The sequence below is a fragment of the Schistocerca gregaria genome, chromosome 1 (assembly GCF_023897955.1).
Source record: "Schistocerca gregaria isolate iqSchGreg1 chromosome 1, iqSchGreg1.2, whole genome shotgun sequence".
NCBI lineage: Eukaryota > Metazoa > Arthropoda > Insecta > Orthoptera > Acrididae > Schistocerca > Schistocerca gregaria.
Window position 1 is genome coordinate 626,381,961 of NC_064920.1, and position 288,358 is coordinate 626,670,318.

The window sequence follows — 288,358 nt, forward strand, 5'->3', positions numbered from 1 at the left end:
TGCAAGTATTATGGCAGTTAAGCGGGGGGTGAGAAAACTTGGATTTCATCGTCGAGCGGCTGCTCATAAGCCACACATCAAGCTGATAAATACCAATCGACGCCGCGCTTGGTGTAAGGAGCGTAAACATTGATGAATGAACAGTGGAAAAACTTTGTATGGAGTGATGAATCACGGTACGCAATGTGGCGATCCGATGGCACGGTGTGCGTATGGTGACTGCCCACTGAATGTCATCTGCCAGCGTGTGTAGTGCCGACAGTAAAATTCGGAGGCGGTGGTGTTATAGTGTGGTCGTGTTTTTCATGGAGGGGGGGTATAATATTCTTAGGGGTTAATTTACTCATCGTATCTGGTAATCTGTCGCTGCATAAGTCCTGAAACAGTAACTGTAAAAAAAATTAAAAAAAACTATAAAGTAATTTTTTTAAATAATTAATCCTGTTTTCTGTTTCCACTGAAGATTTTATTATAATCTCAAATTAATTAAAAGCATCTTGACAAATCTGAAATAAGTTGTAATATGCTTAAAATAATGAAATAATTCATGAACAACGAGCTACATGCTTTCTGTCTAAAATCCAATACTAGACTGACCCTCTTATGCCAAAATGGCTACCCCCATATATATATATATATATATATATATATATATATATATATATATATATATATATATATATATATATATATATATATATATATTATAAACAATCCTCGGCATTGTTTACAATGAATATTTGATTAATTAACAATTAAAATTTATACACAAAACTGAAAGTACATATATAAACGTATGTCTGCTCAGTACAGTAAGTACACTACGATATTAGTACATGTCTGTTATTTCATTCGAGAATAAACTCTCAAGTAAGAAATTACAATAATACATTTATATTTTTTATTAATTGTTAGAGACACCCTTCATGGGAATTATTCCCTTCATTTACAGAGCTTCTACACTTTGAACTGAAATAGATTAAACAGTTATTTTGTCAGTTATAAGTTTTTCTAGGGGAGTTACATATTTTGTTTGCATGTGCGATCGTGAATTATACTGGGAAATGTTCATTTTAAATAGGTCTTAATGGGCTGTTACGTTTCAGGGGCTTTCACACCCCTGTTGTTTTGCGTGGAATTACCTACATTGATGTTTTAAGCATCTTATTGCTTCCCACTATTGACTAGCAAATCGGGAATGGCGGTTGCTCTTTCAACACGATCGAGCACCTATTCGCACGGACTGTGGCGGAGTGGTTACACGAAAATAGCATCCCCGTAATGGACTGGCATGCGCAGAGTCCTGACCTGAATCCTATAGAACGCCTTTGGGATACAATGTACGCTTTCACGGCCGGTATTGTCTTCACTTAAAACTTCCGGGCTGATAGGCCGTGGTCGAAGTATAAAACGATCCCCTGACGTTTCGTCTCCGACTGCGGGAGACATCCTCGGAGGAACTGCAGTTCGCCGCTGTACCTCCGAGGATGTCTCCCGCAGTCGGAGACGAAACGTCAGGGGAGAGTTTTATACTTCGACCATTGCCTATCAGCCCGGAAGTTTTAAGTGAAGACCTTTGGGATATTTTGGAACACCGACTTCGTGCCAGGCCTCACCGACCGACATCGATACCTCTATTCAGTGCAGCACTCCGTGAAGAATGGGCTGCCATTTCCCAAGAAACCTTCCAGCACCTGATTGAACATATGTCTGCGAGAGTGGAAGCTGTCATCAACGTTGAGCCAACTGCATACTTAATTCCAGCATTACTGACGGAGGGCGCCACGAATTCGTAAGTCATTTTCAGCCAGGTGTCCGGATACTTTTGATCATTACACGTGGAAAAAGAAGGAGGAGGAGGAGGAGGAAAAGGAAGAAGTATAGCCTCTCAGTTACAACTCTTTCTAAATTTCACGGACAAGGTAACCGACTTAAATGAGAAAGTTGCCACATGTTATACGTTAAAAGAATAAATGCATGTATGGAACTGTAGCATGCAACTGTTTTGTTTCGTTAACCTCATAAATATATAACACCGCAGCCATTTCGTTTTTATACATTTATGTACTTCGCTCTAGAGGAGGCCAAACTAACATGTGGCTCTCAATGCAAACAAAAGCATCCAGAATTTATCACTTATCCCCATCAAAGATTAAAAGATATGTATGTTATACAGAACACTTCTATATCACTTCTTGCATACATGATCTACCAGCTGTTGCAAAAACCGACAGATTTTGACGGCATTCATACACCTGGTTCAATGAGTTTTCCAGAGTATTCACTAAACGTCGTAACAACATGAATGAGACACACTTGAGTGTAATTTAAACAATAATAAGTAAGACATTCAGCCAACACCATGCACCGAGGATAGTTAATGAAGCAATGTAAGTGAGGCACACATTCGTATAAGTTTAAAAGAAATAACCAAAATATTCAACTAGCATTTTCCTTTCGTGATTTGTACCTAAAAATAATTGTACACAGAAATACGAGGTTTGACTGAAAAGTAATGCTTCCATCTTCCTAACTCTTCAACAGATGGTAGCATTGGTATACGGCAGGTACTGGCTTGTTCCGTAGCCTCTTCTTTACAGCTCCAGTTGGCGGGAAGCCTTAGCATTGAACGGTTGTGTTGTTACAGTGTAAAGTATCGAACCCTACGCAGACGATCGGTCAATGCGATTTAGGACGATCGCCGTATCACTCAAAGAGAAATTGCAGGCACAGTCGGCATTTAACAAGAACGTGTGGGTCACATTATTGCTCTGCTTGGCTATAGGAAGATCTGTGCACGATGGGTACCATCGATGCTGACTCCTGAAATGAAAGGGCACAGACACGAAATTTGCCAGGAACTCCTCTCGCGTTACAAGAATGAAGGTGACACCTTCCTCCATTCAACTGTGACTGGAGACGAAATGTCGGTACACTGTTACGACCCGGAGACGAATCGTCAGTGTATGGAATATCGACACAAAGACTCGCCCCAGAAAAAGAAATTCAAGTCGCAGCCTTCAGCTGGAAAAATCATGGCCACAGCGTTCTGGGACGCAGATGGTGTTATCCATGTTGATTTCGTGGAACAACAATAAATTCAGAGCGTTACATCACAACGCTGCGAACTCTGAATTGACGGCTAACAAGCGTCCGGAAGGAAAAGGGAAATGTTTTCCTGCAGCATGACAATGCCAAACCACACACTTTACGTGCCGCCACAGCAGAACTTCAGAGACTGAATCTCACCACCGCACTGTATCCTCTACACAGTCCAGATTTGGAGCAGTTTGACTTCCATCTGTTCCCAATAATGAAAGACGATCTGCGGGGACATCATTATGCTTCTGATGATGACGTTGAGAGAACTATCAGACTGTGGTTGCGGAAACAGTGTCGACTTCTTCCGTGACTGCTTCAAGAAACTTGTTCATCGTTGGCAAAAATGTATCCAATAGGTTGATGATTATGTGGAAAAGTGAATATTGGTAATTAAAGATAACATTCTAAGGAATATTTCTGTTTTTGATTTATTAAAATATTCCCATCCAAATCCAATTAACTACTTTTCATTCAACCTTCGTATTAGATGATTCCCGGATTCATGCAACGTTTAAGTTATCCACAGAAGTTAATGCCAACTTCTGCAGGATTCCCAGGCAATCTACACCGATTGTCTTAGCCAAACTATAAGAAAAATTCCTATAGTAATGTGTCTAGAAATCAACACCTGTTGAAATATGGGACAATCTGTCCTCTCATTCCAGTGTGTCTATTATGTAGAAGTAGATACTGTAGACATTGCTGCATGTGCCTACCACGCATCTTCCCACATCCTGAAGTCTTTTTTTTTTTCAGTGAATCACGCACTCTTTTAAATACGCCTGCCTCTACATGGATTGAATCACAAAACATTGACCAAACACTCCTGTAGCGTCTGCACATCGTTGACGGGTTTGCAGTACCCTGATGCCTTTAAATGTCTCCTTAGCCAGAAATGCAACAGACTCAATTCCGGTGAATGGGAAAGGATGCCACTGAATCTCCTTGAGCCTTGCATCGCCCATGAATCATTGTGGTGAGCGCGGGGAATGTGGTGAGGCCCTGTCGTGCACAAACTACAGCCGTTCTCTTTCTGTATGGCTAACGCTCTCCAATAGCGCTCGTAATTCATCGAGCAGAAATCGCTGATACACAGCACCTGTTAATCTGTTTGGTAAAGTTTATGGTCTAGTTCGTCTGGCACCGACAGTTCCTGCCCAGACAGTGATACGAAATGGATCCTCATGTCTTACCTCCATTATTTCTCGAGGAATTGCATCCGCCCACACGTTCGAGTTGAGGCAATTTACTATGTCGCCTGTTGTGAATTCTGCCTTATCTGTAAATAACACGCAGGTTGCGAACTGCAGATGTTCAATGACCCCTTTTCTCATCAAGTATTGGTTTCTGGACATATCATTACAGGAAGTTCCATCTAGTTCTTACAAATACTGCCTCCTATATGAATGTGTGGCATCTCCTTTCTAACACCCGGTATACAGTCGCACCTGAGGACCAGCGAAGTACGTCCATTTACTCTGGTGTTCCTCTCTCGCCAGACCGTACTAACCACAGAAATGTCATCATACCCAATGGGACCACATTTCGCAAGGGGACGCCACCATAAGCAGCAAGTCTTGCCAACCTTGACTCATAGACCCATCATGATTTCTCCGCTCAGCTACTGTATATGCAAAAGTAGAGAACCACAAACCCGCTATGAGCTACTTTGAACCATTTTAAAAAAAAGAAATCTAGAGGGGCTAACCTACTCTTGCTATCATGCAACGCAGCCAGTAGCAAAAGCACGAAAAATATCAGTCATTCTTCCTACCGATTCGATCCATTACGCCATTACAGGGTATGATAGCTTAATACACATTTGATTATGAAACGTATCCCCATGTTAATAGCCGACACGTTGCAGTTGGTCGGAGACTTCCTGGCTGGTTCATGGTGGACATCGAAAGTGCAACATCCGTTTCGATGCACTCCATTGAAAGTGAGGTAGGGCAGTATGCACAGCGATATCATTGGATGGTACTTTAGGATAAAGAATCAGTTCACTCGAGGAAATTCAATGCGTGACATTACGAATTCCGAGACCGGACGGTATCATGCCGATACGCCAGTATTTCCTTGGCATGCTGATTAAAATTCCATCCTTATAAAAGCATATTTTCTTAACAGAAAAGAGCCATGCCTATAGATGAAGAATACTGTCAGTACACGACGCTTGGTGTGTGTGTGCGACGTCATTGAAACTTTTCGCGTGCATATTGCAGCACACCATGCCTAGAGGATGTGGACACTGGCCGATTAAAAGTATCTGGAGACCGTATGTAATGCGGAATTGAACACTGGATGTCACAACAGGCAAACCCTCCAGTATAAAAGAAGGTATGTAGTACTGTTTTATCACTACAGAACCAGAAACAACAGAGTGGATGGATCAGGAGAGCTCAGACCCTTCGAACTTGTATTAGTCATTGGATGTCACCAGCGTAACAAATCCATTATGGATATTTCAACCATTTATGTTAAAAACCGCTTGATATCAGCGGAAGGAATTGTTTGTGGGTTCGCCGACCGATGTGGCCGAGTGGTTCTAGGCGCTTCAGTCCGTAACCCCGCTGCTGCTACGGTCGCAGGTTCGAATCCTGCCTCGGGCGTGGATGGGTGTGATGCCCTTGGGTTAGTTAGGTTTAAGTAGTTTTAAGTCTAGGGGACTGATGACCTCAGATGTTAAGTCCCATAGTGCTTAAAGCCATTTGAACCATTTTTGTTTGTGTGTTCGAAAATGGAACCAGTAGACCAGCTTGCACAGTCACTGTGTGGAGAGAGTTAAAAATAATTTGGTGCAATGGTCGAGCAGTTTCGCATAAGCAACATATTTCTGAAGTCGGTGTTAAGCGCCAGTTGACAGCATAGGAGCTTGCGAGTTCTAGATTTAAAGGAATGTTTTTCTCAAGATTAAATAAGATGCTGGGGTATCAGGTTGGACTTGAGGTAATTTCCAGAGATATTTTTATGGTAACCGCCTACCCCACCCTCATCCCCACCCCATCCCCCGCGTATGACCCTCCCACTTCGGGTTGCTATGTGTTTTACTTTCAAGATCGCCCTCCCTCAACACCAATTGCAGGCGTTAAAATGGCGTGATTCCCCTCCCACCACCATTCTCTCTCTCTGATTAATTGCAACACATTAAAATGGCAGGAAACACTGGTCCTTCTGTTCCTCATTTTATTGGTAGAGAAACTGCATGAGTCACTGATCCTTCTTTTCCTCGTTTTATCGCTAGAGAAACTGCATGAGCCTCGAAATTCGAGGTTTGTTCACTGCATTGCAAGGATCAGGTTTGTTATAAATCATAATAGCAAATTAATTTCAGAATTATTAACAGTAATTATCCTCCCTCTCTCTCTCTCTATCTCTCTATAGCAATTGCAAAAGTCTCCTTATTTGTGTAAAGTACTGAATGGCTCTTGTTCTTCTGTAATTAACAAAATTAATATTGTTAATTATTTTATGGTTTAATAGGAATAATTTGATAGACATTTTTAATATTTGTTTGCTTATTTACCGACAGAAATATTTACAATCCTTTATCAAACTGCTTGTTTATTTGCAATATTTGCAATAATTTTCAGTTATTTTACAGCAATTTTTTTCGTTGTACCTTAAAAAATGACATGTCCAGTCGAACTGTCGAAAAAAAAGGCTGTACCTTGCAAAAGGTGGAGTGTAACATATTATTCGTTCATATAGATGGAAACGTTGGAAAACCAAGTTTTGCCAAAAGAATTTATGTTGGCTAAACTTCCTGTAGTCAAAAAACTTTGAAGATTTCGGACCGTATCCAATATTTTCAAAAATCTCAGTTTCTTGTGCTCTTAGCGCCTTTACGTCTATTTTCTTTTTAAAATACCACAAAACTCTCAATAAATTTGATTACTACAACTTTTTCTGCACACAGTACCAAGGGCGTTAAATTTCGTCAAAAAATTTCAATTTTTGTGCAAAATGGCAAAATACATAGCTTTTTAGCACTTTTAGTTCAGAATCTTTTTATACAGTACAAATATTATATTATTTTACATATTGGAACGTAACATCCCACTTTGCGGCATTGGCCAGGATCCTATAGCATCACCGACATTAGATTGTAAGTAGGCTGTTTAGGTTTTTTTATTGGTAACGCCGCCGCCACGTAGCGCTCTGTATGAAAATCACTGGCTGTGCCGTGTGCAGTCTGTGGCTGGTTTGCATTGTTGTCTGCCACTGTAGTGTTGGGCAGCGACAGCTGGATGCTAACAGCGCGTAGCGTTGCGCAGTTGGAGGTGAGCCGCCAGCAGTGGTGGACGTGGGGAGAGAGATGGCGGAGTTTTGAAATTTGTAAGAATTGGTGTCATGAACTGATATATATATTATGACTATTAAGGTAAATACATTGTTTGTTCTCTATTAAAATCTTTCATTCGCTAACTATGCCTATCAGTAGTTAGTGCCTTCAGTAGTTTGAATCTTTTATTTAGCTAGCAGTAGTGGTGCTCGCTGTATTGCAGTAGTTCGAGTAACGAAGATTTTTTGTGAGGTAAGTGATTTGTGAAAGGTATAGGTTAATGTTAGTCAGGGCCATTCTTTTGTAGGGATTATTCAAAGTCAGATTGCGTTGCGCTAAAAACTATTGTGTGTCAGTTTAAGCTCAGTCGTGTAGAATTTTTCTAAGGGGACGTTTCAACATTAACTGCTAACGCAGCCAAGTCATAGTGCGTGAATTTTATTTTGTGATACAGTACACAAGACTAATTTCGTACAGGTTCCGCACTTGTTTTGTATTTGATTGACGTTAATGATCAACTATAAGGAATAGTGTGTAGGCAGTGTAATTCAGCGGACAACGTTTCATTTATTGCCTGATGCGCAGCAGGCTGTTTTCTTTGGTGATTGTTTTCACAGTTCATTGAAGCTATTGGCACACAACAGTAAAGTTTGTACAGTATTGTAGTGATTTCCATTCGGTATATTTTCATGAAGTTGTGGTTCTGAAAATGGATAAGCCTGACATGAAGTTGTGTATCACTTGCGACAAAAAAAAAATGTGATGAGTGATGCACATGTTGTAGAAAAGAAAGGAGTAACAAACTAATCGACTGTAGTGTTAAACGTCGAGAGTCTGCTCACACACGTTTTCTAAAAAAAGCTCAGTGAAATAATAGTGCATGAAACATGCTGCAAGAAGTATGTTAATGAGAAAATAATGCTGCTAGTCTTCGCGTCCTAACAAACCAACAGGCATGTCACGTCGGATGCAGTAAAGAGGTCAGTGCAGTTTCAAAGAGAAATTTTGCTTAAGTCCAAAGGGAAACCCCGATGACTTTTCAATAAGCAATTAAAATTGGGTGGCCAAACGAAACTTGGTTTACAAAGTGATGAAATTTCAAGGCTAATCTGTGGTATAAAAAAGAGCAAAAGGACGTGGTGATGAATTTAGCTAACAACTGGTGGAGCGGATTCAAAACGTAAATGCCTTGGTTGAGGCGGATGGGACGGGGGCGGGGGGATAGCAAGGAAACTGGAAACCGCCTGGAAAATGGGGCTGCACTCACAGTAACCATGATCCAAGACTTGTTCAAATGACCAAGAGAGAGCACACGAGTCAGTACTTAACGTTGTTTTGTGCTCACGTAAGCTGAACTTTGGTGCAGCGTGCTCCTGCAGAAAAGCGGGTGTGAAAGTTTGAAATATTCTTCCTTTTGAAAGATCTGCAGTGGAGTGAGCTATGCAAACGTGCCAAAAGTTTAATATGACGGAACTAAAGAAGAAGTAATTATTTTTGGAAATTATTAAGCAAACAGGATGGAAGACGCTATCAGTGTTGGAAGAACAGATCAATATGGTACTCACTCGATCTACTTACCCTGATTCTAATCTACTTACCCTAATTCTACCATTCAAGGCATTTCTGTTGACACCGTGAAACTTTTGCCATCAAAATATTGTAAGTGATTCATATGTCCACCCCAAGTACGAAACAGGCTGAAGTACATCTACATCTACATTTATACTCCGCAAGCCACCCAACGGTGTGTGGCGGAGGGCACTTTACGTGCCACTGTCATTACCTCCCTTTCCTGTTCCAGTCGCGTATGGTTTGCGGGAAGAACGACTGCCGGAAAGCCTCCATGTGCGCTCGAATCTATCTAATTTTACATTCGTGATCTCCTCGAGGGGTATAAGTAGGGGGAAGCAATATATTCGATACGTCATCCAGGAACGCATCCTCTCGAAACCTGGACAACAAGCTACACTGCGATGCAGAGCGCCTCTCTTGCAGAGTCTGCCACTTAAGTTTGCTAAACATCTCCATAACGCTATCACGCTTACCAAATAACCCTGTGACGAACGCGCCGCTCTTCTTTCGATCTTCTCTATCTCCTCTCTCAACCCGACCTGGTACGGATCCCACACTGATGAGCAACACTCAAGTATAGGTCGAACGAGTGTTTTGTAAGCCATCTCCTTTGTTGATGGACTACATTTTCTAAGGATTCTCCCAATGAATCTCAACCTGGCACTCGCCTTAGCAACAATTAATTTTACATGATCATCCCACTTCAAATCGTTCCGTACGCATACTGCCAGATATTTTACAGATGTAACAGCTAGCAGTGTTTGTTCCGCGATCATATAAGCCTACAACAAAGGATCCTTCTTTCTATGATTTCGCAATACATTACATTTGTCTATGTTAAGGGTCAGTTGCCACTCCCTGCACCAAGTGCCTGCCCGATGCAGATCTTCCTACATTTCGCTGCAATTTTCTAATGCTGCGACTTCTCTGTAAACTACAGCATCATCCGCGAAAAATGCATGGAACTTGCGACACTATCTACTGGGCCATTTGTATATATTGTGAAAAGCAATGCTCCCATAACACTCCCCTGTGGCACGCCAGAGGTTACTTTAACGTCTGTAGACGTCTCTCCATTGAGAACAACACGCCGTGTTCTGTTTGCTAAAAACTCTTCAATCCAGCCACACAGCTGATCTGATATTCCGTAGGCTCTTACTTTGTTTATCAGGCGACAGTGCGGAACTGTATCGAACGCCTCCCGGAAGTCAAGGAAAATGGCATCTACATGGGAGCCTGTATCTAATATTTTCTGGGTCTCATGAACAAATAAAGCGAGTTGGGTCTCACACGATCGCTGTTTCCGGAATCCATGTTGATTCCTACAGAGTAGATTCTGGGTTTCCAGAAATGACATGATACGCGAGCAAAAAACATGTTCTAAAATTCTATAACAGTAAGAGATATAGACCTATAGTTATGCGTATATGCTCGACGACCGTTCTTTAAGACTGGGACTAGCTGTGCTCTTTTCGAATCATTTGGAACCTTCCGTTCCTCTAGAGACTTGCGGTACACGGCTGTTAGGAGGGCAAGTTCTTTCGCGTACTCTGTGTAGAATCGTATTGGTATCTCGTCAGGTCCAGTGGACTTTCCTCTGTTGAGTGATTTCAGTTGCTCTTCTATTCCTTAGACACTTCTTCCGATGTCAGAAATTTTTTCGTTCATGCGAGGATTTAGAGAAGGAACTGCAGTGCGGTCTTCCTCTGCGAAACAGCTTTGGACAAAGGTGTTTAGTATTTCAGCTTGACGCGTGTCAATGCCATTATCATCCCAGAGTGTCTGGATATGCTGTTTCGATCCATTTATTGATTAACGTAAGACCAGAACTTCCTATGATTTTCTGTCCAGTCGGTACATAGAATTTTACTTTCGAATTCACTGAACGCTTCACGCATAGCCCTCCTGACGCTAACTTTGACATCGTTTGGCTTCGTGAAGCTCTCTCTGCTTTCGCAGTAGTTTCCTAACTTTGTTGTTGAACCACGGTGGGTTTTTCCCGCCCCTCACAGTTTTACTCGGGACGTACCTGTCTAAAAGGCATTTTACGATTGCCTTGAACTTTTTCCAGAAACACTCAACATTGTCAGTGTCGGAACAGAAATTTTCATTTTTATCTGTTATGTAGTCTGAAATCTACCTCCTTTTACTCTTGCTAAACAGATAAACCTTCCTCCCTTTTTTTTCCTATTTACTTCCATATTCAGGGATGCTGCAACGGCTATATGACTGGCAGTCTTCACCAAATCAGATAGCCGCCGGAATCCAGAGAGGATTTCCTCCGATCCATAGTGACACACATCATTGGTGCCGACATTAGCGACCACCTGCAAATGGGTGCACCCTGTACCCTTCACGGTATCCGGAAGGACTTTCCACATCTGGAATGACTCCCCCCCCCCCCCCCCCCCCCCCGGTATGCACACGGAGTGCACATTGGTTTTCTTCCCCTCCTCTGCAGCCATATTCCTGAGGGGCCCCATTACAACCTGACGTTGGAGCTCCCAACTACCAGTACGCCCAACCTCTGCGACCACCCGGATCTTGCAGACTAAGGCAACCTCTGGAAGAGGACCAGCAGCCATGTAAGGCCGATGATCAGTATCAGGTGGAGACAGAGCCTGAAGCCAGTTCGTCAGACTAACTGGAGAGGCCTTCCGTTCAGCCCTCCGGAATGTCTTTCGCCCCCTGCCACACCTCGGGACGACCTCCCAATCTACCACAGGTGAGGGATCAGCCTCAATGTGGGCAGTATCCCGGGCAGTCACAGCCGTAGTCCGATCGGGGGATGCGTGGGACGAGCTGGCCATCCTCAACAAACCACCGTTTGGACCCCCACAGTGATGCCCATTGGCAACAGCCTCAAGCTGTGTGACCGAAGCCAACACGGCCTGAACCTGGGAGCGAATAGATGCCAACTTAGCCCGCATCCGAACATAGCAGTCGCAGTCTCTATCCATGCTAAATACTGTTGTGCAAATAACGTCTGAACTAATCTACAGGGAGCACAAACAATTCTACACGAAATTTAAGCGGTTATTAAAATAAAAGACTGCCTAGTAAATGCAGTAATGCTGATACTTGAGCACTGCTAACACACTACTCGGCGGCAGAAGGCTAACAACATCAGAGGTATTACTCTTCCACAAGTGATATCTGTTAGAAAATGTAACGCCTTTTTTAATAATAAAGAAGCTACCTATCTTTCGTTTGCAATTCATAGCTTGTTTATACAAGTATAATAATCTATCTACTTCAGTTTGCTTTTTCGGCTAATAGTAGTCCAATTTGCTGTCACTGTTGATTTAATATAGATAAAAATAATGAGTAAATGATGTTTTATAATTATGGATGAGTCAGAGCTAAAGTGCCCGAGAATTTACTTCGAGTAGTGATGTACGAATAACAATGTATGGATGCCCAAGATTAACGCAATTGCACATGGAGTAATTGAATACCGGAAAGTGAAATGTTAATTTCCAATATACAACACAATATATATTTCTACAATATAAACAGAGACAGAAACTATGTATTTTGCCATTTTGCACAAAATTTTAAAAATTGGTATTTTTTGACAAACTTTGGCGCCCTTGGTACTTGGTGCAGAAAAAAGGTGTGGCAGTCAGTTTTTAGAGAATTTTGTGCTATTTAAAAATGGAAATAGACGTCAAAGTGCTAGGAGCACAAGAAACTGAGACTTTTTTTAAAAAAATAGTTGAAAGAAGTCCGAATTTTTCAAAGTTTTTTAGTCAACATAAATTTGGTTGGAAAACTTTTTTTGCAGGTGTTTCCAGCCATATGAACGAGTTTGAAAGATAGCCTTCTTCCCCACATTTTGCGATCTATATCTACAATTTGACTGGACTAAATCGAACAATGCGCTGCGTGTGCGCTGCCGTTGTTCATCCACTGCGTTTCCTTCTCTCAGAATTTCCTATTGCCACTGTGCCAATCGTTTTACAGACGATTTCTTGCAAATAGGAATATTCTGTATCCGACACTGCACCACATCATCTACCGACAAAGCTAGATACAATCACAAGCACTGTCTTTACAGGTATGAGACTGGCTGGATGAACGTTTGACTCACAGAATGTTGTACATTGTACTGGACGGTGAATGTTGAACAGAAACGAAAGGGGAGTTCAAATAGTTCAAATGGCTCTGGCCACTAAGGGACTTAACATCTGTGGTCATCAGTCCCCTAGAACTTAGAACTACTTAAGCCTAACTAACCTAAGGACATCACACACATCCATGCCCGAGGCAGGATTCGAACCTGCGACCGTAGCAGTCGCGCGGTTCCGGAATGAGCCCCTAGAACCGCGAGACCACCGCGGCATGCGAAAGGGAAGTAACTTCTGGAGTATCCCGATGAAGCTTGATCGCCTCTAACGTTCTTAACATACAAATTCAATGTATGCGATATAGTTAACATGACTATAACATTCTTTGTTGATGATTATGTTGTCTACAGGAAAGCGTCTTCGTTCTACAGTCGTACCGAAATGCAGAAAGACCTGTACAAAATTTTTGGTTGGTGTAACTCCCTTGTATTGTGGATAGATCTAAGGTAATGCCTGTAACAAAGAGAGAAAACCGATAGTATCTGGTCATACGTTTAGTGGGAAATATCCGGAGGCCGTCATAACGTATAAATATTTAGGAACAACTCTAAGAAGCGATATGAACTGGGACTAACACGTAAAATCAGCATTATGAAAGTGAGTGAAGCATTCGATCAAAAGTATCTGTACACCTCTGTGTGTTGCCGAAATATACCTAAATGTCACGAGAAGTGGAACTGCCAGTTCAAAATCGGCTCAAATGGGTCTGAGCACTGTGGGACTTGATATCTGAGGTCATCAGTCCCCTAGACTTAGAACTACGTAAACCTAACTAACCTAAGGACATCACACACATCCATGCCTAAGGCAGTATTCGAACCTGCGACCGTAGTAGCAGCGCAGTTCCGGACTAAAGCGCCTAGAACCGCCAGGAACTGGCAGTATAAATGGCGGCAGGGAGTACTGTGTTGTCACTATTGACAGTCAGTGTTATGTCTTAAGCCCGCATTTCGTGGTCGTGCGGTAGCGTTCTCGCTTCCCACGCCCGGGTTTCCAGGTTCGAATCCCGGCGGGGTCAGGGATTTTCTTTGCCTCGTGATGGCTGGGTGTTGTGTGATGTCCTTAGGTTAGTTAGCTTTAAGTAGTTCTAAGTTCTAGGGGACTGATGACCATAGCTGTTAAGTCCCATAGTGCTGAGAGCCATTTTGTGTTATGTCTTAAGTTTATCTGTTGATGTAGGTGATTGCATTGGGTATGTACACATTGTGGTCTCAAGTTTTCAGTGTATGATAATGGGAGAAAGGAGAAGATTGCAGCCACTGTCAGCACGTCGTTGACTCCTCCATAACAGCACCAAGAGGGCCGCCGAGTTTAACGTAACCATCCGGCGGACGGATGCAGTAACTGCAATATGGGTCGTTCAGGAGAGCTCAGCGACTTCGAACGCAGACTAGTGAGTGGGTTGTCATCTGAGCAACAAATCCATCAGCGACATTTCAGCCATTCTGCTACTGCTCAAGTCAACGGTGACGTGACTTCGAAGTGTAAATGCGAAGGAATAGCCACACATAAATCAAGACCAGGCACAAAGCTCATGATCTCATGATCTAAAGGACAAAGTTCATCGATTATTGCGGATGGTCGTTGTTCGCTATATCGTTTAGGTTTGTCGAATCGAATGCCTGGAGAAATGAAAACAGTGAAGTACGGGGAAGGTGGTGTTGCGGTGTAGGGGTGTTTTTCTTGGCTTGGATGTGGTCCTCTCATTGCACTTAAGAAAAATTAAATTCATAAAGGGGATACATTTCACGGTATTGTGTAGTGCTTTTGTTCATAGCTGTAGTTCAGCAGCTGCAGAATACTTCAAATAAGATAATGTTCAGAAGTTACAAAGGCTCAAATCACCTGTAACCCAACGTCAAAATAAGAATCGAACGATAGTAACCTTGCTATACTAACGTCCGATTCTTATTTTGACGTTGGGTTACCAATGATGTGAGCATCTTTCACTTCTGAAGACGACAGTTCAAACTGTCAAAATCGGTAAAGAGCACGAGATAAAGGTTTCCTTGTGCAGTTGACGACTAAATTTTTATCTTCATTGATTGTATACTGTGTACAGTAGAGGAACAGTTCGTGGACAATAGTTGTTTATATCATTATGAAAATGCACTCGTCATTAAACACCATCTGAGGCAATGATTTATGGTTAATAACATTTCTGAAATGGGTTAGCCTGCCCAGAGTACCAATGTGAATCTAAGTGAACACCTTCGGAATGAGTTAGAATGTCAACTTGACCCCAACGTTCCACGTAAGTTCCTTCTCTCGTTTCGTCTCTTGAGGAAGAATGGGTTGCCACTCTTCCACTTCCATTTAGACACCTCACTCAAAGTGTCCCCAGTAGAAATCGAGCGACATAAATGCGAATACTAGACGCAACCCACATTAATTTTCACTAACAGGTGTCGGGATACTTTTGATCAGATAGTGTAATTTATAGGAACCATTCTGGGAGAGTGCAGTGCACCTGTAGAGAAAACTGCTAATGTGATCTTTTGTAGAATGTGATTCCAGTGTTTGCAGTCCTTACTAACTAGGCTTGACATCAAAAATGGAATGAATTCAGAGACAGACTGCTCAAATCGAAACAGATGATTATAAGACCATGCGTAAGCGTTAACAGAGATACTAGGAGAACTTAAACAGGAATCTTGAGATGAAAGGGACGTTTCCGCGCATAACTCTGTTGGATAAATTCAGACAACCGGTAATGGGTAATATTGTGACACAGCTCTGCTCCTGTCATCATCTATCTCTCCTATGGATCATGAACAGAAGATTATTAGTCCACGTATAGGGATGTATAGGCAGTCATTATTGACATTGTTAATTTAAACGTTCCCTTGAGAATAAGGAAAGAAAAAAAACTTTTGTAAAAGTTATGCAAAAGTAATTACGGGCCCGTCGGAACCGACCGACCACCGTGTCATCCTCTGCCAATGGCATCATTGGATGCGCTATGGGGGCGTGAGGTCAACACAGCTCTCTCTCGGCCATTGTCAGTTCTCGTGACCAGGAGCCGCTAATACTTGGTCAAGTAGCTTCTCTACTGGCGTCGCAAAGCTGAGCACACACTGTTCCATTCCTTCGACCTAGGAGAAATCCCTGGAGGGACCGGGAATCGAACCAGACTCCTCCGCGTGGCAGTCAGCTGCGCTGGTCACGCAGCTATGGAGGCGCCCTATTTTTAATTTTATGCTGTTAAAATTCACAATGTTTCGAGATAATATATGCACAAACGTCAGTTACACATTGCTAGAAAAATGGGTCTCTTGAAGAACGATTTTAGGCAAAATCTCTCGCTGGACACTGTAGCTTAGAAGGCTTTTGTAGGCCGATTTGAGGCTGTTACTCGGCTTGATAGACCACAAGTGTCCTACATCAATTTCGTCTTCACCTACGCCACTCTGAACGGGCCACGAAGGCCCAACGGTACCGACCGTCCGCCGTGTCATGCTCAGACCAGAAGCGTCACTGGATGAGGATTGCAGGGCCATGTGGTAGCACACCGCTCTCACGGTTGTACGTCAGTTTCCGAGACCGGAGCCGCTATTTCTCAATCATTTAGCTCCTCAGTTTGCTTCACAAGGGCTGAGTGCATCTCGCCTGCCAACAGCGCTTGGAAGACCGGATGGTCACCCATCCAATTGTTAGCCCAGCCCGGCAGCGCGTAACTTCGGTGATCTGACGGGAACCGCTGTTACCACTGCGGTAAGACTGTTGGCGCCCCGTTGGTACTTGGACGGATATGCAGACGCGGTTAAAAAGGCATTTCAAACACAGTCATTATCCCACAAAATATCTTCCTTGGTTAAGGATGATCGGCAGAACCATCAAATAGATAGATTAGAACAAAAAATTCTGACTAAATAGGTTTCTGTTTTAGGGCGATGATAAATTTGTTCTGTCTTCTCATTCGAAAAATTCCTTTCACCAACTTTTTTTTCAATTTACTATTGATTCCAGGCAACCTATGGCTCAACAGTTAACAAAAAAATTTAGGAGCACCGTTTTCGATTTTAAAGAAATGGCTGAGGGCTCTATACGAACTTAATTATGTAGACACTGATTAGCCAGAACATTATGACCAACGACATACAATCAATATAAACACGTCCAGGCGGTAGAAGCGTCACGTGGCGACGAATGACTGCTGGTGAGACACACTCATGGTGCACATAGTATCAGTGAGTGGGCTGTCCGTGAGAGGAATGGGGAAGGCGCGGTATCTATCTCAGTTTGACCGAACGCAGATGGTGATGACCCGTAAGCTTGCCGCGAGCATTTCGGAAACTGCACGACTTGTCGTGTGTTCGAGGAGTGTTGTGGTGAGCGTCCCATGGCAAAACCAAGGCGAAACCACGTCCATACGTCGTGGGGTTCGGAGGCCACCCATCATTACAGATGTCGAACGTCGTAGGCTGGGCAGACTGGTAAAAAAAAAAAAAGGCGGCGAAGTGTGGCGGAACTAACATCACATTTTAATGCTGGGCAAAGTACAAGTGTGTCTGAATACACAGTGCACCAAACAATTCTAAAGATGGGCCTACGCAGGCGATGACCTATGCATGTGCCAATGTTAGCAGTACGACAGCGGCTACTAAGACTGAAATGGGCAGTAACCATCGGCACTGGTCGTTGGGGCAGTGGCAGAGCGTTGCATGGTCTGATGAATACCAGTACCTTCTCTCATCATGTCGATGAGACGGCGTGAATCCGACGTCTTGCAGCTGAACAGTTCCTTGAAACCTGTACTGTGGGACGGAGACACCATGGCGGCGGCTCCATTATGTTCAGGGGCATCCATGGGTGAGTGGAGCTCGTGCAAGGCACCAGAACGCCCAAGGAGTATCATACGCTGGTTGCAGACCACTTACACCCATTCATGACGATCATGTTTCCCGACGGCAGTGGCATTTTTCAACAATATAATGGGCCATGTCACAAGACCAGAAGTGTGATGGAGTGATTTGAGGCACACAGTGGCAAGTTGCAGTTGATCTGGTGGTCTCCCAAGTCTCCAGATCTCAACCCAGTCGGGGACGTGATTGAACGTGGAGTCAGAGCTCATGGCGCGTTCCCCGAAATGTAGAAGCTAACATTTATTATACTGTCAAGCGACTATAGACCTTAGTACGTGACATACATTTCAACTTGATACCACTACCCGTTTCTTATGGTTCAAATGGCTCTGAGCACTATGGGACTTAACTTTTGAGGTCATCAGCCCCCTAAAACTTAGAACTACATAAACCTAACTAACCTAGACACCACACACATCCATGCCCGAGGCAGGATTCGAACCTGCGACCGTAGCGGTCGCGCGGTTCCAGACTGAAGCGCCTAGAACCGCTCGGCCACCCCGGCCGACCCGTTTCTGAGAAAAGGGGTCTTAACAGACGGATGAACGTACACACAGATTTGTAAGAAATGAGAAAAAAATTATTTTTCGTTTGATATGATTACAAAAGAACAGCTTTCGATTTTTTCTCCTGGTTGTAGTGTAAATCCTTGTTCTCGAGCAAATTTCATAATCTTAGATGAACGGGAAGCTGAATTCGGATAGCAAATAACAAAAGAAATTTTTTCTTGTGGCATAATTACAAATGAACAATTTTCTCACCTTTTTTTCTTCCGCTTATAGTGCAAACCTTTCTTCTTGCCAAATTTCATGATTGCACGTCAAGGGAAAGTACCCTATAGGTATTGATGAGTGAGCTTGCGAGTATCAAAGTATGTGATATTACATGGACTTAGAAGCTTAATAATATCTCTCCACTAAAGGACTAAAGTGATTAAATTTCAAACTGTTACGTCTACCCCTTCCTGGCAGAAAAGGGTTTTAATACACGGAAGGACAAACAGACTGCCTGATAACAAATGACAAAATCTTTTATGTGTGATACATTAGAAATTAAAAATCTCGAATTTTTCCCTTCGTACTACGAAACATTTCTACTTGCCAAATTTCATGATTCTAGACCAACGCGAAGTACAACATAGGTTGTGATGAATGAGTTTGCGAGTGTCACAATGTTTTGTCATAAATGGCTGTATCTTTTGGTTGCATTGATTTAAAAGCTAACGTTTATTATACTGCGAAAGGACTGTAGACCTTAGTATGTGACATACATTTCAACTTGATACACTACCCGTTTCTGAGAGAAAGAGGTATTAACGGATTGACGGACCGACAGACCGAATTGTAACAAATAGCAAAAAAATTATTTTCGTTTGATAAAATTAGAAATGAACAATTTTAGGATTTTTCTTTTGGGCGTAGTGGAAGCATTTGTTTCTTGAGCAAATTTCATGATTCTAGATGGACGTGAAGTACCCTGCAGATTTTGCTGAGTGAGTTTGGACTATCAAAATATGATGTAACGTATATGGCCGTATCTTTCTGTTGTATTGAGTTAGAAGCTCATTTTTTGTATCTTCTTTCTTTTTGCGTTTCCAGTGCACCGTAGAAATTAATATGTGAGATAAATATCAACTTTATACGTCTACCAGTTGTCGAGAAAAACGATTTTTGACAGTAGGACGGCCGGCCGATGTGGCCGTGCGGTTCTGGGCGCTTCAGTCTGGAACCGCGTGACCGCTACGGTCGCAGTTACGAATCCTGCCTCGGGCATGGATGTGTGTGATGTCCTTAGGTTAGGTAGGTTTAAGTAGCTCTAAGTTCTAGATGACTGATGACCACAGATGTTAAGTCCCATAGTGCTCAGAGCCATTTGAACCATTATTAACAGTCGGACGGATAGGCAGATGGACGGACAACAAAGTGATGCTATTAGGCTTCCGTTTTTATCGACTGAGGTACGCAACCCTAAAAATGGCTGGTTCGACAGGAGACTGTGCATTACTTACACGGAAAGACAGAGAAAAATGAACACACACACACACACACACACACATACATACATACACGCATGCACACGCATTCACCTAAGAGGCAGAAGGCAAGTGTGAGGTATGCCCTCGGATGCTTGCTAGATGTCGGAGGATTCTGCCAGCCCTTGCTGCGCACTCCAGCCGGCACTTTATCATGATTTCGGCGCCAGAGGCAAGACTGCAGTAGCAGCTGAGAGGTGGGGGAGCAGACTGGCTGCAGCCCCACGGCTCGGAGTGATGCAGCGCGCTGCACCAGCACGCACGCCGCTACACGACGGCTGAGTGAGGCGCTGTGTTCGCTGATGGTTTACGGAGAGCAGCAGTCTGTTGCAGTTCTCTGCTTGTATAGTCGCATACGTTCTCACGTCCCTCCACCCTATCTGGGCGTCGTCACAGAGTCGCCCGGGCGATACTCACAAGGGAACCTACCCATCACACCCCCCTCAGATTTAGTTATAAGTTGGCACAGTGTATAGGCCTTGAAAAACTGAACAGAGATCAGTCGAGAAAACAGGAAGAAGTTGTGTGAAACTATGAAAAAAATAAGCAAAATATACGAACTGAGTTTTCCATGCGCAAGATAAGCAATATCAAGGATAAAATGGGCGTACGAGTGCTGTGGTCCCGTGGTTAGCGTGAGCAGCTGCGGAAGGAGAGGTCCTTGGTTCAAGTCTTCCATCGAGTGAAAAGTCTAAATTTTTATTTTCAGACAATTATTATCTGTCTGTCCGTCCGTCCTTCCGATGCGAGGTAACTGCGCCGCAGTATGGGAACGCCACACCTAAACGGAAAAAATTGAAAACGTTAAAAACTGTGTTTTTACAGAGCACAGGGAAAACTGTGCGACTGTGAAACTTTTGCATTCATCTGTTGCAGTTTATGTGACAAACTCTTATGTTTTCATCACTTTTTTTTTTTTTGGAGTGATTGTCACATCCACAAGACACCTAAACCGGGCAAGGTAGAAGAATCTTTTTACTCATCCGCCAAGTATACAAGTTAGGTGGGTCGACAACATATTCCTGACATGTGACGCACATGGCGTCACCAGTGTCGTATAGAATATATCAGACGTGTTTTCCTGTGGAGGAATCGGTTGATCTATGGCCTTGCGATCAAATGTTTTCGGTTCCCTTTGGAGAGGCACGTCATTTCGTCTACTAATCGCACGGTTTTGCGGTGCTGTCGCAAAACACAGGCACTAAACTTACTACGGTGGACAGAGACGTCAATGAACGAACAGACAAATCATAACTTTGCGAGGGAAGACTTGAACCAAGGACCTCTCGTTCCGCAGCTGCTCACGTTAACCACGGCGCTCCTGACCTCACACTCTCCTTGATGTTGCTTATTTTGCGCACGGACTACTCAGTTTGTATATTTCGCTTATTTTTTTCATAGTTCCACACAACTTCTTCCTGTTTTCTCGATTGATCTATGTTCAGTTTTTCAAGGCCTATCCATTGCGCCAACTTATAACTAAATCTAAGGGGGTGCGATGGGGAAGTTCCCCTGTCAGAAGCGACCAACTCATTGCGCGCATAAAGCTGGGTCAATACGTAACACACTCTACACTGAAGCTCGTTCACGGTTAACGTTAGGGTAATAAAAAATGTGTGCACAGTTATCCTCTACCACTTATCTACACAGAGCTCAAGATAAATAAAAGAATAGCGAATCAAATGCCAATTTTAAACTTATGCAACGGCTGTAAGACGTCATTTCTTGTTTCTAATTAATTTAGCTTTTTCCTATGATGAGAAATCGTTCCACAAATGCAGATATCCACCCACTGCTTGTTCTTACTGAAGTGAAAAATCACTGGGGGCTGCGCAAGCATTGTGCTTTCGTTATCTGTACCACCATTATTTTTACTTGCCAATGTGTCATAGTTGTATTAGAAAATAAACCCTGCTCATTTATTCTCCGGAAGCTGAGAGTGATGAAAGAGTTGTGTTGAAACTATTTCTGGCTATTTCTGGAGGAGGAACGACCACATATCTACGTTTATTTATTGGTGTTCTGACCTTGCCCCGCCCAACTTCCTTTCATCCATCCTGTAGGAATGCAATATCAAGCAAAAAAGAGCAGTTCAAAACTCAGTCCAGCACAGAGTGTTTGGTATGTAGCATTGCCAACTCAAACTTCTGAATAACCAATACTGGGACCAAACAGGGTAACCTGATGGTGTGCTCCGTGTCCGCCGTGTAGTCTTTTTCAGTTTCAGGCTCCCAAATTGTAGATTTCGACAGTTGAGTAAGTCATAATATAATCCTCGTAGAAATGTGTGTGAAACCTCTTCATTTTAACCAGTTTTCTTTGGGGAGCACATCTATGCTATTATCTCCTTCTGCCAACCACGTGGATGTTACTCATTCTTCTACTACAGTAGAACGATTACAAAATGAGTGCGGGTGCTTTTTTTCTTTTGTGATATACATCTTTGTGATCTACATCTTTGCTAATGTGGCCTTCAGCAAAGCATTTGTTTGTTGTTGTCTCCTACCAGTAAAGAACAGTTCTCAAATGATTGCCTGTGTTATGAAAAGCATGACAATACAGAATTTCCATTTCAAATCACATAATTGTAACTACTTTTCTTTGTGAAACACATATCTGATCGACGTACTACTGAGATATTTTCACTGGTCTTGGCCTGAGATAGATCTCTTCTGAAGAAATGAAAAACAAAAATAACTAATTGGCTCAAATGGCTCTCAGCACTATGCGACTTAAATTCTGACGTCATCATTCGCCTAGAACTTAGAACTAATTAAACCTAACTAACCTAAGGACACCACACACATCCATGCCCGAGGCAGGATTCGAACCGGCGACCGTAGCGGTCGCTCGGTTCCAGACTGTAGCACCTGGAACCGCACGGCCACTGCGGCCGGCAAAAATAGCTAATTGTCCCGGAGCTACTTCATTCACAGGGACAGAACTGAAGCTGCACAGATTGCTCTGAAAGCTTTAATTAATGCAAAGTAAGTAATTTTAAGGATAAAGAGGATAAGCATTTTTATTGTGTTATGAAACTCCTGCTCGCAGAGCTAAACAGTGTTTTAATTTTGGTGTACTTTTCTGCGGGCTATATTTCGCTTGAGGAATGTTTTCCGGTGTTCGCATTATGGGCAATTTCATAACAATCTCTTAGCTATTTGCATTGCGATGTCACGAAATAGCGAAAATACTTTGCGGGATAATTTTATTCTGGCTACCCGCCGCAGCAAACAGAAGTTTTTTGTTTTTACTAGAAAGTCACTATGAATAATTAACGCCAACCTGTGCTAAGTGAAAGAGCACCAATCGAATTCCTTCACAAACGTAGGTAACATCGGTTAACAGGGAGCTGTTATGGGTACATCATAGTCATAAAAAATAACATGTTTTGATAGTCACCGAAAAGTCATGCAACCGGTAATTGAATGAATATTTGGCAAGGAGGTCTTTCTTGACGCTAGTCCAATGGTTCCCAGATCAGCGATATTTACTCCATGGAGGTCGCAACGCTTCGTCTCTCATTTCTATCGACGACGGAATTACACAGATTTTAACCATAATGTAGTTTGTTCCAAAATAGCGGGTTTGTCGCAAATGTATTTAAAATTGTTGCAGAGCAGGAAGCGAAACATATATTGTACTTATCTTTTTGGATCAGTGCTTTCAACAACCGTTGAAGGTAGTCCCAATATTAAATGTCTGATTTTTCAAACGTTTGCGTACTACATTTGGAATGGATGATTTTTCAGCTACCGACAAGAGCTGTCTTCTGTAATTCTTCGATTTATACACATTTTTTGAACATACAACATTTAAAACTGTAATTGTATTGCTGCATACTAGCACATCTTTCCACGTTGCTTGCTCAACCACGACTTTATGCACTGCTTGCCATGACAAAACTCCTGAGTTACATCTCCCATTGAAACTATGAATACAAGGCAAATCAAAGCTGTAACTTACATATAAAAATAGTGGAATACGATTTAAAGAGTTCAAAAACAACAACAACATTAATAATAGTAATAATTATAATCCTCATTGTAAGCTTTTTTGTCTAATGGGTGTAAAACTTTAGTTTGACGAAATTAATTTTGTAAAATTAAATAATTGTTTTGAATCATTTTATTTTGTATTCTAATCAGAAAACGAAAATATAGATTACTAACAGCTGTATTTGAATGCCATAGCATCACATGCAAAAACATTATTAATGCGATCCTTATACTAAAAGTAGATTTATAATGGTTCGTCCGAATTTAGCGTACAAACTGATAAGCTGAAATTACCAACACTGTGATGTGACATTTAATGTAGATACCAATGTTCTAACAAACTCCCATACTTTACACACTGCAAAGGTAAAATTAAATTTTCTGAGGAGTAAAAACCAAAAGCAATCAATTATTACTTAGTCATGACTAAATTATTTTTTAGATGATCTCTGTCTTCTCTAATTGATCTATTTCAATATTAGGGGTCGCCATCATCGTCATAATAATCAGCGATTTAATAGCCACTCCTAGATAAACGGCTCTTTCAGACTTTTAGATGCAGTACAGTCCTCAACGATACACACTATGAGATGTATGTGTACACCGAATGTTCCAGTTTTATGTCAATTTACTGAATGGTGTACCTGTGTGTGAGGAAGGTTTTCGATGAGCTTTCTGCGTTATACACTGTTGTTTGAATTTGCGAGTGCAAAATTCTTTGTTTCTTGTCCCAACAACAGCCAGGTTTGGCGCCGCACGCCAGTGTACAGTGAGTGTTGTTGACTATACTCCGATTAAAATTACTTGATAATTGATACCTGATGCATTGTAGCTGGTTTTCTCCAATCAGAGAGCTCAACATCAAGACTGAACCGTTAGTCGTTGTCATGCTGTCACAATTCGTCAGTCCACTGCCAGTTCCTTGCCCAGTTTTCTTTCTTGATGTGTTTCGATCCCGAATACTGGATCTGGCCCTTTTATTTCGTATTTTGTCACACATGATAACCATACGACAAACAGCACACACACACACACACACACACACACACACACACACACACACGAAGTACGCATGTTCCATACACAGCACTAACAAAACATTGCTGAATTCTTCTGCAGAAGACACGATTCAGCAACACACGTCCCGTTAATCTCGCAGATAATATCGCAGTATAATCACAGAAATCAGCTTACATTACATAAGCTTTCCGCGACATTGGGTGAAGCACAATTTTTGAAGACTGCAATTAATCGTCGCCACTGGGTTACCAGGCATAAATGAAGGGTATGGGGAAATATGATGGTAACCCACATTAGCAAAGAATGGAGATATTCAATTAGAAAAGTGTTAAAAATATTCCATACATAAGTTATTAATATTTTATTATTTATGCAACTGGTAGTCACCGTACAACATCTTAAACACACAAATCAATGGAAAAAAAAACTTTGAGTTAGTGATGTCCAAAACTCTACATTTTCTAACTGTAGCGAACGTATTATTTGTCATACCGTTTTTTCCTGCAACAAACACAGGCCAGCTGAACATTCTCTCATTTCGTCTGCAGATGCATCTGCATACTCATCCTCATTTGTAGATGTATTCTTGGTTTTTATTGCTTTGTAAGATTTTTGATAAATAGGTGGTATCCAGTTCAGTGCAGATATGAAGTCTTGTTTGTTCTTCGAGTCAATTGAAACTGACCCGGAATACTTCTTTTGAAGACTGGTTCCTTCTAAGATTATAGGGTGACCTCATTTGTGTAAACTGACTTTCTGCTAGTCTTCCCCATGAAATGTATTTGATACAACAAAGATACCTGGGCCATCTGCATCGAGGAAGAGCCGTACATTATCTCGCAATGTCACCTTGTGCTCTTCTACTGAGATATTCTTTTGACTAAATGTAGATCTCATGTTACTGATGCATACATCTTCTGATGACATAACATGGACACAAAATGGTCGCTTTCGGCCACACTTCTTCTGCCTTGAGGGCCATATACAAACTGCGCATGTCGGCGAACATACTGCTCCACAGCAGCAAAACCTCGGTCGCTTGGCAACATGGAATGTCCAGGAAGTTGGAAATAGTGCTCAATGGTGGAAAATCTTCCTTTTGCTATACGCAGCATGCAGACAAACGCAATGTTCCAGTTTTTGTTTTGCCCAGAGCAGTTGTCTGAAATTTCAATCAACTTATTCCCTCCTATACTGTGATCTTCGAAATTCTTCAGTCTAGTGAAATCGCCAACGTTCCAGAATGACTTGTTTATACTCTGTATAAGCTTCTCCCCAACTCATTCAAAACAATTTTTAGAACATTTACAGGAAGCTCCAACTATATTTCTCGCGTGAATCACTGTACCTTCTTTTGTAGTATATTCAAGTCTACTATTCCTTGCAAGTTTCTTCTGTTGTTGTTTGTTCATTAGCTTTTTCCTTTTCCTCGAAGTTTTCACTGTGACATCTTTATTCCCAGAGTCTGTTTTGTTGTGATCCTCTTCATTCTATTAAAAAAAATATTTTTGTATGGGTAGTGTAGTATTTAAAAAGTGGTATTAACCAATAATATGGTAACCTCATCAATGATAAGATGAATAAAATGGTAACCCACAAATACGAAAATATTTCATTTTGTAAATACCCCATGATTCACAGAGGACAATATAGTTGCATTAAGAGACGTGTTGACTCTATCTTCAAATCAAGATCTCGCAAAAAAAAGTTGAATATGGAAATAAAATACGTAGCTTAACTAGCTAGCACAAAGATAATGGTAACCAGCAAATAATAACATGATGTGGAAAACAAAACCTACTTGACTTGCAATAGAATTGACATAAGTAGAATCTTCCACCTCCTCGATTAAGTTGAAAACCGGATCATTAATGTTATCATCAAAACAGTCAGAATTCACTTATTCCTTCACTGCAATCTGCTACTGCCTCCATTTTGAATTTGTGGGGTACCATTGTTTCTCACCAGCGTATGTGGGTTCCCACAGAAACAAATCAACATTGTGCTACTATCTGTCATCAATAAGATGAACTCGTTTCACCACCTAGCGCAGATCAGGGTTACCATTTCTTACTGTACTTGGTTTGAAAAATTGAAATTTGAGGGTTACCTTTAATAAATCTGATGTGCCGAAGGTCGTACACTCGAATCTCGTCAAATGTAGTGAATTTTCTTTTATTTTTCTAAATCTAGTCAAAATACTGATTAATATTTTCTTTTAATTAATCTATTTAAATGTATTTCCTTTAATTTCTAATACTTCGCCCCGTTATTTTCATCACCGTATTGACTTTTTTATTTGTTCTTATTTTTCTTCCTATCGTTCTTTTTTCGCTTAAAATATGCATGCGTCGCCAATAATCTGCAAACGAGTGCCAGCCAGGACTGATCATCGGTTTGTAAAGCTGCAGCCTGTGAGGACAGTTTGAGGATAGTTTCTGGGAACCAATAACAGTGAGAAACTACAGTTTGCTTTTACCGCTGAAACTGAATTTTTTTCTGTCTTGAGTTTGTTCGTGAAAGTTAGCCTTAAACGCCGGGAATAAAGCGATCGTGATTTTAGTCCTGCAGCAGACTGTTGATCGCCGTTTTCCCGGTTCCACTGTACTTCTAGGGTTTGTGATCTGCCACAGTCCAGTCTTTGGTCACTTAAAATCATCTGTCGACAAAAGATCTCCCATTCCGTTATACCTCGCGCCGGTCGCTTCCAACAATGCTCCGCGTTACACATTAACAACATTTGTGAAGTAAAAAAATTAAATGATCGTGTGGCATTGATGGCCGGAAGACCCCATCCGGGGAAGTTCGGCCGCTGAGTTGCAAGTCTTATTTTAGGTGACGCCACATTGGGCGACTTTCGTGTCGGTGACGATGAAATGATGTCGAGAAGAACGCAACAACCAATCTACGAGCGGAGAAAATGTCCAGCCCGGTCTGAAATCGACCCCCAGGCAACTACATGGAAGCAAACACGTCAACCACTTAGCTAAGAAGACGGACGTTTGTGAAGTGATCCAACGTGTTCGTGTGTCACCTATAACTGAGTGGTAGCCCGCAGAAAATGTGGCAAGTTCGTAGTGGCAAGTCACGAACGTCAACTATCACGTAATTTTAATAAGACTATAATGTACGTGGGAGTAAGTCCTTATGTGGACGTGTGTCTAGCAGGCCACACTGGTCTGGCGCGTATATTGTGTTACTTATATCACGTGTAGGGTCTCTGTATGGCAGTGTTACATGGTTATTAAAGAAACTAATAACTGACACGATGGATGTTTTGTGTAATCGACTATGTAAATGTAGTTTTTCTCTTATGTTCTACAACTGACCTATTAAACTGTGACCATCATAGACTTCTCCTGAACGTGGTACTACTGGATTCTAACAATGAAGTTTGTGCTCCCTATGCAGCCCGAGCTTAAGAGGTGGAACAAAATAACACCCAGTTAACGGAGAAATAGGGGAGGAGCTTACAACGTGGCCACTCGTACCTGGACGACGGCGTAGGTACGCAACCTTCGGTTCCGGCCGATGCAACAACAATTATACAGTGAGTCTGTTCTCCTAAGAGACTTAAACTGCACCTTGGATAGCAATGTAGAAAGAATAGACTGTGAATTTGAAATTTTTGTGAAGTCAGTTACAGACCATTATTAATTCTGCTGAACGTACGTGAATTGGATAGACAAGGGCTGATGGCACTGAGAACAGTTAATCTGAATTTGTAGGTAATGTAATTAATTATTCTCAGCCAGAAGAAAAGTGCACCAGAACATTTGAAACAAATCAAATTAGTGAAAACAGTCATGTAAATTACGCAAACGCGTGAAAGCGTACTGGGAGATCATAGATTCAATCATTATTTGAATTCCTTCAATCCCTTAATAATCTTCTACACGCAGCACGACATGAATTGAGAAATACAAAAAGGTAAGTTGTTTATTTAATTTCTAGAAAGCATGATGCGCCCAAGGTCGAATTTCGGGATAAATACGATAACCCTGAAGATGAAATCACAGCAGAAAACACGCTGTTCGAACAACAAAAGGCATCAGTCTCAAAAATTTTCAGTTGAAACATCTGATTTCGTAAGGAACTGCAACCGTAAAGACAAAGGGCAGTGACAACACGAAATGCAAATGCTTTGTGATACTGGCTCACAGAGCCTGAAACAAAATTTTTAAGATTAGTGAAGTTGTACGCCACTGGTCGACTGTACACGAAAATTTTATCATGAGATGTTGGAGAAGGGGATTGTTACACTTTTTATGCTTTCCGTCATTTCTTAACTGTTTATGTATTTTTGGAGATGTGATCTGTCTATGCAACTAGATGAAACGTTATGAAGCATTAGCCGGTAATACATATTTTTTCTATGTGTTATACAATGATTCGAGGTAAGCTAATACATTACAGTTTTTGTTAGTTTCTTGTTAAGTGAAAAAACGTTTTGTAGCGCAGATTATATTACTGATTGGTTATACATATTATTTTAAGATCTTATTATTCGACATATGACGTCCTGGAGCTGCAAGCTGGCCTGGGTACACAAGAATATCCGATTTTCGGCGTTTTCCAACACGTCTCCATTGTACCCTTCACTTTCACTGTGTCTTTGCTGTGTGTCCGTACTGTATATAGTGTTGCGAATTGTCGCTGTGTGTTTTTCGTTGGTTTCTTTGTTTGTGATGTGATGTCCATATGTAATGTGATATTTGTGTATTTCTTGTGTGTGTGTGTGTATGTGTGTATGTGTGTGTGTGTGTGTGTGTGTGTGTGTGTGTGTGTGTGTGTGTGTGTATTGTGGGGTCTGCTTTGTAGAGGGAATCACAAATAACGTTTCTTTTTTTAACGTAGTTGTGATGGTAGATTAATTTATTATTTATCACTGTTATGTCATATGTCACTACTTATTTCTTTTAGTGGCTAACATGATTAGCGACTTGTTACTCCCCCGGTAGCTGAGTGGTCAGCGCGACAGAATGTCAATCCTAAGGGATTCCCGGTTGGGTCGGAGATTTTCTCCGCTCAGGGACTGGGTGTTGTGTTGTCCTATTCATCATGATCTCATCCTCATCGACGAGCAGGTCGCCGAAGTGGAGTCAAATCGGCAGACCTGCACCCGGCGAACGGTCTACCCGACGGGTGGCCCTAGTCACACGACTCATTGATTTGTTCATATATTACCTTTTGTTAATTGCAAAGCCTCTTTGACTTTGGAAGTTTTCCTGTCGTGCTAGTAGTTTTCTGTCGAAATTGTTCATTCAAATAATTTTCATGTTCTGTTCCGTGTTAGGTGGCTCATGCCCATGCTTTATTAGGTGTTCAGCATAAAATGGATAGTTTCATACGTACATAGTATATACATGCATAACATACAGAACAAGAAACACTGTGCAGTCTCATTTACAAACACCAGTACAAAAACTAGACAAATACAAAGGAGCTCATATGAATATACCTCTTAGGATGTCAAGATTTCATACCAGTGTATCTGGGAAACACAGTTAGAAATTTAAAATCTAGATACAAATAATGCATAATATGTTGGAAATATTGAAAACAGAAAACTGTAGCGAAATGCAGTAAAGGCAGGCAGAGAATCGACATTTAATGCAAGGATTAGCCGCTGATCAGTAACATAAACAAATCCACTGCATTGCGCACAAATAGCCGGAAATCCCTGTTGTTGTATGATTACACAATTTTCGAAAATTGTTGAAAACTGTCATACTCATTAATTATCTGGGAATATGCTCACAAAGCGATTTAAAGAGGAATGACCACATAGAAGTAGTCATAGGAAAGGCAGTTGTCGGTCTAAGATTATCGGAAGAATCCTCAGGACGTGTAGTTCCCCTGGAAGACGGAAGACGGGAAATGAAGTAGTAGACAAAATACTCTCCTACATATACCAAATATACCAAAAGGGGGCTTGTGGAATATAATAGTAACATTAAACTTTTCCAGATGATGCAGTTATCTATAATGGAGTACTGTTTGAAAGAACCTGCATAAATATTCAGCCTGCTCTTGTTAAGACATAGAAGTCGTACAAATATTGGCAACTTGCTTCAAATGATCAGAAAAGTAAAATTGTGCACCTCAAAACGAAAAAACGTAATATCCTATGACTATGATATCAGGAAGTCATAGTCGGAATCGGCCTACTCACATAAATAGCCGAGTGTAACACTTCATAGGGATGTGAAATGGAATGATCACGTAGGCTCAGTCGTAGGGAAAGTAGGTGGCAGACTTCAATTTATTGGTAGAATACCGGGGAAGTGCAAGCAGTCTACAAAGGAGATTGCTTAAAAATCACTCGTGGGACCCATTCTAGAATATTGCTCAAGTATGTAAGATTCATACCAAATAGGACTAACAACAGAATATTGGACGTTTAAAGAGAAGGGCAGCACACATGGTCTAAGGTTTATTTGAACCGTGGGAGAGGCACAAAGATGCTGATGAAACTGAAGTGGCAGACTCTTGCAGACACGTAAACTACACCGACAAAGCCCACTTACAAAGTTTCAAGGACCGATTTAAATTATGTCTCCGGATGCTGCAGCATCGGCGGACTGGTCAGCTTGTCTTTCAGATGCTGAAAAGCGCTTTCCTGCTTGACTTCCCAGGTTTAAGGCATTTCTTCCTTCAGTAATTCAGTAGCGACTTCGCAATTTTAATGAAGTTGCTTACAAAACTCCGACAGTACCCATAAGGCCTAGATACGCCTTTAATTGCTTTGTTGTGTTGGGCTGTGGATACTCCTTTGTCACTTTGACATTCTATGGGTGTGGCCTCAAGCCCTAAGACGATAAAATATGCCCCAAGCAACAAAAATTGGCATTTCTTCTCCTGTAGATTTAAATTGTGGAGTCTAAGTCTTTCAGATGGCTCTGTCAGCCGTACGTTATGTGCATCTAAGGAGAAGCCAATTATTAACACGTCATCCAAGTAGATGAACAACTTATCACCTTCTAACTCTATCAGGTCGGAGTTCATCACTCTCTGAAACATGCTTGGAGCTGTTTTAAGTCCAATGGGCATTCTTTTGTGCTTTTCTTCTTGTGTAATGAAAACTGTCTTATCTCGATCCTGTTCATCTAATAAGATCTGACAATAGCCCTTCGCTAAATCGAGGGTCGAGACGTACTTTGCATTTCCGAGATCGTCAAGAATTTCGTCTATTCTTGGCTATTCAGTATGGATATACTGAATTTAGGGAGACTTAATCCAGCTGCCTGTAGTCTGCGTCTGTACGCCACTTTTACTTTCCACTGGCATCTGTCTTTTTCGGAATCAAAAGTGATTCAAAGTTCCAACCAGTTTTGCATAATTCTATGATATCATCCTCTAACATCTTTTCAATTTCTTGCCGGAATACCTATTTTTGTGCTTGAGGTATTCTGCAGGATCGCGAACGTAAGAGCACTTGCCCGCGAAAGGCAAAGGTCCTAAGTTCGTGTCGCGGCTTGCACACAGTTTTAATCTGCCAGGAAGTTTCAACATATCAACCTACTTTCCGCCTCTGGAAGTGGTTTAATTTCGTGACTGATACTATTTGTAAAAAATTATCTCTTGTGAAATAGAAAACTTTGCTGTACACGGTGCATAGTTGTATAATTTCTGCCTTCTCTTCTGCATTCAAATGACTTATTCAAATATTCTCCTTTAGGACACTTACTCTCGCTGTAAAATATGGCCGATTTTTACTGACGTGATTCACTCTGAATGATTCTCGCAACAATGCCCGCTGCATAATTGTCTCTGCTATTAACCGTGGGCATCCTTCTGACACACTTTCATCTGTAGTGTTCACCATACTCGTTAGACATACGGACGATTCTACTTTTACAAGTGCCTCAGGTAGATACATTCTTTGATTTCCTGCTTTGGGATGATAGCCTCTCTCATTCCGTTCATCTCTATTTTTATTCGGCACACCCGTTCTTCTCGGGATCCTATTGTTAGTGTTAAAACACGGATGACAACTGACTTCAGTCCTATTTGCTTCTCTTTGGCAATCCCTGTTGTCTGCCACTGTAGTGTTTCAACAGTTAATGACCATCTATCCATTTTCACTCTTGCCTTTCCAAGTGTTTCTCATTTTGCGCTTAAGTATTCCTCGAAAGAAATTTCTCTTTCTTTTGAATTTACTTTACGGTGCTAACCATATGACTGTCTTCATCTAACGATATGCCTTTCGCTCCACGTCTGAGCTTCTCTTTGCTGTACTGGCGCAACCGTATTAGCAAGTCCCAGACATCTGATGCCTAGTTGCACTGTGTGGAGCTCGCACTCTTGTTCGACTTCATTCCGATACATTCCCCGCGGATCCACAGACTTCCGTTGGTATAACTGATTACGACTCTGTTTTCCTTGAAAATGTCTCTGCGCAGCAGCCCGTCAAACGGAAGATCCACACCTTCCCCGATTACGTGGAAGCAAAGCCTCACTTGTAATCCGAGAGATCTGGTGCCCTCTGTCCTTGCAACCATATTATCGAGTCCCCGAATCCTAATACGTTCAGCTGTGTTAGATTTTCCACCGTTTCTCAGACTACTTCTCGACTACTCGATAAAGATCAGGCGATTGTTAGTGCCCTCCTGAGAGTTCAGTTCAGTTCTGTAAACTCATTTTTGTTTTCACAGTTAACATCTTTCCAGACAAGACATAAGGTGAATGCATTATTACATCCTCACTTTAGTTTTCCTGTGAATTACTGTTCCTAAGCGCATTCGGTGCAAGGAAAGCACTCCCTGGGTATTATCTTGCATAAAAATCTGTTCATTTGCTTTTAAGACGTTACGGATTTAGGCAGTGTACATGCGCCTCAGATGGAAACCCAGTTCTAAGCAAAGAAGAGAAAGCAGAAAGGTGGAAGGAGTATATAGAGGGTCTATACAAGGGCGATGTACTTGAGGACAATATTATGGAATTGGAAGAGGATGTAGATGAAGATGAAATGGGAGATACGATACTGCGTGAAGAGTTTGACAGAGCACTGTAAGACCTGAGTCGAAACAAGGCCCCGGAGTAGACAACATTCCATTGGAACTACTGATGGCCTCGGGAGAGCCAGTCCTTACAAAACTCTACCATCTGGTGAGCAAGATGTATGAGACAGGCGAAATACCCTCAGACTTCAAGAAGAATATAATAATTCCAATCCCAAAGAAAGCAGGTGTTGACAGATGTGAAAATTACCAAACTATCAGTTTAATAAGTCACAGCTGCAAAATACTAACACGAATTCTTTACAGACGAATGCAAAAACTAGTAGAAGCCGACCGCGGGGAAGATCAGTTTGGCTTCCGTAGAAATGTTGGAACACGTGAGGCAATACTGACCCTACGACTTACCTTAGAAGAAAGATTGAGGAAAGGCAAACCTACGTTTCTAGCATTTGTAGACTTAGAGAAAGCTTTTGACAATGTTGACTGGAATACTCTCTTTCAGATTCTGAAGGTGGCAGGGGTAAAATACAGGGAGCGAAAGGTTGTACAGAAACCAGATGGCAGTTATAAGAGTCGAGTGGCATGAAAGGGAAGCAGTTGTTGGGAAGGGAGTGAGACAGGGTTGTAGTCTCTCCCCGATGTTATTCAATCTGTATATTGAGCAAGCAGTAAAGGAAACAAAAGAAAAATTTGGAGTAGGTATTAAAATCCATGGAGAAGAAATAAAAACTTTGAGGTTCGCCGATGACATCGTAATTCTGTCAGAGACAGCAAAGGACTTGGAAGAGCAGTTGAAAGGAGGATATAAAATGAACATCAACAAAAGCAAAACTAGGGTAATGGAATGTGGTCGAATTAAGGCGGGTGATGCTCAAGGAATTAGATTAGGAAATGAGACACTTAAAGCAGTAAAGGAGTTTTGCTATTTGGGGAGCAAAATAACTGATGATGGTCGAAGTAGAGAGGATATAAAATGTAGACTGGCAATGGCAAGGAAAGCGTTTCTGAAAAAGATAAATTTGTTAACATCGAGTATAGATTTAAGTGTCAGGAAGTCGTTTCTGAAAGTATTTGTATGGAGTGTTGCCATGTATGGAAGTGAAACATGGACGATAAATAGTTTGGACAGGAAGATAATAGAAGCTTTCGAAATGTGGTGCTACAGACGAATGCTGAGAGATTAGATGGGTAGATCACATAAATAATGAGGAGGTATTGAATGGAATTGGGGAGAAGAGGATTTTGTGGCACAACTTGACGAGAAGAAGGGATCGGTTGGTAGGACATGTTTTTAGGCATCAAGGGATCACCAATTTAGTATTGGAGGGCACCGTAGAGGGTAAAAATGGTAGAGGGAGACCAAGAGATGAATACAGTAAGCAGATTCAGAAGGACGTAGGTTGCAGTAGGTACTGGGAGATGAAGAAGCTTGTACAGGATAGAGTAGCATGGAGAGCTGCATCAAACCAGTCTCAGGACTGAAAACCACAACAACAACAGCATGGGCTTCTATGTCTTGGCAAATTGCATTGTGAGCGTCTCACAACTCGCGATCGGTCAGTTTAATAGCAGTTTCCTGATGCAACCAGGTCTACGTTTCGTATTCTTGTATCTGTGAGCAGTCTCGCGCCATATGACGTGGCTTCCCGTACATGAAGCATTTTGTAGCCCTCTTTTCGTTTCACACCAGCGCAGCACCGATGGTCTTTATCGTTCCGTTGTAAATACCTTGGATAAACACAGTTCGACTTAATTTCCAAATGAGCACAAGGCTGCCTTCCAGTTCTTATTCTCGTGTGTTACATCTGAGACCTTCCCTGAAGTGGTGTTGCACTGTATCCAACATTGACCCCCACTTTGCTATACTTTTCCCACATTCTTGCTGACTTGCAAACCTTTGACAAGCATAGAAGTCAGTTGTCCTTTGCTGGTATAGTTTTCTACTAATATTGCACACACATTTCACCAAGTGGCGCTTAAGTCTCGAATCAAAAGCTTGCCGCATGCTGAGCCCACTATCATACACTCCTGGAAATGGAAAAAAGAACACATTGTCACCGGTGTGTCAGACCCACCATACTTGCTCCGGACACTGCGAGAGGGCTGTACAAGCAATGATCACACGCACGGCACAGCGGACACACCAGGAACCGCGGTGTTGGCCGTCGAATGGCGCTAGCTGCGCAGCATTTGTGCACCGCCGCCGTCAGTGTCAGCCAGTTTGCCGTGGCATACGGAGCCCTATCGCAGTCTTTAACACTGGTAGCATGCCGCGACAGCGTGGACGTGAACCGTATGTGCAGTTGACGGACTTTGAGCGAGGGCGTATAGTGGGCATGCGGGAGGCCGGGTGGACGTACCGCCGAATTGCTCAACACGTGGGGCGTGAGGTCTCCACAGTACATCGATGTTGTCGCCAGTGGTCGGCGGAAGGTGCACGTGCCCGTCGACCTGGGACCGGACCGCAGCGACGCACGGATGCACGCCAAGACAGTAGGATCCTATGCAGTGCCGTAGGGGACCGCACCGCCACTTCCCAGCAAATTAGGGACACTGTTGCTCCTGGGGTATCGGCGAGGACCATTCGCAACCGTCTCCATGAAGCTGGGCTACGGTCCCGCACACCGTTAGGCCGTCTTCCGCTCACGCCCCAACATCGTGCAGCCCGCCTCCAGTGGTGTCGCGACAGGCATGAATGGAGGGATGAATGGAGACGTGTCGTCTTCAGCGATGAGAGTCGCTTCTGCCTTGGTGCCAATGATGGTCGTATGCGTGTTTGGCGCCGTGCAGGTGAGCGCCACAATCAGGACTGCATACGACCGAGGCACACAGGGCCAAAACCCGGCATCATGGTGTGGGGAGCGATCTCCTACACTGGCCGTACACCTCTGGTGATCGTCGAGGGGACACTGAATAGTGCACGGTACATCCAAACCGTCATCGAACCCATCGTTCTACCATTCCTAGACCGGCAAGGGAACTTGCTGTTCCAACAGGACAATGCACGTCCGCATGTATCCCGTGCCACCCAACGTGCTCTAGAAGGTTTAAGTCAACTACCCTGGCCAGCAAGATCTCCGGATCTGTCCCCCATTGAGCATGTTTGGGACTGGATGAAGCGTCGTCTCACGCGGTCTGCACGTCCAGCACGAACGCTGGTCCAACTGAGGCGCCAGGTGGAAATGGCATGGCAAGCCGTTCCACAGGACTACATCCAGCATCTCTACGATCGTCTCCATGGGAGAATAGCAGCCCGCATTGCTGCGAAAGGTGGAATTACACTGTACTAGTGCCGACATTGTGCGTGCTCTGTTGCCTGTGTCTATGTGCCTGTGGTTCTGTCAGTGTGATAATGTGATGTATCTGACCCCAGGAATGTGTCAATAAAGTTTCCCCTTCCTGGGACAATGAATTCACGGTGTTCTTATTTCAGTTTCCAGGAGTGTAGTTTACCCAGATTTCAAAAGGGTATCATGAAGCTCTTCGTCAATAAGTTCAAATGCAAGATCGCAATTGTCGAGGAACTCATTTAAAGTGCTCTTTGTACCATCGAACGATTGTAGTATTAATTTCAGCACACCTGACCAATTAACGGATTTCCTAGTGGATTGCTCATGTCTGTCAGTGTTGGTGCTTGAAACATTTTGCCACCAAGTGGTACGTTTGATAATTTGTTCTTTTAACTCACCACAGAGTTTCTTACTATTGATATGCGTCGTTTGCTGTAAGGGACTGCCCTTGCCCCCCTGTTCACTGTTGCTGGTGCTGATGAGTACCTTCCGCTGTTCTACACCGCCATGTGCAATCTCGGGCGTCTGTCTGCGCTGCCATGCTGTCGTCTACAACCTCATTCCGCTGTCAAAAACTGTCGGCGCCATTGCACTGTCCCCGCACACTGTCAGTGATCCGCGCTGCTGTCTGGAGCCGCTGGTGCCTCTTCACTGCCTCGGAGTGCCGTCTGCGACTCACGCCTCTGTCAGCACCTGCTGGTGCCTCTGCATCGTCCCTGCGCGCTGTCTGCGACTTCACGCCGCAGCTGGCACCTGCTGGTGCCATCATACCCCCTCTGCGTACTACCTATGACCTCGTGCTGCTATCGGCAACTGCAGGTACCAGTGCACTGCCTCTGCTCGCCGTCTGCGAGCTCACATTGCTGTCGGGAACTGCTGGCCACCTTCCGGGATGACCACTCAGGCCTCAGGTGCCATCTGTCTGCTGGGGCGGCCCCAGCCGTATGTTTCTTGGCACTTCTTCTCATGAGCTCTTGTACTCTCCTGGCTCCTGGCTCTTCCACTGGCCTGCATACTGGTTATTCAAGTAAGGCAAATGGGTTCTCAAAGACGTTCCGTCGTTTTATGTGACATTGGGCTGAGCAGATTCCATATTCCAAAGAGCGCTGATATATTCCTATAACGTGTGGCACAATAACTGCATCTTACGACCAACTCCACATCTAACACCAGAAAATTAAATAAAAGTCCTAACGTCACGTCCAGTGAGTGGACTGCACGCGCTTAATGTCATAGGAAGCTGAAGAAGGCCCATCCAGTTAACTAACATGAAGAAGGCTAACTGAATATTAATTGGGAAATAAGCGAACAAATAGGCAAAATTTGAATGACTGTTGTCATTAAATGAAACAATAAGTTTACTGTTACCAGTCACTGTTTATTTGTTTCCACGACGCGTTTCAAAGGTTTAAACCTCCATCATCAGGTGGATATACATCAGTTAATATGGCATTTGTGTGTTTGTGTTGTGTTACGATTTCTTTGGAGGAAGTTGTGACACTGTCTAGTGGAGAAAACAAAACAGTATTTCAGAACTTGGTCTGTTTTGACAAAAATTGAACTTGTATCTAGCAGTAAACATAAATTAAGTAAGATAAAGTACCTCCAGTGGTCACAGGATCCTTTCACAGTCGTAACACATCACATGAACACTATCATATTGTATAAACAAATATGGCGTCGTAATCTATTAGGTGCATGGATCGTACAGCAAAAGATGTACGATCCATGCACCTAATAGATTACGACGCCATATTTGTTTATACAATATGATAGTGTTCATGTGATGTGTTACGACTGTGAAAGGATCCTGTGACCACTGGAGGTACTTTATCTTACTTAATTTATGTTTACTGCTAGATACAAGTTCAATTTTTGTCAAAACAGACCAAGTTCTGAAATACTGTTTTGTTTTCTCCACTAGACAGTGTCACAACTTCCTCCAAAGAAATCGTAACACAACACAAACACACAAATGCCATATTAACTGATGTATATCCACCTGATGATGGAGGTTTAAACCTTTGAAACGCGTCGTGGAAACAAATAAACAGTGACTGGTAACAGTAAACTTATTGTTTCATTTAATGTCAATAACAGTCACGGTAAAGCCTAACCTAAAAATGTTCGCATTTAAAATGACTGTTGTCTTTAATGTTCTTCTGAACAAAACTGAATAAGTGAACTAAATGAAAGTACACTATTGTTGACAGTCAAAAATCCCCTGGAGGGAGGTATCCTGCTAAGTATGAACCTGAGCACAACCAATGTGAATACTACAAATATAGGCCCAGGGCTGACCTGCGTATATGTCCTTCCTGGACAGCTATCTCAACTCCATTCGGACGCTGCCGTCTCCATCTTTATACTGTGCAGTAAGTCATGTCGCCTCTTCACATTGATGTTTCTGGACACCACCCTGTCGGACCCCGTGTGTGGCCATATACGACCACTGCCAGTGCCCTGCCACACCTCATTTCCTCCCCACGTGAGCTCACATGATACCTCGTGAGCTTACATAACAGTTGTAGCCAGCGCCCAAACCAACACACTTCCAGTGGCGTCTCTTTAGCACTCTGGGTTCTCCCTGGCAAATTTATTCGTTCTTGCTTCCGTTTTACTGCTTTTTCAGTGGTCCCATTTTTAAATATGTGACATTCCTTCACTTCATGACACGCATAACCAGTAGAACGATCAGAAGACCTGTCCTTGGTCGTTGTAATAACTTCCATACTGATAGTCATACTAGCAACTTTGGAAGCGAAGCAGTGAGCAGAAGGACTGTTTCAACCAGCGTGGCGTTATCCCTCGGGAGCAGTTAAAACCACAAGTGTCTGGACACAGTCCAGGGGAACTCCAGAACTCCAGGGACGACTTGAGTGTGTGTGTGTGGGGGAGGGGGGGGAGGGAGGAGGAGAGAAGGGTACCCAACTCTTTGGAGCAGGTAAAACTGCAAAAGTCTGGGATCGCAAATGTCCACGTCCACGTCTAGATACCAGGGAACCGAGATGACAACACAAATGAGAAGTTAACAACTACAACCAAAAGAAGATTCTGTAAGAAAAGTATCGGTCCTTAGCCTCAATGAGACTAGGGACAAGGGACAAACCCTGATGCAGATCCGAGAGGGAGAGAGAGAGAGAGAGAGAGAGAGAGAGAGAGAGAGAGAGAGAGAGAGAGAGAGAGGCAGCAGGTACAACTGGGCTGTGAATGGGGACTCTCGCCTGTTTTGAATGTTCTGTGTAGATGCTGAATCAGGAAGGACATCGAGTAATTTCCCTCCAACGAGTAACTGAAAAGTATCGTGTGGTAAACTTAGCAATTAATTTTCACGAATTCTTCACCATTTCTAGAGTTCCGTACCTCAGTCAGTAAAAATGCAACCCCTATAGGATTACTTTGTCTGTCTGCCTGTAAGACTCTTAAGAAGTCTTTTCCTCAGGCATGTGCAGAAGTATCGAACTTAATTTATGTCAAATACCAAGGCTTATGGTCCCTTGCTAGTGTGCATAATTTAAGCTTCTAAATCAATGCAAGCAAAAGATATGGCCATTTATGCTATCAATGTCGATAATGACAATATTTATATATATATATATACAAGAAAATGGGCATATATATATATATATATATATAGAGAGAGAGAGAGAGAGAGAGAGAGAGAGAGAGAGAGAGAGATAGAGAGAGAGTGTTACAAAAAGGTACGGCCAAACTTTCAGGAAACATTCCTCACGCACAAAGAAAGAAAATATGTTATGTGGACATGTGTCTGGAAACGCTTACTTTCCATGTTAGAGCTCATTTTATTACTTCTCTTCAAATCACATTAATCATGGAATGGAAACGCACAGCAATAGAACGTACCACCGTGACTTCAACACTTTGTTACAGGAAATGCTCAAAATGTCCTCCGTTAGCGAGGATACATGCATCCACCCTCCGTCGCATGGAATCCCTGATGCGCTGATGCAGCCCTGGAGAATGGCGTACTGTATTACAGCCGTCCACAATATGAGCACGAAGAGTCTCTACATTAGGTACCGGGGTTGCGTAGACAAGAGCTTTCAAATGCCCCCATAAATGAAAGTCAAGAGGGTTGAGGTCAGGAGAGCGTGGAGGCCATGGAATTGGTCCGCCTCTACCAATCCATCGGTCACCAAATCTGTTGTTGAGAAGCGTACGAACACTTCGACTGAAATGTGCAAGAGCTCCATCGTGCATGAACCACATGTTGTGTCGTACTTGTTAAGGCACATGTTCTAGCAGCACACGTATAGTATCCCGTATGAAATCATGATAACGTGCTTCATTGAGCGTAGGTGGAAGAACATGGGGCCCAATCAAGACATCACCAAGAATACCTACCCAAACGTTCACAGAAAATCTGTGTTGATGACGTGATTGCACAATTGCGTGCGGATTCTCGTCAGCCCACATATGTTGATTGTGAAAATTTACAATTTGATCACGTTGGGATGAAGCCTCATCCGTAAAGAGAACATTTGCACTGAAATGAGGACTGACACATTGTTGGATGAACCATTCGCAGAAGTGTACCCGTGAAGGCCAATCAGCTGCTGATAGTGCCTGCACATGCTGTACATGGTACGGAAACAACTGGTTCTCCCGTAGCACTCTATATATAGTGACGTGGTCAACGCTACCTTGTACAGCAGCAACTTCTCTGACGCTGACGTTAGGGTTATAGTCAACTGCACGAAGAGTTGCCTCGTCCATTGCACGTGTCCTCGTCGTTCTAGGTCTTCCCCAGTCGCGAGTCATAGGCTGGAATGTTCCGTGCTCCCTAAGACGCCGATCAATTGCTTCGAGCTTCTTCCTGTCGGGACACCTTCGTTCTGGAAATCTGTCTCGATACAAACGTACCGCGCCACGGCTATTGCTCCGTGCTAATCCATACATCAAATGTGCATCTGCCAACTCCGCATTTGTAAACATTGCACTGACTGCAAAACCGCGTTCGTGATGAACACTAACCTGTTGATGCTACGTACTGATGTGCTTGATGCTAGTACTATAGAGCAACGAGTCGCATGTCAACACAAACACCGAAGTCAACATTACCTTCCTTCAATTTGGCCAACTGGCGGTGAATCGAAGTACAGTACATACTGACGAAACTAAAATGAGCTCTAACATGGAAATTAAGCGTTTCCGGACACATGTCCACATAACATCTTTTCTTTATTTGTGTGTGAGGAATGTTTCCTGAAAGATTGGCCGTACCTTTAGGTAACAGCCTGTATATATATATATACTACTGGCCATTAAAATTGCTACACCAAGAAGAAATGCAGATGATAAACGGGTATTCATCAAACAAATATATTTTACTAGAACTGACATGTGATTACATTTTCACGCAATTTGCGTGCATAGATTCTGAGAAATCAGTACCCAGAACAACCACCTCTGGCTGTAATAACGACCTTGATACGCCTGGGCAATGAGTCAAACAGAGCTTGGATGGCGTGTACAGGTACATCTGCCCATGCAACTTCAACACGATACCACAGTTCATCAAGAGTAGTGACTGGCGTATTGTGACGAGCCAGCTGCTCGGCCACCATTGACCAGACGTTTTCAGTTGGTGAGAGATCTGGAGAATGTGCTGGCCAGGGCAGCAGTCGAACATTTTCTGTATCCAGAAAGGCTCGTACAGGACATGCAACATGTGGTCGTGCATTAGCCTGCTGAAATGCAGGGTTTCGCACGGATCGAATGACGGGTAGAGCCACGGGTCGTAACACATCTCAAATGTAACGTCCACTGTTCAAAGTGCCGTCAATGCGAACAAGAGGTGACTGAGACGTGTAACCAATGGCACCCCATACCATCACGCTGGGTGATATGCCAGTATGGCGATGACGAATACACGCTTCCAATGTGCGTTCACCGCGATGTCGCCAAACACGGATGCTACTAACAGATTGCTGTAAACAGAACCTGGATTCACCCGAAAAACTGACGTTTTGCCATTGTGCACCCAGGTTCGTCGTTGAGTACACCATTGCAGCCGCTCCTGTCTGTGATGCAGCGTCAAGGGTAACCGCAGCCATGGTCCCCGAGCTGCTAGTCCATGCTGCTGAAAACGTCTTCGAACTGTTCGTGCAGATGGTTGTTGTCTTGCAAACGTCCCCATCTGTTGACTCATGGATCGAGATGTGGCTCCACGATCCGTTACAGCCATGCGGATAAGATGCCTGTCATCTCGACTGCTAATGATACGATGCCGTTGGGATCCAGCACGGCGTACCGTATTACCCTCCTGAACACACCGATTCAATATTCTGTTAACAGTGATTGGATCTCGACCAACGCGAGCAGCAACGTCGCGATACGATAAACCGCAATCGCGATAGGCTACAATCCGCCCCTTATCAAAGTCACAAACGTGATGGTACGCATTTCTCCTCCTTACACGAGGCATCTCAACAACGTTTCACCAGGCAATGCTGGTTAACTGCTGTTTGTGTATGAGAAATCAGTTGGAAACTTTCCTCATGTCAGCGCGTTGTAGGTGTCGCCACCGACGCCAACCTTGTGTGAATGCTCTGAAAAGCTAATCATTTGCATATCACAGCATCTTCTTCCGGTCGGTTAAATTTTGCGTCTGTAGCACGTCATCTTCGTGGTGTATGAATTTTAGTGGCCAGTAGTGTATACATACAGTGTGGTCCATTGATCGTGACCGGACCAAATATCTCAAGAAATAAGCGACACACGAAAAAACTGTAAAGAACGAAACTTGTCTAGCTTGAAGGGGGAAACCAGATGACGCTATGGTTGGCCCGCTAGATGGCGCTGCCTTATGTCAAACGGATATCAACAGCGTCTTTCTTTTTTTTAATAGGAACCCTCATTTTTATTACATATTTGTGTAGTACGTAAAGAAATACGAATGTTTCAGTTGGACCACGTTTTCGCTTTGTGATAGATGGCGCTGTAATAGCCACAAACACATGGCTCACAATTTTAGAAAATGTTCAAATGTGTGTGAAATATTATGGGACTTAACTGCTAAGGTCATCAGTCCCTAAGCTTACACACTACTTAACCTAAATTATCCTAAGGACAAACACACCCATGCCCGGGGAGGACTCGAACCTCCGCTGGGACCAGCTGCACAGTCCATGACTGCAGCGCCTAAGACCGCTCGGCTAATCCCGCACTGCCACAATTTTAGACGAACAGTTGCTAACAGATAGGGTTTTTAAATTAAAATACAGAACGTAGGTATGTTTGAACATTTAATTTCGGTTGTTCCAGTGTGATACATGTACCTTGGTAAACTTATGATTTCTGAGAACGCCTGCACTTACAGCGTGGTTACCTGTAAATACCACAATAATGCAATAAATGCTCAAAATGATGTCCATCAACCTCCGTGCAATTGGCAATACGTGTAACGACATTCCTCTCAACAGCGAGTAGTTCGCCTTCGGTAATGTTATCACATGCATTGACAATGTGCTGACGCGTTTTGTCAGGCGTTGTCGGTGGATCACGACACCAAATATCCTTCAACTTTCCCCACAGAAAGAAATCCGGGGACGTCATATTCGGTGTACTTGAGGGCCGTGGTATGGTGATTCGACGACTAATCCACCTGTCATGAAATATGTTATTCAATACCGCTTCAACCGCAAGCGAGCTATGTGCCGGACATCCATCATGTTGGAAGTACATCCCCATTCTGTCATGCAGTGAAACATCTTGTAGTAACATCGGTAGAACATTACGTAGGAAATCAGCATACATTGCACCATTTAGATTGCCATCGACAAAATGGGAGCCAATTATCCTTCCTCCCATAATGCCGCACCATACATTAACCCGCCAAGATCGCTGATGTTCCACTTGTCGCAGGCATCGTGGATTTTCCGTTGCCCAGTAGTGCATATTATGCCGGTTTACGTTACCGCTGTTGGTGAATGATGCTTCGTTGCTAAATAGAACGCGTGCAAAAAATCTGTCATCGTCCCGTAATTTCCCTTGTGCCCAGTGGCAGAACTGTACACGACGTTCAAAGTCGTCGCCATGCAATTCCTGTTGCACAGAAATATGGTACGGGTGCAATCGATGTTGATGTAGCATTCTCAACACCGGCGTTTTTGAGATTCCAGATTCTCGCGCAGTTTGTCTGCTACTGATGTGCGAATTAGCCGCGACAGGCTCGTACAAACATACCGCCGTTTGGGTCTCGTACAGATTCCCGTATGGAGGACATAGTGATAGACATCCCTGGGGTTGTGAAGCAGCTGAATGGGTTGAAAATAAATAAATCGCCAGGTCCTGATGGGATTCCAATTCGATTTTACAGAGAGTGCTCTACTGCATTGGCTCCTTACTTAGCTTGCATTTATCGCGAATCTCTTGCCCAACGTAAAGTCCCGAGCGACTGGAAAAAAGCGCAGGTGACGCCTGTATAAAAGAAGGGCAAAAGGACGGATCCTCAAAATTACAGACCAATATCCTTAACATGGGTTTGTTGCAGGATTCTCGAGCATATTCTCATCTCGAATATAATGAATTTCCTTGAGACAGAGAAGTTGCTGTCCATGCATCAGCACGGCTTTAGAAAGCATCGTTCCCGCCAAACGCAACTCCCCATTTTTCACATGGTATCTTGCGAACCATGGATGAAGGGTATCAGACGGATGCCATATTCCTTGACTTCCGGAAAGCGTTTGACTCGGTGCCCCACTGCAGACTCCCAACTAAGGTACGAGCATATGGGATTGGTTCCCAAGTATGTGAGTGGCTCGAAGATTTCTTAAGTAAAAGAACCCAGTACGTTGTCCTCGATGGAGAGTGTTCATCGGAGGTGAGGGAATCATCTGGAGTGCCCCAGGGAAGTGTGGTAGGTCCCCTGATCTTTTGGATAGGGTGGATAGCAATGTGCGCCTGTTTGCTAATGATGCTGTGGTGTAGGGGAAGGTGTCGTCGTTGAGTGACTGTAGAAGGATACAAGATGACTCGGACAGGATTTGTGATTGGTGTAAAGAATGGCAGCTAACTCTAAATATAGATAAATGTAAATTAATGCAGATGAATAGGAAAAAGAATCCTGTAATGTTTGAATACTCCATTAGTAGTGTAGCGCTTGACACAGTCACGTCAATTAAATATTTGGGCGTAACATTGCAGAGCGATATGAAGTGGGACAAGCATGTAATGGCAGTTGTGGGGAAGGTGGATAGTCGTCTTCGGTTCATTGGTAGAATTTTGGGAAGATGTGGTTCATCTGTAAAGGAGACCGCGTATAGAACGCTGGTGCGACCTGTTCTTGAGTACTGCTCGAGCGTTTGGGATCCCTATCAGGTCGGATTGAGGGAGGACATCGAAGCAATTCAGAGGTGGGCTGCGAGATTTGTTACTGGTAGGTTTGATCATCACGCGAGTGTTATGGAAATGCTTCAGGAACTCGGGTGGGAGTCTCTAGAGGAAAGGAGACGTTCTTTTCGTGAATCGCTACTGAGGAAATTTAGAGAACCAGCATTTGAGGCTGACTGCAGTACAATTTTACAGCCGTGAACTTACATTTCGCGGAAAGACCACGAAGATAAGATAAGAGAGATTAGGGCTCGTACAGAGGCATATAGACAGTCATTTTCCTCTCGTTCTGTTTGGGAGTGGAACAGGGAGAGAAGATGCTAGTTCTGGTACGAGGTACCCTCCGCCGCGCATCGTATGGTGCATTGCGCAGTATGTATGTAGATGTAGATGTAGATGTAAAACACCTACTTTGGTATTACCATTCGTTGCAGGTCATGGTTGACGTTTCTCATGTGGCTGAACACTTCCTGTTTCCTTAAATAACGTAACTATCTGGCGAACGGTCCGGACACATGGATGATGTCGTGCAGGATACCGAACAGCATACATAGCACCCGCCCGTTGGGCATTTTGATCACAATAGCCATACATCAACATGATATCGACCTTTTCCGCAATTGGTAAACGGTCCATTTTAACGAGGATAACGTATCACGAAGCAAATACCGTCCGCACTGGCGGAATGTTACGTGGTACCACTTACTCACGTTTGTGGCTATTTCAGCGCCATCTATCACAAAGCAAAAAAGTGGTCCAACTAAAACATTCATATTTCTTTACGTACTACACGAATATGTAATAAAAAATGGGGGTTCCTATTTTAAAAATACGCAGTTGATATCCGTTTGACCTATGGCAGCGCCAGCTAGCGGGCCAACCATAGCGCCGTCTGGTTTCCCCCTTCAAGCTAGACAAGTTTCTTGCTTTTTAGCCTTTTCGTTTGATGCTTATTTCGTGAGATATTTGACCCGGTCACTATCAATGGACCACCCTAATATATATACAATGAGACTCGCGAGAAACTTCTGCATCATGCATGACATTTAAACTTATTACTTACGTGCTTCTAATTCTTCTAAGTACTGTGGCTAGGCAGTTTCTGACACAGCTTGCATTGTTGCCTAATTTATCCAAGATAGCAGCAATAGATGTGACAATGTCACATTGACATCATGGCGGGACACACAAATTTTAGCGGGAAATAATACAATTGCATCCACTAACCTAACTCCCCCCCTCCTCCCCCCACTCCTAAGATGCCACCCACCCATCCCCCTACCACCCCTATCCTGAAAACGGTGAAAAACTGTCAGTCTGTCCTGAGCTACAGGATTGGAACAATGTAAGGTATTTATTTATTTATTTATTTTGGCCTAAAATGTGTTCTTTGTGGAGTTATCATGATGGTGGATTTCCTTCGCACTTCGCCGCCCCCCTCCCCCCAATTTTTGCCACCCTCCACCCCCACTTCTTCCGATCGCGCGTGGGTCTGTTCGCCTCGAAGTTTGAAGACAGCCTTCCCTAGTCCACATTACCGTTGCCAGAGGGTCATCGAAAGTGTCCTACAGCCAGCCGCCACTTTCCACTTGCCCCGCTCACCTATCGAGTTTTAGCTGGATGATTAGAGACTGTCAGAGAGAAGAAATTTCAGAGTGCTACAGCTACTTGGTGTTCATCACACTGAGTGGCATTAGTTTATACTTGCTGCTGGAGAAGGGGATGTTAAGGCATTTATTTTATATTTTCCACACTTTTCGATGCATGGTTCTACAATGGGAACCCCACACTGTTGTATACACACAGACGGGAAAATCAGAACAATTACGTGTCTAAAAGAACATGACATATTTTGAAACCCACAACAGATCGTGAAAAATACAAAGACACACAGCAGATCAGATATCTAAGAAACTTTCCTAGAATTCCAAACACTGTCCCTACAGTCAAGAAAAATGGCTCGAATTTTTGGTGAATTTTCGATGTACAACAACTGATGCTCTGGAGATGCTCTAATGCCAGAATGGCGCGTGGGCGGCAGCACCCTACCTGTCTGAACCAGAGCAGTCAAGTCTGCCTGGACTTGTCTCTGAACACTCGAACAAAGAAGACCTCACATGACTTTCTGACATCACACAACTTTCTGTAAACGTTTTGTTCTGCCCCTATCTTGTACGAACCAGTCTGTAGAGACTCCTAGGCCACCCACAAAAGATGTCTTCTGGCTTATCTGCCAAAATGCTACCACTGTTGTGGGAGCACTGTCTACCACTTTCTACAGACGGACAAATTACGAAAATTTCAGCAGAGAACTATTTTTCTACAGATCGAAAAAAGCGTACAACAGTCTTATTGCACTGACATTTAAATCCTGAAAACGTGGTTTGCAGGTCATGAAATACGGAAACTACTGCCAAAGACACTTAATCAATTACACTTTTCTGCTACTGTTGAGCAAAGCTTGAGTTTTTGGGGGTGGAAGTGATCTCCAAGGCTATATCACGACATACAACTGGACCACCATGCCAAACTGTTGTAATAAGCACAATTCATATCCTGCACCATGCAAAATCACAACTTCCGCATCCTCCATATAGCTATCGACCGCCAAACTCTCCTACGTAAACCGAAAAGACACACAGATCGCAAAAACAGAAGCACATGTTCTGTATGTTACCGCAGTCCTAGATATTCCCTACGAGGTCAGTCGGTCATTCACAGTGGCCAGCAGTTACGAGGCAACACCTACTTCCCCCCTCTCCGCATGATGGAGGCCTGATGAGTGATGGGACGCCCTCCGTGGACTGCGGTCATTCTCTGAACTCCAGTGCAAAGGCTGGGCTGGTTCCTCCGGCACAAATTCGTCTGATAACGATATTGTTTCCATCCGATCCTGCTTGCTACAGTGGTTTCTGCAACGAGTTGCAACTGTCTCCAGTCTCTGCGATAACAAGAAGATTTACCTTCTGAGCTCTGTCGATGAGAAATGTTTCGTCAATCGCAAATTAATTTATCGTTCACGAAACAGTTAACAGACGGAATCTCTGATATTACACACTAAGGCGATATTTGTGACTTTTACAGAATTTCATATATTTTCACCCGGGTCGTCGGAAAATCATACCATTTGCGCGACTGTTCTCGATATCAAGCACATAGCAGTATGCTACCAGTCGCCTGCACGGTATAATTCTGAAGAAGAAGAATGGAAATTATATATTTAGAGAGCAAAAAGCTTTAACGAGATCATTGCGTGGGACAGGCTGCAAGCCAATGAATAAATAGAAACTTATCTCGTGTGCAAAGTGAAAACTCGAAAATCAAGGAAACTGGTTGTGCACTCTTAGTTATTAACGAATATTGATTTCAATCACACTATGGATTCCAGGTCATCCTTGTACTTCATAAAGTCAACTAAGGTTTGTAATATTCGTAATCACATGTGGTTCTTATTATACAGAACCAGATGTCTCTTCCACTGGTATTTCACCACATCGATGCAAACAACACAACAAAATCGATGTTCTCCCAACCAAATAAAGACGGGAAATGTGTAGAATGCCAGAATATTTCTGAGTCGAACAAGAGGCTTTTGGAATTTTCAATCCTGCAAACCAGCGACATGCAAAGAGAGAGAGACTTGTAACGACTTGTCTCGGTACAGCCCTGACAAAGAAGTGCGACATGACTGAGCACACCACCTCACAGTCGAGCAAGAGGTCTCTGTTTCTGGTCTGCAGAAATCAGTCACAGATGGACAAAAAACTCAAGAACAGGACACTCCCTGCAAGCCGCTTTTAACTACGTACCTTCAACTACTAAGTCCCATAGTGTTCAGAGCAATTTTTAGCTGATTAATTAGAACATTAATGGTTCAAATGGCTCTGAGCACTATGGGACTTAACATCTATGGTCACCAGTCCCCTAGAACTTAGAACTACTTAAACCTAACTAGCCTAAGGGCATCACACAACACCCAGCCATCACGAGGCAGAGAAAATCCCTGACCCAGCAGGTAATCGAACCCGGGAACCCGGGCGTGGGAAGCGAGAACGCTACCGCACGACCACGAGATGCGGGCTAGAACATTAATGACTGGGTACAAACCAGAAAGGAAAGGCAATATAACAGCAGGATAAATTTTCAAATGACAACTAGAGTCTTAGTACAATGCTATTGCCTATATTTACGACCATAGCTGATGAAAACAAAGTAGAAGGCAGCCGGGCCATGAGCGGTCGTCCGACATGAATGTTGCCAACGAGCCGACGGAATGTCGGCCTGCTGCTTGTAGTCGATGCTGACCTCGGTGAAGTACTCCGGTATCTTCACTCTGCTCAGGCCCTCCTCGCACACCTCGTGGCTTCGGTTGCTCGGACCTCATGACCACCTCTTGCGCCAATCCCCAACTTCGTGCCTCCTCTCAGGCTAGCAAACCCCGTATATATCGCCTAGCAAGAGTTTCTAGGGATACAACCCACAGATACCAACTTCTCATCATAGATATTGGCAATGGGGCTGCAAGGTGAATAGTCGATACTATACCTGAGCCAGTGATGGCAGACGCAACTGCCTATTAATTCAATGGCGCCATGGCTCAATTTACACTGTGCAATGTCCAGCTTTCAGTCAGAGCCTATATATTTATTTATTTATGGACCTTGCCGTCGGTGGGGACGCTGGCGTGCCTCAGAGACACAGATGGCCGTACCGTAGGTGCAACCACAACGAAGGGGTATCTGTTGAGAGGCCAGACAAACGTGTGGTTCCTGAAGAGGGGCAGCAGCCTTTTCAGTAGCTGCAGGAGAAACAATTTGGATGATTGATCTGGCCTTGTAACACTAACCAGAACGGCCTTGCTGTGGTGGTACTGCGGACGGCTGACAGCAAGGGGAAACTACAGCCGTAATTTTTCCCTAGGGATGCAGCTTAACTGTATGGTTAAATGATGGTAGTGTCCTCTTGGCTAAATTGTTCCGGAGGTAAAATAGTCCCCCATTCGGATCTCCGGGCGGGGACCACTTTGGAGGACGTCGTTATCAGGAGAAAGGAAGCTGGCATTCTACGGATCGGAGCGTGCAATGTCACATCGCTTAATCTGGAAGGTAGGTTAGAAAATTTAAAGAGGGAAATGGATGGGTTAAAGTTACACTACTGGCCATTAAAATTCCTACACCACGAAGATGAGGGACTAAAGACGTGAAATTTAACCGACAGGAAGAAGATGCTGTGATATGCCAATGATTAGCTTTTCAGAGCATTCACACAAGGTTGGCGCCGGTGGCGACACCTATAACGTGCTGACATGAGGAAAGTTTCCAACCGAGAACCGAGTTCTCATGCACAAACAGCAGTTGACCGGCGTTGCCTGGTTAAACGTTGTTGTGATGCCTCGCGTAAGGAGGAGAAATGCGTACCATCACGTTTCCGACTTTGATAATTGTCGGATTGTAGCCTATCGCGATTGCGGTTTATCGTATCGCGACATTGCTGTTCACGTTGGTCGAGATCCGATGACTGTTAGCAGAATATGGAATCAGTGGTTTCATGAGGGTAATACGGAACGCCGTGCTGGATCCCAATGGCCTCGTATCACTAGCAGTCGAAATGACAGGCATCTTATCTGCATGGCTGTAACGGATCGTGCAACAAAGTCTCGATCCCTGAGTCGACGGATGGGGACGTTTGCAAGACAACAACCATCTGCACGAACAGTTCGACGACGTTTGCCGCAGCATGGACTATCAGCTCGGAGACAATGTCTGCGGTTACCCTTGACGCTGCATCACAGATAGGAGCGCCTGCGATGGTGTACTCAACGACGAACCTGGGTGCACAATGGCAAAACGTCAGTTTTTCGGATGAATCCAGGTTCTGTTTACAGCATCATGATGGTCGCATCCGTGTTTGGCGACATCGCGGTGAACGCACATTGGAAGCGTGTATTTGTCATCGCCATACTGGCGTATCACCTATCGTGACGGTATGGGGTGCCATTGATTACAAGTCTCGGTCATCTCTTGTTCGCTTTGACGGTACTTTGAACAGTGGACGTTACATTCCAGATGTGTTACGACCCATGGCTCTACCCTTCATTCGATCCCTGCGAAACCCTGCATTTCAGCAGGATAATGCGCGACCGCATGTTGCACGTCCTGTACGGCCCTTTCTGGACACAGAAAATGTTCGACTGCTGCCCTGGCCAGCACATTCTCCAGATCTCTCACCAACTGAAAACGTCTGGTCAATGGTGGCCGAGCAACTGGCTCGTCACAATACGCCAGTCACTACTCTTGATGAACTGTGGTATCGAGTTGAGGCTGCATGGGCAGCTATACCTGTACACGCCATCCAAGCTCTGACTCAATGGCCAGGCGTATCAAGGCCGTTATTGCGGCCGAAGGTGGTTGTTCTGGGTACTGATTTCTCAGGATCTATGCACCCAAATTGCGTGAAAATGTAATCACATGTCAGTTCTAGTATAATATATTTGTCCAATGCATAGCTGTTTATCATCGGCATTTCTTCTTGCTATAGCAATTTTAATGACCAGTAGTGTAGATATACTGGGAATTAGTGAAGTTCGGTAGCAGGAGGAACAAGAATTTTATTCAGGAGAATACAGGGTTATAAATACAAAATGAAATAGGAGTAATGCTGGAGTAGGTTTCATAAAGAATATTAAAATAGGAGTGCGGGTAAGCTACTACAAACAGCATAGTGAACGTATTATTGTAGCCAAGATAGACACGAAGCCCACGCGTACCACAGTAGTACAAGTTTATGTGCCAACTAACTCTGTAGATAATGAAGAGATTCATGAAAAGTATGATGAGATAAAAGAAATTATTCAGATACTAAAGGGAGCGAAAATTTAATAGTCATGGATGATAGGAATTCGATTCTAGGAAAAGGAGGAGAAGGAACGTAGTAGGTGAATATAGAGTGGGGGTTAGAAATGAAATTAGGAAGCTGCCTGGTAGAATTTTTCACAGAGCGTAACTTAATCATAGCTAACACTTGGTTCAAGAATCATGAAAGAAGGTTGTATACATGGAAGAACTTTGGAGATACTAAAATGTATCAGATAGATTATATAATGGTAAGACAGAAACAGGTTTTAAATTGTAAGACATTTCCAGGGGCAGATGTGGACTATGACCACAATCTATTGGTTATGAACTATAGATTAAAACTGAAGAAACTGCAAAAAACTGGGAATTTAAGGAGATGGGACCTGGATAAACTGACAGAACCAGAGGTTGTACAGAGTTTCAGGTAGAGTATAAAGGAACGATTGACAGGAATGACGGAAAGAAATACAGTAGAAGATGAGTGGATAGCTTTGAGGCGTGAAATAGTGAAGGCAGCTGGGGTTCAAGTCCGTAAAAAGACGAGAGCTAGTAGAAATCCTTGGGTAAAAGGAGAAATATTGAATTTAATTGATGAAAGGAGAAAATATAAATATGCAGTAAATGAATCAGGCAGAAAGGTATACAAACGTCTCAAAAATGATATCGACAGGAAGTGCAAAATGGCTAAGCAGGGATGGCTAGAGGGCAAATGTAAGGATGTAGAGGCATATCTCACTAGGGGTAAGATAATACTGCCCACAGGAAAATTAAAGAGACCTTTGGAGAAAAGAGAATCACTTGTCTTAATATCAAGAGCTCAGATGGAAAAACAGTTCTAAGCAAAGGAGGGAATGCAGAAAGGTGGAAGGAGTATATGGAGGGTCTATACTAGGGCGATGTACTTGAGGACAAAATTATGGAAATGGAAGAGGATGTAGATGAAGATGAAATGGGAGATACGATACTGCGTGAATAATTTGTCGGAGCACTGAAAGACCTAAGTCAAAACAGGGCCTCGGGAGCAGATAACACTACATTAGAACAACTGATGGCCTTGGGAGAGCCAGCAATAACAAAACACTTCCATCTGGTGAGCAAGATGTATGAGACAGGCGAAATACCCTCAGACTTCAAGAAGAATATAATAATTTCAATCCCAAAGAAAGCAGGTGTTGACAGATGTGAAAATTATCGAACTATCAGTTTAATAAGTCACGGCTGCAAAATACTAACGCGAATTCTTTATAGACGGGTGAAAAAACTGGGGGAAGCCAACCTCAGTGAAGATCAGTTTGGATTCCACAGAAATATTGGGACATGTGAGGTAATACTGACCCTGCGATTTGTCTTAGAAGATAGATTGAGGAAAGGCAAACGTACGTTTCTAGCATTTGTAGACTTAGAGAAAGCTTTTGACAATGTTGTCTGGAGTACTCTCTTTCAATTTCTGAAGGTGGCAAGGGTAAAATGCAGGAAGCGAAAGGCTATTTACAATTCGTACAGAAACCCGATGGCAGTTATAAGAGTTGAGGGGCATGAAAGGGAAGCAGTGGTTGGGAAGAGAATGAGACAGGGTTGTAGCCTATCACCAATGTTATTCACTCTGCATATTGAGCAAGCAGTGAAGGAAACAAAAGAAAAATTCGGAGTAGGAATAAAATCCATGGAGAAGAAACAAAGCTCGACGATGACATTGTAATTCTGTCAGAGACAGCAAAGGACTTGGAAGAGCTGTTGAACGGAAAGGACAGTATTTTGAAAGGAGGGTATAAGATGAACATCAACAAAAGCAAAACGAGGATAATGGAATGAAGTCGAATTAAGTCGGGTGATGCTGAGGGAATTAGGTTAGGTAACGAGGTGCTTAAAGTAGTAAATGAGTTTTGCTATTTGGAGAGCAAAATAACTAATAATGGTCAAGGTAGAGAGGATATAAAATGTAGACTGGCAATGACAAGAAAAGCGTTTCTGAAAAAGATAAATTTGTTAACATCGAGTATAGATTTAAGTGTCAGGAAGTCATTTCTGAAAGTATTTGTATGGAGTGTAGTCATGTATGGAAGTGAAACTTGGACGATAAATAGTTTAGACAGGAAGAGAATAGAAGCTTCTCTACCGGATGACATTAGCAGAGTTTTTATAGTTCATAGTTTTTTATTCTCTGTTGGATGGCACAAAATAACGATGATGGAGAGAATGTTTGGGTGGGACGCAGATCTCCTTCAGACTGCAGTACTTATGTGTAGTTTGTAGGCACACCACAATGCAGTAGCAAAATCCTCGTCCTTCTTCCAGTTCCCATTTTGTCTTTTTCTACTACTGCCTCGTATTTCAGGAGAAAGCTTCGCCTCACGTTGGCCTTACACATCGTACACTGTTGGTGGGGCTGTGGCAAAATGTTCCTATTTCAACTGAATGGTCAAAACATGGCCCTGTCACATTAACTCAGCTCAACCTGTTTCTGGAATGGATGCCTCAGGTGGTAGATATGGCACTTATAGCACTACCGTCTGCTACGGCTCTACCATAACCTTAAAGTCTAAGGCAGGTAGTGAAATAAAACTATCTTGTTAAAGCAATTATAGTATAAAGCAACAGAGCAGTGTTACCCTCTGAGAGGTTTTTTGTTATGTTGACCGTGTTGTACCTAACGGAGGTGGCTTATCAGAAGTGAAAAGTCAGAATTACGTAAATATTTGAACAGTAACAAACAATACTTTTGCCTAGCCATACTGTTTAAAGAATATTGAAAACGGTCGCCAGCCTAATTAGGCAAGAGAAAGATTAACCTTCTCTTTTAAGAAAGTAGGTATGAGTAACTTTAACGGACAAACACAACCTAGACTTGGCCACACGCGAGTGCAATGAACTCTGACGCTTATGTTTACGGTAAGATTGAAGCTAACAGCTAGAGCAGCACAAACTATTTGCAAAAATATAATATATGCCGAAACACACTATTACTTTCAGGACTTGTTCAAACTGAATGGTCTTTATAACATTACTATTAACATTCACTGTAGGATCATAAATTGGACATCGGTTAAGTCTCTCTCAGTTAAATATTTTACTATTTGAGATGAAAGTTAATGGGAATTCACTAACAGGTTACTCCTCACTGTCTTTTGAATAAAGAAATTATTGTTTTCATAAATAGTGGACTTCCCATTAATTGTTACCTAGCATTAGCCCAATAGACAAACTGTGGATCCTGTTATACTATTAATATGCACTTCCAATACCAAAGAGAGACAAACACTTAGCAAACATGAATATTTAACTTTCCACTATTGCAGTTTTCCACTTTTACTACAGTGAAACACAGTGTTAACAAATTTGCAAGAAACTGACTCACCTTTTAAAATTTACTACAGATAACACTATGAACATTAACTAAGCAAAAACTTTATAAGCCTCAATTTTAAGAACTTTAATTTATAAAAGAAACAGCAAATTGTCTTTATTACCACAGTCTACTACTTTCAAGTAAATGATTAAATGGGTGACTTTGAAACTTCACAAAACTACATTTACTGCCTCCCACAAATTCACTAAATCCACAGTAAATCTGAATATTCTCTTCTCATCAAAGATCAAACAACATTATGTAATTAACTGTCTATCATCGAGGCTTTCATTTTTTCCACAAAATAGGACACTCGGTAATCATAGTTCAGATGGAGAGGAACCTGAGAGGTGTTGTGATAGGGAAAAAATTAAGGCAGGTACATAAATTCAGTTATAAGTTACCTTATATTTGTGCACACTAAATCACCCAATAAGCTGATCCTTTACTGTACATTATTATAGTACTCCTTTACAGTGATTATGCAATTTGGTGGCAACTGCATGCTGGTAGGCGGATTTGCAGACAGATGTGCTGGACTCTGTCCCTTCTTGGTGGTGACGATGAATACCAATGCCGGAATCGTTCCAGCTATTTATCCATCCATCCGAGGCATTGGAAAATGGCAGAAAAAGCCTCTCTCGGAACCAGCACAATATACAACTTTTACATGGCAGTGCACAGTTTGGTAGCTCGTCCCCTACTGACTTTTGTTCCACCTTTTCTACCTAGGCCAACCACAATTTGCGCACGCTACACAGTTCCGTTTCCGAGGGGAACCACTACACCTTTTTCATACAAAGTAACTAAGAATCCTAAGTGAAGGTCAGCAATTTACATAACAGCAAACAATCATTTTAAATAAAACAGAACATTTGCACATATTAGTATTTGTACAAAAAATTATTCACATAGAAATTACAGTTATATATAGTAAGTTTTGTTCCCTCCAAATGGGACAAAGAATTTAAATGCCAGATATACATTACACATAATCAAATCATGACACCGAAATTTTAACAAAGAAAGGAGTATACAATTTTGTGCTATCTATTCAATCAAACAACATTTACAGAAGCTCAACGATGTAACATTAAATAAGACAAAAGCAAAATAAATCAGGAGAGCATTAGAGATATGGTGTTACGCACTATCCAACTTCTGCTCAGTTTCGACTTAAATTGGAATGACAACATGCACAAAGCTGCAGGGAGGGCACGCAGAGACTGATGAACAATAAACAAGATGCATAGGGGCTGCTTGAAAAACCACATTGGAGTTTCACTGTAGCAGATAGGTTCGAAAAAGGTGACTCATTTCGAGATTCGATAGTAGGATGAATATGATTCACTAGTGGCCGTAGTCATTAAAAGACATCTCCATAGGAACCAACACAGATATGCGGTTGAATGAAGAGACCTGATTCCAAATTCGCACACAGTATTTCTACCAGAAACTGTTACAGAGATTAAACAGGCAGTAGACCGCTCCATTTGCACCAGTAACATAACAGGCTCTGCTTACCGTATACTACGCTTTCCACATCGCTGGCAACGGGTTCTGCACAACGCTGGTGACTACTTTGAAGAACAGTGACAGGTGCAAACATGTAACTCTTTTGTATCGGTTGTGAATAAATAGTTGCCATTATTTAAGTTCCAATCCTCTTATATATACTAAAATTGCTGGAGGAATTTAAAAAAGCAGCATAACTCATTGTGTGCAAATATCCAGATTATACTAATCAGGTATTTGAGATTGAGGAGCGCACTTATAGACTTGCAACAAAACTATACGAAACCTTTTCTAACCCCCCCCCCCCTCCCTCAATATAACGTTGAAAAAAAGTTTATCGCTTACTACATTTTCACTGATTATGCAATAAAACTTGAGCATTGCACTTGACGTTTTAATATATTACTCCTTTACTATTTACTCTGTTCGCGACGCAATAACGATGATGGAGAGAATGTTTGGGTGGGACGCAGATCTCCTTCAGACTGCAGTACTTATGTGTAGTTTGTAGGCACACCACAATGCAGTAGCAAAATCCTCGTCCTTCTTCCAGTTCCCATTTTGTCTTTTTCTACTACTGCCTCGTATTTCAGGAGAAAGCTTCGCCTCACGTTGGCCTTACACATCGTACACTGTTGGTGGGGCTGTGGCAAAATGTTCCTATTTCAACTGAATGGTCAAAACATGGCCCTGTCACATTAACTCAGCTCAACCTGTTTCTGGAATGGATGCCTCAGGTGGTAGATATGGCACTTATAGCACTACCGTCTGCTACGGCTCTACCATAACCTTAAAGTCTAAGGCAGGTAGTGAAATAAAACTATCTTGTTAAAGCAATTATAGTATAAAGCAACAGAGCAGTGTTACCCTCTGAGAGGTTTTTTGTTATGTTGACCGTGTTGTACCTAACGGAGGTGGCTTATCAGAAGTGAAAAGTCAGAATTACGTAAATATTTGAACAGTAACAAACAATACTTTTGCCTACCCATACTGTTTAAAGAATATTGAAAACGGTCGCCAGCCTAATTAGGCAAGAGAAAGATTAACCTTCTCTTTTAAGAAAGTAGGTATGAGTAACTTTAACGGACAAACACAACCTAGACTTGGCCACACGCGAGTGCAATGAACTCTGACGCTTATGTTTACGGTAAGATTGAAGCTAACAGCTAGAGCAGCACAAACTATTTGCAAAAATATAATATATGCCGAAACACACTATTACTTTCAGGACTTGTTCAAACTGAATGGTCTTTATAACATTACTATTAACATTCACTGTAGGATCATAAATTGGACATCGGTTAAGTCTCTCACAGTTAAATATTTTACTATTTGAGATGAAAGTTAATGGGAATTCACTAACAGGTTACTCCTCACTGTCTTTTGAATAAAGAAATTATTGTTTTCATAAATAGTGGACTTCCCATTAATTGTTACCTAGCATTAGCCCAATAGACAAACTGTGGATCCTGTTATACTATTAATATGCACTTCCAATACCAAAGAGAGACAAACACTTAGCAAACATGAATATTTAACTTTCCACTATTGCAGTTTTCCACTTTTACTACAGTGAAACACAGTGTTAACAAATTTGCAAGAAACTGACTCACCTTTTAAAATTTACTACAGATAACACTATGAACATTAACTAAGCAAAAACTTTATAAGCCTCAATTTTAAGAACTTTAATTTATAAAAGAAACAGCAAATTGTCTTTATTACCACAGTCTACTACTTTCAAGTAAATGATTAAATGGGTGACTTTGAAACTTCACAAAACTACATTTACTGCCTCCCACAAATTCACTAAATCCACAGTAAATCTGAATATTCCCTTCTCATCAAAGATCAAACAACATTATGTAATTAACTGTCTATCATCGAGGCTTTCATTTTTTCCACAAAATAGGACACTCGGTAATCATAGTTCAGATGGAGAGGAACCTGAGAGGTGTTATGATAGGGAAAAAATTAAGGCAGGTACATAAATTCAGTTATAAGTTACCTTATATTTGTGCACACTAAATCACCCAATAAGCTGATCCTTTACTGTACATTATTATAGTACTCCTTTACAGTGATTATGCAATTTGGTGGCAACTGCATGCTGGTAGGCGGATTTGCAGACAGATGTGCTGGACTCTGTCCCTTCTTGGTGGTGACGATGAATACCAATGCCGGAATCGTTCCAGCTATTTATCCATCCATCCGAGGCATTGGAAAATGGCAGAAAAAGCCTCTCTCGGAACCAGCACAATATACAACTTTTACATGGCAGTGCACAGTTTGGTAGCTCGTCCCCTACTGACTTTTGTTCCACCTTTTCTACCTAGGCCAACCACAATTTGCGCACGCTACACAGTTCCGTTTCCGAGGGGAACCACTACACCTTTTTCATACAAAGTAACTAAGAATCCTAAGTGAAGGTCAGCAATTTACATAACAGCAAACAATCATTTTAAATAAAACAGAACATTTGCACATATTAGTATTTGTACAAAAAATTATTCACATAGAAATTACAGTTATATATAGTAAGTTTTGTTCCCTCCAAATGGGACAAAGAATTTAAATGCCAGATATACATTACACATAATCAAATCATGACACCGAAATTTTAACAAAGAAAGGAGTATACAATTTTGTGCTATCTATTCAATCAAACAACATTTACAGAAGCTCAACGATGTAACATTAAATAAGACAAAAGCAAAATAAATCAGGAGAGCATTAGAGATATGGTGTTACGCACTATCCAACTTCTGCTCAGTTTCGACTTAAATTGGAATGACAACATGCACAAAGCTGCAGGGAGGGCACGCAGAGACTGATGAACAATAAACAAGATGCATAGGAGCTGCTTGAAAAACCACATTGGAGTTTCACTGTAGCAGATAGGTTCGAAAAAGGTGACTCATTTCGAGATTCGATAGTAGGATGAATATGATTCACTAGTGGCTGTAGTCATTAAAAGACATCTCCATAGGAACCAACACAGATATGCGGTTGAATGAAGAGACCTGATTCCAAATTCGCACACAGTATTTCTACCAGAAACTGTTACAGAGATTAAACAGGCAGTAGACCGCTCCATTTGCACCAGTAACATAACAGGCTCTGCTTACCGTATACTACGCTTTCCACATCGCTGGCAACGGGTTCTGCACAACGCTGGTGACTACTTTGAAGAACAGTGACAGGTGCAAACATGTAACTCTTTTGTATCGGTTGTGAATAAATAGTTGCCATTATTTAAGTTCCAATCCTCTTATATATACTAAAATTGCTGGAGGAATTTAAAAAAGCAGCATAATTCATTGTGTGCAAATATCCAGATTATACTAATCAGGTATTTGAGATTGAGGAGCGCACTTATAGACTTGCAACAAAACTATACGAAACCTTTTCTAACCCCCCCCCCCCCCCTCCCTCAATATAACGTTGAAAAAAAGTTTATCGCTTACTACATTTTCACTGATTATGCAATAAAACTTGAGCATTGCACTTGACGTTTTAATATATTACTCCTTTACTATTTACTCTGTTCGCGACGCAATTTGCAAACAGTACCCCCAAAAACCACTGAACGTTATATCAACGAACGATATTTAGCTCGGGAGATAAGATGTCAACATTGAGATGCGGGAAAAACTAGCTTTTGCTGAAACGGTGAGCCCAAACTACGCGGACCGTACCCAGCTTAACGGTTTCCTACGAACTTCAAACATAATTTCAAACATTTTCTCAACTGTTTCTCGCTAATACAATGTTAATGTCGAATGTTTAACACATTAACTCATTTGTGAAGTAAGCAGACGTTGAAAGCTACGTATTTTATACTTACCTGTTCGATTCTTTAAGTATCGGCGGTTTGCTGATATTAATTATTCGCGTTAGATATGCTACCATGAACGTACAGTACCTTCTTGCACGTTACGAAAACTGTCTCATAGTATTGCTGTTTTTCTTCTCTTTTGTCTCGTCGACTTGTCCTGCAATACTGTACAACCTTTGTACAGAATTTAATTTAACAGGACTAAATACAAATTCAATCAAATTAGATCACTGCTTTCACAAGCATTGGTACACACGACCAAGCACGCACGCGCTTGGACGCTTGCACAAGCAGGCATAATCGAAATTCAGTCAAGCATTAAGCTAATAGTCCTCACGCTTTCGTATTTTTTTTCTACAGACGCTCAAGCGTGCAGAGTTTAAGCTCGTTGCGCATGCGTTTGTGGCACTAAGCGGGATGCGTTGTCTTTGTTGCCTTGGCGACGTTGATAAACACGCTCCCGGCTGTCAGACGATTACAGGAAGTCCTGACGAACTATCATCTCATTATACATTAACGAAAATGGATGACATGAAAGATAAAAGCATACATTTTACAGCTGAAAGGCTTACTGAAGAAATCAAGAAAATGAGTAGTTACAAAAATTTTTATTCGGAGATACAGGTAGGGCTATGGGCGAAGTTGCTCTGTAGCACGCTGGACCATGCTGACAATTGCACAGCAAATCTAATTCCGTTTTTCTTACACGCCCGAGTGTGTGTGTGTTCGCCCGCGATTGAGTATGTGTGCATTTATTTTTTCGGTTGTTAAGCTTCTTAGTTTTCCTTCACCTTGTTGAATTTTGAGCTGTAGTTAGCTGTAAATAACTACTTTTTGTTTTAGAAATATCCTTTATTTGTAAATTCACAGCGAGTCATAAAACAATATTTAGTATCATTTGCCTCCTCCGCCCCCTCATTTTATCACAAAAGCGACAATTTATTCGGTTAGTGCTCCCTTCCCCGCCCCTCTCCCCTGTCAACCTTTCCATTCACCCTCATACATTTGTTGCCGTTCTTTGGGTTCTTGGTAAGATTTTTGAGAATGCGCACCGGTATGAAAATAAACATTGGCCGCTGATGCTAGCTAATCTGTTTCCCACACAGTTAAGAGTGCTGCTTAACCATAAGTCTTACACAAACGAATATTTAAACAAAAAAGTTGCAGTGTCTAAGTGTTTCATTCCACTTCTTTATGAAACGTTACAAATACCTGACAACATACAAATAAATTCCACCTACTAATCAGTCTGATTCTACCCACACAGTACTCTTTTCACTTCAATTTCGAGCCATACTGCTATGCAATTCATTGTAAGATATTTAATACAGTATCAGTTTGTATAAAAATTCACTTTATAAATGTAATAGAGGGCAAGTATTTTAGTACACCCACGTCGTACAATTCAATTGTTGTCTCCAGGCATCAATTAATCTTTCGTCATTTATTATAAATTTTAACAAAAGAAATAACGAAACGAAACAATTCATAACAAATAATGAACAAAAAAATAATTGATATTAACCATGAAGACCACAACGAAACGAATTCCAGAGATTTGTGTATTTCAGTGTATCGAGAGGAAATGAGCTTGGACGTGTCACGTCATCAACAGCGGACGGATGACGTCAGACGGCTAAATTCACGGTCGACGTGAGAAAACTTGTAAATTGGCTTTTAGGCCTGTCAGTTTCTTATAGTCCTTGTTTCGTTTTGTATCAGCCAGCAAGACCGAAGGAAACGAAATGATTTGAATTTCGCCGATTTTCGTCTAATGTCTACGAGCAGGCGATGAGATTGGATACATTGTTACCGCGCATGTAGTGACTTACTGATATGAAAACATCGGCCGACGTCAGTCGTCGACAGAAACGAAAGATATTGGTGAGGCTGTGACCGTAGCCAATGGATGGCCTCCCCATTTCTGTCTTACTTCTTGTGATTTACCGGTTTTTCCCTGTGAACAACGAAGTTATTGTTGACAGCAGACATTGTTAGCCTATGCATATTGTGTGTAAGTCCAGTCATCATAGGGAAAGGGAAAAATGTAAGTAGTCACAAATTTTTATTCAGTGGTCGAGGAAGTGTGATGAATAAGAAAATTTCCTGATCGATGGGGTGTTAACGTGGTGAAGGGAGGGAGGGGGCATTTTAAGGTCACTCTTATATGTTTTTCTCGACTATCTCGAAAACATGGCTTCTATCGAAAGTAAGTGATGTCTGCACTTGTTCCGCTTATTTGTGCTACATTTATGTAGAGACCGTGAACTACTATATGTGTAAATTAAATTGACACTCAGCGGATTAGCTGATGAAAGCAACCGTAAAGGCATTTCCCATTACCATTCGCCCCCATCAGCCACTGCACTGAGTGTCAGTCTGCGCGAATATTACATGATCATGGCATTTAGCCATATGCACTTTGTTATTGACACTCACAAATTATGTGATAGTTGTAACTTTCTGAAGAAGGGTGCTAAATGTCCAAAACTGGTAAATAAATTAAATTTCCTCTATGCAGCTGGTTGCTTATTATTTCATTATATTATTATTTTATTTTGTTTTGTTTTATTTCGTTGTGGCATTTCATCTGCAAGCTTTATCAAATTTGCTATTAAAAAGGTCCTATTTATTTTTCCTCTGCGATCAATAGTTCCTGCATTTCAAAGGATGGGAAAATTGCAGGTTATTAAGAATAGTGTTTTAATGACATAAAATTAATGTGTATTGTTTAATAATGTGGACTATGAAAAATGATAAATGTTTGTACGACATATATGTGCAGTAGAGCTGTGTTAAGGGATAAATTGCATTCTGGGGTTGTGAAATGGCGGTAGGGCACGTGTGGAGGTAAGAAGCATGAGGGAAATTATGTCACCGAATTGTGTTCATGCACTACCTTCCTTCACAAGCCCATAAAACGAGGAGAGAGCAGGCTATTCTCCATTGTTTTTACCACAGCACATCACAAAAAGCAACTATTAGGTGTTTCACAGAGTTATATAGGCTAGACGTTTCCACAGCCCACCTTATGAATCACTAACAACACAGTGTGCAGACATGCCAGGGGATATTTATTTTCCATAAAGTGCATTAACACTACATGGAGTAGACATATCAGGTATGAATTACAAATAGTACTAAAGCAAGAAATGCAAATGGACAAAATCTAGTAAATCTCTGCACCCTGTTCTATATTCCTAGGGGGAAGTTGATTCTTGGTCATCCTGTATAACAGAGTTTTTGCTTTAGATTTTTATTTTTTATTGTTTTATTTTGTCCTGTTGATTACATATTGTATCACTAGTGTACCAGATATACTGAACAAGGCAAGTGGAGTAATACAGTATTACATGAACATTTTTTGTATCACACATGCAGTATACTATTTACTTGTTTGCTAAGAATTATTGGTTGCTCATAACATTAAAATGTGCCCTTTACTGACATTAGGTTAAGTGAATGGTTAAAATAGTAAAATAAATGAAAGTACACATTTTAATCCTAATGACATATATAAATAAATACACATTTTCCAAATTAAAATATAATATTTCTTCTCAGAGTACACATTTATATACTAACAACAAAAACAAATCTACACTTCATCATAATATTTTTTCTTTTAAGAGTGTGTTTTAAACTAAGTGGGCTCCTCTGCTGTTATACTAAAGCATGCCTTATAACTCTAAGAATATTTTATGAAGAATATATTTAATTTACCATTGAAAATCTGTACATTATTAATTTCCATTTTTGTATTGATGGAAAGCTTATGGTATACTTTTGTACCTGTGTTTGTGATTCCCCTGTGTACTTTAGTGAAAGTTGCAGAGCCTTAGTGGAAATTTTTCACTTGTTTTGTGTTGAGGTTGTGAATGTCACAATTTTTCTGAAATAATTTCCTGTTCTTCCAAGAAAAGCAACTTTGCACACCATGTTTGCTGCTCAATTTACAGTTTACAGACAGGCTATAGCTCCTCATCATTTGCTTACCAGTTCTCTAATCTGAAGGTCATGTTCATATAGAGGAGTTATTTTTGTTTATTAGCTGAGTATTTATTTTCAGTTGTTAAATTAGCTGTTACATAAAAAGGCTCAACAGCTGGCTTGTGAACTGTCTACACACTGTAGATCCTGTCTGAAATGTAACATGCTGTCAATATGTATTCAACAATGTTGATTTCATTGTCTCCACTATCAGTGGCTGGAATAGTTTTTGAATCTTTAGGACAGCAAAATGAATCACCCAGCCTTAGCTCTCCATACATCTCAAGACACCCGGAAGCTTAAATTTGGTTCCTCTGTACCAGAAGTAGTTCACCTATGTGTTATGGAACACAGGTCAAGCAATTCATTATAGCAGATTACCATTCTACATTTATACATGATCAATACCATTCCATCAGACATGTTGACACCTATCTTGCAAGATATGCTGTGGTTGTGTGGTAAGTGGCTCCACAAAGTGCAGCCACTCTACAAGTGCAAGCACTTCCTGAATGGAAGACATTTATGCAGTCCACCAGTAACAAAGTTGGTGATGAGAGAAGTGTAGTAACTTTCTGGTCATTCATCAGTTCACCACAAAGTGACTACAACATGGTGTGCTGTCACAGCAAGATGTCACATTTACTGACCCAATCTCTTTCCCACCAGCATTATGTAGGTCACTGACATCACACAAATTAAGCACTTCACAACCATTGTTAATAGTAATGTACCTGCCAAGTGATAGATTGGCATGCTTGAAGTAATATTGTTTATTCAACATGAACTCAGTTTAATACAGTTTGAGGATGGTGCCCTTGCAGGCAGTAAAACTGAAAAAGTCCTGTGATGACTGAAGAATACAACAGAAATGATCTTCTGTGGTGATTACGCGGCTGGTACCCAACAGGAACAAAGTCTGGTGTTGCAGCAGCTGCTCATGCAGAAGAACACAGGCATGCAGTCACATGGACACACGGTTGCACATCTGTGACTGCAATGCTACTTACTCAATTTCTTTGCCAAGAAGTAGTATTGTGTCCTGCACCCCCAGAACCTTGGCAGCTGCAGGAGACTTGACAGCAAACAGTGCAGCAATGTGCTGACAAACAGCTGCTTTGGATTAATGTAGGGGTCATGGCTGGCCTGCAAAATGTATCCAATAAATGTGGTGCCAAATGTGCAGGGGCCCAGACCTGCACGTACTACACCCTTTACCTCTTGATGTAGATGGTGCAGCCATCACAGATAAGCACAGGAGGCAACGAATGAGGTACTGATTGGAATAAAACAAGAAAGCAATCAGGCAACGAAAAATGATCCTGACAAAGGAAGCACAAGGAACCTGCATAAGAAATGGCAGCAGTTGGCCATAGGCAGCAACATAAAAGACACAGTCATAGGCTGAGCTGACAGTGAAGCGTGGATGGGAATGCAGTCCAGACACAGAAGAACTCACAACAGAACTGACAGTGACAGCAGGGATGACTGATTGTGAGCAGGGTTGGATGCAGAAGAGGTAGTTGTGGTAGCCAGAACAGCGACAGCCAAGTTTGCTGGGACAGGGTGAGAAGTCACTGCAAGATGAGCCTCAGGGTGCGCAATGGTGACATTGCTGTCATTGGTGAGAGGCCTGGCGTCGATCGTGGGAGTAGCTGCAATGGTGACAGTGGCAGCGTGGAGAGAGCCAGCCGTGAGATGGAAGTTTGTAGTCGCAGCACCAGACAGTACTGGTGAGTAGAGAGCTATCTATGAGATGGACATCCATGGGAGTGCGCTGGCAGCATAGAGGTCTAGTAAGAGAGAAGCCACAGATTAGCATGAGAAAAACACTGCACAGTGACACTTTGGAAAGAAAAGCACATAGGAAGAACACTGGAACGGACTGCCTGAGTGGCATGGAAGAGAGAACAGAGGCCAGAGTGGAAAGTTACTGAGATGGGAATGAGAAATGTAAAGTGATTGAAAAACACACAAACAGTTGAGAGAGAGCAAAAGTGGTCTCAATGGAAACAGGCAAACGGGCATGAAGAGTGGCCTTGTTGACATTGTCATCAGTGTCCTGTCCAGGCACTGCCATCCACGGGAAGAGAACTGGCCCTGACTGCATTGACCAGATGAAATGTGACATGGGAGTGTTGAGCTTGTTGTGGCAGAGGGGAGGCAGCTGGGTGGCAGATGAGACCGAGAGCTCTTACAGCCACCTGCAAAATGTGAGCAGACACTGAAGCAGATGCAGCTAGAGCAGGCAGTACCAGAGGTGGTGGTTGCAGATGAGCTGGTAGTGCTGAAATAGGAGGTGGTGGGTGAGCCAGTGGCACCGGACACCATAGCACCAGAATCAGACAGACCCATAACACAGAAGCTGGCAGAGCCCAAGGAACAGGATACAGGGAGAGCAGTTGAGGGGAAGGCAGAGAAGATTCCCTGTAGATGTGTTTGACCACATAGGAATACAATGGTGTGTCGAACTGCATGTGGGTACACTTAGCTGCAAGAAGACAATGACACCAATGGGGCCTGTGATGAGCAGAACAGAGACACAGGAATGAGAAATGGGTGGCAGACTGACAATATGCAGACTCCTGATGTGTGGGCCAGTGGAATGCGTGAAAGCAGCAGGCAGGCCAGCATAATTCAGACTGGTGAAGCATGTGGCAGCAATGAGTGGGCCAGCAGTGTGCAGATTAGCTGTATACAGGACATCACTGTAGCAGCTGAGGTGGGCTAGAGATCTGTGGACATTCAAAGTGCTGACCAATGATACACAGGCTGGCAGCAGGCTGACCGTTGGTGACTGGGTGGTGCTGTGCTGGGTGGTGCACGGGTTGGTGCAGGGCTAGCCAGCAGCAAGGTCATAAATGGTGCAAGAGGCACCACAGTGAAAGGTGGAACAGAGCCAAGTCTGGGTGGCAGGAGTAGCAGAAGAAGAGAGATCTCCACAGACAGCTGACCAAATGCCTCAGCACCACGGAATTCTGTGGTCTGCCTGCGCAAAGTCTGCTGTATCTCCTGGTGCGAGATGCATAGTTGGGCTCAGCATTGGAGTAAAACACATGTAAAACATGTACGGAGAAGAGCACTGCACTGAGAAACCACACAAATGCTGTCACACATGACAAAACCAGTATCCACGATACTAGCTGAAACATACTGAGTACAAAAGACGAGGACAGAGAAGAAACATATTGAACTAAAATCCTCACCACCAACCTAAGTGCCCTCTCAAATGGTGGACTAGGACAGTAATAGATTGGCGTTCTGGAAGTAACACTGTTTATTGAACTTGATCTCAATTTAGTGAAGTCTGAGGATAAAGTCCACATATGCAATAAAACTGAAAACGTCCTGTGACAATTCAACAGTAAAACTGAAATGATAATCTGTGGCAATTACATAGCCAGTGCCCAACAAGGATGACGTATCAAACATTAGTAGAAGCAATGAATGGTTGGAAGCTGGGTCTTCCAGAGCAGTTGTTGCACAGCTGTGCCTGAGAACATGGTGTTGGTATGAGGCAGCAATGTCACTAGTGGCTGAATACGCAGGAGTCCAGCCCTGCATATACTACAGTTTTGAGAATGAAAGCATGGTGTCCATGTAGGCTGTATTCTTTTTATTATCTGTGGGTGATTTTCAAGCAAATTTCTTAAACGTGCAGACATGTGCTTGAAAATGACTCACAGTTGAAATCGGCCAACTGCACATATAATAAAAGGCACACAGTCTACTTGGAGCATGTTTTCACTCTCAAATGCACTGAGGCTGTTATGCCCATAAAAATAAAATTTTAAACAGTATACTACAGTACTGTACATAACAGCTCATGTCACATCTGCAAATAAGTAGTTATCCAATAAATTGAAAGTAGCTCTACTGTATGAATATGAGCTCAGTGAAGTTATTTTGGTTACTTACATAAGAACAGGACAGGAAATGCTGAGGAGATATATTGTCTGTAAATCAAAAAGCGAGCACTGCTGTTGGTAGAGAAAACTGCTTTTTCTGGAAGAATGCTACAACTGCTTTACAGGATGACTATCAATAATTTTCCCTGTAGCAGTGTAGAACGGCATTCAGAGATTCACATAGAATATGTGCATGTGTTTTTCTTGCATTTGTATTATGAGCAACTCATATATGTACTCAATGAAACATTAACTCACTTTCTGGAAAACTGACACCCCCCCACCCCTGCCAGGAGTGTCTGCGCATTGTCACCATTCTGGTCCAAGCTGCCGGAGATGGTGGTCATGTGTATTTGAGGTGCACTTCCTTGTGTGAATGAATGTGTGTATGTTTCTTTTTCTCACAAGGGCTGTGGCTGAAAATTAATGTGTAGGTGTCTTTTAGTTGTGCCTGTCTGCAGCATGTCATCTTTAAGGTGACTAACAATATAACTTTTCGTTATAGTATTGATATTCCAACTTTGAGTTTTCATTGTTTATACATAGTTATTTGTCAGTATAATTTACAAGCTGTTTCATAATAAATGTTATAGTGTTTAATGTTCAGCAGGCATTGTCTGTATGTTGTCTCCGAAGTTCCTATTGTCAAATGTAATTCCCAAAATAATTATAACAGTAAGTTAGCTTATAACTTTATGAGGCATTTGGATTCCTCCCTATTCCGTCAGACAGCAGTAAGCAGTTAATAGTCCATGGTGATTTCAGTGTGCGTTTTCTTCAGGATTCGGAGAGGAAAAATGATCTGAAAATTATATTTGGAGCCTACAATTTGATCTCATCAGTTAACCTTCAAATGCAGGGAGATAAAGAGAGTATGCAGATAAGAAAGTAGGACCATAATCAATAATGTTTGATATTGTGTCAACTGTTGGGAGCAATCTGAATTTTTATATTATTCTTAAAAACCAGGTTCACCAAGATCACTAGTAAATCTTTCTATAGATTACTGGTTTCGACAGATCTCTGCTGTCATCATCCATTGATGACACCACAATCTGTCAGTGCCAATAATCAATAAGAAAATTAACAGTCAATCTTGGCAAACCTGATTCTTAAGCATAATACGATTATGTTTTCTTTGTTGAAGCTCAAAGTAAGAAAATAACTGTATAGCCAGTTAAAAATGCTATTTCTGATCCTGATGCACGTTTAGTTGGGAGAAATAAAATGATACTTTACAGTATATATACTCCTCAGTGGAAATCATTTAGAATAATTCATGATTTCAGAATGAACATTTTTAAGAACAATTTACAAGAAGTTACCTGGAATGAAATTTATAATTAATCAAGTGCTGGCATAATATTTAATCTAAGCCATAATAAATTCATATCATTACTTGAAAACAGCTTTCTACATAAGCTAATAAGAAAGGACATTAAACATCCTTATAAAAAACCTTGAATCACTAGACGATTAAATTATCTTATGAAAGGAAAGGGAAATGTTTATGTTGACAACAAGAAGTAAAGATCATTCAGTATTTGTACACTACAAAAACCACTTATAAATGCTAAGAAAATTTATTAAAAAATCAGAGGACTTGCACATTATGTCAGAAATCAATAATTCCAACAATACACTTGAGGCTCTATGTAATGTAGTAAAATGAGGGACAGGACAACAAGCCACAGAAGAGGATATTGTAACTATTAATTTAAATAGAAGGGCTATACATTATTAGTTACAGATAGCAGTAATGTTTAACAATAATTTATTAAATCTAGTATAAAATGTAGATACAATATGTTGAAGAGAAAACTCAGAAGATTATGTTGAACAAGCAACATACATAAAATTCAATCATACGGATGTCTCACTCACTTCTCCTTTTTTAAATTAAAAGCTCATTTGAACCTGTCAGTGTTTCCAACAGAATACTCAACACTTATTCCCATGTAGTAAGTGCTGTGCTTTGAAATTTGTAATGCATCACTGACTCAGTGCATTTTTCCAGAAAGACTGAACTGTGCCACTGTTAAATCCCTCTAAATAAAGGCGACAGGAGAGATGCCAGTAATTAATGAACCATTTTACATCTTAAATCAGTTTCCAAAATTTTTGAGAGGGTTATATATTCTAGAATAGTAGCCCACAACACCAATAATTTTTATGAGTTCTAGTTTAGTCACTTGTTCCAGTAACATTGATTGGGATGGACGCCCAGATGTTCTGGCATGCTTCAGTCCCTGATTATTTATTTGCACATTTTAAATTTTGTACAACATTTGTGAAATTGTTGTTGTTCAGTTTGTAACCAGGGTGTTCTTAGTTTTCACAGAATAAAATTATTTCCACTCGTTTTACTGTATTTTAACAAGTCACTGTTAAAATATTGGGAATAGCTTCTACAGTAGAAGAGATAACATTGAAATTTTTGAACTAGTTGTTATAGAAATCAGAAATTAAGCCCGGTGACTGCAATGGCAAATGGAATACTCTCTCTCTCTCTCTCTCTCTCTCTCTCTCTCTCTCTCTCTCTCTGTGTGTGTGTGTGTGTGTGTGTGTGTGTGTGTGTGTGTGTGTGTGTGTGTGTGTGTCTGTGTCAATGGAAAAGTAAGTTAAGCAGTGGTCTTCTGTAATTTTCAATGTATTACTTCACCCACAATTTTTGTGATATTGTTAAAAAGTCAACTGATATAAAATTAGTTCGTGTTTTATAATGTGTCCCAATTTCATGATAAAGAATTTCTTTATCTGTTGCATTATCAATATTTCTGTACAGAAAATGGTGTCATCCACTTGTGTGAAGCAGTCAAATTTCAAAGAAACATTACTTGAAGCAATTAGACAAGCAGGAATGGAAACAGAATTACGAAACACTGTCTTTCACTGGATTAGATCTCATAACAATTATGACTGTGTGAATGGCTATCCATTGAAGGAACCACTTGCATACTTACGGAAAGCACAGGTAATAATGAGTTTCTTAAAATACAATAACATCTTATGAGGTTCCCAGTATTGTTATTTGTTTTCCACAAGCACTTACCTTCATTGTGTGTGTGTGTGTGTGTGTGTGTGTGTGTGTGTGTGTGTGTGTGTGTGTGTGTATGTGTGTGTGTGTGTCTTTACCTTGTATATATGTTATGTTCTCTAAAGTTAACAACTTAACAATGGGCAAAAGTGATTCTGTCTACAAAAAGGTTAAACAGGTGGTGATGGGTATAGGGTTGGGGTTAGGAGGGGGGGGGGGGGGGACAGGTAGAACACTATGAGAACAGGTAGATGAACAATTAACCATGTGATTTGTAGGAAACGTAAGAGTGAATAAGGGGTAGTGATAAATGAAGAGAAATGTTGCTTTGTGAAAAAGAGAATCTTGCGAGAGAAAAGGGCAGAAAAACTTCTCTCTCAGAGGAGATCAAAATAATAAAATGAATAAGATTATTAACTTGAAGTAAAAAGCAGAAAAGTGGTGGATGTGTATGATGTAGGAAGAGGCATTACAAAAGGGATTAGAAAAAATACAAAAAGTTAAGTGATAGTGAACTGAAGAGAACCAAAAGTGAAGAGCTGGATAAAGTGTAGTGTTTCCAAAGGACAAGCAAAGATAATGCCATTTGCAAATTGCGAGTTTGGAAGTTCAATAAATTTTATGAATAATGCTGTGAAAAAGTGTCATATTTGCACAGATTGTATTATTCACCATGACAGTATGTGTGTTCCATGTTGTTTTATATCAAAAGTGACTGAAAAATTTAAGGAGGAAACAGAAAGACTCATTATAACTGTGGGAGCATAGCTAGCACCTCTGAGACCTTGTACGAAAACATGTGAGAAACATGAGAAAACTTTTGTTTATGTAAAGGAAGGTTGACAAAGGGAATTATGTGCGTCAAATTCAAGGCAGTGTACCACAACAGCTGTGTGAGTTCTGACCCCTAGCAGAAACTCTGGGTATGTACAAAATGTAATGATGAGTCAGGCCAAAAACTAATGAACAAAGATTGCACCAGTGAGATTATGAAGTGGGACTTAAGCAACAAAAATATTATGAAGTAAAACTGTATGCTTTATGTAACAAGCTAAGTGAACAAAGGAATAAACTGGACAGTATTTGACACCTGGAATTGTGAAAATAAAAACTTTATCAATAGTGAATGTGAAAAGTGCAGGAAAACAGCAAAAAGTGGTTAAGTGCAAAGCAAAGTTTCACTTTTAAGGTGGAAAGATGGACCTGTCATCGAAAGCAGAGAGAAACTCCATGATGGAATGGAAATGTAATACCTGCAGAAATGTATCACATGGCAGGCCTGATATTCCTTAAAGTGCTTAGTGTAGCCAATGATGAAAGTGTTTCTGCGATATCTGGTGAAGGAACATTACCAGCAAATGCCACAATACCAAATTCTCACATGTGTCAACAAGTTGCTGAAAAATCAGATCACTGTGAGTCTACAGAATATTACATACATACTTTATTCTGCAGTTAACATTCCGATCGCTTAGGGAAACTTATGATTCTTACTGATAGCCAGACATGGAATTGCCTCACAGATTAATGAAACATCGAATGTGAGATCCATGAGCTTTACTAAGCCTGGGGCCTCCCTCTTGGAAATTAGTAAGCATATACACTCAGAAGTAATTGGTAAATGTCATCAAACAATTTCATAACACAGTCTGGTGGATCTAATAAAAAATATAAAACTGAAATACTCATGGCCTGCTGGGAGTTAAAGAAGTGTCTGGGTCATCTGACTCTCATAAACGTTCTGTTTGTGAACATTTCATGACTTACCACACTGGTCCTGCATAAACAAGAAAATTAATGCTGCTAACGAATGTTTTTTGAATATATGTAAACAGTTTAAAAACATAAGAATTATAGACATCACTGTGATTGAGTGCAGATTCCCCATTGGACCCTATTTGAATGGTCTTTAAAAACAAATTGTGCCACAGAAAATTCTTGAAGAAATAAGAAGTGCCACCTAATACAAACAAGATAATGTTACGCTACTAAAAATACTGTGATGAGAACATCTTTTTTTGTAGGACAAGCTCCAATGAGCAGCCCAGCACATGTCAAAAACAATGTCATAAGTAATTGCAAGCAGAAAAATCATTGACCAAAACTAGTCCACTAATACATAAAATCAAAATTTTGGGTTTTGTTCCAGAATATGCAAAGCATAAGTGGGAAAAATTAGAACTACAAATATTTTTAGAAAGCCTCAAACACTCTATAGATTTGTTTCGTATAGCTGAGCTTTTGCTTAAAGATGATGATGCTGCCTATTTTTCCCTTCCAGGCTTTCAGATGGTTAACCATTTTTGTAGAACTAACAAACATCAAGGTGGCTATCTAATACATGCTAGAGGTAATGTAGAATGTAATACATTACTTAAAACCAAGTGTATGAATTATGGAAAGCATTTTGAACACAACACAATAGATATTAATTCTCTTAATCTTATAGTTATAAGCCTCTACAATCTATCTGATGGTAACAGAAGAATATTGACCTCCAAACCGGACAGATTACCACAACACTGCAATTCAAAATACCCCAATATTACCCAGTTCCACTGCTTCCCAGAAAGTAGTGAAAAGTTGCTATGATATAACTTGTAAAACATAAACAGTAAACCTACTAGATTAACTAATACCAGTTCCTCTGCAACAGGGGATTTTTTTTCCCTATTGAAAAGTCATCAGCTTGCACATTAGACAACATGTCTAACAGCACAGCAAATCACAATTGCTTGGTACTACATATGACCATGCCAGTTGCAAATAAGCAGACAGAAGCTCTGCAGGGCACAACTGGCCACAAAAACAATGTAGCAAATCTCACACATCTGTTCCATGAAACTGATTGGAAGGATATCTATTGTGCGATGAATATAGAGAATAAGGTTCATGAATTTGTGAGTGTCTTGCATCACTGTTATGAAGTGGCATTCCCAAACTAAAGATGCAGAAAAACAATACCCATGCAAAATGTCTAAAGCCAGAAATATTAATGTCTCGCAGAAATAAGAGACTGTTATATGCCTACAGTAAAACTACAGACTGTAAGTTAGGACATAACCGTTTAAAACAGTATAAAAGAATTCTAACTGAGGTAATTCAGGAAGCAAAGAAAAGTATAATCAGCAGTTCATAATTAATTCAAGAAATAAATCAAAAGCCATGCGGAAATTGATCAATAAAACACTTGGTATAAAAGGCAAGATACACTCAATAACATGCATTAAAAGTGATGATGGTGTTATCAGTGACCCTAAACAATTATGTGAAATATTCAATAACCAATTAATAAACATTGATGATAAGCTTTCTTCTTTAATCAAGTCTCCTGCACCGATTTGTCATTCAAATTCAGTGTTACTTCCACAATCATTTCTTCTTGATCCGATCACACCAAAAGAAATCTGTGGCATTATAAGGCAGAACCCAATAAAAATTCCTGGGGTTTGATGGTATATCTGATCACCTTTGAAAACAAATATACCATCCTGTGTGTGACCCACTGTCAGATATAATAAACTGCTCCTTATCAGGTCAATTCTCCAGAATTTTCAAGGCAACAAAACGTGTTCCTCCATTTAAAAAAGATGAAAGGAGTGATGTTAAAAATGCAGACCTACCTCCATCTTACCAAGCATGTCAGAAGTCCTTGAGAAAGCATTATATGATGATATTATTAATTTCTTGGAAAGTAACTGCATACGGAGTCTCCACCAGTTTGACTTTTGGAAAGGGAAATCAATAAATGGAGCATTATATTCATTTTTAAATGAAATTTGTTGTGCACTCAAAGTAAGGAAACTTGCAACATTTGTGTTCCTTGAGCTTGCAGAAGATTCCAGTCTTGTCAGTCTTGAATTACTTTAGGAGAAACTGCTTTGTTATGGAAGTAGGGAAAATTGCAATAGCTCGTTTAGGTCATATCTTTCAGACTGTGCTCCAAAAGCAGTACTAACCTCAAAAAATGGTGAAAGTGTTCAATCAAAAGAGCAAGTAGTAAGAGAAGGCATTCCTCAAGGTTTTGTACTTGGTCCCCTTTTATTTCTGCTATTTGTCAATGATCTGCCTCAAAGCATTCAGAAAGATCTACCAGTAATGTTAGCCAGCGACACCAATATACTGTTTTCTAATCACTGGCCTCATCAGCTCAAGACCAAAATTGTTGATACACACTGTAATCTGGTAAAAAGGTTAAACAAAAACACACTTCTCAGCCTACATTAATATCCCCTTGGCACAAAAGGTATCACCTGTATTATGAAAGGGACATTTGGTACTCAACATATAGCGGAGATGCTGACTCGCAGACAGGCACAACAAAAAGACTGTCAGAAAGTGATCTTTCTATCAAAAAGGCCATCATTGGAAATGGACAACACACACACACACACACCCACACACACACACCCACACACACACACACACACACACACACACACACACACACACACACACACACACACATGCAAAAACAACTTACATATACATGAACACAGTTCTTGGCTGCTGAGGCCAGATGGCTAGCAGCAGCGCATGATGGAAGATGCAACCAGATGGTGGAGATAAGGAGGCTGGAGCAGGGAAGCTGAGGGATAGCAGGGTAGGGATGGAGGATGGTAAATTGCTGCTTGTGGGAGCATACAGGGTAGGGCTGGAGAGAGGGTACAGCAGCTAGATGCAGTCAGGGGGTTAGATGGTGGACGGGGGGCCACCAGGAAAGGCAAGAAGTAAAAAGACTGTGGGTGCGTTGCTGGACTAGAGGGCTGTGTAGTGCTGAAATGGGAACAGGGAAGGTGCTAGATGGGTAAGGACAATGACCAATGAAGGTTGAAGTCAGGAGGATTATGGCAACTTGGGATATATTGCAGGGAGACCTTCTCACCTGCACAATTCAGAAACGCTGGTGTTGGGGACAGATCCAGATGGCACTGGCTGTTAGACAGGCATTGAAATGAAGAATGTCATGTTGGGTGGCATGCTAAGCAACAGTGTGGTCCAGCTGTGTCTTGGCCACAGTTTGGCAATGGGCATTCATGTGGATAGTCAGCTTGTTGTTTGTCATGCCCACGTAGAATCCAGCACACCGATTTCAGTTTATCTTGTAGATCATGTGACTGGTTTCATAGGTAACCCTGCCTTTGATGGGGCAGGTGATGCCTGTGACCAACAAGGAGTAGGTGGTGGTGGTGGGAAGATCTGTGACAGGAAGATCTTGCATTGAGGTTTATTGCATCGATATGTGCCATGAGGCAAGTGATTAGAAGCAGGAGTTGTATAGGGATGGATGTGGATATTGTGTGGGTTCAGTGGGCAGCAGAATACCACTGTGGTAGGAATGGGAAGGATAGTGAGTAGGACATTCCTCATTTCAGGGCACAACGAGAGGCACTTCTTGTTGTCACCTGAAGTGAAATGTGTACACAATATTCTCTTCCATCCCTACACAACCACTACTCCCAACCCCTTGCCTCATGGCTCATATCTCTGCAGAAGGGCAGGGTAGCAGGAAGGGAGAGAAGTAAAAAGACTGTGGGTGTGTTTGTGGAATAGATGACTGTGTAGTGCAGGAATGGAAACAGTGAAAGGGTTAGATCGGTAAGCACAATGACTAACGAAGGTTGAGGCCAGGAGGATTTTGGGAATGTAGGATATATTGCAGGGAGAGTTCCTACCTCATTTATTGATAAGATCCAACTACAAGTATGTATCTTCTGTGTTGTGGGATAGAATTCCTTACTTTGATGCACAGGTCATTAACAAGCCTTTGTCAGACATAAAGCTGTGAACTGAGGGGTTCAGCAGAATCAAAAGAAATTACATCTTTCATCAGTGTCTAGGTTTGAGAACTGAAGATTTCTGGTAGTTGTATGACAAGCTGCAACGTTCATTGTAACCAGGCATCTTTGTCACAGAGCTAGATAATGTTCTATGATTAACAATGGTGTGATCAGTGTATTTTAAGTTTATCTCTCTCTTTTTGGAAAACTTTCAGCTAAGCAACAGATAATAGTAAAACAACTTACCCTCATTCTGAGCTGAAGAGCTGATTCATTGTGGAGTAATATTAGCACAGTTTTTCAGATAAGTTTATGGAAAGTTGCAATATACAAAATGGAAACCAAACGTCATCATAATCCTGACAGCAGCCAGTAGTGTGTGGAGGGATTAGTTTTGAGAAATAAATGAGCACTTTAGCCCCAGCTTTTTTCATCATGTGCAGTATGTGTGATAAACATTGTGACTGATGTTGAGAAATGAATGAACAATGAAGCAATAACTTTTTTTATGCTGTGTGCAAGAACATAAAAAAACGGTGTTGAGCACAATGGATAAGCTGAATGAGGCTGTGCTGTTTTTGTCAGACCATCCTTGTATTCAAACGGGTGGAGGCCATCCAGATTCAGCTATAAAGGATCTCAATCAATGCTCACATAAATTTTGTTTATTAGCAGTACCAGTTATGATTCTTTAGGCATTTTCAATAACCCATAATGCTCCTTAGCCAATCTTTCCATCAGAATGTAGCAGGAGTGAGCATATCCTCGAAGCTCCTGCTAGAGGACTCCAGATTTAGTTTTCTGTGATTTCCTGAAATTACTTCAGTAAAACATGAGGGCGGTTCCTACTGTAAAGCATGGTGAGGTCTTGTCCATCTTTGCCAGACTAGATATTTATGCTGTAAATGCCAGTATAAATGTAGTATTTTCCTTTCCCTAAAATACCACAACATATTCAGTATTCTTGCAAGAATGATTCATAGGTGAATAAAACTGCTACTGCTGCTACTACTACTGCTATTTAATTACTGCTGGCAATCCCATAAGTAGGTCAACAAGTAATATAGAGAGAGCTGCGCTTTTTGGTTTACTTATCCACATGCAGATACCAGCATCCTAGTGTCTAGGAATTGCATATTCTAAGTTTCGATTAATGTGTTCTCATTGATTTCTATTTCTGGGAGCAGTAAGTCATTTTTATTTGTAAGGAATTCCAGGCTATGAAAATTTGTTTGCTATGAACCAGGTGTGAACTTTTTCCCTCATTTTCAAACAATGCAAAGCCCAGGATGGAATAACAACAGTATTATAAAGAAGATAGACTACTACTTATCATTTAGAGGAGGCATTGAGTTGCAAACAATCGAAATGAAAAGACTGCTAAACATTTAACCTTTCAGAAATAAAAGTTGTTCTTCAGAAAGAGAAAACACACACACATTCACACACACATTCACACAAACACGACTCTCACACATGACCACTGGCTCCAGTCACTGTGGACCAGTTCCCTTATTTGCTTTGTTGTGTCTGTTATGGATTAGTTCGGAACCTTTACTAGTATACTTGTATCACCTACACATATATCTAAATGCATACTCTGCGAACCACTGTGAAATGTGTATTTCCCAGTGTTCCATTCATCAGAGTTTCTTTTCATTCTATGTGAATTTGGAGCCCTCAGCTAGAATGAATGTTTAATTGTCTCTCTTCTTACTGTAATTTGTTTAATCTTGACTCTACAGTCCATTTGTGAGCAATACATAAGAAATCCCTCTCATAATTCTGATTTTCAGAATTTTGTGAGTAGGCTTTCATGGGATATTTGGTATCTAGTTCCAAGTATCTGCTAGTTCTGTTTCATCAGCATCTCTTTGACTATATCCTGTAGATCAAATCTGTAAGGACTCATGCTGCCCTTCCTTGTGTGTTTTATCCACTATTGGTCTGTTTCATATGTGCCTGTTCTAAGACAGGTTGCACAAGAGTTTTATAAGCAGTTTCCTTTGTAAACTGATTTTACTTTCACCCATTCCCTACCATTGAACCAAAGTCTGGTAATTGCTTTACCTAGAGCTGAGGTTACATGATCATTCCCTTACATATCCCCATCCATCATCACACTTAGGTATTGGCAGGAATTGACTGATTCTATTTCTGATTCATTGATATTGTAATCATATGATAGTACATTTTTTTTTCATTTTCTGAAATACACAGTTTTAAATTTCTGAATGTTTCAAAGAAATTATCATTGTTTCCACAACACTGAAATCTTATCAATATTGGATTGGATACTTGTGGAAATTTTGCTGGTAGTACTTCATTCTCTGCAGAAAGAATGAAGTTACTATTAATATTATCTGTGGTGTCATTAATTAACTACATGAACAAAGAGGGTCCCAACAAACGTCCCTTGGCACACACAAAGTTATTTCTAAATCTGTTGAGGAGTCTCCATCCAAGATGCCATGTTGTATCCTCCTTACTAAAAAATCTTCAGTTCAGGCATAAAATTTCTTTCATTCCCTGTGTGATCATACTTTTATTAACAATCATTGGTGTGGTACTTAGTCAAATGCTTTAGGATGTGAAGAAATATTGCCTTGATTCATGGGTTTCAAGGTCTCATGTGGCATGCTGGTTGCCATGGAGGAGCTCATTTTGTTTAGGATACCTCATTTGTTTTAAGGTTATACAACAGATGGATGTCAATGACACAGAACAGTAGTTTACTGGCTCACTTCTGTTACCCTTCTTGCAGGCAGGTGTGACCTGCACTCTTTTCCAACTATGGGTACAGTTTCAAAAAGCCACTTTTAGCCACTGAAGCTAATATCTTCTTCTCTTAGCTATTTGGTGGTGTGAACTTTAAACTGTGTTAGTATTCCTGAGTCATCCTTCATGAAAGAAATGTTGAAAATTGGAGTTCAGGTTTTCTATTTTTGCTTTGCTACCCTCAGTTTCAGTTCCCATGTCATAAGAAAATTCATAGTTTTTGAAGCATCCTTTTTGGTAAATCATTTATCTCAATCAAGAACAGCATAAATGCAATACTGAACTTTGCACGGCAGCAAGTCTATTTTTTTCTAACTAAAAATTATATTTTTTATGAGTCCTCTATTTACTGTTGTTGAGATATGACTCCATCCAAGCAAGGGAGATGTCTTTAACATCAATGTGTTTCCCCCTGACATTTGAAACATCCAGTTATGTATTTAAGTTTTCAGTAAGTAAACTTTTAACCATTAACTGACTGCATATAGATTCTTTAGTCATATTCTTTTTTTCTCGTGTATTGCTTGTTGGAGACTAGCACTTCAGCTGTACATGTTAGAAGTATTCCTGACAAATATTTAATTTATATGCAAATTTTAAGTATATACATTTAGAAGAGTTAGATTTGTGAACAATGTTGAGCTAAGTATCATAGTTGTTATATTAGATTTTAATATTGCCCATTTCATTATATGTAATACATAATTGCTCAGACATAGTTTATTAAGCAGACCATGTAATATTGTTCAGTTTGAAAGTCATTAGCTTACATATTGGAAGTATATTATAAAAGATATGTAATATTTAGTTGCAGTGGGAGAAAAGGGTGCACAAATCCCTGAATTCAATGTGCAGTGAACTTGGTGTAGCACTGGCTCGTTTGAGACTAGCATCTGACAAGGATGAATTAATAGAAAAATGGACAGAGCTAAGCACATACGACATTGGCAAGTATATTTTACTAATTCTGTAGGCCTTACAGATTGGTAGACCATTTATTTTGTACCTGAGACTTGGGTTATTATTCATAAGATCCTAGAATAAGGTAATTTAAGTCACAGATTCAGAAAAGTAAATATTTCCATTATTTTTAGTTCCTGGAGGTGTGTTGGTGTTATTAAAGGAATGTACTTAAAACTAAAGTTGCTCTTTTGATTCATATATAAGTGTATACTTTCAAGATTAATAATATTAAGATTATGCACAAGTTTCAGACATTATTACTGTAATAACGCATCCATAGAACAATTGTCTTCTGTCATTTACTGTGCTTGTAAATACTCTCTGAATTTTTAATTTGAAGAAATTCTGTACTCTTTGTTAGCTGAAGAATGCAGAGTGTTATGTGAAAATACAGGATACATTTTTATTTTTTAATGCAAATAAAGTGAAGAAAGATGACATTGGTGCTGCTTTCAGACAATTTAAGTTGAGAAAAAATTACAAAACTGACTCCCTCATCCAAAAAGAACTACTCTAACGTGGTCAGTTTGCTGGTTTTTGAAAAGACATACCCAATACAGGTCATGATGAATTGTAGCCAGTCAGCGTGCAGTATTTGCATAGTATAAGCAAGCCCTAAAAAACTGTGATTAGTGTATGGGTACTTCACAGTGCAAATGAGAAATGATAGCATGTACGATTTAGTACATCTTTACTTGTGTGGCACCAATTACTTAGAAGACAACAGCAGTGATTCCTATTGCAAAATCATGTGCTTTTATGTTAACATCGAAAACATAATGGATAAGCTGAATCCTAAAGCTATATTTCAAAATAAAATTTATGTTCCTCCATGAAAAGCGATGGAATGTATCTGGTGGGATACATTAGGTGTTGAGTACTATGCTTCTCAGAACTGTAACTATTCTAAATGATGTTTTGTACCAACAAGTTGGATACTTTGGAGCTGCAGCTAAACAAAAATCATGGAGAATATTAGACAAAGTAATGCTGTAACTTAATAATACCGTACATGCACATACTCCAGTAACATGATAAATACAATTAAGCAGGCTTGACTAGGGGATGATTCCACATGACTCATAATTTTTTGGTGTTTCTCCTTCTGATTATCATATGTTGTGCTGTATAGATATTCTGTTAATTCCAGTATTGTGTGTGTGTGTGTGTGTGTGTGTGTGTGTGTGTGTGTGTGTGTGTGTGTGTGTGTGTGTGTGTGTGTTTTCAATATATATTAAATAAATAAAACTGTGTGACAGACAAAAACAAGATGCCTTGTGTTGGTCTGGTGTACCTGGAAGAATGGGAGAGTGGAATGTTAGCATTTCTTGCTTGTCAGGATGTTCTCAAGTCTTCCTGGGGCATTGTGGGGTGCATAGCTGGTTTGAGACACAGTTATGATATGTGAGGTAGCAGCAGACAAATCAGCAATGAATATCAAACAGTTGTTTGTTAATTTATTCATTGAGTGAAATGTCTTCTCTGGTGTGGTCTGGCATTCCCTTGAAATATTCTGCAATTATAGCACCACGCAAGGAAGACATGGTATGTGGACAATACACCCTGCTTGGGCAGCTGCATGCCAACCTGGTGTCAATGGCATGCGGTGTTGAATCATCAGCAGTGTCCATACCACTGCTCATGACTGCTGGGCACAGCACAGAGCATTCCAATTGCCATTGTGGTAGGCTGTGGTGCTGCTCAGAGTGTAATCTAAACCACTGGCTAGAGAATGGTAGCAGGGAGCAGGTGGCTGGTGGAATTTGGCAATAACAAGCAGCCCTGTATAGGTGATGGTAAAGTACTGGGTTCCGAGTGTTGGGCAGTCATCCAGCAGTCCTTAGATCATGGTCCTACAACAGCAGCAGTGACAGTGACATAGTTGCAGTGAAGACACCAATTCTGAAGCTGACAAAAACTGGGTTCACCTACTTTGGCCAACTGGATGCACATCATGGGCTGGCTATGGGCAGATTTAAATACAGCCACTCAGTGGTGATTCATTTGAAGTGAAGTATTGTGTGTCACCATGGAAACATCTGGAATAAGGTCAGCAACATGCTTCCATCTGTTATTAGAGGCAGCAGTGTGTCAAAATACAAAAGCTTCCTGATGTCTCAGGTCATTGACATGTGTAAGCAGTAGTATGGAAGCAGACACATGGTAAGGGGTCTTCCTCTCAGTAGGACAGTGACCATGTCTGCTGTTGCTCCAGATAAAGCACTGGTATTGGCTGTGGCTTAGACCATTACAACTACTCTCGCCTAAGAAAAAATCTGCTCTCAGATTTCCATTGAAAATTTTGATGTAACATAAGCACCAAGTTATTTGTAAGTATTTAATTTTTGCAGTTTTGACATCATTCATGGTAGCATTTGGTTCTTTATATTATTTACACTTCTTTTCAGCTCCATTAACACTTGGCTCATCACTGAGTCTATAAGTTCGCATTTACACACTCTCCACTTCAACTCAGTTTTAGTCCTGCTAGCAGCTACATCATTTCACATCATGTGGATAGAACAGTGTCCAGGGAGGCATCCTATCAGCTAATTGTCCCACTTAGTATTTGTTGTTGTTGTTGTTGTGGTCTTCAGTCCTGAGACTGGTTTGATGCAGCTGTCCATGCTACTCTATCCTGTGCAAGCTTCTTCATCTCCCAGTAACTAATGCAGCCTACATTCTTCTGAATCTGCTTAATGTATTCATCTCTTGGTCTCCCTCTACAATTTTTACCCTCCACACTGCCCTCCAGTGCTTAATTGGTGATCCCTTGATGCCTCAGAACATGTCCTACCAACCGATCCCTTCTTCTAGTCAAGTTGTGCCACAAACTCCTCTTCTACCAAATTCTATTCAATATGTCATCATTAGTTACGTGATCTATCCATCTAATCTTCAGCATTCTTCTGTAGCACCACATTTCAAAAGCTTCTATTCTCTTCTTGTCTAAACTATTTATCGTCCATGTTTCACTTCCATACATGGCTACACTCCATACAAATACTTTCAGAAACGACTTCCTGACACTTAAATCTATGCTCGATGTTAACAAATTTCTCTTCTTCAGAACTGCTTTCCTTGCCATTGCCAGTCTACATTTTATATCCTCTCTACTTCGACCATCATCAGTTATTTTGCCCCCCCAAATAGCAAAGTTCCTTTACTACTTTAAGTGTCTCATTTCCTAATCTAATTCCCTCAGCATCACCCAACTTAATTCGACTACATTCCATTATCCTCGTTTTGCTTTTGTTGATGTTCATCTTATACCCTCCCTTCAAGACACTGTCCATTCCATTCAACTGCTCTTCCAAGTCCTTTGCTGTGTCTGACAGAATCACAATCTCATCGGCGAACCTCAAAGCTTTTATTTCTTCTCCATGGATTTTAAAACCTACTCCGAATTTTTCTTTTGTTTCCTTTACTGCTTGCTCAATATACAGATTGAATAGCATCGGGTAGAGGCTTCATCCCTGTCTCACTCCCTTCCCAACCACTGCTTCCCTTTCATGCATCTCGACTCTTATAACTGCCATCTGATTTCTGTAGAAATTGTAAGCTGCCTTTCACTCCCTCTATTTTACTCCTGCCACCTTTAGAATTTGAAAAGTGTATATTCCAGTCAACATTGCCAAAAGCTTTCTCTGAGTCTACAAATGCTAGAAACGTAGGTTTGCCTTTCCTTAATCTTTCTTCTAAGATAAGTCATAGGGTCAGTATTGCCTCACGTGTTCCAACATTTCTACGGAATCCAAACTGATCTTCCCCGAGGTTGGCTCCTACCAGTTTTTCCATTCGTCTGGAAAGAATTCGCATTAGTATTTTGCAGCTGTGACTTATTAAACTGATAGTTCGGGTATTTTCACATCTGTCAACACCTGCTTTCTTTGGGATTGGAATTATTATATTATTCTTGAAGTCTGAGGGTATTGTGACTGTCTCATACATCTTGCTCACCAGATGGTAGAGTTGTGTCAGGACTGGCTCTCCCAAGGTCGTCAGTAGTTCTAATGGAATGTTGTCTACTCCTGGGGCCTTGTTTCACCTTAGGTCTTTCAATGCTCTGTCAAACTCTTCATGCAGTATCATTTCTCCCATTTCATCTTCACCTACATTCTCTTCCTTTTCCATAATATTGTCGCCAAGAACATCGCCACTGTATAGACCCTCTATATACTCCTAACTTTCTGCTTTCCCTTCTTTGCTTAGAACTGGGTTGCCATCTGAGCTCTTGATATTCATGCAAGTGATTCTCTTTTCTCTTTAATTTTCCTGTAGGCAGTATCTATCTTACCCTTAGTGAGATAAGCCTCTACATCCTTAGATTTGTCTTCTAGCCATCCCTGCTTAGCCATGTTGTACTTCCTATCGATCTCATTTTTGAGACATTCGCATTCCTTTTTGCCTGCCTCACTTACTACATTTTTGTATTTTATCCTTTCATCAATTAAATTCATTATCTCTTCTGTTCTCCAAGGATTTCTCCTAGCCCTCGTCTTTTTACCTACTTGATCCTCTGCTGCCTTCACTATTTCATTCCTCAAAGCTACCCATTGTTCTTCTACTGTATTTCTTTCCCCCATTCCTGTCAATTGTTCCTTTATGCTCTCCCTCAAACTCTGTACAACCTCTAGTTTAGTCAGTTTATCTAGGTCGCATCTCCTTGAATTCCCACCTTTTTGCAGTTTCTTCAGTTCTAATCTACAGTTCATAACCAATAGATTGTGGTCAGAGTCCACATCCGTCCCTGGAAATGTCCTACAATTTAAAACCTGGTTCCTAAATCTCTGTCTTACCATTTATATAATCTATCTGATACCTTTTAGTATCTCCAGGGTTCTTCCATGTATACAACCTTCTGTCATGATTCTTGAACCAAGTGTTAGCTATGATTAAGTCATTATCTATGCAAAATTCTACCAGGCGGCTTCCTCTTTCATTTCTTCGTCGCAATCCATATTCACCTACTACGTTTCCTTCCCTTCCTTTTCCTACTGTCGAATTCCAGTCACCCATGACTATTAAATTTTCGTCTCCCTTCACTACCTGAATAATTTCTTTTATCTCATCATACATTTCATCAATTTCTTCATCATCTGCAGAGCTAGTTGGCATATAAACTTGTACTACTGTAGTAGGTTTGGGCTTCTTGTCCACAATAATGCATTCACTATGCTCTTTGTAGTAGCTTACCCGCATTCCTATTTTTTTATTCATTATTAAACCTACTCCTGCATTACCCCTATTTAATTTTGTATTTATAACCCTGTATTCACCTGACTAAAAGTCTTGTTCCTCCTGCCACCGAACTTCACTAATTCCCACTATATCTAACTTTAACCTATCCATTCCCCTTTTTAAATTTTCTAACCTACCTGCCCGATTAAGGGATCTGACATTCCACACTCCGACCTGTAGAATGCCAGTTTTCTTTCTCCTGATAAGGACGGTGGTGGTGGTGGTGGTTAGTGTTTAACGTCCCATCGACAACGAGGTCATTAGAGACGGAGTGCAAGCTCGGGTTAGAAAAGTAGTGGGAAGGAAATCGGCCGTGCCCTTTCAAAGGAACCATCCTGGCATTTGCCTGAAACGATTTAGGGAAATCACGGAAAACCTAAATCAGTATGGCTGGAGACGGGATTGAACCGTCGTCCTCCCGAATGCGAGTCCAGTGTGCTAATCACTGCGCCACCTCGCTCGGTTGATAAGGACATCCTCCTGTGTAGTCCCCGCCTGGAGATCTGAATGGGGGACTATTTTACCTCTGGAATATTTTACCCAAGAGGACACCATCATCATTTAATCATACAGTAAAGCTGCATGCCCTCAGGAAAAATGACGGCTGTAGTTTCCCCTTGCTTTCAGCAGTACGCAGTACCACAACAGCAAGGCCATTTTGATTAGTGTTACAAGGCCAGATCTGTCAATCATCCAGACTGTTGCCCTGCAACAACTGAAAAGGCTGCTGCCCCTCTTCAGGAACCACACGTTTGTCTGGCCTCTCAACAGATGCCCCTCTGTTGTGGTTGCACCTACGGTATGGCTGTCTGTATTGTTGAGGCACTCAAGCCTCCCCACTAACGGTAAGGTCCATGGTTCATGGGGGGGACTTAGTATTTACACGATAAAATTCAGATCCCCATATTTGCCTACTACAAACATCACGTAGATCTAACAGGCAAGAAAAACTTGGATAAATTCTTGTATGTCGTTTTAAGATACAGCTTGCAATTATGCAAACAATATCTGGCACTTTCCAGTTCTGACTCAAAAAGTAGACATTCCTTGACCTGTACAACACAATTACACTAACCTACACAAATGCTGTTCTGTTGGATTATCATTGTGATCTGATCAAGTAGAGGAAACTATATAAGATGGAAAAGGATCAGTGAAACCCAATACCATCATTCTGTTCTTAGTCATACTGACCGGGAAGAACTCTATGACAAGCATAACTGTTAAACTTCATCCTTGCAATAAGCATGTAACACTTCATCATTGTATTTGTCATGCTTCTTCATAATGACCTTAATTTCTCAACACACAGATGCATCTCATTCTGAGAGAATACAAGTAGTACAGTGAACCCACTTCATGAGCTCTCTGATGCCATATACCTACTTCATGCCTTTTTCAGTCTCCCTCCTGTACCCATAATATTTTTTTACCTGTCTACCCTAAGAGAATATTTCTTAGGCTGCCTTCTCACCCCTACAACACCTTTGAAGAAGCTTTGTAAAACTTTCCCATCACATAATAACGAATTTCTATAGGAATCATTGGCAGATCTACTGTGAGTATGTGTGCTGTGTCCTGGCAGACCCAGAGCAGTTTAATTAATGTTTTGACACCTAATGAACATCTGACATTTGTGCAGTGCCTAGAGGGCTTTGGGCCAGTTATGCATAATGTAAAGACAGAAAATCTGAACCATCCTGCTCCCTTGTGACTCTCAGACCATGTTCTGCTTGTTAGGGCTGAATTACCAACAGTTAAATCTACCTTATTATTTAGCTCTTATGAAAATAATATATTGGTGCTCACCATAAAGATGACACATTGTGTTGCACAGAGGCACAACAAAAAGACTGTTATACATTGAGCTTTCAGCCTTTCTTCTTCAGAAAAGGACGTAAAACACACACACATTCACAAACAACAGCCATCTCATGTGCACATGACTGCAATCTCTAACCTCTCTATCCAGACTGCAGTTATTGTGTTGAACAAAAGCAGCAATCAGAAGTTGGGCATGGAAGTGGGAAGTACAGCAAAGTATGGGTGGAGGGAGAGAAGAGTGTGATGTAACATAGTGAGCAGGGACTAGAAGGCAACAGGACAAGGCTGCCTGTTGCAGAGCCAGGAGGCTGTGAGGGAAGAGAAGTGGGGATCAGAAAAGGAAAGGAACAGGGACAGGAAAAGTATAGTGTGTGCATTGGCAGGGCGTGTTAGACAGTGAGGGTGGAGAGATTTGAGTTGGGGGGAGGTGACAGGAGAGAGGGCAGAAACTGTTGGGTGTAGAGTGCAGGGACAGTAAGCTATCATAGGTTGAGGCCAGAGTAATTTTGGGAGAGGAGAATGCTCATAAGGATAACTCCCATCTGCACTGATCAGAAAAGCTGGTGGTCGAGGGGAGGATCCAGATGACCTGGATAGTGAACCGCCACTGTAATCAAGGCTGTTTTGTTGAGCTACATGTTATGCCACACAATGGTCCACTTTGTTCTTGGACACAGTTTGGCAATGGACATTCATCCTTGCGGACAACTGGTTGGTAGTCATAGCAATAAAAAATGTGGTGCAATGATTTTTCACAGGTGGCTTGACCTCTGATTGGGATAGGACAAGCTTATGACAGGACTGGAATAGGAAATTCTGTGTGGATAGATGGGGCAGAGCTTGCAGCTGGGTCTTCCACAGGGATACAATCCCTTTGGTAAGGGGCTGGGATTAGGAGTGGCATAGGGATGGACGAGGATGTTGTGGAGGTTAGGCAGCCAACAACAACCACTTTAGGAAGGGTGAGAAGGGAATTTGGTAGGATGTCCCTCATTTAATGACATGATGATAGATAATCAGAGCCTTGAAGAAGGATGTGGTGCAGTTGTTTCAGTTTGCAGTGGTACTGGGTGACAAATGGGTTGCTCCTTTTGTAGCTGGATCTTAGGGGGTGGTGGAATTATTGGAGGCATGTGGGGATACGGTGTGGAAAATCTGTTTGTAGACTAAAAATAAGTGATAATGCCTATTGGTGAAGGCTCTTTGTGATTTCTTCAGCAAACCAAACAAAGGAGTTCTTGTCACTGCAGATATGTTGTTCTCAGATGGCAGCGCTGTGTGACAAAGTTTTTGGTATGGAAAGGATGGCAGTTGTCAAAATGCAGCTACTGTTGGTGGTGGGTGAGTTTAATGTGGACAGAGGTCTGGATGGAGCGATTAGAGAGGGGGACGCCAGTGTCCAGGAAGGTGGTGGGCTGGGTCAAGGAGGACCAGGTGAAGCAGATGGGAGAGAGGATGTTGAGGCTGTGACAAAATGAGGACAGGGTGTCTTGAACCTGAGTCCAGACCATAAAGATCTCATCACTGAAACTGAATCAGAACAGGGTTTTGGGTTTCAGGAGGCTAGGAAGGTCTAGTCTAGATACCTCATAAACAAGATGGCATTGGAGGCTGCCATGTGGATGCCCCTGGCTGTGCCATGGAGAAGTAGAAGTAGTTGTATGTTAGGATAAAGTTAGTGAGGTTTATGAGGAATGAAGCTGTGGGGTCTGAGTGTGAAGGACATTGCAAGGGTAGAATTCAACAGCAGCAAGACCATGGGCATGAGGGATACAGGTGTATAGGGAAGTGATATTAGCAGTGACTAGAATGGATCCTGGAGGTTGAAGGGACGAGAGTTGTGGAGAGTCAATAGAGGAAATGGTTGATGTCTTTGATGTGGAAAGCTAAATTTCTTGCAGCAGGTTGAAGTTGGTGGTCAGTGAGGGCTGTTTTAGTGGGAGTGCAGTAATGAGCTACAATGTTTGGTTTGTGGATTTTAGGGAGCAAATAGAGGGTGAGTGTGTGGAAAGTCATAGGGGTGAGGAGGGAAATAGATTCAGGGAAGTAGTTCAGGGAGGACCTTAGGCTTTAAGCCAGGATTGTAGATTATGTTGGACTTGGGGATGGGATCACTCTGGCAGAGTTTATGGTGGTGAGGTCAGACAATTGGCAGAGGTCTTCCACCATGCAGTCACTGTGATTCATAACAACAGTAGTGGAAACTTTGTCTGCAGGTAGGATGATTAGATCAGGATAGCTTTGAGACTATGTATACCTGTCCTTTCACCTTCTGAAAGGTTGGTGTTCTTAGGAAGGGACTTGGGGAAGGATATTGATGCAAAGTTGGAGGTAAGTAATTCTTGAATTCCTGGAAGGTGATGAGGGGTGGTTAGATGAGAGGGGCAGTATGAAGCAGGAAAGGCAGGTTGGGGGGTTGTTTTGGGGAAGGAGACCAGACAGCAAGGTCATCGGTTTCATCGGATTAGGGAAGGATGGGGAAGGAAGTCGGCCATGCCCTTTCAGAGGAACCATCCCGGCATTTGCCTGGAGCAATTTAGGGAAATCACGGAAAACCTAAATCAGGATGGCCGGACTCGGGATTGAACCGTCGTCCTCTCGAATGCGAGTCCACTGTCTAACCACTGCGCTACCTCACTTGGTCAAGGAAAGGCAGGGTTCCTTGTTGAGATCAGGTTGCCTTTGGTGCGAGTGATTGGTGTGCAACGGAGCATTCAATTGCAGGTATCGACAGAATGACAGTAGTTCTTTGACAAATCCAACATCGTTGGATATGTGTGTTGGGCTGAAGGTGAGGCCTCTGGATAGGACTGAAACTTGTGTGTGACTGAGGACTTTGGTGGAAGGTTAAGAAAAGTGTCCCAGGATTGTTTCAGCTGTGAATTTAGTGGAGTTTTGTTAGGGAGTTTTGGAGAATGTCGCAAGTTCGAAAGGACAGCTAGGCAGGATCTGGGTGCCATGAAGGGTTCACGAGAAGGAACACCAGGGATTGGATAGTGGTTGGGTAGTGGTGCCCCAAGGCAGCAGTAGGATGGCAGCAGGTTGGATAACTTACAGGCTTGGTTTCTGAAATGCTTTTGTAAGTGCTGGAAAGAAACTTCCAGTTCTTTTAATCAATCTATGAATTGAATCTGCACTCCTCAATCAGTTAACATGAGTCTGAAATTGGTGAGATTGAAGTCTAATCCATATGGTAGACTAATGTCTTCTACCTTTGTTAATATCTCAGCAAGTTCACCTTCACTGCTGGCTGAAAGCACAGTGCCATCAGCAAATCACTTATGGTTAATAGCTCTGCCACCAATTGAAATGCTTTTAGTCCTTCTATCAAGAGCATTCCTGATGAGATGTTCTGCATAGATATTGAACAGCAAAGGGGGGGGGGGGGGGGGGGGGAGAGGGAGGATAGAACACAACCCTCTATGACACCTTTTGAAGCACTGAAGATATCAGACATACCTGCTCTGGTCTTCACAGCTGCTAGTGAATATTGTATAGACTTCTGATCAGTGCTGTCAAGTTTGATAGGACACTGAACTCTGCAAGCACCTGCCACAACTTTTCTCAGATAACACAGTCAGAGGCTTTCTTACAGTCAAGGGATCAGATGAAGGATATGGGAAACAGTGAGTGGCCAGAAGACTGGTCAAAGTCTCTCTTCACAGAACTATCACAATTTCTTGATTATTTGTCATATGTTGAGAATCTGTTCACAAGTTCCTTGTCCTTTAACAAAACCTGCTTGTACTATGGATATGTGAGGATGACTGTATGGTTTCGAAAACTGGTTCAATATGTAGTGCAAAATTTTGCTTGCATGGGGTATGAGAGCAATGGTTTGTTAGCTGGAGCAGTTACATGATTGACCCTTTCTTGTGTAGGGGGATGAAGAGAGACTTTGACCAGTCTTCTGGCCACTCACCCGTTTCCCATATCCTTGTATAAATTGACTGCACCACATCAGCACTTCTGGTCCCATTTCGTTAATCATCTCACCAGATATACTTTCTAGGGCAGAGGATGTATAGTTCTTCAGATGTTGTATTGTGATCTTTATTTCACTGCATAAAATTGTAGATACCAAGTAAGTTGCTCAACTGCTTGATGTCCTGTACTGTTTTTAATCTCAAAATACATGTTTTCACAGTACTATTTCCACCTCACAAGGGCTTCTTCCTTGTATCCAATAGTGTTTCCACTCTCTTCACCTACCACCCATGTATGAGGATTAAATTTGCAGTGATGCTTGTGAGTTTCCTGAAGAGATAACATACTTCACTTTGATTTTAATGTTTTTCCATCTCATCAGGGATACCATTAATGAAGTTTGATCTATCCTTTCTGAAATTCGATTGCATTTCTGTGCACAGCTTCTTCTATCCGTCTTGATCATGGGTGGTGTGGATACTAGTTTTCTTCAGACTGCTTCTCTCCTCAATTAGTTGTAGTGTGAACTGTGATAGCCACTGTCTTTGTGGCCATTCTGTGATGCTGGAAGTGATGATGGAGCACTTGGTTCCATGTTTGTGATGGTGGTGCATCTCTGTCGAGACTGATGCTGTGGAAGTTTGGTCGTCCTAGCTTACAAAATTCCTGAAGTGCTTCCTTATTTGTGAGTCTTAGTTGTCTCTCTCGACTCTTTTTGTTGGTTTTGAGCTTAACCCCTTAATTCCTGAATAAATTTATAGTTGAAAGATAAAAATGAAAAATTGTGGTGCTTTAGAGGTACCTGAAACACTCAGGAAAAAGCTGGGCTAATCAGAAGGACTGGTAGCTTCATGAAGAATCAGCATCTACTGGCACTGACATTCAAAAGCAGTTAATTTTTCAGTTATTGGCACAACATTGGCGTGATGTGAATACACAACAATCAGCATTACAGGGTTAATCCACAATCTCTTGGACAACAGTTTGTGTTACTTCCACAGTCAGCTCCAGGAAAGGTCATACAGTTCAAGATCAAAGTTTTCTAATGTCTTTGCACTAGGATAAAGTCAGTCTGGTTTCCAAATCTATCACCAGGTGACTACAAGTGGAGAGTTGTCTTGGGTGATGTTGGAGCATGGTGTTATGGACAGTCAAGTTGTTATTCACACAGAAATCTAAAAATACCTTCCCCTTTCTCTCATAATGTCCAACCACATATTGTAATAGTTTGTTTCTCCATTTTTAGCACTGAAGTCTCCTTGAATTATTGCCTGTTCTTAGTTAGGGATTTTGTTAAGGACTTGTTCCAATTGTTCATGGAACTTCTCTATCTTCTCATCTGATGCTGCAGCAGTGGGGGCATACATCTTGTTGATGTTGAGTTTACATGGAGAAGTGTTCATTTTTATGGAGATGCTCCTGTCATTAATGTATTCATAATGAAGAACACATTTGTTCAGATTTCTTGCAACCCCATCTCTGCTTTGGTCACTTCTCCCTGAAAAATACACGGAGTTCCTTCCTTGGGTCATGAAATGCCTACTTCCCCTCCAGTGAGCCTCACCAAGCCCAAGAATGTACAGGTCATTTGCACTCGTTTGTCTTTCTACTATACCATATTTTTCTGCCTGAAGTAGCCCATGCACATTCCATCTTACAATCTTTCTTACAATGCACAGAGATAATTTGTGCTGTGGTGTTGCTCTAATGACTTCTTACAACCCTGCCTCATTCTCTCCCCAAGAGATCTGATAAGGGGACTTGAAGTTCTGGATAATTTACAACTTAGCAAAACCAGGGAAAATTTCAATGGTGGGTTCCTGTTGCCATTCTCTGGGCTCCAAAACCTGTTTGCTCACCAACTCAGTTTCCCACTGGGGTCAGTTACTGAACCTTCTACTTAGTTGCTCAGCTTAATGGGGTCACCATATGTAGATAGGAAGTTGGAGTATTGAGGTGACAGAGGCTAAAAGGAGTCTCTTGCTGAGTTCTTGTAATCACGTATCACCTCTATTTTCTCTTTCCAGAGTCTCAAGATGTTCATACGACACACCCAGGTCATTTCCTTAAAATAAAACACCTTTTTTTTTCTTCAACAATGTACTAACTAAATATTAGCTGAGCAGATGAGTGCAGCAGCATCTTCTTCTGTAGGCTGTCTGTCTGGTGGTAGATTTTGCATGACTGTCGCTATCAGAGGTACATCATTCAACAAAGTGACAAATTTGCTTACAGTTTTTTTCCACAACCAGAACTTCAACCACATTCACTAGAAAATAGGTATAGATAAACGAAAGTACTTAATGAGCAATCAGAAAATTATATATGCATATTTAAAAGTAACTAGACAAAATAATTTCTTTCTAGGAGGTATAATAGGGCTAATGAATTTGAAAAGGCACTGTGAAATCCAAAGACTTTGGTAATTAACATTAATACATTTCTATTTATCTTGCCCAATCTCCATTAAGTGATGCTTATCATAATGACATTTAATTCAGAACTGAATCATACAGGTTAATAATTCACCTTATTAGTTTTCCTGCAAGCAATTTTGTTTCATAATCCACAATTAACATGCAGTAAGTTCATGTGCATATGTGATCATTCCATTAGTACAGATCATGAAAAATTTCTCATCAAAGTCAGATTAGGTAAATTATTTAAAAAGCAATTTCATTTTTGTAATCCTATGTAAAATTGATATTGTTACAGTACAGTAATTTGTGATCAACATTATTATTGACCATTCCACAAGTATAGACCATCACATGAATAACGTTTCTGTAAGAATTATCTCACTTTCACTGATAATTTTTATACTGATAACAAAACCACTAAAATCATTTAATACAAATTCCAAAATTGTTCAGTTATTATTTTATGCTAAATGAATAATTTAAAACTTGAAACGACAAAACTTGGCATTCACAAACACACTGTGCAACCAACGGTCACTTCTGACTTCTTTCTCATTGGCTGAGATGTGCAACCAGAAAAATACTCTAACTTGACAGTTTTTTACCTTTACATTGTGAGTGTTGTCTTGCAAGGTAATGAACTTGCTTGACATTGTTTTATGTATCAGTAATCGTGCTAAATATTGATGGTTCTTCAGATATAATGTTTCTCTAGAATAAACTAACAAATTCTTAGTTCTATGTCTCTGTGGTTAACAAAGAGTTTTAGGTGTTTGAGAAACGATACAGAACCAATACAGGATTTGAAAAGTAAATTAATTTTAGAATTCTTGTTATGTTACATCTGGGAAATATATGTAAATTGTTATGTAACATCTGCAAGTAGCAACACTAGAAAGAAAATGATTTTATATCAGTATCTGCAGACATGATTAACTCTTCTTTTAAAGATTAGGTTTATCAGACTGTTTTGTCACACATGCAGCAGTAATCTTGTATTGTTATAGCTAGCCTCATATTTTGAGATAATTTATGTTTGTTTCTAACATTTTGGACCCTATTTTTATTTTATTTGCTCATGGTAGGTTGACTGATTAATTGAAACTAAAGTTTCTTAAAAAGTGTTGTGATTATCATTATCTTAAATGAAAAATTCATTTTAGAGATTCCAAGATACTGTCAGTGGTGAAACATCTCAGCAATGCATCCATGAGAGTACTGTAAATATGTCATCTAAACATGAGGGACACATTTTGTATCTTATTTTATTCTTTTTTTAGTGTCAAATAGTTACTTCTATTTTGTAAGAAGATGCAGGAAGATGGTATCTGGGATGTGTGAAAAAAGTAATGAGACCGCTTTTTTTATCTACCAAAGTTTTCATTTTTTCCAAACAAAAATAATGTGCCCTTCAAAGTAGTTCCCTTCTACACCAATACGCTGGCACAGTCATTGTTCCCAGACTTGGTAGTAGCACTGAAAGCACTGGTAGGCCGTTTAGAATATTGGTCACATTTTTTTTAACGTTCTCCAGAGTCCCAAAATGGCATCATTTTAAGACAGCTTTCAATTTCAGAAGAACAAGAGAGTCACATGGTCTCAGGTCAGGTGGGTATGGGGTGCTGTGTAGCAACAAGAATGCCTTTTGAGGTCAAAAATTCCGTGACTGAAGTGGCCATGTGGCATGGGGCATTGTCATGGTTCAGCATCCATGCAGTGTTCAGTCTCACTCAGTTCAGCCTTTTCTGAGCCTTTCAAGGACATTTTTATAAAACACTTGGTTTACAGTTTATCCTGGAGGAAAAAATTTGTTGTGCACAATATCCCTATGTTAAAAAGCACGTCAGCATTGTTTTGATCTTTGATTTGCTCATTTGAGTCTTGTTTGGTTGAGGAGATGTCTCAGTGTGCCACTACTCACTTTGCTACTTCGTCTCAGGATCGTACTCAGAAATCCAGGATTTGTCATCTGTGATCACACGATGTTGTTATTGACAACCATCTCAAGAAGAACAATGTACACATTTCTTCGATTGTCCTTCTATGAAGTTTTCCAGCACCAATTTTCCACAACCTTTTGGATGTGCAAAACTTCAGTCAAGATTATATGTATGGTGAAAGCCTTTCATGGTCACACGTCTTCCTTATTATTAAACGTCAATCTGTTCTCACAAGAGCATGCACATTTTAAACATTTTCATCTGCTTTTGAAGCTGCAGGTCTGGCTGAATGAGCTGAATCTTCAACATGTTCTCAACCTTCCAAAAATGATTTGTACCAATGAAAAATGCAAGTAAAAAACTTGTGCTCTTGATAATAAATGTTTCCCAAAGGTCTGTTTCAATTTTTCAGAGATCACATCCATGAATTCCCCAAGTGTAACACAAAATTTGGTTGCATAACTTTGCTCTAATTTCATCTAATTTTTGTAATACACAACAAAAACACAAGTTCACTGATTTTGCTTATTTGTTTACATCAGTGTTTAATACATCACTGTAGCATATCTTCCAAGAAATTGCAATTCATAAAAATGCATCATTTGAAAAGCATTCCTTCAAATAGTTGAGGAGTACACATGTCTTGCAATTGATTTGTAACTCATAAACTCTGGCAACTTCGACAACATTGTAATTCAAATGATATGGAACTGAAGTATGTCATTTATCACTACAATAAAGAGGTTTTTTTTGGGGGGGGGGGGGGCATGTACATCCACAGAAATGTACCCAAGAAAAGATAAGATTCTGAAAATGTCTTTTTTTATGTGGATGATTCGATGATTCTGAAGACATGTTGCCCCAAGTACTAAAAATTGCAATATATACACACCTACACACCAATTGTACCAATATCTCAAAAGCATTGTCACTGTCCTCCAATATTTCTTGTAAGTAGATTACATTGAGATCATGTAAGTGTGTTTCTTTAGGGTAAGGAAATTATATCTTTTTTATGATTATGATTACTGAGGCTGCCCTTTTTGAGTCAATGACCTGAAATTGCAGTCTTACATGTCTTTATCCATAAAAAAAAGTTTATTCACAAATATTTACTCATATACAAAAGACATTTTTATCCATATACCAGTAATATTACAGAAATGATATATTAACAATACCATAGAAGGAAAGTTGCCACTCACCATATAGTGGAGATGCTGAGTTGTCATAGGTGCTATATGGTAAGTGGCAAGTTTCCTTTTCTGGTATTGTAACTTTCCATCCTAGAAATAATATATTACAACATGTGAAACTGTGATGTAATTTGTTTTAATTGTATGATAAGTTTTGGTCAGAGGCCATTTTCCAGTACAAATTCTTGTTACTAGCTGGTGTTTTACATACAAATGTCAAACTACAGTATTAATAGAATGAGATTTTCACTCTGCAGCGGAGTGTGTGCTGATACAAAACTTCCTGGCAGATTAAAACTGTGTGCCGGACCGAGACTCGAACTCGGGTCCTTTGCCTTTTGCGGGCAAGTGCTCTACCAAATGACGCACCCAAGCACGACTCATGCTCCATCCTCACAGCTTCACTTCTGCCAGTACAATATTAATGAATTAGCTCAACACCCACTGCTTTGCTCATTTAGACTGAATGGTGTCCACTGATTCTTTTTCTTCTTTTAATCGAATTTGTATCTTCTTATGCCCATTGTTTGTGTGTAAATATACAGACTAAAAAAAGAGTTAGTGACCCTTTATATGGCTACCAGTCTTTGTATAATTAATATGTTCCAATAGCTTAATTTAATTTCACATAGTGAAATCGAGTAAATGGATCAATAGCTACTAGCACAAGTCTTACAGCTGGTACTGAATTCTCTCATCTCAAATTGTCAGAAGTGCTGCACGAATTTCTGTTAGTGACACTGTATTATACTGTGAGCATGATGTCCCTTCCTGTTCTCCAACTGTAGTACACCACACAAAACAGTTATTCACCCATTCTACTTAAATCAGTAGACTGGAGTTCTTGTTAACCAATTACTGTATTTTCAGATTCATTCACAATGTATGATGTCTCTTGCAATGCTATCATAAGAGAGAACCATCTAGAAACATACATTCAAGTTCGATATTCACTCTTTCAGCTTTGTTCTTTTGGGTTCAAGGAATTTTCTGTGTGGCACAATCCTTGTTGCTGTGAGTAGAGAAGAGGTCTCTCTGCACTTGCTCTAATGTCAGAACATTGGCCACTGCATCCCAACGCTGCTCATAGCACAATGAATACATCAAACAAAATGGGCACAAAACCAGAGGCAAATATCTACAATACATTAACGAAATATGAGTTTACAGAATAACATCATAAAACATGAATCAATAACATTTTGGGTTTTCTAGCTATAGCAATTGACCGTGCACAAGAAACTCCAATTGATTATGATTGGGCACTTTTATTATGGCTTGTATAATTAAGCCAGACACAGGAAAACGTTACAGACAATGACAGCTCAGACATCTACACCAGACTCAAAAGCACACACCAACCAAAAACCACTGAGTCCAAAGACAATTTACTCTGCACTTGGCAGGCAGCAGTTGCTGGTTGCTGGTGGTTGATGGTCACCACAGAGCCCCCCTCCCTCCCAGGCGTGCGGCGCACTGGGGTGAGGATGTGTGTGTCTTTCTGTGTAGTGGTGTTGTGGGACTTCGCTAGTTGATAGAGGCATGTGCAAAAAGTCCATGTTGTCAGTGAAGATGAACTAACAATGGTATAGTCCGCCACCCAGTGGAGCGGATGGACCGGTTAACCTGCACGCGTAAACTGGACTGGCGCAGAAGATATCAAAGTTGAAGTACAGACAAAGAGAGAGATGCAAATCTTGAGCATCCTGTTGGTGTGGAACATTGCTACTATGCTAACCTTGCCAGCCCCGTTTGGGCTAAGGTCTATGCCAGAATGGTGATATGTGACATGGGTGTGAACTCATGCAAAGTGTCCCCTAGGCTCAGGACGAAGATGGATCCCTCGTGGAGCTGTAAGGAACGTTCATCATGTAGGTACCCGGAGGCATTGATTGAGATGCAAATTTTGTCAACAGTGGACATAGGGGGTACTAAGGGGGACAGGTTGGGGGGAAATAACGTAATTTGGGGAAAGCACTAGAACACTCTGTGGGGGCACTGGATGCCAACACTTGTAATTGGATTACGCCACGTGCAACACGTGGTTGGGCCTGAGGTTGTGGATTGTCACATGCAATCCTGAGTGAAGCGAGGGTAGAATATTGTCACATGCAACAACTGAGCTCACCAAAGGTGTAGGCTTGGTGCACATATGATCAGGGTGGGGCACAGGGGAGTGGGCGGTATGTGTGAGATTGGAGCCATTGCATTACAGAGGAGCACTCAACTTGAGAGATTGTGATACAGATTCCTTGATCATTCAGGCCAGTTTCACACATTGAAGAGAAACTGTCTGTCAATGGCCATTGATGAGAATGTCCATAGTATTGTCTGTGGGAGCCAATACGCAGTGCAGGCCAGAGTAAGGCGGCTGTAATGCCGGTTTGACTGTGTCATCATGTAAAAATAAGAACTCACAAGAGTTCAGAGCTGAATGCAGAAGAACCCAAGGATGGGTTTGTGATCATGCAGGGGGCATGCGGATCATGCAACCAGACATGCTCGACTAGAGCAGTTAGGTTGGATAGTTCGACAGTTGCGTCATCATTGCCAAACTCTGTGGGGAGAACTAGGGTCTCGCAATACAGGAGCTCTGCAAGTGATGCCTGGAGGTTTGTCTTATAAGTCGTGCGTATTCCTAACATAACCCAGGGAATGGTGTCGGACCTCTCACCACTGTGGCACATGAGGGCCACTTTCAGAGTCCTGTGCCAATGCTTGACCAGTCCATTGCTCTGTGGGTGGTAAGCCATAGTGCGGAACCTATCCCCTCCCCCCCCCCCCCCCCCCACACACACACAGAGCATACAGAGTTTGTAAAAGAGCAGGAATTCAACCTGCCTACCCTGGTCAGTGGTGGTGGATGTAGAGCAGCCAAATTGAGCTGTCCAGAAGTATACAAATGTTCATGCTACAGAATCCACTGTAATATCCTGCAGGGATGTCACATCCACCCAGCATGCAACACAGTCAATGACTGACAAGATATACCTGAAACCATTAGATGCAGGTAACTGTCCTATGAGGTCAGGATGTACATGTTGGAAGTGGTTTTGCCTTGTCAAATGTACCTGGAGGGTGTGTGTGTGTGTGTGTGTGTGTGTGTGTGTGTGTGTGTGTGTGTGTGTGTGTGTGTTTGTGTGTTTGTGTGTTTGTGTGTGCCTCCCAACTTTTCTGTGCTGGCACTGTATACAAGCATGAGCCCCTCATCACAACCTGCCACACAAAGTGCTATGTAACAAGGTGCGTAGTAGCCTTAGCACTAGGATGTGAAAGGTTATGCAATGTAGTGAATACTTGGCAATGAAGTGTGGATGGAAAAAATAGGCTGGGCAGGGCCCATGAACATATCACACCATAGTGACTTGACTGAGCCCAGTATGTTGCAGGGAATCATCTGGAGAGAAGTAGTGGGGTCCTGTTGGAGGTTGTGCAGTTTGGTGTCATTGTCCTGTAAGTGGACCAGTTCATCAGAATTAATGGGGGACAAAATTGCTTTGATATGTGACAGGCAGTCAACCACCACATTTTCTGAACCTTGGATGTAACAGATGTCTATTGTGTATTGGCAAATTAAGTCCATCTGCCAAAACCTACACGGAGGAAAATCAACAGCAGGGTTACAGATAGCATCCATGAGGGGGCAATGATCTGTGAAAATCAGTATGTTCCTTCCTTCAATGTCTGTTTAGAAATATTTTACAGCTTCATACACCGCAATCATTTCTCTGTCAAACACTGACTATTTACATTGAGCTATAGACAGTTTTTGGGGAAAAAAACCGAAGTGGCTGAGTCATGTCAATGACATGCTGTTGGGGGACTGCACCAATTGCAAAATCAATCACATCTGTAGTAATAGAGAGATCTGGAAAAGGGTGGGTGAGGGTGACAGCATGTGCGGACTCTTACCATACTGTCAGGCCACTGTACCCAGTGATTGCCACCATCAGCAGATTATGATGTTAGGAATTGATGGTTCCTAAAAACCAGTGTAATTCATGAAACAACACTGGGATAGGTAGATCGTGAATGCAGGAAACCTGCTCCTGAGGGGGGTCTATACCTTCAGTGGGGATGGTGTACCCCAGAAAAGTGACCGCAGTGGATCGAAGTTGAGACTTGTAATTATCGACCTCAGCTCCCTTGTGTGTCAATAGGTCCTGTGTCATGGCCAGGTGGAAATCATGTTCTCTGTCAGAGGAGGAAAATATGAGTATATCATCAAGGCATACATAACAATATGAGCAGTTCAACAGAAGTGAGTCTATAAAACATTTCCAAGTTTGGGCCACGTTTTTGAGATCATAAGGAATGTAACAAAATTCATAGAGGCTGAAGGGTGTGACCAACACTGTCTTGTATAGCACTCTGTTCCATGGGTGTCTGTAAATATTCCATGTGACAGTCCAAGACACTGAAGATGCATGCTTCACTAAGTACTTGCACGAAGTTTTGTATATGAGGTATAGAGTAACTGTCTAATACAGTCCACATGTTGAGGCGGTGATAGTCACTGCAGACTGCTCACTATGCTGTCCTTTTTGGGAACTAAATGTATGGGCAAAGACCGCTTACTGTCTGCCAGACGGACAATACCTACCTGCTGAAGTTCCTCCACTATGGCCTTAGTAAGAAGTACTTGATGTATTGCTAACCGGCATGGTTTATGACACACTGGTGGCTTGTCTGTTGCGACAATTTTGTGTGTCATCCCATTCATGATAGTGTTCAGCTGTGCTCACTAATTCACTCAGGGGTTGTCAGAAGTGGGAACGGGTAGTACACAAGAGTCACTAACCTGATGTGCTGGCAGAGTTGTCAATGGCAGCAGCATAAAAGTTCCATGAAGTGCATTGCAGGTCTCGGGAGGCGGTGGCATCAAAGTTCCACATGGTGCACTGCCAGTGCCTAGGGGCTATGGCTTTGACAGGTGTTGTATGAGGCACTGTGCCTCAGAGAGGACTTGCATAGCCAATGATGTGGCTTGGTTCAGTTCGCCATTGCAAGCACGGAGATCATCGACTGGAGAGCACTTGGATTGAAGCTGAGTGATGGAAGCTGCAAGGCTGTCTTCCAGTGAAGAGCACTTTATGAGAGCCATGTCGAAACCATTGGGAAGCTGAGGGTGAGGGGGAGCTGAGAAGGTGACTGAACACACAATATGAGTAGATGAGGTGTGGTGCAATAATGCTGACTGGAGATCCAGAGACAGACTGAAGTCAAGAAGTAAGTCAGTGCCTAATACTGGGCCTTCTACATCAGCCATGTAGAAGGACCAAGTGAAACATTTGCCAGGTATGAGGTGAATGGGTAACTTGGCAAAACTATCGACACAATTTGTTAGCTGCTCAAAGAAACAGGTTGGCTGATGTCATATCCATTACAGTATATGAGGGGGGTATGATGCTAATGTCTGCTCTGGTGTCAATGAGAAAATACGTGCATGAACCTAAATCCAAGCCGTACAGACGACCTCATGAGGTGGAGGATCTGACAGAATGCAATGTCTGTGGGGACCATTCTGTATACCCATGAGCTGTAGTGCATACTGCTGCCTGAGTGTGGCATTTGAGAATGCGCAGGGCGGGCGGCAGTTGTGAGTGCCATCCCAGCAGTTGCGAGTGCCGTCCCTGTAAGTGGCATGGAACCAGCATATGCATGAGTTAGCCGTATTCGGCCCACCAGCCAAAGTGCCAGGTGAGGGGAAGGTGAGGAGGGTAGGCGCTAGCCCAGTTGTGGTGGGGAGAAGCTGGCACTGAACCACTGGCACTTCCCAGTCTTGGCCACTAGGTGGCTGCTGTTCCACATGCTGTCACCGATACACACGCCCAGCCTCTACTGCCTGACGGTGGAAGTACAGTCACAGCATTACCAACTTTTGTAGTATTGGGCGCTGTGAGCCATGCAAAGGGAGGTGGCACTGCCGGATAATGACATATGCCTGGTCTGCTAACAGTAGTATTGGGAAGCAAATGTAATTGTAGTTCTTGGGCCAGCTTCACCAACCACAATGCTCAGAGTTCTAGTTCAGCAAGAACTTGGTAGAGACGTGCACACACAATTATAGCCATACCTGGGAGCAGGTTCTATCACCTAAAGTCTCGTCATAAATAATATTGTGAATAGTATTGGATGGTGGGCTAGAAAAGCATAATATGAGTTAGTGCATGTGTTGTTGTTGTTGTGGTCTTCAGTCCTGAGACTGGTTTGTTGCAGTTCATAATGCTACCCTATCCTGTGCAAGTTTCTTCATCTCCCAGTACCTGCTGCAGCCTACATCCTTCTGAATCTGCTTAGTGTATTCATATCTTGGTCTCCCTCTACGATTTTTACAATCCACACTGCCCTCCAATGCTAAATTTGTGATCCCTTGATGCCTCAGAACATGTCCTACCAACCAAACCCTTCTTCTCATCAAGTTGTGTAACCTCCTCTTCTCCCCAATTCTATTCAATACCTCCTCATTAGTTTTGTGATCTACCCATCTAATCTTCAGCATTCTTCTGTAGCACCACATTTTGAAAGCTTCTATTCTCTTCCTCTCCAAACTATTTATCTTCCATGTTTCACTTCCATACATGACTACACTCCATACAAATACTTTCAGAAAAGACTTCCCAAGACTTAAATCTGTACTCGATGTAAACAAGTTTTTCTTCTTCAGAAACGCTTTCCTTGCCATTGCCAGTCTACATTTTATATCCTCTCTACTTCGATCATCATCAGTTATTTTGCTCCCCAATAAGCAAAACTCCTTTACTACTTTAAGTGTCTCATTTCCTAATCTAATTCCCTCAGCATCACCCGACTTAATTCGACTACATTCCATTATCCTCGTTTTGCTTTTGTTGATGTTCATCTTATATACTCCTCTCAAGACACTGTCCATTCCATTCAACTACTCTTCCAAGTCCCTTGCTGTCTCTGACAGAATTACAATGTCATCGGCAAACCTCAAAGTTTTTATTTCTTCTCCATGGATTTTAATACCTACTCCGAATTATTCTTTTGTTTCCTTTACTGCTTGCTCAATATACAGATTGAATAACATTGGGGAGAGGCCACAACGCTGTCTCACTCCCTTCCCAACCACTGTTTCCCTTCCATGTCCCTCAACTCTTATACCTGTCATCTGGTTTCTGTACAAATTATAACTAGCCTTACGGTCCCTGTATTTTACCACTGCCACCTTTAGGATTTGGAAGATAGTATTCCAGTCAACATTGTCAAAAGCTTTCTCTAAGTCTACAAATGCTACTTCTACAGAATCCAAACTGATCTTCCCCAAGGTCGGCTTCTACCAGTTTTTCCATTTGTCTGGAAAGAATTCGTGTTAGTATTTTGCAGCTGTGACTTATTAAACTGATAGTTTGGTAATTTTCACATCTGTCAACACCTGCTTTCTTTGGGATTGGAATTATTATATTATTCTTGAAGTCTGAGGGTACTTCGCCTGTCTCATACATCTTGCTCACCAGATGGTAGAGTTGTGTCAGGACTGGCTCTCCCAAGGTCGTCAGTAGTTCTAATGGAATGTTGTCTACTCCTGGGGCCTTGTTTCACCTTAGGTCTTTCAATGCTCTGTCAAACTCTTCATGCAGTATCATTTCTCCCATTTCATCTTCACCTACATTCTCTTCCTTTTCCATAATATTGTCGCCAAGAACATTGCCACTGTATAGACCCTCTATATACTCCTTCTAACTTTCTGCTTTCCCTTCTTTGGTTAGAACTGGGTTTCCATCTAGGCTCTTGATATTCATACAAGTGGTTCTCTTTTCTCCAAAGTTCTCTTTAATTTTCCTGTAGGCAGTATCTGTCTTACCCCTGGTGAGATAAGCCTCTACATCCTTACATTTGTCCTCTAGCCACCCCTGCTTAGCAATTTTGCACTTCCTGTTGATCTCATTTTTGAGACGTTTGTACTCCTTTCTGCCTGCTTCATTAACTGCATTTTTATATTTTCTCCTTTCATCAATTAAATTCAATATTTCTTCTGTTACCGAAGGATTTCTACTAGCCCTTGTCTTTTTACCTACTTGATCCTCTGCTGCCTTCACTACTTTATCCCTCAGAGCTACCCATTCTTCTTTTACTGTACTTCTTTCCACCACTGCTGTCAATAGTTCCCTTATGCACTCCCGGAAACTCTGTACAACCTCTGGTTTAGTCAGTTTATCCAGGTCCCATCTCCTTAAATTCCCACCTTTTTGCAGTTTCTTCAGTTTTAATCTACAGTTCATAAGCAACAGATTGTGGTCAGAGTCCACATCTGCCCCTGGAAATGTCTTATAATTTAAAACCTGGTTCCTAAATCTCTGTCTTACCATTATATAATCTATTTGATACCTTTAGTATCTCCAGGATTCTTCCACGTATACAACCTTCTTTTATGATTCTTGAACCAAGTGTTAGTTATGATTAAGTTATATTCTGTGCAAAATTCTACTAGACGGCTTCCTCTTTCATTTCTTAGCCCCAATCCATATCCACCTACTATGTTTCCTTCTCTCCCTTTTCCTACTGTCAAATTCCAGTCACCCATGACTATTAAATTTTCGTCTCCCTTCACTATCTGAATAATTTCTTTTATCTCATCACACATTTCATCAATTTCTTCATCGTCTGCAGAGCTAGTTGGCATATAAACTTGTACTACTGTAGTAGATGTGGGCTCCATATCTATCTTGGCCACAATAATGCGTTCACTATGCTGCTTGTAGTAGCTTACCCGCACGCCTATTTTTTAATTCATGATTAAACCTACTCCTGCATTACCTCTATTTGCTTTTGTTTTTATAACCCTGTATTCACCTGACCAAAAGTCTTGTTCCTGCTGCCACCGAACTTCACTAATTCACACTATATCTAACTTTAACTTATCCATTCCCCTTTTTAAATTTTCTAACCTATCTGCTCAATTAAGGGATCTGATATTCCATGCTCCGATCCGTAGAATGCCAGTTTCCTTTCTCCTACGTCCTCTTGAGTAGTCCCCGCCCGGATATCCGAATGGGGGACTATTTTACCTCCGGAATATTTTACCCAAGAGGACGCCATCATCATTTAACCACACAGTAAAGCTGCATGCCCTCGGGAAAAATTACGGCTGTAGTTTCCCCTTGCTTTCAACAGTTCACAGTATGGGTGTGTGCCAAATAGTTCACAGTAGGCTGTAAAACACAACAATATGGATCAGGTTGCACCACCCAGACAACCCTCTAAGAAGATCAACACCTCATTTGAATGGCATTGCAGGACATGTCTGTGTTCTCTTCAGTTATGGTGCTACATTGTTAGGAGTGACATTCCATCACTGTTTATTACAACTTGGGTTACTTTTGCATCGTCCACTTCTCTGCCTATCTTTGAAGAATGTGCAGAAACATGCTAGAAGGCAGTGGTGTATGGAGCAATGTCACTGGAGACAGGAAGGCATGAAATAGTGTTTCCAGATGAATTCAGGTTCAGTTTGTTTGAAAATGATAGTCACATTTTGGTTCGCCATGGTCAGGGGGAGTGGCGTCACACTGACTGCATTCATACAAGACGTACAGACGGAACACAAGGCCTTAAGGTGTGGGGTGCTATTGGGTACAACCACAAATTGTAGTTGGTGTGTCTCTATGGTGCTGTAACTAGTGTGACCTACATGAATGACATTCTGCTACCTGTAGCCATACTCATTCTGCACAACACTCCAGATGCCATTTTTCAGCAAGACCATGCATGACCTCATGTTGCTGACCTCATGTTGCTGTATGAACATGTGCCTTCTTGGTGTCAGAGGATGTCAGTTTTTTGCCCTGGCAGCCAATCGAAAAAGTGTGGGATATGATGAAATGACAGGTGCAACTCTTTGGCCCTATGCCTACCACCACAGCTGAATTTTGGAACCAGGTGGATGCAGCATGAATGGCTATACCACAGGATGCCATGTGCTCTGTACATGTGTTGATGCCATCTTGCATGAAACAAGCAGAGCCCATAGTGGACTGACCCTGTGCCTGCTAGGCAACAGGACACATGTTGAATAGAGGGGACTGAAATACTAATCATTTCTACAGAACATACCAATGTACATGTCCTGTGAATTTAAACATGAGTGTGTTTGTGTACTAACTATAATTTGTACTGGAAAATGGTCTACATCTACATCTACATCCATACTCAGCAAGCCACCTGACAGTGTGTGGTGGAGGGTACTTCGAGTACCTCTATCGGTTCTCCATTCTATTCCAGTCTCGTATTGTTCATGGAAAGAAAGATTGTCAGTATGCCTCTGTATCAACAGGTCTGATGGAAACCAATTGTACAGTTAAAAATAAATTATACAGCAGCTTCACATATTAGATACGTCATTTCCACAAGTTATCAAGGCTGTGGAACACAGTCAGAAATACCAATGTTATTAGTTTGACCCTTGAAATAAAAATCTGTGACAATACAAACATTCAGATGACTCAGAAAATCTTTTTTTATATCAACAGAAATAACCAGCAAAACATGACATTAATTACTGCCCCTCAAAGTGAATGGATATGAAATAAACATTACAAATTTTTATTTGACTTTGGTACCATCTATAACATTTTGTTTGTTTTCAAAGCTAAACATCTGATCATATTAATAGAGCTATTACATTATTTTCATACCTTCAAATTTAAATGTTGGCTGATGGAATTAAAGTTTAACCAAATGTGTTTTGAAAGCTGAATCAAGACTTCCTTGTCTCCCCAATTTGACCCTTATTGTAAAAACCTGCCAACTGTGATGCAGAATTTGTGACTCTGCAACTGCAGGTGTTATTTTGTTGAACCTCATAAAGACTGAGAAGGTGCCAGCTTCTTTAGAGAACATCTTTTTGAGCTGCAAATGTCACACTTTTGTTTTCTGTTTTGATATAAAAATAACATTTTATCTTTCCATCTGTTGCAATGGGGCCCACAGATGAAGAATCAATAGGTCTTATTTGTCCATAAAAAATGTGAACCACTCTTGTAAGTAAGTTGTGCAGTGTGGGGGGGGGGGGGGGGGGAGATGTTTCTGAGTGACTTAGTACTGGATGTTAGCCAGGTAATTAACGATTTATACTGTCTTGGTGAGGATGGAAAGCAGTGGTCTGGTAATTGCAGCCTTGCTCTGCATTGGATGTCACACTGAGCTTTTACTGCAGCTTGGTAAGGCTGTATCACCAAGTGACAGGAGAAATTTGGGGCTGCTATTTTGGCAATTTCTGTAATGTCTGGCTGCAGGACAGTGCCAAACAACCACCACACAAGGGAGATGGCGTAATTTCCTATGAAGAGCATGACAACCAAACAAATGAAGTTACTCAGCATTTTCGAAAGGAACAATAGTTCCTATTAGTCTAGATAATGCAATTACAGAACAGACCAAAGAGAATCACAGAGAACTCTACAAATGCATCATAATTCTGAAATAACAAAAAGTTATGTCACAGATCTCAGGAGGGGACAACTGGCCCTCTTGCACACCACCCTCCCACTCCCTACCTGCCCCTTACTGACGGTGGATTATATTACCCTTTCTACATTGCTTACATCAGCTTCCTGTGATTTTCTGGTTCCACTTCTTGACACACAAACCAGGTCACATTTTTTGTTATTACCAGGTATGATCAACCTGCAACTGGGAGCCTTTTTGTTGCTGAAATGTTTTCTGCATTTCATCAGACCACAGGACTTATCTACACGGACAAGCTCTCAAGCAAGTAACTGAAAAGTATCCTGTGTTAAATACAGCTTGTAATTTTCTAGAATTCTTTGCCATTTTTGTGATTTTTAGTTTCTCATATTACTTCATTCTCCAAAGTTAGCTAAGAAATTTGGAAATTTGTACATGTAAGAATATAAATCCCTTTAGTAAAATGTTCTGTTGGAGAAGAGATGGCTTAGGACTGCTCTTCCACCACCCCCACACATATATCCACACATCTGTAACTGACATAAAACTGTTTCCCTTTTGTTACAATCTTCTTAACAGATTTTTTGATGTGTCTTTATTTACTGTTTTTGTGTTTGTAATGTTTATCTAAGGCATAAGAACAATCCATACATTATCAAAGGATAAATATTGATCTAAAGACTTACATATTTCTAAAGCCTGACATGACTCTTTAAACTACCAAATTCTTTATTGTAAAATATAACCTGTGTAACACACAACTTTGCATGTGTTATACATAGTTCATTCTTTCAGATTTGAATCAGTATCGACCAGTCTATGCACCTAAGGATTTTCTTGAAGTGTTGATGTGGATTCGGAGTCCTAATTACCATACCATGGAGTAAGTAAAACTGAAAAGAAAGTAAATTATTTCAAGTTCAAATTAGTTACCAATCAACAAGATTAAAAAACTACATTGTTGCAATTTCCTTACACTTGAAATTGTTTTTATATCTTCCTATACAGCAGTGGTGGCAATTGGGATTTTACACATATTCCTCTTAAGGTCAAATCTTTAAATGAATTGGTAAGTTGTTGCCATATTTTATTAATTATGCACTTCATTAACAGAGTAAAGTCACTCTTATTAAAGAATATATGCTTCAAGTTCTGTACATACTCTTTTCTTTTTTGGGGAAAAAATCTACTTAGAAATGTGTAGAATGTAGCCATGTGTACAAATTAATTTTTGATGAGTATGTAAAATGACTCATTCTACATCATTATGATTTATCATGCAAAATATTTCATGGAACATAAAACTAACTAATTAACAAACAAATTAACAGAAACTTAGTGCATAATACTTTTGAATAAGCAACATGGCCTCAGATGGAGTTCAGAGATGTAGAATTGTATATAACACTGGGCAAAAATTATTCTACCCCCTACATCTTATACATGATGAGCCAAAATGTTATGACCACCTGCTCAGCGGACTGTTGGTCAACCTTCAGAATGAATGCAGTAGCAATTCTGGTGGCATGGATTCACAAGTTCTTGGTAGGTTTTAGGAGGTATGTGGCACCAGATGTCTAGGCACATGTCACAAGGATCCTGTAAATTACAAGAAGACAGTTTTTGGGTGCAAAGCTAGCGCACAATAGCTTCCTGGCCATGTTGCATTGTGTAGAGGTTAGGCAAACTTGGTGGCCAAGACACCAAGTTTGTGTCCCATCCCTCAAACCACTGTATCATAATGCTGATCTTTTGATAAGGACACTTATGCTGCACGCAGTTGCTACCAACACCATGGAAGTCAAAAACCATGAAGGGATGCAGATGTAGTCCACAGCTGTCATGGTACCTTTGATTACTACTGTAGATCCCACATAAACACAAGTGAATGTCCCCCATAACATAATAATGCTTCCACGACCCTGCCTCCAAGGCACTGTGCACATTTTGAACAGTTCTTTGCCTGAATAACACTGTATCCAGACACAACCATTGATCTAATGCAACAACAAAAGTGATTCAGCTGAACAGGCAATACATCTCAGATGATCAATGTTCCAATCTATATGATTACATTTCCACTGCATTCATTACTTGTGTTTGATTAGGCAACATTGTTACATGTAGAGGTGTCTGGTGTGGGACCCCATATTCAACAATGTTCGCAGAATGACGTGCTCTGGAACATTTGTGCCTGCATCAGCATTATACTCTGTCATCAGCATTGCGTATACTGCTTCACAGAGCAACAAAGCCTCCGATCTCCACATTCTGTGATGAGGCATGGATGTCCAACACTTTGCCACCTACTCAAGATTCACCATCCTTAAACACTTTTCATAGGTACTCACAACAGTAGCATGTGGAAAGCCTACCAGTTTTGCAATTTCCGATATGCTCATGTCCAAGTGTCGGACCATGAGCATCTGCCCTTTGTCAAAGCTGCTTATATCAGTGTATTGCCCCATTTGCAGCCAATATCATCATTATAATGATTTCCCATTCATTTGTGCTCCACTTACGTAATTTCTAACTGCATCACCAGGTGGCATTCAGCCTCATGGTGAGCAGCAGTCATAAAGTTTGATTTGTAACTTTATAAAGACAACGCACAATTAACGTTCATAAGAAATAAATCTAATTCCATTGAAGATATGTTCACAGAAGAATATAGAGACCATTGTTTCATACACTTATGGAGAAAATGCAGCATATGGAATGAATGCTCCTCATATAACATCCCTAGATCATAATGAGACTATTATCACAATAGATAGCTGTTGCTATTATCTTAGTTTTTAGGGATGCATACACCATTAAGATGAGCAAACTGCAGGGATATGAAAGAAGTAAAACAAAATAAATTTCGTGCTAAGCTCCACCAGAGCAGTGCATATAAAAACAAATATGTATTTTTTTCATAAAATGATGTATCAGAAAGGCTGATGTAATTCTTCTTTATGGTCATCTCATGAAATGTAGTAGTGCTGACAGATTTTACTCTGTTAAATTTGGTCTGAGCAAGCTCAGATAATTTATAGTTGTTTAACATAAGTAAACTGTAAGGGACAGACAAATGAAAATGAGCCCCATGGCAGCAAAAAACTGGCCAGGTTCAAGTAGGACTCTTGCAATGAGGCTTCCACATAAACTTAATTATACATATTGACATTTCATTCTGGGAATCAAGAATATCGACGGTTTTTGCCTAACACTGATATAGGAAACATAATGGTATCAGGAATTTCCAGTATTATGAGAATGTTTTAATTTTAAGCTTGAAATCAGATAAAACGCATAACAGAAACATTTGTTTGTGTTACATAATTATGAATTTACAATTTTCTGATTTTTTTCCCTGTACTTGTATTGTAAAACATTGCTTTCTGCAAAATTGTATGATTCTAGTTTAACCTGAAATACTCTGTAGTTTTTGATGAGTGAGTCTGCAAGTATCAAAAAGTGTGACACAAATGGCAGCATCTTTTGATAGCATTGGCTTAGAGGGTTGCTTTTATTACACAGCCAAAGAACCAGAGGCCTTAGAATTTGACATAATATTCAGTATAATACATTTATCTGTTCCTGGGGGAAAAGTCTCTTAATAGTCACACTGACAGGCAGATAGACAACAAAGTGATCCTGTAAGGTTTCCATTTTTAATGATTGAAGTATGGAACCATAAAAAGTAAGTGAACTGTTTATTATTTCAAAAGTAATCACATCTGTTAATAAGTTTATCCCACTGTGAGACAAGCCAGTCAGTGCCTTCATAGAAAGATGTTTGTGGTTGCCTGTGGAACCATGATTGTACTCAGGTGTGCTAAAGCAGTGGCCAAGAATATCTTTCTTTAGGGCTCCAGAAATATGGAAATCATATGATGATTACTTTTGAAATAATAAACTGTGTACTTACATTTTTTTCCATCTGTCTCATTTTTCATTTGATGATTACTTTTGAAATAATAAACTGAGTACTTACGTCTTTCAATCTGTCTCATTTTCATTTGATGGTCCCTTATAAAATCATAACTTATAATAACTGCTTAACATTTTTTGTGAATAACTTGAGTCATTCCACATCCCATTAAAGTTCACACACACACACACACACACACACACACACACACACACACACACACACACACAAGAAATCTAAAACCAAGATGTTTCTCAGTTCTAAGATTTTTTAAAAACTGATAAAGTAAATTACAGTAGCAGAAATGTGTCTGGCATATCACTGGAATAAAAATTATTACTTATCCACTCTTTACGACTCTAAACCTTCCAGTCCAACAGCCTAATTTGATGCCTAGACATTGCATATGTTTGTTAAAGTTTTATCAGGCCTTGGTTGATTGTCAGAGTAAAATGTATTTGTTTAAAATGTGGCTTATGGTGATTCAATTATAACTGGGTATGTGGGAATGTTAGCCAAGTTGGTTTCATATTTTTACCCTGGGAAGAAAAACACCAAAATGTAATTATTTCAAAGTGACCCATAACATCTGCAACAGACAATTAAATTTATTCAATAGTTTGTACAGTACTATGTACCCAAACACAGCACAAATAGTGACTTTCGCCCCAGCAACTTCACATAATTAGGTGAAACTCAAAGCAAAAACATAACTCTTTACCCAGTAACAAATGCTCTCTCTGTTCTTGATGCATACTTAGGATAACAAAACATAGTGTAATAAGTATGCATACTCCTCAGTGAAAATCAGTTAGACCTAGAATAATTAATGACTCCAGAACAAATATTTTTAGGAATAGTTTACAGGAGATGACCTGGGATGAAATTTATAACAAGCCAAATGCCAACATAAAATTTAATTTATTTGTTGATAAATTCATATCATTATGTGCCAATAGCTTTCCATGAAAGCTAATCAGAGACAACATTAAACAGCCAGGTAAAAAGTGATGGGTCACTAGGGGGATTAAAGTGTCTTGTGAAAGAAAAGGGAAGTGTATCAGTTGACAAGAAGAAATAGAGATCCTGCAGTAGTTGTTCACTACAAAAACTACTCAAAATTGCTAAGAAACATTATTGTAAATCCAGGAACATGCACATTATGTTAGAAATTAGTAATTCTAACAACAGGCTTAAGGCTGTGTGGAATGTAGTGAAAGAAGAGAGAGAACGACCAGACACAGAATGGGATAAAATTGCTATTGAACTAAATAGAAGAACTATAAATGATGAGTCAAAGGTAATAAATATATTTAATAATAATTTTTAAATATGGTAGAAAGTATAGGGACAAACAATTCAAGGGAAAAATCACATATGTTGAAAAAGCAGATTTCATAAAATTCAATGAAATATATGCATAACCAGCTTATCCTGAAATTAAGACAATTGTACATTCTCTCAAAAATAGAAGCTCATCTGGTTGTGATGGTGCTTTTAATAGAGTTCTAAAGATTTGTTCCCATGCATTAATCCCTGAATTACCTGAAAATGTAATACTTCACTATCACAAGTCATTTTTCCAGAGACATTGTCAAACCCGTCCAGGACTTTTATGAAGGTGGTGTATTCTAGAGTATCTCACCTGAGTAACAATAATATCCTCAGCAAATCACAGTGTGAATTTCAGAAGAGTTGTTCTACTGGAAATGTTATTTACAGGTTCACTATCAAAATTTTAGTATCATTAAATAATAAAATATCCACAGCAAATCACAGTGTGGATTTCAGAAGAGCTGTTCTACTCAAAATGTCATTTACATGTTCATTATCAAATTTTCAGTAACATTAAATAATTAAATAGTGCCAGTCGTCATTTTCTGCAAATATCTAAGCCATTTGACTGTGTAAATGACAGTATTCTCCTACATAAATTGTAGTTTTATTGGGTTGATGGTATAGCCAACCAGTAAATAATGTCATATCTAATCAAAAGAATGCATAGTGTTGTACTTAGTAACTCAACCAGTATAGTCTGGGGACATTATTCTGACTTGGGAGAAATTTCATACAGTGTTTCCCAAGCCTCAATCTTAGATCCCCTATTGCTCCTCATATATGTAAATGATCTTCTGCATGATATACAACAATTGGAATTAATTCTTTTTGCAGATGAAACTAGTACTGTAATGAATGCATACATACAAAAACAGAAGAAATAGTAAACAGTGTTCATAAAAGTATAATTGGCTGGTTTTCTGTGAATAGTCTCACCCTCATTTTAAAAGGACACAACACATTCACTTCTGCATATCAAGGAGTACTATACTAGTGATAAATATAACATGTGATGAGGAAATAATAAATAGGATGAAAACTCTGAAATTCCCATGTATTCCCACTGATGAATATTTAAATTGCATGAAGCACATTTGAAAACTCTAAAAGAACTTTTTTTTTATTTTGGACTGAGAATAATTGCAAATCTTGGAGAGAGACAAATCAATAAGTTGACATATTTTGAATTTCAATAATGAATAATGTTCTTAGGTAACTCATCTTTGATAAAGTAAGTCTTCATCACTCAAAAACGTGCTCTAAGAGTAATGTATGGTTCACATCTACGATCATCTTGTAAAGATATGATTAAGGACTTGGGCATTCTAACTACTGCTTCACAGCAAATTTCAGAATTTTCCATGCTGGTGACAAGCATTCTTCCCATAGCGTGCAGTGTATCACCCGCACCACAAAGTAAAGTGAAAATCTGACAGTAACCAGCTTTATGGTTCATATGTTGGAACATAGTATTGCTGCATAAGTAATTTTAAACACAGTTTAAATTGACAATTAACATCTTGGGGCCTTATACATTGGTTTTAGTATAAGACATTATAACAAACACTTGAGTGTGAAACAGGTACCAGAATCTCAAAAACACCTTATTAAAGAGAGTCTAAAAATCACAGGATCAACGCTTTCAACAGATGTTAAACAATGAGCATATTAATGATAGTGTTCCATCCAATTATTGGCATCACAAATGCACTACTTTTGATGCGTCAGAGAAGATAAGACACAATATTATGTTCTACCTGGCTTAATCAGTTGTCATTGTATGTTGAAATAGCAGTGATGACATGCAACAGAAATGATGTTAAATCATAGATAGAAATTACAAGTCGACCACATCCTTCAGCATGAAAAAGTGCGGACAGTGACGCAATCTTGAGATGACACCACAATGGCAGCAGCCTCCACTGTCAAACAAGAATACCAACTGACAGTCTATGAGTAACTCTCAACTGTACAACACTCAATAACAGATTATGCAGAGGGAAAACAAGTCATGAGCTCATCCCATACAAGAAGATGCTGCTTCATAGCAGTTTCATCACTCAGGACCTGCAATGGTAAAAAACGATACATAATGCAGCACTCACTGGTTTGCTGGTACCACACAGAGGCTATGAAGTGTGTCACACCTTGCATGTACTCATACACAAATGGCACAGCTGACCACAAGAAAATGTACAAGTTCCTACTAGTCAATGCCTATGACACCACTGGCAGCATCAATGATAATAGAAAAACCACCATCCTGCCAGCTGTCAAAACAAAGCAACAGGCAAGTGGTGATTCCTTTATGAACAACTACTGTCAAACAACAGGGAATGTCAGCACTGTGGTTATTCACAGTCAGGCTACTAACACTAAAGGATCCCAACAACTGTATGTAAATGACAAACAGTAGCATCACACATACCCGGGAACTGCAGATCTGATGTAAGCATCTTTCCACCAATGCAGAAGCAACAGATAAAGACTCTGGCATACAGATTGCTTGCTGACTAGCATTTCATCTATAACTGCTGAAAGTGAATGTAAAGCTACAGTAGACTTAAGTTTTTGTCATCTATTATAATGGGCTTTCATATTATCCAATGTATCTGAGCCTATATTAGGTGCCTATTTACTACACCAGCACAGACTGAAGATCAAATTATGTGTAGCATGGCTTAGGATAGTGACTGAAATATTACTGGCAATTAGTCAGGGCTTCCAGAAGTGTAAATCCACAGCAGACATCAAGTATGAGCATGGACATCACAAATTTTGTCACCTCATTCATACTATTATGTACAATCCAGAAGAAGCTGTACACACTCAACATGATAGCTCAAGCTCCAGAATATACTCTACAATTTTTTTCGTAGTTAAAGAATAACTGTCCATTTGAAATCTGAGATAAAAATGATAAATGTAGAGAAAAGAAACTAGGAAAAGCAAAATACTCCTCCTCAAAAACCAATTGATGGTACCAGAGTGCAATCTCCAAGCAATTTGGAGATTTTATCACTGCATAGTAGTACCAAGCACAACAAGTGGCACCACATTGAGACTATGCCATCTGTTTCCCAGAAGCCACCCGCAGCATCACTTGATGGGGTGAAGACACATTCCTGTTACCTGCCGTTGACCTACCAATGCAGCACCAAATCCAATGAGTGTGGTCAACAAGCTGCACATAACAGTGATGTGTATTGCTCCGTCACCTCGCCAGGACAGATTTTGAGCTCCACAACAGGCAGTGCCAGTTCATAAAAGGGCCAGATTTTGAGCTCACTACGAGTTCCCCTACATTTCATGGAGCTCCGCTGTAGCACAGGGTGTACACTCCTTAGTGGACATTATGTGTCTCTGTTCATGACAAGCAGCTAAATCAATGTCTCTCTGTTACTAGACACAGTCTCTTCTTGTACTGTGTGTGAGTTAATGTTGTGTTTATGTTTACAAGCTGTAAATAAATCTGGTTCTGGCTCAGCATTTCTTTATACTTGTTGTTTTTTGTGGTTAGTGTACCTCATTGGAGTTACCACTTTGTGGGAACATTAGCCATAATAAATAACATGCATGTAGAACTGCTAAACAATAACTGCATTTATTTACTGCTTGTAAATATACACACAACATTAACTCTTACACTCTACAAGAACTGAATGTGTCTGATACCATGGAGAGACTGATTTAGCAGCTCATGATGAATAGTGACGTGGTGTATCCACGAAGGCATCTACACAATACTCAAGCACTGTATATTGAGTTTTTGAAATCTTGTTTTGGATTATTTCCCATACAAAGTTTACAAGAAGAATTTAAAGTCATAGTGCAATAGCCATTGACAGTTTCTTTATAGACCACATTACCATTTGTAGTTTAGATGTAAAAATTGTAGAAAATGGTTTAGCTGATTATGAGTACAAGGCAGTAAAAATGAGACGTGTTGTTCAATTAAGTTATGACTATGAAAGAATACTCCATAGTAAATTCATAACCAAAAATTTGGTCACAATGGTAGAAGGAATTTATAAAGAAAAAGTCTGGAGAGAAATTTGCCAAGCAGACAGTGTAGATAAATAATTTTAGTCTTTCTTGAATAACAGTGAAATAAAATAAATTGCTACTCTCCAGATAGAGGAGGCACTGAGCAGTGGACAGGCATATTAAGTGCTTTTAAAAGTAGACTAAAGATACAGAAAAACATGCAAACATATTCATACAAGCACAACTCTCACATAAACAGCCACTGTCATCTCTGGGTGCTAAGGCCCACCTGTGGTGAACAGCGATCCCAAGTGGTGTGGGTCATGGGGCGGTACATAGAGTGGGGAGAGGAGACATAGCAGTGTAGAGATGGGGGAAAATGCTGTAGTCTGCCTGTGCATTTTTCAAGTACTTGGGGGTGGGGACAAGATAGGGAGCACAGGGTGGCTGTCCTGGGGATGGGGGGAGGGGAGAGAAGATGACAGGAGTATGCAGCTGAACTGGGGTGTATCAGGTATAAATGAGACTGGATTGGGAGCAGAGACGGAGATGCCATGGGTGTAGACAGGGCCTAGTGAAGGTTGAGGACAAAGGAGTTATGAGAATGAAGAATATGTTGTACAGAGACTTTTCACATGCTTAATTAAAAAATCATGTGTATTGAAAGAATTTGGGTCACACATCCTGTGAAATAGTTGTTGAAGTTATGCACACTGTCTTTGGAAGTAAGCTCAGTAACTGTTGGGTCTCATCCTCATAACTCTGTGATTCAGCTGTCTCTTGACCACAGTTTGGCAGTGGCCATTCACACAGACAGATGGGTTGTTAGTGGTCATTTTCAGATAAAGTGCTGCAGTAAGTAAGTTAGTAAACCAGAAGGCTGCTTTTACAGGCAGCCCTGCCTTTGACAGTGTAGAACATGCTGCTGCCTCTCATAAAAAAAAGCAAAGTAAATGTGTTGTGTGCAAAAATATATCTCTGAAAGAATAAAGTAAACACTTTTGAAGTGTTGTTAAATGAGAGATAAATAAAAGGAGAGAGGAAAAACTTCAGAGACTTCAGTGCAGCTGTGGAAAAAATAAAACAGTGAGGTCTCGGTAACCAAACTGAATGGGTGCTTCCTCACATTGGAAGGATTCATTGTGTCTGCTAATATGCTGTTTGCATGGTCACCAGATATGAATACCAAATGCAAAGGGGTCCAAAAAATGTAGACACTCTTTGATAGTTAATAGCTTTGGAACAAAATGAGTTATTGTTGAAATTTTGCATGGTAGTGTAGTCCATTGTTTTCTCAACAGATCATGATGTGGATTTTCCAGCATATGACAGTGCAGCTATTAACGAAGTAAGTTTGTTGATTTAGCAATGCAAGGCCATATTAAAGTGGTATTGGAAGTAGAAAAACATGATGGAGGTACAATCACAATGGCATAATGTGTACGGAACTCAGCTACCAACTTCTACAACAATTTCTCATATTTTAGATAGATTTGAAGTGAACAATACCGTTCAAGAAGTGTGTAAGGAACGGTCGGGGCAAACAAGACATCAGCAAGTCCAGCTTCCAGTGCTGTTGTGTTGCAACATTTTACTAGGTCACCAGTCTGTGAAACAGGGCACATTTGAAAGCAGGGTGAGCTGACCAAGCTTATGATGAAATCTGAAATGCTATGAACGAGGATGACCCAGATTGAAGGATGGAGTAGTGCATGTGGTTTGTGATGAACAGTTTGCAAGGGTGGTTATCTGTTCTCTTGAGGTGCAATTCAAACTGAACAGTACTGTAGCAGCAGCCACTGAGCCAAAACAGTGTGCAGCAGACCCCCCACCAGCAGCTGTAGCTCTCTGATGAACACTAAATTAATTTAGTCTTTGATATATTTTCCAGTGCTTGTGCAAAGAAGAGAACTACACGTGTGTATTTTACTGTGTAGGCTAGTGGTTAGAAAATTAATTGTGGTTTTTGTTTTTGCACAAGTCTAGTGATATCCTCATGTAGGGCAGCTTCCTAGTGTAAATTTTCCCTTCACCAGACTGCCACATCACCCATCATGTGACTCAGTTGAGTAAGTGACTGTTGACTACAGGCTCCATATTCAGTGTAGCAGCAGCCGCCAAGCCGAGAGAATGTGCAGCAGCACCTCCAGCAGCAGCAGCAGCAGTTGTCTGATAAACAGTAAATTAATTTAGTCTTTGTTTTTTTCAAGTGCTTCTGCAACAAAGTGAACTCAAATGTATGTATTGTACTGTGTAGACTCGTGGTTGGAAAATTAATCGTAGTTTTTGTTCTCGTGTAAGTCATGTGATTATCGTTATATGGAGTAGCTTCCCAGTGTAAATTTTCCTATTGCCAGAAGCTCTGTCATACCACTAAGTTTTAATTTCGTGCTAGTAGACAGAATACTGTTTAGATCAGTGCATTCTAGTTTGAATATTCATCTTGTGAAGTGACTTTTTGAGAAATAGGATTTCTAACAACAAGTACCTGTAAATACATCAACTTCAGTAGAGAAATTTATTTCTGTGTAATAGCATATGGACTCCGAATACAGTAAGAAATCTACACAGCAATTTTTAGTATTGTTTTATTCTCCTTTGGTATATTGTGTATATATTTCAAACTCAATAGAGCCATTTGAGACCTTATATCTATTTTGTACACAGTATGATATGGCTAGGGACTGTGTTTGTTGTGAGTGGGCAAAAGGAGAGTTGGCTGCTGTCCATAATCAGCTGGAAGCTGTGTTGGCTACCTTTGACAAGCTTTTAGGTAATGCTCAAAGTTGCGGTGATGGGAATCCCCTGGTGACCTGGACGTTGCTACGGCTTCTGATACACAACATTTGAGCGGTCTGTCCTCACTCCAGAGTGGGTGGCAGACAGTGGTGGGTTTTTGTTTCATTGGGCAGAAGGTGAAAGAGGGAGCAGGCCGTGCAGCTGGCTGCCTATGTCTTAGCAACAGGTACGAGGTGCTACCCAGTGTTGATGATAACTATGAGTTAGTGCAGGATGCTTCTCCTGTTGGGCCTGTTGTCAATTCTCCTGATCAGCCCGGACAAGTATAGAGGGTGGGCATGCTTGTCATTGGGAGTTCCAATGTTAGGCGGGTGATGGAGTCCCTGGGGGAGATAGCAGGCAAGATGGGAAAGAATTCCAGTGTGCATTCGGTATGTTTGCTGGGAGGTCTCATCCACGATGTGGAGAATGTGCTACCAGTGGCTATCGAGTGCACTGGGTGCAACCGACTGCACATAGTGGCACATGTCAGCACAAATGATGTCTGCCCCTTGGGTTCTGAGACCATCCTCGACTCCTGTCAGCGACTGGCTGATTTGGTTAAGGCAACTAGCACACGGGGTGCAGGCTGAGCTGTCTATCTGTAACATCATACCCAGAGTTGATTGTGGTCCTCTTGTTTGGAGCAGAGTCTAAACCAGAGGCTCAGATGACTCCGTGAGAGTATTGGATGTAAATTTCTTGACCTCCACTATTGGGTGCAGAATTGTTGGCTTCCCAGTAATAGGCCAGGCATGCACTACACACAGGAAGTGGCTACTAGGGTAGCAGAGTACATTGGCATGCACTTGGGGCTTTTTTAGGATAGAGAACCCCCCGCCCCTTGGGTTCAAAGAAGATTTGCCTGTTAAATCAGCCATAGTGACCACAGAGAGTCTTGGTCCTCGCAGATCAGAGACAGAAAAGGTTAATATGATTTTAGTAAACTGCAGGAGCATCCAAGGAAAGGTCAAGAATTATTATCACTTACTGAAGGTTATAAAGCACAGATAGTATTGGGAGTGGAAAGCTGGTTGAAGCCAGACATCAATGACAAGGAAATCCTAAGTTCAGATTGGGATGTTTATCGTAAGGACAGGTTAGTCACGAATGGTGACAGCTTGTTTATTGCAGTAAAAAATTCGATAAAATCCAGCAAAGTTATCATGGATATCAAATGTGAATTAATCTGGGTAGAATTGAGTATCAAAGGACAGTCAAAAATGGTGATTGGATGCTTTTATAGACCACCTGGGTCAGGATCTGTAGTTGTAGAGTGCTTCAGCCAGAATTTGCAGAGTATCGTTACTAGTAACTCCTGATCATGAAGTTATAATAGGGGGTGACTTCAGTTTGCCAGGTATGAATTGGGAGTGTTATGCCATCAGAACTGCTGCCAGAGACAGGGAATCATTTGGCATTGTGCTGGATGTCTTGTCCAAAAATTACCTTGAACAGATGGTTAGAGAACCAACTTGTGAGGGAAACGTCTTAGATATCGTGGAAACAAACAGACCTGAACTTATTGAATCAGTCAACATAGAGGAAGGTATCAGTGATCATAAGACTGTGACTGCATTTATGCCCATGGGTTCTACAAGTAACGTTAAGAAAGGTAGTAAAATATATTTGCTCAACAAGGGTGACAGGATACAAATTTCAGAATATCTCAGTGGTTAGCATCAAATATTCTGTGATGAGAACAAAGGTGTGGAGAACAAATGGAAAAATTTCAAAGGCCTTGTTCAATATTCCCTAGAAAAGTATGTTCTGATAGATGGGAAAGATCCACTGTGGTTTAATAGCCATGTTATAAAAGCACTATGTAAATGAAGAGTGCTTCATTTCAGATTCAAGAGAAGTCAAAACTTAGCTGACAAACAAAAGCCGAGTATGAGCATAAGGAGAGCAATGATTTTAAAAGTAAGACATTGTCAATCAACCTGAGTTAAAACCATTAAGAGATTTTGGTCATATGTAAAATCAGTAAGTGGGTCAAAATCATCTGTTCATTCTCTTAGAGATCACACCAGCACCGAAATAGAAGATAATAGGGAGAAGGCCGAAATACTGAATTCGGCCTTCTGAATTTGTTTCACCACGGAAGATCGTAACACTGTCCCTCCTTTCAATCATTGTATGAACATCAAAATGGCAGATATTGAGATAGCCGATTGTGGAAGTGAGAAGCAGCTACAGTCACTTAGTAGTGGAAAGGTGTCAGGACCAGATGAGATATCTATAAAATTCTATAAAGATTATGTGAAAGAACTTGCTCCCCTTCTAGGAGTAATTTATTGTAGATCACCTGAGCAGTGAAAGGTATCTAATGATTGGAAAAAAGTACAGATCACTCCCGTTTTGTTTTTAAGGAAGGCCTTAAGACAGATCCACACATTATAGACCTATATTGTTAATGTCAATCTGTTGTAGAATTATGAATCATGTTCTATCCTCAATAATTATGACATTTTTGGAAAATGAACATCTTCTCTACAAAAACCAACATGGATTTTTCAAACAGCTCACTCTGTTCCTCCATGAGATCCACAGCACAGTGGACAACGAAACTCAGGATGATGCCGTGTTCCTTGATTTCAGCAAGGCATTTGACACCATCTTGCATTGCTGTTTAATAAAAAACATGTGATCTTACAGAGTATCGGAGCAGACTTGCGATTGGGTTCAAGATTTCCTTGCAGATAGAACTCAACATGTTGCTCTTAACAGAACAAGATTGACTGATGCTCTTTAAGGCTATTCGGAGATGATGCAGTTGTGTATACCAATGTAGCAATGCCAGAAGGTAGTAAGAATTTGCAGAACGACTTGCAGAGAATTGATGAATGTTGCAGGCTCTGCCAGTTGACCCTGAAAGTAAATAAATGTAACATATTGTGCAATTGTGCATACATAGGAAAAGAAATCCACTTCTGTACAGCTACACTGTTGATGACAAACAGCTGGAGAGAGCATCTAGGCATAACTATCCATAGTGACCTTAAGTGTAATGATCACATAAAACTGATTGTGAGGAAAGCAGATACCAGACTCAGATTCATTGGTAGAATCTTAAAGAAATGTAACTCATTCATGAAAGAAGTGGCCGGTAAGGTGCTTGTTCCGCTGGTTCTTCAGTATTGTTCATCTCTCTAAGATCCTTATCAGGTACGACTGAAAGAGGAGATAGAGAAGATCCAATGAAGTGCAGCACGTTTCATCACGAAATCATTTAGCATATGTTACAAGACAAGGATTGTGCATCATGGAGAGGTTTATTATTGAAATTTTGGGACAGCACTTTTCATGAGGAGTCAGATGACGTATTACTTCCCCTCACATACATCTCACTTACTGACCACAAGGAGAAAGTTTGAAAAATTAGAGCTAATACAGTCATTCTTCCCACACACTATTTGTGATTGGATCAAATAGTGGTACCAAAAGTACTCTCTGCCACACACCATTAGGTGGCTTGTAGAGTATGATGTAGATGTAGATGTAAACTGCCACAACTGTGTGTTCTGAGCTCTTGAAAATCCTCACATTCTAATGGACAAACATGTTAATCTACTGGGTGTTAATGCATGTTGTGATCAGTCATCATGCAGTTTGATTGTCCCATTTTGCTTTGAAGTACTGTGACTAGTGAGGTGTATCTTCATATGCTGCAAGCATCCATTTTGCCTGCGATTTTAGAGGTGTTTGCAAATGAAAGTTTTTAGCTACTACCAGCTGGTGCTCCGCTTCTCTACCACAGAGACATAAGAGCCTACTTAGATGAAAATGTATGTGGGCAATGGATAGGTCAAAGAGGAGCTGTTAAGAACCCACCATGGTCTCTGGACCTTACACCTCTTCATTTCTACCTATGGGGGACCTAGAAAAATGAAGTTTATCAACAGAAGCTATGAGAAACCATCAAAGCATCCTATGTGGCTTTCGCATCGGCAACAGTGACATCCGTAGTTCGATCTACAGTTCAGCAGTGTTGACATTGTTTGGCTGCTAATGGAGGGTCATTTTGAGCACACAAAATAAATTTACCCCAGTGCAAGAATTAAAATGGTATGTCAGTTTGTTCCATTAATATTGACTATCAAAGAGTTTCTACAGTTTTCTGGAACCCTCTGTATATAGCCTCTCAGGAGATTATAAAAACCATTACATGACTAAAATCAAGTAATTCTAGTATGACAGCCATTCTCACAGATTACTAAAATCATATGGCAGCTTGATAGAACAACTCTCTATTTTTAATTAAAGGGGGCTTCATTGCTGATATAATGTAAACCTTTGTTAGACTTCTTGTCTCTTATTCCATGTTCCTCTGGCAGACAGGGTTGATGTGGGAACAGGACATCATCTTCCCACACAGGACTGCTGGGTTACAGGTGAGAGCATGGGGCATTAACCATTATGGTGTGGACTGCAAGTATTGTACTCTTTGGAGTATGGGAGTATGAAGTTTGTTCCATCATCTAATTGTGGCGTGCTGCCATCTCAGGGCTTCTGGATCGATATCTGCTAGGTCATAGAGCCAATGTGTCAATGTGGATTTCAGCATTCCAGTTATTATGCACATTGACTCATTTACTTATTCAACTATTTTGTAGGTGTGCCATTTGAGGTTATTTCTAGCTATTGCAAGGTACTAAAGGTTTTAATAAATTTAAACAAAAAATCTGAATCCAACAAAACATACATTACCCAGTGTTGGACTGGTTTTAAAAAAAATCCTTTTCTTTTTGTGAGAAGGCACTTATGTCACTATAAAGAAATGAATGTGTATCTTGGGACTTGCAGCAAAACAATAACTTAAATGCTGTGCTCACATATAAGTAAAGTTATCACTATATTCCATTTGAAACAGAAACAGTTTAGAGTGAGAGAGTCCACTTCTGAATAAATCATCAAAATAGTTTTATACCTTTGAATACTCATTAAAAATAAATTATACTCATCTCATGTGGACAAATCAGTAATTTCAAATTACTAACTAACCCCAAAAAAATTCTGCTCTCCCTGGTAAGTTGAAAATCTAATAATAATTTTGGGGCAAAGGTATCTGAGATCAGATGTGACGCTGTTCCCACACTGATTGAATATTTTGTCATTTGAGGATGAAATATGACATTTCTACAAAGAACTTTCTTGGATCGCAGACAAAAAAGTGCAGATTACAGGATAACTCATCCTTTTCATAGCAAATCTAGAAATAATGGTAAAATATAAATTGTTGTATATTGTTTGTAATGCAGAAACCACAAGTTTGTTTGTATAGTGTAAATCTGACAATTGGTTATATGTTTTCAAAGGAAAATAAGTTGAGCAAACTTTTAAATAACTATTCATAACGAATAAGAAGAAATGAGAAACACATTTATTATTTCAAACAAAGGAAGTGTCCCTGAACTAGTGCACTAAATTTAGAATGAGATATTAAGATAGTCTGAGCAACATACAAAATACCAATACATTTAGAGCCCTTTCTACAGTAATTGTTCTTTGTTAATAATATCAATTTAACAACATTTTCTCTGATTTATCTTCATGGTGCCAAATGCTTACTTATAGAAATATTTTGGGACTTTCCTAGAGAATGTTGTACCAAGAAATATCCAGAGGTGAGCCTCTACTGGGAGTGAATCCATACATGGGGTCCACAACAAGCAACTTCCCAACATTAGAAGTAGAACGTACAGTGCTGGGTGAGAAAGGTATACTAAATAGCTTCCATCTCAGTTTATCTTCATCTCTTCATAGAAATGGGAAAACACAAGTTGAGATTTAGGTGCATGCTACAAATAACTGTTAAAAAGAGATGTTATTACAAATAGGTTGGAATTTAGTTATCAACTCACCATATGCTTGAGGCATTAAATTATTGGTGTGCACATAATAAAGACTTAGAACGTCCTTGACCTTTGTTGTCCTGTTGCCTTCAGTTGCATGTAGTATTAAGCGGATAATTTTCAGGTTATGCCTATCTGTATACCACTAAGAAAAATAATAATGCCATAAGTGTTTAACCTTTATTTCTTGAAAGGCATCATCAGTGGCAAGGTTTAGAGACCATTTTGCTATATCCACTGGAGTACTGCTGAAGTTTGAGAGAACAGTTATGTTTGTATTCTCAGTGTTGTGCTAGTGAAATTTCAAAAGGGTGCAAGCAGATGAACATATTTAAAACCAGCAAAGCAAACATACATGTAGATCAGCATGCACGAGCCTTGCCACTCATGATACCTTTTAAAAAATAAAAACATAATATAGGTTGTCCATAAATGTTTACCCTGAAAACAAAGCAATGTAACTTTTCATTAGATAAGGTAAATGAAACTTCTTTTATACTATACGTGCCTCTACTCACTATGTTTTGACCTCCACATAAATGCTTAATGCAGGTAATACACTTAAACATTTAAATCACTGCAACACATGCACCCCTGCACCCTGGTAACACACAAAATATCGAGCCATAAACATGAAATGTAGCCTCATCAGGAAAACACATATGCTTCAAGAAATCATTGTCCTCTCAAATGGTTCAGCATGTCGATTGTAAACTGTTCATGTTTTGGGCGATCATCTGTTTGTAATGCCTGAACAATTTGGATATTGTATTCATGCAGTGTAAGATTTTTGTGAACCACTTTATGCACTGTACTCTCTGGCACTTGAAACTCCTGCAAAGCATGTCTGATCAATTTCTGTTGTGTCCTCGTGAATGTGGTTTGAACTACCAGCACAGTCTCCTCCAGAACATATCATCTGCTGCTGCATGTTTGTTCTCAACTAACCCTATTGCTAAAAAAGTTTCCATTCATTTTATGATTAATTTGACATCAGATGCTTTCTTCCAATAAAGGGACACAAATGTTTTCTGCTCAGTAACCAGTGATCAGTGATTTGGTTTCTGTTAGCCACACATCACATTGAGCTTTCTCCTTGGGGGAAAGTCATTTTTGTAATTCACCAAAGCCTTTCCATTACCATATTTATTGGCTGGGATTTGAATTCAATGAGTAATAGTGTGGCTTAGCTTTGGTGTTATAAGACTGTGCAAAATATAGGGACAAAATAGATAAACTAACATAACATATTACAAACTGGGTGGAAATGAATGGAAGCACAGGAGTGTGTTGCCAGAGGTCTCCCAGTCATCAACAGAAAGCTGGATGTCATATTGTAAGAGGTCATTGTGATTATAGTGCTAGATGGGACTAGCCCCACAACATGAGGCAGTTGAAGGAATAAGGAAAGACAGTGTGTGTCAATCAGTGAGCAGTTACAGTGCACCATAGGTGCGTTTTTCGTTATAACATGGCCCAAAGACAACATCTGGATGACTTCACAGGGGGAAGAATCATTGGGGAACTGGAGGAAGGACAAAGTGTGGCAAGTGTAGTCCCGGAGTTTGCCATTGTTCACAGCACTGTTTCATGTACATAGCAAGCACGCCAAACCACAGTCACTGTTGCCTAAAGGAGAGGAGGTGGTCAGCTACAGCAGCAGGTGACTACTACATTGTGCAAGAAGCAAGAAGGAACTCACATCAAACAGAGGGTAATTCCAACCACATTTAACAGGGCTGCAAGGCATGCTATCTCCTGCTCCCCCAGTGGAATGGCAACTGTGTAAGGGTGGTCTCTTTGCCCGACAATCAGTACATTGTGTTATGTTGAGAGCTGCACATTGGTGGCACCATGAGTGAAGATAACAAAAGCAATGAAGAGTGGGATCATTTGCTCTTCTAGGATGAGAGTAGATTCAGAGGTGCATTTAGCCCAGACTTGATTTTTACAGATGACAAAGTGCGAACAGTGCAGTAAGAGTAGCTCTAGCAGACAAATATTCAGTGGATCGACTGACCTGCCACTCCTCTGACTTAGATCTTGATGTGAGATGAATAGGGGAGACATAATGCAGAATGCCCACGTGCACCAATGACTATCCAGCAGCTGTTAACCATGCTGTTGGACGAATGAAATACCCTTCCACAAGAACTTTTTGGCATCCCTGAAACCAGCATGAAAGCACATTGCAGAGCATTAATTTCCATCAATAGTGACCACATACCCTACTAAAAACTGTAACCCACCTGTAATAATTCCAGAGGTGACTTCAGTGTAATTGAATAAAAATGTCATTTATGCTTATCTCATTGTGTGATTATTTGAGCTACCTTCTGTATTATACTGTAGCAGTTCTTTCTACACATGGCCCAGACTTCTTTCATATTGAAGTTTTGCACAACAGTGTTATTTTCTGATAGTGTCAGTACTATGACATCTGATTAAAATAGAAAATCCAATCATGGTTGCTAATTACCACATGTGACAGAACTCAACTATGTGTAATTAAAAAAAATAATTCTCGCCATTTGTAGTTATGTATTGTGAGACTACCTTGAGTGATCTGATGTCATGTATCATGCACAGCTCATCAAGATTAGCACATAAAAATCTACTGCTCTAATCATTAAAGGCACGTTTAAAGATTTTGGTGAATGGTATAAAATAAATAAATCTCTGTCAGCTATAATGCTTCTTAATGTCAGTGAAGGCCTCTACAAGAAGTCGTTGAAGCACTTTTATCAAATATCTTTTGATGTCTGTTGCAATGTGGAGCAGAGAGCTATGCATTGAACCGTAATTATTACCTAACAAACTCTATATCTAAATGGTGGCATCCAGATTGTACCCCCAAGAATAATGGTTTACAGAAATGGTGAAGCTTAATGACGTATGTCAATAAAATATTTATCAGTCACCATGTATGTTGCCATTTCCTCACCAGTCCATTTGTGCATCACCAATTGGAAACAAATGTTCCACTTTTTGTAAAATCTAGTGAATGGTGGTATTAATACTGTCCTTCCCAACACCAGTTTCTCAGATTTCTGTATCACAGATAAAACTTTGTGTCAACATCTGTTAAATGTGTTCATTGTTTATATTCTTTGGGATCGCCATCCCAGATGTAAAACATCCTCAAAAATTTGCCTTCATTTGTATCCCCATGTGATGCTTCAGTGACATCAGATGCTTCAGTGGCGAAAACTCTGACACTCCCCAACTCAGCGTGTTCAGTACTTCACACTCAGAGTTAGTTTCATGGTGTTTTCTATTATCTAGAGGCAAGCATAAGTAGGCAGTTACCTCCAGTCTTAGCCTTACTGAGTTACCATGGTCATAGTATCATAGATTACTTGTTAGTTGGCCTAGAAATGGATTAGTCAGTATGTTTGGATTATTATTTGCTTTATTATTGTTTGACTTTAAGTGAGTAGTTGGTTTAGTTGTCCATGGGTGATTTTACAATGAGAATGAGTAAATCAACTGTACAAAACTGAAACACAGTACATAAAAGTCTACACCTGAACTTAATGTGTATAAGTATGTAAATAAATGCCACAAATACAGATATATCAATATAGTGATTAACAAGTAATTGAGAATATGATTATTTATATATTTCTTAGCCACAGAAAGATATATTGGTATACTCTGACAACTGCAATCATTTGTTTACTCTTTTTTATCATATGGAAGATTGTTATAAAATGGGTCATTATCAAATAGACTCAACCACTTGTTTTGTATATGGTAGTTTATCCTATTTCTATAACGATGCACTCCTTTGTTTGATAAGGCAGTGCAATGTGTTTTCAAATACAGAATTTTTCATGTATCTACCACGATAGGACAATTAATATGTGTAGTTACTTGAAGTTTTCTGCACAGAATTGTATTGAGGACATTTATTTAAATACATCTAATGATTTTCTTCTGCAGCCTAACCAACATTTTCACATTGGCAACACTACCCAAGATCACTATACAGGACATCATGTGTGAATATGAGTCCACAGCATATTATAATAATTTTCCTCTATTTACTGTACTAGCTATTTTTCTTATTAAGAATGTCTTTGTACTTCTATCTTGGCCTCTTGATCTGTACATATACAGCAATCTACATGAACCTTCTAAACCCTAGTATTTAATTTCTTAGTGAAACTAAAACTAAGGAAAGTAATCCAAACACCTAAGGAAAAGCATGATGAGAAGAAGAGAGCAATATCAGAAAGCAAAATAAAAACAATATGGGATATAGTGAAAGCAGATACAAATAGAACTTGAAACAAACATAATTATCCATAGCTAGTTAAACAAATCACGTTGTCTGACAAAGAAGGAGCACTTCTCTTATTCGTTAGCACAGAAGATGAATGTAGAGGGAGGTAAAGATTCATCTCAAAACTAGATATATTAGGATTAAAGTAGAAACAGTAAGTGTTGAAAATAACTGTTGAAATATCTTTCAGAAACCAGAAGAGAATGTGTTATATCAAATTCAAAAGACGCAAGTCTAGTGAATTTTATATGCCGAGTCCGCAACTCCATCTGCATAAGAAATCATTTTTTGTTTACTTTAGAATGATGAATGAATGTTTTGATAAGATTTTAAATCTCATTAACAATATTGTGAAAAGGAAAGTTGCTCTCACCATATAGTGGAGCTTTTGGCTATTAAGGCCATTGTCAATAATAGACATCTCTCCCCCTCTCTCTCTCTCTCTCTCTCTCTCTCTCTCTCTCTCTCTCTCTCTCTCTCTCTCTCTCACACACACACACACACACACACACACACACACAAACACAACTCCACACACGACTGTAGTGTCAGGCAACTGAAACCTCACTGCGAGCAGCAGCACCAGTGCATCATGGGAGTGGTGACTGGGTGGGGATAAGGAGGAGGCTGAGGCAGGGAGGGGGAGGGATAGTATGGTAGGGGCAGTGCACAGTTAACTGCTGCAAGTTAGACAGAGTGCAGTGGAGAGAGGGGGAGGGTGTAGCGGAAAAGAAGAAAGACTGAGTGTGATGGTGGAATCACAGTTGTGTAGAGCTGGAATGGGAACAGAGAAGGGGCTGGATAGGTGAGGACAGTGAAGGTTGAGGCCAGGAGTGTTACAGGAAAGTAGGATGTATTGCAGGGAAAGTTCCCACCTGTGCAATTCATAATTCTGAATTCGAACCTAACAAATGTTAAGGCCAGGAGGGTTATGGGAAAGTGGTATGTATTGCAGGAAAAGTTCCCATCTGCGCAATTTAGAATGCTGAATTCGTTAGTCACTGTCATCACCCATCCAGCCCCTTCCTTGTTCCCATTCCATCACTACTCAGCCATCATTCCACCATCACACCCAGTATTTCTCCTTTTCTGATACTTCTCCCCCCCCCCCTCCCCATGTCTCCACTGCCATCTTTCTAATCTGCAGCACTTCACTGTTCGTCACCCCCACCATACTATCCCTCCCCCCTCCTTGCCTCAGCCTCCTTCTTATCCCCACCCAGACGCCACTCCCATCATGCACTGGTGCTGGTGCTCGCAATGTGGTTTCAGTTGCCTGAGGCTGCAGTTGTGTGTGTGAGTTGTGTTTGCATGCGTGTGTGTATGTGATTTAAAAAATCTGCTCACAAAGTGGTGACATGGGAGCGCACACACAAAAGCATTTAACTTTCACAAGCTTTTGGAACCAATGGCTCCTTCTTCTGGCAGAAGAGTTGAAGGGGAAGGAAGAGAGGTGAAGAAAAGGACTGGAGAGGTTTAGGGAAAGGGGTACAGTTTAGAAGTCACCCAGAATCCTCGATCAGGGGATGGGATGAGAAGGACAGGCTGATTGTTGGGGACTGTACCAAATGAGATTTGAAATCTCGAGAGCTTAAAGGTGGAAAAAAGGGTAATATGCAAGACAGAGATTATTACTAAAACATCATGTATGAATTAATAAGAGTGAAAAGCTAAGTGTATTGAATATAACAGAGGTGGGAGGGGGGGGGGATGGTAAAAAATAGACAAGTCAGAAAATGAAAGATGTGGAAAACTAAAATGGAATGGAGAAAGGAGTAGTTACTGTGAATAAATGCTGAGGCAGAAGGAATTAACATAAATGAAGGCCAGTTGGGTGGTGGGAACTAAGGAAATGTTGTAGTGTTAGTTCCCATGTGCAGAGTTCTGAGAAACTGGTGTCTGGGGGAAGAATCCAGATGGCATGTGTGGTGAAACACACTGAGGTCATGACTGCCATGTTGTAGAGCATGCTCTGCAGCAGGATATTGTTTGTTGTCCATATACACCCTGTGCCCATTCATGCTCAATGATGGGATCTGCCGCTTGGTCAGCAGATTTTTTTTTTAAATCCCTACCATTTACATTACTTTATGGCTACAGCAACACTGCAACTAAACGTTCATAAAAACACATTTTTATTTATACTACAAGACTTTCACCAGTGGCGAAGCTCCAGTATGCATACCACACATACATTGTGCACATCTCCTCCTCTCCCCTCTTCCTATCCATCTCCTCCTCCCTCTCTATTTACTACTCTTTCTTCCCCCACCTCTCATTTCATCTCCTCCTCCCCGTCTTTCTGTCCATATCCTCTTACCCATTACCTCCTCTCTTCTCTCTATTCACCTCTTCCTCCCTCCTTGTCTCTATCCATCTCCTCCTCTTCCTTTTCCACCTGATCCTTCCCCTCTTTGTGTTCATCTCCTCCTCCCTCTTCCCTCTGTCCATCTCCTCCTCTCACTCTCTTGCTCCACCCCTCTTCATTACTTTCTCTGTCTATCTCCTCCTCATCACTTTCTCTGTACATCACCACCCCCCCCCCCCCCCCTCTCACTCACTCTCTCTCTCTCTCTCTCTCTCTCTCTCTCTCTGTCCATCTCTTGCTACCCTGTCGCTCTGCCTATCTCTTCGTCCTCCCTCTCTGTCCATCTCCTCCTGTCTCTTCTCTCTCTACCCATTCCATCTTCCCCTTCTCTATCAATCTCATCTCATTTGCCCATCTCATACTCCCAATACCTGCCCTCTCCTCCTCTCCATTTTTGCAGTTCATCTAATTTCTGCTCAGCTGTGCTCATCAGTATGTGTAAACCCTGGAATGCATTCCATTACTATCAGCACAACATGCTGGTTGTGAAGAGCAACCTTGGTGTCAGGCATTACCAATGGTTTTACCCGTCACTCCTTCCCCTGTGGGAGCTACGTGTTTCCTATCCATAAAGTAATCATTTTTAGACAATAAGCACTATGTGTACCAAATAGGGTTAAAAACTGATGTAGTGGTTTAGGAGAGATGTGGAACATATGTACATACATGCACCCACATACATCCATTGTCATATACATACAGTATAACCCCATTTTTAAGTTCCTGGAATTACCATTTTCCTGCCGTTTAAGAGATTTTTTATCGTTCCCGTCATAATTCCTATGTCCACAATGTTAATTTGTACCCAATTTTGTGTCAACATATTTATAATTTTCCCGTGATTTACACATTCTGAAAAAATGTTCATGCAGAAAAAAACACTCTGGCATGATGTTGGCTGTCCAGTACTGTTTACAAATATTATGTGGTTAAGTTTTTTTTTTTTACAACAGTCCACTCTGCTCAGTAGATCTGAACTGGTAAACATGTAAAAGTTGGAACAATTCATGCCCTATCTCCCGCCGCTGCCATGCCCTACTTGATGGGAGTAACTAGGTTCGTTCAAATAAAGATATCATAATAAATCACAACCATTTCCAAACTATTTCTGGTCTGCAAATGCAGTTTTGTGGTTGTTATGATCATTGTGACACCTTTTTTTTAAAACTATTTTTATCCTGTTTCAGTGTTTGGCCACATGTAGCACCAGTGGACACCATTATTCACTTTGCTTTGCTCAAACATTTTTAGTTTAAACACAGCTTTGTTTACATATTATTTTCATGTTGACCAAAACATGTTTCAAGAGTTTCTTCTCTTTGTCAAGTTCAGTAGTTACATATGTATTTTTTGTGATGATACACAAATAAACAATGTGAGTGATAGTTTCCATGTGTGTCGTTCTCCACATAACTGAGAAGGCACAGTACCTGCTAACCCCAAAAAGATGACTACAATGCAAGAGACGCAGAATAACACATTCAAACACCACACAAAATGCTTTTGTACATATTTGCATTTTGCAGCGAGAAACAATTTTCGAAAAATGTCGTGCTAAGCATAAAAAAATACATAAGTAGTACAGTATTTCATTATTTAAATAATGACTGACAGCTGCAGAATTTCAGAAACATTGATTATGACATATGAAATTGAATTAAACCTTCCTACTTCCCAGCCGTTTATCAGTTCCAGTTGCATCAGTGGTTTTTATTTGATAATAAACCTTTATTAAATAATAAACAAGTCTCTGACAAGTATTTTGATGCCTGTTATGTACATGTATCATAAATAAAGTGTGAAAATGCAAGGGGGCATCCTATACATAACTTTTACAGCTTAAAACGTTATTTCCCGCATTTAACACCCCTTTTTGAAGTCCCTTGAAAAATGTAAAAGTGGTGTTTCGCTGTATTAGCTAAATAACTTGTTTGCATAAACATTTTTTTATCCCAGTTATGTTCTCCCCACTCTGTCCATTTTCTCTTCCCCTTTTTTGGCCTCCCCCTGTCTTATCTATCTCCTCTTACCCCTCTCTATCCTCTCCCTCCCCTCTCTCTTCCCATCTACTCCTTCTCCCTCTCCATCCCTCCCCACCTCCCCCTGTTCTTACCTGTTCTCTGTCTGTTACATATTGCACAGTTGCATATATCTCTCCCTCCCCCTTATCTCTTTATCTATCTCCGCCTCCCCCTTTCTCTTCCCATGTCTAGTTGCTCCATCTTTGGTTTCATCTCCTCTGCTGCCCACTCACTGTCCATCTTCTCCTCCCCCCTCTTTCTGTCCATCTCCTACCCCACCCCTCTGATTGTCCATTTCCTTCTCTCCCCTCTGTCAGTCCACCCCCTTGTCATCATGTCTGTCCATCTCTTCCACTCCCCTCTCTCTGTTGATCTACTCCTTCCCACATCTCTCAGTCCGTTTGCTCCCTGCTCTCTCTATCCATAATCTTCTTCCCTCTATATGTCTATCCAACTTCTCCTCCACCTCTTTCTGTCCATCCCGTCCTCACATCTCTGTCCTTCATCTCCTCCTCATTCTCTCTATCCATCTCTTCCTTCCCCCTTTCAGTAACTATTTATTCCTCGCTTTCAAGCCATCTACCCTCTGTTTCCATCTCTTCTTTCCCAAACGCACTGACCATCTTCTCCTGACCCTCTGTGTGTCTGTCCATCTCCTTCTCCCTCTCTCAGGATATTTACTGCTTTGCAAACATCAACAATGTATTAACACTGTTGATAACAATGCCTCTGAACATGACTCACAGCATCCCCACTGCACCAACCACCTACGCACAGCTGAACCAGACTTGACCACACCTGACCAACACTGAGTGTCGGGTTCAACTCTGTCACCAGGGGTGATGACCTTCAGCCAACTACAACAAACATTTGCACAACTGGCAGCCATGCCTTGTGCAATTATATTCCTGTGCAAGGATGACTATGCTAGTTCCTAACACAGTTTGGCAAGGTGGCACACAATTGCTGACCACTGTTTGATTACCCAAAAGAAAAGTGTATTCTGTGATAGTTCAACCAGATCACAGCAACTGTTCAAGTCATTTCTCCTTGCAATACATCAACGAAATGTTTTACCTGTCCCCTCTTCAGCAGCGTGGCAGACTCTGCATTTTTTACCATATACATAGACAACATTTTCCCATTGACTTTGGTTTGAACATGAGTACCTCACCCTACCTGATCACTTTTGGGCAATTTCCAGCAATGAGTGTCAGACTTGCCACCCAGTTCTGTACAGCAAATGACTCCTCTATTACCATCTGTGGATATGCATCTCATATCTTAGAACTTGGCTTCAGGGAGTTGGTTTCTTCTAACTTTCTCATTGCAAATGTCATTGAACGAGTGCTCAGCACTGAGATCCTCTATCACTTCCATCTATTGCTGGATTTAGCATGTGGCACACCACAACATCAAGACAACTGTCACTCCATTCCTGGCATAATCAGTTATGGGCCCCCACCACCACAGCAGTGTTCTCCTACCTCTCTCTCGTAAGGCACACAGTGTCAAGTCATGAGTGATAAAACTAAGTGATATCAACATGACTGCCTAACATCACTGGCACAACTGCAACAATTCTAACTACATAACTCCAACACAGTGTTAGAGTGGACAGTGACAGCCTCGACGTGGCCCATTCCCTTAGTAGTGTTTTGATGTGATGGGAAGATGAGCGAAACATGAAGCGAATGTCATCCCCAAGCGATGGCTAGATGTACTCGTACCCCCTGGCCCCGCCAGATGCTCTGCTCGAAGGCCCATCAGAAAACAAAAATTAGCCATGTTCTAAGAAGATGTCAAGCCAACATCGAAGGCTATATCATAGTCAGAGGTGATATCGTCTCAAAAATTATGAAAGAAAATGAGGTAGATGACTGGCACTTCAAGAAACACATTCCGATGAGGATTTAACACAGTTGCCTCCAAAGGCCATGAAAAGCATGGAAATGCAACACTTATTACAAATGAGATACACTACAGAGTTTCCCATGCCCACTGACTTTGCCATAGGGATAAAAGTAAATGACTTAGTGATAGTCAACATGTACAAACCTCCATCCAAAAATTGGGCATCTCCATTCTTTCAGATGTAAGCCACCTAACAGTGTACATTGGGGATTTCAGTACTCACCATTTCAGATGGAGATACCACTCCTGTGATGACCCAGGTCTCCAATTAGCAGATTGGGCTGATGTCAACAATATCCATCTCATATATGATGATAAGGACAAGGCCACATTTACATGGAATGCATGGAAAACTTTAACTTCACCAAATCTCTGTTTTGTGATGACCAGTAATGATGGGATCTCAATGCAAGCAAAGCAAACTGTTTTGACATGACTGCTGAAAAGCCAGCACTCGCCAGTCATTGTGAAGATTGGCCTGCAGTTACCAGTCATAGACAACCTACCAATCCCCCGTTGGAACCTTCGTAAGGCACAATGGGACAAATTCCAATCTCACATGGAACAAATTGTGGCCATAATTCCTCCAATTCTGATAAACTATGAAAGGTTTACCAAACTGCTGCTGCAAGCATCCTAAGAAACTAACCCATGTGGAGCTAGAAGAGAATACATACCAGGATTTACCAAACAATGTGAACCTCTTCTTCAAGAACACAACAACACTGGAAATCCCCAGACTATAGACTCACTGACCAAGCTTCTTGACAAAGAAAGAAGGAAACATTGGCATGAGCTAGCTGAGCACCTTGACTTCACCCATTCCAGGCCTTCTCAGAAAATTAGGAGATGCTGTACATCCTAGATCCAAACAGAGTGATGTTAACCTTAATAAAATAAGCTCAGTTATACTTGAAATCTCCAAGATCCAACAGAAGAAGGGCCTTTAAAAACTTGTGGCTGAAGAACTGCGCAGAACAGTCATACATTGTGAGCACTCTGTCTGAATAAGAGTTGATAACTGCAATAAATAACATCAAATCAAGGAAAGCAGCCAGACTTCATGGAATTCTACTGGAGTTTCTAAGGAACCTAGGTCCAAGAGCTCACACATGGATCTGCAAATTTTGCTCCACCATACTCCAGTCTCAGACTGGAAGCATCCCAAACAAATGGAAGGAGTCAAAGATAATAGCTGTCTTGAAGACTGGAAAGGATGAGAGAGATCCGAAGAGCTATAGACCTCTCTCTCTGCTGTGTGTGATGTACAAACTTCTAGAGAAGATTCTTCTAAAGAGAGTGACCCACCTAACACATGCAGCAATGCCTATGGAGCAAGCTGGTTTCAGGTTGAAGAGGAGTTGCTGTGATCAAGTCCTGGCACTAATCTTGCATATTGAACATGGCTTTCAGAACAAGAGAAACACTAGTCTATTATTTATAGACCTCTCTACTGCATACAACACAGTATGGCTTAAAGGATTACTGTATAAGCTTGCTACAGTAGTCAAATGTAAGAAGTCATTAAAGCTCTTTTATAATATGCTATCCACAAGGAAATACAGAGTATATCTTCATGGAAAAACTAGCAAAGTCCAAATCCTCGATAATGGACTGCCACAAGGCTCTGTGCTAGCTCCTTTAGTGTTTAATTTGTACATCTCTGATAAGCCGGAAAACAAATAACGATGTTCGCCTATGCTGATGATCTGGCTATTGCTTTGCATGGAGAGTCATTTGAACAACTGGAATCAGGCCTAAATTCTGACTTGGTGCAGCTTCATAACCACTGTAGGACCTGGCATCTAAACCTTAATGCATCAAAAACAGTAAGCACAATGGTGGACCTGAATAACAAACAAGCAGACAGGAAGCTGTTTTTGAATGTAGCAGGCCAGAATATAAGACATGAAAGACCACCAAAATACCTGGGTGTTAAACTAGAGCACAGCGTAACGTTCAAAGAACACCTGCAGTATGTCAGCCAAAAACTCAGAGGCAGAGTCAATATCATCCAGAAACTTGCAGGCCCTGCCTGCGGAAGTAATAATACAACACTTCCCACTTCCTCCTTGGCTCTAGTTTACAGCGTTGCAGAATACTATGCACCTGTATGGACCAGCAGTTAGCACATCAATAAAGTAGATGTCCACCTAAATGACACCTTGCGAACAATAAATGGAACAGTGAGACCTACCCCAACACCATGGCTTTCTGTGCTGGCAAACATTGAACCTCCCTCATTCTGCATGCAACACACAATGCAAAGAGAAATGCAAAAATCTGCTGCTGACACCACATTCCCAATACAAGATGATCTGCATGGCTCAACACAAAGTCAAGAAATCCCTTCTGGACCCACTCCAGGGCACCATAGCAGAATAAAAACACCTATGGCAAGAGGCAAATGTTAACAATGGATGCCTCATTAAGAACCTGGCTGGTTGGGTTCCTGCCCTCAACATCCCTCATAGAACCTGGGTAGCACTAAACAGAATGAGAACTGGTGTTGGACAGTGCAACAAGTCGTTGGACAGTGCAACAATCTGATGGATAAGTGGGGCTACGTGGACGATGCTCACTGTGACTGTGGTGAAATACAGATGATACACCACATAATTGAGTGTGAAATTCATGGTTTTTTGGATGGTTCACTAGAGGATCTGCATAGATTTTTTTAAAACATGTATGCACTATAGGTTTATAAGTACTGTAATATGTATAACTAAATTTATAATTAATAATGTTTTGTTGCATTTGCATGTTAATTAAGTTTCACAAGCTGAATGCAAGTATTTCCATAAGGCATATGGCATATCGAATGCAAAATAAATAACAAGGTTGTAGTCATTACATGTTCAGGACAAAAGTGAAACCAAATGATGAAATATTAGTGTAGCTTGGATAAACTTACTGCAACACAACACCAATTTCATCCATTTTCTGCTATTAACCCATTAGGTACTAAGTTTATTCTGTGTTTACTGATTGACATAGAGATGAGGAAAAGGAATATAAAATTTTAAAAATGTAATAATCTCGAAATAAATGATTTATTTTGTTTGATCTCCAAATGGGGATCATGGCACATGCCACTCTCTTTTTACATTTTCTTTGATTTTTTGTGCCAGGCAACAAAACAGTCCTCCCCCCCCCCCCCTCCCTCTTTCACATTTTCTTTGTTTCCCCAGTATTGTATGTTCAATCACATGTCCGTCTCTACGTTCAGTTGGAACAAGTGAAATGGATGATTTTGGGTATGACAGACGTCCTGCCCTTTTCAGATCAGAAGCAGCAGTTGATGAACAAGATATACCCTTGCCACCATCCTCCAAAATTGAAGCAGTGGATTATTTTCATTTGAGAGGCAGTAGATGACGTGCATGTTGACCAATGCTACATCTAATGCATCCGTGAACTATGGGAAGTACCATCTCTTACCTCAAATTCTCACACAACATTTCCACACATTCCAGCCAATTTGTCCACACCTCACATATGACTGTTATATTCTGAAATCATTCTTGGCTGTGGAACTTGCACTTCTTTGTTCTCAGCTTTGCTCCTTCTCTTTACTTGGTTTATTGGATGCACTGTTTCATGCAAAGCCATTTTGCTGACACTGTGTTTCCAGAGATTGCTACTGTACTTCAAGGTAAATGTTTCCTGTAATTGCCTCTTCTGCAAAAAAAAGAAAGTTTCAGTGACTGTAGTCTCTGTGAACCCAAGCCACACATTGACTCTTGGTGTCTCTTTCCCATTCCAGGGTAGCTTAAGGTAGTTTGTTATACCATATGTGACAGCTGAGTTTGTTAACTTTTCCATAGCTGTGGAATTTGGCCTCATAAGTACACAAAATGTGATTCATGAGGTGTGTTTTGTGTGCAGTTTTTGTCAAATCATAACACACAGCTTGGTGAGCTGTGTAATCTTCATGGTCTAATTTCTCAAACATCTGAACATGGTATGTTTTTTTCTTAAGGGAAAGTTTAAAACTTCCAGAATCATTGATTTTGGCATATCTAATTCATTGCTTAAATTACACATTTAGATTTCTTTGAATGCTTCTTTGATTTGCCACACAGTCTCTTGTGGTACAGGAGGCCTCCCACCATATGATTCATCAGCAATGTTTCGACATTTGCAGTTTTTTGAAACTGATTGACAAATAACTTGATGCTTTCTCTTGTTGATGCCAGCTTGTGAAATATCCAAGTGAACTCATTTTGTACCTCCAGACTGCACCTCCAGATAAGATAAACCACACAATGAGGCTCTAACAGCAGCCACACATTCTTCTATGATAACCATTCTTCTTTATTATCCTGAAAAAGAAGCAATAGGCTGATATTATCACAGAAAATTATTATAATTGTGTAGTATGTAAATGCATCCATTATTAGTTAGAAATGGATTGTGTCTTTATGACCACCTTGATTGGGATCACCCCTGTGCCAATGTCAGCTAAACTGGTGCTGCTTGAAAGAACAAAGTTCTATGAAAGCCCATCCTGTTCTTTCTGGGAGGAAATGAAAGACGAGTAAAAAAAAGGGAAGAAGTATATGAACATTAAAAGAACAAATTGTGAGGGACAGGTAAGTCGCATGCAGCCTGTTGGCCATAGACTGTGCATCCCTGCACTAGAGGGATATTTACATTAATTGTTTTCCTGCTTTGATTGTTAAACTGCCATATGTACCATACCATAGCTGCCCTCTACATGTAACTGACAGGAAGGAAACAACCAGTATATATGCTGAATATCAGCAAAAGGTGTAGTTGGGTGTTACATGTACTGTATCATATTTTACTTTTTGTAGCTTTTACAACATTTATTGGATAGCATTGCTTTGAAGACCACTGTCATACATAAAGGCTATGTCTTGTGGTTTTCATATTGTACAGTGTAGTCCTATGTAATTTCATTTAGATCTGGATATGTAATAGTACCACTTTTATAATGAAGATTTAAGGACAAAATATTATTAATGTTAATTCTCTCTCTGTGGGATTATTAGTTTTGCTATAATATCACACCATATGTAGATGACTTCTATCTGTTCAGCTTTATTTTATGTTATTTTTTATTTATTTTTATTATACAAATGTTAAAATTTTATGGCTATAGTTACTAGTTATTGCCAGTTGTTTTAAATTGTTATTTTAATATCTCTCTTTCTTTAATCGTTGTAATCCACTTTAGTGTACAGCTACCTGGCAGCAGTTTCATTGACCTATGAGCCAGAATAGACAGTATCAGTCAGTCTGTTTGCTACTTCGGTCCAGTTAACTTTGACTGACACTGTGGTTGAGCATTATGGCTATGTCATGTCACATACGACAATGATGTTTGCACATATGTACACAGGACCAGCAAATTGGCTGCTATTTTGATCCATTTAACTTTGATTGACACTGTGGTTGGGCATGATGACTGTATCCCATGTAACATAATGACATACCTATACTGTAAATAAGACTGTAAGGTATGTTTTTCATTGTAAATTTGTTTTCATGCTATTGATTTTAAACTAACAAACTAGCTTGTTATCTCTGTTAATTCATTACTTTTTATTTTCATACAGTATAATATGGTACCACACATTTTCAGTGGCATTAGTTACTCAACCCATTTATTGTCTGTGTATATTTACTTTGTTTTACAGTGACATTTCTATAAAGATGTTAACACTGTAATGTATACCCTCAATTTAGGCACCGTATGTTTTTATTCTGAAGTGTTTCTGACTTGTAAACTTGTAGCAACTTTCAGATCTTAAAATGACTGTTTCAATGATAGAAACTAGTAATCAGTGTTCTCTAGATTGTGATCTTGGCCAAATACAGGTTTTTAACAAAATCTGCAACAGACAATTTTGACTAATATTTCACTGTACATTTATTCTATCAGGAAGTTTGTTGTAAATAATCCACTGTAGTTCAAAAGAAGCAGCAATATACATTATTACAATACCAGTAGCAAAAATTGCATTCATTATGCCACATAAAGTTTCTCTTTAGGATAAGAAGAGGTGCACAATACTGCAACAAAAATTTTTGATCATTTACCCTGTATTATAAATTTTCTGACAGACTGCAAAGTAAAATTTGAAGGAAAAAAACTGAAAAAGTTTCTCCTTGACAACTTCTTCTATTACATAGGAGGATTTTTATTATCATAATGTGTAAAAGGTAGTGGGTATGAATTTTTAACACAAAGCTGTATGTTCTCTTTTTTTCCTTAAAAAAAATAATCACCATGTAGCCATTAACGAAATAATTTGTGACCCATGGAACTTGAAACTAGCTAACTAGCTTGTTTGCTCTGTTAATTCATTACTTTTTATTTTGATACAGTATAATACAGTACCACACATTTTCAGTGGCATTAGTTACTCAACCCATTTATTCATATTTGACACTTTTTACATGTAGTACACTCTGATCCATTGCACTGAGATACTGTTCATGGATCCTTAATATAATTTTCATCCTTAACACTGAATATGAGACATAACATTAATAAAAAATTACTTTTCCTTAGTGATAGAATCAAATCATGCTCCAGTGGCACAAGAATTCTTGAAGAAGGGCTGTCCAAGGGGCTTGAGAGGTCATATGTGGGCACAAGTCCTTGGGGCAAGTTTAAAACCAACAGTAAGTTGTACAATTTATTTTTAGCTGTGTCAGGAAAACCATTCTTTATGGGATACTTCTCATAATATTATATTGTTTTATTTGTTATGATTATTGACATTATTTTTATAATTATTGCCGAAAGGAATGACATTTTAAATACAAATGCTATTATGAAAAAACTACATCTTTTTTATAGCTGCAGATAAGTCATTGTTATCTTTGCATATTGAATATAATTCTCATATCATATTTTAATTAAGTTCTGGGAATAGCTACACCTAATTTCTTCCAAATGACAGTTCTTTTGTTGCATAATTTGTTGGTTCTCTTTACTACACACATACTCTGGTGTTGAAATGAGATTAGTTTATTGATCTATTTCAAAGCCTAATTGACAGATTTCAGTTTCATTCTTTTATTTCAAATCCTTCAGCATTCAACTGTATAGAGAATCCCAGTACTTCTTGATTTCTGGAGTCATCAAAAATAAAACATAGAGAGTTAATACCTTTCCACAGCTTGTACAGAAATTAGACTGTAATTAAAAGAGGCAAAGGACATAAAAGGGAGACAGTGGTTGAGAAGGACATGAGACAAAGTGTTATTTAATCTGTACATGGCCATGCTGTAATGTAAAATAGGAGAAATAGGAAAATGAATTAAAGTTTGGTGAGAAAAAAATAAATATCTTTCAGAATTGCTGATGATTTTGTAATTATATCAGAGATTGTGAAGGAGTTGAAAGAGCAAATGAATAGACTGGATAGCATCATGAAAAATGAGATGAATATAATAAAAGTAAACCAATGATAGTGGGCTATTCAGATTAAGTCAGGTGGTGCTGGGAAAATTAAATTAGGAAATGAGACACTGAAAGTAATAACTGAATTTTGATATTTGGGAAACAAATTAACTGTTGGCAGCAGAAATAAAGAGGATACCAAATGCAGACTAGACGTAGAAAGAAAACTTTTCTGAAAAAGAGAACTGCATTAATGCTGAATATAAATTTTAGTGTTATGAAGTCTGTTGAGGTTTACACTTACTAACACTCTTTATTCCATATGCACCAGATACACAAATGGTGAACAACAAAAACAGAACCACACAGTCCAAGAGTACTCTGAGTCAGAGGTAGTAGTTGTCACCACAAATCAGCCAGAGTAGTATGTGGCTCCTATGCAGCACCAATGAGAACTGCCATTCCCTACTTATATCAGGCAGGTCAGCAACGGGATCCCATCAGGTGATACAGCAATCACTGTGAGGGCATAGCTTCTTTCCAGCATTTGTCCTGTGGTGGCCATTAGCAGCTCGCAGTGCCCTCAGTGGTACGGAGAGAAAGTATGAATCAATTCTGGACAGTTGTGATAATTTCATCTTACTGTCTGAGTTCATCAAGTCAGTCTTTCATGGAAGTTTATCTCTAGATTGTAGTCTTATATGCAAGTGAAATGTAAATGATAAACAGCTCAGACAAGAAGAGAACAGACACTTTTGAAATGAATTATAACAGAAGACTACTGAAGTTTGGATGAGTAAATCAGATAACTAACAATGAGGTCAAGGTCCAGAAAAAGTCAGAGAGTGAAAGGAGAATGCTGAGATGGGTGAGGGAGTGGGCATCCAATAAGGATAGCTTCAAATGAGAACATAAATACTAACTAAGTAAAAATAATCCTGTTCTTCAGTGTATGGGCTACAAAGGGCCCAACTGGGAAAGGCAACTTGCCACCAACTATTTGGAGAAGCCAGCACTGATGAACTATTGCGCACCAAAGTCCGAAAAAAATAGGAGAGTGAAGGGAGAGTGTGTATTGTCAGATTGGTAGCTGAAAGCAGAGAACATCTCATCTGCAACCCATGTTATGTCCAAATGCCTCAGAGCCGCATGTGACCACCCTTCCATACTTTCCATTGGCTGCTGCAGACATCACTTGCAAAATGTGACTTGTCTGCAATTCCTAACCTGTACAAATTAGTTCTGGCCTGCAACATAGGCTGTTTCTGGTATGCAAGTCATGGGAAAGGCAACGCGAACAGTGATGGTACCAAGGTGGAAAAAAAAATTTTAACATCCCATGAACCAATAAAGCACTCCCAAATTCCTACAAACAGGTGGCAGCCTGTAAAACTTTCCATTTTTCACAGGATTGGTGGCTACAATGTTTACAAGTTTTTCAGGTACTCCCTTGAGATGATGGGTTGCTCGTATAGGGGACTTAAGATTTATGGGTGAGTGAGCATTAAATGATTTAAAAAATAATTATGCATGTGTGAAATACAATTATTATTTAATAATATAAGGGGCAGTATAATGGATTACAGGCAGTGTGAAATTGCTGGTACAACTTGTCTACATGGAGCGGGCTTAAGTCCCAGTGAAAGTGATGGGGTGACAGGAATGAGTTGTAGTAGTGAGATGACAGGGTCACCGATGTATGGCAGCATTGCCCACAGTGGCTCAGTGTTTCTTGATTCAGGAATCAGTAGTACAGATCTACAACATTCTGCACAATGGACATTAGAGGTTGCCATAGGGTTGTGTCATACATTATAGTAGCATCCAATTTTTGGGAAACCTTTTTCAGCCAGAGACATTAAGTAAATAGTGCAACATCTGCTTGTATTGTTTTCCCTCCAGCATTAATCATTTATCTTGAAAGACCATCATTTCCTGCTGCCTTTCCATTCATCATGCACTGAATAGCGTTATACATCTCATCTGCCATTGTTTCACAAATTTCATTGTTTTCTTTATTGCCTATATGCATTTATAATTCATCTCTTGAACACAAATATTTCAATTAATCTTTGAATGCTGATACAGTTTTCTCTTTGTTATCAATTATTGTGCCACCTGCCATCTTACTTGATGAGATGTAATGTCTACCAACATAATGAAGTTCAGCTGTATTTAGTCAGTACTCCTAAATTTCATTGTTTGTTCATTGTATTGCATTGTATTGTAACCGGAGACCTAGAAACGAAGGAGAGGCTCCATTCCCGCCGCAGCTGCAGTGGTCCACAACCCTACAATGACTACCGCAGTCCCCTTCACCCCTCTGCCGCCCCACACCAAACGCAGGGTTATTGTGCGCTTTGGTCCCCGGTGGACCCTCCAGGGAACTTCTGACACCAGAGGAGTGTAACCCCTATGTTTGTGTGGTAGAGTAATGGTGGTGTACGCATACGTGGAGAACTTGTTTGTGCAGCAATTGCCGACATAGTGTCACTGAGGCGGAATAAGGGGAATGAGCCCACATTTGCCGAGGCAGATGGAAAATCATCCACAGACTGGCCGGTTCACCGGATCTTGACACAAATCCGCTGGGCGGATTCGTGCCGGGGACCAGGTGCTCCTTCCCACCCGGAAAGCGTTAGACCTCAATGCCAACCGGGCGGGCTGTTTGTTAGTTACTTGTTCTATAGATGATTTGCATCATATCTATTGAAACAATGTGGAATGAGCTATGTATGTGTGCTTTTCTTTGTGGGTATAACTGTATTTACAAAATAATAAATACCTCAGTGGTTTAAGTTTGATAAAAGTGAACATATTGTTTTTCTTACTTCCTCTTGAAGACATTTCTGACTAATTTTGTTTAACTTGCCTATAGCTGTCTGTATACCATTATTTTGTTGTGATACTTCCACCTTCAGTTCCAACAGTCAAAGTACAGAAATGTTTACATTATGAGAGCCTCTCCACGTCTGTTCAGTTGATGAGCTGCTATACGATGTATTCAAGTATATATAGTTATGTATAGAAGTTATTTTGATTTATAATCTAGTTTTTTACTGTCCTCCTGTCTGTTTTTTAAAGAGATCTGATGATGGCTTGGTAATAATTTAAAACATGATAGTACCATTTCAGAGAACTAATGCTGGAATATATAATAAACATTATGGAAGACACTCATGATTTTTCTCTTAAGCAGTATGCCTAGTCTGTTTACAATGTTGCTCCTGGCCTGCAACATGGGCTGTTGCTGATATGCAAGTCACAGGAAAAGCAGCACAAACAGGTGATGGTACCAAGGCGAAATCAAAAATTTTGATATCCCATAAACCAATAAAGTACTCCCAAAATTTCACACACAGGAGTGGTGGTTACAATGTTTACAAGTTCGTCAGGTGCTCCCTTGGGAAGCGATTTTTCCTCACACTGATAAATTACCTCAGGGGACAATAACATAACACACAAAGGGACAAAAACAAAAACAAATATGAAGTGAATTTAGTGATGTCTCCGTCATTAGAAAAAAAAAAACTTAGAGATAAGTTCAGTAGACACAGATTTTTGTAGACCTACAGAATACGATGCACCCAGTTAAGTCTTCTATTCATATGAATGCGTAGGTATTTGGAACAGTATATCATTGACAGCTTTTTCCAGTAACATCTAATAATAATCTTCTGTTGGTCTATATGATTTGAGAGCAATTGTGTGTTGTTTGTTTCCTTAGGGTCATTGAGCACGAATTCTCATTGAACCACGCCATAACTTCTGAGAACGTTTTGTAGACCTTAGCCACATGATTAGAAAAAGATTGATTGCCAATCAAAAAGTATTAATTGTCTACAAAAGTGTGAAGTTAACAAGCTGTTTTATAGGATTAAGGTAAGTCATTACAAATAGGAACCAAGGATAGTATGACAACATGAGTAAACGTTCATAGCCACCCAAGATCCTGTACCCCCCCCCCCCCCCAAAATCCACCTCTTGGTTTTGTTTTGTTGATGATATCTTTATGATCTGGACCCAGAGCCAAGAGACACAATCATCATTCCTCTACAGCCTCAGCTTCATACCTACTCATTCGGATGCCATGTTTTTATATATTGAGTTTCAGCTCTCCAGTGGATTCATAAAAAACTCTGTCAAACCAAGCTTGCCAGTGATCAACAGTATCTCCACTGTGATTGATATTTTTCCTTCCACACTAAGAAGTCTCTCCCACACAGTCTGGTCACATGTGCCCAGTATGCTGAAGGTCTTATTAATGTTTACACCAACAAACATTACCCTACAAACTTGGTCTACAACCAGATATCTTGCAATATTTCTGCATGTACTACTAATTATACAACCATCCCCATGAACAGGGGCCCACTCCTAATTTTTTAATATCACTGCAGACTAAATCATCTTAACCACAGTCTCTATCACATTTCTGACTAGCTTTCATCATGCCCTGAAATGGGGAATATTGCACCCACCCAGCTGATCCACTTCCAGTATTATCAAGGTTATGCTACTCTTTCAGCGCTAGGACCTTTGAAATCAATTACATCATATACCATCTCTGCTGCAACTTCTACATGGCATTTTATGTAGACATTGCCACCAGCTGACTCTCCGACAGAACATACGGTCACCTCAGAACGATGCTGCAAATCAAAATCTATACAGAGTCCTCATGAATGGGGCCATCTTTATGAAAAGAGTAGGGAATGGTGTCAGAGTTCTAGTGATTGTCTTGGTGTACTGTTTCTTGGGACATACTTTGGAACTGCCTAGTACTAAAATCCCTGTCTTTACCCTTTATGGGATCTACTCAAACTGCTGTGGCAATTCTTTGGACAATGTCTCATTATCAGCAGGAAGCAATGCTGCAAACCTGTTTGTTAGAAACCATATGTTTGCAGACATGGGTTCCAGTTCACAGTATTATCTACTTATTCCCCTCTACAAGTCCTAGAAGTTGGTAATGGGAATTTCTGAACAGCCTGTATAATTTAAATTTGATTTTTTTTTTTTTAAATTAGGAGGATCAAGCAGTGAAATGAAATTTGTTAAAAATTCTGAGGACATTCACTTTATTAAAGTTCTTAGTTGCTGCTAACCTGTCCCTTGGGATGTCAGTGATTGCCTAGTGTCCTGTTTGCCTAGTGTCATGTTCCCGGAAAAACACTTTTTCATGTTGTTCTTGACAAAGAGGGCATAATCATAGATAAAGAGATTCACCACTGCTAGTACCCTAAGCCTGGTAAAAAGAGGGCAGTAGTACTCTTTAGAACCAGCTTTGCTCTTTAGGACTAGCCTTGCATTTTACATGGACTTTAAAAATGCTATTGATATTATGAGAATGGCCCCATATGAGTAGGTCATATATGCTACTGAAAGAGCACAAAATATGTGTTAGAGAGAGATAATTATCTCTCAGTTTCCACATGAGGTAGGACACTGTGAAATCTTTTTTACAGACTTGGTTGATATTGTTTTGATGCCAGAACACAAAGAATTTTGGTGCAGGAAAATAGTTGCCACTGAGTGGCTACCTTAAAAGTCTAGGACACATTGGCTATTGAAGCCATTGGCTGGCCTGTAGATTGCACCACTGAGAGGCTGCCCGCCCACCCAAGAGTGGAGATCTCTCCCAGTGCTAGTGTCTTGAGATTTCCGTGACGAGCCATACAGCTGTGTGCCCAGATTGCTGGTGTGAGATTTTATGTGGATCACTGATTCCCTGAGCCAGGAGTGGATGGCAACAATGTAGAGATGGAGGCCTCTGAGGCAAGAGCAGAGAGAAACTCCCAGTTGGAGGAAACCTTAAAATATGGATGAAAATGGCAGATGCAAAATGCCACCCCATGCTTCCCGGTGGGAGCGTGACATGACAGGACCAGTGATGGGCATTCCAAGCTAGGATCCATGCCAATGTCTGGCAGTAATGGGGAAGGTGGATGCAACTCTGCCAAAGACTGAGGTCACACAGGAGACATTGAGTGAGGGGTGCGTCTGCCTGCTGGAAGGGCACCATAGCAGGTGCTGGAGGTTGTGGCATTGAAGGCTTATCAAGCAGTGCTGATGCAGGCAGAAATTGAGGCTTGAACACCAGTAGATAGGAGGCACCGAGCAACTGAGGCACCAGCAAAGGTGGAGCCATGGACAGGAAAAGTGAGTGGGTGCCCACCTGACCTCAGAATTGACTTTGATGGCACCATCCAGAGAGTGTAGACATGGCATCTGATCTGACACATGTTGACAGTGGCGAAAAGCAGATGCAGAAGCTGTAGTAGAGTCCATGTCTGACAGCCATGGAGAAGCTCAGCAGGGCTACAGGAACCAATAGGAGTCAGCCAGTAGGCTGTCAGGAAAAACAGTAATGCTTTCTCAGCAGGAAAATCCTGCAGATATTTTTTCATCTTGGCCTTAAAGGTACAAACTATGCACATGGCCTCACTGTTTGATTGAGGGTGAAAGGGAAGGGAGCGAAAATGGCAAATGCCCGACCGCACATAGAAATCACAAAAAGGCTGGATCAGGAACTGAGGTCCATTGTCAGAAATGAGAGTAACTGGGAGATCATCCACAGAAATTTTTTTTGAAAGAGATTGAATAATAACTTTGATAGTTCCAGGGAGCACCATGCCATGTATGTAAAATATGAGAATGCGTCAATGTACCGCAGCCAAAACACATTCAGAAATTGACCTGCATAAGCCACATGGATGCATTCCCAGGGCTGGGTTGCTGAAGACCACGGGGGAAACAAAGATTTGGGAGTCAACCTGTTGACTAGCGCACTGGGGACATGCAGCCACCAAATGCTCCAGCTCCCGGTCAATGCTGGGCCAGTATACATGTCTGTGAGCCAAGGCTATGGTGTGGGAAATACCACAGTGACCGTCGGGTAACAGCAGTAACATCTCCTGACACAAACTCCCAGGAATGACTACCCTGGGAGATGGGCTGCACCATCCGTGGAGAGGAGGAGGACCCCATCTGAGACTGAGATGATGGTGCAAGACAAAATAATTATGTATCAGGTCGGAAGTGTGATCCTTAGGATGAGACAGCCAGCCCTGCTGAATGAGGTGGATGATCTGCTTTAGTCATCTACCACTTGGTAGGAGGCAACATCCATAGGGAAATGCACGAGCGTGTCTCAATCAAACTTGTGATTTGGATTGATAGGTAGCCTGAATAAGGTGTCCCCATTGGCACATTGCCCAGTGGGGTGAAATGGATGTCATATGGGTTTTTGGAGAGGAACAATCACCAGTGCTGCAATCTGTAGGCCGCCTTATTTGGTACCTTTGTGGATGGGCTGAAGAACAAAACTAATAGTTGTGCTCTGTAATGAGCTGGGATTAGGTACCATACAAGAAGACATAAAATTTGGTGACTGCATACGCATTGGTCAGAACTTCTTTTTTGACCTGAAAGTAATGGACTTGTGCTGAACAGAGAGTTCTGGATTTGAACACCAGTGGCTATTTTGAATCATCTTCATTTTGATGGGATGGCCAGCCCCCACACTGTACTATGAGGCTTCTGTAGCCAAAACCAATGGTTTGTTAGAATCAAAAGTAGCTAGACATGGTATCAATCTGAGGCAGTCCTTCAACATGAAAAGCGCCTGGTTGCACACCAGTGACCAGACAAAGGAACCATTCTTGCAGAGAAGAAGGTATAGAGCATGTTATGATGGATGCTCTGGGAATGAATCTGTGGTAATAAGCAATTTAACCAAGAAAGCCTTCAGTGCATGCACTGATGAGGAATGTGGCAGGTCTGTAATGACCTTGGTGAGACTTGTCAAGGGTTGGGCACCTTGCCATAATATGGTATGGCCCAAATACTCACGAGATGGTTGGAAAATTTAGACTTCTGTAGATTGCAATACATACCCGTGGCCCAAAGTTCTTCAAAAAGGTCACTCATAGTACACCCAGGCAATGATGATGAAACATTGCATAATAGTGGATGAAACCTGTTCCAGAGAATTATGAAATATTGTGGGGGCAGTTGCCACACCAAACATTGACAGCTAGTATTGATACAGGGTGAAAGGCTTGTACTCCTCATCCAAGGGTAACTGGTTATATGCTTCAGAAAGATCAAGTTTCGAGAAGATCCCAGCCTCTTCTAAATGTGTAAACTGTGTGAATAGCTGTTTCAGGTGTGGCAATAGGTATGTATTGACCACAGTCTGTGAATTCATGGTGACCTTAAAATCACTGAAAGTCACATTTTACCAGTGTGTTTCATCATGTACCAAGGGGTGTGGCCCTTTCATTAGAGTAAATAGGAATCACACTCTGAGTGATGTGAGCTAGTCCAACTCTACCTTGACTTGGGATTGGAGGGCTATCAGAATCTGCCAAGCATGAAAAAATCTAGGAGCTGACTGCGTAAAGGTTATGTGGGACCTTAAGTCTTGGGGCATCCTAGGACTTCTGCAAAAATATCCTGAAATTCAGAGCACAGAGACTCCAGTGATTGATAGAGGCATTGACAGCGGCCTTGGCAGATACCAACTGTATGGAGTCCTTGACTATCGAGCTAAAGACCTGAAAGCCATCAAACCAGAAATGGTTTGCTGAACTAGTACTGTGAACAATAATAAAGGTAAGATGCTGAGTTACTGATCTAAATGTAACATCATGTGTGAATTGACCAAGAAAGGGGATTTGCTGTTTACCATATCCCCATAGTCACCTGTTTACAAGCAACATCAGAGGAGAGCCAAGGTCTAATTATGTTTGGGCATTAAGCAGAAACACTGCTGTGACGGTGTCCACCTGCAGGTGCAGCTGACATGAGAGAACCAAAACCTTGATAAAAAGCTTGTTAGATACTTGATCAGGAACCAGTCCTGATGATGACACTTCCTGGATATCAATATCCATGTTCTCTGCCATTGATTGGGAGACCTACCACAGTGCTGGGGACACACAGATTTATCATGTTGTAAGTAACAAGACACACACAAGGCAACATAAATTAGCAGCTGGAATTCTGTTTATGTGCTGCATGGAAGTCGACAAATCAGCCAGCTTACACCGCCACCACATCGTCCTCATTGGATGCAGTGGACGCAGCTGGGCCACCCTACACTGCAGTGACATCATACTGTGCTTTCAGCTGCTGACCAGCTTTGTGTATGTGACCTCATACAACTAGGCAATGGACAACACCTTGTCAAGGGAAAGATTTTATAGTTGGAGGACTTCATCTGCATATGACTCTTCTGACTTGTACACGGCAAAATGGCCATGGAGAGTCGAGGCCAAGGCACAATAAGACTGATGGGGCTATACCTTGCATTGGTAGAATTCAACCACAGCAACCATAATGTGGGTGCCTTGGCAGTAATAGGAAGACAATAATGAGTGTATGTTGTCAAAAGACAACCAAGAAGATTCCTTTACTGGGGTCAACTGACTCAGCACCCAATACAAAGCAAGAAAAATCCTTGACAAAAACAGCGCAGAACATATCTCTGCATCTGTCACGTGGAAGGCATAGAAACTTTGTCATATATATTGTTCATATGCAATCCTCCCCCATCTCATCAAATGGTGTGAATGGAAGTGGAAATATAGCCAGAGATGAAGGTGGTAAGAGCAATGCCGGCACAGCCTGATGCTTGATTATAGAAAGTGTCATCTGCCATTGCACCAGTGTTTGAAGCAGAGCTTCCATGTCACAACAAGAAAAATGTCACATCCCAATGCAAAAAGCAACTGCACAATGAAACATTTGAAAAATGACCCTACTAAAATGAAGAAAGATAAATTAGTAAGGGCATTTCTAAGGCGTTCCTCATGAAGTGGAACTGTTGTTCCACCCTACCATCCACGGAGTAAATAGTACAGTAACATATATGACCAATGTCATTAATTTCTGCAAATTAGTTGTCTGGGACTAACCCAAATATGTTTTAGAAGTGACTCTGGTAAACATATGCTGTCAACAGTCAGTTTTGTTACAAATGATTCTGTCTCTTGCCTTATTCTTGGTCTTGTATGGAAAGAGCAGCCAATAATAAATCACTGTTATATATTATAACAGTGTGTAAATAAATGTAAGAGATATTAAATGTTTGATACACTCACAGCTCTTTCCTAAAACACAGATAAGAACTCAGAATTGAAGTGAAATGTTTCCACACAACAAATAATACTATGATTATTTTCACCAAAAATATGTTTTACTATTGTATTAAGAATAATATTACCACTTCCATTTCTCTTTATATAACCTGATTTTATTTATTTATTGTGTATACAATGTTTCCCTCCTGAATATTTGATCCTGCTAGCCTCTTAGGTCGTTTTTAGTTGGTTAGCTGCAACTCTATCTTTTGTACTAAGCCTGGTTGCTAATGGCACTTTATTTGTATTTCAGCATCATGATTATTTCAATGAGTTGAAGTACTATGTACTTCAGTATGATCTTCTGGTAGATAAACTCATTATTAAGGTATGTACCTGCTACACAGATTAATCTTGATAATAATCAAATAGCAAAATATGAGAGCATAGATGTTAGCAAGTTTCAAAAGTTATGTTGATTATAGTCTGGTATGTTAGTTAATGATCCAAAATATATTTCATGAAGTACTAAAATGTACAGTAGTATTAATGATCCATAAAAACAATAGCAACTAAATAAGTTCTTATTATAAAACAATCTCCTTCTTTAAAGTTTTTCAGTTTTTATTAGTGGCAAAGATCCAGATTAAAAGTAACATGCCACAGCTCATTTATCAGTGGCTCACTGTGGTACAATAAATTTTCAGACTTTTTAAGTATTCATACAGGGGATGCTTTTGAAATGAAATAAATGTCTGTATTCACTGATAGAAATGTAAACTATTCAAAGTATCTGCTTTAGACCATGAAAACGAGTTGTTGCTTGGGGGCAAAAGCCACAAGCTGTTATAGTATTCAGTGATTTGTAAGCAGTGAAAGAAGGTATAAAAATAACTGTTGAGAGAAATTATAAGTCAGACACACATGAATATTTGCAAATATGCATAGAAACTATTGTCGTACTACGTAATCCATAATTTGTCAGAACACTAATTTATATAAATTTAGATTTAGTAACCTTTGTAGATAATAAGATATATATCACATTTTTGTACATATATGTTATATGTTTTAACTTGTATATGTTTGTGCAAGTCATTATCTGATGACTTTGTACAAAAAGAAATGTAAACAAACCAGTCTCTGCTAGCTTTCATATATACTTCCATGTTAAGAAAACCATATTCATCTTTTTTGATTAAGATGTGATGGGGATAGGTTGGTTGGTTGGTTGGTCTGGGTATAAAGGGACCAAATTACAAAGTCATCAGTCCCATGATGGGATAACTAATAAATATTGTCATTTTTCTCTATTATCTGTGAAGTTACCATAGTTTCACATTGTGTGCATCATAAATTTTATAGTTGATCCTAAACTGTTAATGATTCTAATAGTGTTCTCCATAACATATCACATCAATATTTTGTACTACATAACAAAACTGAACTTAGAATTGAAAATATTTCATTCCATCTTTGTACTTGGTACACCATCCACCTAAAAGTTACATGGCTTCTCAATTACTGTATCTCTTTGTGAAATAAGTAGACTGATAACAAGCTCCAAGCAAACCACTACACACACAGCAAAGTTAATAGCTACAAAAGCTTGTACAGAGTGAAAATTTCAGTATGGTGAGAGAAAACAGTAATGACTTTTGGAGATAACAATGAAAGCAATATGAAATAAATTAGGTGGCATTAGTGGAACACTCAATCTTTCCATTAAATTCTCACTCTGACACATTCACAGTTGGGGAACAAATGGTGTCACTTACTCTAACACAATGTGTTGTAATAAACTGCTTGTAAAGGAAACTATTCAACCAATGAATTGTAGATGACACTGTCTTTTCAAAGATTGAAGTCAATTTCAGCTTTACTGTGTTTCATGAAGGAATAATGTTATGCAAAATGCAAATCTTGAATGACAGCCAAAGAAGAACTGTGTGATACTGTACATTGTGGGAGTAATTACATCATTAAAATTGAGCACAGGCTGATTGCTGTTAAAATTCAACTGGATTTTGGTATTAGTTATACAATCACACACATCATACAATGAAGTGACAAAAGTCATGGAATACCTCCTAATATTGTGTGGGTCTTTGCTTTCCCGGCATATGGAGAAACTAGATGTGGCATGGACTCAACAATTCATTGGAAGCCCTGTGCAAAAATACTGAGCCATGCTGTCTTTATAGACATCCATAATTGGATGTGTTGCCAGTGCAAGATTTTTGCACAAACTGACCTCTTGATTATGTCCCATAAATGTTCACTGGGATTCATGTTGGGTGATCTGGGTGGGCAAATCATTCACTTGAATTGTCCAGAATGTTCGTCAAACCAAGCACTCTGTCTTCAGGCCTCAAGTGGCCCATCGGGACCATCCGACTACCGTATCATCCTCAGTTGAGGACGCGGATAGGAGGGGGTGTGTGGTCAGCACACCGCTCTCCCAGTCATTATGATGGTTTTCTTTGACCGGAGCCACTACTATTCATTCAAGTAGCTCCTCAATTGGCATCACAAGGCTGAGTGCACCCCGAAAAATGGCAACAGCGCACGGCGGCTGGATGGTCACCCATCCAAGTGCCGACCACGCCCGACAGCGCTTAACTTCGGTGATCTCACAGGAACCGGTGTATCCACTGCGGCAAGGCCGTTGCCTTCATCAAACCAACTGTGATCAATTGTCACCTGGTGACATGGAGCATTATGGTCCATAAGCATTCCATCACTGTTTGGCAACATTAAGCCTGTGAATGGCTGTAAATGGTCTCTAAGAAGCCAGGTATAACCATTTCTAGTCAATAACTGATTCAGTTGGGCCAGATGACCCAGTCCATTCCATGTAAACATAGCCTAAATCGTAGTGGAACCACCACCAGCTTGCATAGTGCCTTGTTGACAACATGGGTCTATGGCTTTGTGGAGTCTGTGACATGTTCAGACCCTACTAACAGCTCTTACCAACTGAAATCTCGACTCATCTGACAAGGCCACAGTTTTACAGTCATACAGCGTCCAACCAATATGGTCGCAGGCTCATGAGCATTGATGTAAGTGATGTCATCCTGTTAGCAAAGGCACTCATGTTGATCATCTACTGCCATAGCCCATTAATATCTAATTTTACCACAGTCCCCTAACAGATAGTTTCATCATATATCCTACACTGATTTCTGCTGTTACTTCATGCAGTGTTGATTGTCTGTTAATACTGACCACTCTATGCAAATGCCACTGCTCTTGTTCATTAAGAGAAAGCTGTCAGCCACAGTGTTGTCTGTGATGAGAAGTAATGGCTGATATTTCATATTTTTGGCACATCTTGTCACTTTGGATCTCAGAATATTGAATTTATTAATGATTTCCAAAATGTAACATCCCACGTATCTAGCTGCAACTACTATTCTGTGTTCAAAGTCTGTTAATTCTTGTCATGTAACCACAATCACGTCAGAAACCTTTTCACATTAATCACCTGAATAAAAATGTCAGCTCTGCCAATTCACTGCCATTCTGTACCTTTTATATGTGATGCTGCCAGCATCTGTATATCTGCATATCACTGTCCTGTGACATCTGTCACCTCAGCATGAGATCAGAAACAAGCTCAGGTTTGAAAGAAAAATTTGTCAAATGAGTTTCGAGGATGCTGAGTGGTGAATGATTAAAATGAGTTATTTGTTTCTATGTGAATAATGTTAGAATAAAACATACTAAATGAAGGAAGATATTGCACAGAATTCAGAATGAAACTAGAGTATAATGAAGAAAATACAGAAATATGTGATTTATATGTAGAGGCAGATATCAATTGCAGCCAGTGACAATGGTACTGTACTTTCAGTTTTCATTGAAGTTGTCTTGTACCACACATCTACTGCCTCTTTTCAATATTTAAGATAGTAATTTTCTTGTCTCATAGATTCTGGTTATGTTTCAGATATTCTAGAAACGTAACAGCACTCACTTTTTCTCTGTAACAAGACTTGTTTTGTGTTTTAGGATGTTCAACTGACTGCTTCAAATGATGACCAGTATTTTGTTTATGAAGATGTTCTCTATCAGGTATTGTTTGCACATAAATTTACAGTATCTTGTTCTATCTGTTTCTTCAGTTGTCAAGCTTGATTTTCCCCATTGACTATTCTAGCACAACTTTAAAGTAATAGATGTCTTACATTAACTACATTTGGAACAACTACCAGTCATAGCTGTATGTAGATTTTTGCTGGTGTGTGGAGCTGAGCAGGCAATTTGAAGCTTCAGCTGAACAAAATGTTTGAGATGCCAAACACATAGATTTAATTTCCACTTTAATTTGTAGTATGTTTTAATATAGTCCCAATTTCTGCTTTACATGTACACTGAACAGACAGATTTTATGAATCCAAAACAAAAGTTTCAAATACATTAAGTGTAATCACAATTGAAAATATGAACAACTATCAGCTATATAATGGAATGAAGACAATGAAAATTTGTGCCATTCTGGGACTCGAACCCGGATTTCCAGCTTATCACAAACAGTCACCTTTCCATTTTGTTATCAGTGCATGATGCACGACCAGACCCAATCTTCCGTATGTCATCAGCCATGCATCTACAATCTGTACTCATGCATCCATTATGTATATTCCCTTATAAGTGAAACATATTACTTGAAAGTCATTTGTGTGGTGTTGGCAGATATTGCAGTGTCTTTGTTATTCTGAATCATAACCCAAAGTTCCCTTCAGACATACGTGCAAGTCCAAAGGAACAGGCACTGCAGTGATTGCAGCAGTTATGAAATACATTAAGTGTAATTGAGATTGTGAATATGGTAACCATCAGCTGTAGAATAGAATGATGATGATGAAAATTTTTGGCAGACCAGTACTCGAAGACGGATTTACCACTTATTGTGAGTGGTCATCTTACCATTTGGCTATCTGTGTGTGACTCCCAACCAAACCCAAATTTCTGTTCATCATCGGCCATGAATCTGCAACCCATACTCGTACATCATGCATGTCCAAAGGAACTTTTGGTCATAGTTCAGAATGACACAGGAATTGCAATATCATATTTATCTGTCAACACTGGGTAAACAGCTTTCAAGTAATATGTTTCACCTGTATGGGAATATACCAGGATTGACTGAAAAGTGATGCCTCCACCTTCATAACTCTTCAACAGTTGGCAGCATTGGTATGCAGCAGGTACTGGCTTTTTCCTTAGCCTCTTCTCTACAGCTCCTGTTGGCAAGAAGCCTTAGTGTTGAACAGTTGTTTTGTTACAGTGTAAAGGATGGAACCCTGCACAGACAGTCAGGCAATGTGATTTAAGCAATGTGCAGTCATTGAATTCTTGACAGCAGAAGATGTCACCCCAAAGTATATTCATCAGAGAATGAAAGCAGTTTATGGTGATTGTGTTGATTTGAGTACTGTGTGTTGTTGGGCGAATAAGTTTAAAGATGTTGAGGTGGGAACAACTAACCTGCATGACAAAGAGTTGGACATCCGGTGATAGCAACCACCGAGTTTCAGAAGCAAAATGTTGACAGATTGATTCAGGATGATCGTTGTATCACTCAGAGAGAAATTGAAAGCACAATCAGCATTTCATAAGAATGTGTGGGTCATATTATTGCTTTGGTTGGCTATTTAAAGATCTGTGCATGATGGGTACCCCGGATGCTAACTCCTGAAATGAAAGCACACAGACACGAAATTTGTCATACAAGAATGAAGGTCACGCCTTTCTCCATTCAATTGTGGCAGGAGACAAAACATGGGTATGCCATTATGACCCGGAGATGAAACATCAGGCTATGGAATATCGACACAAAGATTTGTCCCAGAAAAAGAAATTCAAGACACAGCCCTCAGCTGGAATAATCACAGCGACAGTGTTCTGGGATGCAGATGGTGTTATCCATGTTGATTTCCTTGGTTCTGGAACAACAATAAATTCAGAGGGTTACATCACAATTCTGTGAACTCTGAATCAATGGCTAACAAGTATCCAAAATGAAATGGGAAATGTTTTCTTGCCACATGACAATGCCAAACCAGACACTTCATGTGCCACCACTGCAGAACTTCAGAGATTGAATCTCACCACTGTACGGCATCCTCTATATGGTCCAGATTTAGCACCATCTGACTTCCATCAGTTCATGATAGTGAAAGATGATCTGTGGGGACATCATTATGCTTCTGATGAACACGTTGAGAGAACTGTGAGACTGTGGTTGCAGAAACAGATTGTCAACTTCTTGTGTGACGGCTTCAAAAACTTGTTCATCATTGGCAGTAATGTATCCTATTGGCTGGTGATTATGTGGAAAACTGAATATTGGTAATTAAAGATCACATTCTAAGGATTATTTCTGCATTTGATTTATTAAAATATTCCCACCTAAACTCAATTAACGAAGATGGAAGCATTACTTTTCATTCAACCCTCGCACATAATGGAAATCCTGCTTCAAGTCGTGGTCTGGCACAAACTTTTGCTGTCATCATTTAATTATACAGCTCGTGGTTGCCCATATTTTCAATTGTGATTACACTTAATGTATTCCATAACAATTGTAGTCACCACAATGTCTGTTCCTTTAGATGTGTGTACATATCCAAAGGAGCTTTGGGCCGTAATTCAGAATAACACAGGCACTGCAATATCTTAAAAGTTTCAGAATTCAAAGAGAGATAGCAATAATGTCCTCATTCATGCATTAGATCTTTATAGATAGCAACAATAATCAAAGCTAGAAATATACCTGTTGGCATGGTATTTGTACTCTGTGTAACAGTAAAATAAATGAAAATAAAATAAATTAGCTAATGTTTACTGTGTCTCAGAGAAACAGAAATCATAGTTAGTCCTGATAGATCTCAAAGTGCATATAAAGGGAAAGAATTGCCTACCAGATTCAAATAAAACAGTGGCTAAAAATCTGCCACGCTGATGGGTGAACAGGATTGCTACACAGGAAGTATACATACATGGTTCGACAACTGTTTGTGAAAATACAAGAGGAGGTTGATAAGTACTGTACTAGTCTTTCTAACGAATTGTATTGCTGAGTAGATTCATAGCAACCAAAATTAATGGTATAGCACAGGTTAGATACATGGCAAAAAAAAAAAACGTTTATTCGAATTATGTTACTGTACATGATACCTGACTTTAAGAATTCTGTATAGTATGAAGCACAATCAAAACCTATAAATGTTGTGTCATGGAATAATGTACAATGTGACCATGTTCCTGGAGCATCTTCCTTAAAATGCTTTTTATAAAAGGACTATGCTGTACAAATTACTGATCAATCAGGTATCACCTATCTTATAGATGAGATACTCAGGCAAATGAGTGGGCCAGAGAAGCAGCATTACCAGTTATTCTTTGAAGGAGCTTTGCATGTTCCTTACCACAGGTGGTTGAGTAATGGCTTGTTGCAATATATCATGTGAAATTGCCCAAAAGAGGCACAGTATGCCATATTCTAAAACATCCTAGATGTAATGATTGTTGTTAAAATTACTCTCAATATTCAGGAGCCAGGATCGGATGTTGTATTAAATAGTGCCAGAAATTGGAATTTATCTGCTGTATCACTTAATAATGCAAGCGATAAGATGTGGTCACCACAGAATTGACAATTGTGACCATCTTCACAGATTTAGATGGAACAGTGCTCATTACAGTGTGAGATGTTCGTAGTTTCTGAACAATGAGAGCTGACACTTTGGTAAGCAGGTCACTGGTATAATCTCCAAAAAAATGTTTTGAACCATCAGTACATCACACCCCACATACACTGCAGTATTGCTACAAAAAGCCAGAACTATTTACAGAGCTGTACATTCCACTATGACCATGCAGACAATATTGTAATCATTTCATGCTGTGCTCATATTTTGTTCTGAAACAATTTCTCATCATTATCCACTTGTCCCACATAATGATCATTGTTTTGCCAACTGAAATTTCATGGTATGACTGTCTCATTTCCTGATGACTTCAGTTCTGCCCAGTTTACATTCACTCACATGTTGATATTGCTCCCTTTGATGTAATCAGGATGTACTGGCACTCTCTTTCATTTTTGATAGCTCTTTAGTGGTTGAATGTAGGGTAATTATGAGCTTTTTGCTCACACAAGAGAAGGCTTGGATGGGTCCACATGCACATCATCTCCCAGCAATTACTCATAGCTCTGAAGCAGTTCTTCATATTTTTTGAGGTTATATTCATTCTGGGCATTTGCAGGTTCCACAGAAGTTAGGCTATTTGACTGCTGTAATGTTTACCATATGACTAACTTGCTTCTTCCTGTTAATGTATAACTTGACTCATTCCGCAACCATGAAGGCTCTCCTTCATTGTGTAGTCAACAGCACATAGTGTGTGACTAAATGAATGCATGAATGACCACGCCATTCACAGAACTCCAACATCTATACCTTGATCAAAATAACAAAGTGACTGGCAGATGAGCTTAGGAGGGAGTGATGTTGTTGGTTCTTGCTTGCCCTTGCATACAAAACAGTGTGGCAGAAGCCACTGGTCATCTTCATCCTGGATCCATTCACATGCTGCCCATTGACATGCATTGTTGGGTTTACTTAGCAGGGTGATAATACTCTTATCACATTCCTCCTCCCTTTTGTGACTAATTTAGGATATTTTGTCATTAAAATAAATATGCCATACAGAGAAACAATGCAAACAATGAATCACAAGTGTTACACTATCAGCCACACGCATTGTGTGAAACTGTCCACCAGCTTAGCTGGGTGTTTGCCTATCATACTGTGGGCCCCAGATTTGATTCCTGGCTGAGTTAAAGATTTTCTCTGCTCGTGAACTGGGTGTTGTATTGTCCTCATCATCATTTCACCATCATCTACACCAGGGGTCTCCAAACTATGTCCCGCGGGCCGAAACCAGCCCGCGAGGGCCGGCAAACCAGCCTGCGTTAGCTGGCCGGACATCCCCAGTATCCGGCCCGCCAAATACTTGAGGTGGTACCCATACTGCCAACAATTGAGTTTCGAGGCCTATCGTGAGCAATACATGAACTATCAAATATATCCTCTGGCTCTGCTACTTGCTACAAGACTACATAACTAATTATTGCGCTGCTTGAAATAACAATGCGTTGACATATTCTCCCTCTGTTACGTCTTGCAGTAATGGAGTTGCTAACAATGATTTTGAGATTTCGTTAACTTTGCAGGGTGCTTTCATAAAGAATGTGCAGTGACATACTTTTTGTCGGTGAAATTCGCCAGAATAAAATACGCCAGAATTTCGGTCAGGTATGTCCACCAATCAAAATTATCTAATTAAATAAAAATTGTAGTTCGTTTCAGTGCTAGCTATTCCCACAACCTTAGATTTTTGTGATTTCATCTTTCCTTTAGCCTTACATTATGGTGAACCTGGATTGCTAGGGTGCTTTAATCCCACTAGGAAGATCTTGGCCGTTATGACTTCGTGGAGGAGTCAATGAGGCCCGCAGACTAAAAAGTTTGGAAACCCCTGATCTACATGCAAGTTGCGTGGTGTGGAGTCACCTGAAATAAGACTTGCATCTTGTCAGCTTAACTTCGCTGGATGGATCTCTTGGCCATCAGTCCACATGATTATCTCATTTTGTTGTGTGAAAACTACAGTGAACAGAACCAAAGCCATGACTGTGCTCATTCTCTGCTTGATTGTGATTGTTGCTATGGTGTCTGTCTTGTTAACAACTAGCTGACAATCATTTTGTTATTCTATTCCATATATAATGGATTACTTGAACATTAAAATGTGAAACTGTTATGTAAATTAACATGCTAACAGTGCATCAGATTAACAGTATTTCTTATATAAACATCCAGAACATCAAAACTTTTGTTCACAACGTACTGATAGCATTATGGTGATGCAGGTCAATTGTGGGTGGAATATGTACAGTGAAATGACTAAAGGTACCCATACAATGTACAGAGAAGTTGATGGGCGGTGGATAGTCACATAAACAAGAAATAGAACATCGTACTTTAGTCCTCAAAGTTACATCTTCAGAGCATCAAAAAATCACATACTTTTGATGTTTGATATCCATTGCAGCAGTAATGCACTAATGTCAGCATGATTTCTTATTTGGAAATCACAATTTGCCATCAGTAATAGGGGAAAACATAGACTCATGCGTAAACTTGATAAACATAGAAATCATGTGAAAAATTTATTTTTACGTCTACAGCTACATTAGAAGCATAACAAATGAATTCTATCAAGTGACTGTTTCTAAAATCTACTCTGTGTACTATATCCATGAATGCTGGAGGTACATCAGCAGCCAAAGAACAACAGTTACATAATGAGTGCAGAAGACAATGAATGTGATATATTGTGCATTCAAGAAAAAACACAAAGATGTCTTACAGTGACATCTAAAAATCCCAGGAATGTTTCCAGTGACTGAAAACCACATAGTCAGTAAGGAAATGCTTCCTTAATGTAGCTCAGTGTGGAAATGCTTCCTTAACGTAGCTAGACCTTTTTTATGCAGTATTTTCCACAAGGAAACAAATGGCATTGAGATCATATCAGTAGAGCTCAGCAACATTATAGTTACATCCTTTTATCAACTTGCAAATTATGAGTTATGCTTCACTCCACATGCATATTTTAATTGAAATAATAGCTCTATAGTGATGCATAATTTTAATTGTCACTGTACCTTTTGGGATGACAAAAATGGAGAGTCTCTGTTATCTTCAGCTAAAATCCAAATCCTATTCCCTATTCACGACCATAAGCTGTCACCTTCAGAGAATTTATAAACCATATTTACTCTTTACAAGACAATACATAGCACAAGTGTACTCAAAGTCTGTGTGTAGACCTGTACAAACACTCGTGACATAGACGAATTATGTTGATAATAAAAGAAGTAAATTTCCTGAATGTGTCTATACTGATTGTGAATATTTTGTTAGTAAAACTACTTAGATTGCTTAATATATATTTTTATTTGCAACATTTTTTTGGCTACTGCTATCACCAGACCAAAACTGAGAGCTTATAAAACCAGATTCTGTATCAGTATCAATAAAACCTATGCCCTGTTATGTGTAAACCTAATGCAAGAGGGCTTGTTAAGAGAAGGGGGCTCGTTGGTAAAATTTGCTGTTGTAACATTGCACCACTGCACCTGCTTAAGATACCTGAAGCTACCTCCCAATCAGGACCAGCTGGTTACTAAAACCAGGATCATTTTGAAACATGGCACACAAGACACTTGACCAGGGACACACAACAAACCACCTTTGGTGCAATCAAATACTGGACATCTGGCCAGGCTGCTCATCATGTCGGCGGGTTGTCGAGTTGGCGTCTGCTGTAGTGATGGCTTCTACTGTGATGGCACTAATGCTCCACTGTCATTCTAAGAGGAACAGAAACAGCAGTCAAGATGGCACCAGTGTAAATTGTGAGCATGTTATTTCCCAGGATAAATGCATTAGAAATAACAAAACATATGAATCATGTAACAAATTTGATATATATTGTGATCATGAGTGTATTGCATGTTTCATTATAAAAATGTTTCTGAAAGAAGAATTAGTGCGGCACAAAACTGCGAAAATGAAAATGCACATAAAGCAAGCATACGAGGCTGCAATCATTGCATTGCTCTTAGAAGAGTTTCATGCTTTAAAATATAAATATGACAATCTCAAGAAACAACACAGTGGATGTAACAATATTATGAAAAGGAAAATTGCTACTCACCGTATAGCGGAGATGCTGAGTTGCAGATAGGCACAACAGAAAGACTCTCACAATTAAAGCTTTCAGCCATTGAGGCCTTCATCAACAATACACACACGCGCACACACACACACACACACACACACACACACACACACACACACACAAACACATGCAGACGCAGCTCACACACACGACTGCAGTCTCATGCAACTGAAGCCCCACTGCGAGCAGCAGCACCAGTGCATGATAGGAGTGGCAACTGGGTTGGTGTAAGGAGGAGGTTGGGGCAGGAAGGGGAAAGAATAATATGGTTGTGGTGGCGGACAGTGAAGTGATGCAGGTTAGATGGTGGGCAGCAGTGTGGTGGGGGGGGGGGGGACTAGCGGAAAAGGAGAGAAAAAAAGACTGGGTGTGAAGGTGGAGTGACGGCTGTGTAATGCTGAAATGGGAACAGTGAAGGGGCTGGATGTGTGAGAGCACTGATTAATGTAAGTTAAAGCCAGGAAGGTTACAGGAATGTTGGATGTATTGCAGGAAAAGTTGTGCAATTGAGAAAAGCTGGTGTTGGTGGGAAGGAACCATATGGCACAGGCTGTGAGGCAGCAATTGAAATGAAGGATATCATGTTTGGCACCATGTTCAACAACAGGGTGGTCCACTTTTTTCTTGGTGACAGTTTGTCGGTGGCCATTCATGTGGACAGACAGCATAGAATGCAGCACAGTGGTTGCAGCTTAGCATGTAGCTCATGACTGGTTTCACAGGTAGCACTTCCTTTGATAGGATAGATGATGTTAGTGACAGTAGTGGAGTAGGTAGTGGTGGGAGGATGTGTGGGACAGGTCTTTCATCTACAGGGGTATGAGCCATGAGGTAAGGGACTGGAAACAGGAGTTGTGTAAGGATGTATCAGTATATTGCACAGGTTCAGTGGATGGCAGAATACCACTGTGGGAGGGGTGGGAAGGATAGTGGGCATGACGAGAGGTTATCAAAACCCTGGCAGAGAATGTAATTCAGTTGCTCCAGTCCTAGGTGGTACAGAGTTACGAGGTGAATGCTTCTCTGTTGTCAGACGTTGGGACTTTGGGAGGTGGTGGGAGACTGGAAAGTTAAGGCACAGGATATTTGTTTTTGTACAAGGCTGGGAGGATAATTATGATCAGTGAAGGTTTTAGTGAGAACCTCGGTATGTTTCGAGAGGGACTGCTCATGACTGCAGATGCGATGACCACAGGTGGCAAGGTTGTACAGAAGGGACTCCTTGGTATAGAAAGGGTGCTAGCTGTCAAAATGGAGGTGTTGTTGGTTGTTAGTAGGTTTGATATGGACAGAGTTTCTGATGTAACCACATTTGAGGTGGAGGTTAACATCTAGGAAGGTGGTTTTTTGAGTTGAGTAGGATCAGGTGAAGCAAATGGGGGAGAATGATGTCTTTGGTGTCTGGATTGAGGGTGAGTACACCTCAACATTTTCTCCTCCATTTTCTTCCTCACACTTATCCATCCTCAGACCTGCTACCCACAGTTATATATTTTTTTTATTATTTATTCTTTACACTGATTATTGTGGCTTCCCGCAAATTTTGGTGAGTTTTCACCTTTTGCTATCACTGGCTCCCCCTTTTACATGCATTTCGTCCTTTTCATTAACTTTCCCAAGTATTTGGGCGTTTTTGGTGACATTTTTCAGAGATAATTCTGCATTAATTATTATTTATGTAATTTTTTACATTTTTTCCATCACAATGGATCCTTGCTTCTTCAATCAGCGTCAGTACAGAAAAGTTTCCTTATCCTTAGCTAGATCTCACCCAGGATGTCCCATTGTGGCCAGTTATTGTGCCCCCACTGATAGAATCTCTACTCTCATAGACCAACACCTAAAACCCATTACCCAGTTCCTACTCTCCTATTTAAAAGATACCAACCATTTCCTCCACTGACTCTCCACATTTCCTGTCCCTTTACCACATGGTGCCCTGCTCATCACTATATATGCAGTCATGAGCAGTCCCTCTAAAAATATATTAAGGGTCTCACTGTAGCCTTCACTGACAGTAATTAACATTCAACCTTGTACAAAAACAAATCTCTTGTGCCTTATATTTCCAGTCTCCCACCACCCTCCAAGTCCCAACGTCTGGCTGCAGAGGTGCATTTCCCTCGTAACTTAGTACCACCTAGGACTGGAGCAACTGAATTACATTCTCTGCCAAGGTTTTGATTACCTCTCGTCATGCCCCGAAGTGAGAAATGTCCTGCCCACTATCCTTCCCATCCCTCTCACAGTGGTATTCTGCCATCCACCAGACCTACACAATATATTGATCCATCCTTACACAACCCCTGCTCCCAATTCCTTACCTCATGATGCATATCCCTGTAATAGACCTAGATGCAAAGATCTGTCCCATATATCCTCCTACCACTGCTTACTCCAGTCTGGTCTCTTAACATCACCTATCCCACCAAAGGCTGGGCTACCTGTGAAACCAGTCATGTGATCTACATGCTAAGCTGCAACCTCTGTGCTGCATTCTATGTATGCATGACAACCAACAAGCTGTCTGTCTGCAAGAATGGCCACTGACAAACTGTGGCCAAGAAACAGGTGGACCACCCTGTTGCTTAACACACTGCCAAACATGATATCCTTTAATTCAATTGCTGCTTCACAGCCTGTGCCATATGGATCCTTCCCAAAAACACCAGTTTTTCTCTATTGTGCAGGTGGTAACTTTCTCTGCAACACATCCTATGTTCCTGTAACACTCCTGGCCTCAACTTACATTAATCAGTGTTCTCACCCATCCAGCCCCTTCCCTGTTCCCATTTCAGCACTACGCAGTCGTCATTTCACCATCACACCCAGTCTTTTTATTTCTCTCCTTTTCCACTATCCCCCCCCCCTCTCTTCCCCACCTCTCCCCTGCCCTCAATCAACCTGCAGCACTTCACTATTTGCTACCTTCACCATACTATCCCTTCCCCTCCCCACCCGAGACTCCTCCTTACCCCCACCCATTCACCACTCCCATCATGCACTGGTGCTGCTGCTCACAGTGGGATTTCAGTTGCCTGAGACTGTACTCGTGTGTGTGTGTGTGTGTGTGTGTGTGTGTGTGTGTGTGTGTATTGTTGCTTAAGGCCTTAATGGCCAAAAGCTTTAATGTGAGAATATTTTTATTGTACTTGACTACAACTCTGTATCTCAGCTATATGGTGAGTAGCAACTTTCCTTTTCATAATATTGTTACATTCCATCTTAGATTTTCTATTGTTTGTTTCATAACAGTGAATCTGATAAAAGAAATACCGAATTATTGTTAGATACTACTGATACTAGCTATTGGGGTAACAAATATAATGGAATGAGTAAAAATTGCACAAAAACCTTTGAAATCGGTATTGTATGTTTGAATTGTAAGTTTAAATTTCACTTTTGTTGTGTAAATGTAGACTCCTCTTTGAAGGGAAATGAGAACTACAGAAAAACATGGAAGTGTGATGTGTGTACTGATATACGAAATAAGTTAGCAATTATTCCACTAACAAACAGATCACGAGAGTCACCAACTGATTTTGTAGCACTCAATTCAGTCAGGTAAAAATGAACAGTGTTGGTGAAAGTAAACGCAATGAATTTAATGATAATGTTTGGGTTGAAACAAAAAGATACTAATGGATGGTTGCAGAAAAAAAATCTTACTGTACACAGACAGCCAAGGATAAGCCTCCCAGCTCCCCTTCATGGTGCTCTACATAAAGAGTATTCTGTTTTCACAAAAGTTAAATCTGTAGTAATATTAAGTGCTTTAGCTGATAACCTAGTAATAGAAACAAACAATCTGAAAAAAGATGGTCACATTGTAATTATAGGCAGTGCCAACGATGTCTACAAAAACAAGAGCAAGACAGCACTTGGAACTTACGGGAAGTTATTGCCTGAACTGTACAACACAAATGTCACCTTACTAAACGTACCAGTGTGGCACGATCTCCATCAGCTGTCATGTGTGAACAGAGAAATTGAGCACTACAACTCTGAACTAAAGGAGTTGTGTAAAAGATTTGATCAAGATCACCTACTAGATATGAACAAAATAAAGTGTGAACATCATATCAGGCATGGACTCCACTTAAACAGAAATGGAAGGTTCAGATTAGTAGCCAGATAGTGGAACTTTGTAGAAAACTGATAAAACCAGGGATCCTATCATCCTACAGCACAGTCAACAGGATTTTTTATACACAAGAAGGAACACAAAAATGTAGAATTAAGCAACACCAGCCAGTCAAAAGCAGTAACCAACTCATCACAAGGAGCCCATCCAACACCATCTCTAATGAGAAGTGACAGGGATGGAAGAGCTGATATTCACAGTGACAATTTTTTGTGTGGGGTCAGTGCAACAAGAAACATCACAAGATTCTGGTCAATTTGTAAATAATGTGTGCACAAACATAACCTATAAGAGGGAGCCTGTCAGTAAATCAAGTACTAATCCTTATGTATTGAGGGACATTAATTTAACCCACAAACTTAAAATCTGTTATGAATGATAAATTATGTATATTCCACCAAAATATCAGGAGCCTTGGAGATAAATTGGAGCTTTTGGCTCTCAACATAAATGAAAATTACTTCCTAGCCCAAGCCCATTTATTGTGTTTTACAGAGGACCATGTAAAGTCTGCCATGCTGATGCATCAGTTGGAGGGTTATGTCCCAGCTGATAGTTACTGCAGAGCAAATAGAGAGAAAGGTGATGCTTCAATATATGTTGAAGTGGATATAGCTCATAAATCACTTAAGTATGTATTCCAAAGATTTTCATTTTGAAGACTGCGGACCTGAAATTTTAGCTGATAATTGGTCAGTTATTGCACTGACAATATATAGGGCTCCTGCAAGGGAAATTTGTGTTTTATTAAAACAGCTTGAGTAAGTTTTGTTAAAAATATATTCAAAGGCTAAGCTTCTAATCGTTGTGCATGACTTTAATGCAAACTTTCTTACAGACAACACCAACAGAAAAGAATTAGAATATTTGCTACAATTTCATACATAAGTGACAGATCTCAGTGTAAGCCTTATTGACAACATCTTTATTGATAAGTTTGATAGTAGTCACAGTACTATAAGTTAATTTCTCAATGACCTGACTAACCATGATGGGCAGTTGCTTACTCTTAATAACATATGTTTGAGCATTAAATGTAAACCAGTTTTTAGGTCTTTCAGAACAATCCATGGACATGTTAAAAAATTTCAATAAGCTCTTGCAGCCAATCAAGTGGAGCCCAGTATATAAAGAAAGATAAGTTAATATTAAATTCAATCTATTCACAGATGAATTGATGTCCCTTTTTGAAGCAGTATTTCTCAATAACAAAAAACTATAAAAATAAATCCCCAGGCTTGCAACATGAAACCCTGCATTACAAAAGGGATAAAAATTTCATGTAAGGTAGAAAGAGTGTTATACACATCACAAATATGTTCTGATCAGCCTCCTATACAAGAACATTATAGATGACATTGTAAAATACTGAAAAGGGTTATAAAGTGCTCTAAAACTTTACATATTAAATCTAAAGTAGACAACTCAAACAATAAATTAAAAAACCATCTGGAATGATATCAAAAGGGAGCTGGGGAAAAAAGATGACAGGGTTTCTAATATAGAAATAAGACATTGTGGTAATTTAAGAAACTGATTCAGTTGCAAGTGTCCTTAATGACCACTTCCTAACAGCTTCCGAGAAAACCAGTTGTAAGGGCTCAGTCAATGAGACTGTGGACCTATTGAAAGAATTTTGATTGTGCAAAATAACTCAAATGCATATAGCCCCATTTACTGTCAGTGAGGTGAAAAAGTTTATCACTAAAATGCAAACCAAAAATTCATCTGGCTTTCATAACTTTTCCTCTAAGGTACTTAAACATTCTCTTAATGCCAACTGTATAGTACTTTGCCATACATGTAATGAAGCCCTTCAACAAGGTATCATCCCAGACAGAATAAAGTATGCAGATGTGAAACCACTATTCAAGAAAGGGGATAAAATTGATGCTTCTAACTACCACCCTATTTCATTTTTGACATGTTTCTCCAAAATTCTTGAGAAGATTATACATAAGAGAATTATGGAGCATCTGAACATCCACAGGGCTCTTAGCCAAAATCAGTTCAGATTCAAAGCAGGCCTGTCAACTGATGATGCTATATTTTCATTTATCAATAATGTTTTAGAAGCACTGAACAATAGATTAGCTTCAGTTAGCATATTTTGTGATTTAACAGAGGCCTTCAACTGTGTGAACCATGAAATCCTCCTTTCAAAAACTGCCTATTATAATTTAAGTGGCACAATGGGAATGTGCCTTCGATCATACCTCACTGATAGAAAGCAAAGGGTATTTCTTAATCATGGAAACGGCACAATAGCCTCATATGGTTGGGAAACAGTAAGTACAGGAGTGTCGCAAGGCCTCTTGCTCTTTCTTATTTTTATTAATGACCCTCCACACTGTTCAAAAGCTACTACCAAATTTACCCTCTTTCCAGATGATACATCTCTTTTAGTTGAAAAAACACGCGACAGTGATACTGCAACATCTGCCAACTTTCTGTTCAATGATGTCTATAAATGGTTCACCTGCAATGGCCTGATTTTAAGTTTTAGAAAAGCCCAGTACATTCATTCCCATGGATCTCAGAAAGTTCTGGAGGACATAAGTCTAAGCGGTAATCTCAAGTATATTCTTTTAAATTTTTAGGCCTCCACATCGACAATAAATTAAATTGAATGTGCCATATTCTGGACTTGAGAAAAAGATTTACTTCTGCAAGTTATGCTCTACATACTACAGCAACAACTGCAAATACTGATGCTGTTAAAGGCTGCTTACTTTGGCTATTTTCATTCGTTGTTGTCATATGGCATAATGTTTTGGGGAAATCAACCAGTGGCAAATAAAGTATTTGTCACTCAGAAAAGAACAATCCGAATTCTAAGTGGAGTGAGTAGAAATCATTCATCCAGAAATCTTTTTAAAACACACAAAATATTAACAGTGACTTCACAATACATCCTATCCCCTATGTCCTTTTTGGTTAAGAATCTATCCAAGCACAGTCCTAACAGTGACTGTCATCGCTATGACATAAGATCGAAACACGAATTGCATGTGGATGGAAAAAAGTTGAGCCTAGCACAAAAAGGTGTGGACTACTGAAGCAAAAAAGTGTTTACTGCACTTCCTATGGACATAAAAAATCTTACTTGTGGAATACCACAATTTAAAAGTAAATTAAAAGAATATCTTCTGGAAAATTCTCTTTTTACCTCTTGATGAATTCTTTGCCATAAACACTTCTATATTCTAAGTCAGATATGACACATTCACTTGTAACATTTTCTGTTACCACTTTGTTACTGAATATCATGAGCTATGTCAGAATAACAATGTACTTCACTTCTAGAAAATTTATAACTTAATATGGAATAATGGTAATTTATTATTGTATTGTTTTATACTTCTGTTTTACTTTAGGAAATGCCTAAGCTTGAAAATGTTAATATATTTTGTTCCTTTACACATACTGCAATTTGTATCTATTAGCATCTATAAGTAGGATACTGTTCTCATGTATAATTATGACCCCCCCTTCCATACAGTTTTCTTGTATATTGGATCTACAAACATGAATAAATAAATAAATAAGTAAAATAAGAATAACATGCCAGGGAGTCCAGCTGCACCACTGATTGCCCAATATCTGAGCTGGTACCCCTCCCACCACTGAACCACTGGGCACCCACCAGTGACTGATGCTTCAATCCAGACATTAAGGCCTGCTGTAAAATTTGAAAATTTTCCCAGTGAATCAGCTGTTCAAAGAGATTTCAGGCTTGCAGCTGGTCATTGTAAACTTCATTGCACAATATTTCAGATGGACAATTGCCAGCCATCTTCACATGAGCCAAGCGAGGACTGACGAAGACATTCTCCCCTCCATCTTATATAGTGCGCTGATGGTACTGCCACATATGCGTTGAAGTTGCAGAGACAGAAGGACCACACTGCCCAGTGACAGCACCCTCGCTGGTGGAACTGTAAAACTCAGCTGCCATCGGTATTGTCACTGGCCGCAGCTATCAAAGTCTTCTGACATCTTTGTCTTTAGCAAATTTTGGAGATGATGGGATTCCACACATTATTTAATTAGGAAACACAGTCACACTTCATTAGATTTCCTGCAATGTGTATTTCAACGAATTCTTTGATAATGGATTCCCAAAAAGTTGTTGCTGTGGCCAAAATTGAATTACTGTCATACTCCATTGAATATCTGTTGGAAATACAATGTTCTGCAACTCCAAACTTACTGGGTTGCAGTAGGCGAGTGCAATGTTGATGTTCTGTACAACGCTCTTCCACTGTACACATTGTCTGTCCTGAATAGGCCATACCACGTTGACACAGTATTTTGTAAATTCCCACCTTCCACAGTAACAAATCATCCTTCACCGATCCCAGCAAATCTGAAATCTTAGAAGGTGAACAAAAAACCACTTTCATATGAAAATTATTAAGAATCTTCCCTATTTTGAAGAAAATATTTCCAACAAAGGGAAGAAAAGCTAAGGACTTGGCTGGTGCATTATCCTCTTTATCCACTTTCTGGCTCCTGGCTCTAGTTGAGAAGGCTCTGTTAATTTGCCGGGTCAAGTATCCTTAAATGTGCAAGTTCCTTAGGCAAATTCTCTGCATCGAACACCATATGTGCCCTGTGCACAAGGGTTTTAAGCACACTCATGGTTTGGGATGGGTGATGGCAACTTGTAGAATGCAAGTACAAATCAGTGTGAATGGGCTTACAATAAACAGAATATCCCACCAAGCTATTACTCTACCATTTAACCGAAACATCTAGGAATGGAAGGCAACCATCTTTCTTTAGGTCCATAGTAAATCGAATATTCTCATGGATGGAGTTAAGATGATGAAAAAAACCCATTAACTTTTCTTCTCTGTGGGGCCACACTATGAAAGTATATCATTGACGTACCTCCAATAAACAGTTGGTTTACAAACCACTGATTCAAGTGCTCTTTCCTCAAAATCCTCCATAAGAAGTGGTTAGCCACCAGAGGAGACAGAGGGCTGCCCATGGCGACACCATCAAACTGTTCAAAATATTCCTTGTTAACCATAAAATAAGTCGAGGAAGGAGCATGCCAAAGCAAAGTAGTGATGCCCAATTCAAACTGTTGACCAATTAACATCAAGGAATCCACAAGAGGTACTTTTGTTAAAAGGTAAACTACATCAAAACTCACTAGAACATCCAAACTATTTAAGTGGAGAGCCCCCAGTCTGTTGGTAAAATCAGCAGAGTTCCATATATGATGTGAACATTTGGCAACAAATGGTCTCAGCAAAGAAACTAGATGTTTGGCTAAATCATATGGTGGTGCATCAGTTTTACTCACTATAGGCTGTAAAGGCAGACCTTCTTTATGTACTTTAGGAAGACCATACAGTCTTGGTGGTACAGTGCCATGTGGTCTTAACCACTTGATGGTCTCTGGAGCTAACGAGAAAGAGTTCAAAAGTGCACACGTTGTCCATTGCACACATGCTGTTGAGGCTTGATCAATCCTCCTGTACATCGTATCACTAAGTAGACTATACATCTTCTCCAAATACAACCTATGGGGTAGCAAAATTGTAGAATTACCTTTATCAGCCTTCAGCACCTTTATTTTCGGATCTTCTCAAAGGATCCATAGTGCAGCCCTTTCTTCAGCAGTTATATTACTGTGTTGGGGAGGAGCTTTCAGGAGAACCTGACCAGTTTCCCTTCTTATTTCTTCAGCAGCGTCCATAGGAAGGTGACGTACAGCTTGTTCAACACCACTTACGAAACTTGTAAGAGGTACTGCACATGGTGTAGGTACAGAATTTAGACCTTTGCCAAAAACTGACAGTGTCGCATCATCTAAAATCTTCTCCATGAAATTAACAACGGAACATCATGCAGTTATTTCCTGTGGTGTCAGCTGTTGTGGCACCAAGCGATCAAATTTCGACATCTGCCTTGAACTAACAGCCTTATATACACAATCAAACTTGGCTGAAGTCACTCCATCCACCCAGTCCCATGATGTAGGAGAGAGAACTGCTGCAATCTTCAAGTGTAGATAGAACAAATTCTCTCCTTCACAAGGCAAGCCACGCTGTTGGACCAAAAAATCAAGCCAGCTGGCCCACATGTGGACCCTGGACACCCAAGAGAAAGACTGAGAGTTCTATAAGGCCAAGCACTGGCCAGTGAGATACAGCCTGGGAGATTTGTTATAGATTTTGACTCATGTGTGAAAGTGGGTTTATATGAAAAGTTACTAAAGCACTACTTTAAGCTGTATTGTTGGATTTCACATACAAGTTCAATGGTTATGAAACTATGTTAAGAAGACAAAAGCACAGAGACATCATCCTTGTTCTCTGTATGAAGTCCAACTAAGGCCCTCAGCCACAGATCAAGAATTGGTGCTTCTCATTCAAGGAAACTGAATACAATGATCGCTATGCTCATGATATTGTAAAGTACATGACATGACCAGAATGCGAGGAACCACCAGTACTGCCATACAGAGGACCAGTGACAAGATTTACATCCAGGCCATTGTAATTGGTTGTAATGAGAACTTTTGAAACAGCAGGTCACAGTTTTGTGGGAGAGGGAGCAATGCCACATGCAATTTGGCATAGTGGCTAGTGTCACTGGTTGGCATGCAGGTGTTTGCCATTTCAAACCAGACCACTAACAATTATTTGTTACTTACTTTGTGTCGTTTCTGGAAGGTTCTCGAAATATCTTATGCTTGTAATGTTTGTGTCTTCTGGAGCAGTCAGTGTTTGCATGAATAGCAGGACTCTCAGGCCAAGAGTTCAGTTCTTTTCTGTGCTGGCCTATGTTGATGTTTGTAATAAACATGCTGTCAAATGATGATCCTGATTTTTGACTTGGGACTTCATTCTGGTTATAAAGTGACAATATTATGTAAGTTACTTATGGTATATCAGGCTCATTAAATGAAATAATTCACTCAGTCTGTGGTATTTAATCTTATTCCTTGAACATTTGCTGCATCACTCTCTCTTCTTCAATCATAGAATGACAATGAGACCTGTTGGGTTCTGGATAAATGAGCAGTTCACAAATCGTAAAGTTACAGACCCTATTATTGAAATCCATGGCTGACATAAATATTTGCTATGGCTATTAAGAAGGCTGAGTCTGTGTTTAAATATGATGGATTAGAAGAAATCAGCTACTTCAAATTATGTTTAAACAGGTGTTTATGAATGTTTAAATAAATACTGCAGTTGACTGTTCAAAAATAGTTGACTGTTCAGCTCCTTTTCTTGACAATGTCCGCAGGGTTTGTCTCTTTTCCTGAAAACTCGTTTTGTTAATTCACTAATATCTTCATTACATACACCACTGTATCATTTCCTTTCTTTATTTGTCTTTGCGTCTTTATCATGATAGTACTGGACACGTCAAATACATTACACAACATCTTCACAAAGGGAAGTAAGAAGAGAAAACATATGCTCAACTACAGTAGGACAGAAACATTGGAAACTTGCTGTGGCCTCTTTAGGGGAAGACTTCCAGCATTTATATGTTGTTGTTGTGGTCTTCAGTCCCGAGACTGGTTTGATGCAGCTCTCCATGCTACTCTACCCTGTGCAACCTTCTTCATCTCCCAGTACCTACTGCAACCTACATCCTTCTGAATCTGCTTAGTGTATTCATCTCTTGGTCTCCCTCTACGATTTTTACCCTCCACACAGCCCTCCAATATTAAATTGGTGATCCCTTAATGTCTCAGAACATGTCCTACCAACCGATCCCTTCCTCTGGTCAAGTTGTGCCACAAACTTCTCTTCTCCCCAATCCTATTCAATACTTCCTCATTAGTTATGTGATCTACCCATCTAATCTTCAGCATTCTTCTGTAGCACCACATTTTGAAAGCTTCTATTCTCTTCTTGTCTAAACTATTTATCGTCCATGTTTCACTGCCATAAATGGCTACACTCCATACAAATACTATCAGAAACGACTTCCTGACACTTAAATCTATACTCGATGTTAACAAATTTCTCTTCTTCAGAAACGCTTTCCTTGCCATTGCCAATCTACATTTTATATCCTCTCTACTTCGACCATCATCAGTTATTTTGCTCCTCAAATAGCAAAACTCCTTTACTACTTTAAGTGTCTGATTTCCTAATCTAATTCCCTCAGCATCACCCGACGTAATTCGACTACATTCCATTATCCTCGTTTTGCTTTTGTTGATGTTCATCTTATATACTCCTCTCAAGACACTGTCCATTCCATTCAACTGCTCTTCCAAGTCCCTTGCTGTCTCTGACAGAATTACAATGTCATTGGTGAACCTCAAAGTTTTTATTTCTTCTCCATGGATTTTAATACCTACTCCGAATTTTTCTTTTGAAGTAGTGGAAATTTGCGTGGTTTGTAGTCCTAGGAAAACACACTTAGTACTGTAAGGCTTGATATATTTTGTATCGGTAAATACAAGTGTCCACATTACAGCAAGTAATACAGTGAATTGAATAAGCAAGATGGTGCAAGCCATTAGGGTAAAGAGTCAAAGATCTTGTGATGGCAGAGGTATTATGTTCGTACTTGTCCACACCACACAGACACCCCCCCCCCCTCCCCCACAGTTCCAGTTCAGAAAAATAAAATTCTCCACCAGTGCAAACCTCGTTGCTGGGTTGTCCTTGGATAGCAGGGGCAGGGCAACAAGGGCTCTGTTAGTTCTGTATCTGAGTCTTCGTATCACTCACATGATGTGGATGCTGTATCGGCATGGTTGGCGCAGACGTCACTGCATAGGGTGCAAGCAAGTAGTCTGTTGGAGCAGATAAGAATGGCACTGAAGCAGTAGGAAATGGTTCTGTAAAACTGTCCAAATCAGTGGTCGCGGCGCAGAAGTTTGATGTGGAATGCAGAAGGCATGGCCGACACCATGTGGAAAGCAAGCAGCCCAAACCCCCTGAAAGTTTACTTGTAGTGGAGGTGGGTGAAGGGGGGTTGGGGGGAGGGTGGTGGAAGAGCGACGTGCATGGAGGAGCACAGTTAAATGTTCCATCAGGCTGTCAACATGACAAGCTGGGGCATGTTCAGAGGTGTGGAAACCACAGTTAGTATTGCTATGCAGCACATTGTTTACATCAGGTGGGGGTCTGTAAACTGCACTGAGGGGCCAAACAGCCACGGGCTGAGGAAACGTACATGGAAATGTTTGTGATGTACAGTAGGGCGTTGTCCACTTAATAAACCAACAAAGTGGTAAAGCACACAGGCATAGCAGGAGCGTGATCAACACACGGTACGTCTCCTCTGACCCATGGTCCTGGTTGACTTTCCATTTTCCTAGATCTCTCCAGTCCTTTTCCTTCACCCTCTCCCCTCCCCTTCAACCCTTCTGCCTGAAGAAGGAGCCCCTGGCTCCGAAAGCTTGCCAGTTACAACAGTCTTTTATTTGTGTGTCCTACCACTTAGTGAGTAGATTTTTTATCTATCCAATTAGATAATTTTATTGATAATTAATTGTTCCCTTTGTTATGTTATAGATTCAGTTCAGTTTTATCTAGCAAAAAGTAAATTTGGTTATGTTTCACTTGTACTGCTAGGAACCACCATATAACTTGATTGCTATAGGGTATGCTTGTTGAGTATGATATGGAAGGTGAGAAAACAAATACAATGCCATGCAAATGGTCCATTTATTGGAATGAGATCTGACTACTACAGGATTGTTATGCAATAAATTAACATACTAGAATGCCAATGGCAACACGTTGATTGGAAATTACAAAAGTACTCTGACATGGATAAATGCACATGATGGACCAGCTATCATGTCCAGGCCATATACATCTCCCAACTAAAGCAGTTGGAATAGGCATACATTAAAAGGTCACTCTCTCACGATGGGAAACAAAACCCATGTGTTAGAGGGAACAAATGCTAAAACTTACATCTATACATAGAACACATAGTATAATATTTTAATTCCAGTGTTATTAGATGGAGGACATGTTTACATAAAATTTACATCTATACAAAGAAAGCAGAGTGCATCATTCTGATCCTAGTAACACCAAATGGTTCATAGCATGGATGTCTGTCTGGGATAGCAGGCTAGACACGCAATCCATTAAATTTTATTTGACATTTGGCCACCTACAGGAAGAGCACAATAGTTATCTCTACACACGCAAAGGGGTGCAGAGTCTCCACACTATAGGAGAATACACATTGCACCTTTTTACAGGTGCCGAACTGCTGTCCTTGGTAATATTAATGTTGTTGGTAATCGAGAAGCGAAGCCTTATGTCACACCTGGAATAACTTCTTGGTAAGGGAGCATTGGATACCCAGTTATTTGCAAGAGGTGGGTTCACTGGTTCTCCATGATAATGTAAGCAGCGTGCAGTGATCATGCTGTGTAATCAGACAAAGCCAACTTACCAGTATGTGGTCCTCTGAATGTTCCTACACTTATCTGGGAACACTGCGTGGCAAGCCATTAAGTTCTGTTATGCTATTAGTGCACAAATTACTCAGAAACAGGCTCCGAGGTGTCAGGTTTCACTTATTCAGTTTCCATGTGGGAAGTGGGGGTAAAGGCTTCTGGCCATCCTTTCTGCACAGAAAGACCTGCCTGTGGCAAAGATGTTGCTGGTGAGGTAATCCATGTTGCATACCCAAATGGTTTGTTGCATGCCCACACATCCTGTGCTGTATCTGAGTGCCAGATTGTGAACACTAGGGAGCACATCACCACAATGCCTCACAGGTTCTTTCTGCAAAAATACAACAATTAGGTGAGAGTATTTTTCCCTCCTCATACAATGACAGTGTTCTGAACTGCTTGGCATCTCCATCAGTCACATAATTACCAAAACTGTGTATCAGTTGTGTAATCTTATCTCCAAAATCAACTGCTAACAGTGAAGGCAGGTTTATTCTGAAAACGCAATAATAATAAAATTGCAGTCCCAGTGCCATCAGTATTAGGAATACTTCTATTTACACAGCAAATCAAAATATCCAGAACAATCCAACATTTTGCCAACAAGGAAGTTCTTTAATTTTCTGTAACTTTTAAATTTCAAATACTGGCAGGAGGTATAAATTGATTCTGTGGAGTGCATGTCACAAGGAAGAGAGTCTAACCAGTAAAAAATGTTGTACAATGTGTAAGCTATGGTAGTATTTTGCACAGTCATTATGACATCACATTTTAATGTAGAATTCTTGCTGAGTGTACAGACTTGCTAACTTACAATCCAACTGAATTCATAATCTGTTTGTGATACTTATGGCAATAAAAGCCTCATTTTATTCTTGAATATGCTCTTTTCAATAACTTTAACATCTTCATAAATACTTACAAGTCAAGGTTTCTTCCTTTGTAATCATACTATTCAAATACAATTTACCAACTGGTATTTTTAAAGTCAGCCTTTTTTTACATAAAGAGTGTATTAAACAACATATTATATATGAAACTATATTTGAGCCTGATCTTATTAGTTACTCACACGCAAAAACAAGGAATATCTTCCCTTCTTGCAATATATTCACTTAGATCTGCTTCGTATGTTAGTTCATAAGCAATAATATCATTCTTTCATCATAAAGTGTAGTGACAATATCCAATTACTAATTAAGCATAGCTCATTTTTTTAGTATAACTTATGTTATATATATATATATTATAAACTAATTAAATTTACCAAAATGCAATTGACAACAAATGGACATTTGTCACGTAAATCTATAAGATAGCTTTCACTGATAATTATGCAAATATCCAAGTGCAAACAGCTTCTACCTAGGAAAATAATTTCAGTTTCCTTCCAAAATTAAGTGTGTTTGTGACACTAGATTTGATCATTGTCATTATATCCTCTGCTATTCTATCCCTATGTTTTTATCGAAGGATTTGTAAACCATAATCAAATCAGTAACATCGTATGACAGGAATTTGTAAGTTAGAGCTTTCATAATACTAATGTTATTGATATACTAATCTGAAGTTTTTTCTTATATATTGTTCATTGCATTTGTTGCTGCCTTCTATTTTGTTGCACATATTCATTCTACTTTCCCATTAGATCACAAATCCTTATGTAATTAATATGAGCTTATATTTTCATTTCAGGTTATGCTTTGTTTTTCTAGAGATACTGAAGTACTGTCCATCTTTCATCACAGTGCTAGCAATCCTTTCCATGCTGTGCTAAAGAACAAGCAGCCAACTATTGAGAATACAGTTGTATTCCCACCCAGTGGCATCATTCCTTTCCATGGATTTACAATGTATGGTATGCAGAACCCTAAGTAACTATTCCTCAAACCATTATAAAGGTGGCTTGTTAGTATAGGTGCTTGACATTTAACAATGAATTATGATATCAAGATTAGAATGTAACAGTATACTCCCAGGAACTAAAAAGTGATAGGAGGCAGAACACAAATGACTTGTAGATAAATACATACTGCAACCTACATCCTTCTGAATCTGTTTAGTGTATTCATATCTTGGTCTCCCCCTACGATTTTTACCCTCCGTGCTGCCCTCCAATACTAAATTGGTGATACCTCGATGTCTCAGAACATGTCCTACCAACCGATCCCTTCTTCTAGTTAAGTTGTGCCACAAGCTTCTCCTCTCCCCAATCCTATTCAATACCTCCAGATTAGTTATATGATCTACCCATCTAATCTTCAACATTCTTCTGTAGCACCACATTTCGAAAGCTTCTATTCTCTTCTTCTCCAAACTAGTTATCGTCCATGTTTCACTTCCATACATGGCTACGCTCATACAAATACTTTCAGAAACGACTTCCTGACACTTAAATCAATACTCCATGTGAACAAATTTCTCTTCTTCAGAAACGCTTTCCTTGCCTTTGCCAGTCTACATTTGATATCATCTATACTTCAACCATCATCAACTATTTTGCTCCCCAAATAGCAAAACTCCTTTACTACTTTAAGTGTCTGATTTCCTAATCTAATTCCCTCAGCATCACACTACTTAATTCGACTGCATTCCATTATCCTCGTTTTGCTTTTGTTGATGTTCATCTTATACCCTCCTTTCATGACACTGTCCATTCCGTTCAACTGCTCTTCCAAGTCCTTTGCTGTTCCGAATTTATCTTTTGTTTCTGTCACTGTTTCCTCAATATACAGATTGAATAACATCGGGGATAGGCTACAACCCTGTCTCAATCCCTTCCAAATGACTGCTTGCCTTTCATACCCCTCGACTCTTATAACTGCCGTCTGGTTTCTGTACAAATTGTAAATAGCCTTTCGTACCCTGTATTTTACCCCTGCCACCTTCAGAATTTGAAAGAGAGTATTCCAATCAATGTTGTCAAAGGCTTTCTCTAAGTCTACAAATGCTAGAAATGTAGATTTGTCTTTCCTTTATCTAGCTTCTATGATAAGTCGTAGGGTCAGTATTGCCTCAATATTTCTACGGAATCCAAACTGACCTTCCCCGAGGTCAGCTTCTACCAGTTTTTCCATTCGTCTGTACAGAATACGCCTTAGTATTTTGCATCTGTGACTTATTAAACTGATTGTTCAGTAATTTCTCACATCTGTCAGCATCTGCTTTCTTTGGGATTGGAATTATTATATTTTTCTTGAAGTCTGAGGGTATTTCGCCTGTCTCATTTATCTTGCTCACCAGATGGTAGATTTTTGTCAGGACTGGCTCTCCCAAGGCCATCAGTAGTTCTAATGGAATGTTGTCTACTCCCGGGGCCTTGTTTCGACTCAGGTCTTTCAGTGCTCTGTCAAACTCTTCACGCAGTACCGCATCTCCCTTTTCATCTTCATCTACATCCTCTTCCATTTCCATAATATTGTCCTCAAGTACATTGCCCTTGTATAGGCCCTCTGTATACTCCCCCCACCTTTCTGCTTTCCCTCCTTTGCTTAGAACTGGTTTTCCATCTGAGCTCTTGATATTCATACAAGTGGTTCTCTTTTCTCCAAAGGTCTCTTTAATTTTCCTGTAGGCAATATCTATCTTACCCCTAGTGATATAAGCCTCTACATCCTTACATTTGTCCTCTAGCCATGCCTGCTTAGCCATTTTGCACTTCCTGTCGACCTCGTTTTTGAGACGTTTGTATTCCTCTTTGCCTGCTTCATTTACTGCATTTTTATGTTTTCTCCTTTCATCAGTTAAATTCAGTATTTCTTCTGCTACCCAAGGATTTCTACTATGCCTCGTATTTTTACCTACTAGGTCCTCTGCTGCCTTCACTGCTTCATCTCTCAAAGCTCCCCTTTCTTCTTTTACTGTACTTCTTTCCCCCATTGCTGTCAATTGTTCCCTTATGCTCTCCCTGAAACTCTGTACAACCTCTGGTTCTTTCAGTTTATCCAGGTCCCATCTCCTTAAATTCCCACCTTTTTGCAGTTTCTTCAGTTTTAATCTACAGTTCATAACCAATAGATTGTGATCGGAGTCCACATCTGCCCATGGAAATGTCTTAAAATTTAAAACCTGGTTCCTAAATCTCTGTCTTACCATTATATAATCTATCTGAAATCTGTCAGTATCTCCAGGCTTCTTTCATGTATACAACCTTCTTCTATGATTCTTGAACCAGGTGTTAGTTATGATTAAGTTGTGCTCTGTGCAAAATTCTATCAAGCGGCTTCCTCTTTCATTTCTTAGCCCCAATCCATATTCACCTACTAGGTTTCCTTCTGTCCCTTTTCCTACTACCGAATTCCGTCACCCATGCCTATTAAATTTTCGTCTCCCTTCACTATCTGAATAATTTCTTTTATTTCATCATACATTTCTTCAATTTCTTCTTCATCTGCAGAGCTAGTTGGCATATAAACTTGTCTGTAGCAGGTGTGGGCTTCATGTCTATCTTGGCCACAATAATGCGTTCGCTATGCTCTTTGTAGTAACTTATCCGCACTCCTATTTTTTTATTCATTATTAAAGCTACTCCTGCATTACCCCTATTCGATTTTGTATTTATAACCCTGTATTCACCTGACCAGAAGTCTTGTTGCTGCTGCCACTGAACTTCACTAATTCCCACTATATCTAAGTTTACCTTCCCTTTTTAAATTTTCTAACCTACCTGCCCGATTAAGGGATCTGACATGCCACGCTATGATCCATAGAAGGCCAGTTTTCTTTCTCCTGGTAACGACGTCCTCCTGAGTATTCCCCGCCTGGAGATCCGAATGGGGGACTATTTTACCTCTGGAATATTTTACCCAAGAAGACGCCATCAACATTTAATCACACAGTAAAGATGCATGCCCTTGGGAAAAATTATGGCTGTAGTTTCCCCTTGCTCTCAGCCGTTCGCAGTACCAGCACAGCAATGCTGTTTTGGTTAGTGTTACAAGGCCAGATCAGTCAATCATCCAGACTGTTCCCGCCCCTGCAACTACTGAAAAGGCTGCTGCCCCTCTTCAGGAACCACACGTTTGTCTGCCCTCTCAACAGATACCCCTCTGTTGGGGTTGCACCTACGGTATGGCTATCTGCTATCTGCATCGCTGAGGCACGCAAGCCTCCCCACCAAAGGCAAGGTCTATGGTTCTTGGGGGTGGGGGGGGGGGGGGGCTGTAGTACAACAGGATTTTTAGTATCTGGCCATAATGAAAACTCCAAGTTAACAGTGTGAAACGAAAGGAGAAATACCATCAGTGATCACTCCCCTGTTCTAAAGATTATGACTCTAAATGTGCAGTGCCTCAAGAATAAATATTGTGAACCTGAAATAGCAGTAAGTAACACCCAACCTGATGTCTTGTGTATTACTGAAGATTGGTGTAAGGACCATGAAATTAGTAGCATTCATATTAATCCATTTAAACTGGCAGATCATTATAGTAGGAAAATTTCAAAAGGTGGTGGAGTTGGAGGTGGAATTTAAAAAGAGATGTGAAGCAGAGAAGTTAAGTATAGAAAAGTTTTTTGAAGCAGGTGCTGTCCAGCTATATGGTCTGGTGAAAAAAGTCATAGTCATAACAGTGTATAGGTCACCATGTGGAAACATAGATGTATTTTTTGATAAATTAGAATTGTTGCTAAGTACTTTTTACAAAAAAGAAGCTGTGATTATTCTTTGGTGTGATTTCAATATTAATCTTCTAGTTGAAAGTCAGCAAAAAAGGCAATTTTTGGACATATTAAAGAGTTTCAACATGTCACCACACTTAAACAATTCAACTAAAATAACAAACACCTCCAATAGCCTCATATATAACATTTTCTCAAATATGTCAGCAACTGACATAGAGGTAACAAACATAGATTTAGGTTTGTCTGACCACAATGCTCTCACCATTGAAATCCCTTTAAGGTCAAAGGAAGATAAAGGTGTAAATAATGTTACAAAAGAAACTTCTCTGTGGACATCTGTCATCAGTTCATAAGTGTCTTAGAAAATGAAATTTGGCTAGATGTTATGAAACAAACAAGTACAGATGAGCCTTATAGTATACATGCATCAATTTATATGATGAACTTTGAGATGTGTTTTCCAAAGAAACTGACCAGATTCAAGTGTACTGGACACATAAAGTCAAGTTCTTGGATGACTCTTAGCATTAAGAAATCATGTGAAAACGTGAAAAAACTGAATTCAGAGTTGAGGGAGTGTACAGGTACTGATTTTAGAGAATATGTAAAAAGGTATAGGAAAATATACCACAGAGTAATTGCAAATGCAAAGTCATTAAGTAATGATACGGAAATAAAACAGTCTAGAAATAAAACTAAAATAGCATGGGAAATTGTGAGAAAAGAAACTGGGGTACCTATCAAAGACAAGGGAATTATTCTCAAAGATGAGGAGAATAAAATGGTAGATAAATATGCCATGTCTAATTATATAAATAATTACTTTTTAAATGTACCCCAGGCATTAAGCAGCAATTTTGGGAAGCAGATTAAGATGGAAGCACCCAGGGCAGCCAGCAGTATGATGGCAGTTCCAACAAACGAAAAGGAAGTTTTAAAAGTGATTAAAAGTCTCAAGTCCAAGATGTCAGCTGGAGTAGATGAGGTGCCAATAATACTAGTAAAGAAAACAGCTAATCAAATAGCGAAACCATTGGCGCACATAGCAAACTTGTCAATGGCTGAGGGCGTGTTTCCACAGAAACTGAAAATTTCTTGAGTTGTTCCCCTGTTGAAAAAGGGTGATAAGCTTAAAATAGAAAACTACAGACCTGTCTCACTTCTCCCAACTTTCTCTAAGGTTTAGAGATACTAATGAAATATAGAGTTGCACATTATCTTAATATCCACAATCTGATAAACAGTAATCAGCATGGATTTCAAGCTGGGAAAAGTACCGAAACAGCTGTACTGCAAAAAAAAAAAAAAAAAAAAAAAAAAAAAAAAAAAAAAAAAAAAAAAAAAAAAAAATCACTAAATTGGAAGAGGTAGAAAGTGTAGTTGGGATGAATCTAGATTTGTCAAAAACCTTTGACACTGTTGATCACAGCATACTTTTTGAAAAGCTTGAAGCTATAGGTATCAGAGGACCAGTAAAAAAGTGGTTGAGTCTTACTGGAAAAGAGGATGCAGGTTGTTGAAATTACAGCACCAAATATTAATCAAAAAATTAAACTGAGATCAGATCCAAAGGAGGTCACGGTACGAGTACCCCAAGGAAGTGTATTAGGCCCCTTGCTGTTCCTCATTTACATTAATGATATCCGGGTGATAGAGAGAAAAGCTAGAATCATGTTATTTGCTGATGATACTAGTTTAATAGTTAGTGATATGATGCAGTCATTGCACAGGACTGTGGAACATATCCTACAAGATATACAAAAATGGTTTAGTGCTAACAAGCTAACACTGAATGCAAAAAAAAAAAAAAAAAAAAAAAAACTAATTATTTGCAAAATGGAAAAATAAGTGAACATGATGACCTAAATCCCATCCTGGGTATGCACATTGATGAGAAGATGAACTGGAAGGACCATGTGGTGAGCTTAGCACTAAAACTAAATTCAGCATGTTTTGTACTTAGAATAATTTCAAGAGTTTGTAGTAATGACTGTACCAGATTAGTATATTTTGGCTATTTTCAGTCCATTGCATCCTATGGGATAGTATTCTGGGAAAAAACAAATTGTCCGTCTAAATGAGATTTTCAAATTGCAAAAACGCGCCATTCGGATAATGTCCCAGAGCCCATCTCAAACACATTGTACGCCCTTTTTTAAAGCATTGAAAATTTTAACAATTCCGTCATTATACATTCTGAAATGTCTCTTGATGATCAAAAGAAATCAGGACAAAATGAAAACCAATACAGACTACCATAATTACAATACACGGCAATGTAAAGATCTCCACATACAAGCTGTAACAAGGACCCGAAGTCAGAAACATGTATGTAATCAAGGCATCAGACTTTTTAATGCACTACCAAAACATATCAAAGAGCTGGAAAATGAGGATAAATTTAAAGAACCACATGGTTGACAAATGTTATTACAGCATAAGTGAATATCTCTGTTCAGCTATATAAGAATATACGTTTAAGTTAATGTGACAAATGAAATTACATGAGTGAATATGTCTGTCAAGCACATAAGAAATTATGTTATAAAAACACTTATTAGTTGTATATTGTATTATGCATAGGATAGGTTCATATGAATTCAGCACAGATAAAAATTTTGTAAAGATATTATTTACTTATTAAAATGTACCCTGACAAATCCTATATCACAAATGTGATCATTGAGATGATAATAAATAAATAAAAATACCCTTAGCCCTGGTGTTGTGTTCATGTATTTCCCCCTCTGGCAATAAATTCTGAAATATTATTTTTAATTTAGAGTACAGACACATAGCTCTATAAATTTATAATTGTGAGTATTCTGAGTCTGGGAGAAAGAGGACAACAGTGCTCCCTATGACCTCTTTTACATATTATGCGTAAGACTTTTTTTCATAATTTCAAGATATTCTTGTGACAAGAATAATAATTGGTACTAACTGTTGGGGCCATTGGGGGATGATAAACAGAAAACAAGTTTGGAACTTAGTAGATGGTGTGATATGAAACAATTTGCATCCATATGTGCAAAAGACTTCTTTAAAAGCTGACCAATGAAAACAGTTATACTTCTGTTTCTGTGTTCATAGTATGTAAGTGTAAATGTTTTGTAGAAGACCCACTATGATCACTGTATGACAATTAAGATGTCAGATACCATACTACACAGACTACATGTAGCGAATAAAAACAAATATGCCTCAACCCAGAGTCGAACATTCCACATCCTGCATGCTAACCCAAAACACTACCCACTGCACCAACTGCACAGCACTACTGCTACATGCTGACAGAGGTAGTTATCATACATGTGATTACAGTGTTGTGAGACTACCATCCTTTAACATCCATTTACCGCCCAAAATATTCACAGGATGAATTTTTGTGGGAGACGCTTTTGTATCACAAATATTTGAGGAATCACTTTGCGAAGTCTGAGTGCTCAAATTTTTCTTCATCCAGTATATTTTTTATTTTGTGTACAGGAAGCTATAGTAAGTACTTGTGTAGTATACAAATACTTTCAGAAACGACTTCCTCTTCTTCAGAAACGCTTTCCTTCCCGTTGCCAAACTACATTTTATATCCTCTCGACTTCGACCATCATCAGTTATTTTGCTCCCCAAATAGCAAAACTCCTTTACTACTTTAAGTGTCTGATTTCCTAATCTAATTCCCTCAGCATCACCCGACTTAATTCAATTACATTCCGTTATCCTCGTTTTGCTTTTGTTGATGTTCATCTTATACCCTCTTTTCAAGACACTGTCCATTCCGTTCAACTGCTCTTCCAAGTCCTTTGCTGTTCCAAATTTATCTTTTGTTTCCTTTATTGCTTGCTCAATATACAAATTGAATAACATCGGGGATAGGCTACAACCCTGTCTCAATCCCTTCGCAACGACTGCTTGCTTTTCATACCCCTCGACTCTTATAACTGCCATCTCCTTTCTGTATAAATTGTAAGTAGCCTTTCACTCCATGAATTTTACCCCTGCCACCTTCAGAATTTGAAAGAGAGTATTCCAATCAACGTTGTCAAAAGCTTTCTCTAAGTCTACAAATGCTAGAAACATAGATTTGTCTTTCCTTAATCTTTCTTCTAAGATAAATCGTAAGATCAGTATACCCTCACGTATTCCAGCATTTCTACGGAATCCAAATTGATCTTCCCCGAGATTGGCTTCTATCAGTTTTTCCATTCGTCTGTACAGAATTCGCATTAGTATTTTGCAGCTGAGACTTATTAAACTGATAGTTCGGGAATTTTCACATCTGTCAACACCTGCTTTCTTTAGGATTGGAATTATTATATTCTTCTTGAAATCTGAGGGTATTTCACCTGTCTCATTCATCTTGCTCACCAGATGGTAGAGTTTTGTCAGACTGGCTCTCCCAAGGCTATCAATAGTTCTAATGGAATGTTGTCTACTCCAGGGGCCTTGTTTCAACTCAGGTCTTTCAGTGCTCTGTAAAACTCTTCACGCAGTATCATATCTCCCATTTCATCTTCATCTACATCCTCTTCCATTTCCATAATATTGCCCTCAAGTACATCACCCTTGTATAGACCCTCTATATACTCCTTCCACCTTTCTGCTTTCCCTTCTTTGCGTAGAACTGGGTTCCCATCAGAGCTCTTGATATTCATGCAAATGGTTCTCCTTTCTCCAAAGGTCTCTTTGCCCTCAAGTACATCACCCTTGTATAGACCCTCTATATACTCCTTCCACCTTTCTGCTTTCCCTTCTTTGCGTAGAACTGGGTTCCTATCAGAGCTCTTGATATTCATGCAAATGGTTCTCCTTTCTCCAAAGGTCTCTTTAGTTTTCCTGTAGGCAGTATCTATCTTACCCCTTGTGAGATAAGCCTCTACATCCTTACATTTGTCCTCTAGCCATGCCTGCTTAGCCATTTTGCACTTCCTGTCGACCTCGTTTGAGACCTTTGTATTCGTTTTTTCCTGCTTCATTTACTGCATTTTTATATTTTCTCCTTTCATCAATTAAATTAAATATTTCTTCTGTTACCCAAGGATTTCTACTAGCCCTCGTCTTTTTACCTACTTGATCCTCTGCTGCCTTCACTACTTCATCCCTCAGAGCTACCCATTCTTCTTTTACTGTACTTCTTTCCCCCATTGCTGTCAATTGTTCCCTTATGCTCTCCCTGAAACTCTGTACAACCTCTGGTTCTTTCAGTTTATCCCGATCCCATCTCCTTAAATTCCCACCTTTTTGCAGTTTCTTCAGTTTTAATCTACAGTTCATAACCAACAGATTGTGGTCAGAGTCCACATCTGCCCCTGGAAATGCCTTACAATTTAAAACCTGGTTTCTAAATCTCTGTCTTACCATTATATAATCAATCTGATACCTTTTGGTATCTCCAGGGTTCTTCCATGTATACAACCTTCTTTCATGATTCTTGAACCAAGTGTTAGCTATTATTAAGTTATGCTCTGCACAAAACTCTACCAGGCGGCTTCCTCTTTCATTTCTGTCCCCCAATCCATATTCACCTAATATGTTTCCTTCTCTCCCTTTTCCTACTCTCGAATTCCAGTCACCCATGACTATTAAATTTTCGTCTCTCTTCACTACATAAATAGTTTCTTTTATCTCATCATACATTTCATCAATTTCTTCATCATCTGCAGAGCTATTTTGAATATAAACTTGTACTACTGTAGTAGGCGTGGGCTTCGTGTCTATCTTGGCCACAATAATGCACTCACTATGCTGTTTGTAGTAGCTTACCCGTACTCCTGTTTATTTGTTCATTATTAAACCTACTCCTGCATTACCCCTATTCGATTTTGTATTTATAACCCTGTATTCACCTGACCAAAAGTCTTGTTCCTCCTGCCACCAAACTTCACTAATTCCCACTATATCTAACTTTAACCTATCCATTTCCCTTTTTAAATTTTCTAACCTACCTGCCCGATTAAGGGATCTGACATTCCACGCTCCGATCCGTAGAACACCAGTTTTCTTTCTCCTGATAACAACGTCCTCTTGAGTAGTCCCCTCCCAGAGTTCCGAATGGGAGACCATTTTACCTCCGGAATATTTTACCCAAGAGGACGCCATCATCATTTAATCATACAGTAAAGCTGCATGCCCTCAGGAAAAATTACGGCTGTAGTTTCCCCTTGGTTTCAGCCGTTCGCAGTACCAGAACAGCAATGCCATTTTGGTTACTGTTACAAGGCCAGATCAGTCAATCATCCAGACTGTTGCCCCTGCAACTACTGAAAGGCTGCTGCCCCTCTTCAGTAACCACACGTTTGTCTGGCCTCTCAACAGATACCCCTCTGTTGTGGTTGCACCTACGGTACGGCTATCTGCTATCTGTATCGTTGAGGCACAAGAGCCTCCCCACCAACGGCAAGGTCCATGGTTATCTTTGAATTTTTCTCAAAAGTAATGGAATGGATTTCTGGTACATTTTTAAACAAAATGAGGTAAAGTTGGAACTTACAATTTGAGTATACCCACTAAAGTATCAGTACACTGAGAACACTATAGTAATAATTTTACAGATAAATTATCATAAAATTGGAGCTATACAGGATTTACATTCAGCAATAAAAAAAATTCAAAATTGTAAATTTTATTTGGGGAGTAAAAGTATTGCACAATGAACTCTTAATATATATTAAATAATATGTGAACCAAGCTTCAGGGAAACTATTAAAAAGCACCTTTCTTAAACAATAACTACAACTTAGATTAAAACTTTTATTAAAAAACAGCAATAAAATGTTTTTGGTGTTCTAACAGACTATACTACATTTGATTTTAAAGTTTTCAAGAGATTTCTTCTTTTTCCTGAGCTCAACATGAAGTTTATTGTGAATTTTTTCTGAAATATTTCTGTCATTTAAATGAATAAGAATAGTAAATTCCTAAATAATAATATATCTCCTCTAACATATACTGGGTGCTTTAAAGAGTGTCCCATTATTGACACACAGGGCACTTTATTTGCATTGAAATTGGACAGGGCTCAGTAGTGCAGGCTGTATTCCCTTTGACATGCATTGCCCATTTCTCAATGATTGTTTGTTTGTTTACTTACTCCTTCGATTGTGATATTGTTGTCAAATATAGCACTTCCTGTTGTCTGCTATATCATCCATTCCATACATATTGTTGTGAGATTGTACCAGCATCAGTACAGGATTAGTGATTTTGGGAAGTGGGAACAATGTTAAGAGCAAAGTGGAATGCTGTTGTTCCATGTAGCAAACAGAGGACATGGTATAAAGTTGTGGTTTAAACATCAGCAATAATCATCAGACTCCTGATGTTTACACCAAACAACACCTGCAACACCACATTCCATCAGACAAAAATGTTCAGTAATTTGTTCCAGTGATTTGTATATGGGATCATTCATTACAAGGACAGCTGTTCACAGTAATACTCACACAGTTCACACACCAGATATGGAGGAGTGATTATTGTAACAAATAGAACATGATCCTGAAACAAGTGTGCAAAAAATGGGATCTGCTGAAGGCATAAAACATACTCTTGTGTGGTCAGTTCTGAAAGAACTGCATATGAAAGCTTTCAACTCACGAGACCACCACATGATATTACAGTTCAATTGTACAATGATGCAGGATTCATAAGGAGTGGCATCATAAAAACAAAGTGCATGCATATGCAAAGCCATGAATTATCATGGAAGCAAGGTATCAAGTTCAATTAAATTTCAATGTGCAGGCAGGAAATGTGGATGACAGATTCATTGAACCAAACAGTTTACTAGACAAATAAACATTTGTTATTTATCAATAATATTTGTAAAACCAATTACCTGTATTATTGGAGAACATAACCCTGTAGGAAGACAGTGGATGTGGTTTAAGAATGATAGAGCACCACCTAATTTTCTATGCCTTCTGCAACAATACCTACTGTAAGCTTTCAATGAGCAATGGATTAGTTAGAAGATCCAGTAGTATGATTTCTCCATTCACCTGATTTTTATTCCTCATATTTCTGGCTATGGTGGCATTTAAAAGCATTGGTATATTCCACACCCATCAACAACACTTACATTTTCAACAGCATGTGATAAAATCCAAGGGCAGGCAGATGTATTCACATGAGTTCATGATTCCGTGAGAAGTGAATGGTAACAACATTGAGCACCTCCTATAATGTCAAAAAATGAGCACTATCATAGACCAAGTGCATGTGATAAAATCCAAGGGCAGGCAGATGTATTCACATGAGTTCATGATTCCGTGAGAAGTGGGGCTGACAGATGCTTAAGAATGAATGGTAACAACATTGAGCACCTCCTATAATGTCAAAAAACTGAGCACTATCATAGACCAAGTGCTTCATATTTCAATCACTGTTTGTTTCCAGACATATATGTATGTGACTGCCTAGTTTTGATGAGTATTATTTCCTGTAAGAATATGGGACACTCTTGCAAACATCCTTTGTAAGCTACATACAGTATGTGTAATGTATATGGTTCTGTGGTCAATTTCATGTCTCTAACACACTCATTATTTTTTATATAAATCTAATGTGTAGTCAGGGTAATTACCCCCTCTTGCCCCCTCCCCCTTCCAGATGCCTATGTAATCATCATATTTTGTAATCTGTGAAGTGTTATGACTTCCCTAGTCAACCTCCCCACATCTGTCTGAAATGTGATTTTTTCACCTCATTACATACAATTTTCAAATGATTTGATCTGTTGTAAAGAAATGTTTTCTGTTTTTGATAAGTGCTGTATTACAAGTACATTTACTACACAGATATAATTCTACAGCACCAAGTAAAATTCAGTTCAATTCAACAATATTAGGAAAAGGATAGACTGCTATTGACCTTAAAGATGACTCTTGGAGTTACAGACAGACACAATGCAAAGGCTGTTACGCATTATACCTTTTGACTAAAGTGTTCTTTAGCAAAGAAAACACACAGAACCCCCCCCCCCCCCCAATAATGTGTAATAGTCATTTTGCTGTGCCTCTCTGTAACAAACGGTCATATTTACAGTGAGTAGAAATATATCCTTTTCTTAACAATTTGATATTCCAACCTGGACTTTTCATTGTTTGAAATACGTAAATAACTACATATAAGCAGTATTTATATGCATTGTCAAATCGACAGACTGTAATAATATTATCAATGCATGTCATCAATGTAATTTTTTACTCACAAACTACCTCATCAAACTGGATTTCTGGATTAAGCTGCAATCATTGTTCTCATGAATTCAAGCAGTTGTGTCACAAATAAGCTTTTGCACCACAAGGCCTTCGTCAGAAATAGACGACAGACACACACACACACTCAAACGCAACTTATGCACACTTGATTGCTGTCCCTTTCAGCTGAAGCCTAACTGCAAGCAACAGCAGTCGTGCATGATGAGAGTGCAAACTGGTTTGGGGTAAGGAGGAAGCTGGGGAGGGGAGGGGTAAGCGTAGAGTGGGGTAGGGGTGGGGGGACAAGCAGTCAAATGCTGCTGGAGAGCATGTAGGGATATGGTGGAGAGAGTGTAGGGTAGCTAGGTGTAGGTGCAGTTGGAAGGTTAGATGAAACACAGTGGGTTGGAGGGGGGGGGGGGGGTAGCAGAAAAGGAGAGAAGAAAAGACTGGTTGCGATGGTGAAATGAGGGCTGTGTAATGCTGGAATGGTAACAGGAAAGGAGGTGGATGGGTGAGGACAATGATTAACGAATGTTGAGGCCAGGAGAGTTATGGGAACAAAGGATATGTTGCAGGGAAAGTTCCCACCTGTGCAGTTCAGAAAATCTGGTGTTGGTGGGAAAGATCCATATGGCACAGGCTGTGAAGCAGTGAGCAAAATGAAGGATGTCATGTTGGGCAGTGTGTTCAGCAACAGGATGGTCCAGTTGTTTTTTGACCACAACTTGTCAGTGGCCATTTGTGCGAACAGACAGCTTGTTGGTTGTCATGACTAAATAGAATTGCAGCACAGTAGTTGCAGCTTTCCTTGTAGATCACATGACTGGTTTTACAAGCAGCCCTTCCTTTGATGGAATAGGTGATGTTAGTGACCAGACTGAATTAAGTGGTGGTGGGAGGATGTATGGGACAGGTCTTGCCATCTAGGACTATTACAGGGTATGAGCAATGAGGTAAGGGTCTAGGAGCACCAGTTGTGAAAGGATGGATGAGTATCTTGAGTATGTTTGGTGGATGGTGGAATACCACTGTGGGAGAGGTGGGAAGAATAGAGGGCAGGGTATTTCTTATTTAAGGACACAACAAGAGGTAGTTGAAAACTTGGTGGAAAATGTAATTAGTTGCTCCAGTCCTGGGTGGTACTGAGTTACAAACTAAATCTTCAGTCACTGATGTGGGCTATTGTGATGATATTACTTTTTCAGTTGTGCCCTAGCATGTCAAGCCCAATCGAGTATTTACATATATGTTTGCCCTTAACAAATATATACAAGACATGCACAAATAAATAAAGTTGAAAGCAAGTAAAAAGCAGGCGAGGAATACAAATCACAATGAACATGATAACAAAGCTACAGATGTACATAATAAATATGCAAACTGAACATGTAATCAAGACATGCATAAATCAAAAATAAGCCAGTTACAATAATACTATTCGTCATGTCACAGATGAGAATACTATACATCTACAAGACACAAAGAATTTAAAAAAAGTGCACTTTATACCACAGTAATGTTTATAAAAGAGTTATATGCCAGGAATACGAATATGGATAACACACAAGACATAGAATTAAATGACATAAAAGTTGACCTTAAGTAGTATTGTTCATCAAAGAGTTTTATAAAATTGATACAGAATGGGTATTAAGTCAAACACCTGATCACACAAAACAATAAATTTTTTGGTGACATACTTTATTGGACGGAGATGGGTATGCCAGATAGGATGTGATGGGTAGCACCCTGACATTTTTGTCAACAGTGCATATGTTTTACTACCTTATAAGACACAAAAATATGATTGGTACCATCTCTTCTATCACAGAACATAATCAATATATTTATATTGTATGCATCCCTGCTCTAAAGAGCAAGGATGCATACAATACATATATATTTCACTAGGTTACATAGTGTCAGCTGCGCGAGCCACAAGGACGGATCCAAATGTCAACAAAAAATTTGTTATGTACCTAACTTTGTGTACCCTTAACTTTAACATCCATATCTAAAAACAAATCTTTGTGTAAATAACTTTGTACTTCATGAGATTTTAACCAATCCTTAAATTCTAACACACAAAATAATCCTAACACGTTTCAGTCAACATTTTGTGCACTACTTAGCAAACATAAAATGTCTTCTCTGCCATCTGCGAGCTACCTTTGGTACACCTCTGTATAATGCAACAGAAATCTCATCAAATGTTAGTGCATGTTTGGTGTTCACCTTCCACAATAGAGACACTACATTGAACACCTCACATGGTAATACGATAAAACATGGATCCATCACACTGCACTACAGTTAAACATATGCAACAAACAAATAAAAATGAAGGACTTACATGAGCTGCACAATAATGCTGTGCTATGGAAAGTATGATGCACTGTGCATCGCGAAGGTGTGAAACCCAGGCGCACACACATGTAACAAACTTCACATTCACACCAAGTGTCTCACAGTCCACACACACAAAAATGACTGCCTAAGAACAATAAATAGCTACTAATTACTACAACAGAACATCTATTCACAAAACACAACCTGTTGTTAAGAGAAATCTACAATTTTTGACACTGCTACTGCTGTATAACAATTTATTGAGTCACATGTGGTCTTAGGCTGCAGGTGTTAAACAACCAAACTTCGCACTACCTGTTGCACCGAGTTTTGGCCCTCAAACAGGTGGAAGAAGTTTGTTATCTTTATGACATACAACGGCCTATACTCAGTCCCCGATATCATCCTTTTTCCCTGCTCCCTTTCAATTCTTTTTGTTGTGTCCCCGATCATGAACTCTCAGGCTTGATTCATGTGTTGCTGCCCATCAGGGGTTTGACAATCCTGACAGCTGGTTTCTGGACTGTATGTCTATTGGTCTGTATCCTAAACTGCAATGCACAGCTTCATTGAAGTATGTATCTATCTTTGGTATGTACTGGACCCAGGCATTGTGCCTGTCAGAAACCAATATTCTAAAGAACACTCTCAACTGGCGCGTGTATCGTTCTGCAGGACTGGATTGAGATTTTGAAATTGAGGAGAATGTCACTTTGATCCCTTCTATTTCTAATCCTGCCATCCACCTCGCAGATTTGAAAATTGTAGCATGGTCTGAGAGGACTCTCTTGGGCCTACCACATGTGTGCACATAATCTTCCATCAAAATTTTACACGGCTTTTCATTGTGATGTGGTTTGTATCATAAAGCCTGAAGTGTTTAGTACAAATAAATGCATCCACAACAACGAAAATAAGCTGCTGCCCGATCTGCACCTTTGGCAGAGGGTCCTAATGATCAACACACACCAGATCATTTTATGCTTCTGGTGTCATGACATTCATTTCACATTGCACAATCATGTCTGGATGTTTTAAACGCCGGCACATCTCACATTTCCTAGCTATCCGCAACTTTCTGTCTTGAGAATGGCATGTTCCCACTCCTTGGCAATTGTCACATACAACTTCGTCACCTTTCAATGGCCAAGGTGTGGTGATAGCGTTTGAGTTAATCTTCCAAAAGTGCGTCAGGGAGCCAAATTTACCACCTTCATCCTTTCACATTCCATCGGAAACATACTCTCTGCTCTATCGTGCACAATCGAGCAGTACTTTTAATTCATCCTCTCTACCAATGCCATACATCAGATAGTCCTTTGAGCCATAGGATCATGGTGGTCTGCATATTAACGAGTTTTTCAGTCAAGCAGGTAACTTCTAAACTGGTTTGTTGCATAGACAGTGTCAGCCAGCATTTCTAGTTCTGCAGTGAAATATTGTGTTTCACACCCAGTAAATTCAAGCTACCTGTGGCCACAATGTGCAGATTCCCATCCTTGTCTTCCTGTTGTAGACATCCCCCAATGCCTTGTGCACTTGCATCTATGAAGAGATGGAAAAGCACCAAGAAGTCATGGTGTGCCAAACAAATACTGTCATGAAACGCAATCTTAATCTTCTCAAACATATTTTCCTCCTCACTTCCCCACCTCCACTTTTTGCCCTTCTTCAGCAGAGCATGTAGAAGACTCAACATCTGCAAGAAGTTGACAATGTGCCCCTGTAAAATTAAATCATCCCCAAGAACTGTCTTCATTCTCGCACACTGGATGGCCATTTCGTTTTTGTGACTTTTCTGGACAGATACCTACCGGCAAGATCTCAAACCCAAGATATACCATCCTATTTGTGTACAGGTTCACTTTTTCAGGCCTGAGCACCATTCCATATCTCTGAAGAAGTAACGCCAGCAGCTGCTTTATGTGGTACATGTTTCTTCAAATGTTGCAGACGCTACAATTATGTCGTCGATGTAGGCACCACAAAATTCCTTCATGTCTGGTGTGACTATAGATCTCAGGGCCCTAAATAATGCCAAACTTGGCCCTTAGGCCCAAATTGTACTTGGTTGTACACATACTGTTCCCCTTAGAATAGGAAGGCAGTGTATTTTTGGCAGGATGGATCGAGATCAACTTTACTGAAAACCGGCTGTAATGTCAAAGATTGACAGCTAAATTTTCCCCAAGAACTGGGGCAGTATGTACTGGATAGGTTCAAGCCTTGTTCCACCTACCTCAATGTGATCATTAACACCCTTGCATCAAGGCAACAACGGGCCAGTCTGTCTTTCTTAAGCACAATCGCAAGTGGATTAAAATATTCCAATGTGGCCCGTAATGTGAATCTGGCTGCTTTCCTTGCAGCGGCCGGTCACATTACGGCACGGCACTTTTCTTTTTTACCGCCCTGCCAGTGTCCAGCAAAGTTCATTTGTCTGTACTGGAAAATACTAGACCACTACTGTCTACTGCAGGTTGCAACATACATAGAATTGTCCAGTAAACAGGATATGGCTAGTACTGAAATAAAAGTTTTAACTTGGCAATGTAAATTTGCAGGTGTATTGTTACGATAAAGATCACAGTTAATACTGCCAAGTCCGTACTAAGTGAAACATAATATAAAGTTCACACGCAATCCACAAGCACACACGTAGCCAGTTTATGGTATTTACACCTTTTACCAAAGTTAATAGAGTTCACTGGATCGTTTAGTTATGAAAATGCTCACTCAAATGGTGTGCACTCTGCTCTACACGTAATACCTGTTCCAGTCTTAGATCGCACAACACGCCACACGGTTTTAACTAACAGTCAAAAGCAATAATTTTGATATTCCATCCAAAATTTCACATGACTTCCACTATACCGATCACTTAAATACGCTTTGTACTGCTTCGAGAACTTGTAATTAGCATTTTGCCACGATTTTATAGTATTTTCGTCGGAGCAGCTTTCAATGAGATGTTACTAGTTCATACCCTCAGCCCCGACTGACCTAGATCACGCCAAAGGCTTCATTCCCAGCATAGATTGGCATGAGCCTGCGTTTTTCTGATTGGCTGATATCACGAACAGCAAATCAGGTTGCAGTATTATCCCGCACTAACCCGCAATTTACTTCAATGACCAATCATAGTAAAACATTTCTTTCTATGGCAATTGCTAAAAAAATAAATTTAGAAAAATATCAAATATAAAATTACTCCTTCTGAAATTACCAATTAATTTGTGTTCTACTCATGATTCATTAGTACCATAAACTGACTGCACATTTAATTATAGTAAATCCCCTGTATAGTTTAACTGGTACTTCGTGAATAAACAAAACAATTTTCATTTACTTCTTTTCTTCTTCACTCTTACAACACTCACACTGCTAATTACTACACATATAAAACAATTATAATTATGCAAATACATTAAATATTAATCAAACATAACTTTACAACATTGTTTTGACTACGACTGCTAGCACTGTCCATCAACTGCTGACCTCTGCCACCTACTAGTACAACTACATGCAGCTCTGTAACTCAGGTCCATGTCAGCTGGTGACATCTGTCAATGACTCATGCCTATAACGATATCATCCTAAGAAGTGACAGGGGCGATGCGAAGGCGCTAGGCCTCAACACGTTACTCTAAACTTGTGGACTGCTCCCAGAAATCTTCCCGGCAGGAACGAGAATGTATCCCTGAATTCCATGATTGAGTTCTCCACCTCTTACCTTTGCTGCAGGTTCAACCCTGGATTAGCTTAAATACTCTTTCTAATTATTCTGATTGAATCAACTTCCTGTGTTATCTACACATACTCCTGGCTGATCATCTGTTCATAGGGCATCACTTACCATGACCCTTGTTTCTGAGTGAGATGTGATCAAGTTATCTTGCCACTTCGATGCATGAAAACACCCCCAGTCCTCTGAAAACTGTCTTACTTTTGCAGATTTTGTGACTGTGGAGGGAACAACATTGTCTTCAATTGCTGGTGAGTGGGCTCTAGAACTTCTATGACACACTTCACAGTGCTCCTTTGCCACTCTGCAATCGCTTCCGCATTCTCCATTGCACATGTGTTTCTCTGTTACTGTGGGTGCTTTGCCTTCAATGATTTTCATTGTCTCGGAGCACTTGTCATCACTGCATTTGACTGTTGTCTCACTCTGTATATCATTAAGTTTTGTTTTGAGCATGTCATCTATACTTGCATGGGCATCTTGGGGTATCACAGGAGTGCACTCATTAACGGCCCTGTAATTCTTAATAGAACTTGTAGAAGGGTCTCTAACTCACGACCAATGCCATCATGTCCATCAGATACTCTTTCATCGACTGTGTAAATGGGATCATGATCACAACTTGTGGACGGCAAACTGACTTCATCTGGAACCCATGCCCCTCTAATAAATCAGCTTTTAGATCCTTTGGCCCATGTATGAAAATTTCCTCATCCTCCTTACATTTTACTAAATTAACTATGCCCTACATGCCCTCTGCACCCTATGTGATACCACTCTACTCGAGAGTATATAACTACCGATTATAAAATTGAGTGACAATCGACAGATGACAATTCCATTAACCTGGAAGCTACTCCTTCCACCATTTAGCGATGCCAAAATCTGCTTCTCTACCTCCTTCCTTTTCGCCACAAAAGTGGGAGTTAGTGAGAGTCCTTTTACAGGTATCTCAACTAAATTACTACCTCTTTCTACCAGCTTTGAGTAAAAAAGACATTGAAAGTGCTGTCACTTCTGACCCAGAATCCAGACATGCTCTTGTCTTAATTCCTTCCACGGTTATTTCAATAAGGTGACACTGATTGTCTGCTTTTTCCCCCAACTCTGGGTCATCACAGTACTGGTCAATGTCATCTTGTGCTTGCTATTGCCAGTACCGCACATTGCGTATGTGATGGCCCTTCTCTGCTGCGGCATCCCCTGCAATATCTCATTTTAGCAGATCATTCATTTGTGTGATCTCACGCTCCTCTGCCTGAGGTGGGGTCACAGGTGGTGAACTTGCGTTACTCTCATGGTCTCTCCAATAATGCAATGCTTGCACACAGTTCACATGGCATCTTTGATTTGGCATTTCATTCTTGCCTTGTTCTCCATGGTGTGGACCATGATGTCTATCTTGCTCTTGCCTATTCCGATCTTCACTCCCTCGTCCATTGTTGCACCAATTCTGTCTGTCATTGCGGAGCACAAACCCTTGCAGCGCCCTATTTTCTGTCCAAATTGCGTGTCCATTTGCTGTCCTTTGTTTCTCCTGCTCTTCAATTTCGCCCAAGGATCTTAGAATATTGAGGAACTGTTCTCTTGACCCTGCCCCGACAAGTGCACTTTGCATATGAGCAGGAAATGAGAGCGCATCACATTGCACCATTCCTCATCTGACATTTTGTCATCCAAGTAACCCACTAGAATAACAAAGTGAGCAGGATATGTTGCCATGGATTGGCGTGACTGTGGCTCATACTGTCCCTGATATATGCTCATTTTTGCACTCGCCTTTGTGGGAATGTTCCAGTACCTTGTCAGAAACTTAGTGCAGAAATCCTTGTAACTACTGTTCTCGCAAATTGTAACATCAAACCAGGTAGCCTCCTCCTGATCGAGCGTCTGCCATGGAGCAAGTAATGCATTGCATTCCGCCACTCCTTTCACATGCAGATACACATCTAAATTCCTTAGGTATGCCTCTGGGTGAGTGCTGTGCATTCAGCCAAACTTGGGCAGTGGTATGTCCACACTATGCATTGGTAGTGTGGCCTGCAAATTCATTGGGGTGACCTTCATTACAGGCACATTACCTTGTCGCATTGCAGACACTTCTTGTCCAAGGACTAACACTAGTCTTTGTGTTTCCTTGGATGATTTACTTTCCTCATCTATGTGCACAGAGAAATCAGTCATCTTTGCGTTCACCCACGTTTCTAAGCTGCGAACATTCATTTCACACTCTTTTCTCCCCTTGTCGATGCTATTGATGACCTCTGTCTGTAGATTTTCAGTTTAGATCTTCAGTTCATTCCTAACTTCAGTGGTCTGCCCATCATGCTTTTGATTGCAAAGTTTTAGCACAGTTTCCAGTCTTTCAAACTGGGTTTTATTCTCTTCCCTCATGGCTGTTCACTGTGATGTGTGGTTTTCTAAGATCACAAGAATTTGATCCAGTGGTCTCTGATGGATATCCCACAGAAAAGCCTTGTGTTTTCTCGCTCACCCCCGAAATTTACTCAACTGACTTGACTGTTTTCATATTTATCAGCCTCCCAGACCTCAGTTGCATAGAAAAACGAAACTAAAAACCAAATGCACTCCACAGAACAAACAGACAGACAATGTGACACTGATGGCATCACTGGTATTTGCTGACAGAACAATGAACTCGTGGAACAGAATTATCACAACAACAAACTACACGTTCTAAAACTGCTTCAAAAAATACAGGGGGAGATGTGGGAACTGAAACTAAATACGGTAGCTACCATTATATCTGCTTTGTATGCTCATTTGCAACACATCCACTTCACAAAAACACACCAACCATCTGCCAGACATCACATATGCTAATAAAGGAATGCAAATTCTTCCTGAGTTGTTTCTCAAAGTTTATAAGTTCTCTCACTAACAATAACGTGAAAATGAAGTCAAATTGAAGCCCCATGTTGGACGTCATAAAATGTGGTGAACTGATAATTCTTTGCTGCTGTGGGACTTGAAATGACAAGCACATGGCTAATGAGATTGCCCCACATTGAGTGCCAAAAATATGGTGAACTGGGAACTCTTCTCTGCTGTCAGATTGTTAATATGATCAAAACATGAAAAAAAGTATTTATTTCAATGTCGTTTACACAAACCAAATCAAAATTACAAATCTCAGTGCCGAATAGAGTGGGTGTAGGCACGACTCCGTTATTAAGGGGAGGGAGGAAGGAGGGCGGGGGGGGGGGGGGGGGGGGGAATCATCTCACCATTTTTCGTTCATCATGTAAAGCTGTCGGCTGCAGGCATTGCGCCAGTATGAAGCATCACTTCAGAACTGTGCCACACGAGACGGCTGCCCTCATCAGGAATTGCAGCTTTACAGCAAAGGCCACATACAATCTCCACATTGTCTGCCAGTTGTCAGTTGTGTGGCTGAAGCTGTGATATCACAGTGTTGGAAGGCAGATGTTGGCAATGGATGGAAGACACCTCATGTCCTCTTGTTTCTGCGCTGTCTCACTGACTGTATCTTTTCGCAGCTCATCCATCTCTTAGCTCAACTCCTCTTCAAAATCTGGCATCTTTATCACAATTTCACATTCTTATGACATTTTTCTGCATTTCAGTGCAGTTGTGAGAGCAGCTACACAACACTTCTTTGCAACAGATCTTTCTCTCTCTCTCTCTCTCTCTCTCTCTCTCTCTCTCTCTCTCTCTCTCTCTCTCTCTGCTTGAAGCCTGGACAGACTCAAGTTTGGGCTTCGTCTCAGAGCTTGCTGGCATCCGTGATTTGTAAGGAACATCCCTGCTGTCGAGAAAAATATCTTGTTAAGAATGCTGACTTCTTTTACATGGCTTCCTGCACGAATTCTTCACACTCTGTGAATGCTCTTTCCTGTGCCTGTGGAATGCTCGAATTGTCAACACATTCCTTCTTTATAGGGCATGTAAAATGACTGCCACCAGGTCAGAAGAAGTCACATGCTTTTGTGTGTGCGTTCTTGATGTTCTTAATGGCTGCAGGTGTCCATCAGTTATCGCCAGGTGTCTGAAATTGAGCAAGGTGAGGGTGTCCTCATGGCTTCCTGGTTTTCTCCTCCTCCTCGGTCATTGTTATTGCACGCTGTTGAAAGTGGTCATGGCTGGAAGTATCACAAGCTTTTTTTCCTTTTTTAAAAAATACTAAAACAAAAGAAATATCCTAATTAAATTTTGAATACTAGGGATGGACAGCTAGAAATATAACTTCAACAGCCAAGACAAAGTTTGTAGCCCAGCAATAGATGCGCTAGGGCCATCTCTGAATGTGGTGAATGCTGAGAGTAAAACAATTTACACAGAACTATGCATAGAAAAGACACCCATTTTACTGATACTATATATGTGGAATACAGCTGCAGGTACATATACGTTTGGTTCCTTCTTTCTACCAAAGGTACCTCTGCAGTCCTACAATACCTTGCCTTTAGCAGCTATTTGCACTAACTTACACTACTTTTTTCATTGTTCCTTTGTTTTGTTTGCTTCTTCTCACTCCTATCCACAGCTTCCTTTTTTCCTAATTGTTTCTCTTCATCTCAATTTCGTATTTCATATTGTTAATGTCTTCTGTAATGATCTCTTCATCCCCCCCCCCCCCTCCCCTACTCGTTACCACAAACATTCTGAGACGCTGTGTCACTCATAAGTAATTATGCTACTTCTTTTTCTCCCTCTCCCCGTGTGTATCTGTGTGTGTGTGTGTGTGTGTGTGTGTGTGTGTGTGTGTGTGTGTGTGTGTGTGTGTGTGTGTGTGCGTGTGTGTGTGTGTGTATGTGTTTGGGTGGGTGGGTGGGTGGGTGTGCACATGCTTTAAAGTTTGCCGTTTTTAATTACTTGTACCTAAAATGTGGTGTATAATAATATTATGCATCTTTAGTAAATTGATTTTCAGCCAATAACAGATGCCTTCATTTCAACAGCTACACCTTTCTTGTATCTGTACGATGACCCAGTTGCTGTATATCACACCTTCCGGGCTTTCTATATGCGCTACCTGTTTCGACTCCATGAGGTATCATCTCATCAACAAGGAATACTTTGTCTGTGCTTGCTGTTTGAGAAGTTATTACAGCGTCATGAGTCACAGCTCTGGTTTCATTTCAAACACATTAAAATTCAGCCGTAAGTATTAATTTTGATTACTGAACTGTTCTATTTGTTTGTACAGTAAAAGCCCTCTATAACCCAGTTGTTAGATCACACACTGTATCCCTGCATTACAGCATAAATGCAGTATATCGAGAGTAATCTGTGAAATGACAAACTATGCATGGAAAGTTTGTAAAAGCATATAATTCATTTTTATACTGTGCTACATATTGTTTAATGTTTAAATTTAAAGAACATCAGAGATAAAACTGTTAAAGAACTTAGCAGTTAGGTAAACTTAACTCAAACAGCTACCAAATATAAACTGTACAGTAACTTCAAGTAAATCACTGTACTGCAGCATGGTATAAAAACACTTTACAAGATACATAACTATGTAAAAAAGTCTGCAGGCTATTGTAGGCTCATTCTTCTACTGCTGTAAAGAAGTCAATAAATGTTTTTGGTGGGTCATTTAATACATTTTCATTTGCATGTTTTTTAATGATCGTCAAGTGCAAACACTGAATTTGATTTTGTTCATTCAGTCTTTCCATCCACATAAACAATAGTTTGTCATTTTCACATGTGCTGGGGTCACCTTTGCCTTTATCATTTTGAGACTGTAGATATATTACATGTGATCATAGTAAAAAATTTCACACCATATATATTCCAGGGTATATCATACTGCATTATATTAGACTTTACTGTATTTCTCTTATTTCCTTATCAAGTTGTTTTGACCTTGACCCACAGCACTATAAAAATGTTTATATATATAGTCTTCAGTCCTAAGATTGACTTGATACAGCTCCCCATGCTAGCCTACCCTGTGCAAGCCTTTTCACCTCTGCATAGCATACTTTCTTTTGGACTTTCTTACCATATTCATCCCTTGATCTCCCTCAACAGTTCTTACTTCCATTACCAAATTGATAATTTCTTTCTGCTACAAGATATCTCCCATCAATTGATCCCTCCTTTTAGTCGAGCTCTGTCACAAATTCATAATAATATTAAAAGGATAATTGCTACTCACCATATAACCAAGTTGCAGATAGTCACAACAAAAAGCCTGTTGGAAACTGACCTTTCAGCCAGGAAGACCTTCGTCTATAAGTAGGCAACACACACACACACACACACACACACACACACACACACACACACAGGCGCACGCATGCGCGAGCGCACCTGTGCACAAACCCAAATCACATACATATGACCACAGTCCCTGGCAGCTGGAGCCAGACTGTGAGCAGCAGCACATGATGGGAAAGGCAACCTAGTGGGGGTAAGGAGGAGGCTGAGTCAGAGACAGGGAAGAATGCAGGGTAGGGTTGGGGCGAGGTACAGTGCTGCTGTGCCAATGTGTAGGGACAAGGTGGAGAGTAGGGCAGCTGGGTGGAATCAAGAGTTTAGACAGAGGGTGAGGGTGAGAGGTAGGAAAGGGTGGGGGGGAGGTAGCGGAAATGGAGAGGAGTGAAAAGACTGAGTGCGCTGGTGGAGTAGAGTACTGTGTAGTGATGGAATGGGAACAGTGAAGGGGCTACTAGATGGGTAAGTCAATGACTAATGAAGGTTGATGCCAGGATGGCTATAAAATGTATGGCAGGGAGACTTCCCACCAGCACAATTCAGAATAACTGGTGTTGGTGGGAAAAATCAAGATGGCACAGGCTGTGAATCAGTCATTGAAATGAGGAATGTCGTGCTGTGTGTCATGTTCAGCAATGGGTGGTCCAGTTGTTTCTTGACCATGGTTTATCAGTAGCCATTTATGCAGACAGACAGCTTGTTGGTTGTCATGCCCATACAGAATGCAGCACAGTGGTTGCAACTTAGTTTGTAAAGCACATGACTGGTTTCACAGGTAGCCATGCCTCTGATGGAATAGGTCATGTTTGTGATTGGACTGGAGAAGGTGGTGGTGGGAGGATGTATGGGACAGGTCTTGCATCTATGTCAGTTATAGCGATATGAGCCATGAGGCAAGGGGTTGGGAACAGGGGTTATGTAGGGACGGATGAGGATATTGTGTAGGTTTGGTGGGCGGTGGAACACCTCTGTGGGAGAGGTAGGAAGGATGGTGGGTAGGATATTTCTCATTTCAGAACATGATGAGAGGTAGTCAAAACCCTGGTGGAGAATTTAATTCATCTGCTTCAGGCCTGGGTGGTACTGAGTCACAACTTGGATGCTTCTCTGTGGCCAGATGGTGGGACTTTAGGAGGTGGTGGGTGACTGGGAAGATAAAGCTCAGGACATCTGTTTTTGTACAAGGCTGGGAGGGTAATTATGACCTGTAAAGGACTCAGTGAGAGCGACTGCGCATCACTATATATGTGATGGCCATACGTTGCTAGGCTGTATGGAAGGGACTTCTTCTTGTGAAAAGGTTGTCAGGTGCCGAAGTGGAGATATTGCTGGTGGTTTGTAGATTTGATATGGACTAAGGTACAGATGTAGCCATCTTTGAGTTGGAAGTTAACATTGAGAAATGTGGCTTGTTGGATTGAGTAGGACAAGGTGGCACAAATGGGGGAGAAGGTGTTGAGGTTCTGGAGGAATCTGGACAGGGTGTCCTCACCCTTGATCTAAATCACAAAGATGCCATTGATGAATATGAACCAGATGAGGGGTTTGGGATTCTGGGTGTTTAATAAGGATTCCTCTAAATGGCCCATGAATAGGTTGACATTGGATCATGCCATGCAGGTGCAATAGCCTTCCCTTGGATTTGTTGGTAGTTAATACCTGCAAAGGAGAAGTAATTTAGGGTGAGGATATATTTGGTCATGGCAACTAGGAAGTGGGTTGTTGGTTTGGAATCCTTCAGATGGTGGGAAAGATAGTGTTCAATAGTGGTAAGGCTATGGGCATTAGGGATGCTAGTGTAAAGGAAAGTGACATTGATAGTGACAAGCAGGGCACTGTGTGTTGAAAGGAACAGGAATTGTGGAGAATCAGTGGAGGAAATTGTTGGTATCTTTCATATACTAAACTTTTCTGTATTGACGCAAATGGAAGGAGCAAGGATCCATAGGGGTGGAAAAATCGAGTAAAAATATGTAAATAACATCTGAAAGAATTTTTCAAAAATGAACCCAAATACATGGCAAACCACGTAAAGGATGAAATAGATGAAACAAGGGGAAACAAGATGAAATATGAGGGAGCAGGCTGATAGTGAAAGGCAAAAACCAACTGAAATTAGTGTGAAACCTCAGTGAGATAGAAAGAAAAAATAATAAAATTTTTTAATGTGGGTTACAAGTCTATGGATGGATAAGTGTGAAGAAGGGAGATGGCATATGTGACTAGATTAAGCAAAATTAATAGATGCGAACTGGGATGGAGAGGAGAAGGAGTGGAGGGTGTGTAGGGGTTGGTAGGATGAGATGCAAGCTCATGTGCCACAGGAAAGGTATGGGAAATAATATTCAAAAATAAGCAAGAGTGACATAGGGAGAGTGATCAATTTAGAGGTATAGGATTAACGATTTTGGCAAGAGTAATGTGGGATATTAGATGCTGCAGCAACTATCAGCATGGTCTTGTAGTCGGCTACTATTTGCAGCAGAGATGATTGATCAACAATGGTCCATAAGTAGAGGTGCAGTGCAGTTTGTAAGGCAACAAGAGAAACACAGCTAAGAAGAGAAAGAAGGATGTACACTGAGTTTAATAATGCACAAAAAAAAGGGGGGAAAGCAGCACAGGGTTAGGATGGAAGAAAATCCATCAGGCAAAATCAAACAATGGAATATCCTGGATGGTATGTGACAATATTATTGTCGGAGACTGCAGTCACATGTGTGAATTGCATTTGTGTGAGTGTAAGTGTGTGTGTGTGTGTGTGTGTGTGTGTGTGTGTGTGTGTGTTGTTGACAAAGGCCAAAAGCTTTAATTGTGAAAGTCTTTTTGTTGTGCCTATCTGCAACTCAGCATCTTCGCAATATGGTGAGTAGCAACTTTCCCACATGACCACAGTCTGTGGCAGCTGGAGTCAGACTATGAGCAGTGTCACATGGTGATGAGTGAGGCAACTGGGTGGGGGAAGGAGGAGGCTGGGGTAGGGAAAGGGAGAGATGAAGGGTAGGGATGGGGTATGGTAAATGGCTGCTGTGGGGGCATGGAGGATGAGGTGGAGAGTAGGGCAGCTAGGTGCAATCGGGAGATCAGACAGGGAGAGAGGAGGGGGTGGTCGATGGCAGAAAAAGGAAAGAATTGAAAAGACTGGTTACATTGGTGGTATGGAGGGCTCTGTAGAGATGGGATGGGATCAGACAAGGAGGTAGATGGATAAAGGCAAAGTCTAGTGAAGGTTGAGGCCAGGAGGGTTTCGGGATCATAGAATCTATGGATCATAGAATCTATTGCAAGGAGTGTTTCCACCTGCACAATTCAGAAAAGCTGGTGTTGATGGGAAGGCAGATGGCACAGGCCATGAAACAGTCACTGAAATGAAGAATGTAGTATTTGGTGGATAACTCATTTCTCCTTTCAGGGAACAATGAGAGGTAGTCAAAACCCTGCTGGAGAATATAATTCAGTTGTTCCAATGTTGGATGGTGCTGAAGCACGAGGAGAATATTCCTCTGTGGGTGGATGGTGGGACTTTTGGAGATGATGCATGTATAGGTGACTTAAAGGAAGAGGCACAGGAAATCTATTTTTCCAGTATTGGGAGGATACTTATGATCTGTAAAAGCCTCAGTTTGACCCTGGGTTTATCCTGAGAGGGACTGCTCATCTCTCCTTTCTCTGTGTTAAGTGAAACAGCAGACAGAATGATGAGTGATCTCTCTCAATATATACTAAGGGTTTAACAAACTGAACTGCACACTCTACTGACGAACCGCAGTTTATCAACTATCACAGCCCCACACAAGAGATAACTAAAAGGCCATGCTGATAGTTGATGCAACATCTCATGTCCCACATTACCTCCTCCAATATCATTAATCCTATACCTCCAAATGACCACTCTCCCTGCATCACTCTCACGTATTTTTGTGTGTTATTCCCCATAACTGTCTTTTGGCACATGACCTTGTATCTCATCTTGCCAACCACTCACCTCCCTTCACTCCTACTCTCCATTCCAGTTTGCATCTACTAATTTCACAGAATCTAGTCACATCTGTCATCTCCCTTCTTCTCACTTATCCACTCACAGTCCTGTAATGACATTACAATTTTTTAATTTTTTTTTATTTGAGCTCATTGTGGTTTCACATAATCTCATTGTGGTTTTAGCCTTTCACTATCAGCCTGTGCCCGCAGATTTCATCTTGTCTCCCCTTATTTCATCCTTTACGTGACTTTTTCATGTGTTTGGGTGTATTTTTGCAAATTCTTTCAGATGTAATTCTTTGTCATTTATGTATTTTTACTCATTTTTTTCCACCACCAAGGATCATTGCTCCTTCCATCAGTATCAACACAGAAAAGTTTCCTTATCCGTAGCCAGAACTCAGTCCCACATATTTTTCTTGTGTTGTTGCTTAGTTCAAGAAATCACCTCGAATGGCCTTACCATCAAATTATCAATCTCTGGCTGCCACCCTTCCTTCCACGATAACCTCCATCTGATCAGATTCACCCAGTCTTTAGCTCTCACCAACACAGTGCTGCAAAACCATATCAATCAGGCCCAAACCTCCGTGCAATACCTCCTCTCCATCCCCATATCGCACACTAAAACTCTTTCCCTCCAGAAACTAGATCAACATGCACCATGCCACCTCAAAAAACTCTCCACCCTGCTTCGTTCCTACTCCTGTTTTGTAGTACCACTGTTCACCACGTCTAAAACAACCTCTAAACCTCTCCCAAGCCACCTCATAGCTGACAACACCTGTCTTACAGACCTACTACATTTACCCCACCTTCCAAAATTCCCTGCCACTACTACACAGAATCCAGAACCTAAATAGACCCAAGAGACAGTCATGAACATTTCCTATAAAAGCCTTAGCCCTATAGTAGTATCAGGCCTTTCCAAAGACCTCACCTTTTGCCCCACTCCCAAATTCACTAATGCAGGACTTGTTAAAGACTTATTCTCCTTTTCCTGGTCCCTACAGTGGAAACACTTTGTTGCCAACAATCCTACCAATCAGATTCAATCAAAGACCAATGCTGAACCCTGTCTTACTCAGTTCACTGCACCATCCAACTGTGATCCAGCCCCACTGCCCCCAACTCACCCCATCTTAACTTTCCAGAATTTCTTAACCTCAAACCTTGCCTCCCCAAATCTCTCAACATGCAAACAAACCTTACATCCACAGAAAGAACTACAATTCACCATCTAAAAACTGATTCTGACCTTATAGTGCTACCTGCTGACAAAGGCTCCATCACTGTTGTTTTTAACTGCAAGGATTACCTGCTAGAAGAAATCCACTGGCTGTCAGATACATCCACCTACAAACCCTGACACCATGACCCATCCCAGAAATCCAGCAAGATATCTGTTCTCTCCTCAAATCCATAGGGCCATCCCAGAAACTCTCCCTGGTGTCCACCTCTCTTCTCACTCCTACTGCTCCCTGCACTCACACCTTCTACATGTTTCCTGAAGTCCATAAACCAAATCACCCAGGACGCATCATCATGGACAGCTATTGTGATCCTACTGAGAGAATCTCTTCTCTTGTAGAACAATACCTTCAGCCTATTACCCAGAACCTACCCTCCTATATAAAACATAGCAACCTTTTCCTCCACCGACTCTCCACTGCTCCTTTTCCTCTACCATCCTGGAGCCTAGCTAGTCACTATTGATGTCACCTCCATTTTCTGTAACTTCCCTAATGACCATGGTCTTACCATTATTGAACACTACCTTTCCCAACACCTGATGGATTCCAATCCTACAACCCACTCCACAGTCGCTATGACCAACTTTATCCTCAACTGCAATTACTTCTCATTTGAAGATGCTACCTACAAACAAATCCAGGGTACCTCTACTGGCCTCACATGGCACCATCCTTTCCCAACCTATTCATGGGCCATATACAGAAATCCTTCATAAACACCCAGAATCCAAAACCTGTCACCTGGTTCAGATTCATCAATGACATCTCTGTGATGTGGATCAAGGGTGAGGACACCGTATTCAGATTCCTTCAGAACCTAAAACCTGTCACCTGGTTCAGATTCATCAATGACATCTCTGTGATGTGGATCCAGTGTGAGGACACTGTATTCAGATTCCTTCAGAACCTCAGTATTTTCTCCCCGATTTTCTCTACTTGGTCCTACTCTACAAAGCAAGCCATCTTCCTTGACGTTAACCTTTGTCTCAAAGATGCCTAAAGTAGTATCTGTGTCGATATCGAACCTACCAACCACCAGCAATACCTCCACTTCAACACCTGCCACCATTTCCATATCAAGAAGTCCCTTCATATGGCCTAGCAACCTATGGCCATCACATGTATAGTAATGAGCAGTCTCTCTCACTGAGCTCTCTACAGATTGTAATTACCATTCCAGCCTTGTACAAAAACAGATGTCCTGTGCCTTATCTTTTCAGTCACCCACCACCTCCCAAAGTCTCACCATCCATCCACAGAGGAGCATTTTCCTTGTGACTCAGTACCAGCTGAATTAAATTCTCTACCAGGGCTTTGACTACCTCTCATCTTGTCCTGAAATGAGAAATATCCTGCCCACTATCCTGCCCACCCCACCCACAGAGGTGTTCCGCTGCCTACCAAGCCTACACAATATCCTCATCCATCCCTACCTAACCCCTGTTCCTAACCCCTTGCCACATGGCTCATATCACTGTAATTAAACTGTCCCATACATCCTCCCACCACTATCTACTCCAGTCCAGTCACAAACATGACCTATTCCATCAGAAGCATGGCTAACTGTGAAACGAGTTATTTAATCTACAAACTAAGCTACAACCACTGTGCAGCATTGTACGTGTTCATGACAAGCAACAAGCTGTCTGTCCACATGAATAGCTGCTGACAAATTGTGGTCAAGAAACAACTGGATGATCCTGTTGCTCAACATGCTGCCCAATTTGACTTTCTTCATTTCAATGACTGCTTCACAGCCTGTGCCACCTGGAACCTTCCCACCAACACCAGCTTTCCCTGCAATATCTCCTTCATTCACATGACTCTCCTTGGCTGAACGTTTGTTAGTCATTTTCCTTACCCATCTAGCCCCTAGCCCATTCCCATTCCACCTTTTCTGCTACCATCCCCCTCCCCTCTCTCCCCTGCCCACTGTGTAACCTCCCAATTGCACCTATCTTGCCTACTCTCCACCTCATCATTGCATGCTCCCACAGCAGCACTTTACCATCCCTCACTCCCACCCTGCATCCCTCCCCTCCCTGCCCCAGCCTCCTCCTTATTCCCTCCCAGTTGCCTCTCCCATCAGACACTGCTGCTTACAGTCTGGCTCCAGCTGCCAGAGACTGTGGTCATGGGTCTGTGAGTTGAATTTGCATAGTTGTTTGTGTATATGTGTGTGTGTGTGCGTGTGTATCTGCAACTCAGCATTTCTGCTATATGGTAATTAGCAACTATCCTTTTCATAATATTGTTAAAATTCCATCCTGGATTTTCCAGTCACATACTCCTTTTTCCCCAGTTTGATTCAGTACCTCCTCATTTGTTATTCAACCTACCCATCTAATATTCAACATTCTTCTGTAGCACCATATTTCGAAAATGTCTATTCTCTTCTTGTCTGATCTGCTTATCTGCACTTTCCACTTCCAGGCTACACACCACCCAAATATCTTCAGAAAAAACTGTGTAACCCTTACTTTTATATAAGGTATTAACAACGTCCTCTTTTCAGGAAAGGTTTTCTTGATATAGACTGTCTGTATTTTGTACCCTCTCAGCTTCTTCCATGTATCAGTTATTTTGCTGCCCAAATAGTAAAACTCATCTACTACTTTATGTGTCTTGTGACCTAATTCAATTGTTCCAGCAGTGCCTGATTTCATTTGGTTACATCCCATTGCACTTGTTTTACTTTTGTTAATATACAACTTGTAACATCTTTTCAGTACACTTCCTATTCTGTTCAGCTACTTGTCCAAATTTCCTGACTTATTTGTCAGGATTACTATGACACTGGCAAACCTCAAAATTTTATTTATTATCCTTGAACTCTAATTCTAATTTCAAATTTTTGTTTGGTTTCCGATACTGCTTGCTCAGTGTACAGAGTGAATAAGATCAGGATAAGCTACAACCCTGTCTTATCCCTTCTTAAATACAGCTTACCTTCCATGTTGTTCACCTCTTATAACTGCACTCTGATTTCTGTGCAAACTCTAAATAACCTTCCACTCCATGTATTTTATCTCTTCTACTTTCAAAATTTCAAATAGCATATTCCAGACAATATTGTCAAAAGCTTTATGTAAATTTACAAATGTGATAAATGTAAGTTTTACTTTCTTCAACCTGTATTCCAGGATAAGTCATAGGCTCAGTATTGCCTCATGTTTCTACATTTCACCAGTAACCCAAAATGATCTTCCCCAACATCAGCTGCTAAAAATTTTTCCATTCTTCTTCAAATAATTTGTGTCACTATTTTGCAGTCATAACATACTCGTATTAAATTGATGGTTCAGTAGAATTCATTTCTGTCAGCACCTGCATACTTTGAAACTGGAATTATTCTTTCTTGCTTATGTCTGAAGGTATTTTGCCTGTCTAATATACAAGGTGGACATAGTAACACTGACCCAGAAAATATTTACAATAACATTTGCTGATATTCGAACTTTTTTGGATAGTTAGGGTTTTGTTACAGAGCCTGTTTCATGCCATTTCACCAATGCATTTTGCATTACAGCCTTTGCAGGAGGTTTTGCCAAATCACTTCCAGTTTTAAACAGTTTCAGACAGTTTACAAACATCTTCCATGAATTGTGTTTTGCATTACACTTCCAAAAAAAATGCACTGTTGTATCATGAGCACCATTTTATGTTGTATTCAACTGTTCATTAAACGTGTCTGCTTCTCTCACTCTCTTGAGTTTAATGGCCAGGGCCAGTTTAAGGCCCAAACCACTCAAGCCAACTTGGAGCACCAATCCAAGAGAGGCACCAGAGGTGCAATAACTAAGATTTCTGTACAGTATGTAACAGAATTAGTAGCAGCTGCTTGGGGCCCCAAACAGAGAGGTATGCCCTAGTGCAAGATTGTGGATGAAAATTAATAGCAAAAACAGACACAGGTAAAAGTGTACAATGGAGAAGAGGAAAGAGATGGGTTGTGAAATGGTAGTTCACTTGTGTGGAAAAGTGTTCTCGAACCGGTCTTGGAAATGGCAAGTAGTGGTCACAGGAGTGTATATTTGGGTGATAGTGTGGTTGTATGTGTGAATGTGTGTACTATCATCAGAAAACGAGCTGATGCTTGAAAGCAAGTGTGAATGCTGTGATCCATGGACCGATTCACTGAAGGTGACTGGTTGCCTCTCCCTTGTTTTATGTATTGCTTCATTCAGGAATTTTGAATACTGCTAAGTTTTAGTCTGCAGGTCATAACTGGTAAACTATGGTCAGAGTCCAAATCTGTCCTGGAAAATGGCTTGAAGCTTCGAATCTGGTCTTAAAAATCTGTCTTACCATTATATAATCAGCCTGAAACCTTCATCTGTCCCCAGATCTCTTATACCTGATTAACCTTTTTCATTATTCTTAAACAAAGTGTTAGTGATGATTATGTCCTGTGCAGAATTCTTCCAAGTGGCTTCCTCTTTTATTCCTTTTCCCTTATCAATACTCTCCAACTGCTTTTCCTAATCTTCCTTTTCTTACTACTGTATTCCAATGTCTTATCTCAACTAAATTTTCATCTCCCTTCACTCTCACAATACTTTCCTTCATCTCATCATATATTCTTTCAATCTCTTCATAACCTGCTGAGAAAGTCGAAGTATAAACCCATACTACTGTGATGGGTGTTGGCTTTGAGTCTATCTTGGCTACCATAATATGTCCACTATGATGTTTGTAATAGCTTACCTTATTCCTACTTTCTTATTCATTTCTAGCTTAGTGCCTGCCTGCTGCTTCACTTGTTTACACTGTACGGCCTGTACAGGTTTTTTGTTTTGTTTTACGTTAATAAAATTTTTATGTTGCTTGTGAATTGCAACACCTTACAGGAGTTTTATATGCTCATTAAGGCCATATAAGCATGGTATTCTCCGAATGTACTTCTGACTAAAAACCAATTCTGGTAGCTGGAATCCAAAGTTTTTGTTAATCATGCCTTTTGCATTCTTGTGGAAATATTTCCATAGAAACTTCCATGCCCCAACAAATATTTCTTTATATCTAACTGAGAAGTGAAATACCAATTTTCATAAGTTTAGTTTTAAATATTTTTATAATAACGAAATATTTTCTTAAAAATTTTCATACCCTATTGTACTCCCTTAGCAGTCTATTTCCAGAGACACTAAAACATTTGTTTTTAATTTCTAACCAAGAAGTGAAATATCAATTATCATAAAGGTAGCCGTAAAAAACTCTTTATTACTTTCAAAAAATTTCACTCATAATTTCATCTCCTTACAGCTTGAATTTCCAAAAATGCTCAAACATGTATTTTTTTATTTTCTGACTGAGAAACCAAATACCAATTTTGCAGTTCTAGCTTCCAGATTACCTTAATAATGACATACTTTCAAAAAGCCTTTAATCCCCTATGTCATCCCCTTAGGAGTGGGATTTTGGCCAATTCTTTCTTAAACAATGTCTACAGTATAAGGTCTACACCCTCTCCAAACTTCAAGTTTCTATCCTTAGCAGTTTGGGCTGCATAAGGATGAATTAGTGAATCAGTGTACATGACCCTGTTTCACACACTTAGGGGTTTAATTTCCAAAAACAGTGAATCATATATTTCTTCATCTCTAACCAAAAAACCAACACCAATTTTCAAAGATTTAGCTTTAAAAATGCTTTTGTAATGAAATATTTCCATAAACTGTTTCACCCCCTTAGGGGTCGAATTTCCCAGAATGGTGACACGTGTGTCTTTTATTTCTAGCACAGAACCCAAATGCAAATATCATAGATTTAACTTCAAAAATATGTGAAACATTTCCATAAAAGCTTTCATCTCCTTAGGGTTCAGGCTTCAAAAATCTCTTCTTAAACAACATTTACACTTTAAGATCCATAACTTTTCCAAATTTCAAGTTTATATCCTTAGCAGTTTGGGCTGGGCAATGATGAGTCAGTCACTCAGTCAGGACATTGCCTTTTATTACAGAGATTAAGCCTACTCTTGCATTACCCCTGTCTGGTTTTGTGTTGATAACCCTGTACTACCCTGACCTGAAATTGTGTTCTTGTTGCCACTGCACTTCAGTGTCAACTTGATGATCCTCTGCCTTTCTTTTTCCTGTTTTCTTTAATTTCTACCATTCTTTTTATTGTAAATTTTTGACACTAATGTATATCTTATGACCACACTGCAGTTAATAATTAATCAAAGCTAGTTTCTTATCTGATGTTATTGGGCAATATGCTGTGAAGTACTGACCTGTATCATTTGGAAAGACGTTCTCTGTAACAGTCATTAGTTTTTCTTCTAAAAATTTTGAATTGCTTTCTAAAGTGTAGTATATGTTATTGAGATATTAATCTTTATGTTAACTATATTTATTTATGCCTTAATACATCATCTATACGCAGAGCTCGTGTTGTCTTCAAGTGGTTAATGCGTGGATTCTCAGGCTACCTACCTCCAGAACAGCTTCTGTACCTGTGGGATCTGGTACTTGCTTATGATTCTCTTGAAGTTCTGCCATTGCTGGCTGTTGCTATTTTAAGTTTTCGAAAGGATAACCTGTTACAAGTTGAAACCCTGGCTAATGTAGAGGTAAGACTCTTATTTGACTCTTCAGGTATATTTTAAGCTAAAACAATTTTGTTTCATTTCAGCTGAGAAGCTTGATAGCATGTACTCTCATGACTACACTTTTACAATGTACAAATGGGCATATATTAGGCACTGTTTTTGTATGAAGTATATATCAAAATCACAATTTTCAGAAAATTGTGTCTCTCATTGTTTGTATGATGTAAACACGGGGTTAGTAAAGCATCTAAATATACTCTCTCTTACATTTCTATGAGTCAAAGATCAATTGATCTTAGATTTTTGTTAATAGATCTACATATTTTAAGTTATAATCTTAACATCAAGTTATACCTACTCACCCTGGTCCCTTAACTATTTACAGCAAGAAGTGATAGTAAAAAAGTCACTTAATAATCAAGAAATGTAGGAAAATTAGTTAAACATTAATTTTGATTTTAAATAAATTGTACTTTTTATGATTTCTAGTCTTGCGACATTTTGTATTGGGATGTAATATTACACGTATCATGAGAGGTATCAGGATAAAATTCTGTTAACAGCTACTGGTTTTGTGCATAACGATACAAATACATACTTTTTAGTTTTTCAGTTAACTTCCTTATCATACAATACTGGCAGCAGGCACAACAGATGTGTGCCAAGGTCTTGACCCCACGGACCCTGGAAAACTCCAGCTTAACCATTTTTGTTAGAGATGGAGTTCCTTTTACATTATTAATTGTGATGTGTTAGTTAAAAAGTTTGCAAAACAGAAAGATAGAAACATTTTATGCATTAGCTATATATTTACCATTTTAATACAAATTTATGATTTTTGTTCTGCTTTGTATTAGCTTCTGTTAAGCTAACCCATAAGTATAGTTTACATGAGGAAGAAATGAGATTGTTGAAAGGTTAAGTAAAAGCAAAATGTAGTTACCCATGTTTTTGTGCTTCTTTCAACAATATTCTTTTCCCATCTAGAAGAGACTCTGAACTTTTTTCTGCGCACTTGTGACTAGTCTCCAACAAGGTTTCATTTCCATATGCACTATTTTACTGTATCTCAAAACTCTGCTGAGATTGCCAACTGAAATGTGTGCATTAAAAACTAATGCAAAATAATCAGGAACATCTTACAATCCACAACCCACCTTACAGTGAGTGTACCTTTGTCGCTTCCTCCCTTAATGTTCCTGTCTCTAATCAAGCATGAGATCCTCTAGAAGACCTCGTACATTTCTGATTTTACCTTTCTCATCTTTTTGCAAGATGTATGTATGAGGAATCAATATATTGGTTGACTCTTCTGGGAACAAGAGCTCTCAGAATTTTTGCACTAAATCACACCATCCTTCACAATACCTCACGTCTAGCATCTGCCAATGGATTATATTAGCATCTCCTTTATGCTTCTGTGCTGATTAAACAAACAAGTGGAATTAAATCAGCATTTTCTTGATGCTTCCATACATATTAAACATGTTTCTTTTCTAAAGGTCATCTTTATTTCCATTGTTGGTATTACCTGGCAAGAATCCCAACTAAACATGAGTATTCAAGTATGAGTCAGACTATCATTTTTAAGCTACTTTTTCTGTCAATTATTCTAATGACGCTCTGTCTGTTATCTACCTTTCCTACAGCGATTTTTTTGTAGTCATTCCATTTTAAAACTTTGTATATATAAATGCATGCATTTAATAGATGTGGCTTTTTCCGGCAAATATTCAGCAATTGTATTATCTAACAATAATGGGACTTTCCACTTATTTTTGGCCTAATATGTTACATTTGTTTATGTTGAGAGCCAACACTCATTCATCCCACTAATCATAAATCCTCTATTAGCCTTCCAACATTTTGTAGCATTTTCTAACCGTGTGATTTCTCAGAATACAACAGTGCTTTCTGCAAACAATATCTTGGAGCTTTTGATATTTGTGAACAGCAGAGACCTAACACTCTTTTGAATCTATTTTTACATGTTAAGATCCATTAAGAACAACATTTTATGTTATATTCACAAATAATTTTTGAATTCAGTCACAAAGCTGGTCTGATATTCCATACACATATATTTTGTTCATTAGATGGCAGCACAAAACTGTATCTAACTTATTATGAAAGTTAAGCACCATCTCGTCAATCTGGGTGTCAATATTTGCTGCTTGCTGGGTCTCAAGGACAAACAGAATGATTTTAGTTTCGCAGTATCATTGTTTGAAGAATCCATGTTTATACTTACAGAAGAGGTAGTTGGTCTCAAGGAAATTTTAATACATAGGCATAAAACAGAATTCTAAAATGGATTGATTTAAGCAATATAAGCCTATAATTTTGTGCATCTGTTTGATGACAATTCATGAAACTGGGGATGACCTGTAATTTTTTAATCATTTGGAACGCTTCATTTCTCCAGCAACCTATGATAGATGCTGCTAAAAGAGGAGTAAGTCCCTTCTCATACTCCATATATAATCATATAGGTATCCCATCTGATACTGCCACCTTTCCTCAGTTGAGCAGTTTTAGTTGATGTTCTGTCACATTGTCACTTATCTCAATATGAATTTAGAGGTTCATGGGATGACTGAAAGGAGGAACCATAGTACAAACTTCTTAGAATGTTTTGTCAAATCAAGTTTTACTTTCAAATTTGTTGGGTGCTTCATGCATGGCTCTCCTTGCACTCATTTTTGTTTTGTTTCATTTTTGTTAATCAACTAGTCTTTAACGGTTTTTAAAAATGTGGCCAAGTTTTCTTTACTTTTGGAACAACTTTGCAATGTGACATTTAAACCACAATGGGTCTTGGGTATCTCTTGCAAGTCTGACTGATAGATATATTCTGTCTAAAGCATATGTACAATGCTCTTCAATTATGTCCATCTGTAACTAAAATTTCCAGTCTCAAAGAAGAATGTTTACTGTTGATTGCTCAGGTAAACTGAAATGTTTCTTACATGCTTGCTATGCAGAAATATTTTCTTACCTTTCTCAACATTCTTATCAATGCTTGTAGACAGCGATGCTGTACCAATCTTGTCACTGACTCCCTGCTCTTATTTAAGTGAATTAAAAGGTTTAGACCTGTTTGTAGCTGCAAGATCTGAAATATCACCCTCATGAGTCATTCTCTGAGTAACTACTCAAGGTAATTTTCAGATAAGACATTGAGAACAATACTGCATGGACACCTTTCTCTACCATCTGCACTAATCACTTGTGTCTCCCACCCTATAGCTGATAAGTTGAATTCTTCCTCTAATACTTTATCAAAACTAGTACACATATAAACATTTCACAGGGGTAGATACTGATAAAATTTTCTTGAGCTTGCATCCATTTCAAGTGTTTAAATGCCCAAAAGCTTTTTGCCAATTGCTCCTCAACTATTATCAAATGGTGACTGTTGTATGGATGGTGCTGTCATCCTCAAATAGCGATGTCACTGTCTGTGATGTCATTGGGCCACATTTCAGCTGCATATAAGGTAATATTTTCATTGTGTGCTTGTATAAAGCATAAGAGCTATTTCTACCTACAGCATCTTGAGGTATCAGCACCAGAAGAACATGCTCTGGAAGTTGGACACAAACTGTGTTCAATGAGACATCTGATATGAAATGGACATATGGTTTCTGTGATAGAGTTATCAAAGAAGTAACTGAGATACAAATTTGAGACTACACCCTTAATAAAGAGGGTGATCTGTAGCAAAGCACAGCTTGGGACCTAGCTATTGGGACGTTCAAGCAGATGCAATGGACTTGCAATCAGAACATTCTCTTATGCAGAGCTGGACTGGATTCAGGTGACATCATGGGTGGTGGCACATATATACATTAGGACAGCAGCTCAGTCACATCACAGTCACTACTTGAAAATGGCCAAAGACCTCTCAGCCAAAAACACACTTGATGTGGCTGGAAAATTCAGAAAATTATATGAGTTTATATTGATGAAATGGTGCATTCATTCATTAACATATCTGTACAGGGAGGTAATGTGGCACAGCATTAAACATCTGGAGAAACTGCCTGTTAAGAAGGCTAGTTTATTAAAATCTTTATCCTTCCTATTGCACTGCTGCAATGAAAAGATAGTTCTATAATCTGCTGCCATCAGCCACCACATCATCACTTATGCAGCTAGGAGAATATTTCTTCATGCCACCAGAGAGCAGTTAGATTCAAATGGTTGTGAGACCATTTGTGGTCACCTGCAACTGACAGTCATTTTCAGCTTGAGATTCACCACAGGAGCAGAATAGTTGTCATTACAGAAGACAACCCCAGAAAAGCAAAAAGGAAAATTCAGCTGGCTTTCCAACAACGATATGCGGCAGAATGTAAAGTAGCAGAATGTACCATTATTAACATGATGGCCGTAAACATCGGTGTGCGTGCCATCTTGGCACTCAAGAAGGGGTTAATTTTGCACCTTCACCTAGAGCATTCCTTTTGTTGACAAAATAAGTGGTATGCAACAATCAGTTCGTGAGGTTCCCTGTGTGAAAAAGAAATCTATCAAGAAACAAGCCACATTCTTATAAATACAAACTGCCAGTGCTGAAAATGACAAAAACTGTGCTCAGTGATCTTCACTTGCTCTGCAACAATCCTCTCATTGTATTCCTGTCAGCTAACAAGGGCAATGCAGCCATTGACAAGGAACATGCCAATTATGACATGATTTCCAGTTGATGCAGGAGGAAGAGACACACGAAAAATTGTCACTGGCCTCAACAACGATAATAATGAGAAAGACACCAGAGCTTCTCAAGTGGTCATAGCTAGAAGAGAGTATCATTAAAAAAATTCCTCCCTTAGGCATCTTACCTATATACGTTTTACAGCCTGCCAAAAGTTCTTAGAAGGAAACAACCCTAAGACCCATCATGAGCACCAATGGAGTGCTGACTACCAGTCTCCCAGAACATATACCTAGTCACTGTATTCTGCATGTTGGTCACTGTTTGTATCATATCAAGAACATGACCAACTTCATAAGCCAAATTAAACATCCGCATCTTGGAAAAGGAGATCTGCATCCAGCTTTAATGTGGTCTCATTATTCAAGCATGTTCCCGTCAAAGACTCCATAAATCTGCTGCCACAGTTTTTTTACAACACTGTCATCGATTTATTTAAGCACACTTTAATGTCACCATATTTGTTTTATGTTGGGGAATATTTTAACCAGATGGGCAGCATGATTCCAGTTACAGCCAGTCTGTTTATGAAGTACATTGAGGACACCACATGAGGATATTTGTATTTCTTGCTTAGGGTGAACATCATCTTCATTTTCCTTATGGAAAAACTGTCATCGATTTTCAAGAGCTTCTTTGCCTTAAAGCCAGATTTAAAACTTCATTTAGAGCACAAAATTAATATTTTTTCACAATAAATAAAACAACAGCATATCTTCTATCAAATGTCGTTTACAAGGCAGTCACTTAGTTCTCCTTAATTAATATGCCTAGTCGGTCTCAGTAAAACATCCACTATATTTAATAATTTTTAGACCTTCAGAAATACAAGATGAGGTATGTCTTGAAAAATGAGAAAACATGCATTACAGTGCCAAGAGGGGAAACCCCCCCCCCCCCCAAAAAAAAAAAAAAAAAAATGGAATGACATTCCACCGTGGGTGGAGCTTGTGTAGTAAGCATTTGTACCAATAGGATGTATAATGCAAGTCATTGCCAGATCAGTGCCACCTGTATTGTTGTCCCGGCCTTGTTCTGGTTGTTTTTGGTAGCACTGTTTTGTTTTTGTGCCATTTTTTGTGATGGAAATTTTCAGTGAACAACATGCAGCTGTGAAATTTTGTTTTCTATTAAGTAAACATGTTGCTGACACTGTTTTAATGTTGAAATCAGCTTACCAAGTTGAGGCTATGGGAAAACTCAAGTGCCCAAGTGGTTTGCTCAATTAAAAATAGTAACATGTCAACGGATGATGAACTTCATTCTGGATGTCCATCAACTGCCCGAATTGACAAAAATGTTGAAAAAATTCGATATCTTAAAGCTCACTAACCACTGACATACAATTTGGAAGTTTTAAGACGATTGCACAACAGCATTCATCAAAAAAGTCCCAATTTGTGTCAGACAGGAGACTCGTTCTTCCACCAAGACAACACACACATAGCCATCTTAGTCATACAGTTTTTGCCTAAAAATGGTATGGTTCCACTGCCCCACACTCTACTCACCTGATCTGACCCTATGCAACTTCTTCTTATTTCCACGCATGACAAGAATCATGAAAGGACACCAATTTGGCAACATTACAGAAGTCAAGGAAAAAAAACAAGGGAGGAGCTATCAGCCATTTCTAAAGATGACTAAAAAAAAAAGTCCCGATCTATGGAAGCACCTGTGGAACAAATGTCTTAGTTGTAATGGAGAGTATTTTGAAGGGTATATGGTTGTTTTGTAAATAATTTGAAAACATATAGCTTTTAAAAAATAATAATTCTTTTTTTCCATCTATCTATTTGGAGCTCTTTTCTCTGAGCTGAAGCTTCTTTGTGCAGAACTACAATATAATGATATAAAAGCTTCTTTCCAAGTATTCTCATTATGTGATCCATAAATTTTACAATTTCAAAAATCAGTTATGATCCAGTGGTCTTTAATTCAGATATGAAGAATGATTTCTAGAAAAGCATCCATAATACATAAAAACTTAGAATATTTTGAAGACAGTAGGGTATGAATATCAGTAGTTTTACAATACATTGTATGTTCACAAATTATTAAGACATTGCAGTTTATAATACAATTTAAAGCAGCATTTTTCTCTTATTTTCAGGCTGTTCTTGCAGATCTGTCTTCTCTCAAAGTAATGCCATTATTGCAGTTGGCATTGCTTAGAGATTGAGCTGAGTTATTTGCAGTCCCAGAGTTGATGGAATAACAACTGTCTGTGAAAAAATATTTAAGATTCGTCCAAATTTTTCTGTATTACAAGAAGAAAGTGGCTAACGGTTATGAATAAATTCTTATGAGATGTCATGTTTTGTATTTCTGTCAAACAACAGAAACAGACAAAATAGCGACATATGTTGAAAAAATTATGATGAAGATTCCTAGATACACTCAAGAGTAACTTCGAGCTTCTAAGATTTGAAAATGTAGAAATCAGAAATAGAAATTCAAACCAAAAGACTAGAAAGAAGGACTACAGAGTAGATAGAAGTAATTCTAATTAATTATATATAAAAAAGAAGTATGGAAGGAAAGTAGGATGAAGCTAGCCTTTGAACAAGTAAGCAGTAATGAGGAAATAAAGTGAATTACGAAGCCATTGAGGCTTAAAATACAGTATATAGGGTTTATTACAGGAAGAACTCTATAACTGTAGCAACTAAATTCAATTCATTTTAATGTCTACAGTTAATTTAGTTTGAGATAGTACCAAATGTCAAACATATGTTGGAGGAGAATGTACCATCTGCACAGCTTCTTGAGATGGTATGGGTCATGGTCCTAATAATGCTCACTATCAGGCAATGGCTCACATATCTGCTTTGGTGATTTTATGTGCAGTAGTATAACCCACCTGAAATATGAGGGCATCATTAATTATTCTTAAGTATTCAAGGCACACTGTACAGTCGGTCAGAAGCAGTGTTCAGCAGGAACCATAAGAAGTGTATTGCTGCTAAAATTTGTGAGGGAATATTGCATCAGCTGCTGGTAGCTGGTGGCAGCAACATGCTGTCATTTCAGTTATAACTACTGAGTTGTTGAATTATTGTGAGATGGGCCAAGTTCACTTAGTGAAACCTACCAGTGCTACAGTAATGCACAGTTCTTGCAGTGTAGAGAAGCGGATTTCTCCACCACCAGCTTTCAGTGGTATTGCCAAGTAAATGACTAGAAGCAGCACATTGGCATAACTGATGAACTGCTACCTTGTCTAAATAACTGTAATTTTTGCAGCAGTTGCATTCGTGCTTCTAAGTGTTCTAACAGGGCATGGTGGCTACATTGGACAAAGGGACAACATGGAGCAGCCAGCAGCAGTCATGAGTTCAAGTCTCCATCACAGTATTAGTTTCCTTCGCTAAGTCTGCTGTCTGGACTTAGTGCCATAGCACAGTAGATCTTCTGGACCCACTCCAGCTGCAGCCGGACTCTTACCCAGAAGCCAGCAGGTTGCATCCTGTATGCAGCAGCTGATTTGTGCCACCACGGTGGGCATGTCTCTGTGCTACACAGCAGTGACTGCTTGGAAGCGTCATTCATCACAAAGTTTGCTGCTGCAGCAAAATTCCCATCCATCTTCACAAGCTGCTGATGACTGGAGTTTGCAGTGCATCTCATCCACAGGTCATGTGCCAAGCACTGAGCAGTGCAGTGCACATGTGGCAAATAAGCAAAGCTGGGTGCGCATGTTGCAGCCATCTGGCCAGGATGGTGGCTGACATCTTGGCAACCACTGGCCCTTTTGCATGGAGTGGCAGTATGGCCTCTACCCTGCACCCAGGCAGTTCTGACGCTACTTTTTGTTAGGGCTTCAATGGCCTGCTGCCCCGCCTCACCCCTCCGCCACCTGCCATCCTGACCTTGTAACCACCCTTCCACCACTAGGATCAGCTATAACTGATGTCAGAAGTGGTGGAATCAGTTCCAATAGGCAACACATCCATGTAGAATGATGTGTGGACTAGAGCCTGCATTGTCAAAACATGGTGGCGAGTGAGATAACCAGTGTTTATTTTTGGTGTGTAAATTGAGGGCTACTACTTTGCTTAGGGAAAAAGACTGGCAGATGTGCCTCAAATTTAGGGTAACTGCAAGGAACAGTACTTGGTGCCTCTTAGATGTTTGCAGTGCAATCTGCTTCAGCAGTCTGCCCCTTGTGTTGAGTCAGTGTCTGAAACTTCTTTTGCATGCCATTATTATCATGATGATGTGGATCAATGTAGGGAGACACTTAATGATAAGAAATATAGTATAATTCGTTCATCTGTGAATTATTTCTGCAAGTATTGCAGGTGAATGAGTGGTAAAGTTATTGCAATGGCAGAGTCAGATATGTGGGGCATTACAGAGCCAAAGTCAGTGCATTTGTTGATGGAAAAGGTAGCAAAGTTGTTGAAAGATAATACAAATTTGTGGGAGTAAAATGATGCTGTTATGGATGAGCAAATAGCATTGCTCCAGGCACCAGACCATGCGAACGATCCAGCTACCACTAACCTGGTCATTCCTCTTTCTGGTATGTCATCTGAGAATGTGGTGACATTTGTGGAGGACCTGTCAAAGTCAGTGGGTATGGGTGGTAGGTCCAATAGTCAGTTATAATGGGTAGAAAAATTACATCTAGTGGGGGAAGTGAAAACTTTTGTGAGATGTACAGAGGCATTGAGGAATCTGGAGATGTTGGAGCAGCTGAGGCTGCTGCAGTGGTACAAATTGCAGAACAGTGCAAGGTTCTTTCAGGGGCAATTGAGTACCATTACAAACAGGTATGGAGAAGCCATAGCATATTTTGCCAATAGAATAAAAGCATTTGATGCTTTCCTAAGAGCTTACTACTAGATACATCAAGAAGGCTGTGCATAGGTGCTCCTCAGGCTTTCCATTCACTTAGAAGTGAATTATGGAGAGATTGATATGTTGACATGGGGATACGATGGGCATGGAGTATTCTCCACAAATCTAAGATGTTACAGATGTGGATGGGCAGGGTATATTCAGAGGCAGTGCCACCAGTCTCAGTTTGGTACCTTCTCTCCAAACCACCTAATACCTGCCTCAGTGACATAAAGGTAATATGTATCAGCAGTGGAATTTTGATAATGGTAGTAGGGGTGGAGGACAAGGAGGAAATAAAAAGGCATTAAATACAAGACGGGACCTGAAGTCTGTACAAAGACATTCCCGTTACTCTTAGATGCAGTGAGTACAAATGCAGAGGTGGAATGTCCAATAGTTGCCTTGTAAGGAGCCAGAAGTATAAGTAGTTGTTGGACACAGAGCTGCATGTGTTAGTAGCCATTGGAGACCTAATGGTTTGAAGGTAATGGAACCCACCACTCTATATAGATTGTGGTGGGTGGGAGATAATGATGTAAGTCATTGTGAGGCCAGTGCAGATAAGTTTTCAAGTAGACACGGTTAAGTTTATGTAGTCTAAGTAGTACATTACGCAGTTCAGTTCAGTCAGTTTAAGCAGTGTATGTGCTTCAGATAAGTGAGGGTTACAGCGTGCTCCTGGGGCAAGACTTTTTGCTGCAATATTGTGCCAAAATTGACATTTGGCAACATATGGTGGAACTTACTGGTGAAACATTTCAGCTAGGAGAAGCTGTCACCTATCATATTAGACAGTCTGGTAAATGTTAGTAGCAAGTTTGGACAGTCCAGAGGAGGTCGATCAGTGTGCATAGTGTGTAAACCATGGGCAACTGCAGTCTGCTGCTAATGCTGCATTATGTAAAAAGGCGGAATGTCTAAAGGGAGTAGAGACAGTGTAGATAGAGGAGTTCTTGGAATTTGAAGATTTGTTTTTTCCTCAGGGTCCATTACCAGCAATACCCATTACACGGCACCAAATTGTGACAGGAAATGAAGCACCAGTGCATTGGAAACCATATTGAATACCTTGACATATACAACCAAAAGTGGAGCAGTTTATCAACCAGCATTTGGCTGGCAGGCTACAGAAGTGAGCAATAGTCCATTGGGAGCATGAACTGTGCTTGTGCCTAAAAAGTCTCTGGATAGCCCTGAAAATACAGGCTCTGCTGTTATTACTGTCATCTGAATAGTAAGACAGTTACAGATGCATACCACATACCCAGCATCGCAGAGACTGTCAATAACTTGGGGCAGTGCCAGTATTTCTCTACCATAGATTTAAGAAGTGGATACTAACAGTTAGAGGTGATTCTGGTGGGCCTACTGAAGACAGCATTTTTGGTATCCTGGGGCCTAGGGACATGATCTTCAACCTAAAGGTTGAAGAATCCTCCTGAGTAATCATGAGACTGTGAACTGAGGAGACTGAATCCTCGCCAGTGTTTAGCCTACCTGGATGACAATTTTTTTTTTTTTTTTTTTTAAGGTATAGGAGGAATGTAGGCAATGACTGAGAGAGGTTTTTAAAATGTTGAAGGCTGCACATCTGATATTAATTATGGAAAAGTGTCATTTTATGTTGGAGGAAGTATGTTACTTAGGGCATATAATCAGGAAGGATGGGGTGAGAATAGATGGTACAGGATTTTCCAGTTTCAAAGCTGAGTAAAGAACTACAATCATTTTTGGAAACTCCTGAATTATAGTAGGAGATTTGTGAGGGGGTTCACTAATATAGTGCAAGCAATCATGCAGCTGTTGAAAAAAAGGTACAAAACTCATGTGAACAAAAGAGTGTCAGGGCACAGAACTGAGATGTTTTGATGTCAACGCCAGTTTTAATTTTTCTAGATTTTCAGAAGGCAATCTAGCTATGGGTTGTGGTGTGTCCTGAGGCAAGAGGACACCAATGAGGAACATTCCATGGCTTACACATCAAGACAACAGAACTGAGAAAACTATTTAACCAATGCTTCATAAATGGAGTCATGTATTTTTGATGTTATCTTTACAGAAAAATTTTAAAACAGTGGCTGACCTTGCTGCTCCAAAATGGATGTTGGGGTTGAAAGACCCATTCAGCAGACTAGCAAGATGGGTGTTAAGATTCAGTGAATTTAACAGCAAAATGGTGCACAAGCCAGGTAAGAAACACAGAAATGTGTATGCTTTGAGCAGTTTGGTTGTGCTAACACAAGTACTGGATCAAGGCCTTGCTGAATGGCAAGCAGCACAGAATACTGACAGCAACCACATGATATACAAAATTCAGTTGCTGTTCTCTAAGTGTGACTGTCTATTGTGCAAGGTAATTAGATTATGGCCATGGGTAGTGGTGCCAGGTAAGTAGAATAAAGAGTTATGAGGAAGGCCCATGACCATATCATCTGGTCATGGAGGATGCAGAGCAATGAATTGAAGAGTGACTAAAAAGATACTGATGCAAGGCTTGGAAGGGAAATATGGGTCAGTATGTGACAAATTGTGGACTTGAGTCATAAAACACTTTCAAAATGATTGGGGGGTGGATGTGTTAGTCTGTATTCTAGCAGGGAATCATGCTGTGCATGTGGGAAACCATATTGTGTTCAGTGTGTGGAGATGATTGCTGTATGGAACCAGCAAGCAGTTACAATCACACAGGCAATGAACAATTGCTGTACTTGGGTTTGGGGTGTCAGAGATGATGTTTATAGATTAACTCAATAAATGAATTGCTACATGTGAAGAAATTGAAAGTAGTCCACCTCACCCTACATCAAATGGTAGAATGGAGTGGGTGCAACATGTGATCAAAAAGATGTTAAGATACTTAGTGAACTCACACCATAGTGACTGGGACACATACCTCTTATTTTTTGTGGCTGCGTACAGTTCGAAGGTCCACACTAATACAGGATTGTCTCTAAATGGGGTAGTATAGGGCAGAAAAAGTTTGACATTTGATATGATAATGACAAGAAGGGGTAACTTTACCAAGTGATTGAAATTATGTCATCAGTTAATTTTAGGCTTCAGTTGCCAAAAAGGATCAACATCAGCATGTGTTGGATGCCTGTGACCATTCTGAAGTGCTACAGAGTCAGTCCCAGGGATGGTAATAGCAGAGTCTGAGAAAGATGCAAAGAGGAAGAAAGAGAGAAGTGGGCCTGAGAGTGTGGATGGACCTACTTTGGAGGTGTCATGTATTTAGGTCAAGGAAGTGAGAGAGATATTTTTATTGTGTTCATTGATGATTGTTTAGGATGATATGTGCTAGGTGTCAGGGTGTAATATACTGAGGGTTAAAAATGTGTTTTGTTTTAAGAGTGTGGCTTCTTTTACGTTTATTTCTATGTGAGTGCTGATCAATGGCAGCAACTTTCTGAGCAGAGGGGGGTGAGAAGAGGGAAGATGGTAATCCTTCTCCTCGGATTATTGCATACCAAGTCTGAGCATGATGGAAGGGATGCTAGTCATGGCAATGCTGAACCTCTTCACCTGGAATGGAGAGGGCCAATCTGAAATCAGCACATGCATGGAGGCATTCTTTTTGCCAAACAAGAGCATTGGTGGTTACCACCCATAAGTGGACACTGAGTTTAGTTTTTAATGCACAGGAATTCTAGAATGAAATGAGAAGGCTGTAGGTCATTTATTCTGGGCTTAAATGAGGTGCCAAGAGCATCAGGTGCTCAGTGAAGCTTCTGTGGCATATAAGGAGTTGCATAAATCATATGAGCAATTGCAAGAACAGATGCAGCAAGCAGTGGAGGTTCATTATGTCAGTGGAGGAGGGGTTGATGTTGAGTGAAAAATTTTGAGGTCTGTGTGTGGAACAGTAGATGCCAGTGACATCAGAGATTTGAGCAGGAGAATGGATGCAGTGAAGAAGTCGGCAGAGTATAGAAAGTCAGTTGTGGAGTGACATACTACTCAGACAGCAAGCTCGGAGAGCAAGAGTTTCAACCAACGCTTGTATGCTATGGAAGTGTGATGAGTGAGGTGATGGTGTAGGGCACTGTAAATTAGGCCCTGGGAGTCATGCAAGTGCATGTGGATGCAATGGGTGCAAGAATCACTATGACAGGACTGTTATAGTTATGACCAGATAGAATATGGAATGATCGAGTACTAATGGCTAGTTTATAGGAAGCTATTAATCACGCATTGTAGGGACATCTGAGCCCTGTCCTATTAGTGTAAGAGCAATACTTGTTGGGATTGCAGAAAGATCAGGGTGAGCTATCATCAGAGCTGAAATTGGTAACAGAGCAAAGCAGACAGAGTATACGATTTTATGCAGTATGGCATCAATAGGTGTAAGAACTGACCATATATCCTTGTACATGCTATTTAGTTTTCCAGTAGTGTGGAAGCATTCACAATTCAAATATTGTACCAGTCAGTCCTATCCCGTGGAATGAGGAACATAGGGAAGTTTGTATTGGAGAAAACAGATGGTGTGTTGTTGATCTCTGGAGAGGTGGCACAGACCGGTGGAGGTGATGATGGAAGAGGAATTGCAGTAGAAGATTATGGTATATCCATCCTGCATGATTCAGACTGGTGCAAGAGCAAGTGCAATGCAGCAGTCATGGGCAGAACAAGACAACAGGATAGTCTGAGGGACATTCTGGAATCTAAACCTTATTCTCAGCAATTAATGTTACAGAGGAATTATGTGACATATAATAATGTGGTAGTAGTGGCAAGCTCCTATGAGCAAGGAAGGCTCATGGAAGCAAGGCAGATGGAGATGAGGGTTAGTGGATTCTTGAGTGATGGGACAGTATGTGGCATAGCAGGGCCAACCTTCAATGTACTAGTCATGATTATGGGAATTATCCAGTTGAACATGGCACAACCACAGTTGTACTGCCCAGATGAACCACTAGAGCTACTCCCAAAGCAGAATGTAATCTTCCTGAACAATGTATTAAAACCAGACCTGATCCATTCCCTGAATGAATTCATAGCCACACAAAACGGCAGATTTCAGTAGAATAATCGGTGTAGCTTGTAAAGTAATTGAGGGAAGGGCAATGAGAGTGACCATGACCTAGAGTGACATGATACCCAGCACTGCAATGGCTCTAGTGCACAGACACTGAGCTTTCATCAACCGTGGGCAGAAAGCCATCCTTTCTCCCAGTGCACTGCTACAGCATGTTTCAGTGGACTGGATCTATAGAGCATGAAAGAGAGTGAATGTCAGTTACTGTAACATGAATGTCAATGAGAAAGGCGTTTTCTTGAGTTTAGGAGAATATGAGACCATTGAATCAGCCATGAACATTCGTAAATAGAATTACTAAGAGCATTGATGTGATGTGATTCCAAAGGAACTAATGGTCCGTTAAGGGACAAAGTAATAAACAACCTAGTAGCATAAGAACAAATCCAGCAACTAAAATTTGTAAATTAAATGTGGTCTCTGAACCTTGTGAGTTGAGTTGGCAGACAATTGTTTAATGGAAATTTGTGCTCTACATCTGAGACATGAGGGGTCGGGTCTTTCTGTGGAGGAATGTAGTGCAGTGCCACTACTATTTCAGAGGCAAATGAGTGAGAATGTGTAGGGGAGTACGGCAGCAGCCGCTGGTAGCTTGTGGACACACAAAGTTATTATTTCAGTCATAGCAACCAAGCTGTTGAATTATTGTGAGACAGGCCAACTTGCTCAGTGAAACATGCCAGTCTAGCTTTAATGCAGAGTTGTTGCAGTGTGAGCAAGGGGATTTCTCCATCAGTTGATTTGAGTGGTGTTGCTAAGCACGTGACTAGAAGTGGTGCATTGGTGTAACAGATGTGCTGCTACCTTGTCTAAATAGCTGTAACTTTTGTAGCAGTTGCATTCACAGTGCAGCAGTTCTAACAGGGCATAATGGCTAAGCTGGGTGAAGGGACAGCATGGAGCAGCCAGCACCAGCCAAAGATTGAAGTGTCCCTCACAATATCAGTTTCCTTCACTAAGTCCACTGTTCAGACTTAGTCCCACAGCACAGCAGGCCTTCTAGACCCATTCCAGCTGCAGCCAAACTCCTGTCCAGCTGCCAGCAGGTCACATCCTGTGCACAGCAACTGATTTCTTACTTCTGCTACAACAGAGGACATGCCCTCATGCTAAACACCAGCAGCTGCTTGGACACAGTCATTAATCTCATAGCTAGCTACCATAGCAAGATTTCTGTCCATCATCACAAACTGCTGGTGCCTGGTGTTTACTGCATGATGCACACAACAGGGTAACATGCCAAGCATTGAATGAGAACATCAGCTACAATGGGGCGGCCGGGATGTTTGGGTTTGTGAATTTTAGGAAGTAGGTAGAAGGTAGGAGTGCGAGGTGTCGGTGGGATGAGGAGTTTGATGGAGTCAGGTGAAAGGTTTTGTAGGGGGCCTAAGGTTCTGAGGATTCCTTGAAGCTCCGCCTGGACATCAGGAATGGGATTACCTTGCCAAGGCCAGACATACCAACAATTAAAGGGAACAGCCATGGGTACCAGGATGGCCCCCTCGTATGCCAACCTATTTATGGGTCGCTTAGAGGAAGCCTTCTTGGTTACCCAAGCCTGCCAACCCAAAGTTTGGTACAGATTTATTGATGACATCTTCATGATCTGGACTCACAGTGAAGAACAACTCCTGAATTTCCTCTCCAACCTCAACTCCTTTGGTTCCATCAGATTCACCTGGTCCTACTCCAAATCCCATGCCACTTTCCTAGACGTTGACCTCCATCTGTCCAATGGCCAGCTGCACACATTCGTCCACATCAAACCCACCAACAAGCAACAGTACCTCCATTATGACAGCTGCCACCCATTCCATATCAAACGGCCCCTTCCCTACAGCCTAGGCCTTCGTGGCAAACGAATCTGCTCCAGTCCTGAATCCCTCGACCATTACACCAACAACCTGAAAACAGCTTTCGCATCCCGCAACTACCCTCCCAACCTGGTACAGAAGCAGATAACCAGAGCCACTTCCTCATCCCCTCAAACCCAGAACCTCTCACAGAAGAACCCCAAAAGTGCCCCACTTGTGACAGAATACTTCCCGGGACTGGATCAGACCTTGAATGTGGCTCTCCAGCAGGGATACGACTTCCTAAAATCCTGCCCCGAAATGAGATCCATCCTTCATGAAATCCTCCCCACTCCACCAAGAGTGTCTTTCCGCCGTCCACCTAACCTTCGTAACCTCTTGGTTCATCCCTATGAAATCCCCAAACCACCTTCCCTACCCTCTGGCTCCTACCCTTGAACCGCCCCCGGTGTAAAACCTGTCCTATGCACTCTCCCACCACCACCTACTCCAGTCCTGTAACCCGGAAGGTGTACACGATCAAAGGGAGAGCCACGTGTGAAAGCACCCTCGTGATTTACCAACTGACCTGCCTGCACTGTGACGCTTTCTATGTGGGAATGACCAGCAACAAACTGTCCATTCGCATGAATGGACACAGGCAGACAGTGTTTGTTGGTAATGAGGATCACCCTGTGGCTAAACATGCCTTGATGCACGGCCAGCACATCTTGGCACAGTGTTACACCGTCCGAGTTATCTGGATACTTCCCACCAACACCAACCTATCCGAACTCCGGAAATGGGAACTCGCCCTTCAGTATATCCTCTCTTCTCGATATCCGCCAGGCCTCAACCTCCGCTAATTTCAAGTTGCCGCCGCTCATATCTCACCTGTCTTTCAACAACTTCTTTGCCTCTGTACTTCCGCCTCGAGTGACATCTCTGCCCTTACTCTTTGCCTTTAAATATGTCTGCTTGTGTCTGTGTATGTGCGGATGGATATGTGTGTGTGTGCGAGTGTACACCTGTCCTTTTTTTCCCCTAAGGGAAGTCTTTCCGCTCCCGGGATTGGAATGACTCCTTACCCTCTCCCTTAAAACCCACATCCTTTCGTCTTTCCCTCTCCTTCCTGAAGAAGCAACCATCGGTTGCGAAAGCTAGTAATTCTGTGTGTGTGTTTGTGTGTTTTGTTCATGTGCCTGTCTGCCAGCGCTTTCCCGCTTGGTAAGTCTTGGAATCTTTATATTTTTCCCATGTGGAAGTTTCTTTCTATTTTATTTACATAAAAATGGAAAGTGATGCGGACATTGATCAAGTGTGACTTTCTTTTAACTGTATGGTATATGTTACATTGCATTTATTATTATTACTGTTATTATTATTATTATTATTATTATTATTATTATATTGGTCTCCATAAATTAGATAAAAATTATAAAAAAAACAGTAACTTGCACAAGAGAGACAAAGCATTTCATACTAAAGTAGAGTACATTATTACCAAAATAGTGCTATGCTAAGCCATAAAATGCAAAATATGAGCACTTAAATCCACTTGAATAATTAATGTAGCAGAAAACTGCTTGTTTGAAAAAAGGATGGTAACTGATGCTGTGATAATCTTTGAGATGACGCTTCAGATAAGCAACTGGGCTAAATGGTATCCAGAAATCGCTTACTGTACTAACTGCAAAGGGTTGCTACAGTAGGCAGCAGGCACATGAAACTCTGAAATAGGTTCATTTACTTATTTTCCATCATATGTAAGGTTCTCCAACTTATGGCTGAAGCAAGTCATAGTAACTAATATTTAAAGAAAAGAAAGGTGTACTATAATTTCATAATACAGTCTCTGTTGTTACATAAATTGCAGTTTAATATATTATTGGTCAGCTTCAAGATATGCATTATAAATTATTTACATATGAAATAAATTTAAAATTATTTCTAATTTCCAATTGCGTTCCTTACCTCTAATGTGTTCTGGTATCAGCAGACTCAAATGTGTACATACAGGGCAGCCACAGCTGAATTGGTACAGAACACAACATAATCTTTCACTGCTTTCATCCTAATCTGATTTATTTAATTATATCTAGAAACTCAGTTTCAAATAATAATAAAATTTGTCTAATAATTTGATCTGTCTATTTTTTAATCCTATTTACAGTACAAATGTAGCCCAGCAACTGTAAGTCATTCTTGCATCCTGGTCATAGAAGTATTTTTGATCAGTATTACATACCTGGGTGTCTTGTCATGGTATCAAAACAATAAACATGTAAACCAAAAGCAATCCTGTATGGGCGCTCCATTCTCAACAACTTCTATGCATTTCATCCTCATATGTGGTGCTACCTAAATCATCTTTCAATTTGCGGAACAATAAACTCTTTCATCAGTTAGTTCCACAGACATAGAGTATCAGACCAGAAAAGCACACATTGTGTATCCCCATCCCTGACATACCTCAATCTTTTTGTGCGGATGACGGAAGTTGTTTATTAAATTATGTACATTTGGTCTATTTTATGATGTTCACTTTATTTAATTTTTTTCAGACATCGCTATACTCTATTAGCTCTTTCATTTATGTACCAACCCACATACGCCCACAATATTCTAAGATGTTCTCATATGGGTGTTCTGGTGTCTTGTGTGATTGTATCTCACTTATCTTCAACTGTACTACTACCCCTTTCTGTGAGGACTTGTATTTTTTCCTCTCACTAATCTTCCTAAGATGTCCTCTGGGTTCCATTTCTTAAATTCTCGTGTCTCCCTGACAGATATAATTCAGACATGTGTAATGATGCCTTCTGACTTATACCTTATTCAATATTATGCACAATAATCTATACCTATGTTGTGTATGCTTTTGTCTCTAAACATGCACCTTCCTTCTCATGCTGCATACTTGATCATTGTAAACTCCTTGATGACATGATCATGTGATCCAAGCTATACACAGTCACATACATCACATTTCTAAGCTTTTTCAGGCATATCTTAAATGGCTCAGGAAGTATCTGAGGTCAACAGCTTAGCTAAATGAGCCTGTGTAATGCTATCACTGAACTTCACAGGAATGACATAAAGACTGAACTTAAATATAGGTCAGCTGCGACTGCCTGTGGTATTTGCCACAGCATCTATTTAAGGATGTGCATCAGTCTGTTTTTATATATGACATGTTCAGTAGCAACATAAAATATATACACATTATGAGAAGGAAAGTTGCTACTCACCATATAGCAGAGATGCTGAATCACAGATAGGCACAACAAAAAGTCTCTCACAATTAAAGCTTTTGGCCATTGGCCTTTGTCAACAACAGACACACATACACACTCACACAAATGCAGTTCACACACACGACTGCAGTCTCAGGCAACAGAGTGTTTCAAAAATAATAACCTGAGTTAGGATGATAATAAATTTCAAGATATGGGATGTATCAACAAGGCATTGGGCATATCCTAAAGTTTCCGAAAATTGCTGTTAGATGCCAGTCAGTGTGTTTTCTCAGTCTGCAGTCAGGCAGAAATAAGATGGCATCCACTCAGCGGAAGGCATTTTGTGTGCTGCATTTTGCAAAGAGTGCTTTTCATTGCAATTTTTACATTGATCTGCAGCCACACAAAAACATTCATGATTGATATCATCGATCAAGAGACAGGATACTTGTGCAAATGTAACAGTAAGTCAACCTCCTACTTCTGATGACATGTAGAAAGAATTCAGCATGTGTTTGAGCAGAGTTCATGAAAGTCTACACACCATGCACTCACAGAACTGGCAATATCTCATTTGACTGCCTGGTGAGTTTTAAAGCTTTGTTTGGTCTATAAACTATACAGACTGCAATTAGTACACCCTGCTCAGATTGGTGATAAAATGAATCAGGGTGACTTCAGCAGTGCTCTGCTAGAGCACATGGGAGATGATACATTTTTACAAGTGTTAATTTGCAGTGATTAAGCAAAATTTCATGTTAGGGGTCAAATAAACCAACATAACCTGTGCATATGGGGACTCCAGAATGCTAGTTACATTATTGAGCACAAAAGAGACTCACCTAATGTGAAAGTTTTTGTGCCATTTCTTGTAAAAATAAGTGTAGGGTCCCTTATTTTTTGAGGAAAACACAGTGACTGGAAGGAGCTATCTTCAGATGCTGCAGAACTGGCTTTTTCCCTACTTCAGGAGGACTCTAATGACTTCATTTTCCATCAGGATGGAGCGCCCTCACACTGGCATAAAAACATATATTCGTTTCTCAGTGACATTCTTGGCCTCCAAGGTTGACAGACATGTTTTTTTTTCTTGTTGGGATATGTGAAGGAAAGCATGTTCATCTTCTCTTTACCTTGTGACATGGAAAAACTAAAGAAAAAATAACAGCAGCCATAACTTTTGTAAAAGCAGATACATTGTGTAACATTTATGATAAATTTAGCTAATCTGTAGACGTTGTTTGTGCTACTGCTGGTGAACACATAGAGTGTCTGCAATAGTACAGTTAAAACTTAAAGAGTTTATGTATATTTTGTGATCCATTTCATGTTTGTAGTATGTTTTCATCAATAAATATGGCGATTTTAAATCAGGTCATTCTTTTTTTTAAACATCCTGTACTTTATCCCCAGGATTTAGCAAAGCCCATCAAAAATTTTCTCGAATGTCAGAGTTATATTACTTTAGTAAAACTACACATATTTGGGAACAGTAATATTACTTCCACTTCTAAATGATTTCCCTCTGAGATTCTAATATTCTAGATATGATTACAGTGAATTTGAGTAGGCATAAGTTTGTAATTACCCAGTTTTCAGAAAAGAATAAGTGTTGTTTAGAAAGTAGATGAGGGCATCAAATAATGTATATCAGTCATGAGACACATAATTGTTAGCAATGGGAAATTCTGAAGTGCATTTGGTTTTCATGAATTGTAAATTTTTGATATCTCTTTACACAACATGAACTGTCTATATTTTTAGTTTTGTCAGGCTGTAAACAACATACTTAACAATGAAGTACAGAAAATTACAGTTTGGAAGGGAAAATGGGTGTTCCTTATATGTAATTCTTCTTTATGATGTCAGTGTAAACTAACATGTACACAACTTCGACAGATGTGTAAATTATTAGAGCAGCAATTCTGTGTGACAGAATAGCCACTGGGATTCATTATTGTTGTTCAGGTTTAGTGTTGTTACCAGGCCTATAAGGATAATATATTATGGACACGAACAGCATCAGATGCTGAGTGATCACTGTGAAGGACATGGAGAAGGTGGCACAGTCATGTGAGACATGGTTATCAGCACCTGACACATTGAGAGGGGGCTTATCATGGGTCTTTATTTGGCCAGCTTGTTGAATCATACAATACCCAGATTTCTGAAACATTTGAATGTAATAGTGGCCACATGTCAGACTACATGAAAATGTGAGTTCCAGTATATTCGTTGTTAAGGTTTCAGTCAGTGACATTTGACCACCATAAAGCAGAATTATGTATTGTGCAACAAGCTCATTACAGGCCCTTCACATGTGCACCTGTCACCTAAGAACAAAGGACAACACAACTTATCATGGGCAAATTACACAGTCTTTTTTATGGAAATGTTATTTGAAGGTTTAATACCCACAACAGGAAACATGTAAAGAGCGACGTGAAGCACTGTATTAATTTATATGTTAACAAAATATCTCAGGTTCTTTTTGAATTGCAATTTCATTGAAATTAATACTGCTTTAATGTCATGGGTTTGCATAGAGAAATATTATTGTGTGGTATGCTAATCACTGATCGTTTTGGAGTAAGTTAACATCAGTGAATTTACATAGCTGAGATAAAAGACAGCCATTACGCAACAACTACAAGAATTTAATGGAAATCGCTATTAATCTTTGCAATTAAATTAAAATGACACAGAAGTTAAATAATATAATTAAAATGCAAACTTAATAAGTTACTTCTGCAGTTCTGAGCCACTAAATATTGTCATTACTCAAATAAAACATCATGGCTGCGCAAATGACTGACAGCAATCAGTCATAGGCTCTTGCTGTTTTGTGTGTTCTGATGCTCTGAAAGAATAATTTATTAGTTTCCTAATATACAGGGATGATAAATATACATAAATAAAGGTTTTAAGAGCAAATAAACATTCATATTCAACCAAAATTCAATGTAAATACACCTAAAATGTCTCTCACGTCTCTCCTCATCCAAGGTCAAGAGGAGAGTAGTTAATTAACAAACATCATTCAACTGTTTCACAGTTATTAATATTTTTAACATAGAACAAAGAATAATATACATAATAAATTGATATTGTTTTTAAATACAATTACACTGAATGATAAATGTTCTTTCTGCACATTTTACATACGTATTTCAAGAATCATAACAGTCTTAATTAATTACACTCTTCATAATTCTATTTGAGTAAATAATGTTCTCCCCAGGGCAAATAGTACAATGGCCCCCTGGGATTATTGTCCCACAAATACACATCATTTCTGTGACCAGTAATTTGACTAGTACTGGTCCTGCACTGTCACAATCAATCACCTTGTTCACACTTGTGAAAGAGACACTTTATGTTAGTTTGAGTTCATTATTACAATTTATATAATCTCCTTTCCAGAACATTCAGTACTAATTAATCTAGTGTTCAAAGTTTTTAAAAAAATTTAAATATCAGATGACGTTGGGTGCTACTGGTTATATACATTTTTTGCATAGTTATTTGGGTTTATAAATTTTAGTTCATGAATACATAAACAATTCTTCATTAGCTGTGTTTGTGGTGGCAGTGGGAGTGTGGTACACTGGAACATAAGCCCATTGTTCAATGAGTGGCTGGCTAGTGTGGTGTGACAGCTCAAGGGCACGAACATGCCCCCATTGGCATATCAGCTGTTGTGGCTGCCTCCACCCCCAGAGGCGATCAGATGGTCTGGTTCTGCATGTCCAGTTTTTTGCAATGATTGTTGCTGCCATGAGTACATAAAGTAGCACCAAGTGCAGAATTGATATCTTTTCAGCAATGGTGGTTTAGCTGTAAAGAAGTTTTGTTAGTCTTCATTCATTTCACAGTTATTCTTGTGTGTAAATAAATGTTCTCTTATGTGATATGAAGATGTATTTCAGTACAGGTTTCATACACATTTGGGTTGTAAAAAACCTATTGTTTTCAAGAACCTACACAAAGCATCACTTTTTATTTTGGCACAGCACTTCTAACACCCCACATTAGCTGTGAAACTGTGGTGAGTGTTTGTAGCAGGCTTGACAGGTTTTAGCGCTTTTAGTTTTCATGGTTGGTGCACATGACATTGATGCATTCAGATGCATTATTTTTAACAGACACTGTCCACCTCCTGAGTAAACACAGCTGGTTTCCACTTGCATGACACTGTTCAAGTTTTCTTTCCATAATGCTGAATTCTAGAGGTATAGACATGCGAGGTGAAGCATTACTCAACTAAATACTTAACTGAATAACTGAACTCACTGATAATTATCAGTCAATTGATTTCTGTGATTATGCAGTTTTTGTCTGTTTGTATCACACAGTTTAGCACTCAAACAGAGCATTCTTATACTTAAAGCACAATTAATATTCACAGATTATACTTAGAGTGTCTTTCACATCATTTAGTCTGTACACTTTACATGATGAAAAAGTGGGTAGTGTTCCCATGATCACTTGCAGGTGATATGTAGTAAATTCGGCCAGTCATAAGTAACCTTTAACCCCCTACAATACTGCCTGTGCAGGGCAGCTGTCTTTATCATTGCCAGTTCTACAAGTCTGCCTCCATTCCTTAGTAAACCTGAGAAAAATCTATTTTTGTGTCCCTCTTTCTCAAAAATTTCCATCACACGATACAGGGAACCATCCAAATCTATACTTCTAGGAATGAGGATTTCATTGCTTTGCTATCCTCTTGTGCAACAGTCTGCATCTGATTTTGGATTAATTGCATTCGTCCACACAAGGCTCCAACAATTTTGCAAATGTGCACCTGGTTTATGTACTTCAGTAAGTCATAATCCGTCACAGATATACCTGCACCAGTGTCGATAATGATATTCATGGGCATTCCCTGAATAGTTCCCTTAATCACAGGGACCGATGACCATAGTAGTCTGGTCCCTTTAATCCCACAAACCAACCAACCAACCTTAATCACAGCTTGCACCAATTCAGTGTTCCACTGACCACATTTATGTGTATCAGTGCACAATTCAGGTCCAAGCCCTCATAGTACCTGAGCATGGATACATTTATTTAACAATTGCACCCCCTGCCCCCTTTGTGCCTCCCATGAGCACATGGGGAGAACATCATGGGTCGTGTGGATTTTGATACTTGTGACATGCTGGGCTGGGGTTCGTCAACAACCTCAACAATCCTAACGCTATGAGACTGCTGCTGCATCTGCAGCAGCACCTCTTTTTGTGATGTTATCCATTGTTGTTGCTGATTTGGAGATGGCATTCGTACTACAATGACATTTTTTACAGGACAGTTTCCACCCCGTGGTGGATTTGACTATCAGTTTACTGGACCTGTTCTTTGTCCAGGGTCATTCATCTCACACGTTTTTAGGTGAGAATTGTGTGTATAAGCATCTTCATTCTGCCTTTTTCTGTTAATAATACCATTTACATTGTGAAACTGATTGCCATTCAATGGTTTGTTATGACTTTTGTTATAGTTAATCCAATTTACCTGTCTGTTTGGTTGATTACTGTTATTCCATGTACAGTAATCATTACTTCTCTTTTGACAGTTCTTATGTGGACAGTTGCCATTCTGGTTTTTGTTCTTATTGTAGTTGTTTTGAACACTGTTTACTGCTTTGCTGTCTTCATACCCTCTTGGATAAGATCGAGCAAGTCAACTGTGGCCATAAACAATTTCAGATCATGGACTTGGAATAGTTTTTCACATATAGTGATCGATGATGTACCTTTTAAAATTGTTCACTTGAAGACATGGGCTCAACCCAGTACTGCATTTTGTTCAAGTACTATTCAAAGTACTTCCAGAGGTTCTAATGTTTTGATGACATGAGTAGTGTCATCTTCTAAGAAGATCTCTCTGGCCTACCTATCTATGATGGATAAGTACAAAATTACAATGTACACGCCCCCATAAGCACTAGTTGCTCCACAACCCCAAGCTGAGACTGTTGGCCTCCAGTTGGCCCACTGGTTGGAGGGTGCTAAGTTAACAGCATTTGACTCAGAGTTGTCAGCAGGCTGCAGAAAGCAACAGCAGAATCTGGAGGGTGCTTATCAATCCATGTAGACTCATAAGCCACCGTTGTTCCCACCTCAGAGTCAGTGGCTCATAGACTGCGGTACCTCTGTCCAGAAATGAGGAGTATTTATAGGAACTTGGCCCACCCTTCTGTTACTGGAACATCAGTTTCTGTCACATAAGCAGTCAGGTCACCGATGCTGCAGTGGCTCTGTCTTCTCTGTGGTGGTGTGTTGGGGCTTATGGGTGCTCAACATCGAGGTCATTGGTTGAAAAAATTTGGAACTTGTTATAGGACGTCGTGGGATATTTCCGCTTCAGCCCCTATAGTTTGATGAAATTCCGATAGATGGCGCCGCTACACGTAGGCTTGAAATTGGCGTCTGTAACGGACACACATTAAAAGGAACGAACGTGGACAGACCTAAGAAAACTAAAGCACACACTCAAAGAAAGCAGGAAAAGAAGGAAAATGCTACATAAGAAAGTAAAACCTAAGGAAAGGGGAAACATAGCAACAAGAATGTCACAGGAAATTGTTATTGGCTGGCCACTTACATAAAATACGGGCTAGCTTGTCACACAGTGAGCAAATTAAAATCCTCTCTCTAAAATATTTGTAAAATCATTTGACATGGCACAGAACTTTAAAACTTTAGCCACATTCGTCCGAGTGTTGCCTAAAAGAGATGGCAGGTCCGCTGGCAAGTCAGCTGCGGCCTGCTGGTCAGAAAATAAAACGCAATCAAATAAAACATGGCGCACAGTGACCTGGACGCCACAAGCACCACACATTGGAGGGTCCTCTCGCCGGAGCAGGTAGCCATGCGTCACAGGGCTGTGGCCTATTCGAAGCCGAGTGAGGAGAACCTCGTCCCGTCGATGGGGCTGAAAGGAAGTACACCACACACGCGTTGTGGGCTTGACTATACGGAGCTTATTGACAGTCACTTCCAGCCACTCATCCTCCCACCGACGCATAACCCGTGAGCTCAACAGCGAGGTGAGTGCGTGCAAGGGGATAGCACACTGAGATACGTGTGGGGCGAGACACAGCTCCTTGGCTGCGAGATCTGCCCTTTCATTCCCAGCAATGCCGACATGCCCCGGAACCCAGCAGAAAGCTACAACCTTCCCCAGTCGCTGTAGTTGAAGGAGGGCATCCTGGATGGTCTGGACAGTTTTGTCTGCCGAATACAAACGTTGCAATAAGTGAAGGGCACTGTCTTCTCTGTGCCAAAGCTACTATGCCTCTGGTTCTTCTGCTTAACCATAGCATATGGTGTACTACCTGCCATATGAGTTGGTAGCCTTTGTGATAGCTATGTCTCGCCAGTCTGAATTGACTTCTATCCATGGCCTCTTGCATTATCATGTGGAAGGTGTCTCAATTTTACACAGCCATGCCAAGTAAATTAATTGTGGTGCAACCAGCTTATCTCCTTCTGTCCTACCAGTCTCAGCTCAATGTAAATCTGCAAATCTCAAAATACATCTTACAGGTTGTCAGTTGTATATAGTACATTTGGTTTTCTATTTCAGCTTAAACCACAATATGTGTTGCATGTTTCTTAACCGTCGAGTGGGCATACCTATGTATAAAGTGTGCCAACTGCAAATAACATTGTCTTTTACCATTTCATTGTGATTCTACAATTGCAAGCCCATATCTATTCCTTAATTATTGCTTAAACAAACACTATGATAAGTTATGCTGCCATATGTCTAAGCGAGCAACTGTAATACATAATACACAGCAAGCTAGATGAGAAAAATTTATGATATGTGCAACAAAAAGACCCAGATAGAAAGCTATCAGCTCAATCCCACAGTGAAGCAGTTGTACACAAGATAATTAGCATTCAAATAAGCATTTGTCTGAGATCTGCTGCAAGTGTACTGTTTAATGCTTTGAGCAGGTTATTACTGTGGGTAATACTTGTACAAGACAACAGAGATATAATGAAAGTTTATTTTATTATTATTTAATTAAACAATAATTTAGCTCATATAATGTTAAGTTTGTTTTATCGTTGTTTCATAACGATGACATTTCTCATACATGTTTACCTTGGTAACAAAAAGATAGTTATTCTTGAGTTGTGTACCATTACATTGTGCAACTGCTCGTGTTATGAAAAATGGCATGCCAGCATGAAGGTTAATTTTAAATGGTGCTTTCTATAATAAGTCTATTGAACTTTCCTTGCATCCTCATAAGAACATAACTCCACTGAATCATCACTTACAAAGTAGTATAATAACATCACCAAGTTCTCCCTCCTTGACAAATTTCTCAACAGTCACTTATCAGTAAGTATTCCTACTGAATTCTTTCTCATGCTTAGTCTTTTTCCATGTTTATCAGGTGGTTTTGTACCTAATTTGTACTTAACTATTATTTGCTACAGTTAATGCAATTCACTGGTAGCTGATGCACTGGGAGTTAATGACATGACCAGTTTTCTACCTGAGGTAATGCAGGTTACACAAAACATAACCATAATCACAACAGTACAAGATATCAAGATACTCATCTTCATTATATTGTGCTGCTTATTGTGATACTGCTGTATATACTGGGACATTTGTTTGGTAGTAATTTGACACTTCTGTGAAGCTATAAGCTCATCCAGTGAGTGAAGGAGGTCTGGTTTCAGGGTTCTGTTTAAATAGGTCAGGTTCTGAGTTGGCGATATATTTAATGGTGTTTTTGACTAATGGAACAAGTGTTGTGTGTGGTTTATCATGGTTGTTCCAGTGATGGTAGCTTAGAGACAGAATATCATATCTGCTATATCACGGTTCGTACCATTGATTAATATTTGGCTATTCTATAATTCCAACCTTGCCACTCACTTGGGACATCCCTGTTCATAACAGGTCCACCATCATCACCTATGGAGAAAATACAGAGTAAATCCAGTGCATGCCCATCCTCTGATGGTAAGGATTGGTGTCAGAACATTCCTCCGGCATCCTACCACTTCCACATTCTGCAGGAATAACTGCATTTCGCACAATTGCATGCGAGTCTGAACCATCTTCTAAGTTATAACTTTGCAGGTTAAGTTCTTAGCATAATGAAACTAAAGTTGATATAGGAATTAGTCCTATTTTTGAGATTATAACAGTTATGGAAAATATAATTCTTGATTTCTGAGATTTAATTCTTATTAATCATGAGTTTTCTGTGTAAGATGTAATATGGACTGAAGGCTAATTTGTATTTGATAGCAATGTAATGATTGTTAATATTACAATAATTGTTGTTATAATCATATTATTTTCTCTAAGAGATAATATATCAAATCATTTTGCTAAAAAGCCAAGAATAAGTGGTAGTCCACCTAATGATAATAGTGATGTGAATTTTACTAGCTTAATTTCGATTTTTATATTTCTTGCTGAATAAATATGATTTGTGAAGGATAATGTATTTGTTTGAATAAAAGAAAACTGAAACTAGTCTTAGTAATGACTAAATGAAGTACAATTATCACATTTCCTTTAAGTATTACTGATCCAATTATTCACCCTGTGGCATCGATAGGTCATATCAACCAAAGACAACATTAATCTTTGGGACTCAGGTTACTCATCTGAGCCGCCATGTTAATTCAGTCTGCTCTTACACTTTGTACTGTGTGCACGTGTATGATAATTGCCGAAATATATGTATGTGCAGATATTAGTGGGGACAGTTTATTCCATATACCGCTATTCGTATCCTGTTCCCATACTGATGACCCCAAAGTTTCTATGTCTTCCACGACTTCCGCGCCAGATGTCATAAATCATCAGGTTATGCCCATGCCGACATGGCCACCCCACCCAATGCTTTGTTCAAAGATTTGGAAGCCCAACTATGATCGCTGGGCCCCTTCACTTATCAATGGCCGGCTCTCCATTACTCCATAGTGATTTGTGATCTCCGACCACGTTAACCTCAAACTTTGTTGTTGTACAATGGTTGAGTGCTACACTGTTAACTCAAGCAATGGACTCGGGTTTCATGTCGCCAGATTGTGCTCGCCAACATGTGAAGTGTGACGTGGATAATATTCAGAACTGTGTACCTACCAATCAACTGTATAATGTTCAAAGCGATCTACATTGGCACATGTACTTTGACTCTCAGCGGGCCACAACAACATTAACTCTCATGCTATGTGCAATGCTGCCATTTGTGCTAAATGCACCCGGCCACTAGCAATCGCGACAAGTTCCGGTTTTGCATCATTTACAGACTAACGACGGATATCTTCGTGCACAAAATTCTCCTTGCTCACCCCCCCCCCCTCCCCCCAGACCTGTTGCTCAACTTTTCAACCAGGTGGGTTCGAGTACATCTTTTGGCATTTTGCCTTCCAGGGTCATCTTACCACACCGAAGTGATCTTCTGCAAGTTCCACCAGTAATTTATAGTCCGACCCCACAGGGCGTGTTTTCAGTGTGCGCGGAGAATGGAGAACTCACACTTTTGTCACACGAGTTACCAACCAACCCCCTCCCCCACCCACCCACACACACACATTTGCCTCTCCCACAGCTCTGCCTGTGCCTGCCATGCCAGGAAGGACTTTCAACAAGGGAAGTGTCCAGGCGTCTCAGAGTAAACAAAAGGGATATTGTTCAGACATGGAGGAACTACAGAGAGACAGGAATTGTCAATGACGTGACTTGCTTGCGCCACCCAAGGGCTAGTACTGTAGTGGATGACCTTTGCCTACGGATTATGGCTCGGAGGAAACCTGACAGCGATGATACCATTTTGAATAATGTTTTTAGCGCAGCCACAGGACATCGTGTTATGACTCAAACTGTGCGCAATAAGCTGCATGACGCGCAACTTCACTCACGACGTTCACGGGAACAACAACATGCCAAATGGACCACTCAGGATTGGCATCACAGTCTCTTCACTGACAAGTGTCACATATGCCTTCAACCAGACAATCATTGAAGACGTGTTTATGGTATTATGTGGGGCTAACACATATGCCATCCTCTGTCCGATAGTGCAACCATATTGGCAGCATATTCGTGAGGCATTCGTCTTCATGAATGACAATTCGCACCCCCATCATGCACATCTTGTGAATGACTTCCTTCAGGATAACGACATCGCTCGAGTAGAGAGCCAGGATGTTCTTCATACATGAACCCTATTGAACATGCCTGAGATAGACTGTAAAGGGCTGTTTATGGATGACATGACGATGGCATCTATGCTGAGTTGCCATTGAGGAGTGGGACAATCTGGAACAACAGTGCCTTGATGAACTTGTGCATAGCATGCCATGATGAATACAGACATACATCAATGCAAGAGGACATGTTACTGGGTATTAGAGGTACTGGTGTGTACAGCAATCTGAACCAACACCTCTGAAGGTCTCTCTGTAAGGTGGTACAACATGCAATGTCTGGTATCATGAGCAATAAAAAGGGCGGGAATGACATTTATTTTGATCTCTATTCCAATTTTCTGTACAGGATCCGGAACTCTCGGAACATTTTTGTTGTTTGTAGTAGGTATGTCCATAACATGGGAACAACACCTGCAAATATTGATGAACTTTTCATGAGGTTAAGTTCCCAGGATGCCACCATTAAATTGTCAGGATCAAGATTTGGAAGAAATGACGAGACATGCTGTAAATGCTTTGGGCATTTGGCCTGATCCAAACAGACTGGATGCGATCAGAATTTGCCCAAAACCATCTAACAAAAAAACAACTTAAACCATTTTCCAGGATGGAGGGACTCTACAGAAAATTCTTTGGCCATTCAGTGCTTGATACACCAAGTCTGATGAGGTCATTAAAATAGAGCACAGCATGGAGATGGGATATAAATTGCAATGAAGAATTTTCAAAAATAAAAGAAGCATTGGCAGCATGCCAACTGGTGGTTCACCCACATTTTGCTCTTCCCTTTCAACAATGGTAGATGCACCAGATAATGGGTTGGGCTGCCTAGTATTCCAGGAAAATGTGACTGATCACACATTAGAGAAGAAACCAACACCTTTCGCTAGTAGAATGCACACGTAATATGAACAAAATTATAGCATTGCAGAAAAGGGAATGTTAGCAGTAGTGTGGATATTCAAGAAATTGAAATACGTACTAGCAGGATGCGAGACAGTAATACATACAGACCATAATGCATTGACATTAAACAGTAAACTTCAACTCAGTAGGCTAACCTGCTGGGCTCTCTTCCTACAGGAATTCCACTTTACTATTAAATATATAAAGGAGGAAGATAACACAATACCCAATGCACTGTCTTCGCTAACTGTAGGTCTTCTGTCAAACCAAAATGAATAGGAAAGGGGTAAATTTGTTGTTTATTCTCTGAAACTAAATGCATGCAAAAAAAGTCAGAAAGATTTTTTTGTAAATACTCAGAAAGTGAACAAAACAAGACTCACATTTACAGATTGATGCCTTGCACAAAAACCATACTGATACTACTGATGACTGGAAAATAGTACAAAGGAACATTGTTTCACAGCAAAAAGAACTTGCATCCCACAAAGCACCATTAATTTAATAAAATGGAATATACATATAGGATATGTTCATTTTGGACCAAAAAAGAAGAATATGTATCGTCTGGTTAGAGAAATTGTAAGATCCCTTGAGAAGTGGTAGAAAGTTGAAGTATAAACTATTATGTGCACACTACATTCTATCCCATCATTCCATGTAATCTGTGGAATTTATCAGATGCTAACTTCTCTGGTCCTCTGCTTAAGGGGCTGAAGAAGAATGGTGTATATATTTGTGGCTTTGAAATGCTGAGGCAAACTAGTAGAATTATACCCACTATTCTCATTTTATAATGTTATAATGAAATTAAGAGATCATTTTAAAAATATGGATAAACCAAAAAATTGCTGTCGAATAATAGAACACAGTTTCTAGCCAAACAGTTTAAAGAATTTTTGGGGTGGGAAGGTGTAAACAACATTTTTAATTTATAAATTCCACCTTCAAAGTCATCTGAGACAAAGGGTCATGTGTGAATTGGGCTTTGTCGGACTTATTGCAGAGACAGATATTTGAAATGGACTGATATGGTGACAGAATTTGAAAAGGTATTAGATGAGTTGTTACATTCAGTTACAAAGATTTCCTCAATGGAAATAGCAGGAGAGCAAATCGAAAGCGAATCGCTCCTGAAGTCAGTCAAATGGCCATAGAGATTAGATTAGATTAATACTGGTTTCCTGGATCATGAATACGATCTTTCGTAATGATGTAGAACGAGTCAAATTTTCCAATACATGACATAATTAAGTTAATTTAACAACATAATTAAGTTAATATAACAACTTTATTTGTTGTTGTTCATTTAACTTTTTTATATGTATTTTTCTTCTCTTTTTCTCAATTTATATCTAAAAATTCCTCTATGGAATAGAAGGAGTTGTCATTCAGATATTCTTTTAATTTCTTCTTAAATACTTGTTGGTTATCTGTCAGACTTTTGATACTATTTGGTAAGTGACCAGAGATTTTAGTGGCAGTATAATTCACCCCTTTCTGTGCCAAAGTTAGATTTAATCTTGTATTGTGACGATCATCCTTTCTCCTAGTATTGTAGTTATGCACACTGCTGTTACTTTTGAATTGGGTTTGATTGTTAATAACAAATCAAATTTCATAAGAGAGTATATATACTGAGAAGCTACTGTGAATATCCCTAGATCCTTAAATAAATGTCTGCAGGATGATCTTGGGTGGACTCCAATAATTATTATTCTGATTACTTGCTTTTGTGCAATAAATACTTTATTCCTCAGTGATGAATTACCCCAAAATATGATGCCATATGCAAACAATGAATGAAAATAGGCGTAGTAAGCTAATTTACTAAGATGTTTGTCACCAAAATTTGAAATGACCCTTATTGCATAAGTAGCTGAACTCAAACGTTTCAGCAGATCAGCAATGTGTTTCTTCCAATTTAATCTCTCATCAATGGACACACCTAAAATTTTTGAATATTCTACTTTAGCTATATGCTTCTGATTAAGGTCTATGTTTATTAATGGCGTCATACCATTTGCTGTACGGAACTGTATGTACTGTGTCTTATCAAAACTCAATAGATGAAACTGGGAAGAGATGTGAATAATTTGATAATGAGAGAGGCTGAGTGAAGGGCAAAGAGATGGGAGAAAGGTACACATATACAGAACAAGGTAGGGAATTTAGTTTTATAAACGACTCATAAAAAGAGGCAAGAAAGTGATAAAATTATAAATAAATTTCACTCTTCATTTTAGGGGCTGTTCTTAATAACTGAGATGCTGCCCCAAAAAGCAGCTATAGTAACTGTCCTAGAGACAGGAAAGGATGAAGGCATGTACAGTGTTGAAGACTTCAGATCCTTCATTAGCCAATAAAAGAAAAGTAATAATAAATCTCCTTTTTTTTCAAAATTGTCTAGTATAATTAGTATGATGCAAAGCCCCAGAAATTTATTGATTGTGGGAGGGTGAATTTACTATTCAGCCAAGTCAAAAGAGTGTGCAGGATCATATATATTATTATGTTGTCCAATAAGGAAACATAAGAGAAAAGATAGACACAGGGAAGAAAAAATCTGTAATATTGAACCGTTATAGGGCTGTGAAGAGGTATATATTTTGGAATGAGACCCCAGGAAAGGGGTGGCAATTTACTATACTTAATGAATTAAGGTGTCAATGGTGGTCTTTGTAGACAACTTTCAAATGTTATGTTTGTTGGGAAGTGAACAAATCAAGTTTATTTTACAGTTTGGTTTAAAATGGTTTGTGTGCCCAAAATGTAACTAATCAAGTTTATTTTACAGTTTGGTTTAAAACAGTTGATGTACCCAATATGTAATGATTGGGTATAAGTTGAAGTTTACTTTGAGACTGCAACACTTGGAAGAGAGGCTGTATTTGATGTTGAAAATGACTGAAGTTGTCATCCTAGCATGTAGAATACTAGAGACATGGACAGTGAGGCTAAATGTGGATTTTGGCAGCAAAGACCCTGGTAACAAGGAATACTAGAACAGTCATAGGAATCATAGTGATGGAAAGCAATAAAACTTTAGATTTTTCATGATTTCTTATCTATGGACATCCAACCATAAATGGCCTGATAATCTAGAATATTTAGCTATACCCAATGATAGATCAACACAAAATATAAATATCTGTGTAGCTTCCAAGTTTTTAAAATATTATAATTTATAGGCAGTTGATTACTCTTTCTTGAAACCTGGGGAAGGGTTTGTCTCTTTCCTATAGAAAGATAATTTGAATTTGCTTTGTAGGGGAATAGTGTTAGTGAAACTTTCAAGACAACTTGTACTAACATGTCTTCTGATATAGTGTCAAACTACTGTGATACATTGGACAAAAGGAGTTGCATTGATGATTTATCTGGTTCATTTGGCAATATTAAACAGTAATGAAACCACTTACAATTTTAAATGAGTTTGCATATGCTGCTTATGAATTATTGATTAGTCTAAAATGAAAGAGACACTGGTCAGAGTGTAGTTTATACAATACTATGTCATTAATTAAAGTTTATTTTACGTTGGATTATTATAGTCAATTGCTTGTTCATTTATAAGGGGTAGGTGTGTGTGTGTGTGTGTGTGTGTGTGTGTGTGTGTATGATATTTAACGAATGTTTTGTGGCCAAAGTTTTTTAAAAGAATCATTTCATTGTTTTGAATGCAAATGAACAAGAATTTTAGCAGAAGATTAATAAAAATGGTATAGAGGTTAAAACTTTAATTATTTAATTATTTTGTTAAACTGAAAGAAGGAAGTCAACCTGATTAGATTACAAATCTATTTCCAATGTTTGATCTATTAATTAACATCTTCAGTTTCTCAGTACAGAAAACTGAGCTAGAACGTTCTTAGGACTGTTACTGAGTCATCAGTATTTTCTCTGATACCATTATAGATTAATATTATCTGAAATAAATGAAGCATAACTTTACTGAGTCATCAGTATTTTCTCTGATACCATTATAGATTAATATTATCTGAAATAAATGAAGCATAACTTTACATAATGAATTCACAATCCTGTCAGAACTAGAATCATACAATGCCACAACTTTCATCTTCGCTTCATACTTTGCAAAAGCTAATAAATTGGCTCTGATATTTTCAACTGCATTAACCATATTACTAAGATTTATATTATTCAGATGAAGTAATACTACCAATTATATATATATTTCACAGTTAGTTCCTCAAAGAATGCTGCCAAAATTAATATCATTTGTAGCTGTAATTGAAACAATGACAAGTATTAATCGCCCAGAAACAACAGTAGTTTGACTAGTTGCAATTAAAATTGCAGGACCCTTATTAAAATCACTGATAGAAAGTATAGAATTCTGATTAGCAATAAACTTAATCTCTCTATTAATTATTACATTAGTACTGTATACTGTTAATTTCAGAATCAGCTGTTGCAATAACTCAAGCTGAGGTGTTCTCAATTTTAAGAACTCTATATTTTAGATTAGTGTGTTAAACTTGTTACCAACTTACTCAAATCACCAATTCATGTAGTAGGCTACAGAACTTTACCTTTTTAAAATTTCATTTCGAGCTACATTACCTACAATAATGCAATGATGGTGAGATGTAGTTCAAGAAAGTACACATCAAGCAATACATACAAGATTTGTTTCAGATGGATTATACAGAGGGATAATCCTATTTATTACATCTGAAATTTTATTTTTGTGTCATTCTTCTGAGCTTTTCAAAGTACAATACGAACATCTTCTGTTCAATTATGTCTCTTGTGGCCACCAATAGGAATCCATACATTATTTAATATAGCTAGACTTCTTGCATCAGGAGTGACTGTAACATGCATGTTTCACAGACTTGTAGAGTCTGATCACATACAAGCATTACCAGGTCGAATTTTCACGATATTTTTGAGAGTACATTTCACTGTACTACAAGCCTATTATTATTGAGAAGCACTTATACCATTGCTGATGCAGTTTACGGATCAACATTCTTTGTTGCCACATGACTCCATTGGTTTCCTGTTATTATTGGAACAATCTTCACATTAGGATATGTGATTTGGCACTTCCTAAATCAAAACCCATTAAGAAAGCACTTTTGATAAGAGTCTGTCACATGACATGGACACATCAAATGAGTTGCTACTCTATGCTTGTAGTTGTATATGTAAATTTGTTTTTGTATGTATAAATTTACTGGTGAGGTAGCTAATTGCATTTGTAATAGGAGAAATCCATAGGCCTTGCAATCAAAGCTTGATGCCTTATCAAGAAAAATAATTTAATTACTACATACAACAATGTTTACTAGATTTGTAATACTAATATTGGTTTTTCTACTTGCAACCACGCTATCAAAAAATTAATAACAGTTGACAAGTGCGATTTCCATTCCAATCTGGATGTTAATTTCAGCCCAGGCACCATTCTCTATTTAATTTTTGTCAATTGCTGCAATTTTCATAATTTTTCATTTGGATATTGCATTAATTTTAACAACTGTAACTACTATAATCTGAAGAGTGTCAACAATCTTCTTTGTTCTGTTCCTTCTTTGAAGTCCGTATTATGAAAGAATTATAAGAGCTGTTGAATAAGCATAGTACAGGTGTTTGGTTCACTGTAATATCTCGCTTGCATTCAGATAAATATGATACTAATCAACCTGAAATTGAACAAGAAACGAATTACTGCAGTCACTTTCGACAAGGTTGTTTGGAAAATAATCTATTTTACTATAATAATTTATGCCAAACGGAGGCTTATTGCAGTTAATAATATAAATGAACCACTATTTCCCAAATTAAAAATATATTAACCCAATGTGAGAGCTGTACCTTTTCCTATTAACAGTCAAATTACCTCAACATTTGTGAAATGTGTTTGGTTTGTAACAATTTCACATTTTTACAGCAAAATCAGTATACTTATATTTGTAAATATAGCTAAAAGTTACAAATATTTTCTTTACATATTCAGCATTACACTCTAATCATAAGTTATTTAGGTAATTAAAAAACAATATAACATAAATAATTATCATAAAATCAAATTTAAAAAATAGTTCTTAAAATTTGAGTCACATAGCTTCGAAAGTAATCGATCATATAAATAAACAAACTATATAAGCTGGGAACACATATTAATTCACATCAGTGGTAACCAAAAGATTTTTATGAATATTAACATACTTATAAATGTAAATAACTAATAAACGTATGGAAGGAAAAAGCAAAAACCTCATAGGCCAAGCACATCTAACAAAGGATGATGTATTTCAAGAAAATAAATTATGCGAAAAGTCATATTCAGACCCAATGCAACCCAGATATGGACCTAACATAACCACCCTATGTGTACAAATTATGTATAAGCAATATGAACATCAATCAAGGTAAAAGTCTACCACACATAATACCAACAAGTAACAAAACAACTGTACCAAAAGTAGTATAATAACCTTATGACCAAAAGAAAGACTCAAATAAAAATTACTGTCGCAGAACATTGAATAATAAAATAAATGGAAAGAATATGAAGTCATTAAATGAGCACAAAACAAAATTTTAAAAATGAACAATTTATTCATCTTCAATTAACCATCTCAAGAATTCTATCATTCGAATAAAACACAGCCAAGGAAGTATACAACATAAAAACAACTTAAAGGCATAAACTAACAATAGACAAATGAAACCAATATTTAGAGAATCCCTTAAATTACTAACCATTAATAAATCATAATTCCTTCCATACTATAAGAGCCAACAAACGGAAGAAGCTAATTATGCAAACTTGTTCACAAAATTCTTATTATTGATTACAGCTGACATAAAGTAGAAAGATAAATAATTTTCTTCGAGGTACATTAATAATCCTTCAAGGGCCAGCTATAAATACAGCCACAAAATCATTTAATAATTAAAACAGCCATAATCATTAGTATCAAGTACTAGACGAAAGCCAATCAATAAACAAACACAAGCAATAACAGAAGAAGATTAATGACCCAAAGAAGAAACGAAGTCAGTGTGCCATTGCTGAAGGAAATCAAAAGGGAAAATGAATTTGGGGTCTCCTCATTATAGCCGTCAAGACAATTAATACAGATATTAGCTTTATGTCAGGTTCATTTGAACTAATATTCTAGTAAATATAATTTCCAATATCAGAATTTGATATTCAAGCAATATCAATTATAATAGAAACTTTCTCTATACAATTTAATAAAGCAGTTAAAATAAGACATTTATTCTGATAATAAATCATCTCAACGTAACAGAATTCTAATTACATTGGAACTTATTTCAGTGAAAGGATAAGTATTAAAACAATTTAGATGCATTTCAGCAGATACATAATAGATACGGATTTAAGTTTTACTGGATATTTCTTTGATTAATGTCAACAATTTTACCTAATACTACTACTGCTAGAAAAATATAAATTATTACTCTAATAGTACTATTAAATTTTTATTATTATATCCTTTTTTAAAGATATTGTTATTTCTTAATTAGTAATTGAATTACTAATTTATTTAGTTTCTAAAGATTCAGAGAAGTAAATAAATATTGTTTCGCTATAACAAAAGTAGTAAATATAATATTAATTCACAGTGTTGAAGTAAAGATTTTGGTAGTTGAGTTGTATGCCTTATTTCACTTGATGCAATTCTAGCAATATAGGTAAACAAAATTAATATACCACTACGAAACATTGAAAATAAATCATTTCGTAACATCTTATTAGCTTCTTTCAGTCATGAAACAAATAGGGAAGGTCTGTAAGGAAAAAAGGTAGTTTTAATATTGGATGACAAAATTTAATCAAATTAATAATGCTATTAGATTTATTTTTATGATTTGGAAGTTGATTTATTAAAAATCGCTTTTGGGGACTGAGGAGGTTGTGAAAATGGAGATAGTCTTCTTTCTTTTTACTTTAAACTGTAAGAACTAATGCCTATGTTTCCTATTTTCACTCCTTTAATGGAATAATTTAGTTGTGCTTACATTTTCTCTTAGAAACACACACATTAATTGAGAGTTCTAGTGAGATGTAATATATTTTTCTTGCTATATTTTTACGAATCACGGTTTCTCTTAATGATTTGCATTATGATTATTTGCATGATGATTACTTCTTGTTATTAAGTCTTTCTCTGTTCCTGAATGTATTTCCTCCCTGTCTTTTTTAGTTTCTGTAATTCGTTGTCGTGTAATGACTTCCTTAATTATTTTAAGTTGTCTTTATGTTAAATTACTGTTTAATACTATACTCTTGGTCCCTTCTTGTTATTCAATAATTGGTGGTGATTGGTTCTGCATCTAATGTTTGTGTCTATATATTTCTTTCAATCTGTTTTGATTCTTATGACCATTTAAATATACTTTGATATTTACTTTGTAATGATTACTTTTCATTTAGTGTTTTTTTTTAGTTATTATATTTCTCCATTAAGGATTACCACTAGAGCTTATTTACTTCTCATCAGCCTAATTTTTTTTATCCTTATGGATTTAATTTTTGGAATTATGTTACACAATTCATGCCTAGATTAAATTTTTTCTTTGTATATTTTATTCAGGCAAGATTGATTGTACTTTATTTTTAACTTCACTTTGAGGTTAACAATATGAGCAGCTAAAGGTTACTGTTTCTTTTATTTTTTATACTTCAGTTGCTACTTTGCCGTTCTTATAGGTATTATTTCATATTTATGCTTAATATAACACCCTTATTTTTTGTTTTGGTTCTTATTACTTTATATTTCGTAATTTTACTTCTATTAGTTAAGGTGCGAGTACTTTTGGATTCATCTTTGGATTTCAAAGCATCATGTAGAATCTCCAGTTTCTCGCAGACTAATTCTTGGTGTTTTTTAAATTGAGGATGGGTGGTTGTGGTACTTTTCGTGCTGTCAAGGTTATTCCTTGTCTAAAGTTTAATTACATGTGATCGTTGGGTGATTTACTAACTATAAATTAATCAGGTTGTATAGATTCATTTCCTGTAATAATCGGTCATGGCTTATGTCCTTTTCGTTTAATTTGTTTACCATGTATTATTTATGGCTGTTTATGAAGATAAAGGTTATAAATTAAATAGGTTATAATTAATTCGTTACATAGTGTAATGCTCTGATGATTCATTTTAAGACAATAAAATTGTTCTTGGCAAAGAGATATCTTTATTTCCTTATAGATTTTTGAATTATTATTTGCTTATCTTTTCATATAGATGTTTGAACATTACAGATGTATTTCTCATCTCAACTTTAAGCTTATTATGCTGGTGTAAACACTTGTTCAATTTGCTATCTATGTAAATATTATCTTTTATTGTTAAATTGATTGCCTTTAAACATCGTTTACCCTTTGTTGGAGGGGTTAATACTGCTTTGTTTAACCTAGCTGAAGTATTTTATTAAAAAACAATCTTTGTGGTGTGAAGTGTTTTGTCTGGGGTATGTACTTATTTACTGTATGTACTTTTTTTTCTTTTATCATCAACTTTAACTTTCATTTTAGATAATTGTGATTTAATACTGGAGTACTGAGTTTTTGTTCAGTGAGACCATTTTAATTTAAATGGTTCTACAATCATCGTTACTTTAATTTTTATTGAATAACTCTTTTATCTCTTGTGTTACATTTATTTCTGCTTTAGTTATTTATTCTAGAGAAGATAACATGTCTGACGAATGGAATATACATCTTTTTGTATTAATACTTTTAACATCCATTCTTTCAATAGGTTTTTAATAATTACTCCAATATAATTATATTTCTGTTAGACTGGAATGGTCTATGATTAGTTTCTTATTATTTGAGTGTGCTTTATCGAAGCAGACATATTAACTGCTTTACCAAATCATATAGAGGATTTTCGTTGAAGATTCATTTTTGTGGTTGAAATTATATTTATTTCTTTTACTCATTTCAAATAGATTTGATTTACAGAATACTCCTACACTAACCCTTTGACTACTGGGAACGTGTTAACTTCTAATGCCTCACCGTTCCTGTTGTGCACCTGGCGTGTGTAAGTGCAGCCCTTGCGTCTTCCCTACAGCGCTAAGGACATGTTGATGCGTACCGAGCCACTGGCCTTTCAGCCACTAGGGGCGAGTTTAGGCGCACTGAGTCACAGTTACCAGAGCGCTTTCCGCCCTGCTCTTCCAGTAGCTGTTCTGTGGCCTGACTGTATAGTTCGTGAGTGCATATTTGTTTATAAATGTGCTCCCTCTGTGCAGAATTTGACTTCAATTCCTATGTTTTCATCAAATTTCTTGTTTTCTACGTGAGAAATGTCATGTCGCCATGGTTGCACAGATAAAGAAATCCCTGATATGCTCATTAAGAGCAACAGTGAGTGTGAATTATCTGTCATGATAGCAGTGATAAGTTCATTGCGCATGTAACATTGACAGCTATATTCTTTTATCCTTAGTAGTACTAATATAGGTCACTTTGGACTGTTTGTACAGAACCTGTTTTCCATAACTGATTTAAATGCCTTTGATCAACAAGAAACAACATGCTAAAGTTAAAACTCTGTTCTCAGTGCGATTTTTCTTGCTACTTTGCCTCTGTTGTTAACCAATACTAGACATTAAACTCATTGTTCTAGGGCGGGAGGGGGGGAGGGGGGTTTAAAATTTGATGTTCGAATGAGACTGGTTTTGAAGCATTAATAGAAGTAGCTGAATAAAAAATTTTATTCCTGATCATTGTGGTGTAAATCTCTTGCACTCTAAATTTCGTTTTCATCATGTCTTCAATCTTCAACATTTGCGAATCTGAAGTTTACATTGCCTTTGGGTTTGTTTTTCATTCCAGTTATACAGCTTGGTATGTTTTGCAGAGCATACTTTTTTAGCAAAATCAAAACTAAAATACCCCATTTGTGACATTTTTACAAAATCTTTAATTTTTTGCTTAATTCATTCAATATTGAATAGTGCTATGGAAATGAAACTTTATATTAAGAACCTTGTGTTGTTAGGTTACCACATGCCAAGTTTCACATTCATTATAGCATTAGTTCAGAAGATACAAGAAGCCAAACCTCGAAATTTTTTGGGCTCCTTTTTTTTTGGACGATTTACCTACAAGTTTCTGGCTCAATATGGCTAGTAAAATTCTTTTCATTTTTAATGTTAAGAGAACGCATAAAGTTGTAGAAGATAGCCAAATATAATTTCTTTACAAAAACTATTGCCCAAGATATTACAGTTCAAAGTCGCCAAAAATTCTCGTAATTAGCCGAGAAGTAATAAGCACAGGCGAGTTGGGCAACGTGAGCCGAAACGGTGCCGGCGGCGGCTCCGACGGCACACAACACAAGTAGCCTAATTACGCCGCAGGTCGCGGCGCCTCGGTGGGACAATCAGAAGGTGCGCCTCTAGCAGTCAAAGTGTTTAATTATTTTGGCAGCTACAGCCAAAAGAGCCCAGGTCCGGTTTTTCCCATTTCCTCTTGACTTCTTGAAGCTATAGCTGCTCCTACTCCTCTATTTCCTTTGATTCATGAATCTTCTTTGTTACTGTTTGTGTTTACTTATAATTGGTTTTAGTCCAGTTCTTGGAATTTGATTGGTTTTTGTTATTTACTGATTGTATGACTGTATTTATAGCTTGTCTTGAAAGAATAATGAATTTGTCCTACAGAAGATTATTTTTCTTTCTACTTAAGTCACCTGAGATTAATTATAAGCTTCTGTCAACAGACTATCGAAAACATGTTTTGTTCCATTTGTTGGCTCATGCAGTATTAAAGACATTATTACTTATATGTAGCTTCAATAACTTTTAATTCCAGGGATTCTAAAGATATATGTTTCATGGTTTCTATTGTTAATTTTATGCCTTTCACTTCTCTGTATTTCGAAGTTACTAGTTTGTTTTTTTGTTCTGTATCATTACTGGCTTGTTCTGATTCAAGAGATTAAATTCTTGAGGTTTTTTTGTTTCAATTTATAAATTACTGTATTATTTTTCATTTCTTTTAAATGATTTAATAGCTTCAAATTTTTCCATTGATTTTGTTATTAAATTGTTTATGATAATAATTTTTAATGGGTGTTTCTTTTGGTCATAAGGGTTATTACATTTTTTTCATACAACTGGTTTAATTTTTGGTGGCAGATTTCTATCTTGATTGGCTTTTCTACTCCTTGAATACTTGCTTTGCCATACAATTTAAAGTTTTTTACAATTGCTGTGGTTAATTTAGGTTCATATCTGGAACATCTCATTTGTAAGTCTGGTATTTTTTATTTTCTTTGAGTATGTTAGCATTTAGTTACATTTGCTGGTTCTGTGCAGCTCAAGCCTTTTCTTTCAACTAATATTATTAGATATTTCCGTTTAAAAGAAGGTGATTATTCATCAAAGGCTTTTGTTTATGACCAAAGTGAATTACAAGATGTTCGAGATATATGCAGTTTGTTTGTTTATTGAAACAGATCTTGTATATAACCCTCAATAAGTACTTCCTTGAACTACACCATCGATTTATAGTAAGTAATGCAGCCCCAAATCCAATATTAAACAGATATGTGTTAAATAACTGAAACCATTTCGCTTGTCCTGTTGCTAAAACTATTGCTGCAGTCACTCCTGTTAATGGTCAAAGTCCATAAGTTACTAGGTGAAATTTGTCATTGAGTCAGTTCATAACATATTTTAATACACTTAGGTAGAATATGGAATTATAAAAAGAGAGAGTTCATTTGCTTGAGTTACTGCTACTGTGTTATCAATAATATGAATTCAATAGTTAATAGTTAATTTAAATTTACTTCTGTTGGAAGTATATATCTTCTAAGAGTAATTTTAATTAGTTTGCTACAAATATATTTACAGCTAATTAAACTGCTAATGTTCCTAGGTGAATAACATTTCCAATTGTTTCAGTTACAATTATGAACGATATTAATGAGGGGTGTTCCTTGAGGGTGTAAATACATAAATATGTGAATGGTGTGATTAATCCATCCAATTAATGTATATGTTAGCTATATGCAAACAACAGCAATGAATGTTTGTATAAATATTCAGCTACAAACCCTATGAATTTATTAAGTAGTACAATAATGAAAAAATAAATGATGATGTAGGATGTACCACAGAATGTTTTTGTCAATTTATATATTACAATGAGAACTGTCTTTGAAGCTAACTGTGCGGCATAGCTATTTTAAAGTTGTATTGAAATTGTTTAATTATTTACATGAAAGCTTTATCAACAGACTCAGAGTTTTTATTGCTGCTATTATTGCTAGTTACATCAAGTCAGACTTTACAGAGAGTTAATATTTTCATTTCTCAGTTATTTGACATAAATTCATTTCATTTAAAGAGAGGCACTGACATTAAAATATTATATCAAATTATTTAATTTGTTATTATTCCCTTGTTTTTACTTTGATTTTCCCTTCTTAAATTACATCAGCAGTGCTGACGATTTAATAAGGGCAAATCAAGATGGACTGAGTTGTGAATTGAAGTTTGTGGTGCAAGGGCATTGCACTTGGATAGTCCATGCAGCCTAGTCAACTCAATTGCTATGATTGTGTAGTGGATAACTAATCTGCTTTGAAAGCAGGAAACCTGGATTCAAGTCTTGGCCTTTGCATAACATTTAATTCATTATTTCAGCTTCTATCCTTATCGAAGATAAAGTTCAGACTCAATATACCTCCAGAAAAATATAATTATATCAGATCGATAGGTCACCTAAGCCAAAGGTATAAGCAGGGGTTTCCCATTATGTAAAAGATTGGGGTGCTATTTCAGTATTGCAGAGCCTCATAAATAATGACGATTTAGACAGGGAACATTAAGACGGGCTGAGGTGTGAACTACTACAATTCCAGGGTGGTGTACTAACAACACACCTACCTAATAAGCAGGAGATCTGGGTTCAAGTCCAATTCTTAGCAAAGAATTTAATCCATTACTTCAGCTTGTATACTTATTGAATCTTCTAATCTAATTTGGAATTGATTATATCGTAACATAAACAAATAAGATTTATATTTATGATTGAATATGAACTGATGGACAGGTGTACTTGCTGGCACAAAGTTATCAATATATCCTAGGAGATATCTGTTAATCAATGGTAAAACAGTTTATAATGGCTTTATTAAAACAAATGTAATTAACTACTTGAAAGGAAAATATAGCTGGAAACGAATGTTTTCAATGTCTCTATTTAGTCCTACAGGGTAAAATTTGCTCACTTTTGGTGTACTGAAAGAAATTAATTAAGCTATAGCTCCAATTATGAATGGTAATATAAAAAATGTAAAGAAACAGTTTAATATTGAGTCACCTATAGCAAATCCCCCACAAATTGACTAACCTAAAATTGCTGACAAAAAATTTGAAACTATTTTTGCCCCTCAAAAAATATTTGGCTATTACCTCATTTATCTTGACCAACCTAAATAACTTTGTGCAGATAAAATATACAAAATGTTTCTAGCAAATGTTCTTTAGCCTTCAAGGGGCTTCAATCAGCATGGTTGCCTTCATTGTGTCTTTGATGAGCAGTGGTACGACTTTTTTAAATGGCATCCTGTATTTTTTTATTCAGTATTTCATTTCCTCTCCTAAAGACATATTCAAAAATGTATCACAGTGTAACATTGACTGAAACACAACGTTATTAATTACATAACACAACATTGATTGCAAGCCCAGTATCACAAAGTCATCCACTTGTTGGAGTTCTCAGGAAACAAATGAAAACCAAGTAAAAACATAACACACAATTTACTTTCCTGTACCATTGCCCAGGAAGAGAACATTCAAAGTTGCTGACCCTGAACATCGATTTACTGGTGCACCTGTCGAATGAAAGAATTCTTTACTGCTTCCAGTGTTGCCTGCTGAAGAGAATTACAAGCATGCACAATACGTTCCTGCATGTCCTCTGGAGTTATTGGAATATCGCAATAGACAGCGTCTTTGATGCATCCCCAAAGAAAAAAGTCCAGCGGTTTTAAATCAGGAGACCCAGCAGGGCAAGTAAATGTTCCTCCTTGACCAATCCATCTGGTATGATACCTTCGGTTCAGAACACAAAGTGCATGCGAGGCATTAAGTGCTGGACATCCATTCTGTTGATACTACATAAGCATTCTGGTTCTTAGTGTCACTTCATCCTGAAGAGGAGGAAGAATTCGTCTTAGGAGGTTGGCATACACTGTGCCATTTAGCGTACTATTTATGATATAAGGGCTTATAAATGTAGTACCAAACATCCCACACCAGACATTAACTCTCCATTGACGCTAATGTCCCACCTGTCTCAGCCATCGTGGGTTGTCGCTGTACCAATAATCACTGAATCTTGTATTTACCTGTCCTTTGTTTGAGAAGGAACATTCATCAGTAAATAGAACATTGGAAAGGAAGTTCGGGTTGGCAAGGATTTGCTGCTGTGCCTACTGACAGAGCAGCGTTTTTCTCTCCTGAAAATCTTTAAAATTGCGCGCAAAGTTTTATTTGATTTGTTGCACCGCAGGAACTGTAGCAGATAAAGATACGAAATTTGGTCCCTTATCAAGTGAAGATGTCAGACTATAAGATGAGCAAAAATCAAAATTTTCACCTGAATGTTTCATAAGTATTTCATATCGGCCAAAACGCTGGCTCTCAGCAGAGGCACCAGCATTTGATGAAATGTACATCTGTTTCAAAATTCGGCTCAGCAGACTAGAAAGAACACATTTATAGCAGTGAGAGGCTTAATCATTTCTGAGACAAAATATCTATTTTGGCGACCAAGGATAGAAAAATTTCCTTTTCCCTTAATTTTAAATATGGGTTGCTCACTTCTGCTTTACAATTTACAACTATGACTTTTTTAAGCTACTAAAACTAACGTTTATATTTTCTGTCTTACTGCTTACATGTACACATTTCCCCTCTAAACATAGACCCCTTATTTGAATATCCTTCTTAATTAATTTTTTTCTTATTGAATTTGAATATGATTAAATATTTCCTGTCTTTTTTTCTCTTTGTGAAAGTGTTTCAGTTTCCATAATTAGTTCTCATGGAATTGTTTCCTTCATTCTTTTCGACTGTCTTTATGTTAAAGTATTATTTATAACCATTTTCATTATCTCTCTTTGTTTATTGACTATTTATCGATGACTGGCCCATTATTTAATGTTTGTCTAGTTTTGTTTCAAGATTTCTGTTTATTTTCACGCTAACTTAAATATAATTAGATATTGATTTTTTTCTTTATTTTGACTGTCTTGAGTTTTGGATTTCTTCTTAAATGATTCTCAGGAGAGGTTCCATTTACATATTTTCTAAACATTCTAATTTTTTATTTTTTTGGATACATTTATGATAATTATGATGTATTGTTTTTTCTATATTATTTTTATTATCTTTCTCTATTTAATGGGCAATTAGCTTCTATTTTACTTTTGTTTTATATTGCGATATGCAAGCTGAGTATTTACAGCTGGTGATCTGATTTTTTGTTCTTTGGTTTCTTGTTAACCTTTATTATTAGTTTTATTTAATGGGTATGTCTGTACCAAGACTCATTATTCTCCTATATTATTTGCTTTTGGCTCTTATTATTTTATATTTTATGACATCAGGATTTGGTAGCCGAGGTACCAATAACTTTTGTACATCTTTGTCTTCCTAAATTTGATGTAAGGGACGCTCTGTCTGTTATAACAGTTCTTGCTGGTGTTATATTGAAGTAGGGAGAATATGACGTCTCACATGTAATGAAGGTCACTCATTGTTGGGTTAAAATTTAAGTGTGTCTTATAACGTTTAGGATTGTGAGTTGGTGTTAATGTTATTTTTATTTGTTTTCATTGAGTCTGTAATTGCTTATGCTTTAGGTGCTCATATTAAAAGATTATTGGTGGATTAATAACTATAAATTGGTGAGAATTTATAGGTTCAATTTATTTAACAACTAATCATGGTTTGTGTCATTCTAGTCTATTTTCTTTATCAAGTACTCTGCATGAGCTACTAGCTAGATAAACTTTATTAACAACTTGTGGTTAATATTATTACTGGTATGGCATTATCATGATTACTTTCATGATTATCAAATATTTGTGCTTCTGCGTTCTTTAAATCTACTATCTCAATAAAGTTAATTAAAAAGGATTACACACTGATTTTTTTTAGATCAAATATTTCGTATTTCCATAAAGCTGTTTTTTTCATTATGTATGAACTCAAGGTCTCAGCATAGATCTTGTTTTGCTGGTATATCTGGATCTGCTCTTGATTATGTCTGGGGATTTCATCATTTATAATCATATTCAAGCCCTATACATATTATTTGTTTAAATGGTGAACGTTTCTTTGTTCAAATTTGCTGAAGTATTTTAATAAGAAATACTGTTTTGTGGGATCAGTGTTACAATTTTTTCACCCTTGTCCATGTATTTCATTTCATTTGTTCGTTATTTAATCAAGAAATTAAATATATATTCATATTTATTATTTCATAATTAATTATAGAGTTTATGTTAGGTGAGAACTTTTTAATTCAAATATTTCTATTGGGGCAATAATTTTTGAATGAATATATCTTAGTATTCATCATATCTTTCGCTATTTATATCTTTTCTTTATTACTTGTTGTAGAGAAGATTATATATTTGGTGAAAAGAATATAAATTGCTGTTTGATATTCATTCCTTCCTTAGATATTCTACTATTAGTCCAAATGGAATAAGTATTTTATTAGGTTGAGATGATTTACAGTTAGTTTACTTCTGATTGGATATATATTATGAGATTGTTGAGTCTTGTAGTGAACATATATTAGCTGCTTCATGAAATAATTTTAGAGGTTTTTTTGTTTTAATTTCCATTACTTGAGTATCGAATTATGGTGGTTGAAATGTTATTTGTGGGTATGATTATATTTTTTTAAAATTTTAGATACTGCTTATTATTATATTGATCGTTTTGTCAGCTATGAAAGAAACACACTCCTTTTTCATTTGTAGTTGTTGCTGGTGTTCATTGTTAATTGGTTGTATGGCTATATTTATAGATGGTTGAGAACGATTTTTGAATTTTACTTATAGAACACTATTGTTCTTTCTACTTGAAGTCAGCTTTGGATTAATAACATGAAGTTTGGCAGCGAATTATTCAAAATCTGCTTTTTACCATTTGTTGGATCACCCATTATTTAAGACAGTATTATATGTATGTCCAGGTTCAAAGTTCTACAATTTAAGAGATTTATAAGATGTTCCTTTTATAGGTTCTATTCCGAGTGTTATGCTTATAACTGATGTTTGTTTTGATGTTTCTTGTTTGGCTCTATCTGAAACACCTGGCTGGTTTTTATTCAAAGGATTTTTTTCTTGACGTGGTTTCTTTAAGAGTAATGAATTGTTCACTTGTCTTTCATTTCTTTCCTCCTGATTTGACAGCATCTTATTCTTGTCATTTCTTTTATTATTCTAAGGCTGGTGATGACTGGGTTTATTAAACTTCTTTTGTTGCAATTATTTTATTATTTGTTGCTATTTTTTGTGGTAGACTTTTATCTTGATTGACTTTTTCTATTCCTCATATTACTTTTTGATGGCTTTTACAACTACTGTGGTTATTTTAGTAAGTTATTTTTGTTACCTTATATCCAAGCTTGTGTTTTCTCATTATTTTTTTCTTTAGGTATGTTTTCCTTTAGTAGATTTGTTTGCAATATGCGGTTTTCGCCTTTTCTTAGAACTAAGTTTACTAATATTTACATTTAGAAATAGTTTATCCTTCATCAAATTATAATATTTTCACAGTTTATACATTGTTTTTATTTATATGACTGGCTAAATTCAAAGCTGATATGTTTCAAATTTTAAAATTTTTCTTTTAACCTATATATTTAGAACATTTATTGCAGTTATGCTGTTTTTGCAAAACATAAATACCTTACGATTTAAGTTTAAACTGAAGATATTAAAGAAATGCTTTTATATTTAGATACATTCACAAAGAAAATATGCTGTTTTAATGGCGAAATGCCATGTTTTATTAAACTACATGTATTATAGAAATGTTAAGATAATTTAACTGCTAGTAGAGAAAGTTACCAGCTTTCTTACTGACTTTAAATTTCTTTAATTTGGCGATAATGGTTCAATTGCATTTTTTTCATCAGTCTGCTGACTGGTTTGATGCAGCCCGCCACGAATTCCTTTCCTGTGCTAACCTCTTCATCTCAGAGTAGCACGTCCTCAATCATTTGCTTGACGTATTCCAATCTCTGTCATCCTCTACAGTTTTTGCCCTCTACAGCTCCTTCTAGTACCATGGAAGTCATTCCCTCATGTCTTAGCAGATGTCCTATCATCCTGTCCCTTCTCCTTATCAGTGTTTTCCAAAGCTCTTTTAAATTCTGATTCTAATACTGGATCCCCTATCTCTTCTAAATCGACTCCTGTTTCTTCTTCTATCACATCAGAAAAATCTCCACCCTCATAGAGGCTTTCAATGTATTCTTTCCACCTATCTGCTCTCTCCTCTGCATTTAACAGTGGAATTCCCATTGCACTCTTAATGTTACCACCGTTGCTTTTAATGTCACCAAAGGTTGTTTTGACTTTCCTGTATGCTGAGTCTGTCCTACCGACAATCATATCTTTTTCGATGTCTTCACATTTTTCCTGCAGCCATTTCGTCTTAGCTTCCTTGCACTTTCTATTTATTTCATTCCTCAGTGACTTGTATTTCTGTATTCCTGATTTTCCCGGAATGTGTTTGTACTTCCTCCTTTCATCAATCAACTGAAGTATTTCTTCTGTTACCCATGGTTTCTTCGCAGCTACCTTCTTTGTACCTATGTTTTCCTTCCCAACTTCTGTGATGGCCCTTTTTAGAGATGTCCATTCCTCTTCAACTGTACTGCCTACTGTGCTGTTCCTTATTGCTGTATCTATAGAGTTAGAGAATTTCAAACATATCTCGTCATTCCTTAGCACTTCCGTATCCCACTTCTTTGCATATTGATTCTTCCTGACTAATTTCTTGAACTTCAGCCTACTATTCATCACTACTACATTGTGATCTGAATCTATATCTGCTCCTGGGTACACCTGACAATCCAATCTCTGTCTGACCATGATGTAATCTAATTGAAATCTTCCCGTGTCTCCCTGCCTTTTCCAAGTGTACCTCCTCCTCTTGTGATTCTTGAACAGGGCATTCGCTATTACTAGCTGAAACTTGTTTCAGAACTCAATTAGTCTTTCTCCTCTTTCATTCCTTGTCCCAAGCCCATATTCTCCTGTAACCTTTTCTTCTACTCCTTCCCCTACAACTGCATCCCAGTCGCCCATGACTATTAGATTTTCGTCCCCCTTTACATACTGCATTACCCTTTCAATATCCTCATACACTTTCTCTATCTGTTCATCTTCAGCTTGCGACGTTGGCATGTATACCAGAACTATCGTTGTCGGTGTTGGTCTGCTGTCGATTCTGATTAGAACAACCCAGTCACTGAACTGTTCACAGTAACACACCCTCTGCCCTACCTTCCTATTCATAACGAATCCTACACCTGTTATACCATTTTCTGCTGCTGTTGATATTACCCGATACTCATCTGACCAGAAATCCTTGTCTTCCTTCCACTTCACTTCACTGACCCCTACTATATCTAGATTGAGCCTTTGCATTTCCCTTTTCAGATTTTCTAGTTTCCCTACCACGTTCAAGCTTCTGACATTCCACGCCCCGATTCGTAGAACCTTATCCTTTCGTTGATTATTCAATATTTTCTCATGGTACCCTCCCCCTTGGCAGTCCCCTCCCAGAGATCCGAATGGGGGACTATTCCGGAATCTTTTGCCAATGGAGAGATCATCATGACATTTCTTCAACTACAGGCCACATGTCCTGTGGATACACGTTACGTGTCTTTAATGCAGTGGTTTCCATTGCCTTCTGCATCCTCACGTCGTTGATCATTGCTGATTCTTCCACCTTTAGGGGCAATTTCCCACCCCTAGGACAAGAGAGTGCCCTGAACCTCTATCCGTTCCTCCGCCCTCTTTGACAAGGCCGTTGGCAGAATGAGGCTGACTTCTTATGCCGGAAGTCTTCAGCTGCCAATGCTGATTATTTATCAAAATTTAGGCAGTGGCGGGGATCAAACCTGGGACCAAAGACGTTTTTGATTATGAATCAAAGACGCTACCCGTAGACCACTCGAAGTAGTGCATTATTATAAACCATAACACACCTTGTTTTGGCACCAATTGATATGGAAGAAGGGGATATTTAGCAAACATTGCAACTAAGTGTGATAATCAACATTTTATTCAATTTAAGGTTGACTGGTTAATATCAATACTTCCTGAACATATCCCAAATGTTACAGCTAACAACAGTGCATTATTATGCTCATTGTAGTGCTCCTTGACCTCAGTCATGATATAGCACTCCTAAAATAACGAAAATAAGGAACATTGTTGATATTGTTCAGACTATTATATTTAATATTTTTACAATAATTACAATTGATAAAAGTAATGCAATATCTACATCACACATTAAGAAAACTACAGCAAGTAGGTTATATCGAAGAGAGTATTATACCAGGATTGAAATTTCGGATCAAATCCATATTCAAATGGCAAACATCTTATTGGCCATATATTACATTTTTGATAGAATGATTTCGAGTATCATAACGATTGCTAAAATTAATTTAATAAAAATTCTTGCATATGAATATAAATTTTTTTTCTTGATTAGTAATCAAGCTTTTTCATTGGAAGTCAAACCTGTTATTTATATTACAAAAACAATTATCTACCTCATCAGTAAATTAAAACATACATATATTATCATACAACAATTATCATCCAGAACATTATGACCATCATCTGACTGTTGATATAACCAACTCTGCATCACCTTGAATTGCCTACTCTGTTTATTGATTGGATAGCCACTGGATTGGTATTTATTTATATAATGGGATAATAATAATTGTTAAAAGGTGGCAATTTTATTTAAGCACTGTTTTTACTCTTTCGATTGCTGTGATTCAGCGATAGTGCAATGCTGCTCGCTTTGGAGAATACACATTTTATAAGAAATATTTGGTCCAGGAAAGACTTTTGCGATCACGGTAGCGATTTAGACAGTATTCGCGTAATTGCACTGATTAAAAGTTATCGTTTCCGAAAGACGCAGGTTTGATTAAAGCTGTGTGCACTTTTGCGAGTATAATGAAAATATTCATAACATGTCGCGAATCACAACTGTGATCAAACGAAGAAAATATACAACAACATAAACGTTCTTCGCTGTTATTCAGGACAGGCTCAGATTAGACCTTGCAAATTTTTAGCTGTAGGAAATCATAAGACATTATACTTTAGATATATTTGTTTTGAATAACTTGTATTTACTTTCTCTTTCTCTCTTTTTTACAGCCTTTATACCTTCACATCGTTTAAGTAACTTTTCCTTCTCTACCGACCAGTACGAGAACAAAATTCAGACTCAACAAAATGTCGTACATCGAATTATTACATGCTCAACCCTTAACAGTCATATATAGTTTTGGAGTACAAACAATGCTAATTTATTCCATGCACTAGAAAGTCTTTGATACACTGAGCACAAAAATGAAAATAATAAAATTATAATTATATTTTTAATATCATGAATACTTCTTTAAATCATGAATATAAGGTTTGACATCGTCGTAATATTAATTTTCATCGTTGTTGCACTACAACCTGACAAGGAATGACTGTTAGTCAGACATATGCATGGTGCATGTAGTATGACTGGGTATGCTGCCCATGTGTAGAATGGGCCAATAGTCTCATATGACTGTGCAGGCAAACAATATAATGAAAACTGATCAACAATTGCTACTTGAATAATTAAAAAAATTAATTGGAAAGAAAAACAGAAAGAAATTGGAAGGTACACATATTAATGGTGAACTTTAACTGACACTAATATCAATAGTACTTCAATGTCAATTAATTTAAGATCTATATTCATCATTTCAAATTATATACTTCTTCTCATTAGTTCTATTGTACAAAGAGCTGATTATGACAATTCTGTTCTCGGATCGCCCTTCCGCTGCTCACGCAAATTCCTCTTACTTTCTTCAAACATCCTGATGCACGATTCTCGGTGCAGGAGAAGTGATGAACAGATGGGTGTAATTGGCGTATATACAGGGTGGTCAGAAAATTTGTGAAATGTTTGTAGGGATGTTACAGTCATGCTGAACGCCTTAGACACACTGTCCAGAGAGTGCAGCAAGGTGGAGGTTCCCTGCTGTCTTGGGGTGGCATTATGTGGGCCGATGTATGCCGCTGGTGGTCATGGAAGGCGCCATAATGGCTGTATGATACGTGAATGAAATTCCCTAGCCGATAGTGCAATCATATCGGCAGCATATTCGCGAGACATTCGTCATTACGGACGACAATTTGAGTCTAAGAAAAAATTGTTCAAATGGCTCTGAGCACTATGGGACTTAACATCTAAAGTCATCAGTGCCCTAGAAGTTAGAACTACATAAATCTAACTAACCTAAGGACGTCACACACATCCATGCCCGAGGCAGGATTCGAACCTGTGACTGTAGCAGTGGCGCAGTTCCAGACTGAAACGCCTACAACCGTTCGGCCACCACGGCCGGCTGCGCGCCCTCATTGTATAAATATTGTGAATGACCTCCTTCAGGATAACGCTTGACTAGAGGGCCAGCATGATCTCCAGACATGAACCATATTGAACATGCCTGAGATAGACTGTAATGGGCTGCTTATGGATGATGTGACCAACCAACCTCTCTGATGGCATCTATGCTGAGTCGCCATTGAGGAGTGGGACAATCTGGACCAACAGTGTCTTGATGAACTTGTGCATAGTATGCCATGATGAATACAGGCATTCATCAATGCAAGAGAACCTGGTACTGGGTATTAGAGGTACCAGTGTGTACAGCAATCTGGAGCACCATCTCTGAAGCTCTCACTGTATGGTGGTACAACATGCAATGTGTGGTTTTCATGAGCAACAAAAAGGGTGGAAATGACGTTTACGTTGATATCTATTCCAATTTTCTGTACAGGTACTGGAACTCTCAGAAACGAGGTGGTGCATAACTCATATATATATATATATATATATATATATATATATATATATATATATATATATATTTGTGTGTGTGTGTGTGTGTGTGTGTGTGTGTACTGTATACAGGCTGATTATAATTAAACTTTCAAATTGCAAGGAAATATTACTGGAGAAGTAGAAAAACGTATGGTAGAAGAAAAATAAAAATGTAACAATACGTGGCGCTGTAAGTATCATAATTTAATAGTGGTCGACTACAAATGACAAATGAATCGCACAACAATACCTAAGGTGTACATTTGATGTTAAACAACCTGTTCTACTCAGTGTGCATGCGTGTACAGGTGCCATACTGTTAGTTACATAAGCCCATCCACCACGGCAAGGTCATATCACATCGGGTGGGAAAAATCGGTTTTTAATCGTCCTGAGGCCAAAAACCGCATAAAAAGCATCACTCACGTCGGTTTTTAAATGTCCTGGGGTTAAAAACCCCATGCAAAGCATCAAACACATCGGTTTTTAATTGTCCTGAGACCAAAAACCGCATAAAAAGCATCAGTCAAAATCAAATCGGATTATTAATTTCCGTAAAACATGTTCAATATGCTGTCCATCGTTTTGTGCTACAGGTTGAAATCGACAATTCTGTTTATTGACATATCCTGTCAGATGGATGTAGGCTTTCGTCTGTTCAAAAAAACGTTCCACAGCCTACCATTTTCCACATCCATGCAAGCAGGAAATTCTAAAGCAAAGGTCTCTCTTGCTGGCAGGTAGACAGAAAACAACTCATGCACATGAGTAATTTTGCATCAATGGCAAAAAAGGATGTTTCTTAGGATTTCATACACCATGCACATGGGTATGTCCAATGTTCGGGAAATTCTCCGTACACGTTTGCACTCCACCACACATCTACTCCAGCATTTCTGAGCGACTGCTTCCACTGACGTCAAATCAATTCATTTCCTCCCTCTACCAGGTTGCGCACAAAAGAACCCATCTTTTAGAATTTCCGAATCATTTTCTCCAGACACACGACATTCATTGGACCATCGCCTTTTTCAAACCCTTCAGTGTCCGGAACTTCTGCAGACCGACATGTGAACAGCCATCATTCTTGTAATACAGCTTTACAAGCAGAGTGTGATACTGCACTGAAACAGTCTTGGCGAACGTCGCAGACGCGAAAGGTGGAAAAGCCATGTATCCAGCGTGTTTATACCATCTTTAGTCGTTCGTGCACGTGACAGGTGTTTTCATTTCCGTTTTCTCACACATACAGCGCCATCGATTGATCGATTTTCAAACTATTTTTTTCTTCTGCCATCCGTTTTCCCCTTTGTTCGATACCATTACGTTGCAATTTGATGTCATTCTGGCCAGTGGTGTTATTTCTACACCGTTTTGAAAGAGTAACTTTAATTATAATCACCTTGTATATAAATAAACTTACGTTCCTAATAACTTTTATAAGCAATACTGACCTAACAGAGCTAGTCATACATCAATCCACTACCACTTATAAAAACAAAAAATAATCAATTGAAGAGCATATCACTTTTCTTTTTTATGAAAACATTATCTCAGGGACAAAGCAATTTGTTAATTCACGTTTGGCTTTACAAGTATGATCCATTACATGGGAAAAATGGGAAAAGTGTGCTATCAATCTGAATTTTACAAAGGTCAGATTGTGATGATCTGGAGGCTCAGCCGGAGTGTTTCAGAAACTGCACGACTTACTTGGTGTTCAAGGAGTGCTGTGGTCAGTGTCTTCTGCATGTGGCTCAACCAAGAGGAAACCACACCCAGAGGTTATGAGGTTGGGTGGCCACCATTCATTACAGATGTCAGAAGTCATAGGCTGGGAAGACTGGTAAAACAGGACAAGAGACGAACTGTGGCGGAACTATCATCAGACTTTATAATTCTGGACAGAGTATGAGAGTGTCTGAACACGCAGTGCACTGAACGCAATGGGCAACCACAACCGACGACCCATGTATGTGCCAATGCTAACACCACATCAATGGTAACTGTGGGCACGTAACCATCGGCACTGGACGTTGACGCAGTGTCAGAGCATAGTACGGACTGATGAATCCCAATTTCTTCTTCATCATACTGATGCGAGGACATGAATCCCTTGTCTTCCAGAAGAACAGCTCCCTGACACTGTACTGTGGGTTAGAGAAAAGCTGGTGGCTACTCTATTATGCTCTGATTAACATTAACATGGGTCAGTGCAGCTCGAGCAAGACACCTTGATGTAAAAGGTATATCATACTCTACTTGTAAACCATGTATACCCCTTCATGACAATTGTGTTTCCTGGCGGCAGTGGCATTTTTCAGCAAGATAATCCGCCATGTCACAGGCCAGGAGGGTGATGGAGTGGTTCAATGAACACAGTACCGAGTTCCAATTGATGGGCTGGTCATCCAACTCCCCAGATCTAAATCTGATCGAACACATCTGGGTTATGACTAAACATGGCGTGAGAACTCATTTCCTCCTCCCCAAAATTTATGGGAATTAGGTGACTTGTGTGTATAGATATGGTACCAACTCCATCCAAGGCCTTAGTGCTTCCATGTCACAAGTCACTGTTGTTGTTATCTGTGCCAAATGTGGACATACCAGCGATAGGTAGGTGGTTGTAATATACACTATCTACTCACAGAAAGTGTCAAGAGAATTTGGCAACTTCAAATCAAAAGTGATGTCTTACAGGAATTAATTTATTGATGTGAAAAGCAGGTGTGTTGACAACAAGATTGTTCCAATAGTATAATACCGTGAGCCTATGAAATAATGTAGCAACAAAGAAAGCTGATTCATTAATCTGCATCAGAAATGATACAAGTGATTCTCAGTAATCATGTATTTGTAGTATAGCAAAATAAAGTGCTATTAATGCCCTGAACAATAGATCTTGCTCATGTGTGATTAAATTCTATAAGTGTATCATGTGCACATGTTACATTCAGTCCTGCTACAAGAAGACTAGCTGTATTAAATCATGCATAGGTTTGAAAGGTTGCATTTCTATTAGCGACCACAGTTGTGTTAATTCAGTAGAAGGTGCTGGTCTTCTACTGAAGAAAGCTCATAAGATTGGTAAAAAAATCAGATGCAATAAAAAGGATTACCCCTCATCATAACTCGATTGAGACAAATATTGTATGTAATTCTTTATATGTACTATCTCGAACTACATTTCATCTTCAGTCAAGTACTATAAGTAATGCTGATGCAAATTCAATTTCAAGAGGATTGATACTTAATAAGTGAAATCACTTAGCTAGTCCTTATAGTTAAGTTATTGCTTTAATCACTTGTGTTAGTCTTCAAGGTCGACAACTTGTCAGGTGAAGTTTGCAATTTGATTGAGTTCTTAACATAAGTTTGAAATACTTATCTAGAATACAGAGTGCTTACAACTGAGAATACATTAGCAAACGTTATTCCAATTACTCATACCAAAATTAACAATAATATTAGTCCACTAATTAATAGTGAGATCAAATTAATTGGTACTGAGAATTCTGTATTTCCTAATAGAGATTTTAATAAGCATCCTACAGCCATATTTGCAGCTAATCGAACTGCTAATGTTCCTCAACCAATAACATATCTCATTGTTTTAATTAAAACTTCTAATAACATTAAAATGAGAGGCATTCCTTGGGGAACTTGCTGTGTCAATATATAACTGGTGTGATTACTTCAATGAAATAATATAAATCCCAGTAATTTCGGTGAAGCAGTTGAGATTATTACTGCCAGTTTATTAGAGGCAACAATTCCATAAAATTGTTAAATAGTATGATAATTAAAACTGAAATGAAGGTGAATGTTAAACAGTTGAATGACTTTGATTGTACTAATTTAAGTTTAATTTATTGCAATTAATGTTAATTGTCTGATGGTGTTAGTGAAAACAGTGAGAGAAGTAGTAATAATACTGGGAATGGTCTAGCTCCATTCACTGACAAGCTGAAGATCTCAGGTAATGAATGTTAAGTTGTATACTAGTTTGAAATTCTTCCTTTCAGTTGTCTTTTTTGCTGCACTTTTAATAGGAATTTTTCAAACGAGATAAAGTGTATTTGACTGAATAAAACTACAACAACAGAAAATTTACTTAATAGCAAAAATTGTATCAGTGGTGATATTTGAGGGATTCGGAATGTAATGATTCCTCATCAGAAATAGCTGTTAAGTTACTATATTTTGCTTTAAGAGGCCATTACATACTTTCATTCACCTGGTGTACACAATGCATGAAGTTTATCACTATTTTAGATTGACATTCTTTGATATATTTTAACTTAGATTCCCTTACATAATCTTTCAAATACAATTGATATACATTTGAGATTTGCTCCACAAATATCTGTATGTTGATTGAATAACCAAAGTTGATTCATTGTGATTATTCTTTAATTTAATCATTCAGGTGTAGCATAAATTTTAATCGCTAATGCATGGCCTGCTCATGCTCTAGGTACTACTTGAACCTCTGTATTTACAGATAAAATAGTTTGGTCTTTTACATCTAATGGTCAAAATCCATAATCTTCTAAGTCTTTTTCTGTTGTTATGTAAGCTTCAAATTCGACATATACAAAATGTAAATTTTCACAACTTCAGTGTTATTGTCATCCAATATTTAATTTTAATATTCTCGTCTATGAAGTGGTCAAGTACTTCAGGGAAGACATTGAAGTGAGACATGCCTTCTTGTTTACAGATCATAAGGCCTGTCCCATGCAATTTGCCATCCGTAAAAGTTACTGGCAGCTTGACCTCATCATACAATATACTACAGATGTTCGCTATCTACATGGGGCCAACAGTATAACTGCAGATTACCTATCACGTATCTCCCCACATCGCCTATAATGAATTAGCAGCTGAACATGGCAGCGATGAAAGCGTTACAGATTTACTTAACATGACTACCAGACCATGCATTGAGAGGTCAACAGTACACTGGTCTGGAGCACCAATACTTTGTGATGTTTCTTGCAACAGAATTCAACCCAAATGACAAAGACAATAAGGTGTGCTGTCTTCGAACAACTTCACAGTTTGTTTCACCCAGGCATCAGGTCGTCATATCGTCTCATTACAGAGCAATTCATGCAGCAAAACTGTGCCACAGGCACAAGAATGAGTAGCACACCAATACAGCAAAGTCAATAGGCATACACATCCGCAGTTACAGGAATTCGAGATACTGCAGGTACGCTTCCGCCATGTACATCTCGAACTCGTTGATCCCCTCCCTAAAAGTGCATAAATACCTGTTATCAGTTATAAACAGAGCGTCCCAATCGGTTGAAGCAATACCTCTAAGGTACAATACAGCAGATCAACGATTTGCACGTTTATAGATAATTGGATAGCCCAATTCGGCCCACGTGGCACGATTACAACCAATCAGGGCGATCGTTTCAGTTGGCATTATTCTTAGCTGTATACAATCGATGTGGCATTAAATGCAACGACACGACAGTATCTGCAATGCAAAACATTGGTTGAGCAGTGGCATAGAATACTTAAAGCAACTCTCATGTCTCATGGGGGACTGCACCCAGAAGCTTTGTCATGGGTACTATCAGGATCGTGAACAGTATTCAGGGATAATCTGCAAGTACCATTGGCCAAAATTCTATACAGGAAGTAACTAATATCACCTGCAGATTTCATCTTACCAATGCAGCCTCCTGAACAGAATGACACTTGCACTCTGATTCAGTGTGTGAAAGACCACAATCAGATACACGCAGGTGCCACCACACTCGACCCTCCAAATGTTTGTGCACCAAGTGCTGCATTTCTGTGTTTATGTCATGCTGCATGGTTACACAGACTGGTTTTACAACCGACCTACACAGAACAACATAGAGTCTTCAAACTGATACTCTCACACTCGAGATCCTGATCAACGGCAAAGCAATGGCTGTCTCGATCAACTGCTTAAAGCCAGTGCGGGTCCTACAGGATGACGATCCTGCTAATGCCGACGACACCACAGTGATGGACAACAACAGTGACGACCGAGAACCATCCAGTTTGTAGTCAGCCTCTTTGGACTCAGAAGAACCTCTCATGATCAGTATAGATCCTAAAGATTTAGATCCACAGCGTAAGTGTCCCAATCATTGATAATACCTTGGTGATGGATGCCCATGGGGACACCACATTAACTTTGAATGTAGCACACATGCAGTGGGACAAACAAGCATATATGCTACTATGCAACATCAATATGTTTCTATTTCATCTCTTTTATAACAATCATCTGCCTGAGGAGAGACTTGACCCAACAATCCACATCCTGAGGCAGATGCACCTGCTGACACACCATGACCACCTCTGCTGCAGTCTGTAGTCCAACCCAACCAATCCAAATCCTGGTACGGCAGCTCGCAAGCCACCTGCTATCGTATAATCTGTATGACCTCTGCACTAGGGGCAACACCTCTCTGAGAATCATTCGATCATGTCTCCCTCACACACCTGCTATGGCATGACCAGTGAGGTACACCTGTGCAATGCTTCTCCAAGAAACGATCTAGTTGTGTCTCACACACTTGGCTGCCACAGCAGAAACTATCAGATACAGTTGAACAATACTTTTATGAGATGTGGTTCAGCCACGCTCCATGCTCACTCCAGCCATAGCATGGCTGGTCATGCTATGGTTGGTCATACAACTGTGCACTCTTTACACTAAATGGTCGACAATAGCGGCAGAGCCTCCCCCTGTGGTTCAACTACGGTGTGGGGGAGGGGATGCTCTATTGGGACATCGATATTGATAGGGCTGCTCATCAGCACAAGCATTGTTGTGTAGAAATAATAGGGACACTGAACAGGAAAGTTTGTGCGATAAATGAAGACTTCATTGTGTTGTGAGGCATGCAACTTGGCATTCACGATTTTGTATAGTCTGACTACAGTGAAGTATGGTCAGCTCAAAGTCGTCTTGTCTACATTTTTGGTATTTTATTTACACCCAGTAAGAAAATATTCCATAAAACTTTCTTCCTAAGCCCATACGTGAATGGTATGGGAAAAGATCTAATAATTGGTGCAATGGGATGTATCCTCTGCCATGCATTTCACAGTGGCTTGCAGAGTATAGATGCAGATATTTTACAGGCACATTTGCAGGATGGGCATGGATATATTGCAATAACGTAGATATAAGTTCAGAATTTAAATAAAGAATGACTTAAGATGTTAATTAGTATAAGCAGTTATTTCGAGTGTGGCGTGCAACTGTTGAAACATTAGAATAATTACACAGTTCAGTTTCCTTGCCGAGAAGATGGCACCTTTTTCGTTCATGAAGCTGTCCAGATCGGACCCATATCTGCCACCACTGCAGATAATTATTTGGGACACCGCCATTATTCTGTTTTATTGAGACGCAATCTCACTAGGCGTCCTCATAGTTGCACAAAGCATCAGAATTCATGTAAGTGTCTACGTAATATAATTTAGTATAATATTTTGTGAATACAGTGATACAGTGATAATTTCGTGTGTCATTTATGTTGAAATCTATTGTTCCAACTAAACGGTATCTTGACTGGCTAAAGGTTCCGTGTTACAAATATTATCAGTGTTCCAGCACAAACTAAAACTCTGGAATTATTCAATGTATGAAGTCCGATAAAGAAATATTTTCGGAAGAGTCGCTCACAGTCAAACTTACAATGAACGTACCTCAGCCAAAAGGCCATTGTCAAGAACACAAAGTTTGTACAAACTGATCACATACTATTATCATTCCCTATTATTATACACTCCTGGAAATGGAAAAAAGAATACATTGACACCGGTGTGTCAGACCCACCATACTTGCTCCGGACACTGCAAGAGGGCTGTACAAGCAATGATCACACGCACGGCACAGCGGACACACCAGGAACCGCGGTGTTGGCCGTCGAATGGCGCTAGCTGCGCAGCATTTGTGCACCGCCGCCGTCAGTGTCAGCCAGTATGCCGTGGCATACAGAGCTCCATCGCAGTCTTTAACACTGGTAGCATGCCGCGACAGCGTGGACGTGAACCGTATGTGCAGTTGACGGACTTTGAGCGAGGGCGTATAGTGGGCATGCGAGAGGCCGGGTGGACATACTGCCGAATTGCTCAACACGTGGGGCGTGAGGTCTCCACAGTACATCGATGTTGTCGCCAGTGGTCGGCGGAAGGTGCACGTGCCCGTCGACCTGGGACCGGACCGCAGCGACGCACGGATGCACGCCAAGACCATAGGATCCTACGCAGTGCCGTAGGGGACCGCACCGCCACTTCCCAGCAAATTAGGGACACTGTTGCTCCTGGGGTATCGGCGAGGACCATTCGCAACCGTCTCCATGAAGTTGGGCTATGGTCCCGCACACCGTTAGGCCGTCTTCCGCTCACGCCCCAACATCGTGCAGCCCACCTCCAGTGGTGTCGCGACAGGCGTGAATGGAGGGACGAATGGAGACGTGTCGTCCTTCAGCGATGAGAGTCGCTTCTGCCTTGGTGCCAATGATGGTCGTATGCGTGTTTGGCGCCGTGCAGGTGAGCGCCACAATCAGGACTGCATACGAGTGAGGCACACAGGGCCAACACCCGGCATCATGGTGTGGGGAGCGTACACCTCTGGTAATCGTCGAGGGGACACTGAATAGTGCAAGGTACATCCAAACCGTCATCGAACCCATCGTTCTACCATTCCTAGACCGGCAAGGGAACTTGCTGTTCCAACAGGACAATGCACGTCCGCATGTATCCCGTGCACCCAACGTGCTCTAGAAGGTGTAAGTCAACTACCCTGGCCAGCAAGATCTCCGGATCTGTCCCCATTGAGCATGTTTGGGACTGGATGAAGCGTCGCCTCACGCGGTCTGCACGTCCAGCACGAACGCTGGTCCAACGGAGGCGCCAGGTGGAAATGGCATGGTGAGCCGTTCCACAGGACTACATCCAGCATCTCTACGATCGTCTCCATGGGAGAATAGCAGCATGCATTGCTGCGAAAGGTGAATATACACTGTACTAGTGCCGACATTGTGCATGCTCTGTTGCCTGTGTCTGTGTGCCTGTGGTTCTGTCAGTGTGATCATGTGATGTATCTGACCCCAGGAATGTGTCAATAAAGTTTCCCCTTCCTGGGACAATGAATTCACAGTGTTCTTATTTCAATTTCCAGGAGTGTATGTCTGTTCTCTGATATTCACAAACCAGACAGGAAAAGTCAAGATAAATCGAAAGGCGTTCCAGATCCCTACAGATACAGATATGCATGGGACATTTCCGTGGAAAAGGCTGGATAATTTCCAATAGTTACATTTTGCCAAACGTGTTTGAAGGAGAGGACACAACAACTAACACTTCAAAATATTTACAAAGAAATGAACATATCTCAAACAAATTACATATGAAAGTGAGATTCCAAATTTTTTTCACAATCTGACACATTACTGAAGTAAACCAACTCAGTCTGAGTCTGTAAATGTACAAATAAAACAAGACTGCAACAAGAAGAGCTTTCTAAGGGAGACGAAGAATAGCTTGCAGAAAATGTGGTTAAAAGCTTTACAGACATGCCTGAAAATGTAGGCAGGATTGTAGGAGTGATGATGTCACTCTACTGTAATAAACAGCTCATAAGTTTCTATAAGTATCAGTTAAAGGAGTTCAAGAAAAATCAAACTTGTGTGAAACTGGTATAAAATTGTGGCTGTTTTGTATATTTCAGCTGAAAATAAAACAAAAAATCTATATCCAAGTATTTCATTACTTTTTCTTACACATATTATTCTAGTTGTTTCCTGTTGGCATAGATGAATAAGAAACTACGAAGAAAAAACTGAATAAAGAGTAGTAAGCCTATATACCAAATTCAGACAAACTGTGTGCAAAAGCTTACCCTCTCACAAAACTTTTAAGACCCCTACTTAAAGTGTTCACATTTCGCATATTTCCCCACCTTGCGTAATTTTTGTATCTGAATATAGAGATATGAGGAATGAATCTAAAAAACATAGGTCATCAGAAGTGCATTGTTTGTCAAACAAAATATGCTGATGAGCATGTCATCACACTACTGAAGAATATTTTTGATATGGAACTGAAAAGTGGTACTGGAGCAGATGTCATAAAGAATAAACCGAAAGAAGTTGTCTATGTCTATCCTTGATGGTCCTTGTGAATTTGTAGTGCTGTTGTAAGGACTGGTAGTAGCACTGTTGGTGCTGCTGGTCAAAAGTGTGCTGGTTGTGTGAAGTATGTACTAATTTGTGCGAAATATCAATTCACTGCGAGAAAAATGAACTACTTCCTTTGCATTTGTGGAAGTAACTAAAACAATGAGAAAAATAGCTACAGTTAGGCTACATTCCTGTACCAGCTTCGCAATACAGTATGTCTGCATACATGTAACATGTTCATATTTGGGAAAGAAGCCTCCTAAAAGAACTAACTTCTAAATTTTCTTTTATACTTTATAGACACTGGAACTAAGTTTTGCTTTAATCATTTTTCAGATATATCAGTCTTTTCTATGCATTTTATTTT

At 39.6% G+C, this 288,358-nt stretch overlaps 1 protein-coding gene and 1 pseudogene across 2 annotated transcripts; one reads left to right on the forward strand and one right to left on the reverse strand.

Annotated features, from left to right (window-relative positions):
• Positions 1 to 16,699: 16,699 nt before the first annotated feature.
• LOC126289076 (5S ribosomal RNA) lies at positions 16,700 to 16,817 on the reverse strand (annotated as a pseudogene).
• A 45,780-nt stretch (positions 16,818 to 62,597) lies between these two features.
• Positions 62,598 to 228,884, forward strand: LOC126299800 (TBC1 domain family member 19). Of its 2 annotated transcripts, none has more exons than XM_049991675.1 (13): positions 62,598 to 62,788; positions 72,848 to 73,036; positions 82,466 to 82,604; positions 111,394 to 111,481; positions 111,607 to 111,667; positions 128,220 to 128,340; positions 145,611 to 145,723; positions 156,849 to 156,923; positions 160,553 to 160,615; positions 184,618 to 184,780; positions 208,788 to 208,989; positions 221,682 to 221,868; positions 228,681 to 228,884. In XM_049991675.1, the coding sequence occupies exons 1-13, from the start codon at positions 62,687 to 62,689 to the stop codon at positions 228,747 to 228,749; spliced, it is 1,572 nt and encodes a 523-aa protein (XP_049847632.1). In that variant the 5' UTR covers positions 62,598 to 62,686; the 3' UTR covers positions 228,750 to 228,884. The 2 variants fall into 2 exon arrangements, with proteins under 2 accessions (XP_049847632.1, XP_049847633.1); XM_049991676.1 differs by having other exon boundaries at positions 62,612 to 62,788; positions 111,610 to 111,667; positions 228,681 to 228,881.
• The last annotated feature ends 59,474 nt before the right edge of the window (positions 228,885 to 288,358 follow it).

Coding starts and splice junctions, on each gene's coding strand:
- LOC126299800 (XM_049991675.1), top strand. CDS start 62,687: ATGGATGACATGAAAGATAAAAGCATACATTTTACAGCTGAAAGGCTT. Junction 111,482..111,606: donor CCTAATTACCATACCATGGA/GTAAGTAAAACT, acceptor CTTCCTATACAG/CAGTGGTGGCAATTGGGATT. Junction 160,616..184,617: donor ATGAAGATGTTCTCTATCAG/GTATTGTTTGCA, acceptor TTTTCATTTCAG/GTTATGCTTTGTTTTTCTAG.